Genomic DNA, 288358 nt, shown 5'->3' with positions numbered 1-288358 from the left:
TGAGGATGATGATTGTCCAGACATGGCACCCCTGAAGCAGGTATGACTTTGCTGTGTCCTGGGTAGTTGCTGTGGAGCTGTGGTGATGTTGGCAGGGAGAGGTGGACATCACAAATACAGAAGAGATGGTCACAGGCCCAAAACAGGAGTACAGGCAAAAGTAGGACAGCTGGCACTCTGAGACAGTACTGGTTGTAAGCAGGCACTCACAACAGTGGTGTGGAAGGTTGCCCAGAGCAATGGCAGTGGTTCAGATTAATTGAAAACCTTCCACCCATCACTTATTTGATTTCAGCACTCACACTCAAGCAGGCAGCAGAAAAGGAGTGAGTGAGGCGAAGGAGGGCCGTAGGAGGCAAAATCAGTACTTCGCATGCAAGAGGCACTCTGGTGTGCATCTCTCAGCTATAGCAGCCGAAAAAAGAGTAAAGGCTCTTGACGCGTAAGTTACTTTCTACACGCAGGATGCAGCACACCTATGCAGCGCTCCAACATGGCTCACAGCAATGACACTAAATTATAAAGTGAGCAATGTGCATCACTGGTTGTGCGTGCAAAGGTACGAAGACGGACAAGTATCATATACATATATTTGGTGGGTATCAGGTAATATTATCCCCGTATATATGGTCGCCGTAAATAATATCGCCGGGAAAAGGTCGGGCGATATTATATGGGTGACCATATATATGGGGACAGGGCCAAAAATAAATAAATAAAAAAGTTTGGGGGTTGCAGGGGTGTCCCCTCATGTTCCATGCAATAATGTCGCCACAAAAAACGGCCATTTTTCTGCGATATTTTTGCATGGCAAGATTTGTGTGGCAACATTATTACATGGAACCATTTGGTGGTGTTACTCAAGCCATTTCCTTCAGGTAACGTGTACCACATCTTTCGTTTTGGGGGTTGGCGCTGCGCATACGCGCGTGCATTTTTGTCCATTTTAAGGCCTATGGTGTGTCGCGTATGCAATTTTCGTTTTCAGGGAGCCTCTGCATATTGCGTACTGCTTTTTTCACCTTTCAGAAGCTTTCCGGGTATCACACATGCAATTTTTTAGTTTAGGGGTACCTCTGCGTATTTTGTACTGCTTTTTTCACCTTTTGGGAGCTTTCCTGGTATCGCATATCCAATTTTTGAGTTTAGAGTTGCCTCTGCGTATCGCATACCATATATTTTGCTTTTGGGGTACATTGGAGACTTGCTGGACCACACATCTATGTCGCACATCACGTAGACTGTTCCTGTCCTCCTATTGCCCAGAACAATATCTTGGTGTGCCTTCCATTTCTCCTTTACATCTGAAACATGAGTGGAAAGGGCCCAAGAGGGAAAGGGAGTGGACAGCACCGGTTGTAAGCAGGCACTCACAACGGTGGTGTGGAAGGTTGCCCAGAGCAATGGCAGTGGTTCAGATTAATTGAAAACCTTCCACCCATCACTTATTTGGTTTCAGCACTCACACTCAAGCAGGCAGCAGAAAAGGAGTGAGTGAGGCGAAGGAGGGTCGGAGGAGGCAAAATCAGTACTTCGCATGCAAGAGGCACTCTGGTGTGCATCTCTCAGCTGTAGCAGCCGAAAACAGAGTAAAGGCTCTTGACGCGTAAGTTACTTTCTACACGCAGGATGCATCACACCTATGCAGCGCTCCAACATGGCTCACAGCAATGACACTAAATTATAAAGTGTGCAATGTGCATCACTGGTTGTGCGTGCAAAGGTATGAAGACGGACAAGTATCATATACATATATTTGGTGGGTATCAGGTAATATTATCCCCGTATATATGGTCGCCGTAAATAATATCGCCAGGAAAAGGTTGTGGCGATATTATATGGGTGACCATAAATATGGGGACAGGGCCAAAAAAAAAAAAATAATAATAAGTTTGGGGTTGCAGGGGTGTCCCCTCATGTTCCATGCAATAATGTCGCCACAAAAAACAGCCATTTTTCTGTGATATTTTTGCATGGCAAGATTTTTGTGGCAACATTATTACATGAAACCATTTGGTGGTGTTACTCAAGCCATTTCCTTCAGGTAACGTGTACCACATCTTTCGTTTTGGGGGTTGGCGCTGCGCATACGCGCGTGCATTTTTGTCCATTTTAAGGCCTATGGTGTGTCGCGTATGCAATTTTCGTTTTCAGGGAGCCTCTGCATATTGCGTACTGCTTTTTTCACCTTTCAGAAGCTTTCCGGGTATCACATATGCAATTTTTTAGTTTAGGGGTACCTCTGCGTATTTTGTACTTCTTTTTTCACCTTTTGGAAGCTTTCCTGGTATCGCATATCCAATTTTTGAGTTTAGAGGTGCCTCTGCGTATCGCATACCGTATATTTTGCTTTTGGGGTACATTGGAGACTTGCTGGACCACACATCTATGTCGCACATCACGTAGACTGTTCCTGTCCTCATATTGCCCAGAACAATATCTTGGTGTGCCTTCCATTTCTCCTTTACATCTGAAACATGAGTGGAAAGGGCCCAAGAGGGAAAGGGAGTGGACAGCACCGGTTGTAAGCAGGCACTCACAACAGTGGTGTGGAAGGTTGCCCAGAGCAATGGCAGTGGTTCAGATTAATTGAAAACCTTCCACCCATCACTTATTTGGTTTCAGCACTCACACTCAAGCAGGCAGCAGAAAAGGAGTGAGTGAGGCGAAGGAGGGCCGGAGGAGGCAAAATCAGTACTTCGCATGCAAGAGGCACTCTGGTGTGCATCTCTCATCTGTAGCAGCCGAAAACTGAGTAAAGGCTCTTGACGCGTAAGTTACTTTCTACACGCGGGATGCAGCACACCTATGCAGCACTCCAACATGGCTCACAACAATGACACTAAATTATAAAGTATGCAATGTGCATCACTGGTTGTGCGTGCAAAGGTACGAAGACGGACAAATATCGTATACATATATTTGGTGGTGTTATGCAAGCCATTTCCTTCAGGTAACGCGTACCACATTTTGGGGGTTGGCGCTGTGCATACGCGCATGTATTTTTGTCCATTTTGAGGCTTACGGTGTGCCGCGTATGCAATTTTCATTTTCAGGGAGCCTCTGCATATTGCGTACTGCTTTTTTCACCTTTCAGAAGCTTTCCGGGTATCACATATGCAATTTTTGAGTTTAGGGGTACCTCTGCGTATTGTGTACTGCTTTTTTCACCTTTTGGAAGCTTTCCTGGTACCGCATATCCAATGTTTGAGTTTAGAGGTGCCTCTGCGTATCGCATACCATATATTTTGCTTTTGGGGTACATTGGAGACTTGCTGGACCACACATCTACGTCGCACATCACATAGACTGTTCCTGTCCTCATATTGCCCAGAACAATATCTTGGTGTGCCTTCCATTTCTCCTTTACATCTGAAACATGAGTGGAAAGGACCCAAGAGGGAAAGGGAGTGGACAGGGTTCGGGACGTAGAGAGGACACATCTGCTCCAGCCCCAGGAGGAGGTTTTGGGTCTCAGCCCACAGGTGACCCAGTACCTGGACGTCACTCTGGTAGCAGCCAGACAGGAGAAGCAGCACCGCCTAGGTCCTCTAGGGCCAAGAAGGGGCACCCTGCAGAGAAGAAATAGGCTCCAACCCAAGACACAGCACAGGAGACGGGTCTGCAGGGGAAGAGGTGGTTCACTGATGAGGACCTCCAGATCCTAGTTGACTATGTGACCGATAACCATCGTGAGATGTTCCCGTATGCGGGGAGCACGTTTACAAGCACACTTCGATTGGTACATTGGCAGAATGTCACTGACTGCATCAATGTCTTAGGTGTGGATAGGCGCAATGATGAACAGGTCCAGAAGTGGGAGAATGTTCTAACACGGAGGACCAAGCACAAGCTCAGTGCCAACCTGGCATCTGCACTGGCCATTAGAGCTTGGCCAGCAGAGGAGGAGGAGCTGACTCCTTTTAAAGAGGTCACAAGTCAACTCATCAGCATTGAGCAGGTGTAAGGCGTGGGAGGAGTGGAGACCCTTGAGGACACATTTCGTGAGTGGCATTTGTGTGCATCATATGTGTGACCAATCATTGTTGACCTATCCATATTTGTGTAGCAATACAGCTGGCTGCAGTTGTCAGCGATTCTTAGGCAATTCATGTTTGCTTCTGTGTCACTTCTTTCACAAGGTCGGCCTTAAGTGATTTCCCAGTGTGGTCCACATGTGTTGAATGTGTTAGCGTGACTTTTCAAATCACTGTCTGCTGGCCCACATAGCCGTGCCAGTACTTGCATGGAGGGTTTGAATGTCTGACACATGTGCAAATTGCAGTACACCCTGACGTGCACCACTGACACATCACCCACTGGGCACACCTCTATGTCACACAAACAATGGCACGTCCACATGTATCATTTATTGCCACAGTTTTGGTGCCTGTCTCATTCCATGTCATGTAAGTACATGGTGGATTTAAAATTTGTTCATATGGTTCTAAATAGTACCACCTGTCTCACATGATAACTCTGTATGTGGCCATCAGTCGATGCATGACAGACACATGTCTTATGACTTGCATCATTGTGTCTGCCACTTTAGTATGTCTATGTGTCCACTAACAGCATAGACTGGTCATGGGGTGGGGTGGTGTTGCATGTCAGCAAATGCCATATATCCCTGGCTTACAGGTCACACTGTGCCAAGTCACGCTGTCAGATGCATGGGTGTCCTGCAATTTTGCATCTGTCTGCCCTTTGATGCACATGTGCATGTTTGTCAGACATAACTACAATGTCATTTTCTGGCCATGTGCAGGTGATGATGCAGTGCATACAGACGAGGAAGAAGAAGAGGTGGTGGTACATTAGTCCACAGGTCAAGGCCGTGATGTACTGCTCCATGAAAATCCACAAGAGCTACAGGCCATTATCAGTCATGCTCTTCGGACTCTTCTGACTCTGCTGATTTGCAAGCAGAACCAGAAGTGGATGACTCATGGAGGGAGACAGTGAGTGCCCGAATGGGCAGGTCAGATGGGGCTGTTGGTTTTTTGGCAGTGCAGCTCGCTTTATAAGGCCCGTCAGTGGCAGGTCCCACGTCCGCAGTGGTTACAGCTGCAAGGCCACACCACCCATGAGTTGGTGTCAGGTTCTGGGGCTGTTGTCCACCAGAGGGTTGCAGACCCGCAGCCAACCATGGAGGCACCACATCAACGGGCCTAGTCCCTTGCATCACAATGACGTGGGCCCGGCACACATGGTGGACGTGTGCATGCTGGAAATACAGCGTGGGAGCAGAAAATGTTGCATAACACGATCCAGCAAAACAAAGTGTTGAATAGAGTTGCAGAGGGCATGGATCAACTGTCAAAGAACGTGACCCCTATCAGTGGCGCGGGATGCGCAACAGCTGAAGATCATATGGTCCTCAAGCCTCTCCCACAAACTGGGTGTGGTGGTCAACATCAAGGGTGGATGGGCTGATCTGAGGTGTCTGCAGGTGTCCATGCATGCAGATGCTAGGGTACATAGAGAGGTCCTGAGGCGTGAGATGTTGGCATCTCGTAGATCAGATAGCCGTGAAAAGGAGAGCTTGAGGACAGCACTGCATGATGAAATCTCAGCCACTTGGACACAGCTCAACGAAGAGATGGATGCCTTGAGTCAGACACTGTTCCAGCAACTTGATGCATCATGAGTGAGCGCGCATACATACTCTGTAGCCATTCGTGAGGAAGCATTTCCTGACCTCACTGCCATTGGGATACTGGTGCATGTTTCAGTGTCACGGCAGGCCCTGGCCACTGAAGACCAGGCCATGGCACTGTGTGGATTGGATCCACCACCACAACCACCTGCAGATCAATCGAAGGATGGGGTTTTGCCCAGCACACCCACTCCTCCTCAGCCACCGTTGCCGGTTCATGGAGGGATTTATTTTATTCAATTTTTTTCTGTCCACTCATGTGGATTTGGACATACACCCTCCCTCTCGCCCCTGCAGGGTGGACTTTCTTTTACACCCAGTCCAGGATGTACATATTTATTTTTTTACCTGACCAGTGTGGTCTGATGTTCGTTTTGCATGACCCATTGATGGGGGAAGGACCCATTTTTCTTGACTTTTAATACCCCTGTTCAGGATGGAGGCATGTGTTGTTTTTGCTCCATTCCAAGATGGACTTTTATTTCATGTTTTGTTTATTTCTTCTTTGAGAGATGTTCTGTTGTACTTTCAAAGGATTGATGCGTGCATACTGGAGATGCAGCCATCCACAGTGGTGTCAACTGCCATGGTTGCCTTGAGAACAACAAGATGACATGTGCAGGTAACAATGGGGTGATGGACTTTTTCAACCTATCTCCTGGATGCATGATTTACTACTATGGCTGGTGACATACCATGTCCCAAATTGTTGCAGTGACACTTATTCATCAAGCGACTGCATTCCATGTGACATCCGCCCTGCACCCTTTGACCTCCCAAGTCCCCATGCCCTCTGCCAATTATGGTTGCTGTTGCAGAGCTCGTGGTTCATGTGGCAACATGGACTGTCACAGCATGCATGGGTGCCTCTCATTGTTTCATGGTTTCACATGTACATTTTCAATATAGTGCATGTGTATTGCTACATTTTCCATATTTTCCCTTACACATTTGTGTAGTCACTGTGGCTTAGTACTGATTGCTGTGTGGTTGCCAAATCCCCTGCACGTTGTTGTGCTCATCTTTGCTGGCGGAGGCATGCTTTTGATCAGTGTATTCACATGGGAATGGGGACTGATATACTTACCGCCATCCCCTTGGCTTGATCCTACTGCTTCTGTTCTGCCATCCCCTTGAACTCTTCCATCTGGAGTTTGAAACTAGCCTTCTTTCCCATGGGGACAGGACAAAGGGGTCCACAATGCCGCCTCTTGTGGTTGATGTCTCCCGCCGTGTTTGGACAGGAGGCTGTGGACACTGGCCTTCAGGTCGTTTTGCCACTTCCTGCAGTCCTCACTGTCCGGTGGGACTGTGCCCACAGCCGTGAACTTGTCACAGATGCCTGCCCAGATTGCTGCTTTCCTCTGCCCTGATGTTTTGTGATGCCAGATCCATATAGCTTGTCGGCATGGGTCACCACCTCATCAGTGCGGACTTGCAGCTCGGCCTCACTGAACCTCTGTTTCGTCAGGTGTAGAACTGGGCACCTTCCCTTTGCTATTCCTTGGAAATGATTTCACTCCATTGGTTCTGGATGGCTACAGGAAGTGGGCCACTGCTGGGATTTCTGTTCCAACGATGGTGCTATTTCCGCCGGCAGTAATTTTAATGCTGATTGCTTGACAGCAGCAGTAATTCTGCCTATTTCGGGTGGAATTACTTTCGGGGACTAATTTTTGTCAGTAATTCCAATGGATGGAATTACTGTTACCACCAATGGTGCGCGTGATCCCACTAACTTGTAATACAGCAGTAATTCCACCGGCTACAACAGTAGAATTACCCCGTATTACTGCCAAACTCATAACGGGGCTGCATGTCTGGATCAGGGAGGTCATTACTCAACAGACACTCCACTGGAATGGAGTCTTTGACTGCAACATGGTGAAGGGAGGTGTTACCCATCTAACTAAGCTCTATTATTGCCAGGGAACAGTATGTCAAACCATCAAACCCTCTTACCAGTTGTTTTGGTTCTGCAATATACTGCCCTTCCTTCACCCATTGTCTCCGCACAACTGTGATACTCACAGCAGTATCACACAAAGCGAGAGATTTGTCCCCATTTATGGACATCGCTAGAAATATCTCAGTATTGGCCGGAACTGGGGACCCCTAAAAGGGAGCGGTACTGTTTCCACTCAGAATGAGAAAACTTTTAGCCACCCCCTGGCCTATTGGGCTTTCATCTGCTAAGATGCCCAAATTATCTATGGCCTCCACCTTCAGAAGTACATCAGTTGCCATTGCTTGATTAGGTCTCCCCTTGCAAGCTGGATCTCTCTTTCTATGTGTCATACCCTCACACAGAAAATAACCCCTGGGTGTTGAGGGTGCAGGCACCTCAGTGCAAGATGGGCCCTTACTCTCGGACTGGGAGTATTTTCCTTCATGTTTTTGGGGGACTTTCTTTGAGGATGGGTCAGAACCTCTGTCCTTTCCCTTCTTGAATTAGCCTGAGCCTTTTTCTGGACTAGAGTATTCACACACTTCTCACCAGCCTTTGCCATCTCTTTAGGGTCTATGATATTCTAGTCCAATAAATGCAGATGTAACTGCAGCTCACATTTTTCAAGGCTACTCTCACATGCAATAAAATGAAACATGCCCTTAAGTGTATAAACGTTGTTACCTGTAACCCATCCATTTAGATATTTTAGATAGTGATGTGCAAATGCCTCAAAGCTTTATCCTCTTTTCTTTTGAGCTCTCTAAAGCTCTTGAGCTACCGATGTGGAAGAACAGTTGTGGGGTCCAGCCCTTATGAACCGTCGAATGGAACTGATTGGGCTTCATTGCGAGTATGGAGGTAGCCATTCCCTTAATAATGGCATGGCTGCCTCCATACCGGGTCCCAGTACCGGGTTCCTGCAATGAGGAAATACCGGTCATTCCGACATTGGAGGACCCGGTAAATCCTCCTTGAAGGAACCCATCAACCGCCCGTTATTAGCTCCCTGTTCCTCTCGGGGGACCCGCTAAGGATGCCTGGTTTTAGCAGGCGTCCTTACTGGGTCCCGCAAAAGGAACCTCGTAATAGGCGCTCCCATAATAAAGGCACCCTTCATTACGGGAGCGCCAAGGTTATAATGATGCCCATTGAATTATTCAGTTGGCTCTGAAGGAGATGCCTATTTACATGAAAATGAAGGCTGCCATCCTCAGAATATCCTGCGGACGGCATACTTCATTTTCCTATAGATGTGGCTGTCCTCCAGAGCCACCTGAATAATTCAATCAGTTCCATTTGACTGTTCATAAGGGCTGAACCCTACAACTCTTCTTCCACATCCTGCATGTAGAAGGCAAGCTCCAGTCCCTCAATGTAATCAATTATGCCCTTCCCCATCTCATTAGGTGGGACTAAGTCCTTGGGGATGCCGTGCCTCGACCTGCCTTGGGTGGCACAGTTAGAGGTTCTCAATTCCCACTCGATGCCCTCCTCTGGTTCTCTATTTCCATTTTGCACATTTTCACAAAATCGCTCTGTTTCATTCTCTTATCCCTCTGATTCTGTTCCTATAGGGCAACTCTCCTTGCCTATAGAAGGCATCTCTTTTCCTCTCTGTCTGCTTCAGGGTCGTTCCCCTGGGACCTAGCAGAAGCTTGTGTCTTACAGAAGGATGGGACTTGACTGAGGCTTGGGACCATTGGGACCTCAGAGACCTATGATACCCCTGAGAGATTACACTGGCTGCTCTCCGGGCAGAATGGTGGAAAGCACTATCGCTGTTTCTCTCCTCATCTACTTTCATGCCCCCCTAGAGAAATGGGAACTTGAGCTGGAGGCTCAGTACTGCCAAGGCCCCCCTGGGAATCCTCCACCTCCCAGGAATTTTCAAAAGCCTGGAGGCTTTTAAACAATTCAGCTTTCTTAACCTTCCTGCACTCGGATAGTTACTTACTTGACAGTGCTCCTGCAGTTCAGCTACTGCCAAGGTGGCTGCAGAGCTCATGTCAAGTTCTATTTTGTAACACTAATAAAATATGACTTGGCAGTGAAATGTACACTCTTATTTTGGCTGACTAGGCTAACTAGCCTGACTAGGCTGCAGGCACAGTGTGTTCCAAATCCCAACCGCTGCCCACCAATGTGACAAATTGACTTCTGACCTGCAGGAGTAAAATGATGAGCAGATGATAATGCACCTACTCAGCCCAAACACTTCTACAAACTAAGAGCCAACACAATCAAAAAGGTAAAACAGGCCTAGTTAAGAGATATACCTCCTTTTCCATTTGGGGTAACGTGGGCCGAGGGCAGGCTATGCTCTCAAGAAGGGCGTGAAATTGTTTCAGTGGCAACATAAAAAGCAAAGTGTAAAAGTCCAAAAGAAAGGAAAGTCCAATCAAGTTTCAATCAAATATATACTTTAATCAAATACATCATGTACAATAATAACTAACCAGAAAACACTGAAAAACCCCACCCCTTTAGAAGGAAGACTGAATATGCAAAGATAGAATAGATGCCCCATTCTGGGTAATGAGACATGGGAGAAAAGGCCACAATGTTCAAAGGATATGTTTTGAACTTGCTAAAGGGAATAAGGTCACCAATCTAGTTGCCAGGGCCCAAAGATGGACCAGGGGGGCAGATATCAGTCAATAATACCTGCAAATGTCTTGGCGGTTTGATGCCATTGAACCAGGCTTCTTTGCATCGTTAGTGGGCTCTTTTTGGTTCGACGATGTGGCATTTGCGATGGTACAGCTGCAAGCTGGTGTCGAGTAGGGGTCAAAAGGAAGGTAGCTGTGGTCTTGAAGCATCAACTCGAGCTGTGCCGATTAGGCGGTCACCATTTACAGTCAACGGTCGAGGTTCGATGTTGGTTGAGCTGGTGCCAGGATGCCCAGGTGAGTCGATTCAATGTAAAGGCTCACAGGTCGCTGTTCGGGGAACATCGGAGTCCAGTCGATGAAAATACAAAGCTGGTGCTTTGAACAGTGACTTGAGCAATGCAAGGCAGCAGTACTTCTTTGGTTGGAGCCTAGGCAATGATGCGTGTCAGCTGGCGTGGTGCAGCGGCAAACAGAGTCAAACATCAAATATGATATGATAAGGCATTTATAACGCGCCAATACACAAGTGTTTCATGAGTGGACCTTGCCCTTCTGACAATACACCCAAAGTGCTTTTTGCTACAGGACGTGGGAGGGGACAGGAATGAAAGAAAGGCATAGAGAAACAAGATGACAGAATCTTCTCGCACCTGTACAGCTGTCTCCCTGGCTACACTAACCCGGCCCCTCCCCTTCTCAATCGATTCAAGGCCTTTAGACATACTGCACTCTAGTGTGAGGCCTAGCCCTTTGTTAAAGGGTGTGTCCTTTGATGCCTGTTCCCAGGTCAGCTTCATGTGGAGTGACTGCCCCTTGGAAATGAGTGTTAACTGTCCTTACAAAGGAACACACAGATGCAATCCTTTAAGACTAGAGTCCTGGCAGTGGGCAGGAGGATCCAGGTCTAGAACAAATACACATAACTCCAAGGCTGAACTAGGCCCACAAAGCTGACACATGTGGGATATTAATTTAGTGTGGATGGAAATAAGAGATGCTGGCCACCATACCCTAATTCAGGTAGAGTTAACCAGTTTTTGGAACAGGGGTGTATATCTTAAATGCTTCGCTGTCACTGCAGTTGTCAAGAGCCAAGAGGGCACCTGGGCCCTGGACCCGCTCTGTGCCACTGGTAGAGCAGGCACTGCAAATAAGGATGCAAATCAGGATACTGATGCAGCAGGACACACACTGAGCCTCATTACGAGCATGGCGGTAGCCGTGCCTGTATGGCAGGCACGGCTACCACCATGCTTGCTACCGGCACCGCCTCACGCGATTAAGCAATGACCAGCCCATTATGAGATGAGTGGGCCGGTAATTGCCCATTCGTGGGTGGCGGTAATGCCGGGCTCCCCATCCCCATTCTGCCCCATAGGACAGAATGGGGGTGGGGAGCATGGTTGCACCAGCACCGTTGCAATCACGAGTTCTACTTGCGGATGCCGCCTTGCAGGCTGTCAGGAACCCACGAGCAGAACTCGTAATGGGGCGGCCACGGTATGAACGGTGCCGGTAAGGCACTGGCACCGTTCATACTGTGGCCGCCAGCCTTAAAATGAGGCCCACTGTATTTTTAGAATGGAGCTTATAAAAGTGAAATCTGATCAGCAGATTACCCTTTCAGAGCTGGAATTAACTGCATCATGTTTTTATTTAATATAAATAAAAAAAAGCCAGGGATTCCACACCCTGTCAATTCATCACGTTTCATATTGGTAACAAGCAACAGTTATTTCTAGCTTTTTGCATATTATGCTTTAGAGAAATATCCCTGAAGAGAGACAATAATATCCAGAAAGCACTGGACGAATGCTAAATGATTACATCTGTGTCTGCTACTAAATACATGTTTTACTCACTTGAACAGAGCATCAGTCACACAGGTGCCTACCAGCCTCTTAAAAGATGTTGCCAGAACAATTTGTGCATGTTTAGTGGGCTACTAAATTGAGTGATATTCCGTACAATGGGTATGCAATCCTTCAGCAAAGCCTTTAACACAGAAACAGTATCAACCCTCTGACAAGGGTAGGGTTCCACCAAGATGACCACGTCTAGGACTATCATGACATATTGTACATTTTTTAAACTGGATAATTGTATAAAATCCACCTGCAAGTTTATGAAGGAACAGTAATGTGGTGGGTGAGATCAATGTGTGGTGGGCATTGTCTTTCAGAGCATTATTATGTAAACATTTAACACATCACTTGCAATAGTCTTGAGCCATAGCACAGAACTTTGGGACATACCCGTCTTGACTTGAAGATACAATCATTCCCCCTTTTCCCATGTCGCCAGGTGAGACAACATTATCTTTGGGGCAACCAAGCCTCTAAATTCATCTCTCCACTGAAGGGTTTCATGTAAACAACATCCTTTGAACATCCAAAAGTATTTTTCTCGATTGAGGAACTTCTTGTTTATGTGCCAGCTCCTCTGGTGTTCTGAAAGATTGCTGCTAAGGTATCCCTTTTACTCTTAACACATAATCATACTGAGCATTTGAAACAGCTGCCAATTTTGCAGTTGATTCTGTGAAATTGCTTCTGCAGCTAACCTCACTATCCAAAGGTTGTATGCAGTGCACATGAGGATGGCTATATGTTTGAGCAACGTTATCGCCCCTAGTAATGCTTCTACTTATGCATGATTCTTTGTGGGGGTGCACGATGTTGTCCTGAAGCCTTGTTGCTTACACATCGGTCCAAAATCAACTTCCAATGTATACTTGGAGAATGTTTATATGTTCACTGATTGCTGTTCTGCAAGCTGAAATATCGGTGTCAGTACTACACACACTGATACTTGTTCTGAGGTGATAGTTGGTAACTTTCCACTCTGTATTAGCACCCAGGGCAGGGGGAGCAACCAATTAGGTTGCTCGGATCACAGGCTAAATCACATGTTCCTAGCCGCGCATTCTGAGCAACCTGAGAACTGCTTCCCCACCCCGCCATCTTCCCCCCACCTTCCTTTCCCCTTTGTTTACTGCTGCACCCCAATTTACCTGATTCCTTCAGCTGCGACTCTGTCTTCCTTCTTGCCACCATGGAAATGGAAGAGCGGTTCCTCTTGGAGCACCATCTCCCAGCTCTGTGGTGTCCATCTGTAGTCTATTTTTTTAATGAATTAATGAATGGGACACTGTGAGGCCCGATGAGCAAACCATGGTGCTAAGAGCATTAATACCTGATCTGGTTCTCCGCATCAGGTGATAACAGGACTGGGGCCCAACGGTAAGGGACTTGGGCCGTGGGCCGTTACCACCTGATCCGCTTGCTGGATAAGGTATTGTTGCTAAATTGCATCCCAAAGTGTGCACACTGAATACACCACCACCAGCCGACCTTCCTTGTCTCTATAACAAGAACCACTGATGACAAATATCAAATCAGCATAGTGCATGGGATTATCTGACAGATCTTTACTGGGAGTTACAACGAAATCTGTTGTGGCAGCACAGTAATGTGGTTTAGTGTTCTGTGGTTCACCATCACCTGCGGTTGGGAGTGGATTCAATACAGGGCATCAGGAAGCCCATGGGGAAAGGGCGCAGGTGTTGGCGTCCCGCAAGGGGAGACTTGCAAGGCCCAGGACAGCCTCCGTTGCTGAAGCCACGCCCCCTTCCTGATTTCCCCTCCACATCACATCCCTCCGGGTGAAGCCCGCGGGGAAAGGGCGCGGGTGTTGGCGTCCGGCGAGGGTGTTCGTGGCTCCACAGGGGGTCACTGGAAAAGTCTCAGACCTTCAACTTTGAACTTTGAACTCCTGCCAAGCGAGGTGAGCAGAAACTGAAGGGGGGGGGTCTGCTTGAGGGGAACCTTTTGGTCCACTGAAATCGACTATTTTCTTTTCTTATCACTGGGCTGCTGTTGGATTGGCCTGGTTGCAGGGCATACACGGGAAACTTAAAGAAGCTAAACCCATTTCAACTATGGACCCCCCTCTCTCCTCACCATTCTCCCCTCTCTTCCTGGCTAATTCTGCCCTCTTGTCTGGCTTATGGACCCCTCAGGAGTCTGCACCTAACTCAAAACACAAGACTCTGATGATGAAATGCAAGGGGGGACGGGATCCTCTGGGTCCAGTAAAGCTCTGCACCAGCCGAGGGAGAGCGGTTGAACAGCAGGGATTGAAGTTTGCTATCCACCAGGAACCTCTTCATCGGGGCTGGATACATGTAACCCAGGACCACAAGGAACCCCTCTGATCTTCCAGATGGGGACCCTTTGCTTAGGAAATGTTAAAGCCTCTACCCCTCCTGCTATGGATAATACTTCTTTTTCTGTGGATCTTGGAGATGATAAACCCAAATGAAACTCTGGAATTCAACTTTCCCACGACTTTGCACCGGCCGGGCCCCCTGGCCCCTCCTAACCTAGCCGATATACCGACCCTGCATTCACCCTTTGAGTCTCTATGCCGGGGCCTGGGGATATCACTGGCAACCGCTATGGGGAAAACCCCCACCCAGTCCGCTGTTGGTAACAACTTGCTGCCTGGCCCGATGATAGGGGGGCACGTAGATGGGGATCATGCCCCTGACATAGCCACAGCTGGATCTTCCTGATACTCCTGGGTGTACCAAGGCCTTAAGTCCCATGGAGGAGGACATGGTGCCTCGTGTGGCCATGGCTAAGCCCACCACTAGTAGCCTTGGCACTGACGGCCACTCAAACAGTGCCTGGAGTGACTATCTCACCTCCACAAGTACAAGGTTCAGCTCCTTTCTGCAGCTAACCCCCCTCAGAGGCCCCAACCCAAATACCCTGGATGCTCATGACCTTAGTCTCATTAATCCCATTAGCCCCAGGCCAGCGGAGAGCGCATCTCCCACCAAGGGATGCAAAAGAGATCAGGTGCTTATTGAACTGACAACGATTAGGAAAATGCTCACAACCCTCATGGAACACCACGAGAGGGGTGGCGCAAGGCCCCAGGAGGAACCGTTGTTGGTCTGTCAGGGGCACAAGGCTGCTGCCAAATCACTGTTGGAACCCGTCATGGTCATGGATAGCGCACCCCCACCCACCCATAAAGCCCCGTCTGCCTCCTATAACAGGATACAGAGGAAACTACTACACACAGATCCCCACCGAGAATCTAGCACTCAGCCCTCAGAGTAGCACCGAGAATTTAGAACTCTGTATCAAGCAGATGGCGGAGGGCTTCCCACTGAGCCAATAGACTCCCTCTCAAGGGGGCAGCCCCTCTGCCCTGCAAAAAGCACAAGAGAGAAATCCCACGCAGTAAAAAATCACCAAGGCTGGGGGAATCTGAGCGAGCGACCCAGCAAGGGTGGGTTGGGCCCTGCACAATTTATCTCCATGGGGTCCCAAAACTGGCAGTGGGGATCATTATGACCCAGGCGGTAGGGGGTTAACGGCACCAGTAGAGCTGCCGGCGCCGTTAACCCCCTACTGCCTCATTACGAGGTCTGCTTGCGGGTCCCGCTAAGGACGCCTGGTAAAACCAGGCATCCTTAGCAGGTCCCACGAGCAGACCAGGGTGCTAACAACGGGCCAGTCACTAACGGGCCTGTTGTTAGCCTCTTCCCCATTCCCATTGAGCCCTATGGGGGCTCAAATGGGAATGGGGATGTACCGGGTGCGTGTTCCTTGAATGGGAAAATACCGGGCCCCCCAAGTTCGGAATGGCACGATATTTCCCCATTCAGGGAACCCGGACCCGGTACCCGGTATGGGGGTAGTATGGTGGTAGCTAAAAGGAGCATGGCTACCTCCATACTCGGAATGAAGCCCAGTGAGTACGAACACATGTCTATACTGGCTCCGGTCCGCAAAAGGATGTACCTTTATATCTAGAGAATCCTTGGAGGGATGTGTCAGAATCAGAAAACTTGGTTTCAGCCCCTTTGACATTGTGAAACTGAGCTACCATAATGGGAGTTTGGCTAAAGGGGTGATGGGCAGATCTGGGTGGTATGGTCCCCATGATAAAGGAGGGATCACAATGAGTCAGTATTCTGTGCCAGACCTGGACGGTTGTCCTGTATCTCCCAAACATATTCAATCTTACACACCGCTAACGGGTGTGAACTTAGCCCCCTTGGGGCGTTGATCAATGGTGATCATTTTGGTTGGATGGGCTGGTTTTGGCATATTCTTGCTTGGGACTGGATACTGTTCTCCATGCACTTGTCTTGGCTTCTTTTGTCAAGGTTTTGTTGGGTTGTAAGTGTGCTCTTTTTGTTTTAGTTTTTGTATTAGGATGCACTTTGATGGCCAATTGGCCGAATACAGTTTGTAATGATGATGATGGTAAATATTACATTGGAGGAATTTAAGAGCAATACTGCATATTTATTCACATGTGTTGTGTTTTGGTCTTCAATAACAGGGCAACCACTGAATGAGGGAGGCACCTTCCTAAGAGGGACCCAAAACTATATTTTCACTCTGGTGCCCTGTTAAGGGTGCAGCTGCCAGAACAGAGACAAGGAAGCATCCCTGCACCTTTTGGAACGAATTCCTGACTATATTGGTAGTGGCCACGAGTTTCTGTCAGTAAAGCTAACAGAAATCAATATTGTCATGGTAGAACAATGTACATTTCTTTTTCATAAATGGAATACCTAGCACTGGTGCTTCATTTATGCTTCTTTTCACTTTCTCAAATGCATCCTCTGTTGTCCACTTGAGGTGTTACATAGTATCTATAGGGAGTTGACCTTCATTTGTGTTTTTTCATGGTTTGACTTTCTCTGTGTAAACTAATATCTGCTGTCTACAGTAATCTACATTACACAAAAAGGCTCACATGTGTTTGACAGTTTGGGGTTTGAGAATCATATTGTAAAGAAAGCATGGTATCAACAGGAGATATACATGACAAAAGATGCAAGTTTCAAAAACCTTTATTTAGAAAAACAGCAGGTTTGGAGTAATTCCTAGCTAATCCTAACTCTAACATGGGAGTAGTCTCGACCATGAAACAAAAGGAAAACAGTCCTTGTCAGTGTAAGTCAAATTATAAAGGCCTTTACTAAAGAAACATAACCTAGCCCTCTTCTCTAACAACACATGTGTACAGGGGAAATAAAGAAATAAAGAGTGTTTATCAAAAGAAGTGTCAGAATGACTTGTATAGCAGTTCCCTTCCCCTATGTTTACTAGCACAGAGGTTTAGAGAGTTCAGATGGCTAGGTGACAGGCACAGTTTCATCAACTTCAGCACACTCTGGCTTACTGGGACACCTGCACAGTTCAACAGCCCCGTTAAGCTCTCTTGGTCTCGTTTTCCATGTACAGTTCAGTTCTGAAACAATTATAGGACCATCATCCTACACAGGTTTTCCTCTGCCAGACTGTAAATTGTTTCAAAGTTCCATTTTCTTTCACCACAGCACAATGTTCACCTTCATTTCTTGATATTCCAGGCCTGCAGTACTTTCCTTTCACGACAAGTTCATACAGGTTTTCCTTGGTTGGGCTCAGGCCTGCAAACCTCTTTAGGATTCCCTTCCCTAAGTTTCCATTCCACTTGACAGAATTTGGTTAAGAGCTTTCTAGCTGACGAAGGCTTTCGGAACTGCAAGGATTTTATGAGGACCTCTGCATGACCACTTGGACTTTTTCCCTCTTAACAGTTTTGGACTTCCCCAAAGTCAAAAAACATTTTACAGCAATGCTTCTTGGTATTTGTAGTTGTGTACTGTTCAAGAAAAAACAATACTATTTTCTCTGGCCAGGCTTTTAATTGTTAAATGTCACTTTCATGCCAGTTTACGAAGTCTTTTGAGTGTTCGGTCTCAACCTGCAGGCCCACTCCGATGTGCCTTCTGCTTAAATACTTCACAACAATTGCTTCACTCCGCTAGGCGGTTAACTTTCAACTCTGGATACATTCTTGTTTCTTAAAAGATGACTGCCACTTTCCTCACTCACCTGTCATGTTATCAAGGTTTTCACCAGCAACGCCTTTCGTCGTCCTCGAAGGCCGTAGCTTACCTCTGCCGGTTGCCACCCTGACATTGCTCTGCGATTGGGAGGGGAGCGGGCTGCTCCTCAAGCACCTGTCGGTAGGCGTGTCCTTTTAATGATGTACTGTCCAGCTCGGTATGCTTTCAGCAAACGGGCAACCTGGGCTTTTTCACAGGATACAGGCGCTCTGGATTTATGACAGACAGAGCTCTGGCTTTCCCATGTGGTTTCTCTGTCCTGCTTCAGCTCCGCAGTAATGACCCTGTTCGGTATCCAGCCTCACTCACTGGACTTGTCTTTACTAAAGCTGCTATCTCGCAGTTTCTCGCACTGCAAGTGCCATAATGCACTTTTACGATTTTTGATCCCACTTCGCCAGCTCCCCAGAGCAGCCTTTCGGCGTCTTTGGGATTCTCTCAAAAGTCCACACTGTTCTTGTTTGAACAAACAGATTCTTTTGGGGGGAATCAATTTGTGGTCAGGGTCTCTCTCCGGCCCTCAGCTACCGGGGCTCTTGCAGCTCCCCCAGGGAGCAAGCAGTGGTTCAAACACTTCCAGTAGACTGCAGCTGGTGTTTTGGCTCCCTGGAGGCACTGCAGCCTTGCCACACTGCAACATCCCCTGTACTCACAGGTCCAGTTTCTTGGCAGCCCGTGCTCCTCCAGGGTTCTCCCAGCTGCTGCCTTCTCCTCCTGGTCCGTCCAGCATCCACAGCTTGCTCAGAGTGTGTCTGTGTGCTCCACCTTTTATAAATGCTGGGGGAGTTAACATGAGTCAGGTGTGAGTAGTTGCCCAGCCCTGCCTGACTCTGCCTGACCCCATTAAAGGGGAACAATGGAAAGTTCTCATAGGAATCCATGTTACACTGTTTCCTATGGGCAATCTTCATGGCTCTAACTTGCCTCTTCTTCATCTCAGTCTTTTGGCAGCTGAGTGGGGAAATAGAATTGTGGGAATGTTAGTGTTCTTTAGTGAACATAAGTAAATTAGGGGTAATACTGTCAGGAAAAGGGGAACAATGTTGTTATGGTCTAAAACAGGGTAACCTGTTTAATTCCCTTTTTCTGATTCTCCTATGCCTCCCTTTTATCTTGGTCTCTGTTGGAAATGGGGCGGGGGTAACGGGACAGGGCTCACAATGGCCTATGAAGTAGGAGGAAATGTCGGGTAGGGTGTGTGTTGGAAAGGGGGTATACCATGTCTCCTGCAAGGATGTTCCTCCCACAGTCCCTAAGGACCCCTCGCCCAGGTGATACTCCCTTGCTTGTCTGCCTCCAGGGTCGGGATCCAAGCGCAATGGCCCTCCCATGGCCACCTGAACAAAGGATCCCCAGGGCCTATAAGTGAAAACACCCTCAGGTTTATCACAATATAAATTGCTAGAATGGTCAATGACTCTATCTCTCAACATAATGTCTCTTAAACAGTGCATTTCTTACTTAAATGATTGCAATTTCTGTTTGGAAGCTTTATGTCCTTTGTTGGCTAGGGCAGTACACAATACCAGAGTATCCTGTTTGTAAGCTTCATAAAATGTCATGGCTAACATCAGGTCATCTACGTACAGTGCTAACATTCAAATTCAAGAAAATGTATATCATCTAAATCTTTTGTGAGCTGAGGGGATAGAAGAGCAGGTGATTGTGTGTACCCCTAAGGGAGCCTATTACACGTGTACTAAATTCTGCCATAACAAAAATGCAAATGAGAACTGACTATCCAGATGTACTGGTTTAGAAAAGAATACAGAAAATAGCTCATCAACAGTAGAATTTGCTACAGTAGGCAGTATGCAGACTGTGGTAGTAGCTGGATTAGGTCCCATTAGAAAGACTGCACAAACTACACAATGTACCACTCTCAGGTCTCGTAAAAATCTACATTTACTCCTCCCAGGCTTCATGACGTGCAAACTAGGAGCATTGCAGGGGCTTTCGATGGGGTGATACCTTATTCTGCCCCTGCTTTCAAAGGATACCGGGGAATGTGTGGTCATCTCTTAGAATGACCTATTCTAATCCTAACTGGTGAAGCATTTCTAATACAACCCAATTCCCTGTCATGCGTTGACTAAAGGGATTCAGGGATAATAAATTAACGGGGCTGACAGACTGAGAAGTAAACCATGTGTATCAGTGATCATACCTAAAGTAACCTTTAGAAGTCCAATAATATGGTGTTTTAATAAGATATTGGCTATCCCTATTGCTTTCTCAGTTTCAGGGGCTAGAGGTACACCTGGAGCACATTCTGATTGGATGGCTGATCTACTAGATTAAGTGTCTACTAAATAAGTGAAAGCTTGTTTACAACTTCACATTGAACACAAGACCCTTCGTGATCTGCGAGTGTCATAGTGTACATAGTGAGGTCATCTCTCAGGCTATTTCAGTAATGTATATCTTAATTTAAGGGCTTAGGTGGCTTATGTGGAGTGATCATAGTGGTGCTGGAATTTGGAAAGGCACCCTGTCCTTGGGGAAGAGATGGTTGATTTCTTTGTGGTCTGTAATGGCATCCATTCCTTCAGTGCCCCACCTATTTACAGTAGTTACAAGCCACTGGATCTAAATATTCCCTGGGCTGTCCTTGAAGGTTCCCAATTGGCAGTCATTTTAGCAAACAGCTACCTGCACAACCAAACTCTCCCCAGAACCCAAATTCCATCCCCGGGACCCCTATCCTTGTAGCTTCTGTAACTGTATTGCCATAAGCTTATTTTCAATGTTTTCCTTACTTTGTTCCTGACACATCTTAGGGAGAATTCTCATAAATGGCTGATTTTCCTTACCTACTGAGTCCCTAAGCAGCTTTGCTGGTTTTCTAGGATTTTTTTTTTCACCTGGTTAGAGTGTGAGCCTTTTTTACCCACTATTGCATGTGTTTTGCTGAATGTATTTCTACTTTTTGTGTGATCTTGGGCAATGGAGCCTCACCTACTCCATAGCACCATTTTCTTCATGTGTGTTACACAGCACCTTCAGGGCAGTGCCACAGGGTTGTCTTTGAGACTTCCATTTCTGGGGCTGACTACTGTCCCCCAGAAAAGGTAAAGTTGCCATTAACTTTACAATAGTCACTTTTAAACCACAGACCCAGTACAACCCATCGTACATGGAGTATTGGAAAGGGTTAATTCTTATCCCTTTTTGTCTGTGTCTCTTGGAGCATTGTTTCGCTCCCTTTATACTAAGACTTGGCTGGTGGCAGTGGTATCTACCCTATTTTTTATACTGCGGTTATCTTAAATAACCATGGTATTGTTTTAGGCTATTATATTAGCCTCAAAAATAAACCCGCTTGACCAAATATATTTTATTATGGTTCCAGCTGGGTTTATTCCCCTTTTCTTTTTGTAAATGTCTTTCTAGTATTTTACTCTGTGCGCCAAACCAGGTTTGGTCCCTTTGTTCATCACCTTTTTGCGGGCTTCCACACCGATTTCCTCCTTTAGGCGCCTGAAAGTCGGGGTAGGCAGGATGTGAGGGAGGGGTTTTAGAACCCCTGCCATGGGTTCCCTTGGTAACCCAAGTGGCACTCCTGTTTGATTGGCTGGGTGACTGTCCTTGCCGGGACAGCCACCCTGCTGTGTGATTGAAAGCCAGGCTGTATGAATGGGGGAAAACTGCATACAAAGCAGGTCTCTGGGACTGGAAAGGCAGAGAAGCCACTTGGAACCAAGGAGGAGCTGATGGACCAGGACCCCTACAACGACTGAACCACCCAGTGAAGCCCTGCTGCAGGTCTGAATCTTCAGAATCTGACGACATGAAGATCCTCCAGGAAACTTCTTCCCTTGAGCTGGTGGGACCAACCAGTATGCCCAAACTGCAAGCCAGGACCCCTCTTCTGGTCTAATTCTCTGTACAGAGCTACAGTGGGCCGGATAGCCAGGAAGGTCGGACCCTGCTTGGGTTTTAAGGAGCGCACCTTTTATTCGTTGCTTCGCTCTGCTGCTGGTTTCTTTCCTTGGTAGTGCAGGACCCTCCCGACTTCCTACTTCTGATCAGTCCAACAGACGCTTCAGGAACCGTGAGCCTGCAGGAACTACCAGGAACGTCTGCCTCAGCTACAGCTCCCTCTACGTTTTAAGGTACTGTGCAAATCCGGTTGCTCGTTTCATTCAGCCGCGGTGAAAGTGTTTGAAATCTTTCTTCAATCCGAGGGCTTGTTCTTCTCTTCTCTTTGAACTAACTTTTCTACCAACCAACCTCGTCCGGAATCCGTGGAACAAACTTTACCTCAAACTACCCTGAACTTTGTGATCTTGAGCAAAAGACTTTTGACCTATTGACTTTGGCACTATGCCTTTTTAACCTGATTCTATCATTGAAGTTCCTCTTGTTCAATTGCCCTGAGTACTTACCTGTTGGTGTGGTTCAATTTCTATTAACTTTGTCTTTCCCTCCCATTTAAATTGCTAGAGTGCCATTTTGCTCCCACTTCATGTTGTGTGCTTAACTTGTCTGGCATTTATTGGGAGTTGTGTGGTGTATTAAGAGAGTAATTTTTAAACTGCTTATAATAGTGGACTGTTATACAACTGAAGAGTAAAATAAATATATATGCTTTTAATTGAAAACCTTGAGTCAGTGTTTGCTTGAATCATAGTAATTGCTGTCCTTTGTGGAACTATTTGATACTGCTCACTTACTCTTGAGATAATTCTGGCTGCTCAGCCACTGCTACCACTTTAACTGTGTAGTACAGGCTTGTACCAAAGGTGAATTTGTACTGTCAGTTGTAGTCTTAATTGTGTGTGGTGGTCCCAAAGGGTACTGCATATAATTATGCCTAACACTGGTGGCAGCAGTGGGATAAAGTATAGTAATTACACTTAGAATACTGCTATTACCTTGGATCAACTAACCACAAGGCTAACATCACTAAAAAGCAATATTAATCATGTCTGATATGGAAAGCTACAGTCAGGAGACCCTCCTGAGTTACACTGCTGATTATTTAAGAAACATGTGTAAAGAAAGGAAACTCTCTGCCAAAGGCAAAAAGTCTGAATTGATTGAAACATTGTTAAAGAGTCCAAGTCTAGGGGGTGGGTCTGAAATGCCTGACTCCTTAGCAAATGTGGAAAGTATTGAGGATGATAATGTATCTGTTACTGACGAATTGGAAGAGGTAGATATGTCTCTTAATGTAGGTCTCTCTGTTCCCTTGCCTGCTCAGCAACCTCAACCTTTGTCCACTGTGACCCTCAAAGTTCCTACACTCAGTCCTGAATTCATTGCTCTAGAGAAAATGAGGCTTGAACTGGAATTCAAACGTTTAAATTCTCAAACTGAACAAAAGCATCAAGAACTGAAACTCAGAGAAATGGACTTGAATCATGAACTAGAAATGAAAAGATTGTCTCTTGAAAATGCTTCTCTCCAAGAGTCTTCTAGGTCTTCCAGTCCTAAGAGACCCCGTATGCCTAAAGAAATTGTGGGTATGTATGAGGTTAAGCTTGATATTTTGGATTGGTTGGCAATGTTTGAATATAACCATGGTATTCAAGGACTTACAGGGAATCAGTTGCTTCCCTGGCTCTTCTCTAGGCTACCCATTGTGGAATCTGATGTTGTGATGGAGTTGGAGGAGGTGGATAGGATGGATTATGAGTGTGTGAAGCTAGCTTTAATTGCTAGATTCAGGAAGACCCCTTCCCAGTACCTTAAGAGGGTTAGGACCCTCAAAAAGCATGATGGTACCCCTTGGGCTACCTGGGTATGTGACCACAAAAGTGATGGGTGGAAGGTTTTGAATGAATCTGTAACACTGGCGTTGCTCTGGGCAACCGTCCACACCACCGTTTTTTAGCCCACCTGCGCCATTGCAAAAGGGGTCCAGCCATATGCAAATCAGTCTGGTACTGCCACCAAAAGTAGCGGCCCAGCACAAACTGCCAGGCCAGGTCCCGTCTGCATGGAAACACAAGCAACCCCAGACATGTTTCGGCCTTGTTGGGCCTCCTCAGTGAGGTGCAGCCTGGTTCCCTATGGCGCAGCGAGCAAGGGACCCACGTCTGGGCATACCCTCTCTCACACAGTGAGACAAACTGTGACCACAAAAGTGATGGGTAAAAGGTTTTGAATGAATCTGTACCACTGGCGTTGCTCTGGGCAACCTTCCACACCACCGTTTTTTAGCCCGCTGTGCCATTGCAAAAGGGGTCCAGCCATATGCAAATCAGTCTGGTGCTGCCACCAATAGTAGCAGCACAGCCCAAACTGCAAGGCCAGGTCCCCTCTGCACTGAAACACAAGCAACCCCAGACATGTTTCGGCCTTGTTGGGCCTCCTCAGTGAGGTGCAGCTTGGTTCCCTATGGCGCAGCGAGCAAGGGACCCACGTCTGGGCATACCCTCTCTCACACAGTGAGACAAACTGTGACCACAAAGGTGATGGGTGGAAGGTTTTGAATGAATCTGAACCACTGGCGTTGCTCTGGGCAACCTTCCACACCACTGTTTTTTAGCTTGTCTGCGCCATTGCAAAAGGGGTCCAGCCATATGCAACTCAGTCTGGTACTGCCACCAATAGTAGCAGCCCAGCCCAAACTGCCAGGCCAGGTCCCCTCTGCACGGAAACACAAGCAACCCCAGACATGTTTCGGCCTTGTTAAGCCTCCTCAGTGAGGTGCAGCTTGGTTCCCTATGGCGCAGCGAGCAAGGGACCCACTTCTGGGCATACCCTCTGTCACACAGTGATACAAACTGTGACCACAAAATGGGTGGAAGGTTTTGAATGAATCTGTACCACTGGCGTTATTCTAAACCTTCCAGCCATCAACTCTTTTGTTTTGCTATTGTCACCCCGAGTGGGAAGGGTATGCCCAGACGTGGGTCCCTTGCCTGCTGGGCCTAGAGACCCAAGCTACTCCTCGCTGATGACGCCCAAAAAGGCTGAAACATGTCTGGGGATGCTTGTGGTCTTGTGCAAAAGGGATGTGACCTAGCAGTTCGGGCTGGACTACTTCTTTGGGGGTGGGTCCAAGCCTGATTTGCATATGGTCTTTCCCCTTTTGTAATGGCTTGGCAGGCGAAGAATGATGGTCTGGAGGATTGCCCAGAGCAATGCCAGAGGTCAAAATTCATTCTAAACTTTCCAGCCATCAACTCTTTTGTTTTGCTATTGTCACCCCGAGTGGGAAGAGTATGCCCAGATGTGGGTCCCTTGCCTGCTGGGCCTAGAGACCCAAGCTACTCCTCACTGATGATGCCCAACAAGGCTGAAACATGTCTGAGGATGCATGTGGTCTCGTGCAAAAGGGATGTGACCTAGCAGTTCTGGCTGGAATACCCCTTTGGGAGTGGGACCAAGCCTGATTTGCATATGGTCTTTCCCCTTTTGTAATGGCTTGGCAGGCGAAGAACAATGGTCTGGAGGGTTGCCCAGAACAATGCCAGAGGTCGAAATGTATTCTAAACCTTCCAGCCATCAACTCTTTTGTTTTGTTATTGTCAGCCCGAGTGGGAAGGGTATGCCCAGACGTGGGTCCCTTGCCTGCTGGGCCTAGAGTCCCAAGCTACTCCTCACTGATGACGTCCAACAAGGCTGAAACATGTCTGGGGATGCTTGTGGTCTCGTGCAAAAGGGATGTGACCTAGCAGTTCGGGCTGGACTACCCCTTTGGGGGTGGGACCAAGCCTGATTTGCATATGGTCTTTCCCCTTTTGTAATGGCTTGGCAGGCGAAGAATGATGGTCTGGAGGGTTGCCCAGAGCAATGCCAGAGGTCAAAATTCATTCTAAACTTTCCAGCCATCAACTCTTTTGTTTTGCTATTGTCACCCCGAGTGGGAAGAGTATGCCCAGATATGGGTCCCTTGCCTGCTGGGCCTAGAGACTCAAGCTACTCCTCACTGATGATGCCCAACAAGGCTGAAACATGTCTGGGGATGCATGTGGTCTTGTGCAAAAGGGCTGTGACCTAGCAGTTCTGGCTGGAATACCCCTTTGGGGGTGGGACCAAGCCTGATTTGCATATGGTCTTTCCCCTCTTGTAATGGCTTGGCAGGCGAAGAACGATGGTCTGGAGGGTTGCCTAGAACAATGCCAGAGGTCGAAATGTATTCTAAACCTTCCAGCCATCAACTCTTTTGTTTTGTTATTGTCAGCCCGAGTGGGAAGGGTATGCCCAGACGTGGGTCCCTTGCCTGCTGGGCCTAGAGTCCCAAGCTACTCCTCACTGATGACGTCCAACAAGGCTGAAACATGTCTGGGGATGCTTGTGGTCTCATGCAAAAGGGATGTGACCTAGCAGTTCGGGCTGGACTACCCCTTTGGGGGTGGGACCAAGCCTGATTTGCATATGGTCTTTCCCCTTTTGTAATGGCTTGGCAGGCGAAGAATGATGGTCTGGAGGGTTGCCCAGAGCAATGCCAGAGGTCAAAATTCATTCTAAACTTTCCAGCCATCAACTCTTTTGTTTTGCTATTGTCACCCCGAGTGGGAAGAGTATGCCCAGATGTGGGTCCCTTGCCTGCTGGGCCTAGAGACCCAAGCTACTCCTCACTGATGATGCCCAACAAGGCTGAAACATGTCTGGGGATGCATGTGGTCTCGTGCAAAAGGGATGTGACCTAGCAGTTCTGTCTGGAATACCCCTTTGGGGGTGGGACCAAGCCTGATTTTCATATGGTCTTTCCCCTTTTGTAATGGCTTGGCAGGCGAAGAACGATGGTCTGGAGGGTTGCCCAGAGCAATGCCAGAGGTCAAAATTCATTCTAAACTTTCCAGCCATCAACTCTTTTGTTTTGCTATTGTCACCCCGAGTGGGAAGGGTATGCACATACGTGGGTCCCTTGCCTGCTGGGCCTGGAGACCCAAGCTACTCCTCACTGATGACGCCCAACAAGGCTGAAACATGTCTGGGGATGCTTGTGGTCTTGTGCAAAAGGGCTGTGACCTAGTAGTTCTGGCTGGACTACCCCTTTGGGGGTGGGACCAAGCCTGATTTGCATATGGTCTTTCCCCTCTTGTAATGGCTTGGAAGGCGAAGAACGATGGTCTGGAGGGTTGCCCAGAGCAATGCCAGAGGTCAAAATTCATTCTAAACTTTCCAGCCATCAACTCTTTTGTTTTGTTATTGTCACCCCGAGTGGGAAGGGTATGCCCAGATGTGGGTCCAATGCCTGCTGGGCCTAGAGACCCAAGCTACTCATCACTGATGACGCCCAACAAGGCTGAAACATGTCTGGGAATGCTTGTGGTCTTGTGCAAAAGGGATGTGACCTAGCAGTTCGGGTTGGACTACCCCTTTGGGGGTGGGACCAAGCCTGATTTGCATATGGTCTTTCCCCTTTTGTAATGGCTTGGCAGGCGAAGAATGATGGTCTGGAGGGTTGCCCAGAGCAATGCCAGAGGTCAAAATTTATTCTAAACCTTCCAGCCATCAACTCTTTTGTTTTGCTATTGTCACCCCGAGTGGGAAGGGTATGCCCAGACGTGGGTCCCTTGCCTGCTGGGCCTAGAGACCCAAGCTACTCCTCACTGATGATGCCCAACAAGGCTGAAACATGTCTGGGGATGCTTGTGGTCTCGTGCAAAAGGGATGTGACCTAGAAGTTCGGGCTGGACTACCCCTTTGGGGGTGGGACCAAGCCTGATTTGCATATCGTCTTTCGCCTTTTGTAATTGCTTGGCAGGCGAAGAACGATGGTCTGGAGGGTTGCCCAGAGCAATGCCAGAGGTCAAAATTTATTCTAAACCTTCCAGCCATCAACTCTTTTGTTTTGCCATTGTCACCCCGAGTGGGAAGGGTATGCCCAGACGTGGGTCCCTTGCCTGCTGGGCCTAGAGACCCAAGCTACTCCTCACTGATGATGCCCAACAAGGCTGAAACATGTCTGGGGATGCTTGTGGTCTCGTGCAAAAGGGATGTGACCTAGCAGTTCGGGCTGGACTACCCCTTTGGGGGGGGACCAAGCCTGATTTGCATATGGTCTTTCCCCTTTTGTAATTGCTTGGCAGGCGAAGAACGATGGTCTGGAGGGTTGCCCAGAGCAATGCCAAAGGTCAAAATGTATTCTAAACCTTCCAGCCATCAACTCTTTTGTTTTGTTATCTGGTTATGTGACTGTTTGAAAAACTTAGATGGTTGGATTAAGGGTTACAGAGTAAACACTTATGAAGGCATGATAAATCTTGTAATGTTGGAGTCAATTTTTGATGTCTACTCTCCTGAGCTCAGACAGCACTTGGCTGATTCTAAGGAGATAGATCCAAAGAAGCTAGCTAAGGCTGCTGACTTGCGGGTAGCCAACAGGCCTACTCACAAGGATTCTGGGGCTACTCAGAAAAAGGATGAGGGGAAACAGCCAAAGAAAGACAACAAGAAGAATTCTAATACCTTCAATCCAAAAGAGGGCCACAAACAACAACATAAGGGTAAACCACAAGGGAAACCAAATCAGGCTAGTGCACCATCTGGACCCAAACCAGATGGAGGTCAGAAAAACCCTCATTCATCAAGACATTTGGGAAATGTTATGTTTGTAGGTCAACTGACCATGTGAAAGGGGACCCCAGGTGTAAGGGTAAACCTTCAGGGGTCCATACTGCCTCAATAGCCTTCTCCCCAGAGGAAGAAATACCTATGGCAAGTGGAAACTTTCACCTACTGGCTGATGAACCCATGAGAGTCTCAGCTAGTGTTTCTTTAGTGTCCCTGGGCGTGTGGGAACAATAGAATTTAGATGTCTATAATTCCATCCCAGATAATACTAAAGAGAATTATAAAGGTAGTGTTCTTGTGAATGGTTAGGAGACCCCTGCCATCAGAGACACTGGAGCCAACATAACTGTGGTGGATGAATCATTTTGCAAGGTGGACGATGTTGCTAGGGCACCCAAACACCTCACCAAGTTAGCTGGAGGCCCTGTGCAAATGCTTCCCCAGTTACCAGCTCTCATCCAGTGTAATGATATGACTGTCAAAATACATGTTAATGTGCAGAGTGAAGTGCCTGCGAGAGTCCTGTTGGGTAATGACCTGAAAACTCTTGTAGTTGTGTCAATTACCCCCAGGCCTCCCAGTAAAAGGAAACAGGAGCTCACTAGGTCTGCAAGGGAGATGACCTTGAGAGGCTCTCCAGAGGAGTTGATAGAGGAAACTATCACTCCCACTCCACAGGAGTTGCTCACTGCCGTTTCTAAGAAAACAGAGGCAAAGGTGAAACCCAAGACCTCCCGTAAAAAGACAGACAGCACCTCTGTGCTACCAACAAGGACATCACTGAGATTGTCCAAGATCACACCTGTGATCCCTCCACCTGCTGAGGCAGAGTGTGAGGTGCAACCTTGTGTGGTTGAAGCAATATCTGAAGAATCTGATCTAGAAGAAGATACTGTCTTAGTTGGAGATCATGACCCTGTTGACCATCATGAGCTGCAGTCTTTACTGGCAGAAGGTGGACACAACAGGGCAGACTTCTGCAGAGGACAGAGAGAGTGTCCTACTCTTGAAGGTCTTTGACAACAGGCTGCTAACCAACTTGATGGGCAAGAAGTTGGGAAGCGCAGGTTCAGCTGGGAAGATGGCCTCTTCTACAGTGAACCAACTGAGTCGACCCCTGGGGACTGCAAAAGATGTGTAGTGCCCCTTGCTAACAGACTCCAATTCCTAAAGTTGGCCCATGAGATACGTTTGGCTGGTCACTTGAGTTTCAAAAAGACCAAGGAAAGGCTCTCTCTTTACTTCTACTGGCCTAAGATGGGTTCAGAAGTTGACAAATTCTGTAGGAGCTGTCATGTTTGGCAAGAGTGGATCCAAAAATGTGGCACCCCTGGTGTCTCTCCCAGTGGTGGGAGTTCCTTTTTAGAGGGTGGGCATTGACATTGTCGGTCCCCCTGACCCTCCCACGTCTTCAGGGAACAGGTTTATCCTGGTTGTAGTGGACCATGCTACAAGATACCCAGAAGATATACCTATGAGAACTGTTACAGCTCCAGCTGTGGCTAAGGCTCTACTTGGTATTTTTACCAGAGTAGGGTTTCCTAAGGAAGTGATATCCGACAGGGGATCCAATTTTATGTCCCACTACATGCAAGGCATGTGTAAAAACTGTGGTGTCACTTACAAGTTCTCTACAGACTACCATTCACAGACCAATAGACTGGTAAAGATGTTTAATCGTACTATGAAGAGCATGATAGGTGCTTTAAAAAACCACTTGAGAAAAAGTGGAACCCTCTACTGCCATGCCTTCTCTTTGCATATAGAGAAGTCCCTCAGGAGGGCGTTGGTTACAGTCCCTTTGAACTTCTCTATGGCCATCCAGTCAGAGGTCCCTTGGCCCTGATCAAGGAGGGGTTGGAGGGTGCTCCTTCGCCCAAGACAGTCAGAGTGACTGACTATGTGATAGGCCTCCGGAGGAGAATGTCACACATGATGGCAGAAGCAAGTAGTAACTTGAAAGCAGGTCAGGCTCTGGTCAAACATTGGCATGACCAGAAGGCCAGCATGGTTGAGTTTACTCAAGACCAGCTTGTACTAGTTATGTTGCCAACAAGGCCAAGGGCCTTGCAGGACAAGTGGATAGGATCCTTCAAGGTTGTGAGCAAACTTGGAGAGGTGAACTATTTGGTGGACTTAGGCAGACCTAAGGAGGCTCCCAGAGTCTGTCACACCAACCGCTTAAAGGCTTATGTCTCGAGACCAGAAGTGGGACCTTTGCTTCTAGCTTCAGCTCAAGAGGAAGAGGGGTGTGAAACTCTCCTCAGAGGCCAACCTTTAGATGAAAACATAGAAGGAGTTAATCTCTCTTCTCAGCTGACTTCTGAACAACAGGAGGAATGCAAAGTCCTGTTGAATCAGTTTGCCTCCCTGTTTTCACTATCACCAGGCCTGACCCCTTGGTGCCAGCATGATATTCTCACTGGTGACTGTTTACCTGTGAAAAGCAGAGGTTACAGAATGTCAGAAAATGTGTGCTCCCACATCAAAGGAGAGGTCAACAAGATACTTGATCTTGGGGTTATAGGGCCATCTACAAGTCCATGGTCTAGTCCAGTTGTTCTAGTACCAAAGGCAGGATCCAAGGAGTTGAGATTCTGTGTGGACTATAGAGCTCTAAATGCAGTCTCTAAGACTGATGCCCATCCTTTGCCCAGGACAGATGAGCTGGTGGATAGACTTGGTTCAGCCAAGTACGTCAGTACATTTGACCTAACCTCAGGCTATTGGCAAATAGCACTGACAGACCATGCCAAGGCGAAAACTGCATTCTCCACCCCAGTAAGCCTCTACCAGTTTAAGGTTATGCCTTTTGAACTAAAGAATGCACCTGCTACATTTCAATGAATGGTTAATCAAGTTCTGAATGGGAAGGGGGACTTCTGCATGGCATACTTGGATGACATTGCAGTGTTCAGCCCTACAATGAAAGAACATATTGACCACCTGGGATATGTTTTGCAGGCTCTTGAGCAGGCCCATCTGACGATAAAGGTGAGTAAGTGTCAAATTGGTCAGAGTAAAGTGGTCTACCTTGGTCATGAGGTAGGAGGATGCGAAATAAGGCCATTGCCTAGCAAAGTACAAGCTATACAAAACTGGGCCACCCCTACTACTCAAACCCATGGAGAGCTTTCCTATGTCTCACTGGGTACTACAGGAATTTCATAGAGGACTATGGGACCATAGCTTCTCCCTTGAATGTAGTCTCCTCTCCAAAATTCCCTAAAAAGTTTAGATGGAATGAGGAGTGCACTCAAGCCTTTGAAATCCTGAAGAAAGCCCTTTGTCAAGCTCCATTCCTAAGAGCTCCTGATTACCACCAAGCCTTCATTGTGCAGACAGACGCCTCCAATATAGGTATAGGTGGAGTCCTTAGTCAACTGGATGAGAAAGGTAGGGAGCACGCCATTTGCTTCATCAGTAGGAAACTGAAGGAACCAGAGGCAAGGTGGGCAACCATAGAGCGTGAATGCTTTGCCATTGTGTGGAGTTTGAAGAAGTTTAGACCATACTTGTATAGATCTACTTTTGTTATTCAAACTGACCACCAACCCTTGAGATGGTTAATGCAAATGAAAGGGGAAAACCCAAAACTTCTAAAACGGTCAATCTGCCTGCAAGGGTTTGATTTCACCATTGAGCACAGAGCAGGATGTCACCACCAAAATGCTGATGGTCTCTCTAGGATGTGTTTAACCGACTAGAGGTAGAGTTTTATCCAGGAGTGGATCACATCCTCCTGTCCCTTATTCTGGGGGCGGTGGAGCGAGTGTTAGGGAGAATTCTCATAAATAGCTGAGTTCCCTTACCTACTGTGTCCCTCAGCAGCTTTGCTGGATTTCTAGGATGTATTTTTTCATCTAATAAGAGTGTGAGCTTTTTTTTCCCCACTCTTACATGTGTTTTGCTGAGTGTATTTCTACTTTTGTGTGATCTTGGGCAATGGAGCCTCACCTACTCCATAGCACCATTTTCTTCATGTGTGCTACACAGCACCTTCAGTTCAGTGACACAGGGTTGTCTTTGAGACTTCCCACCGACTCCATTTTCTGGGGCTGACTAATGTCCCCCAGAAAAGGTAAAGTTGAATTAACTTTACAATAGTCACTCTTAAACCACAGACCCAGTACAACCCATCCTACATGGAGTATTGGAAAGGGTTAATTCTTATCCCTTTTTGTCTGTGTCTCTTGGAGCATTGTTTCGCTTCCTTTACACTAAGACTTGGCTGGTGGCAGTGGTATCTACCCTATTTTTTATACCGTGGTTATCTTAAATAACCATGGTATTGTTTTAGGCTATTAAATTAGCCTCAAACATAAACTGCTTGACCATATATATTTTACTACGGTTCTGGCTGGGTTCATTCACCATTTCTTTTTGTAAATGTCTTTCTCGTGTTTTACTCTGTGCGCCAAACCAGTTTTGGTCCCTTTGTTCATCGCCTTTTCGCGGGCTTGCACACCAAAGCCCCCCTTTAGGCGCCTGAAAGTCTGGGTAGGAATGATGTGAGGGAGGGTTTTAGGACCCCTGCCATGGGTTCCCTTGGTAACCCAAGTGGCACTCCTGTTTGATTGGCTGGGTGACTGTACTTGCCGGGACAGCCACCCTGCTGTTTGATTGACAGCCAGGCTTTATGAATGGGGGAAAACTGCATAAGACGCAGGTCTCTGGGACTGGAAAGGCAGAGTCACTACTGGAACGAAAGAACCAAAGAGGAGCTGATGGACCAGGACCCCTACAATGACTGAACCACCCGTTGAAGCCCTGCTGCAGGTCTGAATCTTCAGAATCCGATGACAGAGAAGATACTCCAGGAAACCTCTTCCCTTGAGCTGGTGGGACCAACCAGTTCGCCCAAACTGCAAGCCGGGGCCCCTCCTCTGGTCAAATCCGCTGGACAGAGCTAAAGTGGGCCAGATAGCCAGGAATGTCGGACCCTGCTTGGGTTTTAAGGAGCGCAACTTTTATTCGTTGCTTTGCTCTGTTGCTGGTTTCTTCCCTGGGTAGTGCAGGACCCTCCAGTCTTCCTACTTCTGATCAATCCGACAGTCGCTTCAGGAATCGTGAGCCTGCAGGAACTACCAGGAACGTCTGCCTCAGCTACAGCTCCCTCTCCGTTTTAAGGTACTGTGCAAAACCGGTTGCTCGTTTCGTTCAGCCGCGGTGAAAGTTTTTGAAATCTTTCTCCAATCCGAGGGCTTGTCCTTCTCTTCTCTTTGAACTAAACTTTCTCCCAACCAACCTCGTCCGGAATCCGTGGCACGAACTTTACCCCGAACTACCCTGAACTTTGTGATCTTGAGCAAAAGACTTTTGACCTATTGACTTTGGCCCTAAGCCTTTTTAACCTGATTCTATCATTGAAGTTCCTCTTGTTAAATTGCCCTGAGTATTTACCTGTTGGTGTGGTTCAATTTCTATTAACTTTGTCTTTCCCTCCCTTTTAAATTGCTAGAGAGCCATTTTGCTCCTGCTTCATGTTGTGAGCTTAACTTGTCTGGAATTCATTGGGAGTTGTGTGGTGTATTAAGAGTGTGATTTTTAAACTGCTTATAATAGTGGACTGTTATACAACTGAAGAGTAAAATAAATATATCTTCTTTTACTTGAAAACCTTGAGTCAGTGTTTGCCTGAATCATAGTAATTGCTGTCCTTTGTGTAACTATTTGATACTGCTCACTTACTCTTGAGATAAGTCTGGCTGCTCAGCCACTGCTACCACTTTTACTGTGTAGTACAGGCTTGTACCAAAGGTGAATTTGTACTGTCACTTGTAGTCTTAATTGTGTGTGGTGGTCCCAAAGGGTACTGCATATAATTCTGACTAACAACACATGACACAGTTATTCGCTACCAAATCTAGCTGGGAGAATAGTTTATTCTGCCACCCTATACAAATGGTCTTCAATGTTGCTTGTAATTTGGGTTTAGGACTGGAGGCTGAAGCATTGGCAGTTGCCTCTTGAGCACTCTCACCAGGCTTGGTGATATCCATATGCACAGTAAACACTATTAGCAGACAGAGAAGGGGGAGAATCCAATCAGGTTGCTTGGATTGTGGCCTGAATCTACCAATCCAATTCAGCATTTCGAGATGGCTGCTTCCTCCGCCATCGCCCCCTCACCCTCCCTTCCTTTGTTATTTTGAATCCCCCAGCCTCAATTATCTGATTACTGCGGAGGCGGCACCCATCGCTGCTGCTGCCTCCGCTCAGTTGTCCTCACTGGTCACCATGGGCATGGAAGAGGGGCTCTATATGGAGCGACCGCCTTCCTCATCCATGGCGGCCATCTTTAGTGAGGATTTTGTTTCAATGAACGGGATGCCGTGAGGCGTCTTGTTCTTTCAAACAAAATGCTTTGCTCTTAGCACCCCAGGTTACCAGATCGGCAACGTGGGGTTCTGATAGCAATAAGCACCCATTCCACAGGCTGGAACATGTGGTAACAGGAAGGGGACCCTTGTTAAAGGCTGTCGCGACTCAGGCCATGGAATGGGTCATTATTGCTAAATTATTAAATTATCAAAATAATTTGCTGGGGTTTCTCCTTTAATTTGCCTTTAATTGCTTATCATTAACCAATCAGTCTTTATAGGGCATATCTCTGGAATTGCAGCTATAATTCTGTTTTGAGCTAGGTATTATGTGCTTCCTATTGCAGGATCTGCAGCCAGCCAATTGGCATGCTCATTGAGTCGTTCTCTAACCTCCGGAGGCAAAACCCCTCTCATGAGCTGCTTTATATTAGCCCAGACAGGGTTATAACACTGTTTGATGGTTTGGAGCTCTTCAATTAAATGCTGACGCACCTCCCGTAAACCTGGACAATCTTTGGCCAGATTTCCTATTTAACCAGGAGTCCATGGAACACAGAGAGTAACAAACTAGTTGTTGTCTCCCTTTCCATTAACCGCCCCAGAACATGCGTGTAAGAAAGAGCCGAAATTGGTATCTGGATGAAAGAAGAACCTACAGCCTCTCCGGTATGTGGGAAAAGGGCTTGTCAGCACTCACTACCGGTTGAGACATTACTGGTACCAGAGGTGGTGGATGTGGACCCTGAGCAGTTGCCAGGGTTGGTGTGGTCATAAGGAACTCATGAGCCTCCTGAGGAGCCAGCATGCACACATTTGTGATAAACCCAACACAGGGGTTCATTATGAGTTTGCCGGTAAGTGGTAAAGTTGGCGGTAACAGCGTTTCAACCACCTTCACCACTATGCCAAATTAGAACTTCCAGAATATTTTGTGGTAACACCTCATGCAGAGTTACCACGGGCGGAAACACTTCTGGCCGTAACTGACAATAATTTTCAGAATCTGAGCCAGAGGTAATTCCGTGTGCGGTTGTATTGAATCGAGATAGCCATATAATTTACAGAAAACCTTATACTGGTAACTTTTCATAGGACTGAAGGATCCAAATTCTTGACGCCGCATGCGTTCGCAATAGGAGTCGACACGCCAGCACAGCCATACCAACGGAACACTTCCGAATGGTATGAGCCTCTGTAAACAGAGCATTCCAATATCAAACGCACAGTGACTGTTACTCACTGTATCTAATATTATAAACTCAGTGCTACCCGTTTGGTTTATTGCGTCTGCCCATTATTGTGCCTTTTCAGGGTGCAGCTTTCAACCTTGTTGCAGTGACACGCCAAGTGTTGTCCACACAATCTGGGCGCCCAATCCAGAATCTGAGGAATTGGTCATCAGGATCTCCATTCATAACCAAGTACCAGGTTTATTCACCACTGTCGTTTTTCTTCATGTTCTCCATCCATACTGCACGTGCTATATCTCTGTTTTCATATACTGTATTTAAGGGTTGCTCACACAGCCTGTGATACTGAAATCCCCCCCAAAAATCTTTTTGATAAATTACCTTTAAAACCCATTGGTTGGGACATTAGGCTGACAATCAAAGAGTGGGTGCCCCCTGCTGAGAAGACCCTGCAATTTTGGAATCCCCTTCCGCCCCTGTCGGAGGCACAGTGTAAGTGCTAATTGGGGACTTGCAACATAATGGGCAGTTCATTAATTTTGCTCCTGAGTATCTGTTATTCTAGAACTTCTCAGAACACTATTCGGAATTCGTTTTGTGTCTGTTTACCCCTAGGATTGTTCTTCCTGCCCCGAGGAAGGCGCTAATGGATGCCACACAGTTGGCACACCGAAACATGTTCACATGCCCAACAGGCAGGAAGGGGCATTGCGAAAATTCAGATTTTGACACACACGTAGGCAGACTGAGTGCATGAATATGTATTTATCATGTTAAATCGAGGGTATTATTACAAATACCCTTTATTACACAATAAACTGGATACAAATTCATGAATACATTACTTGTACATTTTTTATCTCTTTTCTTGTCATTGTTTATCATCGTTTTACCTGGCATTTTGTTCATTTTTTTATGCAATTATGTTACTTGACTTTATTGCTTTTGTATGTATGACAATGATAAATGCAAGTTCAATTATACACCCAATGGCAGGCAGGCTCGTATGGGTACACACCCACCAACACAAGTTGGCAAAACACAGAGCACTGTCGGAAAGTGAGAGTGTTCATCAGATCTGACTTTCATGGCACGGTGCATTTACTAGAGCCTCTAAAATTTTGAAAAATCTGGGGGATTCCCCCAAGCAGATCAAAGTTTGTCACATGCCCCCCAGCTTTTCAATAGGCGGCTAACCAGGCGCTCGGTCAGTCTCCTCACACCAGTGACATGAATTTGGAGAGCCATCTGAGTTGGAATATCTTCTTCCAGCTGCATACACAATGTCCAAACTGAATCCTAGGAATAATCTGGACAATTGAGTGCGCCCTGAATATCACTTTGGACCAGACCTGAGCCCATGGGGGTCTATGTATCTCCTAGACCAACTGGTACTACTACCATACTACACCATGCCCTGTGACAATGCCCCATTTTTATTTTATTTTTATTTTATTTATTTTCTTGTTGTTTTGGCTGAAGAAAAGTACATTTCCCCACCTTTCAACATTTTACAAAGTATTTAAGTGCACAATAATTTCGTGTTTCTTATTTACAACAAATTAACATAACAATTGCATATCATTCCTTTTCATCACAACAAACCCCAAACTCTTTAAAAAGAAAAAAATAATGAATAATTTCTACAATAAAATTGCAACTTTCATAATTATAAAACTATGGTTCCTAAAATAAAAGCCATACACGTTGAATTATATAGTGTTTGGCGTGCCCTCTTAGTTGGGATTCGACAATTTCAATGCATTTAGGTAATTGATTGTTGCATAATGCACGGATTTCTTATTCGTATGAAATATAGTAAGCCATAGCTGTTCATGTGTGACATTTACATGTCCTTTAAAAAAAGGTTTGAAACATTTACATGTCAGTGGTAACAACTTAACACAGTCAACTAGCAAATGTCTCAGTGTCTCAGTTTCCATGTGACAGAATCGACAGTATATTTTATCTTGGGGCAATAAGTTGCGCTTGCATAATAGATCTGCAGTTAAACATAAATGAAGCCTGAAGCGCAAACATGCTGCATGATGCTGTGCGCTAGGTGATATTAGTAAGTAACGTGCAGGTTGTCCATATTTTTTAATTCAAAAGGATTTTCTCTGAATTTCTTGTACCGTAAGCACTGAGCATGTGTTAGATTCCAACCGTGCTCCCAAATTTTCTGTTTAGCCTTGTCTGGATTATCGGGTAACAGTTTTATCGTTATATCTGCATCATGCAGCAATTTAAGCGCTCTCAGCCTCCACGTTTGATGAACTCATCATGCAATTCTTGAGACATGTATGTTGCCATCATTCTAATTAGGCCATTTTTGTGGTCACCCATCAACAGTTTCTGGTACAATGTGCACCATTTCCATTTATACATGCCGTGCAGCGAAATTAGGCCTAAGTCATATCGAATTAGCGGAAGAGGCTCCGCCTTGGGTGATTGTAAGATTTGTTTCCAATAAGTGCCCTCGATCTTAGCCCAATAGGTATAAGAGTTCCATCTTTTGGTCTTTGTACCATATAATAGTATCAGAGTTGTCTTTTGCTTATAATAAACTATTAGAGAATGTATAGAGAATGTAAAACATTTGGCTCTGATAATCCTAGCTTGAGATATAACTGTGTGTAGTTTGATGTATTTACTTTCTTCATAGGGTGTGTCAGATGGTTGGTTGCTTATTATGACTCCCAAATAGAGATAACTTGTGACCACACTCAAGTTGCTATTCTGCAATATCCATGAGTATGTACAGCATCTCTGTTTTGGGTTGCCGAATTGTATGATCTGGGTTTTGGTCACATTGATGGATATACAATTTCTTTGTGCATAATCATCAAGTGCCCTCAGCATTGTTTTGAGAACTTGCAGTGTTTTTGACAAAAAGACCATGTCGTCGGTTTATAGCAACCAGTTTATAGGAGTTCCCATGAGTCATGGTGCATCAGTATTCAATCCCTTGAAGTTACGACCTATATCTGAAATAAAAAATTGAATACTGCAGAGGCTAGTAAGCATCCCTCTTTCAGGCCACGCTCTGTTTTTATATCTTTGGATAGCAGGCCATCTCTTCTTAAACGAATTTGGATGCTTGTATCGGTGTGCAACTGCACTAGCCACTTCAAAATTGACCAGGGACAACCCTCGTTCAATAGATTTTTATAAAATAACTCATGGGGCACAGCATCGAACGCAGTTCGAAAATCAATGAACGCTGCAAAAATCGTCTGCCTGTGTTGTTTGCTCACCTCTATAACTGTATTAAGAGTGATCAAGTTAATTGTTGTACCAAGACCCACTATAAATCCAGTTTGAAATTCATCCCTTAAGTTTCCTTCTGAAAGCCAGGTGTTAAATGCAGCTAATAGGAGTCGGGCAAAGATCTTATCTGGGCAATCTAGTAATGCGATAGGTCAATATGACCTTGGATCAGTCCTAGCCTCTTTTTTATAAACTGGTACTATTATGGATTTCTTCCAAGAGCGAGGGATCGAACCTGTTTGCAGCACATGTTTGAACATTTTTATAAAGAATGGAAGCCCATGCTGATGGGTTCTGCTTCAGCATCAGGTTGTGCAGGCCATCAGGCCCAGGTGCTCTAGATCGACTAAGCTTCGATATGCAATGCATTACATCACCCTTGTCAAAGTCGAAATGATGATTCATTTTTAAAGCTGACCAATCAAATTCAATTTGGGGGAAGGGGGTCCGATAGACATCAGCATAATATTCAGTCCACTTTGTTTCTGATATTGGATTTGTTTGTAGTGCCATTTGCGTCGAGGAGGTGGCCTCGTTAAGTAAAAACCAAATGCCACCTAATGACTTTGATATAATCTGGGTCATCATTCTCTCCGTCAAGCTGATATTGAGCAGATTTCTGTGCTCGTTGCCAGTTTTTATATATCAGCTTCAAATGTTTGATCCCTTCGATGTTCTTTTGAGTCAGGTCTTTAGATAGATAGCATATATCTTTTCTCAACTGAGTTTTCCTTATTTTTAGATCTGGGTCAAATGCATGGGTGTGTCTGTTTTTATGCTGATTGCCGGGGGGCCCCTTTCAGTATACATCTGCATAGATTCTATATAGCAACCTCCCTCTTTGGGATTCTGGCCTCCTAGATCACTTTCTAGTACACATTCGAACATCAGCAGCTTACGATTTGTCCATCTTATGCAATTTCCTGCTTGATTGACTTCAATATGTTTTAATTCCTGCTGAATGCTCAAAACATTAGGGTCAGAAAGGCGCCACCATTTCCATGATAAGCATAGTTGACTGTGGTCGCTCACATTGGTTTCTCGCACAAGTAATGATGTAACCATATCCAAAAATGTTTCATCAGAATAGATATAATCTATATGTGCAAACAATGATTCCCTATGCCAGGTCACCTTGGCCGGAATGCCCCCCCTTATGGAACCGTTTAACATGGCATAGTTTCTTTCCCTCATCATCTCTAACCAGTGCAATTCATCATACGCATGTCCCTTGGGCTTGCATGTGAGTAGAAGAAGGATGAGATCACCCATTATTATTGTATGACTTATAGTTTTATCCAGAACCAAGGAATTGAGCACATCACTCATATGTGAAAAAAAGCGTATCCGATGCTAGTTGTTGTCTTCCCCAATATAGGTTAATTATGGCGATCGTGAGTCATGCCTTGTGTATCTTTATCAGTTGGCTGTAAGGGGAAGAAGATACGCATGGAGTTATTCTAAGGTTCATGGATTTTTTAACAGCTATCGAGAGGCCTGCCATAGGTCGACCAAATATGTTCTTGATAGCTGGTGTCATAAAGATATAGAATGGTTCCCATGTAGGTTCATTGATGAGCCATGTCTCCTGGAGCACGATGATGTCAACAGCATTGAGCTCCTTGTTCTAAGTATTTATAAAATGCTTATGACCTTGTGTGTTCCAGGAGAGCAATTTAACATTTTCTTCTGTCTCGCAATGTTATGAGTTGTTTGCATGAGATTTCCAATCACCACGCACATCCTTATTCATACGATTACTCTGGCACGTGTCCATCATGTTTGGGTGTACTCTGGGAGGCATTGAGGTTGTCACCGGGTACATTTTTTTTGTTATAACTTGTGCAATAAGGAAGCCCAAATGATGAAATTCCAATCTTGCTTGCCAAAGAGCATTCAGCGTAATTCCAGATCTCATGAACAGTCTTACCCTGGACAGATCACTATGATCAGTAAACTCGACTAAGTCAATATCTGAGCTTGTTAGCTCCTGCAGAGTTGAGATCTCGGTGCATATGTTCAGGATGCTCATGCGGTTTAGATCGTATTTTTGGAATGGGTGTTCGCAGCATGTCATTATTAATCAATGGCAATATTTATATTCAGCATGATCATGTGCTTGTCGGTCTCGACCCATTATCTCTCTGCTACTGGTTGCATTTGTATTCTGCGACTTTACCAACGGTGGTGCCAAGCTTTTGTGGTCACCATTGTCCCTTTTAACAGAAGGGACAGCTTTGGTATCGGCAATGGGGATTTCTGAGTCTTTATTACAGTTCCTAATGCATGGTGGGCTATGGACTCTCTGATCTCATATCGTAGTTCTTGCATGGTGGGGATGATGTGCCTGTCCATCTCTTGTTGTTTGCCATCTATTTGGTGTAATTGAGCTTCTTTCGCTTGTGTCGTAGTGGATATTTTTGCTTCTGTGATGTATTGAATTATGGAGCCCCTGATTTCATTTCGAAGTTCCTCTATTGTGGGGCAAATTTGCTTGCTTACTTCTTGTTGATCTGGATGATGGATTTAGTTGTCTTTTTTTGTCGCAGACTTTAAATTCGCTGGATTGGATATCATCGCTACCAGACTGTTTAAAGGTTCACGATCCTGAGGTGGAGATACATTCTGTGTTTGTTCTTTACTAGGTTGATTAGGTTGTACTGAGTTTGTGTCTTTCATTTTCGAAATGTTTAGACAAGTTTTTTTCCCATCCAGTTTCTTTGTCTGTTAACTTTTAGGGGCTCTTTGTTTGATTGTCATTACCGACTTGTGTCTTTTTGACTGATGACATGTCGTTGTTTTACCTAAGAAGGAGAATGGATTGGTCAATTTTGGGCTATGGCATTTCCCAGCTACTTGTGAATTTTCGCTATCGGAGCCAGCCACCTTATTCAGCAAGTTTAAACCAGGGATTTCCCTAACTTCTTCCGCGTTGATAGGCGGTGACAGTGTTTTAATTTGTGTCTTTTTGCTGACGACCCTATCGCCTTCCACGCTGGTTGGGTTTAAACGTGCCTTTACTTGTATTTTACTGTTAGTAGCACATCTTCCACTCGGTGTATCATCATTACAAACCATTTGCTGTTCTTTATTCTGAATTGTTTCAACCTCTAAAGTTCTGTTAGGTACATTTCCGGCACCTTTTGGTAAGTTAGATTGAGTGTCAGTGGAAATTATAAGAGGTGACACGCAAGGTCCCTCTGGAACCTTGGCAATCACTGGAGATGGCATATCTCATAGTAATTTGGATATATCAGTGGTCTTCGCACTCTCTCTTATCAGTTGCTCTGACATTTTTGTTTGGGTATTCATTTTACTTTCAAGAGCTTTATACAGTCTCGCTATGGACATCAAGGCCATGTTCATAGCGCTTAAAGTGTTGTTTAGTGCTGGTGCCTCAGGAAAGGAAGGACGACCGGGTCGATGTCCATTAATGAAAAAATTGTGCTCTAGAAGCACCTCATCAAATCGAGTGCCTCATGGTGTTGGCACTATGAAAGACACCAAATTATTTAATGAGTGTCCTGGTGATTTACCAAACATAATAAGTGATTTAGATAGCTCATGGGATGGAATTCTTGTCTCATTTTCCCCCATGAGCTGCCTAAAAGGTGTTATTGCTTTTTGTGTTTCTGATGATATGCTCATACGACTCGATTGAGTTAGATCACCTGTATTTGAACATATGTACAACACGTCAGCAGTATCAATACAAGTGTTGTTGGATGTATTCATGAAGTTTATCATATCTTCATCAACCTCGCCTGCAATTATCCGTGCCTCATGCGCTGCTCGCAGCTTCTGCTGTGCAAGGACTGTGCACGGTTGAGGGGGTAAGTCAAGCAATCGAATCTCTTGTAGGGGGCACAGAGTGTATGGCATTGTGATGGGCTGCGTGGCCATCAATTCACCGCTATTATATACAGTGAGCATTGTAGTGGCAGATGTTTCTGGGGCCTGCAGTAAGTTGAAACCATTCAGATCATTCATATGAGTGCCAGCTTGCTCTCTAGGATCACTGAGTGTAGTAGCAGCTGTGTTTGGAAGTGTCCTACCCACCACTTCCAGTGAGGTTTCCAGTGTGGAACCTATCTTCTTCACTCGTAATTTCTCGGGTTCGGATGTTAAATTGCATATTTTGTTCGGTCGATTTGCAATTATGTTTATGCTATCGACTACTGCTGTCGGGCTAGGTACCTCTGCTGGTGCTTGCGTGGCGGTATCTTGTACCTGTGGGTCCTATACTTTCAAATCTATTTGCTTTAAATCACCAATGCAAAATTGACGAATGTCGGATGCCAGGGATACTGAGCGTTGAATTCTTTTTTTTAGTCCTCCTACTTTGGCTTTTGTTGGGAGGTGTGTTTTTTTTCTAATGTCTACACTGGATGCCTGATTGCCATCAGCTGTATCCGGTTCACATGGCATACCTGTTTCCAAGGTGTATACATCTGTGGCCATTTCGCATTTTTACAGAAATTCCACTCTTTGAAGAGTCACAGCAATGTAATAGTATGATATGCCAGTAGCTCGCTATTTATTACAACTGTCGCTGCTTATGCAGCCTGCTATATTGGCAGTCCCTCACTTGTACACACACAAATATGTATAGAGGGAGCATTAAACACAAAAAAGGGACTTGAAATCTCTATTCATGTTCACAACACTTTACAACAAACAATCCATACAATCCGTATAATCCGCGCAATCATTTACTTTCTTAAACGGCCAGCTGCACTCCAGTGTTGCCGCAAATTCAGTCCTCTGGTGTAAAGCCGGCAATGTGGCTCTGTCAGTATCCAACAGAAAAGCGCAAGGTAACGCTCGCAAATTCCTTTCCAACAGTTAACAGTACTTCAATGTACTTCCACAGTGCGCGCCCCATTTTCTCTGGGTAACCCAATCCTGGGGTTCCAGTTGAGAGTAGTGCATGCTCTTTGGTAGTGCAGGTGCACCTCTGAACACATATGTTACCTACCTGTTCTTAGGAATATTGCTGAGTCTACCCTCCATGTCTCCATGCTCTCCACCCAAACTGGTGATAGAGCCGGGAACAGGCCTAGAACAATGTCTATGTCCAATCCAGGTAAATGGGATCCAACCATCCTATGATGAAATAGGTGATTCAGATGTAGCACTTCCCACTGTAAATCAGAATAGTGTTTAAGGCTGGCACCCTTCCACAGGATGACTACACCTCCATGAGTGACATCGGACTGGCAACCTATAGTGGCCAGTTCATATTCCCCTGAAGTGGGTTGACATGTTCATTGCATAATTCCTAAGGGCAGTCCTCTCTCTCAGGGCTTTCTATTTTTTTTCCATTTAGATTTTATAGAAACCTAGCCATCATTGTACCAAACAACAATTACAATGCATATTTCCGTGCAGAAGAAAAGGGGACAGAGCTGTACATCTGAATTAACTTGTTAAGAGTCTCGATAGCTCGGCTGGTACAATATTATAGATAAAAAACTACTAAACACTTTATCAAAATAAAACTCAAATAATACATATCCAAAATTAGCCATTTAAATTTAAAGTTCGGGCACAAAATACAGGGTATTGTGTGTATGTCAGTCCAAATCACAGAGCTCACCTCCCAGGATTATATCAATGAGAAGGAATATGATGGATGTTGGGGTTATCATGGTCATTCACACACGTGATTAGCAGGCTCTAATCAGTTACAAATGGTGTCATCTCCCCACGCAGTGCCCCAATGATTTTGCACCTGGCAGCCACATACCACACTCGTGCCCACCACTCCTTCATGTCAGGCGCTACCTGGGACTTCCAATGCTTTGCTATTACTAATTGTGGCGTAAAAGAAAATGGGTGATCAATCTATAACTTCTAGCATTCGATTTGTAATGGCCCTGAGAGTCCTCATTCCCCAAGAGCAAAACCAAGGGGTCAGTTTCCAGCTCAAACCCAAATATTCCCTTGATCTGGTCAATCACTTTCCACGAAAACACCTGGATTTGAGGACAAACCCACCACATGTGGAAAAAGGAGCCTAGGGATACAACACTTCTCCAACACTGGGTAGGGAGCGCAGGATCCATTCTGTGCAAACACTCTGGGGTTAGGTACCATCGGCACAACATCTTAAAGCTGTTTTCTTTCAGTAGCACTGCGTGGGATGCCCTGCCGCCCTTATCAAGATGTTGTACAAGGTCAGGTTATCTGTAGGTCTGCCTTTATCCTCTTCCCATATAGTCATGTATCTGTATGGGGGTTTAAACCTATTTGAATGCAGTACCTTGCAAAGAAATGTAAGCTTAACTGCCGGAGGGGTCCCCTATAAATAGATCCTCAAAGGGAGTAGTTTCCCACCTCCCCTGAGCTGCCACATTCTCTCGAGGCACCCAATGTCTTATCTGTAAGTACCCAAATCTGTCCATGTCCTCAACCATGTAGGCCTGTCTTCATAGTTCAAATGTGAGAGGATGATTTTCTCAAAACAGCTTACCCAGCTTGTGTAGACCGCACTGATTCCATCGGGCAAACAGACCTATATTCACCCCTGTAGGGAATTCATTATTACCCCAAATACCCGTCATAGGTTAGGGAAAGGTGGTTGTAGCGTATCATCTCGCTGCGTGTCCCATTATTCCATTGTAGCCCTAGACGTAGGAAGTCACCACTCACCCAGCTTCTGTGTCCCCAGAATACCAACACTGTTGATGCAAGGGGATCCCCAGGGTGTTCTGCTCAATAGCTATCCAGTGTTTAGGGTTGTGTGCTGCTGCCTGGCTTTCCAACACGGGTACCAGTTGAGCCGCATAAGGGTAACTGTCAATATATGGCACCGCTAATACCCCCACGCACTTAGCTGCCATTCATTTGTGTCTAGCAACTCTCTGAGATCTTGTGCACCAGATAAATCTAAAAACATGTGACTGCAATTCTTCCAACACAGCCCTAGGGATCCAGATAGGCCAAGCTTGAAATGGGTAGAGTAGGTGCGCTAATAGGGTCATCTTGACGTCTGGTATTCTGTCCAGCCAAGAGATTTCAGAGTCCCCCCATCGTGCCACGTCTTGATTGGTCCTAGCAAAGAGTGGAAATATATTGGCCGTGTATAGGTTGGTGTAGTGCGCTGTTCGGTGCACATGCACGTATTTCAGGGACCGGAGGTCCACGAAAAAAGGAAGTCCAAATTTAAACACCAAGTTGTCTCAGGTGTTTCCAATATATTAAGTATAATCGATTTTGTGTAATTAAGTCTGAGTTCTTATGGAATAGTTCTAACAACGATACGATGTGGGGTAAGAAGATCTGGGAATCCAGCATATAAAAAAGAAGGCCTTCAGCGTACAGCGACAATTTATGTTGGTAACCCGCTACATCTAGCCCATGAATATCCCATGATGAATGCACTAGACAGGCCAGGGTCTCCATAGACAGAGCAAACAGAAGCAGGATCAGAGGCCACTCCAGCCGAGTTCCCCTATAATAATAATAATAATAATTTGGCATTTATATAGCGCTACAAACCCTCAGGTATCTGAGCGCTGCTTATTATTACCCACGGTGTGTGGTGCTCATTTATCGACCTCGGAAGGATGAAAGGCTGAGTTTGGCCCCGCCGGGATTCGAACCTGCGTTAGCAGGCTCTGCACGGGTGTCAAAGCGAGCGCTCTACTCGCTGTGCCACTTGACCAGCACTTGACTATGCACGCTCACTGGGTGCGAGAGGAGCCCATTCACCTTAATCCGGCTGGATGGGAGCACCAAAGTTGGCATGTACCAATTTGATTAACTTTGGGCAGAAAGCAAACCCCACCAATACCTCAGAGAAATGTTGTAATTGTAATTGATTATTTATAACACGCTTAATACCCAGAGGATTCGAAGCAAGGACCAGGGTATCGAACCTGTGTTGCTGCACCTCGCCTTGCTTCCAAGGTGAGCACGTTGCCCCTGAGCTATCCTCCCAAGACGAGGGGGGAAATATGTCCAATCAACACGATGAAAACTTTTCTCTGAGACTATCGAAAGCAGGGCCATTGCCCACTTATGCGTCCGTGCCCAGGCTGGGATAATCAGTGTGCGTACGATTTTCTTGAAAGTACTGGGTGATCCTATATGAAATGGTAGCGCATATGACCTGATGTGCTAACAGAGAAACATTCCGTTTCCATCCCGTGGACTTCCTTCCCCCTAGCCATACCCATCTAGTTGTAAGGTGATGGGGAGTGGTCTGAGACAGTGCTATCTCTATGGTGGATGAAGAGTTCCCTGAAAGTAGGGTCTGAGATACCAGGAAGCAATCGATCCTGGAGTAGGTGCGGTGAACATGCAAAAAATGGGAGTAATCACGATGGTGGGGGTGAAGATGCCTCCATACATCAATCAAATGCATGTCTGCTATTGCCCTTTTAAGAGAGATCATCTTGGAAGCTTCGATTGGGGCCAATGGGCCAGATCGATCTCTCCCCTCATCCAGTACTGTGTTAACATCCCCCACCACTCCTTCTCCCCATTGGAACTGCACTATATGTGGGAATAACTTTGCATAAAACAGGGCTTGATGCTGATTCGGCATATAAATGGACACCAAGGTGAAATCTCTACCCGCTATGCATACATTCAGCCCAATATATCTACCCTGGGCATCTTTCACAACCTTCCCCTGCTCAAAATGTAAGAATTGCGATCCCCACCTTTTTCTGAGCGGAGGAGGCAAAGTATTGATGGGGGAGCCAGCGAGAACGCAGCTTCGGCTTGTCTCACTGCAAGCAATGGGTTTCCTGGAGCAGGGAAATATCAGCCTTAAGGTCTACCAGATTTGATAGCACACTCTTCCTTTTTCTCTGGGAATTTAACCCCTGGACATTTAATGAAAGCACTTTCACATCAGCCATCATAAAACATCAGCCTAACACTAGTTGCCCCTCCAAACCTCAACCATCATACAGAGCTCATTTCCCCAGCCCACAAACTCACTACCAGCATAGTACATCATCAGCTCCTGTCTATGCAAGGAATCTCCCAATGCCCCATGCCCCCACTGTATTGCACCATACACGGACATTTTGGAAAATAATAAAATAAATAAAAATGAGAACAATAACAATCCTGTTGGGGTAATCATCAGGAGCAAACACCTTATAGAGGGCACATACTCCTAATGCCCTTATAATTGCATACTATTTCAAATGAATAAGGCATAAAGCAGCATCAACAACTGTAATTGTCACTCACTGCAAACCCGAATTGTTTAACAACCTTAATATGCTGGATAGCACTGTTAAGTCAGATCTCCACTCAGACCGTAAGGGGAGACATCACGTGGGAGCCTCAGAGTCCCTGCTTCTTTCTCTTCTGTCTATCGAGGGCCTCCATCGGGTGCCTTCTTCTGCTCTTTCTCGAATGCGCTTGAGACCATGTAGCAGACAAAGTCTCTGGGGATCTCCCTTCAGGCAAATGTATGTATTCTTCCGGTATCTTCAAAGTTTCCACAGCTGCCCAGAGGGATGCAAATTGATGCTGGACCCCATCTATTTGGAACATGATTCAGAACGGATACTGTTATGGATCCCATTCTCTGATAACCAGTTGGTAAATGGCCTCATTAACTTGCGTCTTCTGATCGTTCCTTGGGAGAGGTCCTGGAACAAGTGGAGAGAGGACCCCTTGAATTCCAAGCTCTTCAGCTCTCTGGACTTTCGGAAGAAAAGGTCTTTAGTTTTAAAGAAGTGGACTCTCACCAAGACATCTGGAAAGTTGGAGTTTACCCTATGGGTTCAGTCAAGCATGAGGTCAGTATCCGCATCTCTGAGTATTTCCTGAAACAACCCCCAGACATATTCTTCCAGGTCCTGGCCTTTAATCTCCCTTTTTATCCCCCTGATCCGGGCATTATTTCTGCGGGATTGGTTTTCAGCATTCTCTTGCTTTCCTTCAGCAGTATGCCTGTAAGATTCGAGTGCCACTTCTCGCGGCTCTAGCTGATCATGGAAGTTTACTTGGTGACAGAAAGCAGATTGCAGTTCTCCAAGCCTGGATTTGCTCTGCCTGCACGTTGTGGGTTAGATCCTGGAAGAAGCTTTTTAATGTTTGCATCGTCAGTGACATTTCTTTCTGAATAGATTGGAAAAAGCACAGAATATCTCCTTTCGTGGCTGGCTACACACCTGCATCCTCAGCAGGCACCGGGTCAGGAACCGGCCTTGGTTGTTAGAGCATCTCCTTGATGGAGGTCACTGGTTTTTCTTTGGCCTTCACAGACTTAATCCTGCACATAGATAGGTTGTCCAGGAGTGTAGCGCAGAAGAGCACACCAGTTAGCTAGTCATTTGGAAGGGGTCACACTCCAATTCCTCTCTAGGACCCCCAAAACATTTCGCAAGGCCAGCACACTTTGGCACCTGCTAGACCCACTCACTCCTCTACCAGGTCTTCCTCGTAAAACCCTGCTACTTCCGAGACCCTCAACTGGGCTCAGAACTATAGATCAGCAGGCCAAGGATTTCCAGCTGTAGGGTGAGGTGCTACTGAATGCAAGGAAAAATGTGCAAGCAAGATCCTATACTTTGCCTCAGGGTCGGCCACTGGACAACAATATTGGCACTGGTGAGCAAGCTATTCCTTATAGGCCAGCCTCGACAGTCTGTCACCAGCCCCTCACTTTCCCCTTCTGCAGCCTCCACAGGTTGTCAACCAACTCAGCTAAGTGCTGCTATGCGGCCGCCCTCCACACTCAGGGACAGGCGTTCACAAGACCTCTCCGGGTAGAAGTCCACAATGTTGTGTACATTGCAGCTGGCAGGGCTAATGGGGTCGCCAGGGACAGCACTTCCCTTACTCCCAAGGCAGCACCACTCCAGTTGTAACTCACTTTTACTTCTCATTTTTCATCCATTTTATTGAGGAGCGCAGTGCTCGCATGGTCCCGCCACTTACTTCTGAAGTGGGAGACTCCTCCAACACTTCTCGGCAGTCTGCACCTCATATACATTAGCACCCGCCTCGGCTTTGCTGCAATTTGCCTCGGAACTCACTAGGCCTCATTACGAGAATGGAGGTAGCCATGCCTCTTTTAGCGGCATGGCTACCCCCATACCGGGTACTGTGTCCGGGTCCCAGGAATTGGGAATTACCAGGCCATGCCGATTTTTGGCACATCCCCATTCCCATTTGAGCCCCCATAGGGCTCAATGGGAATGGGGAGGATGCTAACAACGGGCCCGTTAACGACGGGCCCGTTGTTAGCATCCTGGTCTGCTCGCTGGTGGCGGTAAGCACGTCTGGTCTGGACCAGGCGTCCTTACCTCCACCCGCGAGCAGACCTGTAATGTGGCTGCCCGTAATGAACGGTGCCGGTCCCTTACCGGCGCCATTCATTACACGGCCGCCTAACTTGTAATGAGGCCCACTGTCTGCCAAGGCAGGATCCTGCTGCCTCAAGGGCCTTCACGCGGGTCTCCATCCTGCCACCTCTCGGAGATGGTTTATGGGAGTCAGGGACAGGTCGGAAGCTGCCTGCAACTGATTCAGAGAGGCCGTTATGCACAACACTAATGTTCTGCTGCTCTTCGTGGCCGCCACTCTGGCAGCCAGTCAATCTTCTGCACTGCCTCTACTCGGGCAGCAACCCGCTGCAACGGGTCGTCGTACCACGCACTGTCTGCTACTGCCAGCGACATCTGGCCTCGGTACTCTGGCGGATTCCATGTAAACTACAGGTGGAATATTTCCGTGCTAGGGCGAGCCATGCCTAGGTGTTTTGGCTGCTCGAATTTCAGACTGATTACCGGTGTCTGAGCCCAGGAAATTCGAGATTCAGGTGGAGTTCAGATCAATTTACTCAGTTCCTGGCATCGGGCCAAAATAACATGAGGATGTAATTGCTGTTTTCGCTTGTCAGGGCTGTAAAGCTGCTGGGGTTACACCACCATTAGCCTCCAGCTAGGCACCCCCCCCTCCAGGGCTATCTTATCAGATTGTCAAGATCGGTCACCCCTGGACACTCTGGTCCAATTGGCGCTTGTGCCCGAGTCTACAGCTTTCCTTTGCCTTTCCCAACGTGGCATCCTTTTGTTCCATGAAGCGATCTAGACTTTCGGATACTGCCTGCCCTATCAGGTTCACTTCCGGTGAACGCTCTCTAATGCTCGCTGAGGAAACCACTTCTTCACGTCTCTACGTTCGGATTAGTTCCGTGCTCAGCACGCCCCACCTCATCAGTTCTCTGTTCTGCCTTGTGCTCGATAGTCCCTAGTAGTCCTTGATTTCCCCTGGTTGCTGCTCCTCAGCGCTTCTTGTTTCTTCCTGCCTGTTTTCTATTATTTGCCCTGTCTGCCTTCATCCGCGGACCTTTTCTTCTTCCTGTGTTTGTTTTGTCCTTATTTTAGTTCGCCGGCTCCTAATTCCCCTTCAACTTGAGACTTCCTCGCTTCATTCTCACCTTGTGTTACCTGCCTGTTCTAGAAGTGGATTACTTGTGTCGCCTTCTCCTACACTTCCGAATTCTCTGTATCCTGATTGCCCTGCAGTCTTGGACTACACCAGCAATCAAGCCCAGACAAACCTCTAATTATTTCTGGACACCTTGTATCCGTCTTGGAGCACCCCCAAGCCCCCTGCTTCTAAAAGACCTAAGGTTTTTTTCCACCAGCCAGAGGGTTTTTCCTGAACATTGTTGCAAGTTCCTCCCAGGGGTCATCCTGCCAGTGCTTTGACAACATGGGCAGGGTGGCTTTGGGTGAGACTGGCCCCTATCTACAGGACTCAAAGTCCAAGACAAGATCCAGAAAGACCCCACTTCCAGCTCCATCTTCACGGCATAAACCACAGGTGATAAACCTGATACAGATGTACTCAGGACTGGGTTAACCACTCTTCCCAAGCCAAAGTCTAAATAGACTGGGTCAGTCCAACTGGGAGATGATCCAGAAATCCATATGGAAGGGAGTGAAGCAATACAATGATTCGCTTTACCCTCCTGGGTATATGTCCAGGTATATGTACCAGGAATGGGGTCATCATCTAAATCCCCATCTTCCTGATCTACCATTGTCTAAGTTAAGGGACACACTGCAGGAGGCTTTGGCAGGGTGTCATGGCCTTCTATTTGGTTTGTTCCACTGCTGGGGTAACAATCAGAATCACTTTGTGGGGAATCTATTTACCAGAGATCCCTCCTGGGTAACTAACCATCCTTTCCTCTTAGAGCTCACAGTACATCAGCCAAGGTCATGGACCTTACGTCACCCCATTGGAGTGGTGAGAGTATCTGCTAAGTCAGGGATAAGAAATTCTTGTCCCTGCTGGCTCAGTGAGTCACTTCTCATTCCTACTGTGCATCCCATTAGAAACATGTGATGTACTACACAACTCTTTGTAATCTATGGGGACTGACCCATAGCTCTAAGGCCCTGGAACGCCATCCTTGTGCTTACCACATCCATGACATCCGTGAGGACCTGCTCTCCAACCTTGATTCCAACCCCCTCTGTGTCCTCATCTTACTTGATCTCTCTTCTGCCTTTGACACGGTCAACCATGAAATCCTCTGCTCAACCATCTCTGTGATAACCTGGGTATCACCAGTCAGGCACTGGTGTGGCTGACCTCTTCCCTCTCTGATCGACCCTCCCAGGTTCAACTTGGGTCCTTCCTCTCCTCTATCTCTATCTCTACCTGTGTTGTTCCCCAGAGGTCTAACCTCTCTCCCTGGCTGTTCAACCAATACCTGGCACTCCTTTCCCACCGCATTGCCGCGCTCTGCCCCAACTTCCAGTGCTATGCAGATGACACTCAGCTCATTTCCAGGCTACCTTCAGCCACCTCTTCTCCCTCTTTCATCTCTGACTGTCTGTCCGCCATCCAGGAGTGGTGTGCCGCCAATGATCTCTGCCTTAATGCCAGTAAGACTGAGATTCTCCTCATCGGCACACCTACTCCCCCCTTTCCCGTCACTCTCTGGCTGGCCTCTCTTGGCCCCCTTCCTCCTCCCACCCGTGAGGCTAAAAACCTTGGTGTCATCTTCGACTTCATGCTCTCCTTCTCTCCTCATATCTCTGACGTCTCTAAGAAGTCACACTACCAGCTGCATCTCCTCAGAGGTATTATTCCATTCCCCTCCTTCCTCCAGAAGCTCACTGTCTCTAGAGCTCTGGTTCTCTCTAGGCTGGACTATTGCAACAGCCTCTATCTAAATCTTCCTGCTTCTACTCTCCGCCCTCTGCAAATCATCCAGAACAGGACTGCGAGACTTGTCCTTGGCCTCAAGGCCAGGGATCGTATCTCCCCAGGACTGAAATCTCTGCACTTGCTCCCAGTGGCTGTGAGGATTTAGTTCAAAACCCTCTGCATTGTCCACAAGGCCTTCTGGACCTGGGGCCTCAATACCTTCAACTCTCTGTTCCTAAATATCTTCTTTCTCGAGCTCTCCGCTCATCCACCTCAAACTCCCTCAGGGTCAGTCGCTTCTCCAAGCAACGAGTTGGTGGTAGATCTCTTTATTCGGCTGGGGCCTCCCTCTGGAACAGCCTCCCTGCCTCCCTGAAACTTGAGGAGAAATATCTCCGGTTCCGGAAGCACCTCAAAACCATTCTCTTTGCTTCTGCTTTCTTTCCTCCTCTCCCCTGCTGATTTTCCTGCTGAAACTGAAACTGCACTGGTTACCTGGCCACCCTCTGATCTCGGGCCCAGGTCCCCTGCCCGACCAGTCGCACACGTGCACTGCCTACCTGTCAACCCCCGCACTTGGGGACTGCTTTCTGTATCCCTACAGTCCCACTACCAGCACCTGATTCCTGATGTCTGCACTTACCCTTGCACTTGCCGCCAGCTGGCCGTACTTTTAATTATTATTATTTATTCTTATTATTAATCTGTGTTATTTGTTCTTGTTATTTATTCTATTCATCCCATTTACTTCACTGTCCCCTCCTCCCTCCCCCCTGCACTTACCCTTTCCCCCTTCCCATGCACTTGCACGATCTGAATGACACCTGGCCTAGTAGGATCATTTTCTCGTCTTCCCTCTGTTCCCCTTCCTTGCCTCATCGCGCCTTGAAACACTTGTGTATAGGCGCGTTATAAATGCCATATCATATCATATAATCTCAGAGGTCTTCCTCTGTGAATGGACTGATGTATAACTGGCATGCCTCTCAGTGGAGGGGCCAAGACTTTGAGTTCCCATCCAGATTTCGGGTAACTTATCTGGATTCACAACCATTCTCACTAAGTTTGGGGTGGGCACTCTCATGTGTTACCCCATGTGTCCCCGGGGTGACAATCGTAGGAACAGACTTGAGGTTATCACACTATGGGTGGTAGCCCTGCCTCCCTCAGAGAGGTTAAAGGGCAGCTTGCCAATCTAAGGGCAAAACAGTCCAACTGGTTTAACTAGTTGAAACTCTGGGATAGCGCGGAGCGTTTCCTGACCCCTCAGTCTCAGAGAGCCTTTGGGTGTCTCTAGGTTGGTGACTGTAGGGGCAGCCTGAGGCTGTTCTGGGGATAAAGATCCCTAGCTACCAGACATGAGTGTCCTTTTTCCTTCACCACCACCTGCAGTTCAGACGTTTCACCCTGTGCCTGAATTCTTTGATGTCGGCAATGCCCGGCAAAGCCAGAATACTCACATTGTGCCTGGCTTGAATTGGGCTGTTCCACAAAACTGGAATTCCATCTCGGGATGTCTCTACATTAGAGGCTCCTCCTAGGCCATTGTTCTTACTCTCAGCAGAGATGCCAGGCACAGTTGCATCACCTGACTTGGCTCACTCTGATGATTCAATGTCACCCAGTTGTTAGGGACCAGTTTCGAAGTAACACTACCCACATTGTTGTCCTCTTTCTCCTCAATGGTATCAAGGGGCATTTCTGCTACCCTGGGGTAACACAGCCCAACTCGGTGGAGTACAGGATTCCCACTCAGAGAGCACTGAGCTGCCTCTAGCTCAGCCCACATAGAAACCTTTCGAGGCAGGACCCTTGAAATACTTTGAGGGTGGTTGTACCTAGGAAACAGGGATATATTCTGTTCCTCCCATCTCACCTACTCCTTGAATGTCCCCTTGCTACTGGATAATGTGTGTGCACAGATACGGCAGGACAGGCTGCTCTCACAGGACCTGGTGAAAGTCAGTCTTAAACTGTTAAACTGATCAGACTTTCGTGGCAGACTCAATTTGCTAGAGATGCTAAGATTTGAACATATGTGGAAGATTCCCTCTCACAGGTGGAAATCAATTGCACATGTCCAGAGAAGCCTTCTTCCTCACCATGCAAAGCGTGTTCTTACAATGTGTGACATCTGGAGGAATAAGGAATTCTGATTTTAACATGATGTGTCCCATAATGAGTGCATTGATTAGTACAATTATCTAGGCGATGATACACTTTGAAAGGCAATATAACTCTGTAAAATATGTGATGTCCCAGTGCATCCCTCAGCGTGGGTAGTTAAGTAATTAGGTGTTCTGGCAACTTGAAGAATCGAAGTCTTGTTTATTGAGCAAGTGAGATAGAGAATGAGTGAGTGAGTGAGTGAGTGAGTGAGTGAGTGAGTGAGTGAGTGAGTGAGTGTCAGAACACAGGTTTTAGTGCTTGCACAAATGTAATTACAACTTGGAGCTGGTGTGACTAATACTGACCTAAAATGAAAAATACTAATTGGGTAATCTTTTCTGTATGACTGCCTACTAGATCAGTCCTGTTCTGGCAGAATCGTGATCAACATGTATGGCAAATATACTTAAACTTGGAAATATGTGTTGCATGTTTTAAAGAGTTTACTGCACCAGGCACTGGAAGAAAGCTTTTTACCAGACCATTTATGGTTCGCTTGCCCTGGAGAAAGTAGCCCCCCTTAGGGACTTAAATAGGGTCAATGTAATTTACCCAGGGCTTCATGTATCAACACACACTTTGCAACTTCTCTGAAGTCTATGGCTCGGGGGGGGGGGGGTATTGCCGTAAGGATTAAAATCGCGTCTTTGCAGGTCATGTCAAATTGTTCTACTTCACTTGAAAAGCATAAATTTCTATGTTACATTCATTAATACCCCCCCCCCCACCCTTGAAGGTAGGGTGGAGTGTATGTGATTGATCAGTCTGTGTATATGAACAATATTCATGAGCACATATGCAGCTGTATGATATGTATGACAAATACATTACTCATTAGCTTTTTAGTCAGTCACTTGACCCTTAAGGCTTCAAGAAACACGCATTTTTTAAAAATATTTTTAAATATTTATTAAAACATTTTGGTTCACTAAGCATCTACATTTGTGAGCACACCTACCCATTACAATTCATTAACACAGTCATCTATTCTTTGAATTAATCTCCACAGCTATTTTAACCCATTACAGTATCTCACTTAAATCACTCGTGGTTTCTGAAATATAAAACAATAAGGATTCAGTTGTTTGCAATTCTAATAATCTCAAACATTCTTGCTAATTGCATCTGGGTTCAGTCAAATCATAATAGTAGGTATCAGTTTAAAAGCAGCATTCTAGTGTTGCTTGTCAATGGCTCTAAAATATATATAAGCAGGCAGCCGTACACATCCTTCTAATAAATAGGTTCCACATTGACTTGAAATTCAACTCCCTGAACACCTGCTTTAAGTGGCTGTTTAATCACAAAGCATATTTTCTCTAACGGTGGGTTTCCCGCCTAAACTCCATCGCTTTAGACTGAACAATACAGCCAGAATCTCAAACATGGCTTTTTTCATATCTAATTTGATTAAGGAACAGAACAGAAACAACATACTCTTCACTTCAGACCCGGAAAAGAAACTGAATAGCAGCCAAGATGTCTCTGTGTCACAAAGCTACAGGCCAATTACTGCTGTCCAAGAAAAAGAACAGAAACAACACTCCCTTCCATCAGACCCCAGCCAAATAGAATAGCATGCCCCTTGTCTTGTAATCTAAAATGATGTACACATTGTGCAGACTTTCACGGTGCATTGGTTTAAAATGACTTACACAAAAACCAGGCCCTGGTATTATCCTCCTCCTTCTCTGTTAGGCATATTCAGCCCCCATCGCAATCCTTAACCCTTCTTTAATTGCTTTTAAGATATATACGTTTTACTTCCTGGATTTCATCTCAATTACCTTGTGAAGTCTTGACAGCTTTGTCCTACTAGTCTTGCATTCACCTGCCATGGACGACTGTGTGCATTGTTTTGAAGAAAGGGTAGCTTAGAACTGTTCCGTTACGGTTGGTTCAAGTGGCCCTGCTCCAACATGGGCAGTATTCGCTGTAGTACATGTCATTTCGGCATGCAGCCATTGAGACCAGTTTGACTCCTTCAGCAAGATCAGCTATGGAATGTGTTCATTATTCAGCATGCCCCATATGCCTGCGAATAGGAAGCCTTGCAGTGGCTTCTTTGTCTGGTGTGCAATATGATTGCAGTGAACGGTAAGCGTTCTCCCCTGCGAGGCCCACACCTTGCTATCTGTGATTCCCAAAGAAGAACTCTAATTTGGCTATTCATCTTGTGGCTTGTACACTTCTGTGCTAAGATATGCAAAACAAATTAGTGGTAGAAAACATGCTAATATTGTATTGTGTTTTTTTCTAAATGGGCCTGGTTCCTTCTGTATTCTAAATTGGTATAATTGTGTACAATTATAATTTAAAGAACACTTTTTATTATACACTTATCATATAGTCATTGGTCTACTCAATGCTACTTACTGCTGCTTCTAGATGCTTTGCAGATGCCGTATGCAGTGCCTGCCTTTCTAAGCACTAGTCCTGTGCTTACGTGCAATGAATAAACCACCCTTATGGGGCTCCCTGCAGTATACATTGTACACAGGAGGTTGTATTTTCATTGCCCTTGTTACTACTTGTAGTGAACAATGAATGACGTTCTATGTGCTGTTCTCACTTCTAAATGCCAGGGAGATCTTGATCTAAGGATCCTGTTTGGTCTACGTGCTATGCCAGTCTGTAGTTGATTTGTAATTAAAATGACATATATGCATTTTAACTTCTTTTGAGCACTGCCCAAGTGTTTTATCCAGTTCCTGCTATTCATATGAGGGTGTAAGAGAGGCTTGATTTGCTTATGTTTACATTTTTGTCAGCAACAATATGGCAGTCTGATCTTTTTAGTTTAAGGCGCATATTGAATTAAGGTGGATTACAGAGAATTTTAAACATGTCCTATATTTCTTGCATGTCCAGTGCCATAGGTGCTTCAAAATGCAGAGCTTTTATGTACGCCCATTCGACCCTCGATTGCTATAAGGTGTCACTGCACATCCAAACTTTGAGTCCAGAGACAATTGTTTAAACATGTTCTTCTCTCTGTCTTTTATGTTTGCCATGTAATATAAAGATTTCTTTTTTTTTTAGGTCGATTTAGAGATCCTCATAAATCTATTGCAAACTTATCTCAAATGGCGCCAGTTCTCTTTAAACTGCTCCGTGTATCAATCTATATTTCTGAATGTCCTAGTTCATCTTGACTTTTTTTCTGATTGTTTTGTTGTCTTTAGTCTTCAGATTGGTGGAGATGTTATGTTCACCCTTTGTTTTTATGTTATAACTTAAGACATGAACCTAGTTTAAGAGCAGCCGAGGGCTTTACAACAGGATGGTGCCACCATTGGGCTTGACATTTTATAGAGTAGTGCAGAACTGTTGGGAGAAGGAGGGCTGCATTTGTATCTCTCCAGCAGGTATTGATAAAAGAGTCACGTTTTTAGTGTTTCACAGAGGTAGAGGATGGTGGGGACGTTGCTAGTCTTGGCCAGGATTGAGTTCCATAGGGTCGGGCGTGACAGGAGAAGGACTACTTGAGAGTCTTTTCTTAACAGGCTAGCTTGTGCAGTGTTTTATAGATTTGCTATGTAAGGTGCGAGAGTGTCCAGAGCTGTGAAGTTTTGCTGACAGGTATACTGGTGTCTCTGTTCAACACTGCTTATAGGTAATACATGCAGTTTTGAAGATGTACCTGGTGAGGATGAGTAGACATAAAGGTTGCGCAGTGTAGAAGAGATACGGTTGAATTTCCAGATGCATGTATGGAGTTTGGCTGAATAATGGTGGGCTGACTTGAGGGGGCCCTGGTCCATGGCTGGAAGTCCAGTAAGGAAGGAGTTTACACCATTGATCTGTGAAATCAGAAGGGCTTAGAGCAACATGCTGAAGTCAGGAGAGGGTTGAAGGGTTGGATTTTGCAGAGTGATGAGAACTATAGCCACATGGTTTTTGTTAAGAACTGCACCACACACAGTTGATAAGGTTGAGATGTATTTATATCAAGTTGAGTTCATGAAGTAAAATCCCTTTAACATGTCAGTTCCTCTCCAGCTTCTCTACAATTGCCCCTATTTAGAATGCACTTGTTCACTTTAGTACCACCATTCTTTATTGGAACTGACGTGTTCAGAGAACTACTTCACAGCACATCACATTCCTTTTACTGTAGGGCAATTCAGTTACTAGAACACTGACGAAAGGGTCGAGAGCAAAATGATTGAGGAGCCTCCTTCCTTCTAGTTCATTCAAAATTTCAGAACAATGATGTGTAAAGAAACACACCTATGGTCCAAAAACTTATGTTTCTGTAGTTTTTTGGTGTCTGCTTTTTACATTATTTAAGCAATACTTCTGAACATCATAGATTACAACAACACAAGCAATCGTAGTTTGCACCGTCAGAACAAAACAGAGGCAAGATATTGTTCTTGCATAGTGATACTAACAAACGACATAATACAGTTACTACTGTCGCTACTCGAAGTAGACGACAGTGGTCAAAATTCAGTGAACAAATGAACAGCAAGTCTATAATAAATATCTTGAGAACAAACAGTTGACAATGGTGACACTGTACATTGGAGGGAAATGCGTCTACACCTGGCATTTCAGCCCTATAAGGGGGCTAAGTGAGCCATTTCTTCCTAGGGCCTTCATCAGGACAGAGGAGGACTGTGTGGTCAAGATGTTCAGGAAATGCTGTGGGGACGATAGTCAGGCCACAGGTGAAGGTAATGGTAGCCTAATTAGGGATACCCATAGTGTCAAGTATCCTGGTCTTGCGCGGAGGTAGCACGTACACCTGCCTCCCCGTTGGGTCTTGGTGCCTGGATTATTACCAACACAGGCCTCCGCGACCCGCCGGGGAAAGAGGGTTAGGGTCCGCTGGATTGGATAGGTAAGGGGAATTAGGGTGACCGGGTTGAATTAGGGTAAGGTATTGGATGGGTAGGGTAGGGATTGAATAGGGAGGGAAGGTAGGAATGAGTCGTTGTAAGGCCCCCTCCTGGGTGCCTGCTATGTAGACCTCCGCCCACTCACTCTTGCACTCATCTACTTTGCTCTCAAGTAGATAACACTTTCTCTTGCTTAGGGATATGAACCTATAACTTGTCTGATTCCCATTACACAAACTCCTCTGAGTTTACATCACTCTAACTGTGCCCCTCAATGAATAGTTACACTTTCACAATGATTGTTTTTGAAGTCACAACCATGCATATCATGTTTTACAGTTTAGCTTCACTTAGCTCTGAATGTTGCTGCAGATGCGGCGATTTCCGCTACAGGCCTTTTGTTTTCCACGATCCTTGATTCGCTATGAAACGGGAGCGCCGCTACAAAAGAATAAAAGCACGCATGAGTCTTTAGCCTGCACACTCGTTTTGACCGTGCTTCCAGTTTCCACTGCTTGTGGGTAAATCTGTGCCGGAGCCCCGACACACACACACACTCAGTACTCAGATGGGCCTTAAGCCCCAAGCCCCCAGACAAGGACCCACTGCACGCGAGCTTTTCAGCGCTCGAGACACGTCCATGAAGTTTGGGGAGTCAAACGAGTATGCGTTAGTATACGTTCACTCTCCGGACCTCAAGTTACTATGCAAATCCCCTTCCCAAAGGTCCGCAGTCAAGTACTGCAGTTAGTAAACAAAGTTAGCACTTATCTCATGCCTGGCGCGGGGCCTGCAGGATAGGCAGGCGGGGTGTGGCCCCGCGATTCGCAGCCTGCAGGAGCCTCCGGTACATGCGTCTGACTTCTCCGGCGTCCATGAGCGCAAGCAAAGCTTTCCGGGTTCGTTGCGCGCATGCGCGGAAGCTGGGGCGGTGTCCGATGCACATTGCGCATGCGCGAAGGCTGATTCGACGTCCCATTGGGTTCTGGAGGCTCGTGACCACACGAGCCTCCTGGGTAATGTAGTCTTTTGGCGTCCTGGTGCCCCCAGAGGGGCTTGCACCTCAATAAGTTCTTCCTGCACATAATACAAAGCAGGGTTCTATAATATAGGCATTTCTTGTGCTTTCATAGATACACAGGATAGTTTAACATTGAACTTCGTTTAGTTTGAGAACCACTGGCCTCTATTACATGCGAGACCCTGACAGTACTCCCCCCTCCAGCAGGACCAGGTTTACTGGGATGTCTTCGGTGAAAGGCTCGCACCAAGCGGGTAGCGTGAACTGCGGTGGCGGGTTCCCACGACCACTCTTCAGGCCCGTAACCCAACCAATCAACAAGATAGTACAGTTTACCTGATCGACGACAAGAGTCTAATACGGCTTTTATTTCATATTCTGGGACTCCATCCACGAGTATGGGTGGAGGGTTCTTTAATTGGACGGATTTCGGAGCTGGTTTCAACAGTGCTATGTGAAAAACTGGGTGTATTCGCATTTGGGTAGGCAATGCTAGACGAACTGCTACAGGATTTACAATCTTTTCCACAGGAAAGGGCCCCACATATCTTGGCTGGAACTTCCGAGGACCCTGCAATCGGAGATTGCGTGTTGCTAACCACACCTTGTCTCCTACCTTATATTCGGGGCCCAGTCTTCTTTTCTTGTCAGCATATAGCTTGTCCTTTTGTTTTGCAGTTTCTAAATTAGCAAGAATACCCCGCCACACTCCCTCCAATTTTTTCCTGTGTGATAGGGCAGCAGGGACCGTATCTGGAATGGTATGGGGAACAGGTTGAAATCGAGGGTGGTAGCCATACGTGCCATAGAATGGGGTTGTTTTAGTGGAGGCATGTATAGCGTTGTTGTAAGCTAATTCCGCAAGCCAGATTGTGTCCGCCCAAGTGGCTTCGTTTTAGTAGGTCATACATCGTAAGTATTGCTCAAGGGTCTGATTCACCCGCTCCGTCTGCCCATCGGTCTCGGGGTGATAACTGGTGGACAGTTTTAGGTTAATGCCTACGGAGTTACAAAAGGCTCGCCAGAAACGAGACGTGAATTGCGACCCCCGGTCTGACACAATGTGCTGTGGGATGCCATGTAGACGTACGATGTTCTGAAGAAAAAGATCTACCATTATTTGGCCGTAGGCACCCCTTTACAAGGGATAAAATGTGCTAATTTAGTCAAAGAATCCTCCACTACTAAGATGGTGGTTAAACCATGGCATGCTGGTAAATCTACTATCAAATCCAGTGATATCGTATGCCAAGGTACTGGTGGCGTTGGTAATGGTTGCAACAAACCTGCAGCGCGTTGATGATCAGACTTATTTCTCAAACAACATTCGCATTCAAGTACATACTGTTGAATATCTTGCTTCATTTTGGGCCACCAAAAGTGATGCATCACGAGCTCATAAGTTTTAGCTGTTCCTGGATGCCCCACAAAAGGAGAATCATGACACCATTTGATGGCGTGCTGCTGAAGGATAGTGGTTGGGAGATATAAAGCCGTGCCCAAGAAGGGTAGCCCGTCTTTAACTGTTTTTCCTACACTTGGGTTGTTCCATTGCACTAGTTCTTGGGCTGTTAACGCCTTTCGAATATCGTCAAACAGGTCGTCGATTATTACACTACCAATGATACGTGTGGGGGACACAATTGGTTTTAGTTCTTCCTCTTTAGTGGTCTCAGGGCTGGGTTCTGGGTAGCGGGACAAGATGTCGGCCTTCTGATTTTCCACTCCCGGGTGATAAGTTACTATAAAATCAAAATCCGCAAAATACATTGCCCACCGCAACTGTCTAGGACTTAGGGCTTTAGCGGATCTTAGGAATTTTAGGTTCCTATGATCAGTTAGAATTGTGATGGTATGCCGTGCGCCCATCAAATAATGGCACCATTTGCTGAATGCTGCTTTTATGGCTAGGAGTTCTCTATCTGCTATTATATAGTTTCTCTCAGCAGGAAGCAAGGTACGGGAATAGTACGCCACAGGGTGTAACTGTCCAGTGTTATCACGTTGAGATAATATTGCTCCCAATGCATAACTGGAGGCGTCGGTCTCCACAACATATGGACGAGCAGGGTCAGGATGGAGCAATATAGGTGCTGTGGTAAATGCTTTCTTCAGGGCCTGGAAACTGGTTTCTGCCTCTGTATCCCACTGGAAAACCACCCCTTTTTTTAACAAACGGGTGATTGGCTGCACTTTCTTTGCGAATCCGTCTATAAACCGGTGGTAAAAATTGGCGAAGCCCAATACTGATTGCACTTCCTTCACTGAGGTAGGGGAAGGCCATTCCGAGATAGACTGTACCTTTTTTTGATCCATTGTCACTCCTTCCGGAGACTAAATAAACCCCAGGAACTCTATTGTAGTTTGATGGAACTCGCATTTTTCTAATTTTGCATATAGCTGGTGTTCTCTAAGGTGTTGTAAGACCGCCTTCACATGTTTCTGATGTTCCTCTATGTTTCGGGAGTAGATTAGTATGTCATCTATATAGACAACCGTAAAAACATCGAGGTATCCCCGCAAAACCTCATCTAAGAAGTGCTGAAAGGCGGCGGGTGCGTTGCAGAGTCTGAATGGCATGACCTGATATTCGTAAAGGCCAAATTTTGTTCTGAAGGCGGTCTTGCATTCGTCCCCTTCGCGCACCCGCACCAGATGGTAAGCACCACGTAGGTCCAATTTTGTGTATATTTTAGCATCACGAACCTGGTCTAGCAAAGTGGGAATCAGGGGTAGTGGGTATCGATTCTTTACAGTCACACAGTTTATTGCCCTGTAGTCTATACAAGTTCTTAGGTCCCCGGTTTTTTTGGGAACGAAGAATAAGGGTGACAATACCGGAGACGTTGAATGACGTATGAAGCCATTGGCCAGGTTTGTGTTAATATACTCTTTTAGGTGTTCATTTTCAGACTCTGTTAACGCATAAATACGGCTGCATGGTAATGCTGCCCCTGGTTCTAAGTCTATTCTACAGTCAAAGGGCCTGTGAGGTGGTAAAGTTTCGGCTGCGGTTTTACTAAAGACATCTTTATAGTCTTGGTACTCTGCAGGCAAATCACTTCCAATGCCTCTGATTACGTGCCCCACACTGATTATCCCACAATTTTCGGAACAATAGGCTGAGGGAAACTCTAACGTTCCTTGGGACCAATCGATCTTCGGGTTATGAGTCCTCAACCAGGGCAACACTAGGATAATTTCGAATTGGGGTGCGGCAATGACATTGAACCAAATTTTTTCCTGGTGTTGTCGGTTGCACTCTAAGTGCACCCACATGGTCTGCTGTGCTATTAAGCCTGATGTCAGTGGCGACCCATCCACCGATTTAACTTCTTCCTTGCGTTCTTTATTCACTAGAGGAATACCTAATTCTAATACTAATTTTTGATCTATGAACTTTCCGGTGGCTGCGGAGTCCACCATCAAGGATACCGGTAACCGTTGTTCCCCCCAACGGATTGTGCCAGGAACAGTAACATGGTTTACTTGTGGTTGCAAGGTATTAGCTAAAAGCCTAGGGGTGTTTTCTGGTGGGCTCGCCCGAGCCACCCTTACTGGCGAGCTTTCTCGTTTCCTGACAATTCTTTTTTAGGTTTGGTTGGACATTCCTTAACGAAGTGTCCTGATTGCCCACAATAGAGGCATAGTTTTTCTCGTCGTCTTTTGTCTTTCTCTTCTTTGGACAGAGGGTCGCGAATAGTTCCTATTTGCATAGGTTCATCACTCGATTTGCTAGATTTTGGTTGTTGCTGTTGATCCAGTCTTACCACTGGTTTGCTGTCCCATTTCCTTCTATCTTGCCTCCTCTCATTTTGCCTCTGATCAAGCCGTAAAGCCAAGTCTGTCATGGAAGAACAAGTGTCGGGCTGCGGATCTACTTGTGCTATGAGGTATGATATGATATGATATGATATGGCATTTGTAACGCGCCTATACACAGGTCTTTTGTGTCATCACGTAACCCCTGATAGAATACCTCTAACCGCTTCTCTTGTGGCCAGTCAGCTTCGACTGCCAGCCAATTAAAGGTGGTAACATATGTCACCAAGTCTTTCCCTCCTTGACGCAAGGTAAGCAATTCCCTGTCCTTTATTAGGGTCGCTGCTCTTCGGTTAAAAATTTTACCAAACTCCTCTAAAAATTGGTCCCAATCATACAATAATGCATCGTCCTTAGTCACTAATGGTGTGGCCCAGTTTGTGGCATCCCCACCCAGATATGAAATAACAAAAGCCGTACGTGCTTGGGCAGTGCGAAAAATAGCGGGTTTTGTGATAAAATGCAACTGGCACTGCATTACAAACTGATTGTATCTCTGGGAGTCCCCGTGATACTGCTCAGGAGCTGCCAAAGGAAGTGGGGGTTCGGTGGACACGTGGACCTGCACAGGAGTAGGTGGAGCAAGATCACTAGGCAACGGTGTGGCTTGAGCAGCGGCCTGGACAGTGAGCGTGTGAACCTGTCCTGCCAGGGAAGCATAATCCTGTCTAGTGGCATGCAGTTCGTTCTTTAAATCCTGTAATGCTGCTAACACAGCCTCCATGGTGACGTGCTACCTGGGCGCCTGACAATACTTGGGCTTGCGCTCCTGTCAAGTATCCTGGTCTTGCGCGGAGGTAGCACGTACACCTGCCTCCCCGTTGGGTCTTGGTGCCTGGATTATTACCACCACAGGCCTCCGCGACCCGCCGGGGAAAGACGGTTAGGGTCCGCTGGATTGGATAGGTAAGGGGAATTAGGGTGACCGGGTTGAATTAGGGTAAGGTATTGGATGGGTAGGGTAGGGATTGAATAGGTAGGGAAGGTAGGAATGAGTCGTTGTAAGGCCCCCTCCTGGGTGCCTGCTATGTAGACCTCCGCCCACTCACTCTTGCACTCATCTACTTTGCTCTCAAGTAGATTACACTTTCTCTTGCTTAGGGATATGAACCTATAACTTGTCTGATTCCCATTACACAAACACCTCTGAGTTTACATCACTCTAACTGTGCCCCTCAATGAATAGTTACACTTTCACATTGATTGTTTTTGAAGTCACAACCATGCATATCATGTTTTACAGTTTAGCTTCACTTAGCTCTGAATGTTGCTGCAGATGCGGCGATTTCCGCTACAGGCCTTTTGTTTTCCACGATCCTTGATTCGCTATGAAACGGGAGCGCCGCTACAAAAGAATAAAAGCATGCATGAGTCTTTAGCCTGCACACTCGTTTTGACCGTGCTTCCAGTTCCCACTGCTTGTGGGTAAATCTGTGCCGGAGCCCCGACACACACACACACACACACACTCAGTACTCAGATGGGCCTTAAGCCCCAAGCCCCCAGACAAGGACCCCCTGTATGCGAGCTTTTCAGCACTCGAGACATGCCCATGAAGTTTGGGGAGTCGAACGAGTATGCGTTAGTATACGTTCACTCTCCGGACCTCAAGTTACTATGCAAATCCCCTTCCCAAAGGTCCGCAGTCAAGTACTGCAGTTAGTAAACAAAGTTAGCACATATCTCATGCGTGGCGCGGGGCCTGCAGGATAGGCAGGCAGGGTGTGGCCCCGCGATTCGCAGCCTGCAGGAGCCTCCGGTACGTGCGTCTGACTTCTCCGGCGTCCATGAGCGCAAGCAAAGCTTTCCGGGTTTGTTGCGTGCATGCGCGGAAGCTGGGGCGTTGTCCGATGCACAGTGCGCATGCGCGAAGGCTGATTAGACGTCCCATTGGGTTCTGGAGGCTCGTGACCACACGAGCCTCCTGGGTAATGTAGTCTTTTGGCATCCTGGTGCCCCCAGAGGGGCTTGCACCTCAATAAGTTCTTCCTGCACATAATACAAAGCAGGGGTCTATAATATAGGCATTTCTTGTGCTTTCTTAGATACACAGGATAGTTTAACATTGAACTTCGTTTAGTTTGAGAACCACTGGCCCCTATTACATGCGAGACCCTGACACGTAGTTTCGAAAGAATCGATGAATGCTGCTTTAGGCTTCACGATGGTGCTGTTACAGCAGGGCTGTAAAAATTGGGGAAACCTCCATCTGTGCTGCTCCAGCTTCACAATGGTGCTGTTTCATCAGCGCTGTAAACCACAGAAAAAGGAGAGGTGACATCTCACTACGGCATCAGGGCGGTCAAAGACTGCAACTGTCTTCATGCGCAGCCAGGGTTATTCCTGAATCTGCGGATAGAGCGATCTCTGCAGCGCAACTGTGCTGTTGCAGTATCTATCTGCATATGGCGCGCAGGGAAAACTTCAGGGAGCCTGCGGATCTCGGCCGATCTCGGCAGAACAGCCGTGCCTGCTGCAGTGTCTGTCTGCAGTTGGAGCACGGGGACAAGTTCCGTAAACATGCAGCGCTGCAAATTCTATTGGTCCAGTCACACCTCTCTTCACTCTAACAAGATCCACTTCACGTATCGACTGTGCTGAGATTTATGGAGGAAGCGTTTGGGTGGGATGGAATCCAGAGAGGTGTGTTGACTGATAAATGCTCTGCAATTTGTGAGTTGTGAGGTGGGACAGTAAAGGGACATCTTAAGCATTTTTGGGGCCCTGGGCATGGACAGCTTTGGGGCTCCCTCCACCAAACCAAAGGAATTAAGTGATCAAGAATATCTGGTGGTACCACCCCTCTCACTCCCCCACCGTGAGCATATGCCATAGGTAGATATGCCACCTCGCATCATTAAAAATAAGCATGTTTACTCCATTTAAGTCCCCTTATCCTCTTCAGTCTTGCTCTAATCAGAATGACAAACAAGTAGCATTTGAAGGCCAACATTAACAATCTACAAAGAGGTTACTTCTCTTCTAGTATAGAAACAGGATACTTTTTATCAATATCATCGGGAAGGTATGCAGCCTGTAGTATTAATGCAGGACTGTATGTAAAAGATACATGTAACCCAGAATAGGCAGAGAACTCATATTAGCTGCCTCACAGAATGTAAAAGTGCTCAAGCATGGATAGAGTAGACCATTTGTAAGGAAGGAGAAAGCTACAAATAGCATAGCATGGATAGTGAATGCAGATTAGAAGATACCAGGAAGGTGTCTCTATCCAGACAGACTGAGATTAGAAGTGGGACATGGTTTTGAAATAGTGTTGTTATTAGAGATCAAGGGAACAAGTGCCTGATGTGTGCAGTATATCAATACTCACTATTATAGTGGAAGCAACCCGATAGCCAGTGAAACTGTGAGTGAGGCTTTTATGAAGATCATACCCTGAGAAGGAAATCACTCTGAAGGGCTGACCATTTTAAAAGGTTTAGGGACTGGCAATTCTGAGAGGTTAGGCAATACAAGATTAAATGAGATGCCCAGGATCACACATTGCTTAAGGGGTGAAGCTGGGATGTTTGCCAACTCTGCAATGTCTGCATTTGAATACTTTCTTTTCCAGCTCTTACCACTGACTTGCAAAGTACACAAATCACATTTCCAGACCTGACAATTTTTAAAACCAAGATATTACAGAAGGGTGTTACGCAAAATGGGAATGATTTACCAATCAATGTGATTTAACAGATTTAATCTAGGTATGTCTTTTGTACTTTTAAGCTTGAAATACTTCCAAAACAATGGCTTGTGAAATTGTCATTCACAAATGTGCAAAAAAACCTTTGACTTCTATACAAAAAGCAAAATGTTTTTTGTGTCAAACGAGCAGACCTTAAAATATGCTTGCCCAAGGCCTACAACATTTGGTCCGCTCTCTCTTGTCTACCACTCCTTCCACTCAAATGAGCTACAGAAGAAGAAAGATCAAGTAATGAGCTAAACGATGCCAACAGCATGCAAGAAGGAAAACCTCGCAGAAGACAGCACAGTAATGCAAGAGATATATGATTTGACCAGGATCACTGTATCGTCTGCTGGCAAAGCCAGGATACAAGCATGAACACTTTGGTTCCACAGTCTTTTATTAACCTCTAGGACTAATAGTTTATGCTCATCTTTGGAGGGGATTGCCTAGCTTTTAGAATGCTCAATCTGAACAAGCCAATTTCTAGGCCTTCACCATATGAATGGCATGTTAGTTTTTATAGCAACCCCTATCTGGTGCAGGAACATTGCTGATAATAGCACCTCTTATGCTGCAAAACCAAGTACATATGCAGGTAGGTTTATAAACTTCAGACATCGGAAATCTTTAGCCAGCCTTGCTGGAGTGCTCTTCTAATCTTTCACATGAACGCTTATCTCTGCAATGAGTGCTTAACACACTGTGCTAACTTCTGAACCATTGTGGCACTCAATGTATCAATATGGATTTCAACTTTGGCTATTGCACATGATCAACATAATTCCCACAAGAATGAAAGAATGCCACAGAAGCTGTGCCATACGGAACACACAAACTATGTATTCCACAGTGAACACAGAAAGCATTACATGAGTAATTGATCAAGGCAGAATGTACTTGTGAAAACAGACAGGCAATGGGTTTAGCGCCTCAGCAACATAATATAAAATCTCCTGGCGTGTGCTATTTAAGTCTGGTAAACAATGGAATCTTACTTTAGATCAGACAGCCTTGTGGGGCCCCCTCCAAGGTGGGGACCCTGGGCAAGTGCCCCTTTTGTCCTCCCATAAAGACGTCTCTGGGACAGTACCTTGAGAAGCAATGTCCCGTTCATAAGAGGACTGCATTATATCACCCACAAACAAATGGGTTAGTAGAGAAGGTAAAACAATAGCAAATGGAATGTGTGTGCATTGTTGCAGTGTGTGAGGCATGTCAAAGCAGGCAATGATTGCTAGATTTAAAGCTTTGTAATTGACGTTGCATGCCATGGCAGGGTGTTCCCTTTTGAACTGATGTGAGAAAGGAAATGCTATAATTGTGGTTTACTGCTCTGGTTAGAGCGGGCAAGAAGTGCGAAGGTGGATGAGGATGAGACTGAAGAGAGGAAGGAAGGGTCTAAGACAAGGTATGATCCCATACAGTGTTTGAAACCTATTTCGGCAAGTGAGGGTGATGTTGATTTTTCAGGGCCCCCACAAATGTACTTATCCGTCCCCATCCACCTCTTTCAAGTCTGTCAGCGTTTGATAGATCCTTTTGCATTAATACCCCAAACGGTGCATTAGCAATGATGATATTGTTTCTGGGCTCACTACCCCACCACACGTTGCTTTTAGGCAGTGTAAGAAAGCTTTCTTACAGTGACCCTATACGTTTCTAAGGGAACCCGCGGTAGCCACAATTTCCACTGATGTGCGCACATTTTCTATACTTTATTATTAACTGTTTCTTAATAATGGATCAGATGAATCCCTTCCTCCTTCGTTTTTGTTTCCTTCAGTTTTTGTAGTTTACAGTCTAGTTCATCATATCATACCAAAATAAGGGGGAAAAAAAACAAATGCACGTTTATTGTGCATTCGGGAGTAAACAGAAATGATGCATTCCCATTATACTGTACAAGAGGAGTGGGGGTTGCAGTGGTGTTACAAACTTCCCTTGCACAGTATTGTCAGGCCCTGAGCCTATCACCACCACAACCTGTGGCGCGTTACCTGGAGGATGATCCCTTGTTGGCAGCCGTGGTGGGGGTGGACTCGCTGGTAGTACAGATGGGCAGGTGACACAGGACAGCGTCCGAAAGGCATCCTCAAAGGGCACCGCCATGTTGGCTTGTCCGCGTGCATGCGCAGTAGCCTGTTTGGGTTCCCAAAATCTGCTGCACCTACACAGCGTTCCCCGTTGCCATGGAGTTGACGCCCGCTGTGATGAACGCAATGAGAGAGCAGCGGGCTATTTGAAGCCTGCTTGGTTCCCTCACAGACACGTCTCAATATGCTCTGTCTGTTTGGATCTTCCTTCCACTTCTCATTTCCTGGTGGGTTCTTCTCTGCACCCTTGTTCTGCCATTGCTTTGTCCTGCCCTGTTCCTGCCTGTTCCTCCTTCCCTCCTGGGGTTCCCTTACTCCTCCCAGCCTCTGTTTCCTTCCTGCCTGTGTTGCCCTGACTTACTTGTGCTGCTGCCGCCTCCCAGCCACTGTTGCTCTGCCTTGACTGCTCTGCTTCGGCTGCCTTCTTCCGGCCTCTCAACCTTTGATCAAGTCGACAGACCACATCCTTTCCACAAACTGGTGTGCCTTGGTTATGCTGAACATTCTACACCCAGCTTTCCCGGCCAGCGCTTGCACCATCTCCACTCTCCAGGTCACGTTAATCCGGGAAAAAGCTGTATCGTGTCATGGGGAGCTGGTCTCTGAGTGCTCTCCTTGTCAGTCACTGTAGGGGAAGGGCACAGGGGTTGGTTCCTGCATCATCCTAGCAGCCCGACGCAGCCTGGAACGCTGAGGAAGTGCAGAAAGTGAAGTCACAAGACCACAAAGCCAGCAGTGACGTGACCAGGTACTTGACAGATTGAGATGCCACTGGTCTTGCTCCCGAAGATGCTAGTCTTCAGCAGGACCCCCTGATTCATTCTTCTGATCGGTTGCTGTTCCAGAATGACCATCTCTATATACTTACTGAGGCTCTTTGTTCCAGTCTTTTGTCTTGTCTTCATGATTCCGGGACTGCCGGTTATAGGGGCATCAAGACTACTTTAGAGAGGTCTCTCGACAATTCTGGAGGCCTTGTATAGGTCAGCAGGTACGAGAGTATGTCCATCAGTGTCTGGTCTGTGCCAAAAGTAAATCCAGCAGAGAACACCTGGTTGGCCTCCTTCAACCGTTGGAGACTGCCTTACCCCTGGCAGATTGGCATTGAATGCAACAGTCTCCACCACACATGACAAAAATACAAATAATTTGTTTCTGTTAATTTAAATCATTCCTGGTGGGGCACCTTTTCTTTGTATTCTGTAGAGGAGCAGCTGTACACCTCTGCAGGAGAACCCGCCCCCCTTCCTCCCATATGTTGGAGACCTAAGATTGTGCAGTGTTTGACACCAGCAGTGTGCCAATAGCACAGCGTGTGTTCGAAAGAAGATACCCATTAAGACACCCCTACCAAATATATCCCTGAAGTGATGACAACCTAATAGAGGAACTCCCTGAAGGAATATAAAAAAGCGCTAAGAAAGGAGCTAGTTACATCATAAGAAGACATAACACAACGGCCCAATATACTGGCTGAAGAGGATGCATGGATCCTACGGAAACTAATGACGAAGTAAAGAGTTAAGTGAACTTTTAAATACAAAGAAGATTACACGTCCATGAAGTGCTGTAGACAATCAACCGTTCAAAAATTGTACAGATGCTGAAACGCAAGTAGACTAGGTCATCATAGAAGCTAGCTATAAATAGCAAATAGAATGCAGGCAAAGGTGCCAGTGTAAAGGAGCTGGACACCAGTATCATGAATTTAGTAAACTAGGACCCATGAAGAGGGAAGGGAAAAACTGTGTTGTAGCAAGAATAAGCAGAATCGTGGAGCTGCATGGCGAAGTTGTCTGGCCTGAAGTCAAAACTGAAGTAGCCAAGGTCAGCTATCTATTCTGGAAAGGAGCAAATGTGCAAAGGATGAATTATCCCTTGTTAAGGTGCAAAGAAAGAACACCAAGAGTGCCAAGTTTATTTCATTTAAAGCATTTAAAACATGTAAAATGGACCAAATTGTGGTCTCCTTTCACATGGGCCAAGGTTGAAAATAGAGTTTGTACTTGAAGTCCAAGAACACAATAGTGAGTGCTCCCACTCCCATGTATTCTAAAGACAAGGTGACTTTAGAAGGCCAAGTTCAAAGACAATCTTCATGGCAGAACGCATGGGCGATGAGAGATGCTGGGCTAATTAGATGGGGAGGTAGTGTCATGCCTCATTTCCCTGCCCCTGGGTCTGGGTTTACGTGCTGATAAGTGAACCGAATGTTCCACATATGGCACAAACGTGCCAACCAATTATATCACTCCATATATCGAAGGACCTTATAATTTGAAAACCAATGAGAAGCTGTGTATCTAAGGTTTCTGAAGATGACATGTTTTAGAGGTAGGCATATGTTGTCCACCTGATAGTGGAGAGCCAATCACAATCCTAGTTCATATAGAAAATATACTAGATGTTCCACTTAGCCAATCCCGACCCTTGATAGGTTGTTCATTATTTGTCACATAGTATGACATCACCTCTGATGTATTTTTGATATACAAGCTATTGTTGTGAAAAGATCACTGAGAGAACCTGAGAGTACGTCTGTTGATGTTCGTTGTAAACTCTCTGTTTTAGAACGTTTTTAATACAACAGTACTTTGCCATCTTCCTGAGTTGGTTCTGTTATTTGGAGTCAGTTATTCTGTGTGATCCCATCCATTGCATGCACGTTCCTAAAGGGCCCTAAGCTCAATTCTATTGACTTTGCCCCAGCCCCTGCAAGAGCTGTGGTTGACCTCAAGTATATATTTTACCGCTGGCATACCATGGCCACTGATTTCATCATTGAACGTCCGGTGTCCAAAGGAAATACTTGTGTAATGGTCATTGTGGATTGCTTCTCTAAATTGGCACTTTGTCCTTTTATCCGTAATCCCTACAGCTGATAAAATGGCCCATGCTTTTCTTCATGAAGTGTATCAGTTGCAAGGGATTCCAGAATAGATAATATCAGACAGAGGACCCCAGTTCATCTCCGGCTTTTGGAAAGCTTGCTGCAGTCTCCTGGGTATCAATCATGCCCTGAGCTCTGGATACCAACCACAAAGCAATGGCCAGATGTAGAGAACCAATCAGACCTTGGAACAGTACTTACATTGCTATGTGAAAGCCCTTCATCCTAATTGAGCTGAGTATTTGGACACTGATGAGATGGCTCACAAAAACACCTGTCATTCTTCCATCAAGTCTATCTGATTCTATTGTACCTGTGGTCGGCGCCCTATGATTCTGCCCATATCTTTCTCATACAGAGCGCTGATCCATCAGCTGATGCCTTGGTTCTACATCTGTCTTAAGACCAGAACCAGTTTGCACTGGAGCTACAGAGGTCGGGACAGCTACAGAATAACATGACTGACCGCAAACAGTCTATCCCGCCCTCCAATCAGATCGGGGTACTTGGTCTGGCTCACTGGCAAGGATCTGCTGCTTCTGAATTTGCCTGTTAAGTTGGATCCCTGGTTTTTGGGGTCTTTTCGTATTGTGGTTCACATCTCACCTGTGGCTTTCCGATTATCTTTACCTGCTGCTTGGCGTGTGCACCCTGTTTTTCACATCTCTTAGCTGAAACCTTACCTGAAGGTCTCCTATGGACATTCATCTTCATGTCCACACCCTATGGATGTCAACGGTTTGCCTGAATATGAAGTGCAGGAGATCTGCGGCTCTGTTTCATTGGGGTCGTTGGTTTTTCCTGATTGACTGGCAGGGCTATGCGGCATGGGAGCCTGTCCATGCTCCTCGTTTGGTCCAGCGTTTTCATCCACATTTTCCTTGGAAGCTTTATGCCCCGGTAGGAGGGTAGGGTGTCAGGTCCCTGGCCTGTTACTGCTCCAGCGCTTTACCTGGAGGATGCTCCCTTATTGGCAGCTGCAGCGTGGATGGACCAGCTGGTGGCACAGACGGGCAGGTGACAGGGGACAGCATTCCAAAGGGAGTCGTGGCTCTGGTGCGCCTGTAATGGGCCGTGCCATTTTGTATTGTCCACACGCATGCGCAGCAGCCTGTTTGGGCTCCCGACATCTGCTGCACCTACGCAGAGTTTCACCATTGCCATTTGGGATGACGTCCACTGTGATGAACGCAATGCGGGAGCAGCGGGCTATTTAAAGCCTGCTTAGTTCCCTCACAGACACATCTAAATACGCTCTGTGTTTTTGGAATCTTCCTTCCACATCTCATTTCATGGAGGGTTCATCTCTCCACCCTTGTTCTACCATTGCCTGGTCCCGCCCTGTTCCTGCTGTTCCTCCTTCCCTCCTGAGGTTTTCTTCCTCTTGCTGCCTCCTCCCAGCCTCTGTTGTCCTTCCTTACCTGTGCTGCTGTTGCTTCGTTCCTGCCTTTGTTGCCCTCCCTTACTTGTGCTGCTGCCTCCTACCAGCCTCTGTAGCTCTGCCTTTCCTGTGCTGTTTCAGCTGCCTTCTTCAGGCCTCTCAACCTTTGATCAAATTTATGGACAACATCCTTTCCAGAAACTGGTGTGCCTTGGTTTTGCTGAATATTCTACACCCAGTTTACCCTGCCAGAGCTTGCGCTATCTCCATGTCAAGGTAATCTGGGAAAGCTGTATCGTGTCGTGGGGAGCTGATCTCCGAGTCCTCTCCCTGTCAGTCTCTGTAGGGGAAGGGCACGGGGGTTGGTCCCTGCATCATCCTAGCAGCTCGATGTAGTCTGGATCGCTGAGGAAGTGCAGAAAGTCAAGTCACAAGACCACAAAGCCAGCACTGATGTGACCAGGCACTTGACAGATATAATGAGTTCAGTGGTTGGGGGGTGTCCCCCGTATTATTAGAGGTAAAGCGGGGGACAAATGAAGAAAATCCCAAATGCTTGAGTTTCAAAATGCAAACAAGTCGGCTTCGCAATTTTGTAACTCAAGCTTTTGCAATTCGTTTTTTTAACGTAGATCCGTTTACATCATCCTCTTCCATTCCTCCCACTAGGAAGGCGCGTTGATGGGGGCAGTAGCTCGGTCATTCTCCGCTCTGGGATTTTTGTGATTACCCAGGTAACAACAACACCTACACAAGCCCCTTTTTTCTTTTGTTGGCATGCAGTGTGCGTTGTGAGGTCCTTTTCCTTATGTTTCGCGCACCTGGTCACCGCTTATTTCTCACTGCGTCCGTGTGGCTTGCTTCAGAGCGTGCTTCCGTTTTGCTTCTTTTTCAGTGCCGCTGGGGAACAAGACCATGGGCTCCTTTCCCAGAAACACACCTGGACAAAGGCACTTCTTGTTTCTCAGAGTGTTTCTTCACTTGATGATTGGGTCTTGCAGTGAGCATGATCGTTGTTCCTCTTCGCTGGAGAATGCGTACAGGCACACCTCTTTGCCGGTTTATTAATAACTGCTCCACACGTAGTCAGTGAGGTTGAGATTTATTTATTTAAAGTTGTGTTTGTGAAGTTAAACCCCTGCAGAATGTTACTCCCTCCCCAGGTTCTTTGAATGGCTGTGCTTTAGAATACCCATTGCCACTCTGGTTCCACCATTCTTTACTGGAACCAATATATGCAGAGAACTACTTCACAAAAGTTTGTGCCTTTTGGCTATACGCTTTTGGAAGGAAAGGCTACTGCCAACAATGAAGCCCAAGGATTTGACTGAGTTTGACATTTGTGTTAATCCTTCTAGATACATGTCATCCAGCCATTGTTGCACAAGTTGCTGGTTGGCGAGGAGACCAATGAGGACGAGTTTGTTCTTGGTGCATTTCAGTTTGAGCTTTTGCAAAGTAAGACTGTCACTTTAGGCCATCTAGGACCAGGCACAAAAACTAACAACAAATCTGTGGTTTGTCCTTGTGGCTGATGCCATCATGGCTGGTCATGCATAAGAAGTTGGGATGAGATGGACAATCTAACTCAGGGGGCACAGCTATGTGCGGGGACCACCTCACTAACACTTCCAAGCTTCTGCATTGTGATATACAGGCGGCTTTACACAGACATCCCCCCTTAGATCAGCCCCATGCCTCTACAGGAATATTGGTGATAACGGGATGCTTAATAGTTTCTCAGCATCCTCAGCTGATTGTGCGCAAGGCATGACTCTACATTTATTAGCTATTTATAGTTTAGTTTTCAATTGACTATTCAAAGTCCTGACGTATCAGGATATTCAGTATGGATATGCTTTGACCCATCATATGACATGTAATGAATTCAAATGGGTAATCATTTACAAGTCAATGGCTATCAAGTGTAGCAGATAGGTTTGTAGATTCAATGGTAGGAGTTGTGCACCACTATTATGTTATGCTAAATAGTGGGTATAAAGTGCATTGTGCACCCACTTCAGGCATCTTGGTGCAGTTATCCAGGTTTGGAATGTAAGGGAAAATCTATGAGTAAGTTGATCAGGAATAAAGGATGCACCTGGGACATAGCAATGGAAGGACAGGGTGGAGCTGTAGGGATGTGTGCTTTAAATTCATCTCCAGGCCATTGCCCCCCCCCCTCTGATTCACTCTAGCATTTCATCTGTACCCCATAAGTCAGTCCTTTTTTATCGTATTAGTACCTCCCCTTTTCACCTCTCATCTATTTGATCTTCTTCGCTTCATAGTTTCCTCTAGTCCCCTCTCTACCACATCTCCAATCCTTTGTCTGGTTTGGGCATGGGGCCCCCATGTTTAGCTGTGAACAATCCTGCCCGGAGATACCCCTTGCATCCCCCGTAGCCCCCGCCTGTGACTTGTACCAATACTTTCTTTTGCCTCTCCATCAGGTTTGCAAATACGTCTTCAGGATAACTGTGAATAAACATGATGCCTGCTCTTTCATCCTCTATGTATCCTCTCCAACCGGTTCAGGATGTCAGCCTTCTAGATTAGCTATGAATAATTCCGACGATTGCTTCTTAAGAATGTGTAACTTGTTTGTAACAGCGCCTTGATGCCCACGGGCTTAGTGCGCTTTGTACATTTTAAAATAAAAATAAACACATGCTCTGCAGTGGAGGAAAGCAAGAACCAAGGTGTAGAGTTTGAATTGGAGGGTTGTTAGTATGGGCTCGATGGGGAAGGAGGAGTGTGAAGGGGGGAGAGTGCGGGTAGGGGGAACATAGTTCCAATACTTTTTTTTTTTGTTTTACATATCGACCTCTGAGTGCACCTTACCCATGTATGGCAAGCCGCAATGCACGTTGTGCTGCTGCACATTCCCCACTGTGGCTGCTACGGCTGTGCGCCTTTCTCCCTAGGTCACCCTGCCCGCCTTCCATAACCGAGAGTACCTTTTCAACCTAGACATAGTACGCCCTAGTGATGCTACGACTCCCTCCCTCTGCCTACATCCCTTACACCCAATTCTTAACCGTCCCCCCCCCCCACCCCACTTCCCCCACCCTTCCCCACACAACACGCTCTTTAACAAAGCCAAAGCGGGCCATTTAAAAATAAATAAATAAATAACAAAGCCAAAGCTATTGGTTGTGGCACGGCTCAGTGAAGCCTTGCACTATCCCATTACTAAAGGAAAACGCCTTGAAGAGGTCTGTATGCAGGTTTGAAGAAAATGTGGAAACGAGTTAAACGCTGTTAAATTGGGAGACTTGTCATTAGAATGACTTCATAAAATACGGCGTTCATTAGCGAGTGTTTGGTGATTGGAAACACTTAAATGTCACTTAGCCTCCATGAGCTGCAGAACCCCTTTCATCTGGAGCAATTATCTGTCACCCTGCTGAGAGAATGTGCAATGAGCGAATCCCTTTCTTTCAACTCCGTTGCGCCGAGCTGATATTTTATTTAGTGCATGAGGGAGCTGTAGAGGCAAGGGGCGAATATTTCGAGCCTGTGAGCTCCATGTGTGCCCCACGTGGCACTCCCGAAGAGGGGAGGACAGGAAGCGGCCAGGCGACCCTACTGACAGCTGGCCATGGTGCTGAATCCCAGGGCACTGCTTCCCAGCCACTCGGAGAGCCCTCTGTGTCTGGAGCTGTCCGCTGACTTGGTGGTTCTGAAAAACTTCCAGCGCAGTGAGGCGGCCGGGATGCCTCCATTCAAACGAACCAAGATCCTCCTTCTCTAGCCAGGCGGATTTGAGCTACATCTGCCCGCCGTTGTCCAAGCCCTGTCCAGTCCACAACAGAAAATATAAAAAAATAAATAAAAAAACACGAGGAAAATGTTAACGCCCCTACCCTTCGAAGAAATCAGCTTTGCAGAGGGCCATCACCTGGGCCACTGCATATCGCCCCGACAGAGCATCATCCTTGTTGGGAGCCGTCCAGAGGCCTTCACAAACACCTCCTCCTGCAGCCCTGCCCGCCCTCGTATCGCACCCCCATCTCCCGCACTTGCTCGCTTCCAGCCTTTCTCAGACTGTCTGCCTCAGCTCCCGGCGCCTACCGCAGACTATGGTGTTTGCTCCAGGTAACGTACCGCCTCCACCCCCACCCCCGCCGCTCTCTCTGCCGATGCAGACCTTTCCCTGCCGGGAGGCTTTGACGAGGAGCCGGAGGGAGAGGAGACGAAAAGGGCGAGACTGGGTGGGGGGCGGGGGTTGGGAGGGGAAGAAATAGGGACGGAGAGGGAAGATGCCAGGCAGCCCCATGCCGGCAGCCCTTCTTCTGTGAGGGTCAAGCGCCCTCCCCAAGGGCGGAGGGGAGAGCAGGAAACACGAGCAGACACTAACGACCTCCCGAGGCACTCAAGGACGGGCTGTGATCTGCTGCAGCGCGAGGCTCCAGTCTGCACTCTCCTCCTATGTGTAATAGTAAGTCTTCAAAGTCTACTTGCCTGGTGTTTTTGTTTGGATCTGGATCGGGAGCTGGTGCCCTGCCTTCATACCCAGCCTGCTTTTCGGAATTCACCATTGGTCCCGCAAGTGCCACATGACACCGAAATATGCTTGCAAGTAAGTACGCATATCTGACAGAGAGCGCAAGGGGAACGCAGGAAAGAATCCTTGCGAAGTTACATTGCGGGCAGTGCCGGCGGCGTCTGGGGGCGACCGCGCTCAGCTGTCTGATGGAGGGATGGGTACCAGTCAGGAGGGGATGCTTACTGCGAACGTTTACTTTCAACTGACCCTGATATCTGTAGCGGGTGATCTAAGAGAAGTGGGTGGTGTACGCTAAATTCGGAGAGGCAAATTACCCCGCCCATCCCGACTCCTCAAAACATGGTAACCAGCATCCACAACATATAGTTTACTAAAGTTTGCCATACTTAGACGGATGTACACACGGTCTTTTCAGCTGATCTACACCTCTGCGAAGGTGAACCAGGGCCCCAGACTCAGGCGGGTTCTGTAACATTTGCAAACATGTATACGTACTCTGGGAGCACGGCTTCTGCCACTGAGATCTGGATTTTGAACCCACACGGCTGAGGACCAGGACCATAACCAGAGAGTCCAAAGGCTTGGCCATATATGTTTGTAACCCCTATTTTGTAAACAAGCATTGGCAGAGCCAACAGTTTTAGCATTTGTAGAGACGTGGGAAAGGTACTTTCTATCCCTACAGCCCCCTACCAGCACTTGACACATGATGTCTGCACTTACCCTTGCACTTGCCATTAGATGGCCACACTTCTTATGTATTGTTTTTACCTTATTATTATACTATGTACTGCACTGCCCCTCCCCCTTTCCCCTTGCAATTTTCCCCTTCCTTCTCCCCCGCACTTGTACGATCTCAATGTCGCCTGGCCTAGTAAGATCGTTGTCTGTCTTCCCTCTGTCCCTCCTCCCTTGCCTTGTTGCGCCTTGAAACACCTGTGTATAGGCACGTTATAAATGCCATATCATATCATAGCATATCATAGCATATACATACTTATAGGTATACTAACTGGCCATAAGATGTTAACAGCTGCTACACAGTGCTAGTACCTGGGCATATTATCACAGTGCCTGTCAATAACTGCTGGACCCATATGCAGGCAAACTTACATTTGTTGTGCTGGGATGTGGGTGTCATGTCTTGTGGACCCCTTCCCTCCCCATGAAATGTTACACCACAACATTTGGTCAAGTGTTGGCAATAAAAGGCCATAGGTTTTCATTGTTTAAGATATGGTTATGGAACATAAACAATAATTGCATATCATAATAATATAGTACTTTTGGGCACCGGGTCTTGAGGTTACCCCCTCTGGCCGTGCCGCCTTCTTTGTCCCACGACTTGTTGTGGTCACCGTACAGTGTCCTGTTTTCCCTTCAGTTGTTCTTCTCCCTTTTTTCTGGGGTGGGAGGGATTGCGGAAAAGAAAAAGATGAAGATTCTGAGTACACAGCAAACTCCCTAGATGTTTGGGTCCCCGTGCAGGGTCCACAAACAGTTTGTGTTCTTCTGAGCTGAAAGCAGCTCATTATATAGTACCCAGGGGTAGCCCCTGTTGTGCATCTGTGGGGGTTGTGAAGCCAGCCCTCAGGCCGGCATGCAGCCGTCTGTCTGGGCCTCTGGGGGGCATTTCTTTGTTGACCCCCTGTCTGGCTGCCCTTGCTTGGCACCCATTTGTTATTGAGGAAGGGTGAGGTGTTCTTTCACACCTCACCCTCCCTGCGCTTTGCAGCGCTGAGACTGTGTGTCTCCCTGTGTGTTGGGGGAGAGGGGAGGGCCTTGGGGGAGGGCTGCTGCCACTCCCCTGAGCCTGCTGCCATGGGGCAGCAGTTACCTGGCCTCGCGTGGGGCTGCCCGGCAGCGTTGCCCAATAAATGCTGCTTCAAAGCCTATATAAGAATCAGAACCTTTGGCTTTGACAATGCTTGTTTTTAAAAGACATTTAGTACAAAAAGTGGGTGCAAGAACACAAATATTGCTTTTGAGCAAGTGGCTGAAGGCACAGTTTGTTAAGGTATTTGTACTAAACCAGTAGCTGGTATACAGGTGCAATCAAACCATTAACTTTCAGAAGACTACTTACAAATGTTTGTTTGTTTGTTGGTTTGTGCATTTATATAGTGCTACGAACCCTCAGGTTTCTGAGCGCTGCTTATTTCCCACAGTTTGTGGTGCTTATTTATTGACCTCGGAAGGATGAAAGGCTGAGTTTGGCCCTGCCGGGATATGAATCTGCGTGAGCAGGCTCTGCACGGATGTCAAAGTGAGTACTCTACTCGCTGTGCTATCTGACCAGCTAATAACATTGACATCTCTGTGGAAGAACATTACAAGCTCAAAAAGATCCCAGTCTCTGTTTTTCTAGTGGAAAGGAGCAGATACTTAGTAGGAATGGCCATTGGGACTAGAAAGGGCAATGCTGCAGGGCCGCCCAAGGCAGGGCCAGGTAACTGTTGTTACATGGCAGCAGGGTCAGGCGAGGTGCAGCAGCCCTCCTACAGGGTCAGTGCCCCTCTCCTCCCCACAGATAAGGGAGACAGCAGGGTCTGGCACATCAAAGCACAGGAAGGGTGAGGTAATGAAATACCTCACCCGTCCAAGAGAATATATGTGTACATTTCACCCATGAGAGCCAGGCAGGGAATTACAAAGGGATGCCTCCCCCACTCCCTGGGGGCGGAGGCGGCCCCATTAGCCAGCTTCAGGCTGGCCTGAGGGGTTGGTGCACAGCCCCTCCCACACATACTACAAAGACCAAGGAGTGCCTTGGTTCCTATAGAATGAGCTGCTTGCAGCTCCAAAAGCACAACTGTTTGCGGACCCTGCACAGGGATCCAAACAGGAGAGGGAAGTCCTCTGTGCCACTCAGCGTCTTCCTGTCTTTTTCTTTTCCACAATAACCCTCCACCCAAGAAAAAGGGGAGAAGAACAAAGGAAAGGAACTCAGGACACCGTACGGTGACCACACCAAGTTGTGGGACAAGAAAGGCGGCACGGGCCAGAGGGGGTAACCTCTGGACCTGATCCCCAAAAGTATGATATTATTATGATATGCGTTTATTGTTTATGTTCCCATAACCATATCTGTAACAATCAAATCCTACGGCCTTTTATTGCCAACACTTGACCATATTGTTGTGGTGTAATATTTCATGGGGAGGGCAAGGGCCGTAAGACATGATGCACACACCCCACAACAACTAAGGTAAGTCTGTTGCATATGGGCTCAACAGTTATGGCCATTAGCCACGGTCAGTGGTTGGTTAACATTCCCCACCAAAAACACACAAGCTGTGTTCCTCCTGACATCACATCTATCCCCTCTTGTTACTTTACATGCTATTAGTTTTGGCTCACAGGAAGTGCTTATAATGCCACCGAATAGGCAAAACTAAAAATGCATATGGATGCCTTTTATGTTGATGTTTGATTCAAAGTCTCCGCGGAAAATGTTGTGTTTTATTTTTTTATATGCACTTCCTCAACAGTGAATTTGGCTACTTTACGGTGGGCTCAATGTTCAACCACAATGCAGTACTGCACAATTTAAGACAGTAATGTCTTTATGGGAGGGCAAAAGGGCATGTGCCTTGGGCTTCCATCTTAGGGGGAGAGAGGGCACAAGGCTGTCTGATCTAAAGAAATCAGTTCCCATTGTTACCAGACCTTAAATAGCACACATTTGGGATATTTTGTGGTATTGCTGCTGATCCTCTAAACCTATAGCTGTCTGTTGTTGGCAAATACATTCTCTTCTGATTAATCTGTCCTGTAATGCTTTCTGTGTCTATTGTAATAAACGTAGTTTGTGCATTCCATATGCCACAACCCCTGTAACATTCTCACCTTTCTTTGGGGATTTGTGTTCTGTTACGGTTCCCAAGATAGCTCAGTGTGTTTAGCACTCATTGCAGAGATTTGTTATCATATGGAAGAGTAAAATACCAAATTCTAGCAATGCGGACTCAGACTTTCCTATGTCTGAAGTTGGTACATCTGTGTATATATGTACTTAGTTTTGTATGAAAACAGATACTATTATCATCAATGTGCCTGCACTACATAGTGGTTACTATAAAACGAGCACAGCCTCACTTGGCAAAATGCCCAAATCCTAAATCTTTCAAAATTGTCGGCCCTTCAGAGTGATTTTGTTCTCAGGGTATGATCTTCAAAAAACCTTCCCTCACGGTTTCACTGGCTATAGTGTTGCTTCATCCATAATTATAGTGAGCACTGACATATGGCACAACACCACCACTTGTTTCTTTGCTCTCTAATGGCAACACCACTTGAAAACCATGTCCATCTTCTTATCTCAGTCCATCTGGATATGGACACCTTCCCGATAGCTTTGAATCGGCATCCACAGTCTAAGCAATGGTTTGTGTACCTTTCTCGTTGCTTCCGATCTGTCTCTCTACTTGAGCACGTTTTTCGTTCTCTAAGGCTAATAATCTCAGTCTTCTCTATTCTGGGTTATGTGCACCATATCATACAATTGGTGACCTGCTTTTATACTACAGCCCATATAACTTCTGCATGATGGATTTTGATTAAAGTGCCCGGTACCTAAGCAACACAAGTATCCTTGTCGTGGACTGCTAATATTGCCTGTGAAATGCTATTTATCAGTCAGATTACATCAAGATTGAAGAGGGTACGCGGATTGGAATGAAGTACCCATGCTTATCTTTATTGCCACGAGGCAGTTCATGAAGGTATGGGTTGTGACTCAGACAAGGGAGGCACGACCAGATATTATAGATCCCTTAATTTCTTTGTTCGGGTGGAGGGAGAAAGGATGCCCCAAAGGTGTCCATGCCCCGGCCCCCAAAGTGCTTAAGATGGTCCTGTACATATGGTGCTGGGAGGTAGATATCAATCCAAGTTCAGACAGACCCATGCCAAGAAGAAAGCTCCAATCAAGACGAGAACACACTCTCGCTATACTTCAGAGAGTACCTCAATGTTAAATGACGATGTTCATGCAACACATTTCAGTTTGGTATTTGTATCTTATTTTATCAGTCATTTGTACTGAAAATGCTTCCCAAAGTATAACAAAACTGCTTAGTAGGCACTCATTTCCAAATAACAACACCCCACTTTTTAAGCAAGAACCCGACACCACCATCATGTAAATGGGTTCCATGTCATTTCGCCGACCCCCTGTATTCCGATGGGTGTTTTGCCACGGGAGTTTTGTCGAAAAAGTTAATCGACATTTTTTGTAAATTATTTTTGGGGGGCTACTCCCCCAATCCCCTTTTAATTTTTATTTCCCTTACCTCCCAAACCTTTATTTACCCTTTCCCACCCCTGCCAAAAAATGCGATGGACATTTTCGGCAAGACTCCAGCGGCAACACACCCATCGGAAAAACGGGTGTCAGCAAAAAGCTGCCATACCATATGAATGCTACTCAACTAAAACTGGCCAGAGCAAATTGTATTTACGTGAAAGCTCATAAAGTGCACACCACAAAATTAAATGTTGCTAGGTGCTGGAAAGAGCAAAATGGATGAGCGGGAGGGATGGGAGATAGGAAGGCAAGAGCCTGCGCTTGAATTAATGGCCAGGTTTTTAAGAAATGCCTGAATTGAGAAAGGGAGGTTGCTTGGCAGATGTGGATTGGCTTCGTGTTTCACAGAGTGGGGGCCACCACTCAAAATCTACTGTCATCTCTGCCATGGTATCTGGATGGGGGAACCTTTAGGAACCGTTGACTGGTGGGCAGAGGTCTGGTGGGGTGGTAATGAGGATTTCGATTTCAAGCGATGCAGTGCAGAGAGGTTGATATTTTTGAAGGATAAGAGTAATATTTCAATCAGATGGAAAATGGTGATGTGTACATGTTTTCAAAGGCCAGAAATGAGGCTACCTGCTGAGTTTTGAACCAATTTCTGTCTTTATATTTGGTTGGGGCGGAGCTGGGTGTAAAGGGCATTTGCGTATGCTGGCCGAGAGTTGTCCAATGAGCCTTTAATGTCTGCATGACTCTTCTGTGATATAAAATTGGAGGACATTCCACAGAGATTTGAGCTGGAAGAAGCACAATTTCATCACCACTGCAATGTAGGTTCTCATTCTTAGGCAGAATCCCATATGCCTCCGAGGATTGTAGCTTGAAAAGAAATAGAAGTAGGAGTGACAAAGCAGGCGAGATGTAGATGGAGTTCTTGCCCTTTTTAGCAGTAAACTGGTACATAATAGAAGAGCTTCATGTTTGTGATTGTTGAGCTTCAGTGTGTTTTCATGCATCAAGGCTTTTAGTGCAGGCAGACAATTTGGCTGTCTGTCCATTAAATGTATTTCATTTGTTGTGATTGGTTTACAGAGAAAGCTATTCGCGTATAAAGATGCTTCTAAATGCAGTATCCACCAGCAGACTTTAGAAATCATATCCCGCTAGACTGAACTCTGATTGCGGGAATATAGCATGTCCTCTGCCTCCTAGGCCTGTGCTGCTGTGAAGAGAGAAGGAGGGTGATAATAAAACAACCAGGGGGTGGGTGGCAGAATTCCAGGAATTTCTTTGTTGACACAGGTTGTCTAAACATCTCTGATGAATTGACTTCTGCCCTGCAGGAGTATAAGGGTGAGTAGAGGCTAAAACGCTGACTCAGCCCTGACACTTCTAGGAACCAAGAGCCAACACAATCATAATGGTAAAACAGGCACAGTTAAGAGATATCCCTCCTTCGCCTTTTGTGGTCACATGGCTGAGAGAAGACTGGGGATGTGACTGTGATGATTGAATAGCGACCCAAACAGCAAAGCATAACAGTCCAAAATAAAGGGAATGTCCAATCAAGGTTCTACGAATAGACACTCTTTAATAAAACACACCATTTGAAAGAACAACCAAATAGAAAAACGTTTTCAGTTCTTTAACAGACCTTTCCCAAAATGTCCAGTCTCGGGGTGCCGTGACAAACGTTTAGTTTGAAAGTTTCAGCCAAATCCGTTATGCGAGTCAAAAGTTATTAGCAATTCGTTTTTTGGGTTTCCTATGTATCTCAATACTCAATTTTACTATAGTGTGGCGACCACTGCACTATAATATATATTATATCACCAGCTTAACTCAGCGCACTCCCATTGAAAAAGTTGATAAGAAAGTTTAAAAACGCTGTTTCAGCCGACTTGCCATTAATTTTCCCTTCGAGAAAAATTCCAAATTTGGACCAGGTACGAAATTTCTTTGGCATTTAGCACTGACTAGATTTTTGGTAGGGGTCTGTGGTTCTTGCTTCCCGTAGTTTTTAAAATATTTGACAGAAAAGGGGCACGTCTTCTCCCAAAATTATAGCTATATTTTCCATGGTGTTTTTCAGGTGAGAGACTTTTCAGAAATGAAAAAGCCACCATTTCTTTTGGTTACATGGGAGAGATAACCGCGATTATTACAGGAATAACCACAGCTAACCGAAAACAAGAAATTTAAAAATGCCTTTTGGAGTGGAAAAGGGATGCAATGCCATCATGCTAGCTGTGCGGAGGGGGGAAAAGGACACCATGTGAAATTGAAGAGTTGGGGCGGATGGGGAACAAGCTTAGAGCTCAAAGGTTTTTCATTGTCATGGTTATTCGGCAGGATAACAAAGGTTATAAAAAAAAACGAGATTGGAATTAAAGTGTGTCACACAAAACGGCAAGTGTTGTGGGGAATTGGAGAGAGCTGTGGAGGGAAAGCGAATTTGAGGGGAGAGGAGGGAGGCATTTGGTGAGTGCCTGGGTGTTTTGGATTTTGCATGCTTTTACTGATAGCCGCAGTAATTTACAGGCACCTACAGACTGTGGTTATTGCAGTACATTGAGAGTATTACCGTGGTTATGGAAAACAGTTTTAAAAAAGAGAGAGTTAAAAAAATGGTATTGATACAAAAAATGTAATTTGACAGCTATAGTGAGGAAAGTTGTGCTCACTGGCCCGGGCCAAAGTACCTGGCTGGTGGACCCGAAAGACATGTACAATCGAAAAGAAACATATTGTGGGTAACATGTATAGTGGACAAAGCACCTAGTCGGCAACATGTCACGGTATCACAGTGAAAGGCCATGGCCACTCGCCCAAAAGAAACCTGGTGGTTTAGCCATGGCCAGAGGCCACAGCTAGTAGCCTGCTAGTATTTTAAAAAAAATTCATTCGGCATGGCCAAAGGCCCTGGGTAGTGGGCCCGAAAGACATGTATAGTGGCTAAGGTCGAAGGCCGTGGCCACCAAGTGGGACCAAAAGAAACACACTTGGGGAACATGTACAGTGGACACCATGGCAAGTGCCCAGTAGTGTTTTAAAATTTACCACCAAAGGTCCTGGCTAGTGGGCTCGAAAGACATGTCCACCTAGTGGGCCCAAAGGAAACATATTGGGAGAACAAGTACAATGGACACGGCCAAAGGCCATGGCAATTGGCCTATAAAAAAAACGATGGGATAAGAAAACCCTTGAAATTCACTGAAAAAAACTTTAGTTACGGTGCAGTTGAGCAGATTGAATGCAACAAAACCCTTGAAATCAGCGGATGTGGGAAGACATGATCAGCTTAAATCAGTGGGTTCCTGTTGCAAAGCCATTGCAAACAAAAATATTTTAAGAGAAGGGATTCACAATGACATACAAAATGGCATTATGGTGGACATGGCATCCACTTAATTTCAATGGCGGACCCCACTGCAGAGAGGCACCTCCGATGCCAGCAGTACCAGGCAGGAGCCTGTGCTGCACCCCTGACGCAGATCTTAGGCAAAGGTAAGCCTATGAAGGAACCCCTACTCCACTGGGACATGTGCTCTTCTATGCACGCAATGCACCTTCGCGCCTATCTAAGATGCCGTATTTACTCTGATGCAACCTTTATTAAATCCCTAAACGGAAAGAAAGTGTAGCTTTAAAAAACTACCCCTTCCACGGGCCTTGTGATTGCCAAGGTATCGATTCCTCATTGTTTTTGGTCACTTCAAAATGGCCGTACCACATGTAATGAAGCACAGCCCAACTTGCTAAACAGGCTGCCGTTGGCGACGCAGCCTCATTAGCCCCTTGCCTGCCTTAGCAAGCCAATCACAAGCCGGCAGGCGCAGCCGGCCCTGACCCCAGAGGACCATAACGAGGCCCGACATTCTGGGCGGACTCCACTGCAGAGAGGCACCTCCGATGCCAGCAGCACCAGGCAGGAGCCTGTGCTGCACCCCTGATGCAGATCTTAAGCAAAGGTAAGCCTATGAGGGAACCCCTACTCCACTGGGACACGTGCTCATCTATGCATGCAATGCACCTTCGCACCTATCTAAGATGCCGTATTTACTCTAATGCAACCTTTATTAAATCCCTAAACGGAAAGAAAGCATAGCTTTAAAAACTACCCTTTCCACGGGCCTTGTGATTGCCCAGGTATCGATTCCTCATTATTTATGGTCACTCCAAAATGGCCATACTACGTGTAATGAAGCACTGCCCAATTTGCTAAACAAGCTGCCATTGGCGACGCAGCCTCATTGGCCCCTTGCCTACCTTTGCAAGCCAATCACGAGCAGGCAGGCGCAGCCAGCCCTGACCCCAAAGGCCCACACCTAAGGCCCAGTTGGCGCTCCGGAGCGCGAGGGCATCTACCACTACTTGACTCTCTTCCACATTTACCTACTTGAGGTCTGACTTTGCAACTAGGCTACACAAACACATCATGGTATTGTCTACCCTATTGTATATGCATTTTCTCCCACTTCAATTCTCCGTATTGCACCCTATGTTATACTGACTCGTAAAGGACATGTCAGGCCCACTACCAACCGTAACTACTAGCTTACCCACTAGGCAAGTCATACTCTGCCAATATGCTTGTTCCATTGTACTGTACGCATTGATAAACTACGCCGCTTTTGTCCACCCTCCCAGTAAGCTTAGTACTTAAGTTGCAGCTCTACCTGAACCACTGCCATCTGTACCTAATTAGTCATACTGTTAATTACCCACTTAGCCCATACGCTGCTTAACATTTGATTGTTGCATTTAGCCCATAGGTGGCTCACCATTTGATTGTTGCATTTAGCCCATATGCTGCTCGCCATTTGGTTGTTGCATTTAGCCCACATGCTGCCCACCATATGATTGTTGCATTTAGCCCATATGCTGCTTAACATTTGATTGCTCCATTTAGCCCATAGGTGGCTCCCCATTTGATTGTTGCATTTAGCCCATAGGTGGCTCACCATTTGATTGTTGCATTTAGCCCATAGGTGGCTCACCATTTGATTGTTGCATTTAGCCCATATGCCGCTTAATATTTGATTGTTGCATTTAGCCCTTAGGTGGCTCACCATTTGATTGTTGCATTTAGCCCATAGGTGGCTCACCATTTGATTGTTGCATTTAGCCCATATGCCGCTTAATATTTGATTGTTGCATTTAGCCCTTAGGTGGCTCACCATTTGATTGTTGCATTTAGCCCATAGGTGGCTCACCATTTGATTGTTGCATTTAGCCTATATGCCGCTTAACATTTGATTGTCGCCTTTAGCCTATATGGTGCTCACCATTTGATTGACGCATTTAGCTCATAAGTTGCTTAGCATCTGATTATTGCATTTAGCTCATATGTTGCTCAGCATCTGATTATTGCATTTAGCCCCTAACTGGCTTTCCATTTGATTGTTGCATCTCGCTCATATGTGCCTCCCAACTTGATTGACGCTTTAACTCCATTATTACCTATCTCCTAACTACACTAGCTTACCTTGTGACTACCCTCAACCTATCAAGCAATACTCATGATCATGAGTACAATCCTAAGGACCCTGTTATTCCAACTCATACCTGGATTCTTTGCCATAATGGCCACCACGATTCTGCCCTCATGCCCGCCCAAGGACACGTGTCTACAAACCTAAAATACATTTTACTAGTAGAAGTTCCACACGCAAAGCTGTCCAATCTATAAATGTATCTAATAAAAGTACACAACAGCACAATCCCAACAATCTGTCTGCTGTACATCTAGCCACAACTCCCAGAAATGCTCGGAGATCTATCAGATCCACAGCCCTGCCTCCCCATTATAATAAATACAACACCCTATTACTATCTGGGTCACTCATCAACACCAGATCCATGGTGGCTCACGCTTCTGATATCACTGACACTCTAACCAATGAGAACTTGCATTTACTGGCCATACTGAAACATGGCTCCAGGAAGCTGGAGGTCCTGCCCTTATGATAGCTGTACCGGATGGTTATCAGATTCTCAGAGCTGACAGACCCAATGCCAAATTTGGTGGACTAGCCATTATCTATAAAACCAACCTATCTCTTAGACTTGCTAATACCTCATCATACCAATCTTGTGAGACTCTTACAGCCAAACTTCATCTTTCTAATAACCACACTCTAACCATCCATGTGGTCTACAGACCACCTGGACCACTAGGCTCCTTTGAAGATGACATAAACTGTATCCTAGCCAACAACACTAAATATCACTCACAAATCCTGCTCATGGGAGACTTTAACGTCGGATTTAATGATAAAAATGACAAACATGCCCAATCAGTAGATGCTATACTGCAGGACTATGGTTTGACTCAAAAAGTTACTATCCCGACACACACCAAAGGCAGGACCTTAGGTTGGGTTGCAGACCTGAACTGTAACATTAACATTACTAATACTACACCGCAATCTTGGACAGACCATCATCTCATCACTTTCACCGCCTCTCTTGACCCCAATCGCCCCAAAACTATAGTTATGGTACCACCACTACCCACTAGGAGCAAAAAGGACATTACGGTGGGAAAGTTAATTCCTCATCTTCTCCCCGACCTTAACAACTTAACCAACAGCACAGACCCTACCTTCCTAGTGAAAGTCTTCAACAGCACCATGACTAAGGCATTAGACACCATTGAACCAGTCAAAATGCGCAAACGTAGACAGAAATCTCACTTAATACATGGTTCACACCCCAATTAAAAGAGCTAAGGATGCAAAAAAGAAAGCTGCAATCTATTTGGCACCACTCGCCTACTGAAGAGAACAAGCTTAAGTTAACAAACTTCTCTAAACTGTACAAGAAGAAAATAATTAGCACAAAAAAGAATACATTCAATGATAGAATATCCAAGGCAAAATCAGATACCAAGGAACTTTTTTCTATCCTTCGTGAAATGGAATCACCAATACCACAAGCCGACAATACTCCCAAGGACAAACTTTGGTGTACTGACATACAAAAGGCCTTGTCAAACAAAATCACTTCCCTCCAACTTAAAATAGCCAAAAAAAGCCTCTCTACTCCTACCCTCAGAGACCCTACCTCTACAGCAACCAACCTTTAGTACACATGACAGTATCACCATACATTTTAGATTCAGAGAAATCTTTATTATTGAAACAGAATAAATCATACTTCCACTGAAACCCTCTAACTGCAAAGGTGATAACTGCCCAGCCCAAATTATAAAGGATGCAGCTAGAGACCTAGCCCCTTTCATCTCGAAGCTTATCAATGCTTCATTTAGGACGAACCTAGTGCCCAATAACCTTAAACACTCCTGGGTGCTCCCTTTGCTTAAAAAACAAACTTTAGACCCTTCCATTCCGACTAATTACAGACCCATCACTACTGTTCCCTTCTTACTCAAAATGTTCGACAGAGTAGCCTACTTACAAATACAGGACTATTTAGAAGTCAACAGCTTACTAGGATCATGACAGTCTGGATTCCGCCCTCTTCATGGCACCGAAACAGCCTTGATCGACCTTAAGACTCAAAGTAACGAGTTGAAGTACAATGGTAACCCAGCTATGCTACTCCTCCTTGACCTATCGGCAGCTTTTGACTTGGTGGACCATGCATTATTATGCAACCACCTTAGGTCAGCTGCCCATTTCTCAAGTGATGCTATAACTTGGGTTCAATCCTTCCTAAACCGCACAATGAGAGTCTTCTCCCCTCTAGCAGCTGCTGATCCCATACAAGTCCCTTGCGGTGTACCACAGGGATCATGCATCTCTCCCACGATGTATAACATTTTTTATTAAGCCCTTGTTCGATAAGTTGGACAGATTGGCTGTCACCTACTCAAACTACGCAGATGACACCCATATTCTCATTCCCCTTTCGGGTAACTACTTGGAAGACTCAGCCTTAGTAAATAAGATATGCATCCTCATTCAGGCATGGATGGCAACCCATGGCCTCTGCCTGAATGATGATAAAACGGAGATATTAATCCTTGGATCAAAGACTGCCATTAAAAACAGTAACCCCAGCTATGCCTCTTTCAACATTGATAATAATATAATTAAAGTGATGCCTGCAGTCAAAACTCTTGGCTTCTATCTTGCCGCTTCACTGACCCTCAAGAAGCAAGTTAACTTACTAGCATCATCATCTGCATATACCTGCAAATTGATCAGAGCCTGCAGCCCATTTCTCTCTGAAACTAGCCGCATTACCCTAGCCAATGCGCTCATATTATCTAGACTGGATTATTGCAACGCCTTATACGCGGGATCCAATAAGTACATTATGGACACATTGCAAAGACTCCAAAATAATGCATTAAGAGCAGCCTTAAATATTCCGAACTGAGATCACATCTCTATTTTCAGAAGAGATGTCCACTGGCTCAAGGTCAAGGACAGGATCCTCTTCAAAATGCTGTCCCTCACCCCCAAATGCCTAAATAACATAGCACCTCCATACATTGTAGAGAGAATTAAAAAAAAGAACTTCCAACTGACCTACGAGATCGGCCAACGCCTATATACTAGAGGTCCCTAGATACAAACGGAAGACAGCTGGCGGCTCTAGCTTCCCAGTTGTAGCTGCACATTCCTGGAATGGACTGCCCTTAGAGCTTAGAACTGACCAACCCTACTCTAGATTTATGCGAAAAATCCTATCCTCATTATGGACCAATGATGTCTGAATCGAACTGTAGTTGACCCTTCTCAACATGGAACTGACCCTATTCCTAGACTATTTCTCTTCCTACGACTGCTAGGCCTGTCCTACCCTAATGTACATACTCCCTTCATCCACCTGACTCTATGGTTCTTCTGATGGGACCTACTGGAGCTATTGTAAATTATGCTGTAGTAATATGCCTTTCATTGGTTTAGCAATTTCATATATGTATCTAATCTACCGTGTATCTAAGCTTTTAAATATTCTTGTAATGCTTGCGTCCAGCTACCTGAGGGTTTTGGTTGCGCTTTATCAAATAAACAAACAAACAAAAAAACACGGCTTTGTTGCATTCAATCTGCTCAACTTAGCTGCACCGTTACTTACATTTTTTGGGTGAATATACATTGCAGGGCCTGTGGCAGTGGTCCCGTATTTATGGCTAGTTTTCCTCAACTCACAGAAAGAGCTCTTTTTGGTGGCTTATAACTTTGCCCCCCCTGGACGCATCCTCACCAAACCGGTTTCGTCCGGGGGGGGGGGTAAATAGATTTCCCAAACCACTGCACCAGGAGCAGCAGTTTGGTTCCAAAAATGTGCTTTTGCAAAATTGTTGTAAATCCATCCAGTAGTTTTTTAAAAAAATGGCCAAAAGGTTGGTAAAAAAAAAATAGAGCTATATAGGTGCGGTCCGTTGACTCACTTCCTGATTCGGAGTCCGTGCACACCTCTGGACCCATCAGAGCTGTGTGACATTTGTGGACATCGTACTCGAATGATGATGGGTCAATTAAACATGTGAGGTGCATTAAAACCTTTGAAACGGTCACCATGTTGGATTTGAGTACTGCACCCGTATTAAAAAAGACAATACTACATTTGGCAAAATAATTAAACAGGTGATGCGGGTGGGACAGAATATTGCCATAAAAAGCCAAAATCAAGTGTTTGTTCTACTGTGAAGTCCGCAAACATCTCATATGTTCGGGGGCATTCCTGTGATGTTTGTGAACATCTCAAGTTTTTTGATGACATTCATGCATAGTTCTGCATCATAGAGTCAGTGTAAAACAGTTTTTGGATGGCTTATAACTTTGCTCCACTCAATGAAACTGCATGGAAATATACATTATCATTGTAGAGCCTGCCATGAATGGTTCTGCAAAGTTTGGTGCTGTTTTGCAAAGAGGGGGCAAAATTAGAGGGGGGTCCCAAAATATTTGAAAGGCTTATACATGTGGTGCCGTTTGACAAATCTGCACTAATATTTGCTAACAGCATTTAGACCCAACCTTGAATGTTTGTGCAACATTTGGATGGATTTTGTAAATTGTGGGCTAAGTTATATGACTATTATTTGCACATACATTTTGACATTTTCCAAAAAATAAAACATGGACAGATCTGCAGCAAACTTGTGCAAGGAGCATTGGCAAGGATCTGAAACCATGGTTTCACAAGTGTCTGTGTTTTATTTTTTTCAAAAGTGACATAATGTAGGTACAAAAATAGTGATATACCTTTGGTGACTGAGGTATAGCCTGTGGCCATGGTCAGTGGCCAGATAGTCCGGTTCATAGTGACCTGGATAATCTGGCCACAGACCATGACCACAAGGGTCAGGCAATGGGGTTAATGTGGGCATGGCCACAAGTGACCGGCTATGAGCTAAAGTTTTTTTAAATCGGGATAGGTTTGAATACGAAAATAAGTCTGCTCGTGGCTACAGCCTGAAGTGCTGAATCGGATTGCACCAAACATGCGCAAAGGAGCATAAGCAAGGACCTCAAAGCATAGTTTTTCAAACTTGTCCCGTGTTTTATTTTTTCCAAAGTTTTTAAATGTAATACAAAAATGATATAACTTTGTTTCCTAGACAGTGGGCCTGACCCTTGGCAAGGATGAATGCCTACTCTGATTTACTTATTGGGGTATGCATGTGGAAAAAGTCAATTACTTCAAATGCTGTATGATTTTGTGCAATGCAGACACATCTAAAGTATCTAATAATAGTCCTGAGACAATTTTATTTTTCAAATTGTTGCAATATATCCATTGTGTCTTTTATATAAGATGGCCATCTATGGACCTGAGGTTTTAAGTACCAAACAATGTATTGTGATATTTGATCTGTTACAAAGACTATATGACTACCATTGGTCTATCCTCTGGAAAGTCTATGAAATGTTTATGTGCCTTCAGTAAAACATAAATAGCAGGCATGCAAGGTAGCTGAACTTTTAAATGATTTATTTCTTCTGTTGTTAAATGCGTTTGGGAGTCCACTCGCAAGGTTTGTCCCTGATAAAGATTTTAAAATATTCCAATCGGTTACATTCTAAAAGCATATACTTGTGCCACCTGAATGTATTTATGTATGGTGGCATATCATCACAATTCATAAGGACATTTCCACTTGACTGCTAGTTCTATTATTATGGCAGGATCCAGTTCTATGCACTCAAATGCCATTCTCTGAGATGTCAAGTTAAAGACAACATTTGGTTTATTGGTTTTCCACAAATTTCATTTTTTTAAATCTCTGTTCTCATTAATTCAAACACATAAATATTAGAGGGCCTGTGGTAGCGGCCATGCAGTCATGGTTAAGTTGCTCAACTCATAGAAAGAGCACTTTTTGTGTGGCGTATAACTTTGCCCTCGGGAAGGATCTTCACCAAAATGTGCACAAAAAAATATATGGCCGCCTTGGCATAATTCTGCAAAGTATGGTGAGATTTCATCCAGTGCATGGCAAAGTTATAGGGTGGGTCCCAAAATGTGCAGAAATCCTCATAGACGCAATGAAAAACATTTTTTCTCCCACCTACAGCCCAAACCGCTGAACAGATTTTCACCAAATTTACATGTGATTTTGTAAATTTGGTGTAAATCCGTCCAGTAGTTTTTAAAGAAATTTCCAAAAAGGAGGTAAAAAAAATTGTGATATCTGAGTTCGCTCTGCAGACTCACTTCCTGATCCAAAGTCTGCAGACCTGTCTGGGCCAATCAGGGGTCGACGTGCTGTTCGCAGACATCGTACGCACCTACTGATTGGATGGTGAAAAACGTGAGGTGAATCATATTTTTTTCAAACGGTTGCCATGTTGGGTCCGCAGACAGCAGCTGATGTCCCTGGATAGTGCAGTGGAAAACAAGTCTGGTAAACACATTTGGGGTTATTTGATGGCCGAAAGAAGGCCTAAAAAAGGTGGGGGAGTTGAATAAAGATGACATTGAGCTGTTTTTATAGGTGAATTAAGGGCGTGCAGATGCTGCCAAGTCTGCAGTCAATTTTGGTGTCCACTTCCATCATTTGGATGGCAGGGGGTTCTGGGTGAGTTTTGTTATTTGAAGGTGTATTGTACGTACCCGTTATATGGTTTAATTATATTGTGGTGGTTGTGTGCCCCCAAGAATCTGGCCACTGATCACACACACTATAGAAATATGTGTATAGTAATTCTAAGTACTGTAGGGGTATACAGAATTTGTAATATGGTGGAATTATAAAATTGAAGTGTGTGTTGCATCTATGATTGTAGTTCAATGGAGGATAGTGCTCCCTGATGTTTCCCCTGACTTTCACATGGTCAATCATTGTATCCTCATTAAATGGTTACATGATACCTTTAGCATCATGGACTGGGCACTGGACTGGCTGACGTGTTTTCCTCACTAACCGTCCCTCAAGCTGCAACTGAGCTGTTTCTACTCCACCACCTCACTGTCTACCTGCAGAGTATCCTAGGGTTCTATCCTATGATTGTGGCTCTTCAATATCTATTTCGTCGCTCTGGCTCAACCGATGACCTGATCTGCATAGAACCTCCTGATTCCAAGATTAGTACTTCAAAAGCAGAAACAGAAGAGTGTACATGTAAACAAAACAGTAGAGACCGCATGCGGGACAATGTCTTAATTACCTAATTAACATTCCTGCTTGTGTACAACACCGGAAATAATATAGCAGCCATTTCAATGACCCATCCAGCACATCCAGGAACCATCCATCAAAAATGTCAGAAGGAGGGGAAAGCAATCATGAGGCTAAGGCTGCAAACTGAAATGTACTCATGAGGTATTGGTCAAGGACATCATTTGGGGGTCGCTCGGGTTCACAGATGCGACCCCTGTGGTCTCCCTTCTGACCCCATTAAGTAAAACAAAAATGAACAGGTACACAGAACCCAAAGCACCCACTCCTGTGATCAATTAACAATAGTTGCTGGTTATTCAACAGTTTTACTATATATCACAACGTGACACAGGACGCTCAATATTTATACAAACTCAACAAATGGTACAGTTAGTGCTCATCCGAAGTCAATATCTCAAATCATTAATCAAAAACAAGTACTACCATGAGTACCTAAAAGGATCACACGAGTAACAAATCATAAACAAACAATACAGAGTGCTTAAATGCACCAATATAAAACAGTGTGTAAATTGGACACTGAGACTCAAAGTCATATAGTCAACACGACTGTGTTTCGGCCTTAACGAGCTGAATTTATAGCTGTTCTTGTGTGGGCCTTCATCAGGACGAGGTAAGTAATGGTGGGAGCTTCAGTCTGTACAGTTTAAATGGTCCTGGACCAGGACAAAGCAGTTGCTATGTGTGAGAGTCCAATCTCACTCTTGTATGCCATGTCCAACGGAATTGGTGAGGAATGGCGTGTAAATGATGGTGCATCTGCTGGATCACACCTCTTGCAAGGAATAAATCATGACTGCAGGGTGCTGCAGCCTCCCGCAGTCTGTAGTCAAAAGTCTAGAACCATTTAAACTGTCCAGATGGTCTGCTAGCCCTCACTGTGATTTCAACCCAACACGCGTGCTTTGGGTTCTGTGACCCTGTTTATTTTTGTTTTACATAATGTTAACCCACCTGGGTAGAACAGGGTTGTAACCAGGAGTCGTACACTATATAATATCCCTCTATTAAAAAAATGTTTGAAAAAAATTGAAGGTTCTGGGCTGTAGGCAGTGGAGTAGCAGGGCTCGAGGGTCCCCACGGGTGGCAGACACAGCAACAGCAAGGTGAAAGCCCTGCATGTGGAGAATAGGCTTCATCAAAAAAGGTAAACCACTTAAATGTATAGCCTTCTTAGAGCCTGCAAACCTGATGCGTGGGAGCTGTTTCACTGTTTCACTATAAATCTCCACATCATCCGAAACTGTCGATTTCAGAAGGATGTCATTCATGGCCGCAGGTTATGGACTTGTGAGAACCAGAACTTTGTGATGGCCTACCTAATGAGAGCTTGTGCAACTAAGCAGACTGACAGTTTTCCTTCTCATGCATTCTGCGGTACAAGGTTTCCAAGTTCATGCTGTAGACCTGTCCGACTCGACTTAATGCCATGCAGCTCCACATTACTGTGAAGCAGTCACAGACTACCAATCCACCATCTTCTGTTTTTTTAACCAAGGTGGCGGGCAGTGGTGTCAAAAGGTTGAAAGCATTCAGGGTACAAAGTTTCTGAAGACATTTGGGCAAGATACAGCAATGCGTGATAAGACAATTTAAGATCTCAATTGCCAATTTCAACCTCACATCAAAACAATTTTCAAGTACAAAGTTGTGCAGCATTCTGCACGCAGGGACCGGCACTAAACAGCCACAGGCATGTCTGTGCTGTTCCCGAACCCTGCCTCAACCATTGCATCTTTTCTTGAATGTTGTGTATCAAGCTTTAGAGCCTTGCCGCCATATTAAGAATTGCAGAGAATATAGACCTTTTGTTGTTTCTTTTTTTCAATTGTGATTTTAAAACATGTTGATTTAAATCACCACATGCCTTCAAATTAGACAATGCTCACAGAAACTCTTTGTTCCCAAACCGGGAGTACACATGTCTGACATTAGCAGTAGAAAACTAAAAACCATTGTGGCATTCAACCTTCAAATCAAGTGTCTAATTCTCTGTGCTTTATTTTACCTTTTGAGCTACTTCTATTCTACCTATGTGCCGCGACAGAACACACACTCTTTGTAATAACCTTTCTGACAGTATTTCACGTTGGATACAAGCTTTAGTAGAAAACCAACAAGCACATTAAATGTCAATGCTTCGCTTCAATGTCTCTGACATTCACATCAATAAAAGAGAAAATGGAGACATGAGGAGAAAATACTATATAGTCCCAAGAAGATTATAAAATCAGAAAGAAACAGAGCTTGGGAGGGTTACATAGGTGGCTGCCTTAGAAAGCTAATTTTAACAGTAAATGTATTAATACTGTTTTAATCTGTGGGGTAGTGCAGAGTCCATTCGCTTAAACAATGTTTTTAAGCATGTTTTCTAGTGAATATGAATATTTTGGAAGAGAGATGTGGAATGGCACTGAACTGAATGAGCCGAGATGCAAAGACAGGAAAGAACAGAAGGAAAGAAATGTGAAAGGTGTTCCAAAACATAGGCTTTGTCTCTCATAAATCAGGACTAGTGTCAACCCTTATGTTAGCACATTTTTGAAAGATGGCTTCCGAGGCTATTTTCCTTATTTTTTATCCACTCCTTATACAGTTTTGGGTAGCAGGTTCAATGATGCAAATCCAAAAGAGGTGAGATATAAAGTAAGACAGCTGCAGGTCGACACATTGTTAAGTCGACCAGCATAAAATGTAGTTTGGACCAAAAGTCGACACAAAAAGGAAGAAGCAACATACAGAGGGAAAGGGTAAGGTAAATGGGAAGGCAAGTGCTCAGATGTGAAAAAAAAGAAACAAAGGAAAACAAATGAATTTGCTTTCTTATATCATACTGGTCTACAGCCTCTAAGCGCGGCTGTTCAGCAGTCTTATTTTCTAGAGGAGAGCGTTGACTCTGTGCTATCCTGTTACCCCAAAAGTAGAAAAAGAGGTAGTGAAGAAGCAGGAAAGGGGTGCTTATGAGAACTGTAACCATTATTAAATAAAACAAATATGAAAGAGGTTGATTTTCAAAAGGGTGTCAAGCGCCCGAATTCCTGGAAGCAGTGGAATTGCTTCTGTTGGGGTGGCCATTGAATGTTCCATCACGCTTTCCTTAAAACTATGGTGGTGGTCTAGTCTTTTACTTCCCAGGTTGTAGATGCTCGGCTGGCGGGGAGTTACTTTACTGCCTTCCTCCCAGCGAGCTGCGCGTTGCAATGTTGGAGTTTTTGCTTTCGCTTTCTCTCCGGTCCTGTTTTTCAACGCTCCCTCTGTTTTTCTCATTCGCTGCGGGTCCCTGTTTCCAGGCCCTCACCTACTCACTCTCTCCGCTCTTTCTTCCCTCCTTCTTCACCTCTCCTCTTACCTGTTCCACCCCTTTTCAGCCTTCTGTTGGCTTCTTATTTTCTTTCTTGCTCTCTGCTTCCCCAGCCCACATTTTTTCCCGTGCTGCTGTCCGCGTCTCCATACTCTGGATCCTTCCCCGCAAAGGCTGTATCTACTTTTCCTCATTCATATATTCGGTTGTTACCGATTGGACTGCACTTACCTGCTAAGGAAAAGAAGAACTTTCCTCCGTACGCTCTGTTTCAGCTACACCGACATCAGGACGTCTTCTCCACCACAGGGTTTTTTCTTCCAAAGGCTTTTTCCCTGGATATTCGCCTGCCTCGGTGGAGGGGCCTCAGTGCTACCGTTCATAGGTGGTCACTGTTGCTTCTTATCGAGGCAGGCTTCTGTCATCACAGCTGCAGCCGTATAGAGAGAGCCCCATACATTATCGTTTGGACTCCAGGTCTGCAGGTGAGGAGTCGGAGGGAGGTAGTGGGTCGGAAGACAACGACTGAGCACAAGTGTATGTGTCAAAACTGACAAAGGGTTGACTTTGTGATTTCAACCTTTTGAACAAGTTAGCAAGTCAGCATTTGAAATTTCCACTTTTCCCACCCTTGTTTTAAGATGACTATCGAGTGGATGCTGCCATCTGTGCACGAGGACACAGTTTTGTTAAGTTATCTTAGAAGACACCCTTATTTCATATTTAATACTGGGCTTGGTCTCTTGGTCTACTCTTGGCCTCTCTCACTTGCTCCAAACTGAGTACTGACTAGCTCTGCACATGCCTGAATTCCTCTGTTATTATACAAAGGGTTTGCCAGGTTTGCACACCACTAGCTCAAGCAGCATGCAGTAATTTTGTTTTTCTTTTTTTTAACTTTATTGTGCATTTAGTTATTATACAAATCGTAAGCACATTTCAAGATAATATATGAGAAAAACACTACATTGGCATGTACCTACAGCAGTGATTAAAACAAGAAGAAAAGTCATGAGAGAAATCTAATTAGTAAAATTACGTTACATAAAATTCAAGTCTTCCTGTCAATTGTGACAAAAATGCCTTCACATAAATTCAATAAAATCTGCGCTTAAAAGAATTGGATCAAGGGATCTCAGAATAGAAAGTGCGATGTCTCCATTTATGCATAATACACATAAGAATATACGCAGGAAGATTGAGTTCAAAACATTTTGAGAAAGTGTAGTGCCTCCTTCCATACATTGTACGCCGCAGTTGTTATAACAATTTAGTCTGCTCTAAACAGTGTATTCCAGAATTGATCCAAGTCAAAACGATCTGAGTGTGTAACACATTTCCCATATCCCTTAATATAAGCAAACGTGCGCCTTTAGAACCTTGTTAATATATGTGGACTTGTCTCAGTATCCAAACTGCACAATTGACACAGAGTATTAAATCATAGGGAAGCTTCTTCCATGCTCCTACATACGCCAATGTTGGGAGTAGGTTGTGTTGCAGATACAGAATCAATATTTCTAAAGCTTAAAAAATAGGCTTCATCAGGTAAGAACAAAGTTCATTTAATAAGAAACTTTGGGTTGCAAAATTCTGATATCTTTTCTTATCAGCCAATATTCCCAAATTATTTACTCTGTCCCAGAGTCTCAATTTCTGCTTTAGAATTTGTTCGATGTTAGGTAAATCTAAAGAAGAAGTCAGAGTTATTCCCATCATAGTCAAAGGGGAGTTGGCTGTTGATTCCAGTTCCTAAATGAATGGGTTTACATCAGTTTAAAATAAGGAGTATTGCGTTGGACCAACCACATCATTGTATGGGAGCAAAAGCCAAACTCCATCCTCAATGCCTCGACAGGAACAGAGCTCGGGAGATTCATCACCGAGCTAAGTAGCTTAGCTTCAAACTTCCCAAGCCATTTCACAAATCTCGAGAGCAGAGTCTGCAAACCATAGCTGATTGCTTGAAGGAAACTTGTGCGGTAAAATGTCAATAAACCTTCAGTGTAATTGTCCCCTTTACTAGTCATGTAACGCTTTAGGAGCAGCTATGTATCCCAGATTTTGAGGGTTATAATATCCTTATAGAACTGGTTTGTGGGATTAAGCCTAATAGGAAAACCTAGGAACATGTAAGTGTGAATCACTTCCAGTTTGATATTATGCAATTTACAATTAAATAAGGGCTTTTTGGAAAGGCTGCCACTCAAGTACATTGATTTTGTTTTACCAATGTTAATTATCATGTGATTTCTCTGTGCAACGTCTGACACTGCATCTATTGAGCGCTGCAACCCTATTGCTGTCGGTCAAAAAGGACAGTGTTGTCCACATAGACAAGCCATGACAATGCCACTTTATTGATCCTTGAAGGAAAATGTGTTGCATCATCTATCACAGTGATCATGCCGGACACATATAAGTTAAACAGCAGGGGTACAAGAATGCACCCCTGTTTAAGTTACACATTTGTTGATATATAGTGTTAGATCACCTTCCTGGTCAAGACATACAGCTACAGTTGTATCTATAGAGATTTGACAAAATACAGCAGGTGAGAATCGAGCCCCCAAGAAGGCAATATGCGCCTTAAGAGTGAACGAGAAACTAAATCAAACACCTTACTCTAATTCATAGAGCAACAGTACAGATGAGATCTAGAGCCTTGCCCAGATACTGCCATCAAATATTGTATTGCACAAAGGTTGTTTAAGGCGCTCTGTGCTTTCCTAAACCTTGTCTGAAAACATTAAAAAAGATTTCTTTGCTCTACCCATTAATTCAATTTACCCAGCAATATCTTCACAAATATGTTTTGGATCGAATCAAACATAGCCAATAATCTATATTTGGTTGGGTCCATTCTATTACCCTTTTTGTGCACTCTGATGACTTTCTCCAACTATCAGAAACTTTCCCACTTTTGTCTTCTTGTGTATAGAGTTCTAATAATATTGTTGCCCAAAATTCTGGATCTGCTTTCAAGATGATGTTATTTATGCCGTCAGGGCAGAGCCACGAGAAGGTTTGAGCATTTTACACTACTGACAATATCTGCCAGCTCGAGATCCTCACCAATTAGCCAAATTGTGGGAATATATGTGTATGTCTCAAGCTCATCATGATTATCTCGATAGTACAGTTGAGTGATATACATGGTCCATTGGTCTTCAGAAAAAGTATTGAGCGTTTTAGTGGCAGCTCCTGCCAGATGTTCTCTTAGGCGCGACCATAATTTGTGTTCATCGCAACACTTTAATGCTCTAAAAAGTGATAGCCATTACGAGTTATGCAGGGAGTGCTTATGCTGGGCTATCCAATGTTTATATTGTGTAGCAACACAACAGTAAGCTGTGCTTTTTTACACATAGGTGAAAGGAAGGTGTCTCTTCTAACTATGTCTTTAGATTTACTATATTGCACTTTCCTATGCAGGATCAAAGGTAGTAAAACTTCCCTTGTCCCTGTAGCCTGCTACATTTGTGTGCTGTTTATTAAAGCTGATGGCAAGTCTAGTCATGATAGACTCTATATGCCAATCATGTGAATTCAACCAGTGTTGCAAAGATTCCTGATTAGCCAAAATTAAAATGTTAATTTAGTGATCATATTCCCAGTCCATACTATGCAATTACCGGATGAGTTTGTGCCGTACCATTGGGCAGATCATAAACATTAATAATCAGTAATCTTTTGCTCATCTAGATTTCAATCAAAGAGGCAGCAAGTACATAATATGATCTGTCTTCAACTTCAAAAAGCTTGAGAGTGAATCTAGATCGAGCTCCGATGGTTCATCTGGTTTACCAAGGAACGATCTATGTCCTCTTATGTTCCAAGATAACCAGCTCAACATGGGATTATGATTTCTTTGTCAAATTGACTTGGTCACCACTACTTCCCCATACCAATGCTCTGGTCGTTTTTCCCCCTCAAATTTCTTTTCTGTGGCATGTGTAAAAGCTAAGAAAAATGCTCTTTCTGAATGATGATTTCGCAATAGTAAGTTAGAGGTTTTCAATGCACATTTAGGGCCTTTTTTTCCCTCACCTGATGGAATCTGAAAGCGCTTTCGCGAAATTACCAATCGCAAGTCCAGTAGTTCCAGGTCCAAAACACAAGTTTTTATTAGAGCAACCATCAATGGGGAAACAAACTCCATAAGGACCTATTTAATCGGGCTGTCAAACTTAGGTAACTTGATATAATTAAGGTTGGTTGAGGTAATCATTCTAAGCTGAGGGATCTGTGAAACATGTCCAAAATAATTCAGCGATTTTAAAAGGGCTTGTTGCAGTAGTATATATATCTTCTAATTTTACCCACTTTCCTAGTGAACTAAAGTCAATATCTGAAAATTGACAATATTTAGCCTATGCGCCAAGCACCTGTTAATCTATGTTAATTAAACATTTGTTACCCTCAAAATAATTTTGGAAATCAAAAAACACCAGTTCTAAATTGTACATTAGATATTCTTTAATATCTATTCATCCTGAAAACATCGCCAAAACACGTTTTGACCTATTAAACAATGGTCTTCATCTGAGCATTAGAACGTCTTTACTAGAAAGATTCCAATTGTTTCTTAAGATTTTTTTTTCTTTTTTTCTTCTTAAATCACCTCGTAGTTACAACTTCTAGTTCTACCACTTTCCATATTTACAAGTAGCTGAGTGCTTCATTACAGTGCCATTTAGGCAAGGCGAAGGTTTGTAAGTTACTCCCCAAAATGAATTTGCTGCACTCGCTGTTTCCCGCACTCACCCTGGACTTTTCCAGGTGAGCTTGCTCAGCTGAAAGAACTCACACACCAACTGACTCAAACCACGGCCCCGCCTACTTACATCTGCCAAACCGTGTCTATTTCTTCCTTCGGGGTGCGGGGTGCACTTGGTGCTAGGTACAGAAGAGGGCTCGGGCTGCAGGTGCGGCTGGATCTGGGAAGCCCAGGTCAGAGCAGGGTGAGCCCTGTCAGGGCAAGGGGCCTAGATCATGGCCAGGTGCTGAACTAGGGGATTCCTCATTTTACAGATTGTGCTCCTTAAATCCTTCCAGCTCCTTTAATTATTAAGTCTCCTCGCCCGCTCTGTAGTCCATGCGGGGATCTCCGGCAGTAAACAGCACAATCTGCTGTCTAAAATTAAAAGCTTCAGCAGCCGGCACTCCAAAATGCTGAACGCTGCACCAGTAAAGGAAGACAGAAACAGACTGAAGGAAAGAACCTAATGGTGTCCTTTAGTAAAGAAATGTCCACAGCAAAAATGACACACATACAGCTCCATAAAATTATATCTCTTCCATGTGTCATGGCCAGCACTTGCACAGCACTTCCAGGCTTTCAGCATCATGGCAACACTCAGCACAGCGTGCTATATATTCAATGTGTGGTCCATCCCCCAAACTGTTCAGTTCTGTTTAACCGCTGCTTAAACCTCTCAAATTGGTAGCCTGGTTGTCATTGATATTAATTTGCATGCTTCTGCCAAGCTATACGATCTGTTCATTGCTCTTTCTCTTTAGCATATCACTACCAACTGGAAAGACTCACATAATATATCCACTAAAGGTTGTTTTACAACATCTGCCATGCGCAAAGAATTGAACTACGTATGGCCACATACCTTGATGCTATACCCAAGTACAATGAAAAATGGGCTCATTTTATTCATTATCTAGATTTCTTTAATATGTCACCTCGTTGTTCCTGAGCATGCTATATTTTTCTCTGCTTCAGTGCTTGGTACTTTACTGTTCTTGCATATTGGACCTTCTGATCTCATCATCGAGCCTCATAATTGTGGCGGTGACGGTATGAACGGTGCCTTTATGGCACAAGCACCATTCATACCATCCTGCTGCATTACGAGTTCTGCTTGCGGGTTCCTGAGAGCCCGCCGGGTCTTACCTGGTGGGCTGGGCGGCACCCGCGAGCAGAACTCGTGATTGCACCAGCACCGTAATCAACGGTGCCGGTGCAACCATGCTCCCCACCCCCATTCTACCCTATTGGGCAGAATGGGGATTGGAAGCCCGGCAATGCTGCCACCTGTGAATGGGCAATCACCGGCCCATTCATCTCGGAATGAGCCAGTTATTGCCCAATCGCGGGTGGCGGGGACGGTATCGAGCATGGTGGTAGCCGTGCCTGCCAAACAGGCACGGCTACCGCCATGCTCGTAATGAGGCCCATTGTCATAAATTACTGATTCCCTGTATTATTTTGCTGTGCGTCCCTTCCCCTCCCTCCTTTCCATTGCTCTCTTGTTTGTCCCCCCTGTCCGTTCCCCCGTTTGTCTTCTATTTTCAAAGTCGTTTTGGTTTGCAGATTTTCTGTACATATGAATTTCCTCACCAATTTGTTTCATGGCCTTACTCATCTGTGTATTGATTCTTTCACCTTGGCACCTGCATTCACATTTCTTTCATTAAGACTGTTCACCACTGTCTTCATTATCCATGATATTTATCACTCTTATCTTCTTATAATCTTAATAAAGAGTATTAAAACAAAACAAAAAATTAAAAAATCTCAAATTTAGGGCACCCAGTCCAGAAAGCAGAATGGAGGGAGGAGGACTGAGTAATGAGAGCTAGGAAGTTAAATTGCCCCAAGGCCGGGAGATACACTGCAAGCTACGGGCTGCCAACGGGCCAACACCACCCTGACACTGTTTGCGCTGACCCTGTGTGCACTCTGCAGCTCCACCCACCACACTACCGCAACAACAGCTCCCGGGCACAAGGGGTAGCGAATACAGAATGCGGCTCTATCCTCGCTGTGGTTATGGCTGCACCAGCCACTTTACCCGCTCTGCAAAATGCCGCCTTTGTCACTCTCAGAAGTGCCTCAGGAAAGAACCTCACGCCATCAAGCTGCACTGCCTCCCAAATGCCTGCAGCCACTTCCAACAGTCAGAGATTCGATATGCCACAGGATATCAGTGTATCATCAGAAGCGGTTAATATTTGGATTTTAGCATTCAGTAATTCAAATGTAACTTATGTCCTGGCAATGCCAAGCCTGTGTTTCCTCTCATGCATTCTGAACGCTATTAATGTCAATGGATTAGCAGAAATAAAAGAAGCAGAATTTCTGTTTCTGCAAATCTGCATTTCCCATGTACACCTATAAAATGCAAATTGAATGAATGCATGCATTTAACAGAAGAAAAGTCCCCTGTTTGTGTTCAACTAGCAGATGTGTGACCCTTTTGGACTCTGCTCCATCCTGCATATCAAGGGTATCTTTCCTCTGCCCTGCATTTCAACTGCCAAAGAAAGGGACCTTTAGGAGATGAAAAGCAAGATGCCAAAAATATGACTTGGTTGGGCACATTTCTTTTATTTTTTATTTTTTTTAGAACAGTTTGTAGTTTTTTATCTGGCTTCAAGCCATTAGGATATTGACGAGTGAGACTTGTTGGAGGTGTAAATAGGAGAAGAGACGCCTAGACCTTGCTAGCAGGTTCTGTGCCTTCGTTTTAATCATGCCACATAGAGTCTGCAGAGAGTCAGGAGAACTGTAGATGGGATATAGGTGAAGGGGGGTCTGCAATGCATTGACTCTCTGCAAGGTGCTCAGGTCTCCATTTGAGTTCTGTGGCCCTACACACTTTAAATGGTAAAATACGTTTCAAAATGTTTGTGTGATTAAGACTGTATTCAGTTGCTTGTGCAACCTTAGAGTACACCCTTGTGATTCACTATCCGAGGCCACTGCCTAGCCCACATCCACTTCTGAAATGCCACAGAATGTTCTATGCATCAGTGGGAGGTTGAAAGCCACTGGGGCCCCTCCAGAGTGCATGAACGACCCCAGCACAGAAAGGAATATTTAATTAATGTTTTGTTTTAGACGACATCCTGCCAATCTTTGCCTACCCCCAAAAGCTGGCGAAGCCCGTGACTGGACTCTTCATCTCCCGAGGCTACCAGATGCCCAACCTGAAATGCATTGAATGCATACATAAGATGTTTGAGGAGGATAATTGAGACTCGCACTGTTGGGGTGTTGAAAGAGGGCACTGGAGACTTAAGTTGCTAGTTTGCTTGAGATTGAAGGTGTTGGAAAATGCTGGAGACTTAAGTTGCTGGAGGGTGGCACTGTGTAAATAGGAAGGTGGTGGAGCAAGGCATTGGGGGTGTAAGGTGTTAGAGGATGCAACTGGATGCCAGATATTTAAAGCTGTGGACAGAGGGCCCTAAGTAACTTGCAGTGGATGGTGGGGTGCCCGTGGTGAAAATGTTTGGGAGATATTCAGGCTCTGGGTGACTAGCAGGTGTGGGTTGCTGTGCAATGGTTCAAAGTGTACTATTGACAAGTAAATCCCTGAGTGTATGGTCCAAGTGTAAAAGCATGAAGTGGTACAGCCTCTGATTGTCTACTAGTTTGACCAGTGTTGGTCAGTTGCTGTTTCCAGTCTGTGGCCAGGCACTTGGCCTGCACTGGATGTCTGCGCTTTGGGGTCTAGGCCTCTTCGAGATGCTCTGTCTGTTTACAGTTTAGCACGGGTGATGTGCAATAGTCAAGGTTGTTGTGTTGGAAGTCTGCTTACATTCACAGTCATTTGGTAATATGGGCCTATATACACTGATACTAATGCTATATATGGTGATCCATTCTTGTATAAAATGTATATAATATTACAGTAATATCGTAACCATATGTTTCTTAGTGTACTGAGCAACAGTACTATATGATGCTACTTCCCGTTTTTTCAAGGGGTGAAAAGTTGTATGCTATCACTTACCGTGATGTCACTTTGGGTTGAGTCAAATGACATCACTTCTGGTCAAGGGTTGTGTGATGTCACTTCTGCTACCCTGGCATTTTGGTGAATTGATGTCCCGGTACTAGCAAATAATGTTGTGAAGGAGGGACCACCAGAACTGCTTCCATAAAGCTGGTTGCATTATTGCACAGTAGCATGTGATGGTAGTCTCCTCTCCTCACACCACTGAACCCTCGAAGAAATTAAAAAAGGTGAACCAACTTAAGCCTCAAATGTGGGTATCATCACATAATATTGGCACCAGAACACTGCCACAGGAGGAGAGAGTGTGCTTGCCCTTGTGATTAAGGATTGGGAGGAGAATGCAGCCTCGGTGCTCGATCTCGGTGGATTTCAGAGCCATGATGTCAAGACTGGGCATCATTTAATCTCAACTGGAATGAGTACATTTCCAAGCACACAGTAGTAGATACTTTGAGATGCATGCCATAAGTGCATGCATCTCAAAGTATCTACTACTGTGTGCTTGCCCTTATGCCACATAGAGCTGATCTCACCCAGACATGTGTCCCAAGACTGTTGTACCTAGAGACCCAAGCTGCACCTCTATAACGATGCCCAGTGAGGCTGAAGCATCCTTAGGTCTGTTTGTAGTCTTGTTATGTTATATTATGTTATGTTATGTTATTTTGCATTTATATAGCGCCTTATATACCATTGGTATGGTCTGAAGGCGCTGGTAGGTTGAATGCCCTTGGGAACCGAAGTTCGGGTCAGTAAAGAGAGTAGAGAGAGTTCAAAGGTGTATGTGCACACCAGGTATGTGTGCAGCTGGTGCGGAATTCGTGTGGTAGCTGCTTCTTAGCGGTAGGTGTGGTGGTTGAGAGATCAGGAGTATGTGTTCGCTCTGGCAGGATTTATCCAGACCGAGTGTGGCTGCGTTAGGCCTGAAGAGAACGCCTGGCTGGGGGGTGTGAAACCAGCAGTGTTTACTTAGAGTGATGGGGAGTGAGCAGTAAAGGTTGATATGAGAACAGTTATACCGAATGGTGTCATAGTATCTCTGTGTTCTAGTTGAGTGGTGGTGTAAAGAAGAGAGTAGGCGTGGCGTGTGGTATGATATATGCCCTTTCAAATGTTCCCTGCATTCCAAAGCATATTATGTACGTCACGCAATTCTATGCAATCAGGTCCGTTCTATGCATTTTTATTCATTTCAGGCGTTCAGGATTGCCCTACACACTCCTGTCTACTCGACACTCTCACGCACTCTAGTCCACCTTGCGTGCTCTATTCTATCCCTCATTCTCCAGTATTCCATACGCATGCACTCCTGTCTTCCCCGCGCATGCACTCCAGTCTACCCCGCGCATGTACTCCTGTCTGCGTACGCACTCATCCACTCTGTATACTCGTCCGCTCTGTATACTCATCCGTTCTGTACGCTCATCTGCAATGTATGCTCATCCGTTCTGTACGCTCATCCGCTCCACATACTCATCTGCTCAACATACTGCTCGTCCGCTCTATGTACTACTCAACCGCTCTACGTACTACTCATCCGCTCTACGTACTACTCATCCGCTCTATGTACTCATCCGTTCAACACACTCATCGCTCCATGTACTCACCCGCTCCGCACACTTATCGGCAACACACACTCATCAGCTCCACACATTCATCCACTCCACACACTCATCCTTTCCATACATTCATCCGCTCCACACATTCGTCGGCTCTACGTACTTGTCCGCTCTACATACTTATCCGTTACACACACTCATCCACTCTACGTATTTATCCACTTCACACACTCATCTGTTCCACACACTCATCCACACCGCACACTCGTCCGCTCTACGTACTCGTCTGCTCAACGTACTTGTCCGCTCTACGTACTCGTCCGCTCTATGTACTCGTCTGTTCCACACACTCATCCGCTCTACGTATTTATCCGCTCCACATAGTTATCTGCTCCACACACTCATCCGCTCTCTACACTCATTCGCTCTCCACATTCATCCGCTCCCTACGCTCATCAACTCTCTACACTCATCCGCTCCCACCATTCATGCGTTCTCCCCACTCAGCCGCTCTTCACACTCAGTCGTTCTCCACACTCAGTCGTTCTCCGCACTCAGCTGCTCCCCACACTCAGCTGCTCCCTACACTCACCCACTATCCACACACTACACTTATCCGCTCCCTGCGCTCATCCGCTCTCCACAGTCGTCCATTCTCCACGCTCATCCGCTCCCCACACTCAGCCCCTCTCCACACTCAGCCGCTCTCCACACTCAGCCACTCTCCACACTCAGCTGCTCCCCACACTCACCAACTCTTCATACTCAGTCGCTCCACACACTCATCCGCTCTCCACAGTCATCTGTTTTACACCTTCATCCGCTCTCCGCACTCATGTGCTCCCCACAGTCATCCGTTCCCTATGCTCATCCACTCTCCACACTCATCCGCTCTCCACACTCATCTGCTCCCCACACTCATCCACTCTCCACACACATCCGCTCTCCACACTCATTCGCTCTCCACACTCATCCGCTCTCCACACCCATCCGCTCTCCACACTCATCCGCTCTCCACACTCATCCGCTCTCCCCACTCATCCGCTCTCCACACTCATCTGCTCTCCACACTCATCCGCTTTCCACACTCATCCGCTCGCCACACTCATCTGCTCTCCACACTCATCCGCTCTCCACATTCATCCGCTCTCGACATTCATCCGCTCTCCACGCTCATCTTCTCTCCACGCTCATCCTCTCTACATGCTCGTTCCCTCTTACACGTTCATCTGGTCTAAGCGTGCATCCAGTCTATATGTTCGTCCGTTCAGTATAGTCATCAGTTCTACGCCCTCCTGCGTTCTATTCGCTACTCTGTATTTACGTACTCATCAACTCTACACGAACTTATCAACTCTACACGCTCGTCCGCTCTACACACCCAACCACTCTACACACTCATTGGCTTTAGTATGTTCATCTATTCCATCCGATTGCCATACTCATTTGATCTTTCTAGTCGTCTGTTCTTCCACTCCTGCACTCTTCCACTTAGTGCAATTATCTGTCCTATATGCTTCATCCATTCTATTTCATCTATGTCATTCACTACGTTCCCTCCTCATTCATTATGTCCATTTCATCAGTTTAGATCTCCTTACTTTCCCAATGATTTATTCCTATTATCCACTTTACTGTTTTGATCTACATTACTCGTTTAGTTCTGTTTGTCTTTCTAGTTTACATTCAAGATTATTAGCTGTCAATTTCTCGCTTCAGGTAGTTTGTTGGGACGATGTTATTGAGATGATGTTAGTTTGGAAAACCGGTTGGTTTTTAGGGGAAGAGCCAGGTTTTCAGTAGTTTGCGAAAGGCCGTTAAATCCTCAGTTAGGCGGATGTGGGGTGGGAGCGAGTTCCACAGGGCCAGAGCTGAGAATGATGATCCGCCTAACCTGACTGTGTTTGTCTTAGGAATTACTAGGAGGCCGGCTGAGCTTGATCTTAGGGTGCAAGTGAGATGATAAGGTATTAGCTTGTCTTGAAGATATTGAGGTCCAGTTTTATGCAGTGCTCGATGGGAGAGGCATAAGGTTTTGAAAGCCACCCTACGGGCTACTGGAAGCCAGTGCAGTGTTTTAGGGCTGGGGATACGTGGTCTCTTGGACCGAGCGCAAGTAGCAATTTGGCTGCTGCGTTTTGTGCCCTTTGGAGTTTATTCAGTTGGTAGGCATGGATTCCGAGGTATAGGGGGTTTGCGTAGACCAGTCTTGATATAACGATTGATTGGACCGCGGAGAGTCTGTTGGGAAATGAGAGATATGGAAAGATGTGCCTAATGGTCTTAAGGTGGTGGTGGCAGGACTTTGAGACATTATTGACTTGGCGCGAGAGTGTTAGGTCAGAGTCCAGGGTGCATCCAAGATTTTTCACTGTGTTGGAGGGTGTCGGTGATTTGCCCATGGCGGGTGGCCAGGGAAGTGGGTGTGGAAGAAGATCGGAGTTGTCGCAAACCATGATTTCTGTTTTGGGGGGGTTTAACAAGAGGTGGGTTTGGGTCATCCAGAGTTCTATGTTAAGGAGGCAGGATGCCAGGTCAGGTCGGGAGTTGGGTTTCGAGTTCAGGAATTTTATAATTAGTTGAGTGTCGTCGGCGTAGTTGTAACACAGGATGTTGTGTGAACAAATTATTGGTGGGAGGGTGATCAGGTAGAGATTGAACAGGAGGACGGATAGACATGCTCCTTGTGGGACTCCCGTGTCGACTGGTCGGGCTTGGGAGGTGAAGCTGGAGAGTGTCGTTATTTGGTGCCTGTCTTTGAGGAATGAAGCTGTCCATTTAAGAGCGGTTCCACGAATTCCTAGGGAGTGGAGGCGGTCTAGGAGGATTGAGCGATTGATCGTGTCAAAGGCAGCCGATAGGTCGAGAAGGATTAGTGCGCCGCATCCCGCGGAGTCTGCTGTCATTTTAAGGTCATCCCAGATCGCGGTTAGGGTGGTTTCGGTTTCGTGAAGTGATCTGAAACCTGATTGGGTGGGGTCTAGGAGATTGTTGGCTTTGACAAAGGCATTTAGTTGAGAGTAGGTGGTTCGGTCAATGAGTTTGGCAAGGAACCTGGTGTTTGTGATGGGGCTGTAGTTTTTGGGCTCGAGAGGATTGAGTGAAGGTTTTTTAATTAGAGGTTTGACGTGCACCGTTTTGAATGCGTCGGGAAAGATACCGGAAGAAAGGGAGGCATTTATGATAGATCTTGTGTGTTCTCCTGCGCAGGTGGAAGCAAACATTTCTTTAAGGGTTGTGGCTGGGCAAGGGTCCAGTGGTGATCCAGAAGGTTTGCGGGCAGATAGAAGTTTGAGAAATTGTTCTGGTAATATTGGACTAAAGGATTTGAACGTTGGTTGCGTAGAGGTCGCTGCTGATTGGCTGGCCGGTACGGGCAGAGGATTGCCTGGAGGCTGTAAGAGAGCCAGTTTGGTGGTTAAAATTTTTGTCCTTTCGATAGCCGTGGTGTAAAAGTGGAGGGAGAGTGAGTCGCACAGTGATTGTGACGGGGTCGGGACGGTTGTGTTACAAGCCGGATTGGTGAATTCGGTGATGATTTTGTGGATTTTTTTTTTTTTTAACTTTTGTTTATTGGCAGGTAGTTAAGCAGGCACAGCACAGTTCGCATGTAAGCAAGTAAACAGCATAACAGTATCAATATGCATTGCATCACAAATAATATCAACTTCACATTTTGAAGGGGGTGAACATTGTGGAATAGTAGAATAGTACGCATGAGTCAGGTATCAAGATGAGTCCGGTGGTGGCGGTGAAGGGGCGGAGGTCCCCTCGACCCCATCTTGGCTGTTCAGGTAACTACAAAATTCAGTCCACACATTTCCAGGGCAGGATGTCATGGGCAAGGATCCGATGTACTCCTCCTCGCATTTTTGTATCCACGTGAGGGCCCTCAACCACATGCTGAGAGTGGGGGGGGGTGCGGCACTTCCAGCATTGTAATATACATCTTTTGGCAACAATAGCACTTACATTCAAGAACTTTGACATCTTCCTTACATTTTCTCCCGTCCAAATACCAAACAGCAAGGCTAATGGGTCCATCTCTACCAGGGAGCCTATTATCTCGGAGAGCGCCTTTGTCACCTCCTCCCAAAACTTGTGCAGCGCAGCACAGGACCAAAACATATGAACATGGTCTGCCTCATTTGATTTGCATTTCGGACATGTATGTGTCGAGGTGAGCGTGAATTTTGCAACTCTGTATGGCGTGTAGTACAGTCTGTTGAGTAATTTGTATTGAATGCAGCGGAACCTAGCGCTGAGTGATACCATGCGCGTGTGTGCACACATTCTGCCCCACATTTCGTCAGTGATCTCCGTTTTGAGCTCCCTGGCCCATGCCGCCCGTGGGTCCGGGGAAGCATTCTTTAGTTTGCCCATCTGCATTTTATACAGGGAGGATACTATGCCCCTACAGCCTGTGGAGTTTGCTATATACTGGAGTTCAGGTGAGTCTGGAGGCTCCTCTGGGAAGGAGGGCCACATTGCCCGTACCGCTGCTCTCAACCTGTAGTACTGCAACAAGTCAAGCGCAGAGCTGGGGTGCCCAGGGCGCAGAGTTCGGGGGGTTATGAATGAACAATCTGGGTACAGGTCGGTCAGGGCACGATATCCCAGATTTTCCCACCGTTGAGAGAGGTGTTGGTCATGTGTAGGGGTGAGGCCGGGAAATTGCCACAAGGGGAGCCACTTATAGTATGGGCGCTGTACCAGACTGGGGGGAAGGATATTATTCCATGCCCTAATCGTGGTAGCCACCGGGTTCCATGGGGCATCCACACGAAATCCATGGTGTAATAGAAGGGTCATGATGTGGGTACCGTCCCCCGCCATTTTTTCCAATTTAACAAGTGGGGGCGGGTTGGGGTGTGTGTACCAATGGGTAGCATGTTGAGCATGTTCGGCCTGTGCAGCGTTCCAGTAGAAAGTTAAATCGGGGGCATTAAAGCCCCCCTTCTCGTAAGGCAGGGTCATATGTTGCCACTTCTTGCGGACCGCCCCGGAGTGCCAGAGAAATTGAGCAAACGCTGTGTGAAGCCTCTTGAAATACTGCTTGCCTGGCTACACTGGCACATTCACAAAAATGTAGAGGAGCTTAGGTACCGCGATCATTTTAATTAGGGAGAGTCTGCCCGCAAGGGATAGAGGGAGATTGCGCCACTTGAGCATCTTGGATTCAATGAGCTGCGCCGTTGCTTCATAGTTGTCTACCAGCAGGGAAACTTTAGCCAGTGACACTTGAACCCTGAGTTACCTGATCCCAGCCGGGGACCAGCGTAGGGGGAATTCGCAGGACGGTTGTTGAGTTGTTTTAGTGAGAGGGAAGATTTCGGATTTTGAGTAGTTTATGATGAAGCCCGAATAGGTGCCTATTTTTGTTATATCTCGAATGATAGGGTCCAAGTATGTGGAGGGTTGTCTGACGTAGAGGAGTACGTCATCCGCGTACAATGAAATGATTTCCGGTGTACCCTGCAACTGAACGCCGTTATGAGTATGTCGATCTCTGACATGATCGGCCATAGGTTCAATGGCAAGTGCAAAAAGGATGGGGGAGAATGGGCAACCTTGTCGGGTACCCCTGTGTAATTCGAGGGGGGAAGAGGGGACGGAGTTAACTAGCACCCTTGCCGATGGTCCCGTGTACAACAGTTTTATATAGGAGATCATGTTTGGCCCTATTCCCATTTTCTCCAAGACAGCCCATAAGTATTGCCATGATACCATGTCGAACGCCTTTTGGGTGTCTAATGTGACTGCCACCGCATCTGCATTTGGATCAATTCTAGACAGTACGTTGAATAGACGCCGGATGTTGAGTGCCGTAGAGCGGCCAGGGACGAATCCGCTCTGGTCGGCATGGACTAAGTGAGGCATGAATGGAAGGAACCTATTGGCAATTACTTTAGCAAAGATCTTCATGTCAGTATTAATGAGGGACAGGGGCCTGTAGGAACCACATTCGTCTGGAGGTTTCCCTGGTTTGGGGAGGACAGTGATTAATGCTTCTCTTAAAGAGGGGGGGAGGGTGTGTAAGCGGAGTGATTCAGTCCAAACCCCATGCAGTATTGGCGCTAATATGGCAACATGCTCTTGATAGAACTCAGATGTGAGTCCATCGGGACCCTGGGCCTTGCCCTTAGGGAGATCCAAGATCACCTGGACTATCTCGTCCAATGCAAACGGGTCATCAAGCAGTTCCCTGGTGCTTTGAGAGATCAAAGTCATAGGGATGGACTCTAGTAGGTCGTCAAGGTTACGGGCCGTATGCTCTGGTTGGGGGCCGTATAGGTTGGCGTAAAAACTGGCGAAAGTGTCAAGGATAGCATGGTCTGACCAGTGTCTCGCCCCCTTCTCATCGATAATACTATCTATACGAGTCCTGCCTACCTCGGACCGGACCAGTCTGGCCAGGGTCCTGCCTGGCCTGTCCCCTTCGCCATATCTTCGGGCAGCCGCAGGGTGGGTGTAATATCTTACTTCACTAAGGGCATGTGCTTCAAATAATTCCAGTTCCGTCATAATCTTCGCTAGGCTGGCAGGTGCTGTCTTGGAGGCGCACTCTTGTTCTAAAGTTTTAAGCTTGGTTTTGGAGAGGCCTTGAGGACCCCTGCTTCTCTAGAGATACACATTCCCCTGATGTAAACTTTGAATGCCTCCCAACGGGTCCCCTCGGACGTATCAGAGACATTGTTATTTTCGTAGAACAGGTTTATGTCGGCTAGTATCTCAGCCCTAAAGATAATATCTGATAGGGTGTCGGATTTGAAACGCCAGGGGGGGCGAGCCCCAGAGGCATTACCCAGCTGGATCTGAAGTAGCACGGGGGAGTGGTCGGAGAGTGTGCGCGCGAGGATCTTAACATCAGAAACCCTGCCCATCCGGCTACCTGACAGGAGGAATAGATCTATTCTTGAGGAACTGTCATGTACCATGAAGTAAAACGTGTAGTCCCTCTCCTGGGGGTGGAGTGTTCTCCAAGCATCGTGTAGCTTCAAGGAGCCCATGTGAGTCAGCAGCCGCTTGGCTGCTCGGGTTATAGGTCTACGGGCCGTGGTTGTTCTGTCTAGGGCCGTATCAAGTATGGGGTTCATGTCGCCGCCCCATATGATGGGGACATCTACATATTTCATGAGAATGGAAGATACCGTATCTATGAAGTCGGGAGAATCAATAGTGGGAGCATACGAATTCACAAGCAGGCATTCTTCGCTAGCTAAGGTACAGTGTAGGATCACAAATCTACCTTCAGGATCAATGTGGGATGTGTGGAGCGTGAACCCAACTGATTTGTGGATGAGAGTGAGGACTCCCCTAGACTGAGTGGAGTACTGAGTATAGTACCTGTTGGGGTCCCAGGCCTGTGCGAGGTTTGATGACAAGAGTTTCTTAGCGTGTGTCTCCTGCAACAGGAGAATCTTGACCCCATGCCTCTGTGCGTACGCAGTAATTCTACGAGATTTGGTAAAATTGGTCAACCCCCGTACATTCCATGTCAGTACTCTAATAGCCATACTAAAGAGTTAAGGAACATCCCAGATGTGAATTCTCACTTTGAATATCAACCAGAACGCTGTGACGAGGCAGGCCTGCCACCCTGCCGTACCAGTCAGGACCATCCCGCCATTTTGTGGAAAACAAACCCCAACTGTGCCACCCCCCACCCTCACCGCCCAGTAATGACTAGCAGTGTATAGGCAACCACCCTGAAACCAAACTACGTGCCAACCCCAACTCGGCAACGCCTGATAAGTAGCCCAAACGGGGCTCAAACACAAACTCACCACCGTACACGGCATTGCAGCTGCAGTGGGGGCTGCTGCTGCCGTCTAGCCCACCAATATTAAAACTTTAGACGAATAACAACATTCACATTTTCCAGCATTGTTCGACTATTAAAGTAGAGGTTACAAATAAAGGATAACCATGGTTTTCAGGATAGCAAGGACGAAATTGTGACCACCCCAGGTCAGTGCATGACGGTGCGGCACAGTTTCTGGAGTGGAGGCACGGGATCTGGCAACAACATCATGAAATGCAGGGAGACAACTCCCGCAGGGTGCAAAGTACTAGCTAAGGTGCCAGGGGACCACGGCCAGCCAGCAAGTGGGGTAACAAGGTGGCGGGCAACAGTGTGCCAGGTGAACAGTGTCACGGTCTCCTCTTCTGTCAGAGGTCAGCAGAGGAACCCAGGGAGTACAGGGTCAATCGTCGTCCATTTGTTCCTCTGGGGGATTCACCAGAGGGACCTGCGCTTCGATAAACTTAACGGCCTCATCCGGGACCGTAAAGAAATAACTTTTGTTGCGGTGAATGAATTTCAGACGAGCAGGGAAAAGCATAGAGTACTCCATTTTTGTATCTCTCAACATCTTCTTCACCCCGCTAAATCAGCGTCGCTCCATCTGGACCCCCACCGAAAAGTCAGGGAAAATTCTGATGATTTGGGACTCAAGCCTCAGCTCGCCTCTCTCTCTGGCCAAACGGAGAATGTGATCCCTGTCTTTGTAGCTCAATAATTCTGCGATGATTGGCCTGGGGAAGTCACCTGGTTTAGGGGCGAGGGGGCCAGAGAGCAGTGCGCTCTTTCAACCGTGAAGAATGGTGAGAGCTCAGGGTTAACAAGGAGATCTTTGATGAGTTGCTCAACCGCGAGCTCCATGCGACCCTTGAGTGCTGATTCAGGAACCCCCACTATGCGAATGTTATTTCGCCGTGACCTCGATTTGAGGTCATCGTTCTTGGCTTTGACCTGTTTCATGTCGCGGACGAGCTCTGTAACTGTGGCCTGAAGGGTATGAATGTGATCTTCGTTGGTACCAATCCGTTGCTCTGTCTCTGTGAGCCTGGAACTGTGCTGGTCAATTTGGGCGCGTAGGGAGGCGACATTAGCATTGATGTCGTCCAGCTTTTCATGGAAGGATGCAACGTTTTTTGCCATGGACTCCATCATGGTGGTTAGGTCCGGTTGTGGGGGATCCGGCAATGTCTCACTGTCCTCCTGTGTCGAAGAGGAGGACGCAGGATCCGCCCGAGGGGCCGCCTTGGCAAATTTGTCCATAGCGCCCACTTTGTTAGCACCCCGTGCTCTGTTGGACCTTATAATGGTGGGGAGCCCCTAACAGATCTGGCAGAGTTAGAGGTGGGCAGTGGCCGAGGATCCGCAGGGGAAGATGAAGGCAGGGCTGCAGCCACCGACCGCAGATATTGTAGGCCCAAGGGTGCTGATAGTACGCTGACAGGGTGGGGAAGGCAGATTTCGGCGTGGCAGCAGAGATGATGTAGGCCAGCAGGGGTTATGCGTGATCCAGGACAGTGCGGGTCTCGTGGGGAGCGGAGGCCTCGCCGATTGAAGGAGCTGAGGGGCTCACCCAAATCGGCCAAGGCCCAGAGCATTGAGATGACAACCAGTCGGCGCAGGGACCACACACCGCCCAGGGAATGGCACCACACTCAATCGGACAGTTGGGTGAGTGGGGCACCTCCCCTCACAATGGCACCCTGAGGTGTGTCAGTCCGCTATAGTTGCCCCGGCCCGATGAGTTCCAGAGCGAGATGTGGCGAGGGGCAAGGAAATGGGTGCGCGACCACCACTGCTAGGTAGGCCGCAGCGCCGGTGGTGAGGCAGGATGCGGGAGCCATGCTTCGCGGGAAAAAAGGCAGGTGCGGGCCGAGCACCCGTGCAGGCAGCCCAACAGCAGGTGGAGAAGGCACCCAGGTGAGAATACAAGCAGCCGGGGGAAGCAGGGGCCCGCACCTGGAGGGAGCAGGGAGGATAAAACGCAGCCCCCAGCACTCACCTTGCAGCATTTGGGGTGGCTAGACCCGCCCGCCGTCCGGAGGCCAATGGGCACAGACCTGCAGCCGGCAGCAGTCCGACGGCGTGATCCTCTTGATCGAGGGGAGAAGGAGAGTGAAGGAAGTCCCAGTGACGGTGTCTTCAGGATGGGTTCGTGGGCCTCCCCCCTCCACGGGGGAGTGACCGCCCGCACTCTGGACGGCCCGACCAGCCAGCCCAGGCAGCCACGGGCACCACAGCCAGCGGAGCCCCCACTGTTTCAGGAGCGGGCGAGAGGTCCACACTCGCCTGCAGAGATAGCTGGCTACAGCCCAGTCACGGCACACGGGGCCCACCAGTGTGCCGCAAGCCCGCAGCAGCCGGGAGACCCCCCGGGCATCAGCAAGGAGGACAGGTACAGCAGCGAGGAGGTACCACAGGCGGCCGGAGGCAGCAGCGCAGGAGGATCGGGAGTCGCAGGTCCTCCCGGCGGGGGCGAAGAAGGTAGAAGGAAGCCCCGGGGTGCAGACTCCCGGGCGGCAGCAAGGGGGCCGGGCACAGCAGCGAGGAGGCACCGCAGGTGGCCATGGACAGCAGCGCGGGAGGGCCCGGAGCACAGCACCCTCCGTCGGCGGCGGAGCCGGCGGCCTCGAGTAGTCGCGGGAGGCCACGAAGGGGCCTCAGATGTCGGAAGCACAGGTCCCGGGCACCGATTCAGCCCCAAATCACAGGTGCGGGTAGGGGATGATGCCGGCAGAAAGATTGTGGCAGTGGCTGCAGCGGGCAATCAGGATTAGCGCTGATGTGACAAGGATTCAGGTGGGCCACGACGGAGCTCCAAAGCTAAGCGGCCATCTTGCTTGGCTGCTCAACAGCGCCCCCGATTTTGTGGAGTTTTTTTGCTTGGGTTTTTGCAGTTTAGGATTCGGGTGTTGTAGTGGGCTTTTTTTGCTTTCTGGATTTCGGCCTTGTACCGGTACAGGTGTCGGGCCAACGTGGTCCTGCTCTCGTTGGTTTTCTCTTTCTGCCATTTGCGTTCTAGGTACTTGTATTGTCGTTTAGTGGTCTTCAACTCAGGATTGAACCATTTGGGGAAAAGGCCACCGCGGGTTGATGGTTTGCAAGGGGGGGTGAGCCGCATCAGAGATGCGGTGAGCCATGAATCAAAGGCCTCAGGGGTTAGTTGGTTGTTGAGACGGCAGGTAGGTGGTGGAGACTGGAGGAGTGCCTCGGCTAGGTCCGGGGTGATTATTAGTTTTTTCCAGCATTTGCGTTAATTTCGGAGGTTCAGATAGGAGTACGGGAAGGGGGTCGGGTGAGTGGATGGTGAACGAGAGGATGAAGTGATCGGACCAGATGATAGGGGTGGGGGGCTTTAAATGAATCAGGGTGTTGGAGCTAAAGGTGGCATCAAGAATGTGTCCTTTATAGTGAGTCGGACCGATTATGTAGGGTTGGAGATTAATTGCATCTAAGCCGTCAACCAGGGCGTGTGTCATAGGGTTGGTGGGGATGTCGAGCCATATGTTGAAGTCTCCAAGAAGGGTGAGGTTGGGGTGGTTTAGTTGGAGGGTGGCGATAGAATTGCAAAGGTTGTTTGCGAATTGTCTATCGTAGCCAGGGGGCCTGTAGATTATTAGGAAGCTGTGTGAGAGCGACGGGGAGAGGGATAGTTTAACGAGGAGAGATTTGCAGGATGGAATGGAGGGTTAATTGTCGATGATTGAGGCGCGGAGGAGAGATTTGAAGATGAATGCTACCCCCCCTCCTCTGGACGGACGTTTCAGTGGGATGAGGGAGTAGTCAGGGGGAAAGGCTTCATTGGCGATTCGGCCGAAGTCGTCTGAGAACCAGGTTTCAATGATGAAAACTAGGTCTGGTTTGACAGAGGCGAGGAGGTCAAAGATGCAGTGTCTGTTTTTTGCTACAGATCGGGCGTTAAATAGGATACAGTTCACATCGGCAGGCAAGGTTGGTCTCGGTGCTGGAGCGGGATGGGGCGGTGGCGGAGAGAGTGGAGGGGGAGGGGTAGAGTGGTTGATGCTGGATGGGAATAGTGGGCGAGCAGAGAATTTGGCAGGCTTTGGGCGGGGTTGGGTGGCTGCGTGTGATAGGATGATAGGGTTTGGTTTGGGAGATTTGAAGGTGGGTTGTGGGCGGTTAGGAGTTTCCGTTGCAGTTGATGAGAAATCGAGGGAGATGGGTTTCAGGAAGGGGGAAGCTACGGGGGAAGGAGGAGATTGCGGGAGAGAGGTGGTGGGTCAGACAGGGGAGGCGAGGAGTGCTGAGAGATTGAGGGGGACCAGGGACGTTTCCTCTTTAGTTCCTTTGCTGCGATTGGTGTGTGAGAGAGGGTAGGGAGGTCAGAGGGGGAGAGTGAAGCAGCTTCGGTTCTTGCTAGGGCTAGGTGTGCAGTTTTTTCTTGTGCAGAAGGGATGTGACTTAGCGGTTTAGGCTGGATTGTGCTTTTGCAGTGTGGCCAAAACTGCATGTGGTCTTTCCCCTTCTGTAACGGCATGGCAGGCTGACGAGCAATGGTATCGCAGGATGCCCAACACCATGCCAGAGGTTATGATTATTTCAAAACCTTCCAGCCATCAACCTTCAATTTCGCAGATCTCACTGTTACATGCCAATGAGCACCCAAGAATTTACAAATTCTCCTCACAAATATTCTCATGTCTGTAAGAAAAACAGCCAGTCCATCACAATGGAATCGGAATACCCTACCCCCATGTTATGTCATCATGTACCTCCCATGTGCACTACTAAATGTTGGCTCTCCACTTTAGCATTGCAACACATACACATAGCACAGTAATCAATGACCAGGCTTCAGTCAGGGATATTGTACTGACATACCGTTTCTTGCACACTCTGTTAATCTCAGTATAGATATTGAATACAAGCTCTTATATCCTGCTGCTGGGTTATCTACTGGGGGCAGTGTAGTGGAGGAGGAGGCTCGGCACGGCAAAGACTTCCAGCATGGTGTTGTTTGAAGCAATGTCACAACTGATGCCGCTGCCATTTCTATTACCACTACCATCGCCTACGCCACCAGCACCAATTCCAACCCCTCTGCCAATATTACTCATTTAAATATAATGTGATTAGTTAAAATAAAGTGTTCAGATACATTTCATACACGTAACATATATATAGTACAAATTATTAGCAAGTGAATCACATACATGAATCCAGTTGTTAAAAGCAAATGAATAAAGCCAATTGGTCTATGAACATCCTAAACAATCCTTCAATTAAAACATTTAAACAAGATTCATAGTAAGACCTGCTAAAACCATCGATCCTTAAAACCTTTTTAATAAATCCATTAAGCAATTCAAGGTTTTTGGAAGCCACCATCCACACATTATATATGCCCGGGTTCAGTGACGTACCATTCATTAAGCAATTCAAGGTTTTTGGAAGCCACCATCCACACCTTATATATGGCCAGGTTCCGTGACATATTTCGAGTGTTGGTACAGCATTCCCAGAAGTGTCTTCTTTTTATTGAATCATAGGGCCTCATTACGACCCTGGCGCTAATGGGTTAACGGCGCCGTAAAAGGCTGTGGCGCCGTTAACCCATTAGTGCCTAATTACGAGGTCCCTTTGCGGGACCCGAACTTAACGGCTGGTCTAGACCAGCCATTAAAGAAGGGACCCGCAAAGGGACCTTCGCGGTAAGTATGGTACCGCAATTTGCGGTACCGTACTTAGCGCCTTCGCCATTCCCATTATGCCCTATGGGGCAAAAATGGGAATGGGGAAGGGCCATGGGGAAATGGGGAAATACTGCCCCGCCAACCTTGGAATGGGGCGGTATTTCCCTATTTCACCATGGCGGACATGTTACGATACCGGCACCAACCATGGTGCTAATAGCACCATGGTTTAGCGCCGGTATCGTAATGAGGGCCATAGTCCTGAGCAAAGCTTCCCAATAAGCACATGTATAGTGACCCCGAATCTTTGCATTTGGTAAGAACATGGTGGGCTGCCTTCATCAGATTTTCAACTTTACATCTCTTAGACTCAGGGATTTTATGTTGGCGGCTAATATTTGCCAGTACAGGCAGCTGGTCTATGCATAGTAGGAACAGAAATCACCATACTAAAGGGGATGTGCATTGTATTAGGTATGAGTAGGGTGCCTCGTGCTTATGGACCACACATACATTCTCTTTATACTGTTTTTGTGTTGCCAAATGCCCATAATTACAATTCCAGTCTCAAAGTTCCAATTACTGGATAAACTTCTTTGTGAGTTCGGAGAGATCATCACTCCAATATGGTTTCTAATCTATAGTTTCAAAACGTTTTTTTTCTGCTGTAACCTTATGCTTATCACCAGCTTTCAGTGACATTGTCTTGCTGAGTATGTTAAGCATGGGGGCACACAGGTTTAAATATGGAACGTAAGTAAAGTATTTCTTGCTTTTTTGAAATCACTGCCATTGTTGACATAAGTCCTGATTCCAACCTCAATATCTCAATCGGAACGGCATGGGATAGCCTCAATATTTTCCTCCAAAATGGCTCCTTCAATGTTTTTATCCAGTTTGGATTTCCTATGGTCAGAGTTTCCAAACCATACAGTAAGTTGGAGAAAAAAACACTGTTTATGCAATGCTGAAATTCCAGCCCATCGTCTGTTTTGTAAATTTGACTATTATTGTAGTTACGCTTCCAGCTTTCATTTTTCTATTGCTGATCAAATCGACATATCCCGTGGATGTGCTCATGTCCACACCCACATTTTTATATTGTTCAACGAAATCGGATGGCCCATCTGGAGTGATTAAGGTTGGGAGCCTAGTAATTTTATTCCTAAATTGTATCAGTTTAGTTTTACAATATTAATTACCAACACATTTTCCTTAGCGAATTCCCACAGTTCGTTAATGGTCTGGGCTATCCCTGAGAACGTATAGTTAAATAGGACTAGGCTCTTAAACTGATAAAAATACCAGCTCTTGTATCCTGCACCAGTGCAGGTTATCTGCTGAAGGCAATGTAGTGGAGGAGGCGGCTTGGCACCATGAAGACTTCCAGAATGGTGGTGTTTGAACCAACGTCACAACTGATGCCTCTGCCATTTCTATTAGAACTATCATCACCTAAGCCACCACCACAACCTTCACCGCAATCAATATTAACACCTCTGCAACAGCTACAGAATGACCCACATGCAGCTCCAGATACAACTGTCCACAATCACAGAACATGTTATGAGAGTGTTCCTGATAACCAGCCACCTTCCATCTAGTTCCATGCCCAGACGGGTACCACTGAAGTTCAGAGATGATGTGATTGTACTTCTAGTGCTGGTTACCATCATAGTGGTTGGCCAATGTCACACCACCATGTGTTAAATGGGAGCATGATGTCAAACTAGGTACATCGAACCCACCAATGAGCATAATTTGGATGTTGAGGGAGGCAGATGAGGATGCTGATGTTGAGGATTTCCCACAGCATATTCAACTCAAATTAGGCATGGGAACTGACATGGCAAGAGATGTTGCTCAGTGTTTCTCGCCTGCAGGAGACATACCCTTCACCACGGAAGAGGCCAACCTGGTGGTTAAGGGTTGCAGTTATGGCCTAGTGTTGAGGAACACCTTGCAAGGCAAGTGGTTGTGGCTATGCAGGGTTTTGGCCTGGCAATACGGGAAGTATCATTGGACAGCCACAAGCTAAGTCAGGAAGGTTGGGAGCATGACTCAGTCCTCATGCTGAGCACTAAATGTACTGCCCGGTATTACTAATTACCAGAGTAGTAGAGCGTGTGTGGCAAGGATAAGACAAGTCATGCTTTTGCCATTGTATTTCAGTCCCCAGATCCAGTTGAAAATACGACCTTGAGGTTGCTGTGGAGATGTCACTGCACCCTGGGACACCATCTTTTGCCAGTTCCTCCTTCATCTCCCCCACTTGACTCCTCTGTATTCAGAACTACCAGGAGACATTCAGCAAGAGCATTCGGGCTTCCCATACCACTTCAGATGACACTAAGAAACAACCACATAGGAAGTAACATTGTTCGGTGTGATTGGTGTTTTCGGTTAGGTGGATGGTTGGGATGTGGGGTGCATCATCATTGCTATATTACTCAGTCATGAGAGGCTGGGGGTTACAATGGGATTTGTGTTGGAAAAGGGGTGGAAGTTAGGGGGAAGTTGAGGGAGTTAAGATAAGGAATAAGTGAAGGTGTGTCAGGTCAATGGGTTCATGGTTAGATAGGTGGTAGTGTTTGGGGTGTGTGATCGGTGCTTGCTGTGGTTAGAATCTTTCAAAACATTTAATTTAAAGTGTATCCATGGTGTATTTGTTTTTTGTATGAGCATAACTTTTGGTGTGATATTACATCATACTAAACAAAATGTGAGGTGAAAAGTGAAAAAACATTTTCAATCAGCTCCTGCTCGGTGACTTTGCCCTCAAAAGGTCCTTCCTGCATAGGTGGATTATGCTGTTCCACCTATCATGGTCACTCTACCAATTGTCACAAATGGCATAACAATTTGCAGAGACTCAGTGACTCGTCAGATATTTTTAGAAAAAGGGCGGACAGGTTTTTCAATATAGCGTCCCTGCTGAAAAGAGGGCTGGGTGTGGTGCTAGGTCAGTTCCTCTCTCTCTCATCTGCCTTGGGATGCATACCTTAGTCCGGTGCCCATAGCTCCTGGTTAGTACTATTCATTCGTAACCCCTACTGTCTACGCTCTGATGTGAAGTGGTTACCTGAGTGAAGGCTCGCTGATTCCTTCAGGGACTTCCTAGCTGTTCCTACTCTATCTCTACTTAGTGTTCTACCGGCGATAGGGAATGGTGCCTTACACTTACTCTGCTGGATCTGCTTAAGTCTATTCACCATCACTCTCACCATTTTCTTCTACTCTGCCTCTTCCTCCTCTCTACGCACCAATCTTCTGTCCTTCTGGTGTTTCAGTCCACCTTCCTCCTGCCTCCACCCGTTGATTTTAACTCTTCTCCCACTCTACGTTAATACTACTAGTACTCCTGCTACTCCCCCACACTTCCCTCACTACTGCTCCTCTTCTCACTGCTACTGTCCTGCTTTTCCTGCTACAGCTCTAAACTACTACTCCTCTTTCCACTACTAATACACCCCTCCTTCCACTACTACTCTCCTCTCACCATTACCACTGCTCGCCTGCCACAACTACTGCTCTGTTCTCCACTCTATTCTACTTGGTTGTGCCTTTTTCCACTCTGCTGCTCCCTTCTCCACTCTACTACTTCCTCTTCTAGTCTATTGCTACCTCATCCACTCTACTGCTACCTCCTCCAACCACTCCTCCACCCACTCCTCCACCCACTACTCCTTTTCAAACACTCTACGTTCACCCTGTTGTCGTACACTTGGCATACACTCTCTACACTAGCTTTTCTAGTCACTCACCACAGAAACACACACTCCTTCTCCTACTTGCACTCACTACACCATTATCTCACATTTCCACTGCTCCTTCCTTACTACTGCTGGCCTCTCCTGCCCAATAGTTGTTTTAAAAAAAAATAATTCTGATTTTTATTAACATCTAAAGATAAAACCATTACAAAAAGATGCATATGTCAAATAGACTAATTCATCATGCGTGGTAAACAACTAAATGGATGGCCCTGAAGCAACTATTATGAGCACAAGTTCAATCCCATTTTAATTAACAATCTCCACTGTTGCCTATCTGATTTGGTGGAGGGGGACGGTGGGTGGGGAGGGTGGGTGCAGCAGAAGGACAGGAATCGGAGCCCTCTAGTGTGGGTCATCCATCTGGCCTCAGATTCGGGCTAGCTATAAGAACTGGCCTCACATGACTAGAACATCTGCTTTCCTGTCCAAGGCCCTGTGGATGAGCCGCTCATATGAAGCTGTCTTGATCATCTCTGCATCCCATATGTCCACAGTAGGGCCTGCCAGTGACCTCCACAGTCTCAGTGCAAGCTGTTTGGCAGTTAGCAGAGCTGTGTTCACCCACCGCTACTCCTTCCCTTTACAAGCTCCCAGTGCTGCCAGATCATGCAACACACATAGTATCGGTTCTGTCAGTATCACCCTCCCCAAAGTGTTCTGGACCTTCAAGAGGATATTGGTGTGTGGAAATCCGAGTAGGAGGCAGCGTTTTCAGTTGTCAGGGATTTTTCATTGGAAGGCAAACAGGTGCTCAATTATCCTAGAAATATACTGAAAAAAGAAAGCATGTTCCTTATTGCTTCAGGTAGCCCCCACTGGAGTGATACCAATAAGGACGCACTCATTTCTTCACCGTGCGTTCTGAGAGTGCTTTAATAGGCCCAAAGAAACTCTCTGTCGTTCATCTAGCCGTCCGGGTCTTGCAAAATGCAGAAACAAAATGACACTGAGTATCTGTCTCAATCCTCTTTATACGCCGTCCTGACAACAGTATCCATTTCCTGTCAGTTAATAATCTGTCATCAAGTGTTCTTGTTTTACTAACCACGCCCCGTGGTTTGATACTGCAATCCATGGCCGCCATAGCCCTTGCCTCTCTGTGCCGTCACGCCATTCTCCAGGATGAATCCCCTCTGTCCGCAGTGCTCCTGAGTTATTCCATGGTGGTAAGTCCTGCAGTGTCTGCAATGTCGGGGACAGGCACTTAACCTGCATAGGAAGCCGGGATGTAGACGGACCATATAGTACCCGATCACAGTTTGTCTGCAATTGTGCCCTCTCATCCGAAGACTTTGTGGGGTGTCCCGGTTGAAGCAACAACGGGACCTAACAGTGCTCGCGCGGCTATTAGCTGGCTCCCAACTTAATCCCTGCAATGTGGTCTGATGGCTTCAGGCTTTTCCATACGATCAGTCCACTGCTGTCAGGACATACTATCACACGGCCCAGTAACTCTTCAGTTTGGGAAAAGACCATCGCATATGTAAGAGGTCTCCACTGGCCAAGTGACATCTCCAACAGACGTCAGCCCCAGTCAGGCCCGCCCGCCAGAGCTTGGCTGGCGTCCAATACCAATTATGGAGAATCTTGAAATGCATGAAGCGCAATCCGGATTCCCTGCCCCCTCTCTCAAAGCTACCTAGGATATGCTGCCACCTATCTTCTACTAGTCTCTCTCCCCAGCATCTTCTGCCAGTTCTTCAATCTGCCTTACTTGCTATGGTCGTTACATGCTGTATCCAGTAGAATAGTGTAGAGCTTGCCAATGAGACCCCTGACCCTCCCTTCCAGGCTCTTGCAAACTTGGCGATGGGTGAATTTACAGGAGGGCATGCACGTACGTCACTTGCTGCTACTTAGCAGTGCACCAGTTGACCACATCTCCATACTTCCTTGGCGGTCAGGTCGAAAGTATCCGCTATGGCTTCAAAGTGCTTAGGCTGCTGGCCCTCTCAAACATCCTTGATACGACGTATCCCCTTATCCTTCCAGCTAGCCCAATCGATCACCCTATTTGCTAGCCTCAATATAGTGTTATTACACAAGGGTACCTCTAGCTGCAAGAGGTTATCAACCATGCTCACAGCATGTATCCTCCCCCACAATGCAACAGTGGCTCCTATTATTGGATGTTTCTTCATCAATGCATTTGGGTCATATATCATCGATGTCCCCGACCTGCCAGACTGGATTTGCTCCAAGTGCACCCAAAGAATAGTTTAACCACCTGAGACAATTGGTGAGCTAGGTAGTAAAGTTCCACATTCGGGAGTCCTGGGCCGCTCACTTTTTTGGGCGCATAAAGCTTTTAAATGTTTATACAGGGTCTCGTGTTGCCCCAGACAAAGGACTTCGTGCCCTTCATCATTTTTTTCATGATCGCTGGTGGTATCTTTAGAGAAGCATGCCAATGATGTAGTTCAGTTTCGCTATCACCACCATCTTAATCATTTGCATACTGTCCCACATCAAAGCGTTTATTGCGACCAGCGGGCAAGGTCATCTTGTATCTTTTCATACTTTCTATTCAGATTATATCTAACCAATTCCGCCACATCTCTATGCAAAAGTGTCCCAAGATATTTGAGTCCCGCCTCTACCCATTTCATCTACTCACCCCGGATACCGTGCTTGTTTGTTCTGTCATTGAGGGGCATGGCCTCAGATTTCTCCCAATTCACTTTATAGCTGGAGAAGACTCTTATGACCCCCATCAACGCCAGAATCGGGGCTTCTGGTGTGGCTAGGAAAAGTAGGATGTCATCCACATATAGGAATGCTTTTAGCTCCTCAACTAGCATACTAACTCCTTCAATCTCCCACCATACACAGATGGCCAGGGCAAGTGGCTCTAAAGCCAAGGTGAAGAGTAATGGGGACAGCCCTGCCTTCCGATGTTGAAGGCGTTTGACATATGTCCCCAACTACTCACTTTGCCACTCAGATTCTCATACAGTAGTCTTACTTTGTGCAGAAAGTTTTTGCCCAATCCAAACTTTTCCAAGGTGTGAAACAGGTATCCCCATTCTGCTAGGTCAAACACTTTCTCTGCGTCCAATGACAGCACAATTGCTGGGTTCTGCCCTTCCTTTTCCTGGCACCTTATGTGCAGCAACAGGCGCATGTTATCCCTTGCCGCTCTTCCCGGGACAAACCACAACTGTGAGTGGTGCATCAGTTTCATTATCATCTTCTTATGCCTGGTGGCCAGGACTCTAATGTCCGCATTCATTAGTGAGATCGGCCTATGGCTATGATGTTGTGGGTCCCTGCCTCGCTTATGAATTATTGTAATGATTTCTGGGCGAAGTTCTTTTTTCAGGGTACCTGCATCTATCACCTCATTGTACATCTTAGTTAGGAGTTCTGCCACTACCAGGCTGCCTTCTTTATAGAATTCAGTGGGAAAGCCATCTTCCCCTGGTGCTCTCCCCCCACCCATACTCCTAATGCTGTCCCTCGTTTCCTGCACATTTATGGGTTCGCCAAACATTTGCTTTTCCCAACTTCGGGACTGGAAAATGCTACATACAAGCAACCTCCTCCAAGTTTCGAACTGTTGGTTTTGCTGAGTATAGCTTTTGGTAGACAACTCAAAAGACATCCAGGATATCCTTGGGGTTTCAAATAAACTCACTTGAGGGTTGGCGCCCTATCCCTGCTATCCCCTGCTGCTTTTCCCTCAGTTTCTGCTGGGATGCCAGTATGGGGCCTGCTTTTTCCCCTGGCCGTAAGACACAAGCCCCAACCTGAATAGGGCATATTCCGCCTTTTTCGTGTAATGAGTGTTCAGCTCAAATTTCACCCTTTGCAGTTCCATCAACTTATCATTGGTGGGTCTCTCGTCATATCTACGCCTTAGGGCAGTCACTTCCTTCTCTATAGCTACCAATCTCTCCCGTCTTCTTTCTTCTTAAGAGCACACTTCTGGACCAGTCTGCCCATAACGTAGGCCTTCCCCACCACCCAGACCGTGGTCAGTGAGTTTACTGAGCCAATAATGTTAGTGAGATATTCCTCTAGCAGGCATACCAACTGCTCATTTTCTTTAGCAGATTTTAAGAGGCCTGTGTTCATCCCCCATCTATTGGCTGTGTGCGGAGTTAAAGCCCCCCCTCTAGAACTACCACGTGTCTACTAATCTCGACTAGTACTCTGTGCATATATGTGAGAAATGCCTGCCTCTCAGTGGATGTGGCGTACACAGAGCTTGCCACCAGTGTCCATTCCCGTAAATGTATCTTCACTTCTAGAAACCGTCCCTTTCCTTTCGACTATATTTTTTGAGATCCTGACATGGAGAAGCTCACTTACCAGGATAGCTACTCTGTTCCTCGTCCCTCCCTTCCTGCAGCTATGACACACCTTTCCCACCCACCCTCTCATTAGCTTATCCGCCTCCACCCGTTTAATATGGGTCTCCGGTATCAAGGCAACATCTGCCTTCTGCGCCTTTAGTTACAGCAACATAGTTTTCCTTTTAATGTAGCTGTTAAGGTTTTTCACATTCAGAGAGACCATTCTCAAATCATTATATGCCATACCTCGCTCTAGGGTCTTAATATAGACGTCCTCTCTGTATCATATATGTTCCCCACACACGGGTCTAGGGTCTTTCCTGGGTCTCACCCCTCTCCCACTTCATCCGTACACCAGCACAGATGCCTGTCACAGAATAGCAGTGTTGTGTTATGCCACCAGAACATCCGTGTCAATATCCAAACCAATAAACATTCACTGAAGGGTTCCACTCCCCCTGATCCCCCCCACTAGGGGAGATGCTGCTCACTCTGACCATAGGCTAAGGATTTCGGGAATGGCAGCCTAAAAGAACACTGTAGCCAATCATCTTTTGCACAGGTTGCCAGAAACCCATCGCACAGCCTACCCATCCTGCCACTTCATAGCGAGGAATTGTCTTCCCCCAACACCCCCTCTCCCAAAAAACCTACGGAAAAGGAGCTCTACATCCCACCACTCAAGACACACCCTCCCCATGGACCTCCAATGCAAGAAACCCACCTCCTCAAACCCAGCATTTGCATTACCAGCCAATAAACCCCACCATTATGCATACTCCCTCTACTGGGCTCACTCAGAGAGATGACAGCACGAGACTACAAGTCGGCAAGCCATGCGTGCCACCGCAATTCAGCCCATCAAGTTTCTCATTTGCAGATTAATCTGTCATCTTGTTTTTCTCTCTCTGTCTTTCTCCATTACCCTCCTCGTTCTGACGAAATGTGTCACCAACCAGCTTCTGTCTACACCCTGTCTGTCCATGGTGTTGATTCTGCACCATTATGCCCTGATTTCATACAGGCTCCTCCCTCTGCTCTCCTTGTCCCTGTGTTTGAATGATGCATTATCCATGAGCGGTAGATTCAAATTTTTGTAGATACTGCCATAAAGCCTCAGGATCTGTGAATTCTTTGGAATTCTGGTCCTTCATTACGAACATTGTTGCAGGGTCGAGCAGACCATACCTAATCTCATGCTTCCTAAGTGCAGTTCTAAGAGCCAGGAATCTTTACCTCACTTCCTTAGTATCCTTGGAGAAATCTGGGTCCACATATATTTTATGTCCTTACCACATAATCAGAGTCTTCTTCCTCGTCACCAGCAGAATTTGCCTAAACTGTTCGAACCGCAGGAAGCAGGCGATTATAGGCCGAGGTGTCTTCTGGGAGGATGAATCCCGTCATCTGACTCTGTAGGTTTTCTGTATCTCGAGCGGATTTGTGAGGTCTAGTTGCAACACCGTACTAACCCACTTATCAAGAAAAGGGACAACATCACATGTCTTCTCTGGGAAGCAGAATAATCGGATATTGTATCAGTGACTGAGAGCCTGCAAATTGATCTTGGAGGCCCTTAGCTCCTCTATTTGTGATTGCAAGGAGAAAACTCATCTGACTCTTTCCTCCACCTCCACCAGACTGTCATTACATTTTCCCATTTCTGATTTTACCTGCAGAATTTCAACATAGTGTCCCTCACTCTGGAGTAGATGCCCGAGATGGCATTGCTGCTTTTGGAAATTTTTTGCAAAAGTACATTTTTGCTACTTCTGATGTGTTCTTCTGTTCCTCCATGCCTTCCGACCAGCCAGCGGGCCCAGATGCTCTAGCCCTTAGGGAGCCGCTCTGCAGCCTCCACAAACAGCTGGGGATCTAAAGTTGCTTGGGCTCCAGTCACCACTCCCCTGGCAGTTGCGCTACACTTGCGCTCTGCTGGTCTCCCACAGCTGGTGGGTAGATCTGGGGGTAAAACACAGTGACAACACCTCGCCTGGGCCCCCGATCCAACACTCTAGGTGCAGTGATCTTTGGCACTCCACTCCTGGTATGGTCTGACTCAGGGACATGAGGGAGAGTCTTCCTGCTTCACAGGTGTATGGAAGGCAGAGGTACCTACCCAAGATGGTAACTATTTCCTTCCCCATCGGCCCTGTCTGAGTGGAAGAGTATGTGAAGGGACAGTCACTGCGATTTTGCCAGTTCGCTCCCTGTCAGCCAGCTGCTGAAAGATCGGACGACATCTCCCCAGTGAGACCAACATGCTGGGCGGGCCTCAGCAACTCTGTCCCCTGGCGTCCCCATCAACCTTGTCGCTTCTGTCCCCTCTCGTCCGGGAGTGGGACTGCTCTCCTGTGGCGCACTCCAGCAGTCCCGAAAGGACACTCCACCTTGTTCCAGGCACCCCAGCCTGGATGTTGCAGGTCAGAATACACTACCAACCACGCCGGCCCCATCCACCATCTTGTCCACTTCCAGAGAGTGGGTCTGCTGCTCCCCACTAAGAAGCCAGGTCTCGCTGCACCTCCGGGTCTGATACTTCTCCAGGCAAGTCCTGAGGGGTTCAGCCAGTGATGTCTTTGTCTTTGAAGGTGTGTTGGTGCATGAGACGTAGTGGGGGCAAACTGTGAGAGGTCTGGCATTTGGCCGGGAAGCTCCAGCACTAAGTGGACATTTTGCAGTGCTGCGGGCCATTCCCCCCAGCCTTGCCCACTTGTATGGTGTGAGATAAATATGAACTGTAAACATATAAAGTGGCACCTGGGGAAGGGGTAAGGATTGGGCCCCACTTAGTTGCCGCAATCCTCCTGAGAGTCGGGACTGGCTCTGGGCTGCTTTGTGGTGAGCCCTCCTCCCACTATTCACAATTCCAAGAAACTGGCCTTATCACACATCCCCACCCTTTCTCTAAAGTCTTCCTGTTCCTCCTCTTCCTGATTAGTGACAGTCTTTCCAAAGATGTTTTTTTTAATTCTCCCAGATATCTTGGTTCCTGGTTTGATTGTGGAACCTGTTCTGTAGAATGTTTTAGACACTGGTGAGAAATATGTCCCTGGACCCCACGTGCATAGCACTTCATGGCTAAGTTCCCCCAGGGTTTATGGGGCATTGGTGTCCTGCACTCTGGTCTCCGTCAACATAGAGATTGTACCCAACTGTTAAACACAGGGAATTGTTGGCATTAGCATAATTGACATAAAAACATTTGAGCTAAAACATTTGATCATTTTTTTTAAACCTTGTTTCGGTCAAATTTAATTAAATACATATATGGGTGGGTAAGGGTATAGATTAGGTTGAGGGGAAGTGAGGTGGTTGCAGGGGGTCTCCCCCTGCAGATTATACCGAAAAAAGGTCAAATAAATTAGATCAAATGTGATTAGGTCAAATGTTTTAGGTCAAATAGACCCCAAATCGAATGGTTTACCTAGTATTAGATCTTCTGGGAGATTCGGGTTCACCAGCACTTTGGTTTTCCAGGTGGTTTCATCAATTTGTAAAGGGGACATATACTATTATAGGTGCTGCCTGTGTTTACCAGAGCCCAGATCATCCTCCAGTGTATCCTCACCTGCGTCCTAAAAGTGTATTACAGGAAGTCACCCTGGACATATAGCGGTCAATGGAGAGAGCAAACCTCTCAGGTTTTTTCTTATTATCTTCTGGACTTGTGCTTTACCTTTGGGTGCAAGGTCTAAGGGCTGGGGTCTGGGAACAGGTTCTCGCTCCTCAACTAACCCACTTCCTTCACTGACTAGATACGACATCTGTGCTGTCTGGTCCCCACTCCTGTCTGGGTCATCCTCTCCTGGCCATTGCTGCAATAGCATTTCCCACAGTTGATCTATGTCTTCCCGAGAGCGGATTTCCTCCTATTAGTTAACCAATCTTAGGCAAAAGAAAAGGGCGTCCAGGTTCTGATGGCAGTTTTCCTTTGGAACACACTTTGCCTGAGTGCTCAGGTTCTCTTGTGATCTCAAAGGAGTTCTCTGGGTGTGAAGGCTCGTCTCTTGATGTATCTTCTCCTTTTGTTCTCCATTTGTGGACCTTACTACTACATCCTATGACCTCCTCATTGATCTGTCCCTTGGGCCTGGGATTTGACATGGGGGACCTCTTCCTCTTGGTCTGTACGGGCTGTTGTTACTCTCCCCACCTAGAAACTCACCTTCAATATCAGACAGTGCGGCAAGTGGGTTCTCAGGCTCTGTTCCACAGTCTTCCAAAATGGTTATCACTATCTGCAAGCACTCTGGGGAAATGTTCAGTAGCTCAAGCTCGGGATCCATCATGATATATTGGCTATGGCTGGAATCCTCATGAGGTGGTTCTTGGATTCCAAGATTGTCTCCTCTCACCAGGTCAATATCTTTTTCCTGCATTGTGTCAAAGCAGAACTGGCCAAACACCTCTTCTTTCTGGAGCCAGGATTGATTCACCAAGGGGGCCCAGATATTGCTGTGGTGCTGGCATGACTGATCACAGTTTCTATTGTTTATTTGTTTAATCTGTTGTTCAGGAAGCCAATGCCCAATGCTGTCCCTAGGCAGGTCTACTCAGATGTCTCGACAACATATTCACATCAGCTGGGATCCTATATATATATATATATATATATATATATATATATATATATATATATATATATATATATATATATATGATATATATGTGCTTCTTAGCTCATATGACCATTCTGAGGGGGACCTACATGATGGTATGTACACCTGCTTGGTGAGAATGTGGAAGACCAGTTCTGCAAATCGAGTTCTTGATGGTGATTTTCCATAAGTGTAATCCCTCATGTCCATATTCTCCACTTGTTCTCCCATGCTTTTAGGATGTGGGTGACCTCTGTGTCAGGGTCTAGATGAATCTCACTTCTGGCACCAAGTATCACAGGTGGCGTAATAATTTGCAGAGACTTGGAGAGCAGTTCATGAGTATTAATTGGCAGTTTACAGTTGTAAATTGTCAGATATTTTTGGAAAAAAAATAGACAGCTATTACAATATAGCAATCCATGCGTAAAAAGGGGTTTGGGCGCTGTGGAATTAGGGCCGTCCCTCTCTCTTTCGTCTCCCTTGGGATGCCCACTTTAGTCTAGGCATCCATAACCCTTGGTTAGTAATATTGATTGGTAACCTCTACTGTCTACTGTCTGGTCTTAGGCTAAGGTGATTTCCCTGAGTGCAGCCATACTGAATCCCTCAGGGACTTGCTAGCCATCCCTACTTGACTCCTGCTTATTGTTTTACCAGAGATAGGGAATGGTGCCTTGTACTTACACAGTTAGTCTCGCCCAAAACCAGTCACACTCACTTTCACCTTGTCCTTCTACTCTGCTTCTTCCTTCTCTTCCTTTACTCCTCCGCACCAATCTTCTTTCCCTCTGATGCTTCACGGCACCTTCCTCCTGCCTACACTCTTTGGAATATACTCTACCCCTTCTCCTCTCACTTAACTACCCTTCCACCTATACTGCTAGTACGACTCCTCCTTCTCCCCCTAATCCTCCTCTTCTCACTACTACTCCTCCTCTTCTCAATGCTACTCTCATTTTTTTACTGCACGCTAAAATTACTCTTCCTCTTTCTGCTAATACTCCCCTCCTTCTACTCTCTTTCCACCACTTATACTGCTCTCCTCCCACCACTCCTTCCTCCTGCTGATTTCTTGGTCTAAATCCTCCCCCACTGCTGACCTTAACCAGATAACCCACTCTTCATGTCTTCCTGTTTCCTGTCCCCTGCTTTAATTCCCCTGACTCTGCCCTGATTGGCCAGCTTGCCCTAGCCAATCCTGATCTACCTGCCTCTCGTGAGAGGTGTATGTGCAATGGGAAGTCTTTACAAGGGGGTTATGTCCACCCTGAAGCTGCTACATTTGTAAAAGACATTACATTTTGAATGCTGTTTTTTTTAATGAATAACAGTGTGTTCCAAAAAGATATAGAAGGAACACAACGTATCTAGTCACAATTTACCCAAGTTACATCCATAGACAAGTTTCACCCAGGGAAAAATAACCCCCAATTTAGAAATGTATGCCTCACCCCATTCTGCCTCACACATGCCCCTGCCATCCACTTCATTTAATATGCCCTTATTTTACTGCAGCTAATAAAATCTCATTACCTTCAACTAAGTCTCTAGGGATGTTAAGGTGAAAATTGAACACAACAAACCCCCTGAAGTTCAGCTAAAACCACATTAACTTCGTGCCCCGTGTTGGGCAGAATATGACCGCAATGATGACATCACAGATGACATCAGTGATGACATCGCGGATGACAACACGGGTGGCATCACTAATACCTTCATCTATGACATCACTGATGAAATCACTGATGGAATCACTGATTACATTACAACACTAACCGCCCATGGCCAATGGCCATGCATTTGACATGCCCACAGTATATTTTAACACATTAAGGGGTCACCACCCATGGCCACTCCCTCTGATGGTGTTAATGTTGTAATACATCCACAGTACATGGCTACATCTACCATTTACATCATGGGGCACACATTCCAGGCCTAAAAAGAATTGAGGACCCTAACTTCAGTTTTTCCTACCATTTCTGGATAAAAGTAGCACACAGGATGTGTAATGATTGTAATTAGCATCCTAAAGCAAACACTAATACCTCTCTCCAGCATTGCTATGTTTACAGCAGCGATTTGCGAAAGTCAGTGTTGCCATGAAAAAAAAAGTCAGACATTCAAAAGTACCTCTACTTCAATTTTTATATTAGTGAATGAGAAACCTATACACCTTAGATTCAAATTTAGTTCATGTTAGGATTGTCCCGGGACTCCTCATGTCATGTGTAATGCATTCCCCATCTACAATTGTGCCTGCCACCTTTCACCCTGGCCACATCTTTGCATGCATGGCTCCATGACGTTGGGTTAGGTGTGCTGAACCGTATGTGCGTGGCTCTGTACATTGTCCATATTGCAACTTTCTGATGCTGGTGACTTCCTTTCATGGCGCAATATGTTAAAACACTTCCTCGCGCAAGGGTCTTCTAAAGGCCACCCCATAGCAAACGGAAATGCTAACATATGGCTCCCTAATGTGCAACACATGCAATGACCTTCACCATGTGCTCATCAATGCAGAGCACCTCACTTTGGTTGTTCCACCAAGTGTAAAATGCTCTCCGCACCCATTATTCAAAGGTCACCATCCTCGGAGAGATGCAGAGCCAACTCTGCATGGCTGCAGTATAGTGTGCTAGCTGTCACCAAGGGATAGGCTCTTGGGTGCATGGCCAACCGCTCACAGCTGTTGGCCTTGTACCCAATAGTCTAGACCTTACCCACACACAGAAAATAATATTGGCCTCATGAAGTGGAACATTTGCAACATACCACAATCCACATAGTACCATAAGATGGGTGTGCAAAGGGCAACTCATGCCAAACTCAAACAGCGCCATGTGCCTCCCTAATGTCATAAGGTGGTGGTATAATGTACACCACATGGTACTGGAAGCATATCAGGTCACTTGTGCTGTTCTACCACGTCTACAAGGTCCTGCAGAACCATTTTTTGAACGTCACCACCATCAGAGACCTGCATACTTAAAACTGCATGTCTGTGTTATGGTGGCGTGCTATAGTGCGGGCATAGGCTCTTCGGTGCCTGGCCTACAGCCTTTTGCCATACACCCAACAGTGTAGACATTGGCCACACCCAGAACAACATAACAGAGTCATGCAGGTGAAGAAGTGGCCAGGTACATGCAGGATACCCCTAGCCACTTATAAGCATCCACTACTTCACCACTGCACCCACAGGGCACACTAGAGGAGTTGGCACTCCATCAGGTCCAGGCATGTACTACACAGTGTAAGAATTGCAACCAATCCCCACAACCATAAAAACAACATTTTATGCAATGATCACAAACCGCACACTGAAGGCAACAATGTGAAACCTACTTAACCCCAGGGCATATATTTGGAGGTGCAAGGTGGCCACCATTCATTGAAGGGGCTACAGGGTTAGCACACGCACCACACTGTACTGCAGTGTACATTTCAAGTTTCATGTGGTCTTCAATGTACTCCCCTTCTGCCATTGCTCTACCTTCAATGACCACTAGGGCCTTACCACACACAGCACACCCTAGTAACCCATGTTTTACTTCTCATGTCATGTGTAATGCACTCCCGATTTGCAATTGTGCCTGCCAACTTTCACCCTTGGCACATCTTTACATGCATGTCTCCATGCCGTTGTGTTGCCTATGCTGAACGGTATGTGAGTGGCTGTGTACATTGTCCATATTGCAACTTTCTGATGCTGATGACTTCCTTTCATCGGGTAATGTAGTCAAACACTTTCTCAAGCAAGGGTCTTATGAGGGCTTAACCATTGCAAACGCAAATGGTGACATGTGGCTCCCTGTTGTGTAACAGGGGCAATGATGAACACCATATGCTAATGTATGCATAGCAGCTGACTTCTGTTCTTCTACCAAGTGTACAATGTCCTCTGCAACCATTGTGTGCTACTCACCACCTTGAAATGCATGCAGAGTGACAACTGCATCGCTGCATTATGTTGTGGTGGCTGTGATGAAGGCCTAGGCTGTTGGGTGCATGGCCTACAGCCTTTGGCCATGCAACCAACAGTCTAGGCCTTGCCCACACTCACCACAACATAACAGAGCCATGCAGGCAACCATTTAGGCATGTGCCAGAAATCACAAAGACAACATACGCACCAGCACTTCAACCCAACCGCCACACCATAAAGCAGGGAGGCAAGGACACGTGTTCCACTTACCGTAATGCAGAAACATATTGCTGTGATTGGCAACACTACCCACTTCCAATCACAAAGCATTATAAGCATGCCAACCAAACAAGACAATCTTCACAATATTGGGACTGCTCCCAACATTCTACTACGTGCATAGAACCAGTGGTGCGTAGTGCGCTGCAACACTTACTAATCTGCGCAATGCACATTACGCAAGCACATATAAGAACCAGTTGCACCGTGACCTTTCCCATACGTACACTATTCAGTTAGTGCACCAAGTGCACACACTGCACGACTGGTCACTGCAGCATCTCCACCCATCAATCGACAACTGTAGGTTGTTCTACCAATCACCATACCCATGCAACAACATTGTGTGCATTGCAGCCTAACCACACACAAAAAGCAACAATGTGGCACCTACTTTCACCCAGTGCACATACCTTTTCAACCAGTGGACATACTTTTCTGTGCTAGGGCTGCAGCCATGCATCGATGGGGCTACAGACTTACCTCACACAGCACACCATAGTACACGCTATGTTTAAATCCTCATGTCTCTTGGAATGCACTCCCCGTCTGCAAATGTGCCTGCCACCACTCATCACAGAAAGACATCGCCGCTGCAGCTGGCATGCCATAGCGAAGGCTGTCTGCAATGACCACACAAGATTTTTGCCTGTTGAGGTATTCACACATTGGCGGAGCATGCACGGATAGCGCTGGCACACCACCGTCTTCTTCTAATGAGATATATCACATTAAGCACTTCTCACTCCCGCACCCTTTCCATCCCTTCTTCCCACCACCAGATGCCGTACACTATGTTTTTCAGCCCCTTTTGCTGCCGATTTGTCCTCCGATACAACATGCCGCAGTCATGGAACACTTTTGACACACATCCCGTCACCGCACACTGCGTTGCAATAAAAATTTTGACCTGGTGGTGAACAGGGAAATGGGACGCCGGAGCAGCGCCAGATATGACAAACATTAGTGCGCACACTGCTACGTACAAGAGGCCCAGCCATGCACACAATGGCTTAGAGCCTTGCCACACACACCACAACACTATCCGCTGATACACCATGGTGGCGTTTCCCAAAAACTTTGACGCACAGCACGCTTCCCTCTAGCCAAACACCGGCCACGTCCAATGTTTGCTGACATTACTGTGTACCGCAGGCCAATGAGACTTCGGTCCGCGGAGTGAACAGGGAAATGGGTACAGAGTGGACCCAGCTATCACTAATTTTTTGGGATGTACATTTCTGTTCTTTGCAACAAAAGTACTGGTCCGATTTCCACCAATCACACAAAAGCAAGCTTTCTGGTCCAAGCCCCCACTCCTGCCGCAAATCTGGTGAAAATCCGTCCAGCCGTACGGCCTGTAGCCATGCACAAAATATTACCCAATTCAGTCTATGGAAAAAAAAATGCGGGACCCCCCCATAACCTTTCCCCCCCTGCACGAAACCTCAGCCAACTTGGTGAAAACATTCAGAGCTGGCCATATACTTTTTTGCCAATGTTTGGTGATGATTCCTCCATGGGGAGCGAAGTTATAAGCCGCCAAAAAGAGGTCTTCCTATGGGTTTGGCAATTTAACCATAACTACACTGTTAGTTAGGGCTGCGGCCCGTGCAATACACAAATACAAAAAATGGGGCAAGAGCGGCGGCTTGGTCCCGAAAACGTGCTTTTGTTAATTTGGTGTAAATCCATTTAGTAGTTTTTTTTAAATGACAAAAACGTAAGGCAAAACAATTTGTGATATCGATGTTCCCGCTTTGCTAACCATGGGTGCTAATGGCCTGTATCCCCCATTTCAGGGGCTGAAATGGACGATAATGGTTCATTGCCCTCCTTATTTATTAATTTATTTATAACGCGCCAAAGCCCACAGACATCAGGCTGTTTAGTTAAAGTATTTGTTGAGGAAGATGAGGTGGAGGAAGACAGCTTATTACTCGCTGAGAAAGGAACAACCTTTCTGAGAGCATTGCGGTCAATGGATTTGGTATGGCGGTGCATGGAGGTGGTCCCGTAGGAGTACTGTCCAGGTAGTCTGCGACTGAGTACAAAATTGCCCTCAGTGCATTTCACTTTGGTAGCTTTAGCCTTTGGTACACTCCTAACAGTAGCAAAGAACTGGCACAGCCATGATTCAATCTTGGTGCTAGAAGTAGGCACTTCCTCTACCTCATCTGCTTGGTCCTCTTCATTGTCTTTGAAAGTACTGCGCTTTTTTTGTTGTGAAGGTCCTCCAGCTGGTTTTGGTGGAGGCTCTTGGGGAGAAGGGATGGCAATAACTGATCCCATTTTTAAGATAAATAGCAGTTTTTATAAAATTCTCCCAAGTATGTATGGTGTACAAGATTGGTAATGGATACGAAAAGGTGTAGGAGGTGTGCAAGGGAAATTTTGAAGTTGAAAAGTTCCTCGATCAGTAGAAAATGAAGTTCCGAACTGTCTTCGAATCACGGATCTGATCACGGAGTTCAGACGCCTTCACGAACACGTCACCATGCCACACGCAAGCATATGGTCACGTGGCACTTTCCAGAAGGTCTGCGATTAAGTCAGACGTTCCCGGACATCTACGGATGAAAAATTATTTTAAAAAGTTGCAAAAAGTGTATAGACGTGTTAAAAATTATGTTAAAAGGTGGGAAATGGCAGAGTTTGAAGGTGAAACTTTGTAAATTGGACAAAAATATTGCTTATTGGCGAAGTTTGATATTAGTAAGTTGTAGGAAAATAGCATGCACAGGTAAAAACCCATGAAATTCACTGAAAACACTTTGTTAAAGGGACGTTATGGTTAAGTTACACTAATAAAAACCTATGAAAATCAATGAAAAAACTTAGTTAAGGGGACATTATGGTTAAGTTGCACTTATAAAAACCTATGAAATTCAATGGAAAAACATTGTTACAGGGACGTGCTGGTTATAGGTAAAACCGAAAAACCTCATAAATTCGCCAGTTATGGTAAGCTAAGCAACCATAACTCACGCCATCAATGTGCACTGCTAAGACTAACACCCAGGACATCAAAGATGACATCACAAATGTCATTGATGACATCACTGATGACATCACATATATGGCTCACTTATTTTGGTTCACTGAAAAACCTAGGCCAGGTGGTTTTATTCACTGACAATCAGAATATTAAAATTCAAAAGGTGCTGTGTATCAAAACGTTAACCTTGTATGTTCTTAAAGTACTTTCCTTAGGGTTTGGTCTCAACTCATGGTGCACATGCATGGGGCTATAGCTTTGATGTCTTCTTTGATGTTAGGGGTGTTAGTCTTAGCTGTGCGCAGTGGTGGCACGAGTTATGGTTGCTTAGCTTACCATAACTGTCGTATTTCTGTTTTTTTCGGTTTTACCTGAAACCATAACGTCCCTGTAACTAAGTTTTTCCATAGAATTTCATAGGTTTTTGGGACTGCAACCTAACCATAATGTCCAATGTTTTTGTTTGTGAATTTCATAGGTTTGTAGTAGGGCGCTGTAAGCAGAATGTTGCTTTAGCATAGCGTTTTCTGTAAAGAGGATAGGTATTTTGTACGGCAACATAACCATAACGTCCCGTTAACAATGGTTTGTTACTAATTACTTGGCTATCCTCATGATAAACATGTGGAAAGGGCAATTTGTCTGGTGTATGTATCCATTTGGGCTACCCCTTACTTTTCCGAATAGTGTTGGCGTATCATACCAATTGTAGATGTACATAGTAAATGTTGCGTAGTGTGGCAGTAGGCTTTCCTTTTGTGTTAACAGGGCATGATAAATCTGTGCCGCACAGTACTGGCCGAGATGAGTACAAATGAGCAATATGGATGTTTCCTAGGAACACTGCACCTGGTTGGCGTATGTGCAATCACACTGCAAGTATCCATAGGACTCCATTAGTGGCCACATGGCCACATCTTCAAATGCACTTTTGAGTAGTTTTGGATGAGCACGTGTTTCCGTTCCACACCTAGACCCATGCATAGGTCATCCACTGTATGCTGGTAACACCGCCCCTGTCGACAGCCCTATGGAATCAAGGAGTAGGCTACCGCATTTAAAGTACTGCTGCCAACTTCGTGGGTGGCTCTGCAAACCTACCAATGTGTGGCTACAGTACTCCTAACTGTATTACGGCCACTGTTAAACAAGGAACAGCAACCTGCATTGTCACGTGGCTGTGTTAAATGTCGCATTACTTTCAATTATCTGCTGCTTGCCTTTCCATGACCCTTGAAACAAATACATTGTGTATGTACTCAGCGGTGTGACAGAAAGTATCAAGTGGTTGCCTGCCGGTCGTACATTTGAAGAAAACATGTAACTGCAGGTGGGACAGTTTGTACTTAGTCTGTAAAATGGCAAAGCTGCTGGACCTTCCTCACGCACATACTAGTGCATGTAAAGGCAAGTAAGGAAACAGCAAAATATGCAGAGCGCAAACAACCTTAGTGCCGGTTAGAAAAGCGCTGTAGCTGCATGGGTCACACAGAATAAATGGCTTCCTGCTGCATGTAATGAAGCTGTTTCCCGTCCTTGTAAACATTCTTGTATTCCACAATGTATATATATCCGTGAATGCTACCCCTAACACTAATGGTGTAGCATACAGTGTTTCTACTGCATGTGATGACAACTGAAAACAAAGCACAAGGGACCAGTGGGCAGGCTACCAGCCTTCCAGCAATTACGTAGTGTACTTTCATGTACAGAATTTTGCACATCTGCTGGGGGCAACAAGAGGGGCACTCCTGTAGGGCAGCGGAGCAGTAAAACTACCTTTGCAAACCATATGCCGCACTACAGTCCCTTACCCAGCAAAGGGCATTGTATTGTGCATATACTGCAATACGTTACTGCGCAGACAGATTGTATTAGGAAGTGCGTGGGACCATCCTTAGAGGAGCATTACAATGACTGCTGCCTATGTAGGTGAGGACTACCCAATAATTCAGTCTCCTGGCACGTCCGCTATAGTCCGCTATAGTATCCAGACATGTGCTGCCCCTTCTGAACTGGACCTTTCCTGTCGCTCCTTCTGTTGCGTGTGTGAGAACACCTTAATAAATGAAAATGAACTGTGAAAGGGAAAAAGGTAAATAAAGAAAGCACCTTTCACAGATCAACAACAGAATTGCCAATGCACGCATGCAGGGCAGGAGGCGTGGCAGTGTGGTAAACACTGTAGTGCTATTGGTTACATAGGGGGTCGCTGTACAAAGAGATTTTTTTTAGGTGTTCCAGAGTGTTTTCAAGAGAGCCACAGCGCAACACTAAGTAAAAAATAATGTCACTACTTTCAAGAAGGGCACCAAGCCAATTTAGGTGGGGTGTGCAAACATCTGGATGGCTGGCATAGTAAGAAAAACATTATAGCTGTGGAAAAGTATTTGTGCTGTGAAACGTCATAGTCCCATGGGCGGAGGATGCCATTGGCACATGTTGAACAAAGTCACAAATACTCTTCTTTGCAATTTACCGTGCTCTCTGCATTCACTGACCAAATAGAAATTGACGCTGCCACATTGGTAGCTGCATAATGTGATAGAAACATATGCAAGAAATCTGAAACAAACGCGTGACCTGGGCAAGTTCCTCCTTCATCGCAAACGGCACTTAAGGTTGTCTAACATGCTGCACCATTTTCGCTGTGGAATGAACAGCCTTAATATCGGCATGATTGCTTGTCACCAAAGTGTCGCACCGAGAAACCAAAATCTGGCACTTCCTTTTAGGTACTCCATAGCACTACACATGCACATGATAGATTGCAAAATGAGTAGCCACGGCACAGTGTTTTCCATTCACTTTCACTCAATGTATATCGGTATCCCCTAAGACCTGCACGCTGTGCCTCATGAAACACACAGCCATGAACGCACCCTCTGCATTTCTGGCGACAAATACACTGTGTACACACCACACCCACAAACTTTATTGCCCAATCCCCTAGCCTCTGCAGGCCCATTTCAATGGCCGTCATCTGCAAAAGGGGCGTATGTAACACGTGCCACCCTGCAACTATTGCAATATTTGCTGACTTTTTCTGCTGGGCGCGCGCAGGAGCGGCGGAATAACTTTCAAGCAGGGGAGCAGATGTCGTTAGGTGTGGTGGCTCTTAAAAGAACCTTTGGTTTATTTATTTATGTATTTATTTATTTTAAAGGTGCTTCTGTGGAAACACTTTTTTTGTGGTCTTCATACGTAAATGTGTGTTTTCAACATCAGCTCACATTGTTATAATAGGGTCTTCACTGCAGTGTGTAGATTGTGAAACAACATTTCATTACCACTGTGCGACAAAGACATGCCATTTACCTTGAAAAGGTGTATACATCACGAACCAATGTTCTCATTCTGACAAGAGTACATCCCAGCAGCACTCAAGAAGTCAAACATGCTTCTGTTGATGAGACCCCTTCCGACCTCTGGCTGGTGAAAGGAATCCTTGGAATACTTCCACACTATTCTCAGGGGTATACATGAGAAAAGCACCTTGGCAGTAGGAAAAATGCGCTGCACTGCTTTCATCATAATCTTCACTTGACTAAACACACCGGAACAAGGCATGTAACCCAAAAGAAAAGGCTCCAAAGTGCTCGATCACAAAATGTACAGTTGCCAAAGAGGCCATGCATCGACATTCTAGAAGCAGTCTGCTGAAACAGCACGATTCAACACTACACCACAAAGCGTCCACTCCCTCCAAACCAAAATTTCCAGACAAGTCTTCTTGGAGGGCATACACGCACAAATCTTCCACAAAGCCATCGCCCATGACAAAAGTGCGTCTTGCCATATTTGCCAGCCGCAGTACACAAAGTAATGGGGAAACTAAATGCTGCCCTTTCCAGTGACGCACACCCAGAGCACCTGATTGGCCAAAATCCATAGTCTCATTTCCATTGGTCACCAAGGTGAGAAGCGCAAAATGTGCCACGTGCCTTTCCCCAATGAAAGGCCGCGCCTCGTTGAAGCAGGAGGATTCCTTCTCCCTATTGAAGCTCTTTCCTGGATGTACACCCTGATCACCTGATTGGCCAAAGGCCATAGTCCCATTTCCATTGGCCAGTATGCTAAGAAGCGCAGAATGTGGCGCATGCCTCTTTCCATGTAGCGTGCAGGGCGCGCCCCAGTACAGCACGAGGAGTGCTTCTTTGTATTGGTGCGCTTTCCTGTGATGCACATCCTGATCACCGCCTGATAGGACAATCGCTGCAGTCCCATTTCCATAGGCCAGCATGGTGAGAAGCACTGCATGTGGCACATGTGGGTCCCAAAGTACGTCAAGGGCAGGCCCCAGAGTGAAGCAGGAGTCCCTCTTCCAATTGGCGCACATGCTAAACATGTGATTTAACAAACCCCACCGTTCCATTTTCGTGGCCGCCACTCGCAAAATTCCGGATGTAGCATTCACGCAGCGATCAGGGCCACGGGGGAATAACTTGCAACCAGGGTAGGGGTAGTTTGTGGTAAGGGGCGACTCTTCAAAGAGCCGGTTGTTATTTTTCTGTTTAGATGCTTCTACGGAAACACTTTTTTTCGGTTTTGATTAGCTTTTGTGAGTTCTTCTGCTCACATTAGTACAGTAAACTCTTCACCACAGCCTGTAGACAAGCAAACAAAACTGCATTGCCATTTTCTTGGAAACACTCTGCATTTCCACAACTAATGAGGTAATTGTTGCAGAAGAACTTTCTACGGGCAGACAAAAAAGTATACATGCTTCTGTTGATGAGACACCTTCCTCCGTCTGGCTCAGAACAACAACCATGAGCAGTAGGCCATACTCTTCATGGTATTATGGATGAGAAAAGCACCTTGGTGGTGGGAAAAAGCGTCCTCATGACATTCAGCAATCTTCTCAGTCGACAGAACAAATCTAAGCAAGGCAGGTAACCCATATTCATGCCGCCGTAATGGATAACGATGACATCTACTACTGGAAAAGTGGCGAGGTCTTTGCAAAGTGCATGCATATCGGCGAATTGCACTCATACACAGCGTTCCACGATAAATCCACTCCTTCCAAAGGAAAATTGCAGTCAAAGTGTATTTGCAGGGCATAGTTGTGCAGATCTATGACATAGGGATCACCTACAGTCAACACAATGAGTTTCGCCATGTCAGCCACCCTCAGTATGCAGAATGTAATGTACCACAGTTACACCTCCCTTTCCTGTTAGCAACACCCACACTACTTGATTGGCTAATCCCCACACTGCCATGGCAATTGGGCAAGGTGGTGTAAAGGGCAGATTTTGGCATGTGCCCCTCCCAAGTAGCACAAGGGCAGCACCCCTGTAAAGCTGGAGCAGTCCTTCTTCCCTTTGCAATATGTTCTCTGAAGCTCTACTTCATTGGGTTATGCGTAAATAGGCACACACACATTCACCAGTCGAATAGAAGCCATCATCATCCAAGACTGTGACTCTTGTACAACACTTGAAATGTACTGTTACACATTTACAGTACACATGTCGTGCCATTCCAAAGCACGTCCACTACAAAGTTCAATAAAAGTATGCACAATTGCTCCATCTGTGTACATCCACATAGCCACCCTGGATGTGGCATGTGTAATCCTGAAAGTACCGCGTAATGCACTACCTTTTCGTGATAGAGTGTGGGGGTGAACAATATGAAACTGGGTAGGGTATTCAGTCTTCCAGCATAGATGTAGTAAGGGGTGTTTTTTTGTTTTTTTTGTGACGTGTGTGCCAGCAACTTTTTTAAAATGTTCTCTTTATATGCGTTTCTGTTTGCCTCTCGTCACATTTCTACCACATTCTGGTCAATGATTCTTGCACATTGTAAAAGAAAACGGCATTGCCAATGGCGCTCAAATAAATGCCATTTGTAATGAACCACTGCGTATTTTTCGACCTCATGACCTCATAGTGGGTGGAGAACATGCCAGCAGTCACCACAAACTCATGCATAATTCTGTTTATAGCACACCTTCCGACCTCTGGCTGCGGACAAATTACACCGTCATGGACCCAAACTCCTCTTGGTGTTATGCATGAGTAAACGACCTTCGCTGTAGGAAAAATATGCATCACTGTGGTCAGCAACCTCTTCATGTGATGGATTAATCGTCCATACGACATCCAACCCAAATGTAGACTTCCATAGTGCAGCACGACAAAGTCAATGTTCGTGACGGATGTCACATATCTGCAAAGGCGACCCATCCCACCGAAACTGCAGTCACCCTGACAGGAACAGTGAGCGTCCACTCCTTCCAACCCGAAATTGCCAGAAACGCCTCTTTGCACACAACACCTGTGCAGATGGCGCACAAAGGTATCACTGATGATAAGCAATGTGCATCTCTCCATCTCGACTACCGTCACGACACAGTATTGGGAGGAAATGGTACCACCCCTCCCTGTGAACCACGCCCTAAACTCCTACTTGCCTATTTCCCACAATTCCATTTCCCTTTCCACCCTGCTCATAATGGCAGTATGTGCACGTGTGCTTTCCCATCTAGAGTGAGGGCCACGGCCCGGTAAAGCTGAGACAATACTTCTTCCTTATGCATGGTCACCTTTTGCAGCACTCCCCCATTGAGTGCTGTCCAATTTTCAAACAAGCATGCAGCAATTCAATACCACACTTCTGCATTGCACACTGTCCTTTCTATATAACACTCCATATTTACATTTGAACACTCTTAGTACATGTTCCGTTTCATTGCAAAGCCCCTCCACCAGAAACTTCTGCTAAATAATGCATGATTCCAGTATTCACAAAGATCCTAAGACGCACCCAGCACACCTTTGGCCATGACCACAACATTGCAGCCCTTTCCGCACCCACCACAACACTATACATCCAATCAAGTGACTATGTGGGCACCTACCATTATGCACAAACGTAACATACGTAGCGGCACTTCCACCCAACTCCCCACACCATAAAACACCCATTCACGAAAACATGTCACACAGAACACATAAACATACCGCAGCATGCATCACCCACACACAATGTCATTCAGAAAGTATTGTGTCACTGGCAAACTATGCACAACAGCTGCACAATATTGGGCCTACTTCAATAATTCTGCACACAGCACAGTAACTAACCACATATAAGCTGCACTTCAACCACACCCACTTCCATACTCACATTACATTCACACTGCACACTGTGGCCACACTGCACAACTTCTCACTCACCATCTCCTGCTCCACACCAAATACTGTAGCATGTTACAACTATCATCACAACCATGGAATGCACAATACATGCTTCGCAACTCACTTGTAGTGCTATAGCACGTCGACAATGTGCTCCACACCCATTCTCGAAAGATCACCACCCTGTGCCTGATGCACTATCAAACCTGCATTGCTCCAGTAGGTGTGCTCCTTGCACACATTCTCTCCACCGTAATGCAATCATGTATGTCAGCATGTCACCAACTACCACTATGCACATACGGACAACTGGCACCAGCACTCCTAACCAACCTCCACACCGCAATGGACATGCACAGCATTACATGCAACATTTACCATAATGTATAAACATTGCACTGTTTCCGGCACCCCTAAGCACTTTCATTCACATAGTATTGTCTTACCAAATTCCACTCACAAGGTATTGTGTCACTGCCAACACAACCACAAAATGTTTTCAACATTGCCCATACTGCAGGCATTATGCACATAACACACTATCCAAGCACATATAAGCTACCCTTCACCCATACCCTCTACCATACTGACAGTATGCAAACACTACACCCAGAGCCTCCATTGCGTGACTTTTCACTACAGCATCTCCAAACACAGCGCACCGCCATGGAGCTATGCAGCAACAAATTGCAACAGTTATCATAATATACAAACAAAAGAATCTCTCCTGTATCCCTGTGAACTTTCAATCACATACTATGGGCATATCCCCTTGCAAGTATTGTGCCACTTCCAACCTACCCACAATCTATGTACAACACTGGCTATAATGGCTGTGCTGTGCTCCACAACCATTCCTTACATGTCACCACCCTCTAACTGATGCACATTCAAAAATGCATTTCTGCCATGGGTGTCCTCAAGGCCTAGGCTCTTGAGTGCATGGCCTACGGCCTTTGGCCATGGACCCAATAGTCTAGGCCTTGAACACTCCCACAGCTCTGCAATACTGACAGTATGCAAACACTGCACCCAGAGCCCGCACTGCGTGACTTTTCACTGTTGAATCTACAAACACAGCGCACCTCCATGCAGCTATGCAGCAACAAATTGCAACAGTTACCATAATGTGCAAACAAAACAATCTCTCCTGCATCCCTGTGCACTTTCAATCACATACTACGGGCGTAACCACTTCCATTCACAAAGTTTTGTGCCACTTTCAACCTACCCACAATCTGTTTGCAACACTTGCCTATAACGGCTGAAATGTACTCCACAACCATTCCTTACATGTCACCACCGTCTAAGTGAAGCACATTCAAAAATGCATTACTGCCAAGGGTGTCCTCAAGGTCTAGGATCTTGAGTCCATGGCCTACATCCTTCGGCCATGCACTCAATAGTCTAGGCCTTGAAAACACCTGCAACAACGTAATGCCACCATGCATGTTACCATGACAGCAAGTACGACAATCCACATACACACAACTGCCACCAGCACTCCTACCCAACTTGTACAGCACCATGGTGCTATGCAACACCAAATTGCACCACTCAACATAGCGCCGATGTGGACAGCTAACAATAAGCACAAACGAAACACCCATGCATGAAAGCCTGTTGCAATGACCAGAATCCACAAACACACTACAGCCTCCGCCACCTCTACCCACAGCCATTCACAAAGTATTGTGTCTCTAGCCACAAAATGATCACCACATTGGGCCCACTTGAAGAAATCTGCACACATCATAGGCCGTGAACACACCCACAGCAATGTCACCCAATACGACCATCCACATACACACCACTGCCACTAGCACTCCTACCCAACCTGCACTCCCCCATGGAGCTATGCAGCAACACATTGCAACAGTGAACATAATGTGCAAAGAAAACACTCTCTCCTGCACCCCTGTGAACTTTCATTCACTTACTATGGGCGTCCCCACTTTCATTCACAAAGTACTGTGTCACTGCCAACCTACCCACATGCTGGTCACAACACTAGCCCTACTGCAACCAATCTGCACATACCAAACTATACAAGCACCACCCTGTACTGAATGCAGAGTCAAACATGCATTCCTTTGGTGGGTATGTTGCAGCCCTACGCTCTGGAATGCATGCCCTACACCCTACGGCCTACGGCCTTCGTCCATGCACCCAATAGTCCGATCCTTCCACAGACCCACCGCACCTTCATTCACCCATGCATGCCACCAAGAAGCCAACTACCGCATTCCATCCGCAGCACACAGCCACCCGCGCTCCAACCCACCCTATGTTATGTGCAAATCACTCCCCTTCTGCAATTCACCTGTCACCACTCACCACGAAAAGAGGTTCATGCAAACAAATTGCAACAGAAGCTATGGGGCTGTTATTACAGCTGCCTCCAATCACCACACACAGTACTCGCCTACATATGTCACATTAACCACTTCTCACTCCCCCACCCGTTCCCTCCCTTATTGCCACCAACGCATTCCATACGGTACATTTTCCAGACCCTTCCGCCGCCGCACTGTCCTCCTATACACCATGGCGGCTTTCCCCAAAAAAATTGACGTACACCACGCTCCCCTCCAGCCAACCACCGGCCGCGTCCAAACTTCTCCGACAGCACGCTGTACCGCTAGCCAATGACAGATATCACTCATTTTTTGGGACGTACATTTCAGTTCTCTGCAACAAAACTACCGGTCGGATTGCTGCGAAAATGGCTGAAAATCTGTCCAGCCGTTCGGCCTGTAGCTGTGCAGAAAGTGCATCCCCATTCAGGCTATGGAAAAAGAAAATGTGGGACCCCCCTATATCTTTGCCCTCCCCACACAAAACCTCCCCCAACTTGGTGAAATAAATCTGACCAGACCATATACTTTTTTTGCATAGTTTGGTGAGGATTCCTCCAGGGTGAGCGATGTTATAACCCGCCGAAAAGGTGCTCTTACAATGAGTTTAACAACTTAACCATAACTACACAGCTGCTACCGTGGGCCATGTAATATATATATATATATATATATATATATATATATATATATATATATATATATATATATATATATATATATATATATATATATATATGTCATCCATGTAACTGACTTGCCATCAGTCATTCGAGGAGCACTCGCCTTCGGATGTTACTTCAGAGATTTACATCACTCTCAGCATGTCTTTTATAACCTCTTTATTGGTTAAAAGTTGGCATCCACGTATATAATATGCCTTGCATTTCGGCTTTTCCAACAAAAAGTTGACGCTTTTCGCAGCGTTACTCGCCGCTTGCTCACAACACCAGTATCCTAACACCATAGTGTTTAAATGCAAAACAATATAACTGTAGGCATAGAAACAGGACATGCAGATCGGCATTTAGTGGAAACAAAGAAGGGTCTTGCATGTTAGTAACTATTTAGTTGTGTGCCGGCGCCCATCTTAAGATAGGCTTGCTTCCTATGATGTGTTTTATCCCATTTGAGTTTGTTCATGTGAAGTCAGTGATTGAATAATCATTACAGACTATTGTGATACCCAGTACTATCATTAGTGAACTATTAATAACTTCTTAATGGTATGGTCTCTCCTACGGCACACTTTGTACTAGTCTTGCAGATGTCAGGTGTGTTAAATGGTTTCCACGTGATCAAAGTAGTGTGGTAATCTCTAATTACCATGAGATGCCTAATTCTCTAAGTATGAAATGTTATATGCCTTCATGTAGAGTGCATGGTGCATTAACCATTTATGCAATAGAGAGCATAGTGCCTGCAACTTATTTGAATAATGTTCCACTTGATCCGAGTAATGTGGTACTGTATAGTTTGCATCTAGTACCTTGTTTTCTTTATTTAAAGTGGCTTATGCCTTAATGTAAAGTGCATAGTGCATTCGACACTTGTCAAATAAAGTGCCTAGTGCAGTTTGTGAAAGTTCCAGCTGCTTACGTGCATAAAGACTAAATTGTCCATAAAGTGCTTGGTGCTTAGTTCTTAGCAGCCTCAGATCAGAATTTTTTTGGAAATATCCCAATTGATGTTACCTGCATGTCTCTAGCCTACATTATGTGTCAGTTCATACTGGTCCAAATGTTAAAAATATACACCACTCCACAATCGTGGCTCTCCACAAAAGGCACACAAATACCCATCACCACAACACATGTGATCAACATTTAGTTAAAATCTGCAACAAATCTGGGTTCACACTTATTTGGAACCCAGTTAATGAAATCACTTCAAATCAGTTATATATCAGACATAAGGACCATTAATCATAAAAATCAATGCCCTAGAAAGGTATAAAGTTCTTCGTCCATGTTGTGGCCCCTTGGCTGTTTTGTTTCGAAATCTAGAATGCAACGGGTTTCTTGTTGTCGTAGCTTTTTTTCTCGGTCTCCTCCTCTAGGGCCATTTTCAATGGCATGGATTCCGAAGAATGCGAAACTTTCCATGTTGTTCTCGTGGTATTCAGTAAAGTGTTTGACCATTGGATAGTTCGCATCTTTGTTGTGTATAGCCCTGACATGTTGTTGCACTCTTGTTTTCAATTTGCACTTGGTGCTTCCCGCGTACCACTTGTTGCACTTACATAACAGAATGTATACCACGTATTTGGTGTTGCATGTGATTTTATCGTTGATGTGCACAGTTACCCATGTTACTGGGTGTTCCAAAGTGGCACAGTTTTTTGCAAACTTGCACATATTACACCTTGTGCATTTGTAGAAACCTTTCTTTCGATTCTTTAGCCAGGAGCTCGCATCATCGAGTATTTCTTTATCCATAAAGCTGTGAACTAAACTGTCTTTAATCGAAATGTTCCTTCTAAAGCTGATGTCTGGATGTTTATTTAGTGACTTACCAATGTCCTTGTCTATAGTGAGCACTTTCCAATGTCTCTGCATATATATATATATATATACAAATATATATATATATATATATATATATATCACAAAACATAGCAGAGGGAAAAAACCGCACTCCACCAAGAGGTACTGCAGGTCCCAAAAAGAATAACAAGCTCAAATCCAGAAGAAAACACGAGTTCTTAATGTTGGTAAAAAGGCAAAAAAAGGCAGAACACACACAACAAACAAAGCAGGACGCCAAGGATGGGTCCTGAACGACGCGTTTCGCGCTTCCCTGAGCGCTTGATCACGTTAAGGGAACCATGATGAAAAACACAATACATATTGCGCAATAGTCCCTCTTCCATTATGTTGTTTCCACACATCAACCACTATGTTGTGAAAACCAGGGCAGCCATGTTAGACTGGAGTATAGTCCAACACAGAACAATCACGTCAGCATTTAAATATAGCAGTATAACACAATGCACCATAAAGCAAATTTAAGAAACATGTTTTAAAATATCAAAGAGGGAAGAGACAAGCTTAGTGCTAAAATATAATCCCCATAATAAAAATGGTTAAAGAACAATTGATACATATACATACACCGCAGTAGTTTTGCTCTGTTGGGGAAATTAAAACATGGCGTTCCACAACATGTAGTCAAGGGGTTACAACATAAAGTGCAAGTGCAATAATATGTAAACATATTGACATATCAGTAGCAAAAGATCAATGCATCAGTATCTTGAAAATGCAACCATGGAAATAAAACAAGTTTCTATAAAGTGCAAGTGCAATAGCATAAGATCTGGTGAGTAGGACAACCCACAGTTACAACATAAATTGCGAGTGCATTTCTGTGTAAACATATCGACTTAGCAGCCATGAACAATCAAACAATGTGGTTTGATACTCATAAAGTGCAAGTGCATTTCCATGTAAACAAAACGATTTAGCAGCAAGAAACAAGAGACCAAACTTATTGTGGTACTCCTAAGGTGCAAATGCACAGAAATTACAATAAAGTTCCATATTAAAATACATATTGTTGCAAGCTAGGGTAGGAATAAAAACACTATATGCCCTAGAATCTTAAAAGAGTAATTGGTTATATGTTAATTATAAGTCCACATGATGAAAGACAAGGATATGAGAATAAGAAATCTGCATAGTGCACAGCCTGATAGGATAACAAGTAAGGAAAATGGGCAAAAAGTGGAAAGAAGGGAAGCAATATCTATTGAAAAAATAAATTCAGAATAAACCTGTATCAACTAATTATAATAGTGATGGTCCCTTATGATATCAGAAAGGCAAGACAGCCGTAAAACCAAAAGGAGAAAATGAGTCTGGTCAAATAACAAAGACAATAAAATTAAAACAAAGCATTTCCAGGCCAGAACAATATGTCAAAATAGTACCTAAGAGAAGTAGGGTTGGGTAACCAAAATCAAATAGATACGAACAAGAAAAAGAAAAACTGATGCAAAAAGAACATAATATCAGATGCCAATAAAAGTATGCAACTCTTCATTCACGTTGTGACCGTTGGGGTATTTAGTATCAAAGTCTAAGATCAACCTGGTTTCCAATTGCCTGAGTTTCAAAGTACGGTCACCACCTCTTAAATTAATTGGGACATGAGCAACAGTAAAGAACGTAAGAAGGTGTACATCACTACAATGTTCCTGCCTAAAGTGCTTGGCCATGGGATAAAATGGGTCAAAGTTCTTAATGGCTCTTAGGTGCTGCAGAATTCTGAGCTTCAAAATGCATGTAGTAGACCCTACGTACCATTTACGGCAGGGACATACAAGAACATAGACTACAAAAGGAGTATCACAATTGATAGAATGTTTTATCTTAAAATTAGTGCCTGTGACAGGATGTATCACGGATTTGCAGGCAGTGGCATATGGACAGGCCTTACATTTTTGGCACTTAGTGAACCCTTTTGGAGAACTCGGGAGCAAGTTGGTCAGAATAGAATTTTTTTGGAAAGGTGGTAAATAACTGGAAACCAGTCTGTCCTTCAATGAAGGTGCTTGTTTGTATGTCAAAATAGGGCACTTAGGCAGTATTGGACCAAGATCTTTGTCCAGCATAAGAGTGCGCCAATGTCTCATAATCATCTTCCGGACATCATGCGAAGCATTATTGAATTTAACAATGAGGCGAGGATCTTCATGGTCCTTGTTGATTTTGTTAGTAGGACCATGCAGTAATTTTTCCCTCGAAAGTGCACGTGCTTTAACAAAGGCCATTTCTATGATCTTTTTACGATAACCCTTTTGTAAAAAGCCAATGGCAGCTAGACTGCAGCAACGATCAAATTCCAGGATGTCTGTACAGTTGCGTCGAAAGCGAATGAATTCGCCATAAGGAATGCTGTTCTTACAGGAGGGCGGATGGCAACTTGTGGCATGCAGAGGGAGGCCTGTGTTAGTAGTTTTTTTGTAAAGGGATGTATGAATGCCACAGCTGTCAAGTTTGACATTAACATCCAAATAAACAATCTTGATGGGGCTATGACATTATGTAAATTTAAGGTTCATAGTATTGTTTGTTAATGCAATCCACAAAAAATGCCCATTCACTTTCATTACCTTTCCAAATTAAAAAGACATCATCAATTTAACGCCACCAACCAATGATTTTTGTAGGGAAACTCAATGAAAGTAGATACGACAAAAAAGTGGCCTCCCACCACCCCATGGTCAAATTGGCGTATGATGGAGCAAAGGTACTGCCCATGGCAGTACCTCTAACCTGATGATAAAAGGAACCCTCAATCAGAAAAACATTGTTAGTTAAACGAAACAAAAGCATTTCCAAAATCATACAACTGTGCCCTAGATAATTCAGAGATCGAGTGTCCAAAAAATACTTGCAGGCTGCCATCCCATTGGTGTGGTCGATGGAGTTATACAAAGAGACAATATGAAGGGTGGCCAATATTAAACCCTCCTCCCAAGGTATATCAGCAATGTGGCTCAAAAAGTCCTTTGTGTCCCGTAAATAAGAAGGTAGCACTGACACAAACGGGAACAAAGTCTCATCAATGAACTGAGCCATATGTTCAAGAAGGGAACCACATAAAGTAACAATTGGCCTGCCTGGCGGATGAGTCAAAGATTTATGTGTTTTGGGAAGAAAGTATATTGTAGGGATGGTATGGCGGTCGGGAACAAGAAATTTGGCTAGCTCATCCTCAATAAGACCTTTATCTGCCCATTTGCTACATAAAGAGCTCAGCTCCGACTGTATTGTGCCAAAAGGATTTTTTTGCAACCTGGAATAACAGCACCGATCCCGTAGTTGGCGATTAGCTTCGGCCACATAGCATTCCCTATCCTGAATAACAATATTGGAGCCTTTATCGCCCGGTTTTATCACAATATTGGACAGATTCTGTAGTTCATTGAGGGCCAGACGTTGTGGAGTAGTCAAATGTTGTTTATGATTAAAAGGTTTCTTCCTTAATTTGCGGAGATCACTGATGCAGAGATCTTGGAAAGCCTCGATACAACCACCCACAGAAAATTGCGGATTAAACCTGGACTTATTTTTCAGTTTGGTACGTATATCCCAGTCGGGATCAATGTCAAAGTCAACAGGATCAAAGGTGTAGGGATCGAATGAATCATTATTCAAGCAGGCCAGGTCAGTCAGGGTAGGGATATCAGAAATACGTAGGTCAGTACGACCAGTACGAGATAAAGATGGTTTGACATGAGAAGGATTAATCGAAAAGAACTTTTTGAGTCTCACCTTGCATAAAAATGTATCAAAATCAAGGCGTGACTCAACATAATCAAATGTTGTGGTAGGGCAAAAGTTTAAGCCAAGTGAGAGTAATGAAGATTGTGGGCCCGTGAGTTGTGTGGGAAGACATGTTGACAATTTGATGGGTTTTCATAGCTTCCATAGATACTGTTTTACCCGAGAGCGAGTTAACCTGCCCTGTTGATGAACATTGGAGCCGTTTCCCACGACAGCCTCAACAGCTTTTTTCCCACCTTTTGGCAGTTTCTGATCGTTTCCTCTCCCTCTTCCTCGGCTCTTGCCACGGCCTCTGCCACTCTTTTAATTTTTTCCATCTTTGCATAAAAGTCTCATCTCGTCTAAAGAAATTAATTTGACTGGTATTTCATCATTTTCTGAGATAGAGACATCAGACTCCGATGACATGGCCTCAGCATCACCAGGTTCTTTAGGCAACGGTTGTATGGTTCAGTTTTTGCGCAATAAGTCAAATCGTTTAGCAAAGGTGAAAATGCGTCCAGATTCATAGTCCGTTTTATCCCTAATAAACTTTCTGTGTTTACGCTGCTTGATTTCTTCTTCATAAGAAACCAGGTCTTCTTCTATTTCAATACTCAGCTTCTTTCCCTCTTCAGTACTGGGAACATCAAGCAATTCAGATTCAAGTTTTTCCAGATGTGCAAGTGCAGCAGTGCAGTCTAAATTGGCATACTTCACCAGGATCTTCAGAAAATGTGCAGAGCAGTTACTACTAGCACCTCCCCACTCTTCCAACATACGTGGATCCTGATCCTCGAAGGACGGTGTAGTCATGATACGGAGGCCACGGGGCACAAGGCCCACGTCAAGATAATTTTGCAGAGAGTGCTCCTCCCACCACTTGGAAATCTCCTTCTTGCGCAATTTTTCGATTTCTCAAAGTAAAGTAAGTTCAGGGGAGATAGTGGTGACAGTCTTCTTAGTCCCGCTACTTGGTAACACTGTTAGTGCATCCTGCTTCTCATTAAATAAATCCCTGGCCTGGAGTAGCCGGGCTGCCACCCTGGCGTCCTGCATGTTTGTGCGCGTGCCTGCCAGCAAGCCGAAAAGCCAAAGAAAAGTATCCTTGGCATTTACCAAAAATAAACAAAAATAGGATGGAAATAGGGAATGACCTCAAAGGGGCAAACTCGTCCACAATAGATGGCGTGGATCGATATGCAAGAGCAGCAGAAGCGGGTGCAGCGTGAGTGAAAGGCACTATACCACAGCGTAAGCCTTAGGGAGATCAAAAGGAACAAAACTGTCACCTACCTGTGAGCCGTTGTCCGTGCGTCCTCCGGCACACGTTACAAAAGCTGACATCAAAGAGCAGCTGGTTCCAACTCCCTAGAGGGTGCCGCACTCAAACTCCAATAAACAAACAGTTTGCCACCAGCTGCAGCGTTAGAGCCCACATGAGCGATCGTGAGAAAATCCTGCAGAATCCACTGAAGAAATGTTTGTGCTCCCGGTGCTGATTTAAAACATGGAACGCTCCATGTGAATATAGCACAAAACAAAGCAGAGGAAATAAAACGCACTCCACCAAGAGGTACTGCAGGTCCCAAAAAGAATAACAAACTCGGATCCAGGAGAAAACATGAGTTTTTAATGTTGGTAAAAAGGCAAAAAAAGGCAGAACACACACAACAAACAAAGCAGGACGCCAAGGATGGGTCCTGAACGACGCGTTTCGTGCTTCCCTGAGCGCTTGATCACGTTAAGGGAACCATGATGAAAAACACAATACATATTGCGCAATAGTACCTCTTCCATTATGCTTGTTTCCACACATCAACCACTATGTTGTGAAAACCAGGGCAGCCATGATAGACTGGAGTATAGTCCAACACAGAACAATCACATCAGCATTTAAATATAGCAGTATAATACAATGCACTATAAAGCAAATTTACAAAACATGTTTTAAAATATCAAAGAGGGAAGAGACAAGCTTAGTGCTAAAATATAATCCCCATAATATAAATGGTTAAAGAACAATTGATACATATACATACACCACAGTAGTTTTGCTCTGTTGGGGAAATGAAAACATGGCATTCCACAACATGTAGTCAAGGGGTTAAAACATAAAGTGCAAGTGCAATAATATGTAAACATATTGACATAGCAGTAGCAAAAGATCAATGCATCAGTATCTTGAAAATGCAACCATGGAAATAAAACAAGTTTCTATAAAGTGCAAGTGCAATAGATCTGGTGAGTAGGACAACCCACAGTTACAACATAAAGTGTGAGTACATTTCTATGTAAACATATCGACTTAGCAGCCATGAACAATCAAACAATGTGGTTTGATACTCATAAAGTGCAAGTGCATTTCCATGTAAACAAAACGATTTAGCAGCAAGAAACAAGAGACCAAACTTATTGTGGTACTCCTAAGGTGCAAATGCACAGAAATTACAATAAAGTTCCATATTAAAATACATATTGTTGCAAGCTAGGGTAGGAATAAAAACACTATATGCCCTAGAATCTTAAAAGAGTAATTGGTTATATGTTAATTATAAGTCCACACGATGAAAGACAAGGATATGAGAATAAGAAATCTGCATAGTGCACAGCCTGATAGGATAACAAGTAAGGAAAACGGGCAAAAAGTGAAAAGAAGGGAAGCAATATCTATTGAAAGAAATAAATTCAGAATAAACCTGTATCAACTAATTATAATAGTGATGGTCCCTTATGATATCAGAAAGGCAAGCCAGCTGTAATATATATATATATATATATATATATATATATATATATATATATATATATATAAATCTAAAAATCATTCACAAACAGCCAAGTGTCACACAAGCTATTGAGGATAATAATGAAATTTGCTTACTAAAGGAATTAGAAAGATTGCAAAGGAAGGGAGTAAATGTTGGGAGGAGCATTCCTTGAAAAATTACATCGATGTGGGAAGAATCCCACGAGGATTAAGGATCCTAACAATCCCGTCATTTGAGGAAAAAGACCCCGAAATGCTACATGAGTGGAGTGAAGTAACAAACGGGTGCTCAAAAACCTTCCTTCAAATACTAGTAAAGTGTGCTTGTGCTGATAGGGCTAAATTATTGGACAAAATTCAAGAAAGAGAGGATAAACTGAAACTGATACCTGAAAGTGAAGAGGCAAAAAAACTGAAAAATAGTATGGAAAAAAACATGACCAATTACGAAGAAGAAATTAAACAGAGGAAGCAAAGGAAGTTTCTGAGAGATAAGGAGGATTATGAAAAAGGCAGAGTCTATACCTTTGCCAGAAGGTTTGAGCATCTAAAACAAGCTTCAACTCCAGGTGAATCCACAACACCAGCAGCAAAAGATGGAGCCAGTGGAACCAATTCATCAGCATCTGAATCAGACATCACTGGTAGTGAAAGTGAAGAGTCCACCACACGGCTCAATTTTTTAGACGAAATGAGACTGCTCTGCCAAGACGGCAAAAAACAAGCAAGACGTGGAAATCAAACAAGGGGCAGAGGCAGAGGTGGCCGAAAAGAATGAGGAGGGGGCAGAGAGGGAATAAGTGCCCCGAACAGTACCCCGGGCAGATCGCTGCGCTCTGGCAAATAGAAGAAACAAGCAAAGATACAGAGACAAGTTTCAGGATCATTAACTTGTCGAATCATACTCTTACTGACAACCAAACGAAGTTATTGAGTATGGGCTTGAACTTCTGCCAAACATCATGTTTTAATTATGTGCAAACCCGGATAGATTTCAACCACTTTGTAAGAAAGTTACGTCTAAAAGGTTCTTCGCTACCATAGAGTTTAAGGCACGGAAAACCATAGCACCTGAAGGAAGAACCAACATAACCATTGCCGAAATAGGTGTGCTCACCGACCTGGTTGAGTTACAAAAAGGTCTGGAGATGAACGCTGACCAGGAATCACAATCAATAGATTTTCAAGATCTAGCTATAAGGACGGATTGGATAGTGAAAAGTAAATTAAAACAGAAATCGAAATTCAATCCCATGGTAAACATGGCCAAGAACATAGAGGCATTCCAAACACTGGTGATCGAAGACCTTAAAAAACTCAGAAGACTAAGAGGACATACAGTGATAAACAATCTCACTATGAAGGACAGAATGGCCCTTAAAGAATTGCGTAACCTGACCAACTGTGTAATTAAGCCATCGGATAAGGGATGAACTATTGTCCTAATGACCCGCGAAAATTACATCAATGAGGCATACAAACAGTTAAATGACAAAAAATGCTACAAAAGAATTAAAAAAAAAAACACAAAAGAACTTGAATGGAAGGTTAAGAATTTTGTAGGGGGTTGGGAACAAAGGGGCATTCTAATCGAAGAAAATTGTAAATTTCTACAAACAACTAAAACCATGTAACGCTCACCTGGCTCCCACGGAGGCGCTGGTCTAGTCTGGGTTGCTGTGGCCTCTTCAAGCGTGATGCGCAGAACTCGGACCACCGATTGAACAGGACCCCCAAATCTTGCTTGTCTGGCCCGTAGGAATATCCTTCTGCAGATGAGAAAGGGGATTAACTGTCTGCAGAATAGTGTGCTTGCTCCCCCCTTTCCCCGTTCGTTCTTCTCTGACTTCCTCCAAAACCCCCGGTTTAAGCTCACCTTATGGTTTGGAAGGATGAACTCTCCATCCTGCTTCTGGTGCAGGGGCGCGCGTTCGTCCAGTTACTTCACTGGTTTTCAGAATGGCGCTGGCAAAATCCACTTGACTTTTCTGGGCGATACGCCGTAAGTATGAAGATTCAAAGTTTCAAGTGTGAGCCTCTTTTTATGTTGTCTTCCTAACCTGTGATCTGTCCTTTATTTCAGGTGCAGAATGAAGGCGATGCGTTGAGGGGTTAAATTGCTGATGGTAAAATCAGGTGAGTTAGTGATGAGGGCGACCCCTCTAAATGTCTTTTTAATTCCCCAGTAATGTCTTTTGTCCTTTCCCCAAAGGGGCCGGGGTGCGGTACCTGCCAACAAAGCGGTGCCGACCCGAAATGTGGAATGGTTCACCAAGAAAAGCTGGTAAGTATTATGGCTGAACATTTGGCTTTCCTCCTGTGTTCCCTCTGCTCACCTTTTGTCTCTTCTTCTCTCCCCCAGGTGCAGAGATGTGGCGACCGGTGCTGACAGCCGCGATGGAGCCGGGAGATGTCTCGAGGACAGGTGAGTGAAGCGCAGCGCTGCAGCGAGCAACGCAATGCTTTTAAATGGAAGTCTTTCTTCAAGAATGCTGGCGTGAAGATTCCGGATGCAGGTAAGAAGTTTGAATAAGTTCTTGGTTTTCACCTTTCTCTTCTCTTCTTTCCTTACAGGTGTTCCAGGTTCGAGGCAGGCGTGGCTGGAGTCAGGTGCAGGAGCAGACACGGTGAGCGTTCAGCTGCTGGAATGCAGAACAACGCGAAGCACGTGTGGCTGTCTGGGCGTGGTTTAAATAGCCTTGGAAGAAGTCCTAGGTAAGTATTCTTCCACAGCCCCACTCAAGTAAGAAAATAGTCCCTTCAGTAAAATAGTCCCTCCTAAGCCTCATTTGGCTTGGGTCTTCATGCAGCATGGTCTGCATCAGGTAAGTGCACCAAACACTTTCCTTTATGAGCTTGGCGCATATGGCGCCAGGACTGATGTCCAACATGAGCCTGGCGCCAAAGGCGCCAGGGCAGAGTCCAAAGAGCCCCTATAAGGGGCCGCTGGGCTTTTACCCAGGGGCATGATGCCTGCTCCCGGGGGTGCTGGGCCTGGCCTGGTGCTCCGGGGGTAGGCATCATGACAAACCATCACAGCCACAATATACTTTCTCCCAAAGATACACAAGAACTGTAAAAGGCCACCGGGGAGACCCATTGTATCATTAGTAGGGTCCGTTTTGGAGAATATGTGTACATTTATAGGCAAAATACTCTTTGCTTTTGTTTCCTCTTTGCATTCATATCTCAAAGATACTAAGGACTTCCTATCCCATGTAAATTTCATTCCCTGGGAATCCAACTACATGATGGCCACAATGGATGTCGTGTCGTTGTATAGGTCTATTGGTCATGCTTATGGAAAGAAAGCGTGTAAGAGATATCTGAATACTAGGGCTCTCAACTACTATGAACATACACAAATGATCCCAGAGATGATCGATCTCTGCTTGAATCACAATGTCTTTAATGAAGAATACTTCAGGCAAGTACAGGGCAGTGCCATGGGCACGACATTTGCCCCGCCCTACGCGAATTTAACCATGGGTGCCTGGGAAGCAACAGAGGTATAGACGGAACAAAATCACGAACAAATGGAAAATGTCGTCATCTGGCTCAGATATATAGACGATTTATTTATAATTTGGAAATGGACTGAAAAAGGATGGGTGGAATTTGTGAAATTGCCAAACCAAAATGAGAACAATCTCAGGTTCACTGAAACCCACAGCTACTCCTTTATAACTTTCTTGGATGTAAATTTACGAATAGTGGAGCAATAATTGATGTGTGACTACATAGAAAACCGACGGGTTCGAACACACTACTACATGCGAAAAGTGGGCATCCTAAGAGCTTAATTTGGAGTGTAACTTATGGAGATTTCATAAGGATAAGACGAAACAGCTCCACTCTGGACACATATGATGCTGAGAGTAAAATAACAGCTAGAGGATTCCTAAGACAATGCTATCCAAAAAAAGTTATAGAAAGAGAGTATCTTAGAGCCAGAAGTCAAGACAGACAAATTCTCTTGGCGGAAAAAGAAACAATGAGCAACACAGAGAATGAACAAATACGTCTCATACTAACCTTTGATAGCCAAACAGCGGAGGTGAAAAGGGTATTACAAAGGCACTGGAAAGTCCTAACCACAGAAAGGGACATTGGAAATATTTTGAAAAAGCATCCCAATATCAGTTTTAGAAGAAACACCTCTATTAAAGATATGTTGGTCCATAATTTTATACAAAAAGAAAAAGTTGGACATGCTAATACCTGGCTGACGAGCCGAAGAAAAGGCTTTCACAAGTGCACAAGGTGTAATATTTGTAAGTTTGCAAAGAATCGTGCCACTTTTGAGCATCCAATAACAGGAGCGACTGTGTGTATAGATGAAAAAATCACTTGCGAGACAGAGTATGTGGTACACATACTGTCATGTGCATGCAAAAAGTGGTACGTCGGAAGCACGAAATGCAAACTAAAAACAAGGGTGCAACAAAATATCAGTGCTATCCAAAACAAAGATGCAAATTACCTGATGGCAAAACATTTTACTGAGTACCACGAAAACAACATGTAAAGTTTTGCATTCTTTGGAATTCACGTCCTAGAGAGCGGCCCGAGAGGAGGAGATAGAGAGAGAAAGCTTTGACAACAAGAAACTCGTTGCATCCTTGATTTTGAAACCAAACAGCCTAATGGACATAATATAGACAAAGAACTATATACTTTTTTAGAATATTAGCAAAAAAATTGAATAAGGCTCCCAACTTCATCATAATGACTGAAAATATGTGTTTTAACGATTGCTTTTTAACAATTGTGATTGTATGATTGTTGCCTGTTTTTAATTGAGTGTTGATAAATATTTTTATGAACAGGTATTTTTGTGCACATTAGGTGTCACAGGTTTGGGTATGTTTTAATTACCGTAAACTGACATTTCTCTAGGCATTTCACAAATAAGACTTTTAATGCGATCCGATTGTGAAATTACAAGTTATTCTCTAGAGAGACATGTACCGTTTTAAGTATTTGAAGTTGCAAGCACTATGCCCTTTAAGTAGATTGGAGGATGTTTAGCACCTTAGCACTTGGCACTTTAAGAGTTGCAGGCACTATGCACTTTATGGTTAATATTCAGTTGTGAATGTTACTGCACAATGCACTTTATGCATTAAGTGAAGGCACGTTGAACTTTAGATAAATGGTATCTGGAGAATAAATCTTAAGGATTATGGTACTGCCCAGTATGGGTCACATATATTGTAAATGGGACAAGCAATGAAGAATTGCATTAAGAAATAACGATGTGCATGGCGGATTCATACTAAAATTAGATGAACAGTAAGCAGCCTACGCATGAAAATATTATTTATGATGATAGTCCGGCATGATTATTTAATCAGGGACCATACATAGACTGTGTGATAATACACTGTAGGCACTAAGCCTGCTAAAAGATGGCCACCTGCGCTACGAAACATTTGAGTCCTTTCTCTATGCCTTTTTCTACATCCCCCTTTCCATGTCTACAGTCATGCCTCTATGTATTTTAAACACGGTGGTGGAAGTGATTCGGTGTTGTGAGCAAGCGGCAAGTTGTGCCGTGAAACGCATGAACTAATTGGGTGAGCTGAGATGAAAGGCGGCTGTACGCTATGGAGCCAGGATTTTACTAATAAAGAAGTTAAACAAGATATGCTGGTATCGTCAAATTGAGTGAATACTGCTGGAAGGAGAGTGTCCCTCAAGTCAGTTAATGGAAGAAAAAAATCTTTATATATTCTGTCATACATATATAATTAATATACTTAATGTACAAAAATATACTTTGGAAAATGAAAGAATACCTGTACTAGGGGCCTCATCACGAGTTTGGCCTGAGCCCTAAAATGTGGCCTTAACGGTATTATCACTGCATTTAAGGGCTGGCCAAATCAAGAGCTGGGTGGAAAATGGCATTTTTAACTCCAGCTTTTTGCTGGAGGAAAAAATTACAATTTGTGGGTAATTTTTGTTCATTTTTGGCACTATTATTGCCAGCGCAATTACCGCCGGCGGTAATAGTGCTCCGAACCCCATGGGGTCCTATGGATCCAATGGGGAATGAGGATTCACCACCCCCCACGACTCATTGTCCTGCGCAAATTGTGTCCGTCCAAGTTGCGTTGGAGCTGTTAGCGTTAGGCGGTATTCTGGCAGTATTACTGCTGGGATACCACCCAACCCATGATGAGGCCCTATGTATTCTTAAATGTAGATTTTAGAATGTAGATGTTGAATCTGCAAATAGAGATTTGTAAAAGTTTCTATGTCCTTTGTGAGAGTGGAGGCTCTGAATCACAGGACAAATGCACTCTCAGAGTTGAAAAGCACATCTGAACTGTTGAATTGAGGTAACAGGGTTAAATGTAGAGTTTTTGGGTGCGATTGGAGGATGGGTATGTGACAGTTTGAATGTAGCCAATCACAGAGTGTTACAGAGATAAAGGTAAAAAGGGAAGAATGGCTGTCCTGTGTTTCGACGCCCGCAGACAGTATCAAGTAAAAAAGTAGTTTTATTACAATCAAGAGACAAAAGATAGATTTAGAATGACTGCACTGTGACCGCACAGAGCGGTCTTTCTAAATCGAACTGTCATGCCCCTGCCAAACACAAGTGCATGCAGGGGCTGTCAAGCACAGACAGGAGAGTAAAGGAGCATTGAGTGAGGCAAGTGTGTTTAATGTGGTGTGTGTGTGTGCATGTGTGAGTGTGTGTTTGGGGAGAAAATGTTTGTTGGGGCTGAAGGGCGTGGTGGGTGAGGAAATAGATGGCTTGGGGGTTTAACCCCGAATTAACAGGAAAACCAGCGGGAGAGGGTGGGGTGGGGGACAGGATCGCCTTCCAGGGAGGGGGTGGCAGCATAATATGTGATATTTTGGCATTTTAAAGGCCACAGAAATACGGGCCAAAAAATCATTCTTTTTTGTCTTCGGTCTTTAAATTTGGAAATATCAAATAGATCCATGCATACGTCCGTGGCTGTTTGCCAAAGTATCATACATGCCATCCGGGACCTTTCATCATGCCCTGCATGCAAAGAGGACAAGAGAGGCAGTGAACATTTAGGCAGGTCCGCGGACGGCAGAAGGATTAGACAATCAGGCTTTCTGTTTTTGGAGGAGAAGTTGAACTGCAGAGGAAGACAGGGTAGGAAGTGCTTAATTTCTTGTTTTAATTGCTGTAAGTATGGATATGAACAAGATGACTGTCTGGATGTTAACAGATTCCTGGATTCATTGGGGGAAGATATATGCAGAGCAGCCTTGCATCTCAACTAATCTTGGATTAGAAGAAGTGGAGGTGCTATGGCATGGAGTTCGTGGAATGAAATGGAGTGAATTTTTATCCATGTGTGAAAATATGGTGCCTGTGAAACAGCCAGAAAATATTATCGCACATTTTGAAGGCAAGCGTTTAGGATATGTAACTGGAATATCTTTGTAGTTTGCAATGAAATGTACTTTTGGAAGGCTAATGGAACTTTTTCCAGACATATATATTGTGTCATGAATTACTCAAAGACAAATGTGGAAGAGATCAAACTTGTTTTGTCCACAAATCAAAAAAGCAAGATAGAATGTCAGTAAAGCTGTATGTGCACTTTTACAAGATATTGGAATGGCATCTTTTAACAATGAAAACATACGACGTGATGGAATTAACATTTTTTCGAAAAGATGGAATACATCTAACAGATGTTGGAAATTAGCTTTTTTCTTTCTAATATTCATAATGCAGTGAAACAATTTTTGTGAAAGAAATCAAAAAGAAAAAAGAAGAGTATGTACTAAAACATGTGTTTGTATATACTGTACATGTACATTTAATCACAAAAAAGGTTATTTTAAGAGCCAACATTATAGTAAGAATTGAGGCAATAAAGCAAACGTATAAACTCCTTTTCTTCATTGTTAGTCGGTGGACATATAGACTATTCACGGATGTCAAAATGGCAGAAAACTAGAGGAATTGATAGTGTTGGGTGGCGTTTTGTGAATGGGAAGTTTAGAAAGCCTTGAGCATGGCTGAAATACCTGCCACTCACGTGTCACGTTATGCTTGACATTTTGGATCACAAAGAAAAGTAAATGGGACAGAACATTATTTCTGTCATGTTTTGTTCTTCTCAAATGCTCCAGTATTTGCATTAACATGGAATCAAATGCTGATGAAAATGTTGGAGATTCTTGTAGAGTCTAACCATTTTAAGCATGGAATGTAAATTAGATGAAGTCCACAAGACTAAAGTATTTTTGTCATTCTATTTTTTAACTTTTAAAGGTGGTTCCACATGGAACACATTTTGGGAATATTTTTGGGGGGAATTTATTTGTTATTTTTGTTTTTGTGGGAGGCAGATGAGATGAGGAGGGAGTGTGAGGGGGTAAGGGGTACCACCCACCATAAGGGAGGGACAGGTGGACAAGGGAAGATGTAGGGCTGCTTTAAAATCGAAGGCAGGGGGGCAATTCTTCTTGTGCATCTTTGCAGATGCTCCAAAGGAATTCCTGAATTGCTCCCCCTCACAGATGAGTATGTCGCAGTACATACAGAGGATCGTTGACCATGTAAGATATGGGTCAACAGCCTCTTTCATGGCCTGTGAGGCAGCAGGAGGAATCCTCTGCCCATCTGAGGTGGAATGAGTGGAGGCAGGAGTGGTTGGTGAGGGTGTAGACGAGGAGGTAACTCTCCTACCTGAGTGGGGAACTGCCTTCTTCATGGGAAATCGTGTGTGTAGCAGCACATGGAGGTAGTGCCAAAAGAGTACCCCCTTTTAGCCGTGAGTGAGTGTGACTCTACACTCAGTGCAGCATACACAGACAGCCTCCCTCTTCAATGATGGTGAAAAACCTCCACACCCACGACTCATTCTGCCCACCCAATGTAGTAGGTGCCTCCTCTACTAAATCCTCAAAGTCCAATAAAGGTTGAATTGTTTTTTTAAAGTTTTAAAGTTTAGTGAACAAATAAAAATGCCACTAGCAGTTTTTGGAAGGCAAAGTTTCAACTTCAGAGTTGCTAATGTGGGTGTAAATTGAATTTCAAGATGTCCATGGAGGACCGGACACCGATCAGACACCAATCTCAAATACATCATCACGCCACACGGGGCAGTCACAAGGTGAACTTCGCCAGCATCTTCACTGTCATCATGACCTTCACAAACTTCAGAGATGAAAGAAAGTGCATACAAAGTTGTAGAAACTTCTGCAAAACACTAAGAATGGTAGTAGAAGGTGTGGAAGAGCAACGTTTTAACTTCAAAATTGCTAGAGCAGCCAGAAATTGAATTTCAAGATATCCGCAGAGCACGGACACTGATCACAAACAAGTTATCACACCGTACAGGTGCAGTCACATGGTGACATTCGCTAGCATCTGCAACAACGTCACAACCTTCGCCAACTATAATGTTGTGCAGTAGCACCTTCGATGATTTACATGTAGAATAGGATTACCATAAGAAATGATCTCTGACCCAAATAACCGGACAGACTCAATGTGGCGAAATATTACTTTATTATCAGTTCAATAAAGTAGGGAAACCTGGTGAATAACAAACTGTATCTCGCTCACTCTCAGATACTGTTTGATTACACAAGGGCTTTATACTTTGATGTACGTCAGCTATGACATCATCCTACGTGGCAAATAATAAAACCCATCGGGTGGAGGGATTGATTAAGGGAGCATATCTACATATCACTTCATATGTTTTAGTAACTAAATTGGCTGCCCCATATCTGATAGGCATGCCTTGAACCTCCCTCTAACTCCATATTATACAGACTGTAGCAGAATAACAGCAACAGATTGGATTCTGCAAAAATGTATAGTCATCACTGCATAGGCCCTCATGATTGGTTGGCATCCCTTTTCAACCATGAACATTCGGCTCATTAGCAGCACGTAAGCAAAACGAAAGAAGGTGCAGGGAACAACGTCAGTCAACTGCCCACTTTGGTCAATTAGCCTACCATCTCTCATCAGTTAGGCCCTCAGCCAAAGCTTCTCCTTTGCAGTTGACCTTACTGGCTGATCTCTCCTGAACTTTTAGGGGAGTTAAGGTACATAAATATCTTCGTCTGGGGTTTATGAATAGGCCTTGTTTTCTGGTCTTGCACCACGTGTGAGATGACCATCATTTTGTCCATCTTGCATTTTTATTTAGTGCTATTCAATTCCATTAGGCTGGATGTCACTACCATTTTCGGCCTCTGGAGACTTGGTTGCTCCATCTCACATATTATTTCTGCATCTTTAATTGTCAATACTTGGTATTCACAAATGTTTGCTCATTTACTTAATCTAAGAAAAATGTCCCGCATACATTGCTTATCCTTGCTAACTCCCTTTGGACTCTGTAGATGGCTCTTGCTGTGGCATCCTTGATTTCTGGCCAACAGCCATTCTTTGTTCATGCACAAGTTTGTATTTTCAACGTCTGTCAGCTCTGTAGCTCTGGTCTCTTTACTTGAAGCTTTTTGCTTACTATTCTTCAGAGCCGATGTCCAACTTTCTAACATTGCTGCTGTACTCATGTTTTGTTTTCTACTGCAGCAAGCTTCTATGTGGCTCATCTACCTTGCGTTTCTGCGTATATACATTTACTGCACCATTGGTTACTTGTTTTCATCATATATGATTTCTTCACACTTATATGTATGATTACTTTTCTTCTTCAGTTACATCGTCATTCCTTAAGTTTCCTTCCATAGTTTCAGTACATCATTGTATCTTCTATTCATGACATCACTTTGAACTTTCCAGATTTCATTTAGAGCTCTTTGATATTCAGTGGTGTCTGCAGACATCCTTCTATCACTTCAGTTTGAAGATACATTCAATAAGGTTGTCTGAGTGCATAACGTCTCTCAAATAGCTGATGCTGTATTGGGATGATACCTGGCGTCATGCACATTGTTTTCTTGTTCTTCATCCAGTATGTCGGAGGTGAGGGGGTGGCTCTATTGAAGATATGTACGTCTGCTTCTCTACATTCCCCCTCTGGTCGAGTCCTCGACCACCTTCTTCTCCCTAATCTTCATCACCTTTCCTCCACAGAACAGCTTCTTTGGGATTCATATCTTGGTCACACCCCTCAGGACACCTGAATTCTTTATGTGTTCATCCACACACCAGGTCATGTGGCAGCATTCTCCAATTGGTTGACTGAATACCCAACATCCTACATAGTTCTTATGATCCTTAGGATAGTGAAACTTCATTCCTGGGGGTGGGAGGGGACTTCCCTTCAGGTGCTCACGGGTGGTTGTTTCAGTCTGGGTGTGCTCATCAGTCTGAGCATTACCATCAATCATTATATTCATGCCAATTGCCTTTTTTTCTGGCATCCTGCAGTGTCCTATGATTATTCTAATAGGAAAAGAATCCCAGCAATACTGACACTAGTATTGCTCCAAGTAGTTTAAAGGCATTGCCAACCAGGTTGGAACCCGTGAAAACAGGGATGATAACCAATCACCATCTTTGGTCTTGTCTACTGCTTCCACCATCTTCGTATGCAGGGTTGACATCATAATTATTGCTTCTGTCAGAGTTCCATTTTCTCCACATACAGCAGGAGGGCCTGATATTGGCCCATACTCCTCCTGCCATTGCTGTAATAATTCCAGAACATACCTGTTCTGGAGGGTCATGAGTCTGATGGCCCTCAGTTCTTTTCTGATTGCATTAAATTATTTTATTGTTGTGTTAATTGTTTGTAACAGCTTCCACCAAGTGATTTGTAACCACTTGGCATTCACTGCAGCTTGAAGTCCTTGCATGAATATAGCTGTAAATATCACAGAAATTCTGCTGAACAATTTATGCTCATCTGGGATTTCCTTATAAGCTTCTATTGATTTTGTCAAAAAATAGTTCCCTCTCTTCTGACGTGTAAGGCTAAGCAAACGGGAAAGCTGTCAATGTGGAGATCACTTTAGGAGATCACCAATTCAGGAACATGTATGATCACCATAGAACACATCCCTCCCAAGGCCGTTGAATAAAAGCCTTAGATCCATAGGCCAAGTAGTCGTCCATTAGCAAAGCAGTTCCTCCATTCATTCTTGGCACATCAAATATGTGCTTGCAATCTTTATTTTCTCCAATTGGGACCAGACCTTTATTCCTGAAACACAATGTTGCATTCTTTACTGGCAATATGGATACTGGTCCTGCTTCATTTCGACCTGGGTCAATCATTTTGAATACTTGGCCCACGTCTCTAGTCATTCATCATTCACTATTTGCACTATTTTGACTGGTGCTATCATCAATAAGTGTGCACTGCATGCCAAAATACCTTCTTCCCATCCTGTACTGGTGGCAACTTGTCCGTACACCAATAGCTGAGGTCTCTCCCAGCCTCCTGGCAATCCTGGTGTTTCCCATATATCTGCACAAGCCAGTCTTCTTTGTTCAACAATCCTTATCTGTTCTCCAGAAATTAGTGAACACATGAGAATTCTGCTTGCCCATCTTGGATCATTTTCCATCTTCTGCATTTTTATGTAAGCACCTTCATATGGAAATGTTTGCGTTGATCGCCATCGTAGGGTTGCCCATCTTTCTTCAAACTGTCCTCTTGTTGTGCATGCTGCTAAATGACTCAGGCACTTTGCATCATGTATGGATATTTCTCTTGCAATAAATGTTCTGGCTGCGTTCATGGCACAAGGGATGAGAGAACACACGTAATAGCTTTCGTCTAAATCTCTTTCCAACTTCCTTCATGTGCTGATACCGTCTGTCATTCTTTAAATGGGCTGAATTATTAAGATATGTGTTTATATAGTAATGATCTTCCCTAGCATCCCTTTTTAGTGAGATAATTTGTTTACAATCTGGTTGATTCATCAACCACTCTCTCATCAGTCTTCTCATCTAGACATCCTTGTCTGAAAAGGTGTTTCTTTGGAGTCCATATCTTCATTACTCCTTTCAGAGATCCTGCTGATTTTACATGGTCATCAACACTCCAGGTCATGTGACTACATTGTCCATTTGGGCTGCAGTAGATACATCTTCCCACATACTTCTTGTAGTTTCTTGGATACAGGAACTGTGTTCCCTCAGGTGCTAGAATACTTGCTTCTATATACTTTCTAATTTCTTCATCTGTCTGCTCTTTGGGTCCAAACCCTGACTCGAAATCGATCATGATCTTCATTCCTACTGCTTTCTTTGCTGTCTTCTTACACTGTGTGATTATTACTCTGATCACACAGAATCCAAACATGATCATCACCAACAATGCTCCAAGGAACTTGAAGATGTTCACCATCCATTGTGGAACCCATGAGAATATTGATGCAAACCAGCTATTAACTGCAACATCTTCTACTTCGTCTTCCATCTTGATATGTTAGTTTATCAGCATCTTTATGACATCTGTCAAGGTTCCATTCTCGTCATCGTGAGAAGGTATGAATGTGCAACATGATTCTCTGATTTTGGCACAAACACCTCCATCCATGGCTGTAATCATATCCAAGACAAATCTATTCTGCAGGGTCATCAGTCTTATGGCTCTCAATTCTTCCTTGATAGTGTTAAATCCCTTTATGGTAGTGTTGATCATCTGCAGGAGATCCCATCTCGTAATCTGTAACCATTTGGCATTGGCCATCGCCTGGATCCCAGCATGAAGATTGTCACGAATACTGCCAAAGTCTGATTGAATAACCTGTGTCCATATGGAATAGAATCAAAGGCATCTATTGATTTAGCTGACAAGTAAATTTCCCCCTGTGTTCACTTAAGAAAATCAACTGATCTTCTCTTTCTCATGTGAGCATCTGCTTTTGGAAACTCCCCAATGTTCAGGTCTCTCTTTGGAATCACCAACACTGGAACATGAACGATCACTATAGAACATAGCCCTCCCCAGTCCTTGGGCAACTTCATATATGCTCTGGTTCCACAGGCCCAGCAGTGGTCCATTATCACTAGTTTTCAATCTTTTATTCCTGGTAAATCAAAAAAACGCCCACACTGCTGATTCATTCCAACCTTTCTTGTGCCATTGCTTTTTTTAACATAGTTCTGCACTGGCAAGAGCCACTATCTGCAGCGGGCCTCCTGTATCATTAACCCACATAAGCAACTTTGCAATCTTTGGCCACTGATGTTTGCATTCTTTCTCTGTAGCATTTATAACTGGTTCATAGTATCCTGTAAGTGCTGGTGCTTTACACACAACCAGGTCTTCCTCCCATCCATCTGGAGAAATTACCGTTCTCTTGATTTGCAGCTGAACTCCCTCCTTGCATCTTTGTATTTCTTCAAAGCTCTTTCCTTGACAATTGAGTTTTTTTGTTTATTTCCCATCTGATCCCTGCTCCCTTCATTTCAGGCTATTCATATCTCATCACATGATTTCTGGCGTGTGCTCTCACTCTTGTCTTCAAATCTTGCACATAATCATCTTCTTCTGGAGCTGTCCACTCGGACATGCTTAGCAAGGATGCTGTTCGACCCTGGAACTGACCTCTTGTATGGCAGAGTGCAAGGTACATCAGGCAGTGAGCTTTCTGGGCTGCTACTACTATAGCTATGAATATCTTAGAATTCCCCATAGCATAAGGTAGGAGTGCACAAACATAGCAACTCTCCTTGGATGTCCTTTTTCCCACCTCTTTCATGTGCTTATTTCACATGTTATTCCCCAAATGTGCTGTACTTTCTAGATAATTATTTAACTCATAATCATCTTCCCTTGTGCTTCTCCTGTGTCTCCCTCTTGCAAGGAGGGTGTGTGCATAATGCTCATGAAGTACATCAATAAGAGATCATCCTCCAGGGTGAATCATGGGAACACTTGTCAGAGAAATGGGTGACCTTACGTGTGTCACTGGTGTAGGGATAATCACAAGTAGCCTTGGTCTTTCTGCAACAGATAATTCTGCATAAGTCACTGCATTGTGAAGAATCAAAGGGACTTTTTCTTTAGTTGGACCAATGAAGTAGATAGTATGGATTAGAAAAATCAGAAAAACAACAATACATGATGAACACGCATATATTATGCACCAATACATAAGTCCCCACCATTTGCGATTCTCAACACATCGTGGTGTTTGTTCACTTTCCGAAACTGTACCATTCTAGACAGTCCTCATTGTGCCTGTGTACTGATTTAAGGTAGGAAAACACTTTTTTAATCATCCAGCCTTGTTAAATGATCAGGTGACTGCAGGATATGTTGAACTATTGCCACAAATAACCTCCTAATTGCTAGGCCATCTTTTGGACCGTGCAGAAAAACACATATATCAGTACTACGCACAATAAGAGCTGCATAAACTCGAAGGACTTAAAACAAAGACAGCGACAAGTAGTCTATGGGCATCAGCATCTGACAGGACCATGGGACTAACCAAAGAGAAACTCAGTGAGGAATGAATCTGGAAACTGCTCACATTTCCAGTCATCAAACTCAAACTCCAGATTTGGCATATTTATCACATCAACACTTTCTAAAGTCCAATTGAAAGATTCCTGTGGCTCAAAAACTTTTTATCTATAAAGAGTGTCCGGGGTGAGCCACAGTCCAAATACACGCTTGCATTTATTTAATCAGCAATCTTGGCGTCCTTCTTCCTCATCATCGATCGGGTCTGCACGTGATGTACCCCTTCTTCTTGTCTTGCTTCCGAATCAACAGTTGGGGGTGCGTTGGTCTCACCAGAGTAAGGCTTTACATCACTTAAGTGGATCCATGCACACCCCTCTTTGACTTTTACTGCTGAGGGAGTAATGTTCTCCACAATAGAGGGACCACTAAAACAGTGCTCATGCCACTTCCTTGTGAGGTTACACACTAGGACTGAATCTCCCACAAATAATCTAGGTACAGGAAATAGTTCTTGAAGTCTGGTTGCTGAATGGTCTTCATCTATGTCCTGAGACTGACACCCCTTGCACTTGAGTTAATCTGAAATTACAGAGATACTAGCATTCATACATGTCAAATAAGCATGTAACTCATTTCTTAACATTTCAGCAGTGTTCTGGGCATCACTTCTGCTCCTCGATGGAGGAGACAAAGGCATTCTCATTCACGTCCCTGTCAGTAGCTCGTGGGGTGTGATTTGGTGGTCTGAACCAGGCTGATTCCTTAATGCATATAATGCAAGGGGCAGGCAATACAGCCATCCCTTCTCCAATGTCAATTTTAATATGGCAATTATCTCTTTAAGGAAGCCATTGAGTCTCTCACATATACCATTTGCTTGCGGGTGATAAGCAGAAGAAAACTTTTGTTTTATACTAAGCAATAGGCTAATCTGTTCAAAAAAATCATTAACAAAATGGGGCCCATTTTCGGATCTCAGCACCTCACATACTCTGCATCTGGGTAAGACTTCTTGGACTAAAAAATGTGCTGTGCAAGGGGCCCAAGGGTGTGTACAAGGACCTGCTTCAAGCCACCTAGAAAAGGTACATACTGCCACTGTCATATACCTGTATAAACTACATACTTGCAGCAAATCAACACAGTCAATATGTAAATGCTGAAAACAACCGTTCGGCCGAGGAATCACTCCTCTGATGATTCGCAGTATATGCCCAGCGGTAAACCTTTGACATACAATGAAATTTACTACATAAAATGCAACATGATTTAACAGGTTCAGTACGAACCAGTTCACCGAAATAGCTGCTGCAAGGCTTTCCCTAGTTACATGCGCAGGGTGGTGCAGCTGTTCAAACGCTACCCTTAACAGGGCTACAGGCATCACCGGCTTTGCTGTGCTGTCCCATTGTCCCATCGTTACAATGCTTCAGAGGGACATAACGAACACCCCCTTCCTTTCCACAATTCTTGCTCTTCCTTTGGTACACAATCTTGACCCTCCATCCACTGTGTTCTTGATAAATGATGAAACCCTTCATTTACAATCATAATTGGGACTACTTTTTCCTTTACATCTGGAGTATCAAAACTTGAAATATCCGTTGAATATGCAACTCTTAACCTCTTCGTCTGCGGCTTCGGTCCAGCGAGATATAAAGTCAGTTTGCTTAGTATGTGCTGTGCATTTAACTATTGCAATGGCTACTGGGAGTTGTAGTGCCTTAATAAACCTGTCGAATAGTGCTGCGTGTTGCACTGAAGTGCCGTCCGCTCGGAGGCAGCCCCTCCTTTTCCAACATGCTAGCCTTGCGTGCATGGTTGATGTCACATAGGCAAAGTCACTGCACAGCGTCACTTACTACCCTGCATGTTTCTCGAGCATGACAATAAGCGCCACCAATTAGATGGTAGTCTTGCACTTGCTACAACCTCAAATTCACCATTGACTCTGTGTCTTACCACAGATGAACCGAAATGTCTTAACCCAACAGTTTGATCAATTTCTGAAGGCCCATCATTAAAGAGAATCTCCCCCCTGCTGGCGCATTTTCCTTTACACGTGGTATTTCATCATAGAACCCCTCATAGTTAACGCAATCATGCACATGCTCATCCTCTACCACAGGGTCAGCTATAAACATGCCAAGGGTCAGCTACAAACATGGCAAGGATCACTATTTCACACCTGACTATTTTTATTGCTGGATTCAAAATTACTACCTCATATACAGAAGCCCTCTGAGATGTCAATGTACCCTTAGGTTTCTCCAAAACGGCAAACTAAGCATGGTCAACAAACAATGTCATAGAGCACTCCATCACAATACTAGTAGACTTCTCTATTGCGAACGTGGCTGCTGCCAGCGATTGTTCACAAGGAAAGTGCCCTCTCATAACTGGATCTAAAATCCCACTATAATATGACAGGGGTTTGTACCCCAATGTAGTCCTCTGTGTAAGCACTGCTGTCATAACTGTCCCATTCATATGTGAAAACAAAAATAATTCCTCATCATAGTGAATTTCTAAAACTGTAGCTCTACAAATTGCTTTCTTTAATTCTTCAAACCCTCCTTCCATTTCCACAGTCTGTTCTATTCTTTCCTTGTTCACTTGTGCTCTCTTCAGAGCCTGCCAAAGGGGTCTTGTGTATGAACAATAATCAAATAGCCATGCTCTAACATAGTTGCATAATCCCCAAAACTGCTGCATTTGTTTTATCATGTGTGGTTTTACTGTTTTCATAATCGCCTCAGCTCTTTCAGGTGTGATTATCTTCCCTTCATGTGAGATGAACTGACCTATATACAACACATCTTCTTGATAATATTACAACTTCTCCTTATCCACTTTATATTCCTTGTCTGCTAGAATAGCCATTAACTGAACTGAATCTTGCCTGCACTCATCTTCTGTCATGCTACAAACCAAAATATCAACTACGTACTTCAGCACAACATTTTGCAAATCAACATTGCACAGATCCATCTGCAGGACCCTTTTCAAAATCGATGGAGACTCACAGTACCCTTGGGGCAACCGAGTGCTCTTTGGCTTAGTTTGGTGAAACACAAATGATTCAAGGTTTTGGGAGTCCTTATGCAAAGGGATTGAAAAAATAATAATTGTTCAAGGTAATCACCATGAAATATCGTGCCTCTGCTGGGATACTACATAGTAATGTCGCCAGATTTGGATCCAAAGGAAGCTCTGCCTCTCCAATCTTGTTAATTGTTCTCATATCTTCTATGAATCTCCACGACCCTCCCTTCGATTTTTTTAATCAGATACACTGCAGTATTACACAGTGACTCTAATGTCACTAAAATACCATGTTCCATCAGGGCTGATATAGCCTTAAAAATACACTCATTTGCCTCTCAACACATTGGGTACTCTCTTGCTTGAGGTAAAATTGCTCCTGGCTTCAGCTTAATCTTAACCTCCCCAATTCCCTTCAATAGGCTTACGTCATAGGGGCCTGTAGTCCATAAAGAATTTGACACTTTTTCCAAATCTTCATCCAAAAATGCTGGGCACTGCCGCACCATTCGCTGTGGGATATCCCTTTTCAATATTCTGATCCAATATGTTATACTCATCTCGAATATTACTTCATCATCTGATGGATCATCTCTAAACATAACCTCGTCAGTGACGTCAGTCAATCTATACCCTTCCCCAATTGCAATCACTGTTCTCCATGGCCTGCCCTGGTCTTCATCTATGAGCATGGCTAATTCCCCTCGAACCATGGCTGCATTCAACTCTAGGGAAATAGTCTGTCCCACCTCTTCATCCATAGGTATTGTTGGCCTGAACAAAAACTCATCAGGTATTCTCATAATCTTTCCCACTAAGCTGGGTAGCCATGTCAACAAAATACGTACCCCATGAAGAAAAACTTCTGGCTCTAATGGCAGTCCCCGCAGAGCCATTTGCCCTGTAAATGCCAAATGTGCCCATATTCATATAATGTATCCCTGTAGTAGAACACAGTATACCTTCATCAGTGAAAGAAATCGTCATATTAAGCTTTGTCATTAATTCTAATCCTAGAATGTTAACCAGTGTTTGCCTTGAATACAATAATGGAGGAAAAAATGTCACACTCTCCTACGGAGACTGGTAATTCATCAGTAAAAGGAACTCAAATTGTAGCTCCAGAGAAACCTTGTACATTCATGGCATTTCCCGACATTGGATATGTTCCCTCTCGTATACATGAACAAGTAGCCCCAGTTTCTACTAAAAAAGAAAAAGATGTTCCTCCTATTGTCACATCAGCCCTTGGTTCCTCTTGAGGGTCTATTGTCACTGATAGTATTGAACACATCAAGTCACCCTGTGAACTGTCCTATTGTGGTACATGGTTATCCTTGTACCTTTAAAAGGACTTCCTCTTACCACAGTGACACCCCCTACTCTAGGTGTCAGTAACTGTCCTGTGTTTTCATTTTGCTGTATCTGCATGAGTGCGTGCTGCGACTGCCCTTGCGGTGGAATCAATGGTGCTTGCTGTGGCTGCAATGCCCGTTACATTTGCGGTGGTTGTGCTTGATACACTGTCTGATCTTGGGCAAACCCATCCCTAACTTGTGAGCTTTATGCTGGAGGATTAGCTATCCCTCCTCTTGAGAATTGCCCATTCTGTACATACACTTGGCTTCCACATGTGCGCCCAATATGCCCTATCATTCCACATGTCCAAAATATAGGAGGAGCTCTTCTAACCAGCCCCCCTTGATTGAATCCTCCTTGCACATTCTGATTATCATTCTGTATATTTTGAAAACCACCTTGATTATTCTGAAAACCACCTCTACCTCTGTAACTCATTCCTCTGCCTCGTGGCACAAACCCATTCCCTCCTTGATCCACCGGACGCAGATTATTCGCCTGTGATGTACCTACTGCTTGCTGCTTTCCCAATCCTTCTCCACTTATCAGTACCACCCCTTCTAATGCATACTTCAACAACTTCTTCTGAACTAACTTGGCTTCCTCAAGTTTTCTAGCATTTTGCTTCTTCTAATTTTTCTCTTGTAACAGCCGGCAGTGATGTGCTATAGTGAACTGACTTTCTGCCTATGGCTTCGATTCCATTCCCACTAATTTCTTGAGCTATCTCTGTTCCTGCTCCGGTAATCTCTGACATAGAATGTGGTAAAATACTGCCACCGATTTCCCCCATGACTCCTTCATTTCAAGAGTCCACCGATCCTGAATACTTTGAATATAAGCAAGCGGATATTCATCATATTTCATCTTACATGCCATAATTGCACCCATATCTGACGTATCAGAATACTGTACCCTGAGTGCTCTCCAGACATCTACTCTACACGTGTGCTGTGTTGTGACACTTGAGTAACCTGCTCTCGTCCAAATGTCATCAGCCCTTTCCCCAAGAATGGCTGCTAGGAGACCCTTAATGTCCCCTATTGCTAGAGTATTTACTCCTGTCATTTTTTCTAGCTCATAAATCCATTTCCGCACACCTGCCGTTAAACTGGGAAGTTTACATCTTAAGTTATCCTTATTCATTTGTGGCTAGGGAATATACTGCGGTCTGGTCCTTCCTTTCTCCAAGGGAATTGCGTGAATCCATCGTCTGAGTATCCATAGTGGGGACAAAGGTTCCTGATCGCCTTCTGCCTGGCAATGACTTCAGCCTGCTCACATATGGTGGTGACTCTCCCTTCTCACTATGCAATCATCCTTTAGGTCACTCTGGATATGCTGTTCTATCCTTAGGTTGCTCTAGATCAGACCATATCACTTCCTTATCTGGCTTGCAACATCCCTCGGGACTGCATGCACTTTCTCTCTCCTCCCCAGGGAAGGTTTCTCTCTCTCCATCTGACATATCTAGTCCCCAACTAGTATGGCTCTCTTCTCTTACACCTTTATCTAAAGTCAGCCTGTCTACGGACAAGGCTCTATGCTCGAGAATAAACGGGTCTCTTTCCTTGCTTCGTTATTGGAGGAACAGGGATTGATCTCTTTCCCTCAGCTTCCCAATTTGCTACTTTCCCTTATGTCTTGATAGGCTTTATCGATCCTCTCCCTGATGCTCCCTATGTTGACTTTCTCCTCTAAGGTTATCCTAGATTTCCTGCTGTTGCTCCCTGTTTCGGGAGGAACTCTTCTATATTGCCCCATGTTAATACTGGACTCGGTTCCATTAACTCTTTATGAATGAGATCAAAGTCACGATAACTTTGACTTCTTTTTCGCTCTATTTCTTCATCTAATTACCTTTGCATTCTTGCTTCCCGTCTAACGGTTTCCTCTTGTCTTTTCTCTTCCCTTCTTTCATTCGCTCTACGCTCTTCTTCTTCCATTCGTCTTTGTATTCTTTTATCTCATAATTTCTGTGCGTCTTCCTCTTCTCTATTCTTTTCTTGCCTATCTTGTTCTTCGGTTGCTCTCTGCCTGTTGTCATACTTCCTTTGCTCCTCTGCCCTTTCTAACTTTCTTTGCTGTTCTTCCTGATACACTTGTTCTCGTTACTGCCTATTCTTTCTTTTGTGCTCATCTTCTTTCAATCTTTTCTCTTGTTCCCTGTCTTTTCTATGCTGTTCATCTTGGTCTTCCCTTTGCCTAACATCCTCAATACATTTCCCTTCGAGCTTGAGCAATATCTATCCACCAACCCATCCATTCGTTCGGTATGAGCGTTACCTTGTCAGATTTATCTTTTCTCCTTTCCATCTCTTAATCTCTCATTTTATGTCTGCTGATATATTCGGTCATTCACATTTTTCCTCCTTGTCCTGCAAGATCATAAAGATCTCCTCCTTTCTTTAAGTCTCTTCTGGACCGTCGTCACTGCTGTAGGCGGGTGGTTCATTTATCTGATTACTACATCCTGTTGCCGCTTTTAGTTCCTTTAACGGATACAATCCTACATCTTCTGTACTATTGCTGTTTACTTCGGGCGAGGTATGGGGAGCAGAAGGCTCAACACCTTCCTCCCTACACTGATTAAGCATCCAATACTCAGGAGCCGGATCTTCCCGCTCCTCCTGATATATTTTCCAGAGCTAGCCTCTTCTCCAATTTCTTCCCTGTCTACGCAGCATGCAAGTATGTGGTCATGTGTTGCAAAACCGCTTTTGACAGCAATCCCCCTTCTGGCCATGGCATGTACATCTTGTCTGCTGTGACCTTTACCCACCCTGCACTATACTGTTTGAGTTTAGGCACATGTTTTGGCAGCGTCTTGCAACGATGCATCAGTGGAGTAACATCCCCCTTTGTGACAAGTCTCAAATGACTGCGAATACTTACCGTTAGTTACACAGATACATTTCAGAAAAATATCAAATATGAACATGCTCCAACCTCAACTTCTCAATTATCTCAATCTATCTGTTCTGTCGCCGCCGACAATGACTAAAAAATATTTAACAACTTTTTGTCTCTTCTTTAACCTCACAGTTTACTCTTGCCTCTCTTGGACACCTCTTTTCAATTACAAAATACACGAACAGACAGAAAAGTCTACTTTTTACATATTCACCATGGTTCTCCTTTTCACCCAGCCCCTAAAATACCCCGATTGGAGATCAAGTCATTCCCTATCATAAACCTGTTTATGTGCTGCCTATTTACCCCCTTGGGGTTTTGAAATTACTCCTTCTAGACCTACCTTGTGGTAGGAAACCGGGCTCTATAAAAACGCTCCTCGTTTACACGGTCCTCGTCATATACTAAACAAACATCCCGTTACTTTTCATCGTTACCACAATCCCATTCCCTTATTTTGCCAGTCCCCTCAATCTACTCACCATTCACTTTTCAGCTCAAGACCTTCGGTATCGTCCCCTTCCTCCAATCGACCACCGCCGCCTTCAGTCCGCTCAGTGCCTGTGAAAACCAGGAGGGATTTTGTCAAAGAGGGACCCGTCCCAAATGTATAGATTTTCTTGCAAGAATTCTATATCAGCCGCACTCCACAAGAAACTTTGCGATCCTCCAGCTCGATGGCGGAGGGTGTCTGATCGTCTGAAAACACTAGAGACTTACTGGTCGATGGGCCTGAACCATCCTCCTTCTGCTACCACGTGAACCTGTAAGCCCTTTAATCGAGGTAGCGCTCAATTGGATGGATGGGGATACAGATTTTACTCTTACACCAATAATAAGATCGACTCAGGAAGTTGGCAAAAACATAACTGTTTTATTTGCAATCGTCTAAAACAGGGAGTACAACGGGCATCAGCGGACATTCACTCAAGTCTTTCCAACTCACTCTCTCAAAGCATTTCATAAAATATTACATTTATATAGCAAATATTCGTCATCAGTGACATCATACTACATGGCAAAATAAGAAAACCTACTTGGGGTTGTGATAGGCTTAAGGGGAACATCTAGGTATACTTTCTATGAAGGGCAGGATGGTGATTGGGTCTATAAGGTCAGGTGGACAGCTATGCCCACACCTAGTGCAAGTCATCTTCACATTCATAAAATACACAACGTTTCATTGGCTTTCAAACTATAGAGCTCTCTAATATGTTGCCCTCTATGATTGGTTGGCACGCTTGTAACCTTCTGGAATATTCCACTCGCTAGAAGCACGTAAGCTGGTACCCCAGGTGCTGGAGGGTTGGACTTGACCATCCCTCCCCACCCAATGAGCCCATCATCCATCATCACTTCTGCTGCCTAACATTTGAATTGTCGTTAAACTCGCCTTGCAAAGAATCATTATGCCTGAGAATGAAAGGGAGTGCAAGCATGTACCTTGCCCAAAGTCTTTTTTAATCTTGACCATGTGACAGGAGATTGTATTTTGAGCTCCTTCTTCGTATTTAACACTATTAAAACCTGGCCCTTCTAGTGTTTTTCCATTACACCTCAACAGGAGCTTAACTCGCTTCTCACGTTCATTGTGTCTTCTTGAATAGATAACACATTTCTTGGCTGCTCCAACCCTTGACACTGGGCCAGACAGCTTTTCTCAAATGTTCCCTCATCATCAGCTTTTTTCTTTTACTGCGCCACACTTTCAGCCCTCTGTTCATGGCATCCTAGTTTTCTAAAACACATTGTTAAACTCCCAGATTCTATACGCATATACATAATGGCGGCACCGCCTGCAGTCTATTCACTACGTATAGCCAGCCTTATAATTACTTAGTACTTGCGTTTCAGCATCTGTACAGTTATAAAACAGCTTGCCTTTTCTTCAGTGCTCTATGCACGTGCAATCTTCACTCTGCACATGAAATGTTGTTCAATTTTTCAGTTTGCCATCAGATTCTATAGGGTCTATATACCTCTTCTTTGGCATCTCCTCAGGGTGTGTCATTTATGATTCATGTGACTTCAACAGTCTTCTCTTTCATTGATCTTCACACTTCTTCCAGAACCTCCTTTAAAAGACTGTAATTTCTCCCCGGGTACATCATATAGGGTTTTCTGAATGAATACCTTGTTTCGAGGATTCTTCGCTCTACAGAGACCATTACTGGTGTCATGTATGTCGCAATTTACGGTTTCCAGCATATAAACAAAATAGGGGCGTGACTTCTGGTTGAGGCATTTGGCTCCTCCTCTACAGCATAAACAATAAACAGTGTTATCTCCACCCTCATTGGCTACTGCCTATATACAAACTACCAGTCCCTTATAGTCCCTTGACCGATTGGCCGCATTCTAATCTACCCCTACCCTCATAGGGTTCATGTGGTTCCCTTATTCCGTCACCTTGGTTCCCAGCTACTGGATTGGTGAGTTACCTGGAATGTTGCCCCCCATCAACCTTGTCACATGATTTGCACCTGTCAATTAGCATGAGCTCAGTGGACAACTCTGAGGTCAATTTGTCCCTTTGAAATAATGGTGCACTCCTCTTGATACCAGACACACAGGCACCTCAACCATTCCTCCCCAGCTCTGGACTAGATTGGTTGGAAGCATCTCTTGCTCTTCATATCACAAATCACACGTTTTTCTGCTCCTCTCTCCTCCCTTATCAGTTGCCCACCCATGGTACACCTCCTTGCTCTCTCGGAGACCACATTAATCACTCCAATACTGATGAATGTATATACTCTATTTTTCAGCTGCCTGGCATTTCAAATGGGATGACCATTGTCCTGGGGGGCGCTAGTGGCCTAAATCTAAACTAAGCATTTTTGCAGCTTGAGACCTCTAATGTGGCTCCCATTGATTTGTCCTTCGTGGCAGGTGCAGCTCTCCCCTCACTCTGCCATTTACATTCCAATCTTGTTCCGCAGGCCTACAGCTTGATACAATTAGATAATACCGCCATTCTAAGCTTCACTCCTATGGTTTGGGAAAGGGAAAAAGATTTGAACTCTTAATTATGCCATGCTGCTATGCCTCTAATAGGGAATACAAAATGCTAGGCCTCACTTCCAATATGGCGATACTTCAGTGTTTCCCGGGGTGTTTCCCACACCAAGGCCCTGTGTCTACATCCTCATTGTTACATACTATATTTCACTACTGCTATACAATATCACCCATGCCCTATACCTGGGCCTACCTAAGCCGCTATAACTGTTTTAAAAATGCATTTGTTGCTATCAACAGCGCTCTCCACCCCCTTAGAGCCACACATCTTTTTCTTGTGTGCTAATAGATTTTTCTTAACCTGAATCATTTGACCTTGTATGGGAGCTGTATGTGCATCCTAACATTGCCCCCTTTAGTCAATCCTCCAGCTTCCCTTCTTCTAAAGTCACCATCTTTGGACACCTATACCCTACACACATGATGTAATCTTCTTCCACCATGGCATATTTTTCAGGGGTACAGGTAAGGTAATGAAGTAAAGAGAATCAATATCCCCATCTAAGTCAACCCAGTGTTCTACATACATTTCTGGTCTGGCGGGTGCAACGTTAATGTCACTGGAATCTATATGGGCATCACCATACGTGATATATCTGGAATGTCTGTTTACATATAATGGTGTCTTGTGGTAGGAGGAGGTGCACATGTCCTTACTGATACCATCATGATGGCTCTGTTTGGGAGAGTCTTGGTGCAACATTGAAGGACCATCTGGCACATGCAGAAAATAATCAGCAGTGACACTACAAATTGAACCAATATCTTCACCATTAGTCGTAGCCATGACATTGAACAAATCATCAGCTTCCACTCCTGCTTCTTTCTCCATTCCTATCTTCAACTTGTGTAGTGCCTCTATTATGTGGGAAAAAGACCCATCATCTACATCATTTGTGTGGGTGTACGTGCAGCATAACAACCCTATTTTCTTGCACATGCCCCCTTCAACGGCCGTCAACAAGTTCAAGATGTATCTATTCTTCAGGGTCATCACCCTTATTGCCCTTAGCTCCCTTTTTATCGAGTTCAGACCCTGCTCTATATTGTTCGTCAACGAGACCATTTCCCACCACACTATCTGCCATCATTTGGCGTTGGCTGCACTCTCTCAAAGCATTTAATAAAAAATTACATTTATATAGCAAATATTCGTCATCAGTGACATCATACTACATGGCAAAATAAGAAAACCTACTTGGGATTGTGATAGGCTTGAGGGGAACATCTAGGTATACTTTCTATGGGGGGCAGGATGGTGATTGGGTCTCTAAGGTCAGGTGGACAGCTATGCCCACCCCTAGTGCAAGTCATCTTCGCCATCATAAAATACACAACGTTTCATTGGCTTTCAAACTGTAAAGCTCTCTACTATGTTGCTCTCTATGATTGGTTGGCATGCTTGTAGCCTTCTGGAATATTCCACTCGCTAGCAGCACATAAACTGGTACCCCAGGTGCTGGAGGGTTGGACGTGACCATCCCTCCCCACCCAATGAGCCCATCTTCCATCATCACTCCTGCTGCCTAACATTTGAATTGTCTTTGAACTCGGCCTTGCAAAGAATCATTATGCCTGAGAATGAAAGGGAGTGCGAGCATGTAGCTTGCCCAAAGTCTTTTTTAATCTTGACCATGTGACAGGAGATCGTGTTTTGAGTTCCTTCTTCGTATTTAACACTATTAAAACCTGGCCCTTCTAGTGTTTTTCCATTACACCTCAACAGGAGCTTGACTCGCTTCTCACGTTCATTGTGTCTTCTTGAATAGATAACAAATTTCTTGGCTGCTCCAACCCTTGCCAGTGGGCCAGACAGCTTTTCTCAAATGTTCCCTCATCATCAGCTTTTTTCTTTTACTGTGCCACACTTTCAGCCCTCTGTTCATGGTGTCCTAGTTTTCTAAAACACATTGTGGAACTCCCAGATTCTATACACATATATATAATGGAGGCACCGCCTGCAGTCTATTCACTACGTATAGCCAGCCTTATGATTACTTAGTCTACTTGCGTTTCAGCATCTGTACAGTTATAAAACAGCTTGCCTTTTCTTCAGTGCTCTCTGCACGTGCAATCTTCACTCTGCACATGAAATGTTGTTCAATTTTTCAGTTTGCCATCAGATTCTATAGGGTCTATATACCTCTTCTTTGGCATCTCCTCTGGGTGTGTCATTTATGATTCATGTGACTTCAACAGTCTTCTCTTTCATTGATCTTCACACTTCTTCCAGAACCTCCTTTAAAAGACTGTAATTTCTCCCCGGGTACATCATATAGGGTTTTCTGAATGAATACCTTGTTTCGAGGATTCTTAGCTCTACAGAGACCATTACTGGTGTCATGTATGTCGTAATTTACGGTTTCCAGCATATAAACAAAATAGAAGCGTGACTTTTGGTTGAGGCATTTGGCTCCTCCTCTACAGCATAAACAATAAACAGTGTTATCTCCCACCCTCATTGGCTACTGCCTATATACAAACTACCAGTCCCTTATAGTCCCTTGACCGATTGGCCGCATTCTAGTCTACCCCTACCCTCATAGGGTTCATGTGGTTCCCTTATTCCGTCACCTTGGTTCCCAGCTACTGGATTGGTGAGTTACCTGGAATATTGCCCCCCCATCAACCTTGTCACATGATTTGCAGATGACCATTAGCATGAGCTCAGTGGACAACTCTGAGGTCAATTTGTCCCTTTGAAATACACACACGCACCTCAACCATTCCTCCGCAGCTCTGGACTAGATTGGTTGGAATCACCTCTTGCTCTTCATATCACAAATCACAAGTTGTTCTGCTCCTCTCTCCTCCCTTATCAGTTGCCCACCCATGGTACACCTCCTTGCTCTCTCGGAGACCACATTAATCCCTCCAATACTGATGAATAAATGTACTCTATTTTTCAGCTGCCTGGCATTTCAAATGGGATGACCATTGTCCTGGGGGGGGGGGGGTAGTGGCCTCAATCTAAACTAAGCATGTTTGCAGCTTGAGACCTCTAATGTGGCTCTCATTGATTTGTCCATCGTTGCAGGTGCAGCCCTACCCTCACTCTGCCGTTTACATTCCAAACTTGTTCCGCAGGCCTACAGCTTGATACAATTAGATAATACCGCCATTTTAAGCTTCACTCCTATGGTTTGGGAAAGGGAAAATGATTTGAACTCTTAATTATGCCACTCTGCTATGCCTCTAATAGGGAATACAAAATGCTAGGCCTCACTTCCAATATGGCGATGCTTCAGTGTTTCTCGGGGCGTTTCCCACACCAAGGCCCTGTGTCTACATCCTCATTGTTACATACTATATTCCACTACTGCTATACAATATCACCCATGCCCTATACCTGGGCCTACCTAAGCCGCTATAAATGTTTTAAAAATGCATTTGTTGCTCCCAACAACGCTCTCCACCCCCTTAGAGCCGCACATCTTTTTCTCGTGCGCTGATAGATTGTTCTTAGCCTGAATCATTTGACCTTGTATGGGAGCTGTATGTGCATCCTAACATTGCCCCCTTTAGTCAATCCTCCAGCTTCCCTTCTTCTAAAGTCACCATCTTTGGACACCTATACCCTACACATATGATGTAATCTTCTTCCACCATGGGCATATTTTTCAGGGGTACAGGTAAGGTAATGAAGTAAAGAGAATCAATATCCCATCTAAGTTGACCCAGTGTTCTACATACATTTCTGGGTCTGGCGGGTGCAACGTTAATGTCCCGGGGATCTATATGGGCATCACCATATGTGAAATATCTGGACTGTCTGTTTACATATAATGGTGTTTTGTGGTAGGAGGAGGTGCACATGTCCTTACTGATACCATCATGATGGATCTGTTTGGGAGAGTCTTGGTGCAACATTGAAGGACCATCTGGCACATGCAGAAAATAATCAGCAGAGACACTACGAATTGAACCAATATCTTCACCGTTAGCCCTAGCCATGACAATGAACAAATCATCAGCTTCCACTCCTGCTTCTTTCTCCATTCCTATCTTATACTTGTGTAGTGCCTCTATTATGTGGGAAAAGGACCCATGTCTGCATCATTTGTTTGGGTGTACGTGCAGCATAACAGCCCTATTTTCTTGCACATGCCCCCTTACATGGCTGTCAACAAGTCCAAGATGTACCTATTCTTCAGGGTCATCACCCTTATTGCCCTCAGCTCCCTTTTTATCAAGTTCAGTCCCTGATCTATATTGTTCGTCAACTAGACCATTTCCCACCACACTATCTGCAATCATTAGGGGTCGGCTGCACTCTGGATTCCTGGCACCAAAAGGGAAGCAATAACATTTAATTCTTATTATAGAAGTGATATTCGTCTAAAATTGAATTCAAACGTTCTGAAGATTCTTTGGACAGGTAATTAGATTGTTTCTGCCAGAATCTTCTGATTGACAATTTTTTCCAACTCACTTGTGGTGGTTGGGATGGCTCTGGTCTTGGCATGTTTATAAAGACAAGTGTGCATCAGGAACCACTAAGACATCTGAATGCAGGGTAGTTAGTGAGCAAGTGCCTCTCCATGATGGAGAAGGTAGGAGATGCATATAGGCTTGCTGGCCTCACACTCAGAATATGTCCATAAAACCAGCTGTTCCTTTGCTAAGGTGAGGGATGAATAATGTCTTTTTGCACTTGCTGTTATTTCCTTCAGGAATGGTCCCAGTTTCTCAAAAGCAAAACGCATATTCTGCTTCTGTCTGTACCCACGCTGGAGCCTCTTTTTCCTCAATCCACGTAAGCATTGACACATATGTTCCACATATGGCACCATAGTTCTTGTTCACATTCCATATTATTTCTTCATTGGAACACACCAAATCCCCTGCTGTACAGGTTACTACTGCCACCTGCCATTTGTTGGCCTTTAAACAGCACTCCTTCCATCTTTAGCAATAAGCCTTTCTTCCACTGTGGTTCTTTTTCTGTTATTGCATATTCTCCATTGTCTCTGTTCATCAGTACAACCTATACTTCATGCCTTTGAAACATGCTTCCTACCCGACATAGTGCCAAATGAACTGAACACTGGGCTACCAGAGGTGGCATCTCTTGGGGTATTAACAGCTTGGGTGCCACTGAAGCATGAGGGAGGAGAGAGCAAACTTAACAGCTCCCATTTGACCTCTTCTTCCCCACTGAGCGCTTGTCACTGTACCATAGATTACTGAATTCTGGATGGTGCACGTCAGCTACTATATCACACACCACGCATTTGTATTGGTCATATTCCTTATATTCATCAACCCCCCCTAATGCGTTCTTTTCTGAACCAAGTATTGTTGTCTAATATTCTATTCTTTTCATATGGACAACATCATTTTGAAAAATATCATTTTGTGCACACACTCTACACCCTTTCTTTATATGTCCCCACCATATGAACTGACCTAAAGTATAAACACAATACCCTGCAACAAAACATAAACATAAACATATGTACAATAATGTATGATGCTTGTGGTGTGAAACCTGCAAGGAATGAGAAGAAGAAGACAGCCATGCAGTGATCACAGTATTCGTCATGCTTCTTACCACTATAATTAATGTATTATACAGTTGAAGGAACACATTCCTGACAGAAAAACACATTCTCTACTTGAAATGGCTTTAAAACATTGATTGGTGGCAATCATACTTAAACAGTTATATCTTTCATCTGGAAGCTGCTGTGGACTTGGCAAAGAGGGAGCTGTATGAGGTGTCTTCCAGACATCAGAAAGGTCAACCCAAAACCACAACATTTTTATCTTGATGGCAAAAGGTGTAGCGTATACAACAGTACAGGGCCCATTACATTTTGGCTGACTCCAGCGCCTGACACAGTTCCTGACATAGACAGTGCCTCCAGACGAGAGCTGCCGGGCGGTAAGCATACAGCATTGGGAACTGTGCCATCCTCAAAGTATTATCTTTTTGGTGCTATCTGTTGAGAGAGAATTTTTATGCATCTGGTTAACTGACTCAAATACCCTGTGAACTCCTCCCCAAAAATACTTGCAGAACTGAGAGCATCAGATGCACTACGTGTAGGTGAAAGTGGCATGTGCATTCTTATCCCTGTCACATTTTCGTGAGGCGAGAGGTGATGATCTTTGCAGGGTTGCGTTCTCAAAGTGAACAAGGACAGGGGCAACCATTGGACCAAACTCTTTTTGAGGGTCACAGACAATGTGGACAACTTCCTCTTGAAAAGCGCATTCATTCATACAACATCCTGTTGGCTTTAGGATGGTAAATGGAGCACATCTTATACCGAATGCTTAACAATGCAGCTATCTCTTTAAATAGCTTGTTGAGGAAGTGAGTGCCATGATCAGATTAAGTACTTCGCACACCCTCCAGCGGGGAAACACTTCTTGAACTAGAAATGTGGCCGCTGCTTTAGCCTCTAGATGTGCACATGGCCCTGCCTCAACCTACTGGGAGAACGGGCACACAATAAAAATGAGGTATCTGTAGGTGTTACATCTTTGCACATATCAGCAAATCTATATGGAGCCCATGAGATGGTGTACTGAGGCGGGGTAATGTGCCCCACAGTGTCCTCAATGTTTGCCCCGTATTATAAATGTGACATGTCGATCAATTAGCAGTAACAACATTCACTAATTCCTTTAGGTTTGGAAACAAGCGAATCTGCCTGGACCTCTGCAGTTATATGCTGCTTAGACATGTGCGATGGGTGATGCAGCTGGTCAAAAGCAAGCATTACCAAATGTCGGGGCATTAATACTTTACCCGTGATATCCGGTCCCCAGATTAGATCAGTAGGTGATTGCATACATCCCCTTTTTTGCCACAACTCTTTCTCTTCCTGGGGTGCCTGTCCCTGAAGTTCAATAATTTGAGTGACTGGTACAGCAGAATATGGATCCTCTAATTGCACGTATAAACTTGCTACTTCTGAACAGGCCAAAATGTCTGGCACTGGGAGATACACTGCTGCTTTGGTGGCCTGGTCTGCTGCCTCATTGCTGAGAGAAATGTTGTCTTTGCTGTTAGTATGGGCGGCATACTTGACCACTGTGACAAGTGTGGGCTGTGAGAGGGCATACATCAATCTCTCTAATAGCGCTCCATGCTACACCAGGGACCCCTCAGTCCTGTGAAACCCTCTCCTCTTCCATCAACATCATCCTGAATGTACAGTGGTGGAGACATATGCTAAATTGGAATATAGTGTCACTCTTCACCCTTGGCATCCTTCCAGCACTTCAATTAGGGCAATGTGCGCTGCAGCTTGGGCAAAGTATTGCATGGGCAATCTCGTCAGTACCAATACCTCGTACTCTCCAACTACTGGTGGACCAGTGCCACCCTGTGTGCCTTTTTCCTGACTTATGGTCTATGGTCGCTGAACCATCCACAAAGATCACTTCCCACTCCTCATAGCACAGTCCCTCACCTTAGGCATGTCATCCTCGGGGTCCTCATAGGTAACACAGTCATGCACTTTGTTCCCCTCATTCATTGGTTCAGTGAGAGATGTAGCTGGATTGACAATTCTGTACCTAACAATGTGACTGGTGGGCTTGATAAAATCACTTGCTATGCTGATGCTCTCTGTGTAGTACGTGTGGATTTGGACCTCTCAAGAATTGTGATTACTGCGTGTTCCACATATAAAGTTATTGAGCACCCCATTGCAATCGTGGCAGATTTTTTAATGGGGAACGCTGCCACCGCCACAGCCTGCTCACATGGGAACTGACCAACATGCCACTATAATAGCCAAGGGCTTGTGACCCATAGTACTTATCTGTGTTGACACTACTGTCATCATCTGTCTATTTGAATGTGAAAACAAATAAAGCTACTGTCTGTAGTCGGGGGTTGCTAAACAGGGGTGTTACTGATAATGTCTTTAAGTTCTTTGAAGCATCAGACCATCTTATCTGTTCATGTGATGTGGATTTTTGCCTTTTGGGCCTCCTTCAGTCCTTGTAATAGTGGCCTTGTGTATGTGGTAAAATAAAGAATCCATGCCCTGCAGTAATTACAGAACCCTAGAAATGTCTGCATGTCTTTAAATGTGACTGGATGTGGTGTGCTGCTCACTGCAGCTGCACGCTCAGGTGTGACTCTCTTCCCGTCACCAGAAATTAGTTGTCTTAAATACAACACTTCCTGTTAACAATATTGCATTTTGGCCCTGTCCACCTTGTACCCTTGGTCTGCTAACAATTTCAATAATGCCATGGAGTCTTCTTTGTGCTGCTGTTTGCTTGCACTGCATACCAACAAATCAGCAACATATTGGATTATGATACTGGGCACACGTATGTACCCTAGGGCAGCACAGAGTACCCTGTTAAAAATACAGGGGGACTCAGAGTACCACTGTTGGAGCCAATTATGCTTGAATCTCATCCTGTAATAGGTAAATGTGGTGAGTTATTGGGAATTTGGATGCCACGGGAATAGCAAAAAATGCATTCTTTAAATCAATGACAGTGAAGTGAGTCTCTGTGGTAGGTATGTTACATAGTTGCTGGATTCGCAATTCATCTTGAACCACACTGTTTAAGGGGCATGAGTCCTGAATCATACTACAACTAGACCCCTTTGCTTTCTTGACGGGGTATATAGCTGTGTTACAGGGGGACTCGGAGGGTACATTAAGGCCCTAGTGCAGTGATGTTGTGATGGAGTGATGTATGCCATCACCTGCCTCCTTGGACAACAAGGACCACTTTACTCTGGGTAATATTGCTCCTGCTTTAAGGGTAACGTGCTCTGCTGCCACACTCTTTAACAGTCCTACATCATGGGTATTCCTCGTCCATAAACCGTCTGTGCTAATCGTCCTGGGCAAATGATGGCATACTTCCAGCTACCATGATGGGACATGGGTCATTGCAATATTGGATAATTATTTCACATGCGACACATGCTTTCAATATTACTTTCCCATAATGGTCAGTGTCCTCAAACAGTTGCCCGACTGACACCCCCTCAATGGCTATGTCAATTCATTGGACCGTGCACCAATCTCCTCCATCTGCATCTCCCATGTTCACCATCCCTTCCAACTCTAGTGTAATGACCATACCTGCTTCATGGTCTTGGGACATAGCTAGTCAAAATAAAAATTGAGATGGCACTCCCTATGCTCTACTAGCCATTCCTGGCACTCCATTAAGCAAAACTGTAACCCTGTATGTGAACAAATCTGGGTGTACGGTTACTGCTCAGGTTTCTTCCTCACTTCCCAATGCATGCACAATAACCATGGCCCTCACACAACATATTCCTTGGATCAAACACACTACACCTTCTTCCGTGAATGATATTGTCATATTGAGTTTGCTTAGAATATCCCTCCCCAACAAATTCACAGAGCACACCCGTAAAAACAACAACACGGCTTGTGTTTCTCTGTTACCTACCTTTATGGGTATTTTTTCTGTGAATGGAACTGATTGTATTTCTCCAGAGAACACTTCCATGTCCATTACTTCACCCGATAAGGGGAAATGTCCTTCCCTGATATATGACTTTGATGTTCCGGTTTCTAGCATGAAAACAAATGATTTGTTTCCTATCTCCATGGCCACCAATGGGTCCTCTTCTGGGTTGGCAGTGACTGGCATGACTGGGCACGGTAAAGCTCTGTGTGGGCTGCCTTAATCTGGGTAGATATTAATTCCTGGAAATGTAAACAGGTTCCCACCCACCATACTGGCCCCCTGGCAATTTGTGACCGTACCGTGGGGTACCGCATTTTTATTGGGCACTTGGGGGACCTGAAGTGGTGGCTGATGTAGAGCATAAACCTGTGTGTTGTTGGGTGCTGACGTATCCATCTGCGGATACTGAGGCAGGACATTAGATGGGGGCCTGGGCAGCACACCATATGGGACATTCAGAAGCGTCATGGCATAGAGCTGGTGATAGTGGGTTGGTTCTCCTGGTGTGAATGGGGGTATGCTTGAGTCATATGCAGCTGCTTGTCTACTCCTACATTCCCATGAGAAATGTTCCATCCTTCCACATGTCCAACACTGCCCTGTAATGCCAAATCTCTGGTCCATTCCTCCAAATCCTCCTCTGGCCCCTCTGAAACCTGAAAACCCCTATCTTCCATGGGATACCCCCCTTGCGGCCCTCCTTGATATTGTCCACGCTACCCAACATTCCAGTCATACCCTCCTCCCCAAGTGGAGACTGCTTTACCTCTCCCGGCATCGCCATCTGCTCATTTGCCGTCCTTGTGGCGAAGATACTTCTGCTCCCTCCAGCCAACTTTGCTAACTCTTCTGTGCTATTTTCACTTCTGCTTTCTGTACCATCTCTGCCACTTTCTTTTCATTCTCCCTCACCCTTTTCCAATGGTGCACAGTATCTCCACCAAACCTTTTGCTTCAATTCCTACCAGCTTATCTAAAGCTTTCTGTACCTCCTTGGGGAGGCTTTGCTTCACCATATAATAAGAGAATGCTATGGACTAGTCCCGTTTCTGCCCACCACATTGCCTGTGTATGCTATATATACTGTGCTGGGTCCTCATCATCCTGCATAGTTTGCACCATTATCAAATGGAGATATGACGTGTCAGGGTACACCTGCCAATACATAGCCCACACACGGGCCCTTCAGTCATTAAAATGGGCCCTGTCATGGCTGTCGCCCCTATCTGAACTCCGGGATACCCCGCCTCAACCCAAATGCCATCTGCCTGGTCTCCCAATACTGTGATGAACAAACTTTTGATATCACCCATTGCAAGTATAATGCAAGTATAATGCCAGCGGTCTGTTTTTCAAAGGCATATATCCATTTTACTGCACCCGCAGTGAGGGATTATAATGTCTTAATGAATTTGTTCCTGTCCATGTGTGGCCAGGATACATATTGTGTCCTTCCTGGCCTTTGTGCAATAACAGGAGCTCTGGCCCTATCGGTCTTCCTCTTGTTTTCTTCACCCCTCATTTCCCTTTCACTAATGCCATGCACCGGTGCTGTGATCTCAATCTAGGTCCCAGCAAACTTTAACCCTGCAGTGATATCATGGGTGGGGCCTCATCCCCCCTGCTCCTCCTCAGTGTCCCACTCTTCCTCTTCCACAACTGCCGCAATGTCAGCATCAGACCAAGCCGATATGTAATCCAAAGTTCCAGCCCATGGCCTTCAACTATGTTGCCCTTCGGAACTCTGTACTTTACCTTCTGTCTCCATATGCACATTCCTAATCAACGTACTGTCAATTCTAAAAAGATGTCCCCTGCTCGCCATTATCCGTTCCAACGAGAACTCTCTGCCCATCTCCTCTATCCAATTTCATCTTAGCTAACTCTTCTTCTGTCTTCCTTAAAGCCACCTCTAAATACTTCTGTGGTCTCTGCTCTGGTTCCCTACACGCTTGTGTTTCAGCAGCTGAAGATGCTGTGCGGTTTAGGATATGCTTGTATTGTGTGTATGCTGAAAGAGGAGTGGCAGTGGCTTGCAGTGGCACATATGAAGGATGGGTGTACCCTGCCGCTACACACATGGGATAACACCCTACCAGGGGGGGGCTTCAATGTGTGCGCTTTTCTGGGAGGAATGGGCCACCCTTGGATGCTCGGGGCAATAGGAGTGGACTCGGGCATCACTACGTTCACAGTGGTTGGGGTACATCCTCCAAATCTTCCACCATTCTACATAGTTCTAGAACCCCTTTTCTGTGCTTCAATTTCTTCCCCTTAGACTTGGCTGCCATAATGTGTACATATGGGCCAAAACCTCCTTGTTATTTGTTCCCTGCTCTGTCCATGGCTTATACATTCCTCCTCTCATCTCAGCCACCCACTCCCTATCGTACTTCATAATTTTCTCCTGATACAAACGGACAACCGTGCCCATATACTCCAATGAAAGAAATCGTTGCTCATGATGTAAACAATATACAGTATTATCCCCACCCTCATTGGCTACATGCCTACATACATACTTCCAGTCCCCTATAGTCCCTTGAACGATTGGCCACATCTTAATCTACCCCTACCCTCTAACATGTGGTTCCCCTATTCCATCCCCTTGCTTCACAGATACTGGATTGGCGAGTTACCTGAAAAGTTACCCACCCCATCAGCCAAGCCACATTGTGTGCACCTGGTCATTAGCATGAGCTCAGTGGACAACTCAGAGGTCAAATTGGCCTTTTGAAATAATGGTGCGCTCCTCTTCATACCAGACAAACAGGCACCCCACACTTACCTCCCCAACCCTGGATTTGTTGGCATCACCTCTTGCTCTTCATATCACAAATCACATGATATTTTGCTCCTCACTCCTCCCTTATCAGTTGCCCATCCATGGTGCGCCTCCTTGCTCTATCGAGGCCCACATTAAACTGACCAATCAATTCGGATGGATTTATGTACTCTATTTTCCAGTTGCCTCACAGTTCAAATTGGATGGCTATTGTCCCGAGGCCCGGGGTCACCAGTCCCTTAAATCTAAACGGAATGGGCGCAGTCCTATCCTCACTCTGCCGTTCACATTCCAATCTTGTTTTGCTGGCCGACAGATTGATACAATTAAAGAATTAGAGAATAGAGAATACCACTATTCTGAGCTTCACTCCTGGGGCTTGGGAAAGGGATAATTATTCAAACCCTGCTACACCTACAACAGGGGATAGAAAATATCACCCATGCCCTTATACCTGGGCCGACCTAAGCCTCTATAACTACTTTAGAAACACATGTGTTGCTCCCATCTTTGCCCCCCACCCCTCTGCATTTGTGCACCTTCACTTCTCACATATGCTAATAGATATGTCTTAGCCTGAATCATTTGGCCTTGTATGGGAGCTGTACATGCATCCCAACAGTACATGCAACTGCAAAAAAACAAAAAACAGTATAGGAATAGGTATAATGGGAATGATTCAGAAAAGTGGACGGTGGTAAATACCACCCTGGGTACAGTGCATTTTCTTTGGCCCATATTGAACTTTCAAGTAACATCTAATTTTTGAAGTTCTGCAACTTGAGTTGTGATCAGATTGGCCCAGCCTACGGTGTTAGGGAGAATTCTCATTCTATGGCTGATTTCCCTTAACTATAGAGTCCCCCAGCAGCTTTGCTGGATTTGAAGGGTTTGTTTCTTTTTACCTGCTAAGACACATTTTCAGCCCATCATGGGGTATGGACCTGATCAGTCCGGCTTTGCTTCTCAGTTATTTTCCTCTCTTGGGGAATGTAGATTCACAGCCTGGCATGAGCTATGGACTTGCCCAGCCCAGCTTTGCTTCTCACTTCGTGTCCCCTCTCGTGGAGTATGCAGGTTCTCAGCCTAGCATGGGCTACAGGTCTGCTCAGTCCTACTTTGCTTCTCAATTAATTTCCTCTCTCCTGGAGCATGCAGATTTTCAGCCCTTTCCTGGGGTTTTACCTTGCTCAGCCTTGCAATTTTTCTCAGTTTTATTTACCTTTCAAGGGGTATGCACATTTTCACCCCAGCATGGGGTATGGACCTGATCAGTCTGGCTTTGCTTCTCAGTTATTTTCCTCTCTCGTGGGGAATGCAGATTCTCAGCCTAGCGTGGGCTTCTCAGTTCTTTCCCCTCTTGTGGGTTAGGCAAATTCTCATTCCAGTAAAGGCTACAGGACTGCTAAAGCCTACTTTGCTTCCCAGTTCGCTCTCCTTCTCGTGAGATATATGGATTCTCAGCCCGGCCTGAGATGCGTTTTAGCCTCATGGCCCTTCACCCACTCATCGTAGGCTATCTCGTACCTGCATTTCAGCTGTAGTGGTTGTTAAGGAAGGTGGTCTCTCTGGCTAGCGCAGACCCACATTCTTGACCTGGCTCTGGTCTGTATGGTCGGGTCTCTCATGTCTCCTCCACAATGTTGGTGTCAGACAGGCAGGACGCTGGTACTTCCTCTCAGACGTGGTTTTGCTTCCTTCCTCAGTGGCTCTGAGCCCATATGACTCCCCGCCTTTGTGGAAGTGGCAGCATTCCTTGAACTGCTTGAGTCTGCACCCACCATGCCGACTGTGTGGCTCTTGCACTCTGTTCCTCAGAGGGAGAGGATCCCTTCCCTGCAAGGATGTGCAGGCTGGCGTTTCTCGCTCTCCGGCGGATTTTCCCATCCTCTGTTGTTGTCCAAGTGTCTTTATGTGCATTCCTGAAATGGAAGGGGGGATTCCATTGGTTCCAGTCTTTATGAGAGGGTGGCAACAAATACCGATAAAAAAAAGGCCATCCACTTTAAAAGTGCCCTGTATATGAGTGCCCTGCTCAACTACCATATAGCCTACAAACACTTGGGACTTTGAAGTAAAGGGAGGTGGAATAAAACCCGGACTTGGGTCATCTCCAGTGGGATCCAGCTTACCCTATTACCTAGGGAGGGTATTGTGTAATGGCCTCACCTCCCTATTCCCAATGGGAGGTCCTCCACCTTGGGGAGAATTGATGCATTCCCTCTATTCAGATTCATCACAGAGGATACCTGAAAGTGCTGTATCTGTAGTTGCCATTTCAAATATCATCCAACGCATGATGCGCCTCTGGCACAAAATTAAACCTGTTTTCTCTCAAGTTAAATTTGGATGATTTATTTTTTGTCTTCATAGCCGATAGGCCTAAAGAAAAACTTGGGGTAACTCTCCACTCTCATCCATGGTATAGAAATGCACTCTAATTGCACATTTTAAGCACAGGATTCTGGCATGAACCACCGCAATCTGACATACGAAGGTGTGTTAATGCTTATCTGTGCTTATACGGGCTTCACATGTTGTATTGTGAAGTGGTTATGGGACAGTCCTCTGAATGAGGAGTACTCATAAACGACAGGTTTCAATATCCTGTCTGCAATGCCTTTTTTAATTGTTCCTGTATTGTTTACATTATTTTGTTGCTTGTGTTTACCCGCTGACAAATGGACCAGATACATATATTCCGTAGACAATATGGGTTTGAAAGGGATGTCGGCTTGGAGCAGGAACACTCTTTAGTTTACTCTCCACAAACAATTGCTAAGACTTGATTGGCATGTTGAAGTATGAGGAATTGTTAACACTTAGCTACCTTCGCTGATAACACTTGTGCTGATGTAGGCCAGTTGGCGTCCCTTGTGTAACAATGCTGGACAAGCACAGGTGTGAAGTCTCTTGACAACCACTGGTTTACCTTCACTTTACCCCTCCCTTTTGCTCTCCAACATGCAAATGATTAAAGTTACATGGAGCAGACTTGCTTGCCGCAACATCCAAATGTAACAAGTCCCTTCCGAGTAACTTAGGGCGGACTCAAAAATTAGCCCCAATCTCTGTTCATCACGAATGACCTTATCTTAAGAGCATGTGGGCCCTATATTGTTATTCTTTACTTGAAACTGCAATTAGGACTCCAAGACTTCCAAGGCATCTTGGCACAGTGAAAACGCTTTGACATCTGCCTCATGGCTCTATTTATAAAGAGGGAGATCAACCCAGTTACGTCATATGGGGATCACCAGGGGTCGCAAATGCGTCCCCTGTGTTCACATTTGCAGCCCCTGCCATTTTTCTTGTGACATATATATATATATATATATATATATATATATATATATATATATATATATATATATTTTTTTTTTTATTTATTTTTTTTTTTTTCAATGAAAAACTTTGTTAAAAGGGACGTTATGGTTGAGTTGCGCTACTAAAAACCTATCAAATTCAGAAAAAAAATTTGTTAAAGGGACGTTATGGTTCAAAGTAAAACCGAAAAACCCCTGAAATTCGGCAGTTATGGTAAGATAAGCAACCATAACTCGCGCCACCGTGCACTGCTAACACTAACACCCAGGACATCAAAGATGACATCACAAATGGCATTGATGACATCACTGATGACATCACATGTGCATTTACTTTTCATGAAAACTCTGTAGGAGGGATTCTTATAATGTTGACCAAAAAGTGTCAAGGATCATTTGAATAAATATCATGAGCTAATTAGTGCATTAAGCAATGCATTGATATAAATAGCATTCTATTATGAAGTTCTATCCAGTATACTAAGCAACTCATGCAGAAACTTAGGCAGTGTGTGCAGTATACATGATGAAGGTGCAATATTCATAATCTTGCCATGTAGAATAATGAAATGATAACTGCTTTCTTATTAGAGTTTTGCATACTGTGAAATATGTAATAAGTAGCTAATAAAACCCACTTAATACATAATTACATTATTACAAACAAAACACAAAGAGACAACAACACATACAAATATGAGTATAACAGGGACAGAGAAGTAAGCAAAAAGCAGAAGTAGTAGCAGAAAGAGTTCATAACCTAACTGACTATCTTTATGCAGAGAAATGATTGCTCTGTTTCAAAGCTGCTACTTACTGTATGTATGTGTATCAAATGTTGTCAGTGAACCCTAAGGAAAGGAGTGTGAGTACAATGTATACAAATATGAGCATATATAGGGAAGGTATAGTAATAAAAATAAAACTATGAGAAAGTGCTGATAACTCTAATGATTATCTTCATGCACAGAAAGGATTGCTCTCTTTCAAGCCTGTGTCTTCCGCAATAAATATGTTTCATATGATATGACTTGACCCTAAGTCTACAAATATAGTACCTTTTCAATTTTTACTTCCTGACTGTTACTGAAGAAAACTATGTGGCTTAGATATGTCAGTAAAGGAAAAAAAGGGAGAGCCAGCCATGTGATGTCATCAGTGATGTCTTCAATGACATTTGTGATGTCCTGGGTGTTAGTGTTAGAAGTGCACGGTGGCGTGAGTTATGGTTGCTTATCTTACCATAACTGCCGAATTTCAGGGGTTTTTCGGTTTTACTTTGAACCATAACATCCCTTTAACAAAGTTTTTTACTGAATTTGATAGGTTTTTAGTAGCGCAACTTAACCATAACGTCCCTTTTAACAAAGTTTTTTCATTGAATTTCATAGGTTTTTATTAGCGCAATTTAACCATAACGTCCCTTTAACAAAGTTTTTTTTACTGAATTTCACATGTTTTTAGTAGCACAACTTAACCATAATATCCCTGACTTTATATACATGTAACATAGAACATACTGAACCCCTAGCTAGTGATTTCGATGTCCGCGGACTACCGCCATATCCGCGGACATATCGAAAATCTGAGTGTGGTGAATGTAAATTTAAATAGTGTGCCCCATTTCCCCTTTGAGGTTGGCTCTGAAAAGAGCCTTTTTTGGGGGTTTTTTTGCAGATGCTTGACAGACACCTGTTATTTTGTATTTTCTTTTCTTACTTTACTCCTAAAATCTTCACATAACCTTCTCCAAAGCAACCCTTACATTCCAAAACAGAATGGCATTTCCCATAAAAGATAAGGAAATGCCATCTTCTTTAAAATAAACAGCATTACTGGAATCAATATTCTCATTATTACAGAAGAATATACCAGCTCTAAGCACGAAGGCACACATGCCTCGGTTGATTACACACCTAGCATTGTTTTGCTGAGGAAAAAAAACTATTGTCCCATATTGCCCTAGGTACTAATCCAGAAAAAATTACTTTGGCATTTGGAAGGATGTTCATTACTGCTTGAACCAAGTGTTCCAAATCTGCCAACAAAGTAGGGGCACTGACATAGCCCAAATGGAAAGCACCATAGTGCAAAACTACCACATGGGGACTGTTCATCCTGCCCATATCTTCACAAACTTGTACAATTCCCTGTACATTGCTATCAGGCACAGTGCTCCATCTTCCTGAAATGTTCGTACATAAAGAAAATGGGGGTGTTCTGAGGACGTTGTCCGTATTGTTCGCTGGCAAGTTGCATTTGTTATAAGAACACTCGTGGTGTCCTGAAAAGTTCAAAAATAAACAAAATGGGGGTGTTCTGAGGACGTTCTCCATATTGTGTGACTGCTTAGCTGTATGCAATGAGAGAATGGCACAGAGAGTGAAGTGGAAATGGTAGAAGGGCTGTCCAAGAGTTACGCGGCCCGCGGACACCGCGGCTGTCCGTGGACAGGGCGTGCTACATCCGGGGTTTTCCAGCAAATCCAGCATGGAAAAAAGACTGTAGGGATCAGCCAATCAGATGTTGAGGTTGTGGATTTGTGTTGAAAGAGACTGTGTGTAGTGAAGATGGCAGAAGTGGAGAAAGTCAGGGTGTTGGTGCTCGGAGATATGTTTGTGCATGGTTTACAACAGTATGCTCAATGCAGGCATGTTGCAAATCATTTTGATGTTAAAGGAATGGAGGTCATGTGGAGCACTGTGCCTGATTGCAATGTACAGGGAATTGTGCAAGTTTGTGAAGATATGGGCAGGATCAACAGTCCCCATGTGGTAGTTTTGCACTATGGTGCTTTCCGTTTGGGCTATGTCAGTGCCCCTACTTTGTTGGCAGATTTGGAACACTTGGTTCAGGCAGTAATGAACATCCTTCCAAATGCCAAAGTAATTTTTTCTGGATTACTACCTAGCGCAATATGGGACAATAGTTCAGTTTTTTGTCCTCAGCAAAACAATGCTAGGTGTGTAATCAACCGAGGCATGTGTGCCTTCATGCTTAGAGCTGGTATGTTCTTCTGTAATAATGAGAATATTGATTCCAGTAATGCTGTTTATTTTAAAGAAGATGGCATTTCCTTATCTTTTATGGGAAATGCCATGCTGTTTTGGAATGTAAGGGTTGCTTTGGAGAAGGTTATGTGAAGATTTTAGGAGTAAAGTAAGAAAAAAAGAAGAAAAAAAATACAAAATAACATGTGTCTTTCAAGCATCTGCAAAAAAACCCAAAAAAATGGCTCTTTTCAGGGCCAACCTCAAAGGGGAAATGGGGCACACTATTTAAATTTACATTCACCACTCTCTGATTTTCTATATGTCCGCGGACATGGCGGTAGTCCGCGGACATCGAAATCACTAGCTAGGGGTTCAGTATATTCTATGTTACATGTATTTAAAGTCAGGGATATTATGGTTTTGTTGTGCTACTAAAAACCTATGAAATTCAGTAAAAAAGCTTTGTTAAAGGGACGTTATGGTTAAGTTGCGCTATTAAAAACCTATGAAATTCATTGAAAAACTTTGTTAAAGGGACGTTATGGTTAAGTTGCGCTACTAAAAACCTATGAAATTCAGTGAAAAAACTTTGTTAAAGGGACGTTATGGTTAAGCTTTGCTACTAAAAACCTATGAAATTCAGTAAAAAAACTTTGTTAAAGGGACGTTATGGTTAAGTTGCGCTACTAAAAACCTATGAAATTCAGTGAAAAAACATTGTTAAAGGGACGTTATGGTTCAAAGTAAAACCAAAAAACCCATGAAATTCGGCAGTTATGGTAAGATAAGCAACCATAACTCGCGCCACCGTGCACTGCTAACACTAACACCCAGGACATCAAAGATGACATCACAAATGGGAGAGAATGGGAGCGTCATTAACCATTGGCATATACCGTTTTTTGTGAGATAACAAAAATTCACAGCGTATATGGGCATGAGTGAGCCAATTCAGTGTGCACTATAAAAATAGTTAATATTTCCACAATATATGCAGCAACACTATACACTATGGAAGGCTGGATGAGTAAGACTCTAGAACATACACTGGCCGAGTTAACAGCTCGATGGTCCCACTTTTGGTAGTTAAGGAAAATCAGGTACAGCCAGTGGTAGAAGTGTATCAAAAAATGTAGTAGAACTGTGACCCCAGTGGGGGATAGAACAGTCAGGGAGGGAGCAACATGCAACACATTTTTCATTGGTTGCAACCATGCTGGTTGACAGCCAATCATGTTGAAACAGATGTCAATTTAGCCTTAAATGCTATTGGATGGTAAAGTAGAGAAGGGTGATTTAAATTCACAAAGAACAGTTCCAGAATGGTTAAAATGGTTACAAAAAGTAGTGAAACTGTTAACAGTAAAAAATAAAAGTATTGGAACGGCGCTCCCGACGGTTCCCGCTCACTTCGACCACTGCGTACAGCGAGTTAAAATTTGTCGGTTACGATCACATGATGCTGTCATGTGGGAAGCGGAGATCTGAGTCCCAGTTTGCTGGTACAAATGTTGACAATTTAAACAGCAGAAATGATGGCCTTTTCCTGTTTCATCTTCGTTTTCACCACCAACAAACAATACTTTCTACATAGCTGTCTTTCAGAAGGTGAATTAGTACTTTCTCCAATAAATGTGACATGAAAGCACCAACTCACATGATACATGATAAATCAGATACAAAATCCTATTTGAAACAGGTTTGCAAAAACAAATCGGATTCAATTGTGCAGAAAAAAATAAATAACAAAGGCAGCCTCACAAGGGTTCAAACAGGTGCAAGGACACACAGGTGATCAAAGCTCAGTAGGTTGGCTGACGGTTGTTGAGATCTACAATTTCATGTTTGTGCCTCACGAGGTCAGTCAACCTGCTGAGTTTCCTTTCCAGCTTTGTGGCTCACACGTCTTAAATTTTAAAAAATTCAACATGGAATATGGATTCCCGATAATGGGAATATCATTGCATTACCAAATACGCAGTTGATGGAAATGACTTAAAAGCAAAATGGTGTTTCATCTCCAGGAGCACAGACACTGCCTACATGCACTACGGTCTAATTTCGGGTGTACAGTAGGATACCGAAAACTCAAAACATCTCAACACGGCAAAGTGATGCACTATCCACCGTTCCTAACGAGGGTCAGTTCTCCGTTTCTCGCTCCTATCCAGGTATTCTATACCCACGGCCGCTGGACACATTTAAAGGAGAGAGTGGCGAGTAGAAGAACCAGGCAGCAGGACGAAACATTTAAGTCTGGGGATGGAGCCAGGCTCCGTGAGTAAATAAGACAGGACTAAGGTAAGAAATGCGAGTCTGCAAGTAAGAAGGCTTAGTGCGAGTGCAAGGGCTGGGCACTAGTCATGCCCCAAAAGCCTTCTTCCCAGCCCAAACCTCGTGACCGTAGCCTTTATCCTTCTGATGTGCTTGCACGCTGCAGTCCATTTTCTGAAGCTTTCAGAACACTCGATTTTATCAAACCCAACCAGCATCCTCCAAAGCTGCACTGCTCACTCCGGTATCCAGGGCTGGCTGCCCACCGCTGTTATCTTCAAAGCCCACTGCCAGGCCTCTTTGCCTGATAAGCACCTTCTACCTGTCACTGCTTCCAAGCTCTTTCCAAGGAAAAGCACAGCACGGCCTGCTTTCGAATTCTCCGACACTGACTTTTATTGTCAAACGCTCTACAGCAGGTCATTGTTTTGCCTACTGCTGAATTGCATGCTGGTGGTTTTTGTTTTTCATTGCAGGTGTGGGGGAATAATGCCAGAAATGTAATATAAGGGTTTAATATGTGTGTGAGTACTTTACTATGGTTTGTGTACATTTCAAGTTCCCTTTATAAAACAGAGTATTGTTGAAAGCCAAATGTGGGGGTGAGGAGGGTAAGCATGAGAGGTCAAGTGTCACTAAAGCACATGTCTCCTGTTTGGATTTTTTTTTCCCCTTGGAATATTTCATCATACATTGTTGGGGTTAAAAGGTGGGCAACTTTTATTCTTTGCCAGCAAAGTTATTGGGAATTCTCCTCTCTCAGGTTATTTTTCCAGTGTCCATTATTTATATTGAATGGCAAATATTCATGTGTCTTGTGCACTTTCTTCTAATGGAATGCCAATTGGACTAAATGTGTATATTTCACTTTACAATATGTTCCTTTACTGTGCATATATTAATGGATGGCAGCTTTAGATTTTTCTACGGCAGGCGATATTGCCACACTGAGTGACGCAAGGGAGCTGTATCCATCCCCGGGTCGAAACAACACATTTTACTGCACATTTTGCAGCACAAATTGAAAAAAAACATATAATTTAAACTCTCTGAGCTATCCAATTGTTACACAATATGCTGTAGAATCAATTGTGCAGTTGAAAAGAAACATGAGGATATCGACCCACCAACCTCATAAATCCTTTTTTTTTAAAATACTGCACTGCAATTGTGAGTTTGACTAGTGTGCCATAGCATATCCCTGCTGCTTCTAAGCCCTGTAATATAAAGGGTTATGCTAATAAGAAATGTAACCCCACTAGCCAACACATTACCAAATGCTTTGGTATGCACATTTAAGGATAAATAGCTGATAAGATACCTCAGTGGGTTAAGTGCTCACTGCTGGGGTCTATGTGTGTTCTGCCTGTCATAGGTTTCAATCCTAGCAAGGTCTAATCAACCACATATGCCACTGACCATATAGCTGGTGATCCATTCTTGTATGAAATGTATATCATATTGCCGCGATATCTGAAACATATTCTTCTTAGTGTACAGAGGAACAGTGCTATCTGATGTCCCTTTCTGTTTTGTCAAGGGGTGAAAGGTTGTGTGACATCAGGTCCTGTGATGTCACTTGGGGCAGGGTCAAATGACATCACTGCCATCATAGGTCAAGGGGAGTGTGATGTAACATCCGCTACCCCTTGGTGAAAGGACACCCATGGATCAACCAAATGCAAATCAGCCCCACTGCACAAGGTGGCCTTCTGCAGACAACTCCAACAGGGGCAGTAGAATGACGTCATGTCAGAAAAGTGGTGCACAGAGATGCCCCAATCTGTACTAGATCTCTCCGCAGCTCTATGTACAGATTAAATAACATGTGAGAGACAGGATTACTGTGGAGTGACCAACATGGCGGTTGCAAGGTAGAAAGGCTCTTTGATGCAGCAGACTATCCTTCTCCAACTGGCTGTGCGACTGAGGGGAGCCCTCTAAAATGTGTGTGAAAGAGTGCTGTAACCCAGGCAGCCTGAAGAGAGCTCCGGGGTTGGGTGCTATGGTGGCGCTAGCGTGGTGATGGGTAATAAAGGATGAGGCGCACTTCCGCAAGGGAAGTGTCAGTCGCGGGTAAACCGCAGAACAGAGTGGACCCTCTTATTTGTGGTGCAGTGTGCATCATTACACGCCAGCTCCAGAACCTCCCCCATGGAGTGTGCCTCTTAGCACACAACATTGGGTTGCTATTAATTCGGCATCGGGTGGAGGGGTCTGTGAGAGGGCATGGCTGATGCCGGGTCTGTGTAGTGATGGGTTTTCCGAGGGCTGAGGTGCAGGAAGGCCCATCCCCCTACATTGAAGGGATGATGGTGTGCTCCACACTACAGAAGTGGATTATGTGAGTGCTTTCGGCTGCTCTGACTAATGCTGGGGGACGGCCCTGCCCAGGTGATTATGGAGGCAGGGCAGCACGGAGCTTGGATCTCTGCTCTATTGGTGCTGCTCCGCCTGCCCACTCCCGACCTTCGACAGCCATTGGCCCCCAGGTCTTGCAGAGGCTGAATGCGCTGCCAATAATAGCCTCGGGAGGAGTAGGGTGAAGGAGGCCGATTACAACTGCAATATGCCTGGACATTAGCAAGGGGGCACCCGCCTGCAGCTGTTGTGGCAGTGTTTCCTGTTGTAACTCTCCCTTGTCTCCACTCCTGTTTGGGCTAGTGAGGCCTGCGCATGTCACCATTTCTTCAGCTCAACCTGGTATTTGTCAAACTAGTCACTTGCTGCTTGATTGTGCATTAAAGGCTTATTGGGGTGTGAAACCCAAGCAATCTGGTCTGAACTGGAAGTAAAAAACAGGACAATCTGGATGGCTTTGCTAACGTGGTGCCCAGAATCCCATCATCCACTCAAGCAGGAGCTGTGGGTTCTGACCCGCCCTCCTCCCTCAAATGTGATGCAGACCTGGACATGAGACAACTTCTCCACAGTATGCAGGAGGATATTGCATCAGTCATTACCAAACTGGGCGTAAACACCTTCAACTTGCGTGCATTGAAATCAAAATTGGACAAGTAAAATGTGAAAATTAACAAGGGGGGTCCTGGGAGTCCCTCTGCCAGACATTAGTTACACAAGTGAGACTTACCCAGAGTCTTTAGCTCACTATGTTTCACAGAGAAGAAATAGCCCAAACATATCAGTCTTTGTCCAGTACTGAAATGCTAGGCAATTCTCCTCTGAACAAGAGTACCAACAGCATACCCAGACATGTGTTTTGGTTTGGTTGGACCTCATCAGTAGGGAGGAGCTGTGCCTCTGTGAGAATAGTGAGCAAGGGTTCCATGTCTGGATTCCCCTAGTAACTTAGGGTGACACCCAAAGTTTAAACATGCAAATTAACAAGGGGTTCCTGAGAGTCCCTCTGCCAGACATTAGTCCTGGTTAGGAGAGACTTACCCAGAGTCCTTAGATCACTATCTTTCACAGAGAAGAAATATCCCAAAAATATCAGTCTTTTTCCTGCCCTGCGGCAGCTCAGCACCGGTCCTCCGCAGCAACGTGTTTCAGTCTGGTTGGACCTCATCAGTAGGGAGGAGCTGTGTCTCTCTAAGAATAGTGAGCAAGGGGTCCACGTATGGATTCCCCTAGTAATGTAGGGTGAGACCCAAAGTTACTTAAATATGCAAATTAACAAGGGGGGTCCTGGGAGTCCCTCTGCCAGACATTAGTAAAATGTGAGCATTAATTCGGAAGAGAGGATCGGCAAGACTTATGACCTGCCCTATCCACATTACATAAGGACCTAAAGACTGTGCAGTTCTAATGTGAGGACCTAGAGTCGTGGGCGCGATGGAACAACATACATATAGTGGGGCTTCCGAGGATGAATATCAGGGCTAATGGAGAACGTTGTGGAAGAAATATTGGAAAAGATTCTGTATGAACCTGATCTCTTGGCCCATTTCATGGTTGAGCACATGCATAGTTCACTAGCATCGAAGCCCACTCCGTGGCCCCCTCTCAGCTCATAATTGCATATATCCTGAACTATAGAGACAGACTTGCTGTTGAAGTATACCACGGAGCATGTGTCAGGATCGTCAATCTTCTGCTTTTGGCGCAGAGGCAGCACAAACACCTGCCTCCCCATTGGGTTTTGGTACCTGAGTTACTGTTACTACAGGCCACCGCAACCCTTCGGGGAAAGAGGGTTAGGGTTCGTAGAGTGGATAGGTAGGGGGATTTCAGGAACATCGGAAAGAGGGTTAGGTAAGCTTAATGGACAGGTAGGGGGTGATTAGGGAAACATGCTCCTCGGCCCCTGCTTCTGAGCTGAAGATCTCCGCCCTCACACTCCTGCACTCTGCACTCACACACTGTACACCTTGTGAGAGTGGGCCTTTGTACTGCAGCCCTCTAACCAGAACACTGCCTCTAGCGGCACTAAAACATATACTGCCTTCACTTAGTTCTTTAACTGTGCCCCCACATTACTTTATGTAAGGCTTCAACACTTCTCCCCACATTACATCATGCAGGCTTCAGGTTTTGCAGTACCACCAAACGGATGGACAAAGCCCCCACATTACGTCATGCACAGAATGCCTCAAGTCATAAGAAACACATAAACACTTAGCTTCGTGTTTGCTGCGAGTTTTTGGGATTTTCTCGCCTTTTTTGTGCTGGTTGGGCCAAGCGCCGTCCCTTCAGCTTCGTTCGCCACCGAAAGGATATAAATTAGAGTCAGATGGGTGTGCGTACACTCGCTCGCTCCCTCATGAGGTTAGTCCCATTCTCAAGCATTCGGTTGGTCCGTGCCTTGACCACGCTTCACCTAGTTCTCAAAACATATCACCAAGTTCGCAACACATAACGCCCCTTCATGCATGCGCTGCCCATGCCAGGTTCATTAGAAAACCTGAGTGCGTATCAGTATGCAGTTTGAAGTTCTGATCATGCTCCGGTTATGCGCTGCTTTTAGTAACGCTGGGCGGGCTCCTCTCGCCAACCGCTGCGCATGTAAAACTGAGAGCGGTACTTATCTTGCTTTTCATGCAGGGCCTGGGGTTCTCAGCAGGCGGGCGAATGCCCCACGTAGGCATGCCACTGGGAGCTTCAGAAAACACATCCTTCCTAGTTGCCGGTCAGAATTGCAAGCTGAGTTTGCAGGGCGCAACTCGTGCATGCGCGGTTGTCCGGGCGTGGCCGGGGCCGTGGCTATCTTCTCCCCAGCAGGCTCATGCTGCACACGGCCTGTTGGGTAGTGTAGTCTCCGGGCTGTTCTCCAGCCTTGGGCTCCAGATCTACAAAAGGGGTGGAGAACACGCCTGGAGTATAGTGTTGGATGTCACAGGGCCTCCCTCCTCCCCTCAACACCCACCACAGGAATTACCAAGCCCACTCCTGCCTGAGACCTGACAGTATGCCAGTGATAAGGGTGAATTATGTTATGAGGCTGAAATGATTTCTTTTATAGCCTGACTTATCCATCAATGTTCAAAATGAGAGCAAGACCTTCCTTGGAGTGAAAAAAAGTGTCTTTGTGAGAAGCATATGAACTATGCTGTGCTGTTCCTGGCTTCAAATTGGTGGAACACACCTTTTTTTTCATAGTGTCAGAAGAGGCAGTTAAGTTTATTGAAAGAAGCATACCCTTGCCAGAGAATGAGTGAATAGAAAGTATGCTAGAAAAGAAGTTTCTACTTTTTTCGTTTACAATATTTAATTAATAAGAGGATGCAGCTTCAGTTGTGCTGTCCACTCAGTGGATCCATATAATTACTAGTGTGTATGTGGGCTCACATTAGAGCTTCAATATCCGCGGGACAGCAGTATTGTATTTTGTTTTAAAATTGCAATATTTTTGGGACACATCGCATTTAATAGGCGTAACTGTCATATAAATAGCACATCATTATCATAATCATTGTTGAGTCATTTGATGAGGGAGAGGGCAAGGGAGGCAGTGGGAGTCCAAGGTATGGGAAATTCAACGGAGGAGTTTAGAATGTGTGTTTACATTTTAGCCAATACAAAGGTAGTTAAGTCCCTGCTAGCCACCCATGTCGAGCTGGCATGTGGATGGATACTGTGAGGTAGTCTGCAGAGTATGTGAGTGCAGGAGACTCATTATGTGTCCAGCTAGCCAGAATTATTGTTTTGGGGGATAGCTGTATTCTTATGGCAGGGGGGTTGTTTGATGTGTCTTAAATTAGTGTATGATAGCAGATGCATGCGGGTTGGTTACTCTGCCTTCAGCTATCCTCCATAAGCATGGATTGTTATACGTACACATGTGTCCTGGTGGTTTCTTGGTTTTATAGATGCAGCTGAATCTAGAAGGGGGCACATTCAAAGCGTGTTTAAATTCTAAATATTGGCTATATTAAAAATGCAGCTGAATTTTATTCAGAGGCTACACTCAAAATACAGATAAATTTAACTCAGTGGTTATATTCAAAATGCAGCTAAATATAACAGTGGCTATGCTCAAAAATGGAGCTGATTTTAAAACATGGCTATAATCAGAATGCAGCTAGATTTAAAAGGGGACAAGTTAAAAATGCAGCTAAGTTCTGTACAGTTGCTATACTCAAAAGGCAGCTAAATATAACACATTCACTATGCTCAAAATGCAGCTAAATTCAGCACAGAGGCTATACTCAAAAGGCAGTTAGATTTAAATGGGGCAAATTCTAAGCAAGGCTGGATTCTACACAGAGGCTATAATCAAAAGGCAGCTAAATATAACACATTGGCTATAGTGAAAAAAACTGCTACATATCACACAGTGGCTATAGAGAAAATGCAGAAAATGTAACACAGTGGTTATACTAAAAATAAAAGCTGAATTTAACAAATATGCTGTACTAAAAATGCACCTCAATTTAACATATTAGTTATGCTCAAAATGCAGCTAGATATAACATACAAGCTATACTCAAAATGCAGTTAAATTCAGCACAGTGGCTATATTCAAGATGCAATTAGATTCGGGCTGAGTTCTAAGCAAGGCTAAATTCTGCACTGAGGCTATACTCAAAAGGCAGCTATATATAAAACACATTGGCTATACTGAAAAGGAAGCTACATTTAGCACAGTGGCTATACTCAAAGGACAGTTAGATTTAAATGGGGCAGGTTCTAAGTGAGGCTCCTCAAACACAGTGGTTATACTAAGAAATGCAGCTACATTCAACACTGTGGCTATGCTCAAAAGGCAGCTGAATTTCACACAGTGGCACATCTCAAAATGCTGCTAGATTTAACACAGTGGCTATACTCGGAAGGCAACTGAATTGAACACAGAGGCTATACTTAAAGTGCAGCAAGATTTAAAAGGGTCAATTTCTAAGAAAGATTAAATTCTACACAGTGACTATACTAAAAAAAGGCAAATCAAATAAACACTGTGGCTACATTCAAAATGCATCTAACTTTAACACTCTGGCTATACTCAAAAGGCATCTGAAATCAAACACTGTGGCTATACTAAAATACCAGCTACATTTTAAACAGTGGCTATATAGTCAAAATGCAGCTTAATCTAACACAATGGCTATACCCAAAATGCAGATAAATTTAACACAGTGCCTATACTAAAGAATTCTGCTATATTTAAAACAGTGGTTATACTCAAAAGGCAGCTGAATTTATGACAGTGGCTATACCCAAACTGCAGCTAAATTTAACGAAGTGGGCATACTCAAAAATGCAGCCAAAGTTAACACAATGGTTATACTCAAAAGGCAACTGAATTTATGACAGTGGATATGGCCAAAATTCAGCTACATTTAACACAGTGGTTATATTAAAAATGCAACTAAACATAACACAGTGGTTATACTCAAAAGGCAGCTGAATGTGACACACTGGAATAAATTAAGGCAAAGCTAACTTCAACATGGTGGCTATGCTCCAAATACAGCCGTGCTTATGCTAAAAAACTGCTGAATTTAACAAAGTGACTTTACTCAAAATGCAGCTACATTTTACAAAGTGGCCATACTAAAAAATGCAGCAGAAATTAACACACGGGTTAAAAGACAACTGAATTTAACACAGTGGCTATACTCAAAATGCAACTACATTTAACACTGTGGATATACTAAAGAAATCAGCTACATTAAAACAATGGTAACACTCAAAAGGCAACTGAATTTAACACAGTGGCTATACTCAAAATGCAGCTACATTTAACACTGTGGCTATTCTAAAAAATCAGCTAAATGTAACACAGTTGTAATACTCAAAAGGCAGCTGAAATTAACACATTAGACAAAATCAAGGCAAAGCTAACTTCAACATGGTGGCTATGCTCCAAATGCAGCTAAGTATAACACAGAGGCAATACGCAAAAACTGCTAAATTCAGCACAATGGCAGAATAAAGCTCAGCAAGAGTGATAGCCGTGGTAAAACTATAGATCAGGTAAATACAAGATAATCTAATCACAAATGCAGCACTGGCTGTGCAACCAAATAGTTATCTCTTAGCTGGAAGTTGCTGCGGGCAGCTTTAGAGGCCTAGCTGGGATACCCAGAGCAAACAGGTGCTTGAGGTGCCCTATGGAGGGGCCCCTTGTCTTGGCACTTAGCTGGCTGCCCTGGGAGCTGTGCTTACGACATGGAGAGTGGAAGGAGAGAGGAAAAGGGCAGAAAGGACTCCAATAATAGAGGGCAGGAACACTCAACCAATTGCTCTGAAGATGGGAGGAGAGAGGAAAAGGACAGACACAAGCAAATGACAACACCACAAAGGCAATGCCCTCTAGAAGCAATCCAGCACACATAACAGTTTGGAAATCACAGTAAAAACACATACAAATCCCTCCAAAAGGACACCAAACAGGCTATAAACTCATGAACAGGTGCTTGCTGTACAGAATGGCTATCTATTATTAACAGGAAGGCAGGGGAAAGCAGTAAGAAATGACTCAAACAGAGGGCAGTGACACTTGACTGCATCAACCAATTGTTGTGAAGATGGAAGGAGAGATTAAAAAAAACAGAAACAAAGGACTAGACCACAAAGGTAGTGGGTGCCCTCTAGAAACAATCCAGCCCAAAAATGGATTGGAAATAATACTAAAAACACACCCAAATCCCTCCAAAAGGAAACCAAACCTGCTGTAAGCTCCTTAACAGGTGCTTGCTGTACAGGATGGCTATGGATTGCTAACAGGAAGGCAGGGGAACACAGTAAGAAAGGACACCAAAAACAGAGGTCAGGAACACTTGGCTGCCTCAGCCAATTGGTCTGAAGATGTGAGGAGAGAGAATGACTAGACCACAAAGGCAGTGCCTTCTAGAAGCAATCCAGCACAAAAAACGGGTTGGAAATCACACTAAAAATACAAACACTTCTCTCCAAAAGGACACTAAACAGGCTGTAAACTCATTAACAGGTGCTTGCTGTACAGGATGACTATGGATTACTAACAGGAAAGTAGATGAAAGCAGTAAGAAAGGACTCCAAAAACAGAGGGAACTGATACTTGACTGCCTCAGCCAATTGCTCTGAAGATGGGAGGAGAGAGTAAATAAACAGAAACAAAGGTCTAGACCACAAAGGCAATGTCCTCTAGAAGAAATCCACCACAAAAAAATGGATTGGAAATCACACTAAAAACAAACATACATCTCTCCAAAAGGACACCAAAATTACTGTAAATTCTGATAAGGTGCTTGCTGTACGGAATTTATATGTATTACTGACAGGAAGGCAGGGGAATACAATAAGAAATGACTCCAATAATAGAGAGCAGGGACACTTGACTGTCTCAACCAATTGCTCTGAAGATGGGATGAGAGAGGAAAAGGACAGACACAAGCAAATGACAAGACCACAAAGGCAATGCCCTCTAGAAGCAATCCAGCACACAAAACAGTTTGGTAATCACACTAAAAACACATACATTTCCCTCCAAAAGGACACCAAACATGCTGTGAACTCCTTAACAGGTGATTGCTGTACAGGATGGCTATGGATTGCTAACAGGAAGGCAGGGGAACACAGTAAAAAAGGACACCAAAACCAGAGGTCAGGAACACTTGGCTGCCTCAGCCAATTGCTCTGAAGATGTGAGGAGAGAGAATGACTAGACCACAAATGCAGTGCCTTCTAGAAGCAATCCAGCACAAAAAAACGGGTTGGAAATTAAAAATACACACACATATCTCCAAAAGGACACCAAACAGGCTGTAAACTAATTAACAGGTGCTTGCTGTACAGGATGGCTATGGATTACTAACAGGAAAGTAGATGAAAACAGTAAAAATGGACTCTGAAAACAGAAGGAACTGATACTTGACTGCCTCAGCCAATTGCTCTGAAGATGGTAGGATAGAGTAAGAGAGTAAATAAACAGAAACAAAGGACTAGACCACAAAGGTAGTGCCCTCTAGAGGAAATGCAGCACAAAAATGGATTGGAAATAACACTAAAATCACACCCAGATTTCTCTGAAAGGACACCAAACATGCTGTAAACTCCTTAACAGGTGGTTGCTTTACAGGGTGGCTATGGATTACTAACAGGAAGGCAGGGGAACACAGTAAGAAAGGACACCAAAAGCAGAGGTCAGGAACACTTGGCTGCCTCAGCCAATTGCTCTGAAAATGTGAGGAGAGAGAAGGACTAGAACCGAAAGGCAGTGCCTTCTAGAAGCAATCCATCACAGAAGAACAAATTGGAAATCACAATAAAACACAGATAAATCTCTCCAAGAGTACAACAAACAGGCTGTGAACTCCTTACCATGTACTTGCTGTACAGGATGGCTATGGATCACTAACAGGAAGGAAGTGGACACAGTAAGAAAGAACTCCAAAAACAGAGTTCAGTAACACTTGACTGCCTCAACCATTTGCTCTGAAGATGGGAGCAGAGGGGAAAAGGACAGAAACAAGCAAAGGACAAGACCACAAAGGCAGTGCCCTCTAGAAGCAACTCAGCACAAAACGGTTTGGAAATCACATTAAAAACACACACACATTTCTCCAAAAAGACACCAAACAGGTTATAAACTCATTAACAGTTGCTTGCTGTACAGGATGGGCATGGATTACTAAGAGGATAGTAAATGAAAGCAGCAAGAAAGGACTCCAAAAACAGAGGGTAGTGACACTTCACTGCTTCAGGAAATTGCTCTGAAGATGGGAGGAGAAAGGAAAAGAACAGAAACAAAGGACTAGACCACAAAGGCAGTGTGTTACAAACTTCCTCCGACACTATGATATGTAGAGTCACGTATCTTTATTCAGAGACCCCGCAGCCTCTTGCCACAGCTCCCTCAGCTCCAACGACCGACACTATGATATGTCGAGTCACGTATCTTTATTCAGAGACCCCGCAGCCTCTTGCCACAGCTCCCTCAGCTCCAACGGCCACCGTGGAATGTTGATTATCAAACACGCATCAACATTCCACCAGTGTGCCTATGCACGAGCCCGTGCATATTACAACATATCCTCTTCCCTTGGATGAAACTGTTAATACCAATTTGAACAATGGAACATAAACAAAATATTACATGACTTGTCATCAATACAACTTCCATCTAGATACAGACAAAGTAAGATGGGTGCAATTAAATGTACTTTTACTTTTAACAAATGTAATCTCTAAATCTTATGGGAGGCCCACATCTCCTACTCACACGACCCCTGTGTTGTCCTTCATCATGTTGTTGATCAATATCATTCTGACATCCCACATCTACCTCTGGACCCACAGGAATTGGAATTGGAACAATCTCTTCCTGTTCAATCCTTATTCTTTGTGAATCCACAGGATCATAATCCAGTACTGTTTCTTGCGATTCTACATTAGATGCCACACCTGGCTTAACCATACTTTTGCAACCCTTGACCACCACCCTTCTCTTGCTCCACACAGAGCCATCCTCCAAGTGCACATGCCCCTTTCCAACCTTAACAACTCTCCTTGAAGGCATGAAAGAGCTGTAACCTTTGTGAACCATCCTAGGATTCTTTATGTAAACTTCATCCCCAGGCTTAACATTCAACTCCTTCCTAGCCTTTTGTGAAGACATTGGCCCTCATTACGACCCTGGCGGAAAGTGACTGACCGGACCGCCACAGCGTAAATAGCGTTTCCGCCATTGCAAGAAGGAGCAAAGTGCGGCCCATTCCGACCCATCGGGCACGAGCACCACGGCATGGCGGAAGTGCAAAGTCCGCGATGGCGGAAATGACCCCAAAACGGCCCACACCGCCGCCGTACGGCGCCCTAGGTGCAATACCGCCACCCATCACAGCGGACACCGCAGTGTGCGCCTACCGTAAAGTACGGTGACCGGAAATATACGGAAACGGAAGTTAAAACACGGGCCCGGAACGGGAAACAACCCGCCGTACACCTATAAAACCACTAAAACCACACAACCACTAAAATCACCACCCTGAGACACAACCCAACCCGTCATCCACCCTAGCGAAACCAAGAAAAATGGGAAAAGTAGCGAAGAAAGCGTGCGACCGCAAGCGGCAGGTCCACTTCTCCCGTGAGGAACTCACCGTGCTAACAGAGACCCTCCAGGAGAATGCTGCCATCGTCTTCTCCACGCAAATGACCAGGACGGCACTCGCAAACAAGAAGGCCATATGGGCTCTGGTGGCACAGCGGGTAAGTGCGGTGGGGACCGCACCCCGCACCCCACAGAAATGCCGTAAGCGATGGGACAACCTGCGGATACGCGTCCGCAGCATACTCTCTGCCATCCGCAACATTGCCACAGCCACCGGGGGAGGGTCGGAATCACCAATCAAGCTGACCCCCTGGGAAGAAATCTGTGCCTCCACCATCGGAATGGAGAGCATAGAGGGAGTCGGAGGGATGGAGAAAGGAGTGCAGACATCCGAAGAATCAGGTAGGTGGCCCAAATAAAACCATGCCAAATCCACAATGTCCAATCATGTGACTCACATGTGTCCACATAGCGCAACAGCAACACATGGCCAGGAGAACGTCCACACACATTGGCCTGATAGCGCACGTTAAAACCCACAATAAATACATAAATAATTAAAAACCCCTAAAACACGCACTACACGTGCAGCAGGCACACCCTAACTCCAGGCTGCCAAACAACTGCACCCTCACTCCACACACAAATGGAAGCACCTCCAAGGCCCCGACCCAAATCACCCTCAGGTACCACCCCAATGCATGTGATACAATGCCATTCCAATTCCCACAGACCCACCAATAACCCTCGCCCTCCTTTACTCCACCACAGGGTCCGATCCAAACGACGAGCTGCAGGACACCCCTACCAGCACACCTGCAAAGAGGGCCAAGACCGACGGCCAAAGACCCTCCACCTCAGCTGCACGCATCAAGACACGGCAGCAGCACAAATCAGGTGGCAGCACACAGGAGGGAACATCAACAGGCACCCCAGCAGCCAGCATGCCCACAACACCACCACCACAGGTCCCCACAACGGATGCCACAGAAGGCACTGCTTCTGGTGGCAGCAGCACCATAGGTGACACCCCATTGATGGCAGCATGCTCCGACACAGAAGACGGGGATGTCGAAGTCAGATCCATCCATGACCTGTCCCAATCCCCCTGTCTGTTCCATCCCGTACTACATGAGGATACCACGCAGGGGCACCCACAAGACGACGACTGGCCATCCCCCACAAGCCCTGTGGCAGGGCAACATGAGGACAACAGCCCCTCTGTGACACCCCCGCAAATGGCCATGGCCCAGCAGAGGCAACATTCCCTCGACCAGTTAATCGTGCAACAGCAGCAACTGGCCACGCTCCTCAAGGACCATGCCGATGAATGTGGGGGCACTAAGGCAGACATAGAAACATCAACTGAGACACTTAGGGCACAAATGGAGAGAGGCACAGAGACACTAAGGGCACAAATGGAGAGTAGCACCAAGAGCCTGAGAGTCCAAATGGAGAGAAGCACCGAGAGCCTGAGGGGGGAACTGCATGCGACGTCCAAAGACGTATGTGGTGAACTTGCCGCAGTGCGCCGTGTGCTCACTGAGCTCTCGCAAACCCTTAGGGACATGCATGGACGTGAGCAGGCAGAGACATCATCCGTTGCAAGTTCCGTCCAGGGCAGCCCCCAACGTAGATCTGGGAGGAACCTGCGCTCCACAGGCAGGGGTGCCCCTGATACCCGCAGAGGGGGCTTGCAATAGCGACTGCCCACGGACGATGAGCATCTTTGGACACTGGTGTTCGGGGGGGAGGTGGGAGGGTGGAGGGGGTGTGTTGGGCTCACTTGGGTGGCGGGTCGATAGGGTGTACAACATGATATCACATATGCCATAAAAAGTGCACGATCAACCAATGAGATGTGTGGACATTGATCTTTGTGTACTAGGCCATCATAGGCGTACAGTCCATATTGTGCATGTCCCAGACACACACAGTGCCGCGAGTCCCGTGTCCATGTATCAGCCACCAGGCGTGAGTGCTAGAAGCATGCATCTATGAGATGCTGACGAATGTCACGGGCCTCCGGTGCCTCGCAGACTCCCTGAGGTGCTGCCACATCCCCACCCTCATCATGACCATCTTCAGGTGCTTGCAGTTCTGCGTCAGGGGGCATGGGCACATTTCTACGTACGCACATGTTGTGTAGCATGACACATGCCATCACCATCTTTGCAACCTTCTCATGGCGGTACAGGAGTGCCCCGCCAGACCTGCTGAGGCAGCGGAAACGACCCTTCAGTAGGCCGAATGCCTGTTCAATGACTACACGGGTACGTGAGTGGGCATGGTTGTAGTCCTCCTCATGCTGGTCCCGTGGGTTCCGGACTGGTGTGAGGAGCCATCTCTTCAGTGGATATCCAGCATCACCTGTATGTGGACCAGAAACGTATGATGTGGAATGCCATTGCTACGTACGCACACCCCCCCCCTTCCTGCCAGGTCATTGCCGCATCACATACCCCACATTATCATGCATGTAATGAGACTCACCGAGTAGCCAGGATCTGTTCCCTGCGTGTCGCTCCATGTAGCGTGGTATTGTAGAGTTCCTCAAGACCATAGAATCATGGGTTGATCCAGGGAATCGGGCACAACAATGTGTAATGATCCTGTTGGAGTCACACACCATTTGTACATTCAGGGAATGAAATTGTTTTCGGTTGCGGTACTGGGCCTCCATGGCATGTGGGACGACCAATTCCACATGGGTGCAGTCGATGGCACCAATGCAACCCGGTATGCCGCCAAGTGCATGGAATCCCACTTTTGTGTTGGTAATTTCCTGCTCCGAGCGTGGTAGAGAGATGTAGTCGTCTGCGTGCTGCAGGAGGGCATCGAGCACTTGCAATAGTGTCCGTGAGAACAGTGGCTGAGAAATGCCATGCAACTGTCCGACTGTGTGCTGGTAGGTGCCTGTGGCCAGGAAGTGGAGTACAGACACCACCTTCAGTAGGGGTGGGATGGCGGTTGGGCTATCTATCATGCTGACAAGGTCAGCCTGTGTCATGTCCACAATGGCGGTTATGGTGTCCCGGTCCAGACGGTAGAGGGTGTGGATCTGCTCATCAGTGAGGTTGAACGGATGTGCTCGGAGGCGTGGGATTGCGGGCTGCCTGCGTGGTGGTAGTGGCTGTGCTGGCGGCCCTTGCTGGCCCTGCCTTGGCCTCCTCCTCCTCCTGCGTCTCCTCCGTGCGGCCGGTTGTAGTTGGTGTTCGTCTTCTTCTTGGAGTTGGAGTACTTGCAGTGCTATCAGGTCCCCCAGGGCCAACATCGCGAGTCCTGCCGGTAGCATTTCGGTGTGGTTGTGGGAGGAGACTGGCTGTGCAATTTATGTGTTTCCAGGCTGAATGGCCTCCACCTGTGGAGATTCATTCCACCTGTGCAAACTGCTCTCCCCTTTGGCCGAGCACGTCCCGCGCACAACGCTGCAATTCGTGGAATGGCATCTTGCTATTGCAATCTTGTATTTGTACCCGATGGCCGTGTAACATTGGTTGATATGTTCATTCTGTTGTGGTCCCATTGTTTCACATACTATCTGTGCAGTCGCGAACAGAGTTGTGAAGGGTCAGTGGAACGTAGTACTCGAGTAACGGTGGGCCCTCATTCATCACTGTACCGAGTTGCAACGACGGGCGGGGCGTCCCATTCGTGGGTGAAGGCAGTTGCCATTTTCACACACAGCCGCACTCGATGGATTAATTAGTGTTTTCAAACGGCCACAGATGCCTCTTCGACGTGATGTTGCAAATGAGGAATTCGAAGGGCGGCGCTTTCGGTATTCAGCTAGCGGCGAGGAGATGCCCACAGGTCTGACTGCAAATATAACGTTCTATTGTTCAATGTCCTTGGGACAGGGGCCATGGCGAGAATGCTATGATTGATATGAATAGTATGGGATGCGCAATTGCGTAGTGGACGATAAGGCAGGACGTTCCCAAATACATGTTACTTCACTAGACTGGAATTACGTGCTGGGGCACTGTGGATTTTGCAGGCTGCATGACGCACAGACTCAATGGATATTTCTAATGTTATGTGAGTAAATATTCAGGCGTTTTCATTACGGGATGAGGGAATGATGAATGGATGCATGGGCAGGTGATTTCATACAGTGTTTGCCATGTACAGGGCTTCTTGGGATCTGTCCGCCCCCCCTGCGCTATGTGATGCAGGGCTGCCATAGTGGGACCATCGTCTATCTGGTCTTGTTGAGCCCTCCCTGTCTCGACGCGCCTTCAGACACTTGTGTCCATGCACGTTACCAATCCCATCTGAAGGATCCTGTTTTCACAGGCGCATGCACAGGTACACTCGTTTGTGATGGTGTTTTCACCTCGATATAGATAGTTATGATTCGCAAGTGGTTTTGGGGTGGTGATGATCCTTTGGAGTGGGCTTGCATGCATATGACTGTGGATCTAGTGTGATCATTGAAGTGAGTTGTTCGAATGTAGTTCTGATGGCCATTCTATTCTGTTTCTTTTCTTTTGGTTGACAGGTATCTCCTCCCCTTTTGCCACTGCCATCTGTATGCCACTCCTGCAGATGGATTTTACTCCCGACACCTGCTGCTTCGTGTTAATCAGTGGAGCAGCATTACGATCTTATGGGACGATCGCCAATGGGCCACATGCCCTTACGCAGTACTGGTGGCTCGGAGCAACATTTCGGCCTTTCAGCTGGACTAGTGCCTCCCCATTGGGACGGCCCTGCGGTTCTGTGCGCTTCCATGTTGCCTTTTCGTACGTGTATGTGGCTCTGTGTACCATGAGGGAACAGGGCGTCACACGAGTAGTGGCTGGTCATTTCTTGCGGATGCAGCCCACAATGGTGAAATGTGTTTTGGAGTTCATGGCCTGATGGCTATATGGGCTTGGTGATATTGATGTGCATTAAAATTCTATTCTGATATGGGCCGTGTAGCGTTCTTCTTTGCAAGTGATGTGGCATATTCCTATTTGGGGAGCGATGTATTGTGAGGGGATCTGCATTGGGTTCCAGCTTCGGAGTTTTGTTGCGTGTCCTGTACTGGGCGCGTTTGCCTACGAAGCCCGTGAGGTCAGGGATGGGGGCTGCCAATATGACAGTTTGAATGTTGTCATGCTCAGGGGCGGGGGATTGGGTTTTGTGTGACAGATGCCGGTCAGCCAGGTGGACTGGTGTTATGTTGTGATTTTCTGAATATTGCTGGTCACAGGTGCCTGTGTTTGCGTGCGTTTCTTGGTGGGGGACTGTGGTTATGTCCATTGGGATGGCTTCTGTATTCGTGCCATCTGTGCCCTGCAGCTCCCATTGGCCCCTCTTGAGGTCCATTTGTTCGTTGGCATGCATGGGTGACTTGTGCATTTCACTGGTTGCATTGTGGCTTCGTTGCACCTACGGGGAGTTGTACTTTGTGGGCAGGGAGCGGTGTACGGGCAGTCAGTGGGGCCGTTTACGGTTGATTCGCGATGCCGTACTTCTCACCATGGCGGAATGGTGCATTCCGCCATGCTTGATGGCGTTAGGTACATGTCCGCTGGGGTCGGAATTGGCGTACCGTTGCGCCATGGTGGTGTTTACGGTTTGGCATGGCGCGCGCACGCGTGCTTGGTGCAGTTAGCGTTGGCGTTCACTACGGTGTCGCTAATGGCATCGTACTTTGCGGTGACGGGTCATAGTCGCACCGAGCGCTATTCGATGGCGGTATTGCATTTCCGCCATCGTTTTCCGAATTCCGCCAGGGTCGTAATGAGGGCCATTGTGTTCTGCTGGCGCTCCAAAACACTGCGATGAATAGCTCGCAAATCCATATTACATGGCCCACCACCCCCCATGGCCAAAGTTCTCAACGTTGTACCTGCCTTCCTACCCCTCATGAGTTCAAAAGGAGATCTTCCCGTAAGCATGGTAGGGGTTCTCCGATATGCAGCCAGATATTGTGTCAACACTTCCTGCCAATCCAAACCATTGGCCAAAGCCAATTGTATTGCTGACTTAATGGTACCGTTTGCTCTCTCTACTAATCCATTCGCAGAAGGATTATATAAAGCTGTCCTACAATGAGAAATGGCATGCTGCTCCAAAAATTCTCGCATTGTACTAGAGGTGAACTGCACCCCATTATCAGTAACTAAAGTTTCAGGTAATCCTTCACGATCAAATACTTTCCTCAAAAAATCAATAACGGAATTTGTTGTAATACTAGAACATGCCGCCACCTCAATCCACCTGGACGTATAGTCCACCAATACCAACATATATCTGAACTCATGCTCTAAACAGTAAAATGGACCCATGATATCCAAAGCCACTTTCGACCATACCTGCTCTGGAACCTCTACAGGATGTGTAGGCTGTGGGTGCAGTACTTTGCTCTTATCGCTGACAGAACATGCCATACAATCTTTCACTACTTGCTCAACATCCTTGTCCATAGACGGCCACCAGTACTCCTCTCTCAGTCTCCTTTTGGTTAACGATCGGCCCAAATGACCAACATGTGCCAATTCCACTATTCTTCCCCTCAAGCTTACAGGAGGTATTAACCTAGATCCCCTAGACACACCCCAGGGACCCTCGGCTAATTCATCAATAACCTGAACATAAGCTTTCCCTTCCAACCTGTCCTTAACAGTGTGCCACCCCTTAAGCAGACCTTCCCTAATCCACTTCAACTCAAGATCCATCTCAGACTCCCGATCCCACACCGACTTCTCCACAGCTGAGGTCACCAAAGCAACCTGACACTCCTGCGAATCATCCTCTTGTACTATTCCTGCCTCACTATCACCCTGTGCCACTGGCAAGCGGGACAAACAGTCCGCAACAACATTCAACCTTCCTGGAAAACACTGCAAGGAAAAATTGTAATCCTGCAACTGTACTGACCACTTTGCAATCCTCGGGGACACTGCCAAAACTCCCTTGGTAGAAAATACCTGCACCAACGGTTTATGGTCCGTTCTGACAATATAAGGTATGCCCCATAAAAATGTCCTAAGTGTTTTGAAGCCCATAAGACTGCCAAAGTCTCTCTCTCAATAACAGAGTACCTTGTTTCCACCTCTCTCAAGGTTCTTGAAGCAAAAGCCACTGGTACCCATTCACCATTTATCCATTGCTCTAGTACTGCCCCCAGACCTACCTCACTTGCATCCACCGTCAAAGCAGTTTTATTTTTTAGGTCAAATGACTTCAATGAAGGAGCATTCTCCACTTCCTTCTTGACCAACTCAAATTCTGCCGCACACTCCGCAGACCATACAAACCTTACACATTTCCTCATGAGAGCTCTCATGGCCACCGTTTTTTCAGCATAATTTGACACAAATTTAACATAGTACTCCGCCAGACCCAGAAAAGCCCTTAGCTGATCCTTATTGCCCGGAGCTGGCGTATCCCTCAACACTTGTACTAACTCCTTTTTTGGGCTCACCCCTCGTGAACTCAATGTGTGTCCCAAATATGTGACCTCCTGCACACCCACCTGACACTTAGTCAACTTTACCGTCAATCCTCTCTCTTTAAGAATCTGCATGACCTTCCTTACCCTGACATCATGTTGCTCCTTGCTGCTGCCCCAGACTAAAATGTCATCTTGAAAATAGCTGACACCCTTCACACCCCCAAACAACTGCTGCATCAACCGCTGAAACACAGCCGAAGCCGAAGCCAGGCCAAAAGGCATGCGACAAAACCTGAAAGCCCCAAACGGAGTCACAAATGATGTAAGGGGTCTAGAATCCACATGCAAGTCAATTTTGTGGTACGCCGTTCACAAATCAAAGGTTGAAAAGTATTTAGCTTCCCCCAGAGTCAACAACAACTCATTGATATTTGGCAAAGGATGCCGATCCACCCATATGCTGGAATTTAGTTCCCGGAGGTCTACACACATTCTGATGCTGCCATCACTCTTCTTAACTAAAACCACAGAAAACAACCACTCTGAACACTCAATAGGCTCAATTATTCCTGCTGACTGTAACTTAGTCAATTCTGCTTTGAATGCCTCCCTGGCTGCAACTGGCACTCCCCTCACTTTATGAACTCTCGGAATCGCACCCTTCTTCAAGACAATGTGATGTGTAAAACCTTTAAGCATGCCAAGGGTGTCTGAAAATACCTCCGGAAACTCACTCATGAGCACTGTGGGAGTAACCGTTATGTCATTCTCTTCCCCTCCCTTCATGACACTTAGAACTGGTTCCTTTTCACCTGGATGTATTTGTATTTTTAGTGCAGCCTGCTCATCCCAACCCAGTACACTTGTGCCCTTTGAAGCCACATACAATTTACCCGCAGTTTGCCTCCCCTTGAAAGAGAAATTCGACCAATTATAACCAAGCAGGTCAATGGAATGCTGCCCATAAGCATATGGTCTGATGTCCGGAGGCAACAGAGTAGACATCTCTTTACCCAGCACTTCATGATAGACTTCCGGAGACACCAGAGTGTAAGGTGACCCCGAATCCACCAACATATCCACAGGATGCTGGTCCACCAATACCGACACCCATGGACCCTTCCGCCCACCTCCCTCAACATGTAAAATGACACTCTGATTAGAGCCACCTCCCAATGCCCCTTCTAGTCCCATGGTAGTATCTTCTGTAGCTACACTAGCAACCACCTGCCCCTTACACATGCGTGCAAAATGACCCACACGTTTACATTTCCTGCATTCAACATTGTTAGCAGGACAGGATTTCGAGTCCACATTGTGACTCGACCAGCCACAATTTTTGCATGCCTCCTTAGCCTTGGATGCTCTATTACCTTGTGCCACAACTTTATCCCCTGCTTTTTTGCTCCTTGACACCACAGCATGTACCATCTCCCTACTCCCGTCCCTTTCAGTAACCACTTGTACACTCGCCTTTGAGGCTTCAATTGCTCTGGCAATCTCCAAAACCTTATCCAGAGAAGGATTGTTCTCAATCCACAACCTCTCTCTAATTTTTTGATTTGACGTCTTCATCATAATCTGATCCCTTATATGTTCCTCTCCATTCCCCGGAAACCCACACGTAGCCATGAGTGCACGTAAGGCTGTAACATATGAATCTATGCTTTCCAATGAACCTTGTGCCCTAGAGAAAAATGTATACCGCTCTAAAACCACATTAACTCTTTTACCAAAACGTATTTGCAATTTTTTCAAAGCAGTCTCATAGGCACTTACCACCATTTCCCCTTCACCTCCCCCTTGAACCATCACATTCTCTCCAGGCAAATGACGAAAAACCCTCAACCCCTCAGTACCAATGCAATTCAGTAAAGCAGCCTCCTTTTCATCATCATTGAACTTTGCCCCACCTGCAGCCCTCAAATACACCTTAAGAGCATCTACCCACTGCTCCCAAGGAGCAACCGGCTCTCCGGGATTCGGCAGAAAAGCAGGTGGAGGCCTAGCAGCTGTATGCAACATATTTGAATGTACTCGCCTGTTCCTTATGTCCCCAATAATAACTTGCCGACCTTTGTGCAATGCTGAAAACTCTTAGTTCCCTAGCAGCAGACCATTACCTCACTTTTACTTTGTACACCTGCCCCCAAAATACATACAATATAGTATTTGTCACTTGTGGATGACAACCCAACCAATGCAAAAGCAGATAGATATCTCCCACTGTTGCCTTGGGCACGTGCACCCACACGTAAATGCAGTACAGCCAGGTTCTGGCACTGGGTGAGTCTCAACTGCTGCCTTGAGCACGTGCAGCCCCACGTAATTGCAGTACAACCAAGTTCTGGCACCGGGTGAGTCTCAACTGCTGATACCAAACACCTTGGCAGCCAACCTAGCCCAAGCAAATCCACTAATCTCCAGTTGGCAGCACTCCAAGCAGTTTGTATGCCCCAACCTTACCGCCAACCGCCTTTAGGAGTAATTTGCCGCCTTTAGAAGTAATTCGCCGCCCTTTCCACTTGCCTGAGTTGTGTTATGCTGCTGCCCTGCCTTCTCACCAAATTGGCAGCTATCAACGCCACCGCAGCCCCTCCTCCTTCCTTAAGGCGACCCAGTCTACGGAGACAGCCTTGAATAAGGACGCTGTCAGAGGCGGGGCAGCGGCCAGCCACGTGATTGCCAAGCGCCACCTCATCCACGAAGAACAGCGTTGAATACGGACGCTGCCGAAAGGCGGGGCCAGCTGCCGGCACTCTGCTCTTTGCGCAGATGCTATCGTGCGCCCGCCTCCATGCAGCCCAACGGCCCGGCCACTCTAGCTGGCAGCCCCAACTTGATCCAAGCAGCCGAGGACTCCTTAGAGAATGGAGCCCTCCCTCCTCTGTCGCTATCACCGGCGACTGAAACTCCAACTGTTGACCCGCGAACTCCCTGGGTCTTCCGCTGCCAACCGCGAGCCGACCACAAACCGGCCTACGCGGTACCCCGATTGAGCACCGAGACAGCTCCTCCGCTACCCCGACTGGGCACCCGGACCGCTCCTCCCTGCTCACGCCGAGCCGGCGCGGACTGGCCCGCAATGGTACCCCGACTGGGCACCCGGACCGCACCTCCGCCACCCCAACCGGGCACCCGAACATCTCCTCCCTGCACACGGCGAGCCGGCGCGGCTTTACCCACAGCAGTACCCTGACTGGGCACCCGGACTGCTCCTCCGCTTCACCTCCCAAACGGACACCCACACCCGCCAGGGGGGCTCCCTTTCTCTCCCGGTTCGTCCTCGCCAACCACCGGGGATGGGCTCGAAGCCCAGACAGCTGCTCCACACACACGTGGGACGGGGTCTCGCACAATCCTCGTCGCCAATGTTACAAACTTCCTCCGACACTATGATATGTAGAGTCACATATCTTTATTCAGAGACCCCGCAGCCTCTTGCCACAGCTCCCTCAGCTCCAACGGCCACCGTGGAATGTTGATTACCAAACACGCATCAACATTCCACCAGTGTGCCTATGCACGAGCCCGTGCATATTACAACACAGTGCCCTCTACAAGAAATCCAGCACAAAAACGGAGTGGACATCACACTAATAATACACCTAAATCTCACCCAAAGGACACCAAACATTCTGTAAACTCCTTACTAGGTGCTTGCTGTACCGGGTGTCTATGGACTACTAACAGGAAGGCAGGCGAACACAGTAAGAATGTACACCAAAAGCAGAGGACAGGAACACTTGTCTGCCTCAGTCAATTGATCTAAAGATGTGAGGAGAGAGAAGGACTATATGACAAAAGCAGTGCCTTTTAGAAGCAATACAGCACACAAAAACAGATTGGAAATCACACTAAAAATAAACACAGATTTCTCCAAAAGGACGCCAGACAGGCTGTAAACTCATTAACAGGTGCTTTCTGTACAGGATGTCTATGGATTACTAACAGGAAAGTAGTTTAAAGCAGTAAGAAAGGACTCCAAAAACAGAGGGCAGTGAAACTTGACTGCCTCGGCCAATTACTCTGAAGATGGGAGGAGAGAGGAAAAGAACAGAAGCAAAGGACTAGACCACAAAGGCAGTGCCCTCTAGAAGCAATCCAGCACAAACATGGATTGGAAATCACACTAAAAACACACCCAAATCTCTCCAAAAGGACACCAAACATGCTGTAAATTCCTTACCAGGTGATTGCTTTACCGGGTGGCTATGGAGTACTAACAGGAAGGCAGAGGAATGCAGTAAGAAAGGACACCAAAAACAGAGTTCAGTAACACTTGGCTGCCTCAGCCAATTGCTCTGAAGATTGGAGGACAGAGGAAAATAACAGAAAATAGCGCAGGGCAGGAGTAAACCCCAAAGGCTGTGCCCTCTAGAAGCAATCTTGCACCAAAAACAGATTGGAAATCACACTAAAAGCACACATACATCTCTTCATAAGGACAACAAACAGGCTGTAAACTCCTTACCTGGTACTTGCTGTACAGGATGGTTATGGATTACTAACAGGAAGGCAGGGGACACAATAAAAAAGGACTCCAAAAACAGGGGGGTCCACATCTCCAATTAATAAAGATGCTGAACCTAATACATCAACAGGGGCTTTTTTAGGTATAAGAGAAAGACCCGGAGAGGGAAGAAAGCCACAAACAAAAAAGAGAAACAAATAAAGGACAACAATCTAGTGGTGAATATTTCCAGTAAGATCCTTTCAGCAGAACAACTTAACATTTTGAACAAAGGATTATCGTTTGTTCCAACGTGCAATACTTCATTATTTCAAGAAAAAATATGTCTACACAGATTGATGCGAAAATTAAGACTCAAAATTTTCTTTGATTCGCAACCTGAAATGGAATCTAGACCACCACAAAGTGACTTACTGGAAATACGTCCCAAGAGTACATTTGACCCACATGTACAAAATTAAATTCTGAATTTATTTGAGAAGAGTGTCCTACAAGATTTAAGCAGAATTGACTATAGAAGAAAAACACCCATTAATATCAAAAACCGCCAACTAGATCTAATAGATGAACTGGCGAAAAGTGAAGACATTACCATTAAACCAGCTGACAAAGGTGGAGGAATTGTTATCATGGATACATCCTTCTATGTTAAAAGATGCATTGAACTCTTTAACGACACAGACACCTATGCTAGATTAGATAGGGACCCGCTACCAGAAATCAGAGAACTGATTAGCAATACTCTGTTTAAAGCCAAAGAGAACAAATGGATTAATGATAAAACACATCAATATCTCACTAATTCCCATCCGATTACACTAGTCTTCTATGGGCTCCCTAAAATTCACAAAGATAAACAAAATCCACCCCTCAGACCGATTGTTGCTGGGATAGAGAGTGTCTTCGACCCACTGGCAGTCTACATTGACAGATTACTACAACCACTTATACAGGCATCATACACATACCGAAAGGACACAACAGACTTTCTTAATGGACTTAAAGATTTCTCAGCTATCAGTGAAGACTGCATACTATTCAGCCTTGATGTATGTAGTTTATATACCTCAATACCCCATAGTAAAGGTATAGATTCTGTTGAATGGTTGCTACTTAACAATTCAGGTGTGAAAGGTAATCCTCAGTTCATTCTGGAGCTACTCAACTTAATCCTTTACAATAGCTATTTTAGACATCAGGGCAAATGCTTTTTACAAATATCGGGTACCTCGATGGGATCATCGATGGCGCCCGTGTACGCTAATACTTTTATGTTTCAGTTTGAAAGTCAGCATGTACTGGAAGACCCCACATGGACAGCATACATTTTAACCTGGAAGAGATTTATTGATGACATTTTCTGCATTTGGTGTGGCACATGAGATGACCTAGATCAGTTTTTTGAATACCTTAATTCAGTGCACCCCAGGATCAAATTTACTATTGAGATTGGTAACCCTTATCTACATTTTCTTGATGTTAACTTGAGCATTGTTAACAATAAAATTACTACGTCTGTATACCATAAACTGACTGATGTTAACAGTTTGCTTCACTATTCTAGCTTCCACCCGAGGGCGATGCTCCAAAGTCTACCATATAGTCAAATTTTATGCTTGAAAAGAATAATTTCTCACCCAGAAGTTCTAGATAAGGAATGCACAAATCTTGTTGGTAAATTTCAGAACAGAGGCTACCCACCGGAAACTTTGGAAATTGCCAAAGATAGAGCTTCAGAGATCTCTCGTACAGATTTATTGAAACCTAAATCTGTTGTTAAAGATAGCCCACTTCTATACATATCAGAATTCTCAAGACAGAGTTTTCAGATCACAAAAAGTATAAAGAAACATTGGAATAGCCTTCACAATGATAAAACTCTATTAGAATTGTACCCCACACCTCCAATGATGTGTTTTAAAAGGGGTAAAAAAAAGGGGTAAAAATATAAGAGACAAGCTGGTGAAAGCTGAAAGAGTACCAAAGGAGAAACAACTTTTCCTAGCCACCAAAAAACTAAGCACCGTCCCTTGTTTAGGGTGTATACACTGTAATAACACAATCAAAGATAATGTAGTGACTCACCCCAGGAATGGTCAAAAAATCAAATTAAGAGACTACTCCACGTGTCTGACATGTGGTGTCATATATATGTTGAAGTGCCCTTGTGGCAAAGTGTATGTAGGACAGACCAAAAGACCTGTCAAATCAAGAATGTCTGAACACAAGTCGAACATAAGATGTAATAACCAATGCTCACCGGTAGCCCGCCACTTCAACATGCAGAAACATTCAATTGCCCAATTAAAATACCAGGTGCTAGAAGTTGTCAAACGACCTACAAGAGGAGGTGACTACCAGTCACTCTTACTACAAAGAGAGGCTTATTGGATTGACAACTTAAGCTCTTTACAGCCCTGGGGTTTAAATGAAGATTTCACATTGAACTGTTTTTTGTGATTTGAATTTGTCAATAAGGAATGCTTGATCTTCAACAACATAAACTTGAAAGTTACATTACTATTCCAGTGTCTGACTGTGATCTAAGGCACTACTTTGTTGAGACTAATACATGGTTGCCATAAAAATCATTGCCTGTAAATTCAATGTAAAAATTGTTCTTATTGTTTACTCTTATTTATGTCATTTTTGTTAAACTTATTACATTTCATTTTGATCTTCTGTAAATTAAATGCGTTTACCCAACTGAGACTGTCACATTGTACTATGTCTTCCATGTGAAAAAGAGAGATCTAGGGTTAGTTTCTCCACCTATTATAGACTGAGAGGTTACACGCAGTCGTTCAGTGACCTTGCCGTGATTATTTGATAATTATATTTATTTTTCCCCCTCATAGATCAGAGCGTTCGGTCCAATTTACGACCCTTTTCTCATTGCTTATTTCAATTCTATTTCACACGGTAAACCATTTTTCTTAGCTTTCCTCTACCCGTTCTATTATGTGCGGACTAGTTTTTGTTATGCCCGATTTACATTTTATACTAGGTATCTGCACCACATTAATTTTTCGTATCAATCGATCTTATTTCGCACTTTTGCGCTTCTTGATTCAAATGACTTCTAGTTTATCGATTATCTAGAGGTCCATACTCTATCACAACATATAACCTCGTTTCAAGATGGCCGATCTTTCAGCCTGATTACTCCTTTGTCCTTCTTGTTTATCTATAACTCTAGTCCTCTATTTATCTCCATGGTCACATGCTGTTTCCATGGTTTGTGAACAACAAGCTGCTTGGCTGAACAGACCCTGTTCAGGATTGTCCCCCTACGCTCCAGGTAAGTGCTAATGCATTAGCATTTGTCTATCTAGGGACCAGGGATAAAGTTCCTTAGTCTCATTATTCTTTTTTCCTTACACTTTCTTTAGTTGATACTCTACCTAATCCATAATTGCCGGATTCTTCAGCAGACCGGCCGCACAATCTTGACATCAGTTTCACATCAGCTTCAAGAATTGTGCCTTGTGCACATCCTAATCATGGTAATTTTTAACATTTCAGTTTGCCTTTATTATACATCACGTTACGTTTTCAGTACTCCATTTTAGATTGCTGAGTTTTTTATACTAATCAGGACTCCATTCCTGTTCAGCTTGTTTATTTACGTGACAGAACTCCTACATTCTGAGGCACTCCTGCAGCGACAGCGGGATATTTGAGGTCCACACTTTGCGTGGGCTCTTCTATTGATTATTTACCGCCATCCACATTCTGGCTAGGTATGTTATTCGATTTTTATATATTTCATACTAATGTCCGTTACTTTTAAACAATGAGCTTGACATTGATCAGGCTCTGTTATTTACAGATTTCTAGTATCTTTTTGGGAATTGGTCGTGTCTCTAGGAACTAACTGATACACGAAGACAGTCTGTTTACTTATTTTTCCTGCTTCGTCGGATTCTTTGTTTCTGACACTTTCTACACACAAAGGTAATGACTTTCGCATTTCTTCCCCACTAGATCGATGGAGCTTAGGAACTACTAGCTTTTTTTCCCTGTATATTCACGTTATTTTATGTTTCACCATCTACTTGATAGGTCCCATTAGAGGGATCATTCCACTGAACTATAATATGTTGTACGTTTGACTATCTATTTTACAGGAAGGGGTGTCTAAATTGCCCTTCAGTTTTTCTCTCAAACATGGACCACATAATTCAGCTTATAATGTTGCATGTATTACAACGCATATTATGACATGTTACAACTAACGTCACCAAATTTTTTAAATTGTAAAATTGAATATGTTATGAACAATATATGAACTGTGCCTACAATATTTTCTCTACTGAATTTGTCTTTTTCCTTTTACATATAGAGTCCAAGTTTGGCCTTATGAAGAAGAGGAGAACTTCCTCGAAACACGTCGCTATTTAATTTGAACTCCATTTTTTCTCAATTTGAGCTTCATCTATTGATTCCATTTTGTTTCTAGGCACTGTAAACAATTTCGCTCTGAACTATAATTCTGGCTGAAAATAATATAGCTTGGCTATAAGTACATATTTGTTTATCTCACACTTCTGTGTCTGACCATATTTGTTAGAAACAAAAATATGTACAATGCCTATAACTCAATTTGAACAACTGTATTGGATTAATCCAAATATTTGAAAGTGTGCAGGGGACGGGAGGGTTTCCAAGTTGAATCCTCTTTCTTTTTACTGTTTATTGTCGGGTTCTTGTGCCATGACCCCAGTTCCTCCCCCGCACCTAAAAATGTATTTAACATAATCCTCGAATTTCTTTACTAAACTTACTTACCATAGGTGTGCACTTCTATCTAAACCCTTGGATCTTTTAGATATGCCAAGAGCTGTTCTCAGAGCATTGTTTTGCAGGATTTGAATCCTGTGGATGGTGGATTTATTGGCACTGATGTATAAAACATTACAGTAATCAAGCCTGTATAGAATAGGGGCTCTAGCCAGGATGATGCAGTTGCCTTCTGAAAGAAATGGTTTGCCTGTTCTCATGAGCTTACAGGTATAGGCTGTGGCTGAAGCCAAAGATTTCACCTGTTTGGAAAAAGAAAGGGTGGCATTGAGGTAGAAGCCAAGTGTCTTTACATCCTTAGCCACCTTAATCAGGTTACTGTCGATGTCAAGTGAGGAATAGTCAAGACCTAGTTTCTGTAGGTTAGATTGGATGCACAGGATGATAAGCTTTGTTTTATCATCGTTCAGGCATAGACCATGCGTTGCCATCCATGCATGGAGAATGAGATACACTCTATTTACCAAGGCCAAATCCTTGTTGTAATCCCCAGAAAGTGGGTGGAGAATCTGTGTATCATCCGCATAGTTCATGTAGGTGATACCCAGAAGGTCCAGATCATCAGAAAGGGGCTTAGTAAATATATTGTATAGGGTGGGGGAGACACAGGAACCCTGTTACATGCCGCAGGTGTAGAGGATCGGGTCTGCACTGCTGCTGGAGAGAACACCCTCATAGTCCTGTCGCTTAAGAAGGACTCAATCCAAGTTATAGCCTCTTTGGAAAAATGGGCAGCTGTGTCTAGGTGGCTGCATAAGACCTTGTGGTTAACAAGGTCAAATGCCGTTGAGAGATCGAGCAGTAAGAGGAGGGCTGATTTCCCTATATCTCGCAGCTCATCAATTTGTGCCTTCAAATCAAGGGCAGTCTCGGTCCCATGTTTAGGTTGGAAGTCTGATTGTCACGCACCTAGGAGCTTATGTAGCTCTAGGAATTGTTTCATTTGATTGTAGGCAATCTTGTCTAAGATTTTTAACAAAAATGGCACTGCCGTAATGGGACGGTAATTAGTAGGTATGAGTGGATCTAGGGTTTGCTTCTTTAGCAAAGGCAGCACCCAAGATTGTTTAAGGTTAGCAGGGACAGAGCTCGAGGCAAATTAAGTGTTAACAAGTTTAGAGACAAAAGGGGCGAGATCTCCTACAGCATCTTTTATGAGCTGGGCGGGGGGCACAGATCGCCCTGGCAATTAGAAGGCTCAAGTGAGAGGATGACTTTCTCTACCTCAAGAATGGAGGTTTTAGTGAACTTGAAGCGAGCTATAGAGTCATGTTCCTTCATGGGATAGTCGGTAGCGTTGTCAATGGAGTGGGGTATGTTGAGTATGACTTCTTTTGGGCAATGTTGTTGAGTGCCTGTTGAATGTCCGAACACCATTTTTTATCTTTGGTGTATATGTCGGGAATGACAATCGGAGATTCTAATTCCTTGAGGATGGAGAACAGTTCCCTCATACTGGAATTAGTGTTGGATATACGCTTATTGTATGAATTATGCTTGGCTAAATAGATTTCCTTTTTGTAAAGAGATGAGATTCCAAATAGTTTAGTTTTGCTGTCTTCTGATGGGAGTAACCTCCACAAAGTTTTGCAACTCCTTTTTTAGAAGTCGTAGATCTTTTAGTTGTGGGGTGATCCACTTGTTTAGGTGGGCTTTGGGTTTGCTTGTTCTGAGTTTCATTGGGGCAATATTGTTGAGTGTAGTTAACATGATCTTATTATACTCCTCGCCAAGCGTTTCTTGGTCTGAGGGTCCTTTGAAGTGTATTCAAAAGTATTCCAAAGAGTTCTAGTATAAACGTCTAAAGTATTTAAAGTGGTTCTGGTGTGTATATGAAATGAATATATAATTTTATAGAAGCCATGTGTCTTTACATCCTTAGCCACCTTAATCAAGTGGTCACCTTAATTAAGTAAGAGTTTCTTTGGTGTGCATGTCTAACTAAGGTTCAGTCTACTTACCTACAGCTCACATCTTCCTCTTAAAATAAGGCTGACTGCTCTGCCACTCTACCAAGGGCCTGAGTTAGTACAGACTGATACTAAGAGTTGGAGATCTACACACCACTGGGATAGCTAAAATCGTACTACCATTAAGACTTTAGGAAATCTTCCCTAACACATGGGACTTCCTATTTAAAATTTTGTAACAATATGGATTTGTTCCATACATGATGTCTATTATTAAACTGCTGCACAGTTAGCCGATAGCTAGGATTACAGTGGGGCGAGGGGTGATGCAAGTCTTCCCATTGGGAAGAGGCACAAACCAGGGATGTCTGCTTTCCCTCTGCCCTTCAGATGAATAAGTCCTCTGTTTGCTGACTTACTTAGACATAGACACAAACACGGGGGAATCAGGCTGCAAGGCTTGCCATATATAATCTCACTGTATGCAGACAAGGTGCTAGTATATGTTAGAGACTCGGTCACTAATTTCTCACCAATATTGACTGATGTCATTAAATTCAGTGAATACTCGAGCTTGATCGTCAACTGGTCAAAGTCTGAGATACAATACCTGGGGCTTAAAGTGTCTAGAAACAAAGAAAGACTATTTGCAAATAATGTAGAGGCATATATCGATATCCTTCAATCTAAATTAACACGATGGGCAAAAATGCCCATCTCTATAATGTGCAAGGTGGCCCTGCGCGAAATGGTGGTACTACTGAACATGTTGTCTTATTTTTTTTAATATCTCTATAGTGTTACAAATTGTTATTTAAGATGCTGAAAACTATGGCAAATCGTTTCATATGTGTCAGAGTGCTAACTACCCGTATGTTAATGCTGAAAGAAAAACTGCAGCGTCAAAGAAACTAGAAGCAGTCCTTAGTACAGGCTACACCACCTCATGTCCTTATGATCCCTTGACGGCTACGCTTCAAGCGTAGTGCAGGATTTTAAAGTGACTAATTGTAGATCAACCATACTGCCGAGGTGCGCTGATCGGGTTTACTGGATACTGGGTTGACATTGGACATAGCAATTAGCAAATGCTGCATGCGATAGTGGGCTTGAGAATATGGGAGGTGGCTTCATGATGGAGCGTTCCTAGATATACAGGAGCTGCTAGAGAGACTAGGTCACAGCCCCATAGTAATACTCTAATATATGCGGGTCCGAACGGCCCTGAGTTCAGAGTTGCCAGTGTTTCCGAAGGAGACACGGCCTCGCACAGATGTGTTGACTTTCTGCTCTCCATCAAGTCATGTATGTAAAAAGTTCATAACAGTCTTCTATAATCCAGTCCATCCTGGAATACAGGGAGCCCCAGCTAGGGGCTGTGTGGGAAGGGCAGCATGGGAGTGGACATAGATGACGACATGTGGCTCAGAGCGGACCTACTAAGCAAGGAGGTTTCTTTCATCTTCAAATTTAGGCTAATGCGTTTCATGATTCTACATAAATTGCAACATACATGAGCTGCTCTAAATAAATACCAGAGAACTGTCACACTTTCCTGGCCGAGATGCGGAACCATGGACACAGAACATCTACATATATTTTAGGCTTGCCCACAACTCATACCACATTGGTCCAGTCCATTCGCTGCACTGTCCATAATGGTGGGGTTAGACGTCCCTGTTTATCCCTGCTGGGCAATACTGGGTTGCTACAGCACAAGGGTGAGGGTGACATGTTACTTTCTTCATATTGCATTTCTCTTGGCTAATAGAGTAATATTATTAAAGTGGAAAGAGGGCACTCTCTCGACACTACAACACTGGTTGGCGGCTCTGACATGAGCCAACGACAATGAGGAGTTAGATATCTTATGTGTGTCACAGGGGCAGTTTGATTTAGAAATACTGTTCTGTCCAGTCACAGAGTAGTCTTTCTAAACCAGTCTTTTTTTATTATGTTTTTTTTTTAATTAAAAAGGTCTTTTGACCTTGAACAGTTACACATTATGTACACTGATTGCCTAATGTCTGTTGCACTGCCATATGAAGACATGTTTATAGAGTATGCCATGCCAAGTGATTAAATACAGGTTTTTAAATAAATAACACATAAGAGAGGATTTATCCATCGGGAGGCCGAAAGGAATAGAGTTTAGGTGTATGCGGCTCTTCCAACCCTAAGCAGCTGCAAGTGGTTGAACGGGTTTGATACACTGACCCCCTCCAACAAACCACATACAATGTTACAGGATGTCAATCAGTACCCCATAGTTGATTGTGTTGAAGGCTTTTAAGAGACCCAGTAAAACCATGAATCAGACACCAGCAGCCTCTTTCCAGCCGCCACTGGTAGGGTTGCAGCTTCAGTGCTGCACCCAGCACAGAAGCCAGGCTGGATTGTGGATAAGAATTGGGCAGCAGCCACACATACTGATGTATTTTTAGAGAAAGAACCTGTTGCAAAGTTTGACCTAAATAAGCTAGACCTGCAGTTGGCTGCTAACTAACAAGACAGTTAAGCTCAAGAGCAATATTTTTGGAGCCTCTATTTCCAATATTCAAGACTTCGGAGAAAGCGCGCCAGAATACAGAGGCATGAATCTGGGTGTGCCATGGCTCAAGCAAGGCCAAACATTTTTTAACATAATACAATGGTAGGGTGTTGGTGGGATAGAAAGTAGCCTTCATCCTGGTCATAATAAAAAACACATTGCTTGAAGAAATGTTGTCAAAGGCCCCGTGTGGCAGGGAGGACATTATTCTGAATATCAGAAATCTTCAGAGGGAAACTAGTAAACGTGTAGAGAATTCGCTGCAGGAATCAGAGGTAACTGGAGACAGGGGACCTATAACAGGTACATTTATAGTTTTATCTGGGCAAAAGCAATGTAGGTCTGTTATCAGCCGTTTCGATTTGAGAGGAGTAAAGGTTGGTCTTAGACAAAAATAGCTCTCTTGAAGATACCATGCAGCATTGCAATTTCGTGCATATGCAGCAATCCATCCTCGGTCCTCTGCATAACTAGCTGAAAGATTAAAGGACTGGGTGATTCCAGAATCTCATCAAGTAATGCCCTGAAATAGCCCCGGTATAAATCAAAAAAACAACTAATCAGAAATGCTGTGAAGAGCAAATCCGATTTGCATGAAGGTAAGAAATCATCATAACACTATTCAGTGGTTGACAAAGTACTGTTACAATATTCTTTTGGGCTAACAATCACATTGACATCACTGTTAAGAGAGATGCCCCCCCAAATTGTCTTTAAAAGGGAAGAAAAGGAGGAACGCTGAAGCCCTTACCTTCTGCAAAGTCTACTCCACCCATTTCTGCCAATGAACTGCACTTGTATAATCGAGAAACAAAATATTCCATGCAGACAGCAAGTCTTACCCAAAACTCGTCATCAGCCATCTATGATTTAGGAGGATGATAAAGACAAAAGGAGTAAAACAGTTTAGGGCTCATTTTTGGAGTCCTCTTAATTCGGCGCCTGGGACCTCGTACTTTTGTGGGCACAGGTACCCTATGCTGAGGTTTCCTCATTTGCACAGCAGAGTACACAAGGGGAGGGTAAAAGGGAGGTGTACACATTTGTATGCTGTCCTTTTACACTCCGCCGTCCAAATTAGGTAAACGACGCCTGCCATGCATGGCAGGCAGTGTTTACAATGGATTCCTATGCAGTCTGCCTAGATTTTGCTGGTGTAAATAAGCCAGCGGACTCCATAGGAATACACAGCATTTGAGCCAAAAATATAATTAATACCGTCACAGATGCTGTAGTATTTCTATGGTGGTGAGAAAGGGGGTGGCGGAATCGTAAGTTACACATGAAACTGGATTGTGATGTGCATAAAAGGCTTAAAAGCCTTCTTTTACGCCTTCCATTTACGTTACCCCACATTCGAAAATCAGCTCCTGTGCATTAAAAGAAAAAGGTACTGGATTTGAAAATGTCGCCATGCCCATTGCCAGACGTCATAATAGCCTTAACACTCATCTTCGGCCCTCGGGGAGAGGTCAGTTTATAGCATCAACCTGGGTTGCTGGCAATTAAGCCAAATTTGTGACGTCTTTTCTAGGCGCTAATGCCAAATTAAACTCAAAAGAGCAGCATATTTTTGTGAGTATGGTTTTCAACCAAAAACATGCCTTCTCCCCTTCTAGCTGAGTGCATACGACTGATGTGCTCGGCTAATAGCTTAGCCCATCTTAAAAGAACTCAAATAAAAGGTGTGTATAAGCTCATTTATGGTAAGAGTTATTCTTTTATGTCACACTGTATAAGAATATATTGGTATTGGGCATGGCTTATCCAGATCCAATTTGGGACTGGGGGCTTCACCCTTGTGGATTTCAAAGGAAGTGAGATAGTAGGGGGGTGGGCCTTCCATACGGCCATCTTCATGGCATGTTCATAGTAAATTCAAAGTGCACGCAAGCTCATTTTGCAAGTCCATGGAGGTAGTAATGAGGGTACCAAGGACCGGCGTAGACGTCTTACTGTTGCCTCGACACCTTCGTTCTCGCTCCATAGCATTTTTGTCCTGTTTCAAGATCGAGGGGACAGTAGAACAGGAGTTATGTTTCTGCCTCCCATTTCACCTCTGCCTTCAAAAACCACTTGGATTAACGACAGCATGACATTTTCATGCTGGAAGAAAAACTTGTGGATCCCTGTGAAACCTGCCCGCTTTTTACACCAGCAAAGTGTACAGGCCAGCTTAGTTTACTCATTGTGCACTGCAGAGTGCAAGCGGGAGGTGTAAAGGTGCTTCCGCTACCATTTTACATCTCCCTTCTGCACTCTGCAGAGCAAATGAAAAAAATGGTTCACAGGGGACAAGAGCGGTCAGCTCCATGGCAACAGTGAAGCATGCTGTTCCAATCTTTCACAAGAGGTTTGGACAACTCCCCGATTGCTTGAATCAATGATGAGTGCAAGTGAACCTCACTCGGGTGCACATAGGGATGTGCATAGATGGTAAATGGCCATGTGCAGGCAGTGCCATGCATGGTGACTGTGCGGCTCGCTGCAAGCAATGCATACCTGCACTGTTATAGGCACTGCCGCTTTAAGGCAGTCTATGAAAGGGACGTCACAGCATGATGTGACATAGGGAAAAGGAGGGGGTTTAAGGAAAGAGGGAGGAAATGATTCACTTCCATATTGTAATCGAATAAAGAAGGTTACATACTTTCCAGCTGGTGTGTCTCGGTTATTCTTACAAAGGTGAAAGCTTTTTAACAACTGGCAACGAGGGGTAAAACACACCAGCGTCCTCCTGTTCCAGACACTAGCAATCCTGCTACACGTTCATCCACCTGCGCCAGTGATCCCACAGGTGCAGAGTGCCGAGCCGTGCGGCCCACACGTTCTCACGTGAGCAATCCTGCATGCTCCTCAAAGTTTGCTGAGTGTTGGGACCAAGAGTCGCGCTCCCCCCACACCAGCGATCCCGCTGAGTGTGTCCTCCTGCCGATGATCCCACCAGGCATCCGCACCTGCAGCAAGCCCTGTGTGTGTGCCGGCGATCCCGCCGAGCGCCCACGTTCCAGTGGCTCCTCCTCTCCAAGCCAGCAATCCCGCTGTGTCTCCTCCACCTTCAGCGAGCCCCTACACGTGGTGCAGTGAAGAAACCCTCAGGCAGCGGCCCACCTCACGAGGACAGCCCCACAGACACACTGTGGAAGACATGCAGCCTGACACGAACGCCCCTCATCCTACAACCAGAACCGGTACCCCATAGCCTAGGAGGGCCCCCCCCATTTGGGTACAACAGCACCAAGGGTGAAGGAGGCCTCAAACCACTGCACATACCTAAATCGTTGTGCTCAAATATTAAGCACACCACAACATCGAGTGCTCCTGAGCAAGTTCAGCAGGACATCACGCATAGAAATACAGGATGCAAATAAACCCCCAGAAATGAGCATGCCCCACGAACCATGAGCACATCCCCTGATCAGGCCGGGCAGGCCACACAGCCCCCTCCACCAGTTACATGGTCGACGGCGACAGCAGACGCATGCCCCCGCCTTTCTCCATGACCCCACAGGCAGACAAAGGCCCACGGTGGGTTGAGTGGTTTGAGGACTTTAACGACTTTATTGCAGCTGCAGGAGAAGAGACCTCTCCATGTTTGCACAGCATGGATATCAACACGGCTGGCGCAGAGTTAAAAAAAACGAATCAAAACCATCCCTCCAGCAGAACAAACCGACTTTAGCTCCTTAATAACCTCCCTCAACAAAAAACGTCATTGAACCCAACATGGACTATGAAAGGTATATGGTTAATCAATGCACACAGTGCAACAATGAAACAGTGGACAAATTCATCACCAGACTTCAAATTAAGGGAGCACACTGCCAATTCCACGCATTTTCTCTAGAAGAAGACATTTGTCTGCGTGTAATAGAAGGGTGCCTCTCACCTACCCTAAAAAAGCAACTCCTCAAGCAGCCCCTCACCATCAAAGAAGTAAGTGAAATGGCCGGAATCCTTAAAAGGGTTGACAAGCAGGCCACACAAATGACCAGCACAACCTCGCTCAAACAAGAAAAACATTATGTAATAGCAGCACTTCAAACTAACAACACCAGGACAGGTGAAAGGCCTGCAACTCAAACTACACTCCGACCCCACAAATGCAAAGGCAATGCTATAGGTGTAGGATGGGAATTGTGGCAGGGAAGGCCACTTTCAGTCTGTTTGCAGAGAGGGCAAACCTTTCCACACGCCATGACCAACCTCGTCACCGCAATACAGATCATACCAAAGGACACTGCCAAGTCAATCATACCAGATGTGTCCTTATCAACAAGGACCAAGGAGATAAATGAGGGTAGTGGAAGAGCTATACCCAGAGGACGATTTCCAAGAATACGAACCACAGGAATTAAATCCACGAATCAAGGACGAATATGATGGTCCACCTCCACCTCGTTCAGGCTACCAAGCCATGTCTCAAAACTCCCAAGACTATGAGAGTGATCACTTTGACTTATATTCACAAGATGAATTTGTAAACCTCATCAAGGCCGAAGAGGAGGCATGGGAAGCACCACGAATAGCAGTGGACATTTGTGACAAGCGATTCTGTTTCCTCATTGACTCGGGAGCCACAGTAAACATTATGGGGGAGAAAGAATTCCAACAACTTCAAGACAAGCCACCACTAACACAGACACCCTCCAGGATATTCCAATGGGGTGCCGACGTTCCCCTGCACTGTGTTGGTTCATTCAAAAGACTACTTATTCACGGAGACAAGTCAACTCCGACCATAATACATGTAATAAGGAGCCCATAATGGGCGATGCCTGTTGAGCTACAAGACAGCTTCCTGTCTAGGCCTCATCGACATAAATGTACAGGAGGGTGATACGATCAGCTGAACTGCACCTAGAGGTGAAACCTGAGGACACATATACAACATTGGTCACACACCACCGATGAGCCAGAGCATCTCGAAAGATGACATTCTGAAGGAATTTCCCCATCTATGCCAAGGCCTAGGAAAAATGAAAAGTTCACCAATCAAGCTACATATTGATCCAGCGGTCCGTCCAGTCCCACAGCACCCACGCAGAGTTGGATTCCACCTGCAAGCGGCGGTATCAAATGAACTAAAGCAACTCCTTTGAGATGATATCATAGAACCAGCCATTGGACCAACGCCTTTGGTCTTTCCACTTGTGATCGTCCCAAAGGAAGGGGGTCGACTGTGACTGTGCGTCGACATGAGAGTAGCCAACACAGCCATCCAAATGGAGCACCATCCGGGACCCAAGATCGAAGACATGATCGTTCAATTAAACAATGCCGTTCTGTTTTCAAAACTGGGCCTGAATCAATGATACCATCAATTGGTACTCCATCCAGAGTCACAACCAATCACCACATTTGCATCCCATGATGGACTATTCTGTTACAAACGACTAAACTTTGGGATATCGTCGGCAGCTGAAATTTTTCATGAAACAATCAGGCAAATCATCAGACTGGTGAGAGAAACTTTAAATTACAGCGACGACATCCTCGTGTTTGGAAAGACTCAAAGAGAACATGACAAAGCACTTTGTGCCGCCTGTACTGACTGACCCTAAACCTGGAGAAGTGTCGATTCAGCAAGTCCAAGCTCAAATTCTTTGGACACATCTTCTCAGCCGACGGATTGACTCCAGACCCAGAAAAAGTCTCCACCATCTTCCACTTGCAGAGACTTGCAGAGACCTAATCGGGCCGCCGACGTAAGATCGTTCCTGGGGATGGCCGGATATTGCGCTCGCTATGTACCGCACTTTGTCACCATCACTGAACCCCTTTGCCACCTGTTGCAAAGAGGTCCCGTTCGCCTGGACAGACGAATGCCAAAGGGCATTTGACTCCATCAAACTAGCCCATGCAGAAGCCTGGAAGCTCGCCTACTTTTACCCTGATTGGCATACTGAAATCGTAGTGGACGCCAGTCCAGTGGGTTTAGGAGCCATCCTTGTACAAACCAGCGGCCCGGACACCCATCCGAGACATGTAATTGCCTATGCTAGCAGAGTGTTGGCTCCAACGGAATCGGCGTACTCCCAGGCAGAAAAGGAAAGTCTGGCAGCTGTCTGGGCCTGTGAACATTTTCACAATTTTATCATTGGAAGAATATTCACACTAATAACAGATCACCAGGCTTTGCTATCCCTTTTTGGGAATCAAAGGACAAAAATGCCCCCCATAATTGAACGCTGGGGCATCTGTGTTCAAGAATATGATTTTGGCATTATCCATCGACCAGGAGGCGAGAACAATCCAGCCAGCTATTTATCTAGGCACCTGACAGAAAAACCCATCCCCAGATCCGGTGATGCCGAATATGTAAGCTATATAACAGCCAACACACTACCCCCGGCCATTTCCATCGAAACCATTGCAGCTGCTTCAGAAGCAGATCCCTCCATGGTGTTAGTGATAAGCTTGACAGAAAACAATAAATGGAAAGACTTCCGGAGAGCAGTACAGAGACACCCTGATGCATGCAGAGATGAGCTGGAAAGGTACGCCAAGACACACACCGTACTTGCCGTCCAGGACAAGATGATCCTATTAAAGGGGATGCTGGCTAGTGATACCAGCGACACTCAGATCTGACATCATGAAGACAGCCCACGAAGGCCATAGAGGCACGGACAACACCAAAAGACAACTCAAGTGCCACGTCTGGTTCCCCTTCATAGATGCTATGGTCAACAGGTGGGTGAAGAACTGCACAGCCTGCCAATGCATCGCAAAAGCGGATCCCCCGGTACCGCTCCGAATAACCACAATCCCTTACCACCCATGTGAACGAGTTGTGGTCAATTTTTATGGCCCACTCGAAACAGGCGAATACCTACTATTATTCATTGACAAACATTCAAGGTTCCCCATCGTAAAGAAAGTGAAGTCCACAGCATTCACCCACGTAGCCGTAACGTTCCACAAAGTCATCAGCGAATGGAGTATCCCAAACACAATAAAGTCAGACAACGGTCCACCGTTTAGTGGACACGAGTTCGGAATATTCACAAAGCACATGGGGTTTGTACATCAAAGGATCACACCACGCTGGCCCCAAGCCAACGGGATGGCAGAAAGTTCATGGCCTCAATTAAAAAGACAATGTAACGAGCAAGAGTTGAGGGGTCAGACCCCCACCAAGCCTTATGCAGAATGTTGAGAGACTATCGAAATACCTCACATGAGGTAACCAACAAAACCCCAGCTGTGCTCATGATGAAATACCAAGTTAGAAGCAGACTTGTCAACAATCCAACAACACGACACGAACCAGATCAAGAGGGACGGCGAACGAAAGGAGAAAACCAAACTCCAGACAGATTAAAAGAGGAGAGCTCAGTCAAAAGAACTTCACATAGGAGACAAAGTTTGGGTTCAACAGAATATGACCAAGAAAATTGACTCAAGGTATTACCCAGAGCCTCTCCAAATAATCACTGTAAAAGGGACTGTGATCACGGCTGCAAGCGAGTCAAAGGATGTGACCAGAAATAGTTTGATGTTCAAACGTGTCCTGAGGGGAGAAGAAGAGAGACTGCCACCGTTTGACCCAGACCCTGAGCACTATGACATGCAAGATGAAGAGTGGGATCCCCTCGAACCGCAGGTTCAATGTCAGTCAGATCCACACGACCAGACTGACGGTGGCTCAAGTCGAGAGTCATGAGGACGACCCCAAAGGGTCATCAAGAGACCTCCAAGACTTGTAGAAGAATGTTAAACCACAGTTAAAAGAGTTCCAGTTAACTACCTCGCAAGGATATTTCATTCAGGGGTGCTGTTACACTTTAAGGCAGTCACTGAAAGGGACGTCACAGCAGGATGTGATGCAGGGAAAAGGAGGGGGTTTGAGGAAAATAGGGAGGAAGTGATTCACTTCCATATTGTAATCGAATAAAGAAGGTTCCTAACTCTCCAGCTGGTGTGTCTCTGTTATTCTTAAAAAGGTGAGTGGCACAGGTCATCAAGTGGGCAACAGGTGACATAGCCATCATAGAGGAGCGAGGAATACACAACGATGCACAGAGCAACACGGGTAGTGCTATGCACTGAAAGCAGCACAGGAATCCTTGAGGGGTACAGGGAATATAAAGGGGCACAGCAAACACAAGCTGGCACAAGGCACACACTGCTCGGGCCGGTTGGGAATCAGACCCTGTACCCCGTGCAGCCACATTGCAAATGCACTGCGAATACCAATTCTAGTTATACCCTTGTGTGCATGGCCTCACCAGCTGGCATGACCTCTAAACGCAAGTCTTTTTGATTGAGTAATGTGTACACAATCACACTATGAAATCTACATCTTTTTAGTGACCTCCTAATGAAATCATGTGACTCTAAAAGTGTTTCAGACTAATACCTGTAGGTGGATTCTGTTTATTTCACACCCACTGCCCTATCTTTTGTGTATATTTTTGCTCACAGATAATGCATGCTTTTAGTAACAGGTCTCAAATATTCCACAGAGGAAATTATTCTGCAGTCATATGGCATACAACACTATATCAATGTATTAAAACTTTTAAGCTGCAAAATGCTTCAAAGTGATGACGGCATGGGGTGGAAGATCGAGAGAGGCAAGTGCAGGCCAGTTAGGGGAAACACGACTGGTTATTGCATTGTACTTTTGGTTGTCGCTGATGTGACGGATCAAACGTGTCTGTTTGCTGGTGGTATAGTAGAGATTAGGAGGGTATTGTTCAATATGGGGATGGGCTCTAGTTGGGGGGCACATTGCTGAAATGTAGGGGTTGTACAGAGTTCTGGCTTGTTGAAAAGGTATGGCGATTAAAGTGAGGGATGTATTGGTTAGCTGTGCTTGATGGAGGGGGCATTTCATGGGATATGCATTGTTAGGTTAGTCTGTAAAGCAATGAGTCAGAATAGCATTTGCGGTGAGTTTAGACATGTTGCAGTAGAGCAGACTGTTCCACACAGTAATTGGGTGTCATGTGTATGCTTGCACAGTAGCACCCTAGGGGTTGGCACATACAGACCAGTGTGCTCATAGTTGGAATAAGGGAGAGAACTGTTCAGAATCTCAGAGAAGAGTCAGTGAGTCCGTGTAGCGCTCTCAAAGGTCAACATGATAGCACTGCACAATAAGGACACAAGATGGCAAAGCCTTTAAGAATAGGTCACAGGTTGTGCACAATGGTTCCTTTCAAAGACCAAGGTCTGGATACACCTGGTGTGGTACAGTATGCCAATCAATGGACAAGTCAGGTGCTGTCACTAATACAGTTGTGATTTGGTCCAGCCAGTACAAACCCTCCTAACATAACATAGACAGGCTTGCAGACATGTACGATGGTCTTATGCTGCGGACCAATGTATTTATGTGTTTATGTATTTATTTATTCCATTTATATGATGCCCAAACCCTTGGGCAACAAAGGGTTTGCACAATGTATTCAGTAAAAGAGTTAGTGGCATCTAGGACAGGTTACATTAATCATGTTGGTCAAACAGCCATGTTTTCACAAGTCTCTTGAAGGCTGGGTAGGAGGGTTAATTCCTGAAATGAAGTGGTAGGGCGTTCCTGAGGGTGAGGGCTGTGACATGGAAACTCACACCACCTGCCTTAGCATGTTTGAATCGAGGGGTGACCAGAGAGATTGTGTTAGATGATCGCATGCACACACCTGCTGTTTCTTGGGGAGGCTATTGTTAAGGTAAAGTGGAGCCTCATTGTAGATGTAACAGTGAGCTTTAGTCAGGGTTTTAAAGTCAATAGTCAATGCGTGCTTTGATGGGCAGCCAGGGAGCCTCACAACGAGTTGGTGTGATGTGCTCAGGACATCGATGCCACAGCACTGAGCGCAAAGCTTTGTTATCTAATAATTGAAGTTTTGCTAGATAAGTTGCTAACATGCCCTTAAGTAGGACATTACAGTAGTCCGATTTCCTTAGTATAGTGGCTCTTGGGAGTGTTAAGCAATTGCTTGGTGAAAGGAATTGTCTACTCATGGAGATTAGTTTGATTTGCTTGGTCATAGTTTGCTTTGCGTCCAGGTAGACCCGTAAGGTTTTAACCTGTTTGTGGATTGGTACTGTTGTGCCATCAATGATTAGTGTAGAATGGGCTGTGTGAAGGTTCTTTAGGCGATAGCGTGATCCCACAATGATTAGCTCTGTTTTATCAGGCATAGGCATAGGTTGTGGGTGGCCATCCAATTTTGAATTGAGTGAGATTATTGATGGTAGCAGTGTCTCCTGGATGATTACCTCTGATGGGGATAAGCATGCGAGTATCATTTGCAAAGTTGGTATAGGTGATGTCCAGTGAATCAAAGATGTCAAAGAGGGGTTTAGTGTAGGTGTTGTAGAGGGTGGTTGACAGGCACAATGGTTGGGGAATGCCAAGCAGGGCTGTAATAGTGTCAACTGATGAATTTCCAATGAAGACTCTCGAGGTACGTTCACTAAGGAAGAAAGTTGACCCAGGGGACAGCTTCTTTGAAGAAGTGGAAGTGCAAGCTCAGCTGCTGGCATAGTGTGCCATGATCTACAAGTTGTAACGCTGCTGAGAGGTCAAGGAGGAGGAGAATAGCTAAGTTGCAGGAGTCGTGAAAACTGTCAAGCTGCATTTTAAGGTGAAGAATGGCAGTTTAGGTGTTATATTTAGGACAGAAGCCTGATTGTCTTGATCCTAATAGATAGTGGTGATCAAGGAAATGTTGAACTTGGGTTTAGGCACTACGGTCTAAGATTTTAGGCAGTAATGGGACAGAAGGGATAGGATTTTAATTAGCTGGAAGTGAGAGGTCCAGAGATGTTTTTTTGAGGAGTGAGTGACCCAACCTGTTTTGATATTGATAGGAACGATATTGTGGCAATTCTTACACATTAAGTATCTACTACTGATTGAAACACAACATCAATATTTGTGTGGCCTCAATTTTCAACTTCCTCTTTGCCGAGGATTACATCAAATGCTCAGCGTTCTATAAATGGTTTTGCAAGGCCTGAATGAATACTTGTCCTTATTCTTTGTTCACTTTTCCCCTTTTTGCCAGGTGAAAAGTCTGGAAATGCACAGGAGGAGGTCAAACTGCAAAATGCCAGCAAAGAGATTGTGCAAACAGCCATACAACAAGCGCTGCAACAAGTCTCGCAGGAAAGTCAACCCAGTGATAAGCAGTCAAACAGCACCGCCCCCTTACCAACAGGTACCGGGGCGTTAACAAAGAAGCAGAGCAAGAAAAAATGACGGAGCCGCCATCCATCTTCCGCCGGAGTCCATTTGGCTGCAGCTATTCCTGCTTCGCTCCTAGTATCCGATGTGTCGCTGGCGCAATGCAACTATTACGCAAACCAAAGCGTGTTCCGAATGTAGCAGTAGAATAGAGGTGGAAGAGTTTATGGTCGCAGAGAATTTCTTCCAAGTGCATTAGAGAATATCTTATTGACACAGTGCCTCCTACAAATGCAGCTAACAAATACGTCTAAAGCACAAAATCTCAAGAGAGCACAGCTTTATATCCAGGACTGTGCTGTTTTTATGCACTTCCTAATTGCAGTCATTGATCTTTGTTGTGTTTTTTGGTGACAGCTGTGTTCTGCTTACAGTACGTTTCTCCTCCCAAGGCACTTACAAACAAGATGGAACCTTTGATTTCATTTTAACAGTGACATATGCAGAATGGATTTTGGAGAACTTTTGTAAATAATTATGTTTGTGAGAGGGGTTGACATCGGAGCAAGGACAATCTTCGAGAATCTATGGGTGTCCATTTTTTTATATGCGGGGTAGCTTCTTTGTTTAATAGCAACGCACCCAAACTTTTTTTTAATGCTAAAACAGTTCAGCACAGGTTTTACTTTCCTCAGTATTAAAATGTAGTGATCATTAGTTGTGAGTTTTTCTTTAAGTGAATGTGTGGATTTGTATATAATGTCACTGAATATGCCATGCACATGCTGAACCATTAGGAGGCATGCTCGTGGGCAACACATAGGAGAACATACATCAGGAGAACTCCCAACCCATTGCTAAACATACTTGTTTGGAGTACAGCTTCAGAAAAGCGCATTTTTGTTACACTTTCGTGTCCCATTCAGGAAAGAATTAGAAGGACCTCAGCCCGTGTGTTTTAGGACAAATTCGCTTGTAATGCATCCTCCGTGAGTGGCTTTCACTGTAAGTGAGTCCTGGGTTCCCCCTTTTTGGTTTCTTTGAGGTGTTAAAAAGTCTGTAATACTGATCTACTCCACAGTGCAGCTGTAGAAAAGCCATGGATTAAAAGAAGGTACATAGTAGTACACAACGGTACCTAAACACACTATTGTTGGAGAAAAATAGGAAGGTCACTGCATGTCAACATCAGGATTCCACCATAGCGTTTTAACCCTTTCATTGTTCTTAAAGCGTACAAATATGCTTCAAAGTATGGTCCCGTTTTGCAAATAGGACTTATACATATCTTCCAGAGTGGGGGAGTGGGGGTCACTGCATGTCATCATCATGATTCCACCATAGCGTTTTAACCCTTTCATTGTTCTTAAAGCGTACAAATATGCTTCAAAGTATGGTCCCGTTTTGCAAATAGGACTTATACATATCTTCCAGAGTGGGGGAGTGGGGGTCACTGCATGTCATCATCATGATTCCACCATAGCGTTTTAACCCTTTCATTGTTCTTAAAGCGTACAAATATGCTTCAAAGTATGGTCCCGTTTTGCAAATAGGACTTATACATATCTTCCAGAGTGGGGGAGTGGGGGTCACTGCATGTCATCATCATGATTCCACCATAGCGTTTTAACCCTTTCATTGTTCTTAAAGCGTACAAATATGCTTCAAAGTATGGTCCCGTTTTGCAAATAGGACTTATACATATCTTCCAGAGTGGGGGTCACTGCATGTCATCATCATGATTCCACCATAGCGTTTTAACCCTTTCATTGTTCTTAAAGCGTACAAATATGCTTCAAAGTATGGTCCCGTTTTGCAAATAGGACTTATACATATCTTCCAGAGTGGGGGACTAGTGGTGGATCTGTTTGTTGCCAAACCTTTATGGGGTTTTTTCAGCATGAAAGCCTGAGTCATTGGGGGGAGGTAAGCAGGGTGTGGGAAGGGCAGGGTGTGTGGAGGTAAGCAGTCAAAGGGTTAATATACACAGACAACGTATTTTTGGGAGAACCAACTCCAATGTCCATAGTGTTTATCGACACCCCCTGAATTTTGAGATTTGGTTTAATCCAGCTTTATGGCCAGTAGTACTCTGAGTTCGAATCTGTTGTTTTAAAGATGTGCCAGATTTGCCTGCTGGCAGTTTGATGTCACACTTTAAAGCAATTCATTTCATATATCAGATTGCCTGACACGCGAACTTAAAACACATATCTAAAAAAAACACTACTGCTTGATGTAAACGCATGGAATGTTAATTGTGGATAACATTGCATGACATAGCTCATATTGTCCCTGCGGTGCGTTTTTTAACAATCCTCCCTTTGTCTCAGTTACTTGTGGTCTCTTCATCCCGAATATGTTGAAGTACTTGACACCAAAGGTGCCCGACATTGTGGGAATGTGTGGGAATATGTTGCGCCACATTGGAGTTTTTACAGTGATTTCAAGGGTCACTTGTATGTAAAATAAAGTGATCTATAAAACATCACAATAATTTGCCTACATAGACCTTACCAAAGGGACATTTCTGGGGGAAATTGATTTTTACCGCAGTACATGGATGTTGAAATATTTCACGTGTCATGCTGTCTACACAACATGAGCATCCAGGAAAATTGAAGAGATGGCTTTGAGTGCCTTACAGCTGAAAAGATGAGTGCATCGCCACAGTCCAAGGTCAACAATGGATTATTTTTAGTCATTTTGCACATTTCCGGGTCATGGGCGGCAATATTGTAATATCCTTTGCTTGATTTCTTCTACCTTGGGGCCATGTGTTAAAGCACACATGATTCTGTGTTCTTTAGATGTGTTGGCCACTATTTGCAAGGCAGATGTAATTAATTAATAATTGAGGTTTCCACAAAGCTGTCAGTACTGTTTCTCTGGGATAACTGTGATCGAAAATATCTTGTGTCATACTTGTAGACAAATTTCAGAATTGCTGACAATTTGACGGCGCTCTTTTTTTGAAGCTTAGGAATTAAGCATGTTTTATTTAGAGTGTTGGGATTTGCTATGCAGAAATGTGCTACTTTAGGACTTATTTGTGGATTTTAAAAGGCACCAGGAGCCACTTCAAGCTTAACCGAAGTGTTCAAAAAAGTTACTTTTTGTTCCCGCTTGAGCAGTAAATGTAATTGTTGGATGATGGCTGATAAACATTTTCTTTAAATTATTTTGTTGTTTGAAGCTCGTACCTTGCTTGATAGCAGCGCAGTGCTGTATAGAGTGTGGGAAGCTGGCATTTGGACTGGCATCTTTTAACAGTAGCGCAGAACTGTGAGGTATGTGTGTCGGTATGTGCATCCATTGGAATTAGTCCTTGGTGTTGTTGAAAGAGCCCTGTTTTGAGAGATTTGCTAAATTGGAGAATTGTAGGGGCATTCCGAGCTGACACAGGGATCGAGTTCCAGAGGGCGGGTGCATGGCAAGAGAAGGATTGTTTGCAGGGCCTCTCTTTGCGGACGAGTTTTGATTCAAGCCGATTGGTCGATTTGCTGAGCGAGGAGCGTGTACCACCAAATAGGTGGAGCTAAGCCTCCAGGTACGCAGGTGTGCTACTTGTGTCTGCTTTGTAGATGATATATGCAGTCTTGATCAGTATCCTGGCTTGGAGTCGAAGCCTATGTCATTTGTGTAGGATGGGAGTAATTTGGTCAAATGTACGTGCTTCAACGTATTGGACTGCTTTTAGGGGAGCCAAGTGAGAACCTGGGAGCCCTGTCAGGAGAGCATTTCCCCCATCGATGTGTGAGACCACAAAGGATCCGCTGATGAGTTTTTCAGAACCTTTGCAGTTGAGAAAAAACATTGCTAATTTAATTACAGCATAAACAGTTGCATCATATTCCTGTACAAAGGAACGTTCCACTGTGCTCTTGAAGTAGACCAATTCGATTGTCCTCTGACAACAGGCCCTTCTTAACAGCACACCAAGTGTTAAACTCAAATTGGTGGGATAACTGGTGCCAGCAAATGTCAAGTACCAAAAGTGATATATGACTTTGAATTACGTCTTGAAAAGTGTCCTTTTTCATTATGGCAGATATATTCATGTTAATTTGGGCATGGTGGAAGATTGCTAAGAGCCCTCTCTAAGTCCTCAAGAATGCAAAGATCCAGTTTCTTCAATGTGTAGTTGAATACCCATGAGCAGGCTATTTGAAATGTTAAGAGAAATATGATGAGGCAGCCCTTCAGAAGGTGGGTGCCTCTATTTGGAACATTGGCAGCCCCTACTGGGGAACCCAAAAGCCCCATTTGCCATAAAACATTAAATACAGCACCCTGTATACCCGAGAGAGGATCACTGTAATCGGTCATGTTTTCTTTAAGTAAATCCAGAGTAGACATAGAAACACACCGTGCAATACTGGTGTTACTTGGTTTCCTCCAGCAACGCTGCCAGGCAAAATAAAGTCAAACCCATGCGTGAGACACAGAATAACAAAGTTTCTACTTTTTTACAGTTTCTCTGATAAGAATAAACAGACATCCTGCAGGGAAAAGAGACATGTCTCAAGCATTGTTCTCTCACAGTGGCAAGTGTGGTGTAAAAACAGTGTTACTATTTATATGACACCAATACCCGGCAAAGCAGGCTAAAATAATGACACATGTTACAAGCTTACTGGACGGTATACCTAAGAGGAACATATGTGCTTACCTCATTAGCTTATGCCATGGAAAGCTGGCACTCTCAGGCACGCAGGGCTGGGAACAAGCATACCATCAAGCCCAAAGTAAAATTCAAAATGGTGGCAGGCACTTATATTACTTAATGCTAGTCCTCTGAGAGACTACCTGACCTAGAGCACATGGTCCAATCAGGGAACAGCACACCTCCCTATACACAGGTGACAGCTAACCATATAGAACCCACCAAAATTGATGAACAGACACACCTTAAAAGGCAGGTAGCACAGTCAGCTTTGTCAGTTCTGGGAAGAAGTTTGAGAAGGAAAGCCAATCTTAGGAGACCGCAGTCGGGGAACCTGGCAGCTGGAATAAATACATGGTGTGGGGGCTGGGCTGAGAGAAGCAGCAGATCATAGGAGACCTATACCAGGGTGTTTTCACAAGAAGAAGGAATCCCAAAGGATAAGCGCTGCAGGGAGAGAGCAGTGGTGAGAGGTACACTTGGAGAAATGAGCGATAGCATAAACAGCATGTGTTTAAAATAGAACTACAAGAGAACAAGTAGGGCACCAGCTTGGAGAGAGAGAAGAGGTACCATACCGGGAAGTGGAAGGGTAACTGGAGAGAAGTAAGAATTCAAGTTCCATGAAAAAGTGGAAGAGATTGCTTGTGAATAGAACAAGTAGGGTTCTAGATTGGAGGAAGAAGCAAGTGACACCATCTGGGAAGCAAGAATAAAGGAAAGAGAGAAAGGACTCTTAACGTGTAGAGGGAGAAAGAGGAAGTAGCATCTTGAGAACAGAAAGTAGAGACTATCAACGTACTGAGTGAAGAATATGAACTCATTCAGAGAGAGAGAGTGGAGGGGGGTTCATACGAAGACAAGAGAGTACACTCATACCAGAGCAAGAGAACATTGAGAAAGTGACAGATATAGCGACATTAAGAACAGAAAGACAATATGGAAAGGAAAAGTTTTTGGGTCGTAGGACGATAGAAAGAGAGCATAGGATACTGAGCTTATCTGGGTCAAAGAGGATGTGAGATATTGCCAAAGAGTCAAGAGGAACTGAAGAAAGAAGTATACCATTTGGGACTGAGGGACAAAAATGAGGATAATGAAAGAGACATCAAGGGAAATAGGGAGTTTTTTTTAGATGTTTAGACGTTTAGCCAGGGGGAGTGCAGAGTTGGCCGGAGGGGCAGGGACTTTACACTGGGGAGCAGAGTTTTAGACAGAGCTGGGAAAATCCACCAACAAAGAAGCCCGTAGTTAATAATAGGGCACTACTTCCCCATTAAGCACCACCAAAGACCACAATCCTCCCATTGAGTAGACCCATACACAGAGTGAACATGAAGATCCAGTTCCAACCTTTGGAAAATTCTCCGAGAAACAACAAAGGATACCGAGATCTGTAAGACCACAGAGGCATCAGTCTGCCTGAAAGTAATGGGACGGTGACAGTAGACTACAGAGTCTGCAGAATGAGACTACCTATGGAAGAAGGAGAGAGCCGACAGACAAAAGTAGCATCCATATGGGTATGACAGGATATGATTCATCCTCTTGAGGGAAATTACTTTATGAAGGTACTTTTATCTGGACACTGAACATTCTTTTGTTGTATTTTGTGGTTATTTAGTTGCTGAAGATTTTGGGCCTGTGAAGAATGTTTGGAAAACAGACCTCTGAGGACCTTGTGTGCAAGATGGGGCATCCTTAGTCTGGAGTTCTTCTTTAGGAAACTGCATTGGACCATACCCTTACTTTAGAGTTGGACTTTTTTGGAACATTCTCCAGTATTTCACTTTTGGCAACCATCATTCTGCTACTGTATATTTGAAGCACACTTGTAAGTAAACACTCAAAATACACCTTTTGTAAATGTTTCAGTTCTTTTAATGCAAATGGTGAGTCCTACTAGCATACTCACAACAGTTGGTGTCAGAAATGGGATGCAACATGCCTAGTTTAAGCACATTCCCACATACACAGACAGAGACAGAGAGAGTCCAGTATAGTATAGTACACGGATGGTTGTCCTGGGAAACCTTCCGGTTCAGGGAAGGGGAACATCAACCCCCCATCTGGCCACATTGGACCTTTCACTATATTTTACAGCAGCAATTTATATGGTGGGCAGTCACCATACTGCCATTCTAGAACCCCACCTCTGCCCCTGGGATTTGCTGCATTTCCAACCCCTATTTTACCACTTCCTGCCCATCTACCTGCTCCACACATACCATGCATTAGTCCACTGAGCCACAGACTGTGCATAGCTTTGAGAAACACCAAGGAGTGGATCATAAACCAAAGGGCGGAGCAGGCAAATGATATACCCCGGAGCTGCTCGCTGAAGTGATCGCAGTCTACGAGTTACGAGCAGTATCTTGTTCATTTTCACTTCCTGTGGCTGGAGGTGTGTCTAACACAGCCCTTAAAACCTCACTTGAGCCACGGAGCGGCCGCGGAACTGCTCGCTAAGGTGATCGCAGTTCACAGCAGTCTGCGGCCGCTCCGCGGTCCGCTTCTTGGAGCAATGGCGGCTTGTGAATCTGGAAATGAGGAGCACTGGCTGAGAAGCCAGCAAACTCGCAGTGTGGATAGCGGCTTGGAATGACGAAGTCCGTTAAAACCTCCAAGCCGTTCAAGAAAAGTGCCCTCGTCCCAAGAGGTAAACACAAGAAAACTTAATAATCAAGTGGAACGCAAGGGGCACCTTACATCTACTAAATCCTACTTACTCTCTACGGAGACACCAACCGCCGAGAAAGAAGACCTTCTCGGTACCCCAAAATGGGCACCGGCAAATAACAGCAAGCACGATGTGCAACCAGAGAAGGGGGGTGTCCCAGCTTCCAAGGACGCTCTAATTACTAAAATCGAGGAACCGACATTGCGGCCTCCTCATATGATCCACTTGTCATCTGACCACACCATCTTGCAAGACTCATACGCTCCGAACATTACTGCTCACCTGGTGGGCTGTTCCGCGGCGATCAAAGACACTGATGTGGAAACCGGCACGAAAGCACTGTATGGCGACGTCCTCCTTTCGACTCCACTGAACTCTCCTGATCATTTCTCACCAATGTGTGGCACTCCCCCTCTCAAGCTGTGCGACTGCGAAGCTCGAGTGCCGGTCGCGGAGGCGACGGGTTTCTCGGCCGATGCAGCGCTGGCGGCTGGGAGTGAGAGAGAGTGCTCGGGCAGGGGTGCCCGAACCTCGGCGATGGGACCGCCATTGACGACACCGACCTCCCAGGTGGAAGGATACAGACCCGAGCCTTGGCTGGAGTCAGGTCTCGTTGAGAAAAAACTTGATGATTTCATATCGGCGTTACAAGCAACAACGGACCAGTCTTGTAGTGGAAAAAGGAATTCCGAGTCTCCAAAGCTTCCACGGACAGACAAGGAGGCTCAGACTACAGCCGTCACTACATTGTCAGGCTCAACGACACCAACCCCTGCTAAAATGATCTGCAACGTCATACAAGACGCCCTTGAGAACAAAAAAGAAATCAAGGTTCTAATCCAACAGCGTCCAAACGGCGTGTCCGCCCCCTCCTCCTACAATAACAGCGTTACTTGCCCTCCAAAAGCAGACGATTCGGACTCAACAATAGAGTACTCGGAAGATGAATTAGACCTGTCAATGCCTGTTTTTAAGTCACAGACTACCCCTCAGAGAGGCACCAGTTTCAAGGGGTCTCACTCAATTCCGACTGAAACAGTCCCCAAAATTATGTATTCTTCCACGATGGCTGGACCGAAGAAACCTAGGGTTCTACGCCAATCGAAAGCAGTTTGGAAGTCTACCAAACAACAATACGGCAAAAATACTCAAATAAAAGAGAGACTAAATCTGTGCCCTGCCAAGAGACAAAAAGCAGCAGGCAAGGGATCTATAGCGAATTTCTTTCCTAATAAAAAAATAATCAACTCCAGATGGAAGGGAAAGCAGAGTTATCTGATGCAAAACTCCTAGAAGGAATCAGGCAAGACTTAATTTAAGATTCAGAAAACAACACTTTGCATAAATTAGCATTCCTGCAGAGATGGCATCTAAAAAAAGAGAGTGTGACAGGACTTGAAACTTCGCAGCATGTTAAAGAAGTTAAGCAACCCCACCAGAAAACAAAAATCCTCCCTGATTTGGAAACAGCACACCGTTTACCCTCGACGATTGTGGTAATGAAAGCCACGGTGTTAAGAGACACGGCAAGCCCACCCAAGAGATCTCACTCAAGTAAACCTTCAGACCAGGAACCTGATCACCCGATCGATAAGGTGATGGGGAAAAATGATGCTTTACCACTCCCAACGCCTGCAGAGAATACGATAAAGGAAAAGTGCAATAACTCTTCTTGACTTTCGAATGGAAACTTGATAGGTCTCCGTGAGACCCAGTCGTTTCCATTCATGCCTAATCCTACCAGGAAACCACTAAGATCAATTGACTCTCTGGGCGACTCGGCTCCATTGACTCCATCGAAGAAACCTGATCTTCTTGCTATTATGTCATCTTCAACAATAGCACTAGCTCCGTTTACCAAACTCTATGAAGCGCTAAATGATTCAGCAAAAGACCAAGTAACAATCATGGCATACATGCAAACAAGATTTTCTTTCATTGAAGGCTATATCACAGCTAAGGAAACAAAAAAACCTACAACGGTTGAAGCTTCATTACAAATGGACTTGTCTCATCTGCCTGTAAAATGCTTGAGGGCCACCCAAACTGAAGCGATAACCATCAAAACCTTTCTCTTCACAGGAAGCTCTACGAAAGAAGCCTATAATGGGTTAATTAATTCAGCAAAAAGTGTACCGCAGAGCCTGATGCCATCAAACATGACTGGTCCGGTTCTCTTCAATCAATCCTTAGGGAAAGCAAAAGAAAGAAAAGAAGAAAGGGATGTCAACATGAGTAAGACCCTTATCTTGACCCTTAATTCCTCAAAGTCAGGCATTTCAAATATCCCAGCCAAAAAACAACAAAAATAGGAAAAAACAAAAAATGGCTGTGCGATAGGGTCAATAGACCTGTCAATCCAAAGCGATGGTAGCTTCACCAGCAGGCCGCACAAAAAGGCGTCAAAGGGGTCTCAAGTCAGAACCAACGAAAAAAGTTTGGCTTCCACGCTAATTCAATCTCATCTCCCTTTTGAAACTAAAGCCTCGGACCTGACCACAAATTCGCAAAATCGCAAGAAGCAAGTTCCTAATAAAGAAGAGTGTGATACGGAAAACACCGTCCAATCAATGACTGAAAGTGAGCTGATGGAGACGGTATTAAATGAGAGTATAGACTCTGTGAACTCACTGGACGAGGAGGTGTCCCTGCTGCGTAAAGGCAAAAGAAAGGCAAACCGGCAAACTTCTTCACCAGGCTCGTCTTTAGCGAATCAAACACCGAATCCAAGAGGCAAAACACCACTCCCAGACCAAGTCAGTCCGATTTTCCTAACTCTTGAGGAGAAGAAACTAAAGCTAATAGCAAAGAATAAAGATCTTAGACTGATTCCATATCCACCAGCAAAGAAAATGATTAAGATATCTCATCAGTCTGGCTCAGAGCCTACCTCGACCAACAGGACGATCTCATTGAAAGAAAATATCCAAAAGATTAACCCTGATGGTCCAACAAAACACTCAAATCGATGGCGCTCTAGAGTTCATAGAAGTGGATCACCCAGAAACCGCACAAAATCACGTTCACAAACAGTTAATAGACCAAACAAAACTCATCGAACTAGGAGATCCTCGCCTTCACCAAGATGTCTCAGGAATTCGAGCGTAAGAGACTCAAGGAAATCAATACACGTGAACCCAATCAGAGAAGGATGTAGGGGCCGACAAGCTAAAAGAGATATGATAAGTCGTTCTGACAGAATCACAAAGACCCGTACTTTTCTCTTACAAAGTATCTGGAAAGAAGACCCAGACTTCATTCTAAACAGAAAAACTGTCTTAAAGATCCTACATTTGGTCCCTTCGTTAAAACTTTTATCATCTGAGGAGCTCACGATAGTTGAATTTCAAGACAAAAAGAGAATGGATAGGGTCTACCTGCACATCCAATCAACAACAACCAAGTCCCTACTAACAATGGCAAAAAACAAATTAAGATCCCTAGGATACGATCTAACAGAATATGAAAATAAAGATTCCAGGAAAGACTCCTCCTCAAGACCTCGTGAAAGAGTGCCAACCTACAGCCATAACCATAAACGTGAAGCATCCAGATCAAGCGTCAATAATCGATGTCGAAACCAGGACAAAGAACCTTACCAAACTAGGAAGCTACAAAGATCATCTGACTCTGCAAATGGCAATCACAAGGAACGAGCACGGGAGTAACCTGCAAGAACTGCTCTAAGGAGACGCTCAAACGATGTACACTGTAATAATATTCCATCAACGCCTGATCAATCCGTAGCACCTCTCAACAGACTCAATAAGAGGTCCTTTTCGCCGAAGCGAAATCGGAACTATCGTCTTAGCTCCTTAGAACTGGAAAGAGTGGCACCAGGTCCGCAAAAAAACTGGACCATTACAATTGACCAAGATGTGTCAAATAAAGAACAGGAACCGGCAACCTCCGTTCGGTGCCGAAAAAGTCCCGCAGAGGACTTAAACCGATGAGACTGGTTGCCCAAAGGGTTGTCAATTAAACAGAGATGTTAGCAACCAACCACAGGACCAAGTGCTAAGAACAACGCTAGTGGGCAGTCAAACATGGGAGCTGCCCCTTGTCTAACTATAGGCTCTTGGAACACGCAAGGCTTCTCTCACCTCATCCATGCTTCTGCTGTAAACTGAGGAACAGCGGATATTTGGTGTTTCCAAGAAACTTGGATTCATAAAAAGACGACTATTGACGGTTTCATCACTGCTTTTGCTCCATCGCTAAGAGGCGCCACAGGCCATCCAAGAGCAGGCCTATTAACCGCACTTCGTATCGGATCCAACTTTCAATTGATCAAAGTTATAATAGATGATCCTCACATCTTGGCAACGTTGATCAGACGAGTCGTGATACATCCAGGCACAACTCAGCTTCAACAAGCAACTTACTTACTGATCAATGTATATTGGAATCCGAAAGAATGCCCAACAAACCAATTTCTATCTAGAATTGAAACTATATTGGACGCAGCAACTGCTTATGACACAACTGACAGTACCATCATCTGTGGAGATCTGAACGCCAAAATGACGCCAAAAGGAACAAGAAGCTCATTCAACGACCTGGAGGATACGTCTGTGCCTGAAACCTCTGCACACAGAGGAAAGAAATGGGATGACCTGATGAAAACGTTTGACCTGCACAATGTTCATTTTCTAGGAAAATCCTCTTTGCCGGTTATCCCAACATGGGAATTAGCCAGACGCCAGGCAACATTAGACCATGTCTACTTTTCCAGAGATCTCTCGTTGCAGGTCACTGGTTTTAAGGTGGTGCTAACTCTTAACAGTGATCATAATCTCCTGAAAACAACATGGTCAATACCCACTTCATCGGTTCAGGTGTTTTCCTGCGCGCTCAGATGAACCAACATAGAGTCCTATGCAAATGCCACACGTTTAAGATTGCAAGACTCGACTATATCGACTATAACAAAAAAGTACTGTCGAATTAAAACATCAGACAAAGAAAAAGCTGCCAAGACTTTGACGGATTACTGCCCATTGTAGCAGCCATACCAAAGTAAAATGAAATCCGGAGGTACTTTGAAAGAAAAGTCCTTACATCATAATAATCCGATCTTGAGGGAAAAAAGACTCATAATGAGGCGAGCGAAAAGAAAGGCCTCTCTCTTTCCTTCAGTTATTAACAATGAAATAGCTCGGACTACGACAAAGGGTTATAAGAATTGGCTAAAGGGGTAGAGAATCCAGCTCTATCAGATTGACTCTGAACTAATGCTGAAAACACTCTGTGGCAAACAAACTAAGGATTTTTGGGCACTAATATCAACTAAAGATACGATGAGCAAAGGAAACTTAACATCTAGTGTTTCTGAGGAGGCGTGGATCTCTTACTTTTCTGCTCTTTTCAATTCTCCTTTGGAAAAGAAGGAACGTTTCACCAAATTATCGAATAAGTGGGATATTGAACTAAATCCAGCAAACATTGAACTTAAAATCAGAAACCTCAAACCATCAAGAGCACCTGGTCCAGATGGCCTGTCCAACATGGACTTGAAATCGAATCCTGCAAGTTGGTCCATCCTGGTGGCGGAAATATTTGAATCGTGCTCTTCAACTAGATCTATTCCTCTGTCATGGAAAACAGCAAATATGGTGCCGATTCACAAATCAGGAGATAGGAGTCACCCCAACAACTACCGCCCTATTGCACTCCTAGATGGCATTGGAAAACTTTTTGGATCCTTTCTTTTGGATAAATTCAATATTTGGGTCTCTAATCCGAAGGTTGGGATCATTTCCAAACTGGCTTCAGAAAAAATCTAAGTACCTTGGCAAACATCTTTACGTTGAACATCCTTAAATCTAAAGTCCAGGAAGGGTCGCCCCCCCTTTGTCTGGCCTACATTGACTTGTCGAAAGCCTTCGACAAAGTAAATAGAATGAAGCTATGGGAGAAATTCGCCAATTGGAATTGCCCCTCATCAGTCTTGGATCCAAAACAAGAACTTTATTCTGAGACGTCGTTGAAAGTCAGACTTAATGGAACAGGTTTTCTCTCCTCGGTTATTCATAGAGGAGTTAAACAAGGATGTCCCCTGGCACCGGCTTTATACAATGCTTTCACAGGCGATTACCAACACTTCGAGAAAAGCGTTAAAGCGTTTCCACCATCTCTGGACTCTGACAAGGTCAGTAGATTGCTATATGCTGATGACATCATTTAAATTGATCAAACGAAGATAGGGCTCCAGAGAAAGTTAAACAACCTAAATGAATATCTCGAAGCTAATGTCCTGGAAAGCAATCCCACTGAAACAAAAGTGATGCGTCTTGTAAAGGAAGCCAAACGGAAAGTAGCTGAGACATGGTTTTTCAATGGAGCCCGCTTAGAAGAAGTGAAAACCTTCAGATACATGGGTACTACTTTCAGTAACACGAAGACAGAACAACCAATGCAAGAAACCCTGGTTCAGAAAAACAAAACGTTAACCAACCAATTGATAATAATGGACAAAAAATGTGGCCGCTTTTCCATCAAAGCAGCAATTACCTTCTATACGACGAAAGTAGTCCCTGCCCTTACTTACGGAGCATCAGCCATGCCAAACATTCCGGAATCCATCTGGCCCAAACTAGAAGGTTTTGTTTGGAAGAAACTACTTCGGATCCCGACCTCCACTCCGGTGGTTCTGATCAGGAGAGAGCTTAGCCTAATTTCTCTCCAAGGTACGGTTTCTCTTAATGGTTTGATGTTTTACAGAATAGTGAGATCTTCCAAGGAAAAAATCTATACCTTAATTCAAGAAGAAATTGAGAAAGACTCCAATAAAATGCTCAAAGCATGGCTAACTAAAAATCAGTCACTTCTTAAAGCAATAGGGAGTACAGAAGAAGAACTATGGACAAATCCGACAAAGATGGCAAAAAAACTTAAAGAAATGGACTGGTGTGAAACCCAGTCGAAAGCTCTGACTTACAAGTCGGTAGCTCACTTACCTCTCTTCGCTCAAAAAATGAATGAGCCTATCAATTACCTAACAAAATTTCCTAGTAAGAAGTACGGTTCTACTTTCTTGAGAGCAAGGCTGAACCTCCTGAAGACAAATGAGGTGTTAAGAATTCAAGGGAAAGTAGAGACTGATTCTTGTCGTTTCTGTAACAGTCTGGATACAATGGAAACTTTAAAACACTTGATCCTGGTTTGCCCAGGTACCACCGTTAATAGAGACATACACCTTGGTCATTTACACTCAAAATTCGCAGAGATGGATGAAGGGTACTGGTGGTCATCTCTAATGGATGGGCTAAGTTGAAGGTCAGTGATTGCAATGGGAAATTTTCTGCACAGTCTCAAGTTGGATTCTTTTTTTAAAACAAAGAAAACTTTAAAGGTCTTAGCCCTAGTAAATTGGAACATTTACCAAAGAAAAGGATGAATCATCATCCTCATCATCCCAATCAAATAACATGATCTGTTGTAAAAACTGTTAAATCAGTCAACACAATAAAATTAAAAAAATTAAAAATACCCTGTAATGCCACTAAAAAGCGAAGAAACTGCCTGTGTTCAGGATGTGATGGGGATCGTAAGTAGGCATCCCTGAGGTCCAAACAGACCAACCAATCACCAGGCTTCAACATGTCATGTAACCATCCAATTGTCTCCATTTTGAAGTGATAGTACTTGACAAACCGGTTCAGAGCATGTAGGTAGAAAACTGGGCAGAATGAGTGGTCCTTTTTGTGGACCAAGAAAATATTAGCTGAAAATAATACACTGGATGAGGATGCTAAGGTTCTATTGCCCTTTTCTGCAATGATAGCAGAAACTTCTGATTCACTGCCTTTGATTGCACGTGGTTGAACCAGAGTGACCCTGGAATATATTCTGATGGTGTGTGGCGAGGAAGTCGATCTATACCCTTTGACCATATCCAAGATCCAGTGATCTACAGAAAATGCTACCCAAGTGCCAGAAAATATCACAGCCGACCTCCTAGAGAAAAATACAGAAGGGGAGGAACAAAAACTACCTCCATAGGCATGCTGTGTAATCTTGCGCCTGGCTCCTCGGCCATGCTGATCACCCTGTGGGAAAAAAGGGGGCTCTGGAGAAAAACTATACTTGCCTCCCTTGGTAGTTTTGGAAGCCTCGCTGAAAGGACCTGTTACTACTGTGACCCACGGACCTGACAAAGCCCCTCACCCGGCCCTGGGAGCGACTGGCCCATGCAGGGATCTCAGGGTGAAAAAACGTTCAATGGGATGATTGGGCTTTGTCCAGAGAAATACATGTAGCCACAAATGTGTCAATCTCTTTGACTGATCCATCCCCAAAGAGAATGTTCATCGAATTCACTGCTGATGGGGCATCAGCCAGGCCAATTAGCTTTGGATTCATATTCATAAGGATGCCTTTGTGGCACTCCTGTATAACAAATGCATTGGCATCACCCAGGAAACATGCACCCGTTGGTCCCAACCAGATATAGTGTGTGGGTCCAACGGCTCCTCCGCGACTCGTGCCTCCTCTGTGGGGCGTCAAGATTTTCAAGATTGGGCCAATTGTGTTAAGCAGACATTTCAGGAACTCAGCGCCGGCTTTATCATCACTCTTCGTTATTTCTCCCCGAACCGAGATGGAGGTAACTCCTCTCCTTTACCTTAAAAAATTGCTGGTATTACCCTTCAGTAATACCAACAACAGTATTACTGGTTGAAATCCCCAATGGAGTCCTGTGGACTCCATTACATGGGTATTTACAACGGCAAACCACCACTTGTAATCATGTGATAGTACCACCAGAGTTAATACCTCCAGTGTTAATACCGCCTGACCAAGTGGCAGTATCAGTATTCTGTTTGCCCATTTTCCAGCGATGTACCGCCAGAATACCGGCAAAATCATTATGAGCCCCAGTGTATGGTAATTTATATACAGAAAGAAATGCTAAGTTCTTCTTAGTGAGAATCTATATTTGCAAGCATCTGACTACCTTTCGTTTAAGCAACACCTCAACTAGTTGCATTGTACTTTTCATCTGCTTTTCATCTGCTGCAGGCCCATGAGAGTGGTAGTACAGCCATTACTGTGTTCCGGAAGACCCTGCCACTTCTATATTATTTATATTGCTTTCCACTACGCTCTTTGGGTAGCCATTGTGTTGTACCGTGCTCGACTCTTTGGGTAGCCATTTTGTTGTATCATGCTGCGGTCTTTGGATAGCCATTGTGTTGTACCTTGCTGTGATCTTTGGTTAGCTATTGTACTGTACCTTGCTGCACGCTTTGGGTAGCCATTATGTTGCACCTTGCTGCAGGCCTAGTTGGCCAACTTCTCGAACTCCACTGGACTTTGAGATTGCCATTTAAGGTGAACCAAGGTGAATCACTAAAGAGTGGGCACTGTTGAATCTGGGTGAATTACTGGAGTAAAGCTACTGCTGAATCTTCACAAACCCTCACAATATAGACACTGCTGAACTCATGTGAATTTGCAACATAGCCGCTGTTGAAGCTAGCTGAATGTTTCACAACATACACACCATTGAATTCATGTGAGGTTTACAATATAGCCACTGTTGAGTCCAGATGAATTGCTGAAGTGTGGCTACTGCTGAATCGGGGTGAGTTATTGGAGTGAAGGCAATGTTGAATATACAGGAGTGTTTCTGCAATATACACACTGAATTGCGGTATTATAGACACTGTTATGTGAACATTATTATACAGTGGCTCAAAAAAGGGGGTTTCCTGTACTACCAGAGTCCTTCAGGTAAGATTTATATAGGTTCAACAAGAAGAAATGGACCCTGGTGGTGGGGCTAGAACAATTCAATGTACAATTACTAAACACTCTTTGTATCAAAAAATATATATATTATTCTTTTCAAAATAACACTTTGGTTATTGTTCACTCATGTATCATATAAACATATACCACTATTTGACACCTTATCAGTCTCTTCACCAATCATCTACTCTTTCATTCCATACCGTTATTGATTCATTCTCACACAAAAAAACATGTCCTGGAAACATTTTGCTATCACAAAAAACAAATCTGACACGTTTCTATTTCGATTACACCAGTGGACATTCTTTGTGTGTATGATGATAAAAAATAGCTCCATGGCTTATTTGTTAGATCTACATATGTTTCAGTTGTCTAATCAGCCCTTGCATGATGGGCCCATAGATCAACAACCTTGTTCAGGATCAACACAGACTTCAACTCGGGTCTGGTCTAGAAAAAGTGTAGGTTAATAGTGTCTTGTGATACAGATATACAATAAACAACAACAATACATTAATTTCTGGCCCCTTGTTTCAAAAATCACAAACAAATTGTGTGTATAGGTCTAACAATGACCATACGGGTTGACACTCACCTCCCACGTGTGTGTAATGGGGATAGTATCAAGGAGGGGATTTTTCCGGCAAGCCTTCCAGTACACTATGTTACGGGTAGCCTGAAAACCAATCCAGAAAACACCTCATTTACAGTATCCCTGTTGTATCACTTGGCTTCAGAATTTGAATTACTGACATCCTCCAGTGGATGGTTAATATTCACTTACTAATTCTTAGGAGACTGTCACTCAAGAATGAGATCCCCTCTTCCACCGGAACACAGCCCACTCTCGTATTCAGGTTGCTCTCAGTTGCAGCACGTAGTTATGATCTTCTCCCAACTAAGAGCAAAAAACAGAACTAGCATGCATTTGTATATCATCACTTATTACAGTACAATTTTATAATACATGTGTTTTGGTGCTCAAAAAGTCCTGTACTCAGCTTACCCCACTGGGTGACTTCACCAACGATAGAATGGCTGTTCTGGGTTCAAGTTCATATACAGCATATTTTATCTGCGCTACACGGGCAAAGTAATCAGTCCATAGCGTGCTGAAAAAAAGGGGAAAATGGAACACAATTTGTGCATTCTGTTGACCATGAATTTTGTTTTCAATGTGGCCACCAGAGTGTGGTCGAAACCAAGTTAGTTCCTCCATCTCGTCTTCTAAATAAACTGGACCCCATTGAAATAACATACACGGTTAATTAGTATCTAGGTGCCCGAAGTGTGTGCCTTACTCAAATGGACTGTTGTGGGAGGCCAAATGCCTAACCTCAAATGGGCACATCCCATGATTTTAAGTATATTCAGATCACATTACTTCGAATGTGTACCCAACTGACACCAAGCTCCATTTTGGACTCAAACTGCTTTGCTTCCACCTGGATATGTGCCAGCTCACATCTGTCAATACAGTGTGAGTAGCCGCATTCTATCATGTGGCTCGTACAATATTTGAATCACATCATTTGCACACATACTGGTTAGCGGTCTGCGGTTGCGGTCTCCACATAAGTGAAATAACATATAGCTTACCTAGCTGCGTGTGGCTTAACCCGTCCTCTAAATTTCAAAGGCTGGTGAGTGACTTGGCGTGCTGCTTGTGCTCTCATGTCCACTGGCCGTTAGTAACAGTGTCTAAGACAAAGAGTTGTGGATATTAGAGCTAGAAAGAGGACTAAAGAGACAGTGGCAGAAACGGGCATCCATGTTGGAAAGACTTGTGATATGCCCTCTATTCATCATCTAAAGATGGCCACAGTCAGGATATATCGCTTGAGAGCGTGCAAGACATAATGGCAGTGGGCACTTTCAATGAAATGCCAATATGCATACTATTTTGCGAAATCCAGAGAATAAATCCGGCTGAATAGTTGGTCAATGTGTATAAATGAATTTGTAAAACACAATGATTGCCACGTGTCATAGGATGTATGTATGTACTCATTATTAGGGGGTTGTCATAGGCTTCAAAAGAGTGCTCCAGATGTAGTAAGCAGATGTAGTAAGCAGTCCTAGCCTCATACCCATGTATCGATCAATGTTTTTTTCATGTGTGTCAGTTCAATGATGCCCTTAGAATGTACAACCGGGGTGAGGTGCTCAAAGAGAGCAATTGATCTAGGCTAAGGGATGAGATACAAATGCATGCTGGTTCTGTTTTTTGCCCTTAGTAGGGAGAAGATCATAACTACACGCTGCCACTGAGAGCAACCTGAATACGAGACTGGCCCGTTAGTAAGTGAATATTAACCATCCACTGGAGTATGTCAGTAATTCAAATTCTGACGCCAAGTGATACAACAGGGATACTGTACTTAAAGTGTTCTCTGGATTGGTTTGCAGGCTACCCATAACATAGTGTACTGGAAGGCTTGCCGGAAAAATTCCCTCGTTGATACATATTTCTTTGTGTGAGAATGAATCAATAACGGTATGGAATGAAAGAGTAGACGATTGGTGAAGAGACTGATAAGCTGTCAAATATCGTGATATGTTTACATGATTCATGAGTGAACAAGAACCAAAGTGTTATTTTGAAAAGAATAAAATATATAATTTTTGATACAAAGAGTGTTTAGTAATTGTACATTGAATTGTTCTAGCCCCATCACCAGGGTCCATTTCTTCTTTTTGTAACTTTATTATACAGCCATTGCTGAAACTTGGAAAACTAGAGTACAGCAAATGTTGAACACATGCAATGACATCAATCTAATAGAACTTGGTCAAAATGGTAATGTTGCATTGCAAAATGTGATAAAATTGTGGACCCCACAGTACATTGTCGGACCACAACAACCCATTAAATCTGACTCTGGTACAACTGACTCTAGTAGCAGTAGGCCACATCACATTGAACTGCACTTCCTCCCACAGCATTTCCCTCCCATAGCATAGAGCAGATGTAAGAATGACAACATCTGGTAACTAACAAGAATCTGGCCACCACAGGGAGGCCACCGCCTCTGTGAACTGGACAAAACCTAAAAGCTGCAGGACCCCAGTAAGGGTGTAGAAGAAGGTGTCCAACAAGGAAATGTCATGTTTGAGTTATAGGCCCTCATTACGACCCTGGCGTTAATGGGTTAACGGCGCCGTAAAAGGCTGCAGCGCCGTTAACCCATTAGCGCCTGATTATGAGGTCCCTTTGTGGGACCCGACCTTAACGGCTGGTCTACACCAGCCGTTAAAGTAGGGACCCGCAAAGGGACCTTGGTGCTAAGTACCCTACCGTACTTAGCGCCTTCCAAATTCCCTTTGAGCCCTATGAGGCAAAAATGGGAATGTGGAAGGGCCATGGAGGAAGGGGGAATAACCGCCCCGCCAACCTTGTAATGGGGTGGTAATTCCCCCTTTCTCCATGGCGGAGTCGGTAAGTTATCGCCATGGACCATAGTGCTATTAGCACCATGGTTTTCCCGCTGGGTCGTAATGAGGCCCATAGACTTGTATTTCAAAACCATAAAATCTAACTATCCCTGTCTCTATGAGGGGGCTTCCTGCCTAAACTAGGAGATTAAGGAAATGTCAGAATGTACATCACATGATAATCCGTTCTTGTCCAAAACCCTGCTTCTATCCCTTACACTTAAATCTAAGAAATTCTAAATAACATAAAGTTCTTCCACCAGGAGAATGACTGCCTTCTCATGGTATCCGGTAAGGTAAAAAGTCCCAGAGAAGGCCTTCCTTCTCCTGGTAAACTCCGAAAGTTCGAAGCAAAAGAAATGTTCTCACACCGGGTGACTTCTCCTGGTTTCTTTAAGGTCCAGGAAAATGCCTCCCTGCTTTTTCTCCTCTTATTAGAGAGCTGTGTCTGTAACTCTTGTAGCTTCTGGCAAGCTTTCTTCAAGAGGTCCCAAAAGCTTCCATTGTCTAACCTCTTAATGCCTTCTTGGTATGGTGAGGGATATTATTCCCTATGAACAGTTCCCTTGAGATTTGGTAAGTGGTCTTTTGACTATCACTGCAAAGAGGAGATACTCCTTTGATGTGGTCTTTATATTCTTGGTTGGAGTTTTGGTAAATGGCCTTAGGATGCTACTGTCGTGAGGAAACACTCAACGTGGGTCAGTGGTCTTATGCCTGCCACTGTAGGGAGGAAACATGCCTCTGTTGCACTTTTCCGTTTCTGTTGGGTCAGTGGGCTTGTTACTGCCACTGTTGTGTCGAAGTTCTCCTTGGATGCCTGATTCAATACTGTTAACGATCTCGACCCATCTCTGGTGGTCAGTGGGCTTATTGTTGTCACTGCGAAGAGGAAGCTCTCCTCGGATGCTCACTCCACTATTCTCAATAGTTTGGTTGTTACTAATGGGCAAGAGGAGAGCCACTCGAGTCTACCTCTTTTCCACCCCTCTGTCCCCTCCGGGTTACTTGTACCTCTCGTTAAATTCTCTGGGACTTCGGTACACAACCAGGGCTTCCTGGGACTGCGGTCTGTCTCTCCTGCTCTTCGGTTTGTTCTCCTCTGCTTCTGAAGTACTGCAGCGGCTCCATGCTCTGTTGCACTACTAAGTTCTCTTCTCCTGTTCGGGTCCGCTCCGGGTATACCCACAGAGTACTCCCTCAGCTATTCATCGAAGTCCTTCACTCTCCTATTCCTCCGGTCTGCCGACAGGATTTGAAACTCCCACTCTGGATGGTTTCCACACCTGTGGCCTCTCCCAGCTGGGCTTGACAACTTTGTTGGTCCATTGTTTCTTCTTATATATTGTTGTGAGTCCCTCCCTGGTGGATTGTCAGAGTCCTTTGTTTCTTTTGACACCTTGATCTTTATGCATCCTCGGGGCCACCTCGAACCAGTACTATCACTGTCAGTAATCTTCAGGTCTTTTGTGCTATTCTTCGTCCTAGTACTTTCTGGTTTGGCTGTATCCCATGCACTACAGTAATACATTTGTCTGCATTAAACAAAGTGGTTTGGTCTGGAGAGGGGGGGTCTAGGAATTGTTGGGGTGTGAAACTGTTCCATTGAACCCAGGTGGTCATCCTTATTCCCAGAGGGGGAGTCCTTCCCCATGAGGTCCTTACATATTAAACCAACTGTAGAGGGACTATTATGCAGCGGCCACACTCCCTAGCCTCCTGGAAAGGGCTCCATCACCCAGTGAATTGTCACACCTCATAAGGACATCACACCTCATGAGGAAAGACATACACACTGAACCCCCACAAAGGAAGGACTAACCACGTGACAAAACAAGTCACCAAAGAGAGGCTTTTGCCATTGTGAACCCGATACAACTACAAAATGACAGGTTCCAATGTTCTATGTGATTTTACTGATAACGTTTTAGTAGAGGCATTTTTTACCGAAACATGTTTGCTGGAAAAAAAAGGAATTATATATTTTTTTTTTTGGGGGGCTCACCACTCCAATCCCTCGAGTTTACCCATGGTTTTAACCCCCTCTTAACTCCTCCCACCTGTTTTAACCCCTTAGCCCCATTTATATATTTTAAAAAAATCAGTTTTATTTTGGCAAAAATGTTTGTTAAAAAATGCCTCTACCACAAGGTTATCGAGAAAATCACTGGATACCGTACCCACAAGGAAAGATCAAACCTAAGGGAATCGGAAGGAGCTTTCGCAACTGTGAACACGATACAAACACAATTACAAAACTGCAGGAGCCCACAAGGAGACACAGTGACACAGGACCCTCAAGGTCAGATATAATCACAAGCCACCAGAGATACCACTGGGGGGCCCTTGCTGCTGGGAACCCAATACAACCCACTACAGGGCCATACAAGAAGAGACACCTACACATGAACCCTCAAGGAAATACATATCAAACCACAATTCACCACCTAAGGGAAGTCTTTGCCACTCTGAAACAGATTTATGCTATTTATTTGTATATTTATTGGTTATTTGTAATGCACACTATACAGCACACATTATGTTTCAAAGCACATCAAGACAAGGGGGAACAGGGATGAGGAAGAAATCTGAAATAAATAAATGTTCTTAAAAGGTCTTGAAACATTTGGAACGTGCAAGTGTTATAGCATGAACACAGGGGAGATGGGGAGGAGGGGAAGTGTGGGAATTGTAGAAAGGGACGAAAAACAAATAAAAACAATCCTACTAGGCTATGAGGCAATTCAGATTGTGCAAGTGCTGAAACATAAAAAGGGAGAGGAGCAGGAAGGGAAGTGCAGGAGGGGAGGAAGGAGAGAGGTACATTAGGTGCAAAACAAGTTAAAAGATGGGCTGTCCTGGGACACAGCTCATCACAACAAAGTATAATAGGTTACAGGAAGTATAAAGATGCAAGTATGTAGAAGGTGAAAACATTGGACTTCCTCACCTCAGGAGCGGGGCAACATAACAATGGAATCACAGAGTAGATGCAACAATAGGGAGCCAGATGGGTTCAGAAGAAAGGTAACGGCCCATAGGAGTGTAAGATGTACACCTCGAAGTCCGAGGGGCTGGTAGGCAGGAGATGTCGGTGCAGAGAGATTAATTAAGAGGGTGCACAGGAATGCAGTGGGGGAGAAGGAGGAGGGGTAATGCAGGCAGGAGCGATGTAAAAATGGGAGAAGAAGGTACAGTAAGAGAAGCGTGTGCAGGCTCAAGTTAGAAAGGCTGGAAAAAGGTGAAAGTTGGCATGGGTGGACATTAGGCGACAACCACACCTCAAGATGCAGAAGCAACATTGGACTGAAAACATCAGGCAAGAAACAAGCATGTGACACAAGAATAAGATAAGGAGACATCAGGAGGAGCATGTAAGTATGAAAAATTAAAATTGAGTAGCAGTATAGAAGATAAACAAAAGGAGAAAAAGTGTGAACATAGTAGTTACAGACAGGAGAAATACAATGCTGTGCCAGGCTGCTACATTCGGAAAGCAAATGCAAAAACGAGATCAGATAAAATACAAGGATGCATTAGGGTAGGATGCAGGGGCAGCACGGAATAGTAAAAAGTCAAATTGTCGATGCAGGCCTGTATGCATGGCCCATAGTGGCAACGCGAAGGCATGGTTTGGCAAACCGTAATGCAGTCAGATGTGGTGGAGTTCTGAACAACAGCAGTTTGGAGCCCAGGAGGGACGGAGGAAGAAACAACGGGTTGCGAGGAAAATGAGACAGAGAGGTTTGATGGACAATTCCAGAGGGGGGAGGACTGGAGCGGCCGCATCGGAAGTGGGAGATTTACAGGAGACCCAGCCAGAGTGAAATCACGTCGATCAACGAGGCTAACATTGCAGTCAGAGCGTAGTGAATTCAGGGATGCAACAAGATGGCAGGTAAAGGGGTCAAGTACAACCTTCACACGTCACATGGCATGGGAAAGGGACAAGGGAGGAGAAGGGAAGCTGAATACGAGAAAGGGGAAAACAGGAGACAAAATCTTGCCAGCTAAGTGCAGCTGCCGTAGCAGTGCAAAAGAGAACAGGCATACTTCTTACAGTTCGGTGATAGCTGATAGGAGGGCAGGGCCCTCCGTGCCCACACAGGCCCAGACAGGGTAAAAACAAGGTCCTTATTGGTGGCCCTTCAAGGGGGCCGGCATCGTCTGCCACATCCCGGATGTACAGTGCAGAAAAGCCGAGCCTCAGACAATCTGCATTCAGCAGAGACAGGCTCCAGGATGGGATGGCAGAAGTACTTGTTGAGTGTAGAAGTGCAGTGGCCATGATGGAAGGCCCAGCCGAAATAGTTGAATGACGCCCCTGACGGGCTCCTGAGTCAGGATGTTCCCCTTGTGCCAGATGGAGAGCAAAGGACAGACAGAGAGGGTAAAAACAAAGCCCTTACAGGTGGCCCTTTGAGGGAGGCGGCATCCCCTGCTGGCTCCTGGGCCTACAATGGCATCAGCTGGCCGCACTTTTTATTTATTTTATTTATTGTTTTTATTTATTTTTACTGTTATCCTATGTACTGCACTGCCCCCTTCCCTATCCCCCACACTTCTCCCTCTCCCCCTTCCCTACACTTGCACGATCTCAATGTCACCTGGCCTCGTAAGATCATTGTCTCTGCCTTCCCTCTGTTCCCCCTCCCTTACCTCGTCGCGCCTTGAAACACTTGTGTATAAGTGCATTATAAATGCCATATCATATCATATCATATCATGTCAATGAAGAAAAGGTAAGCCTCTGCCAATCTGCATTCAGCAGAGGCGGGCTCCAGGATGGGATGGCAGAAGTCCTCATTGAGTGTAGACGTGCGGCGGCCATGATGGAAGGCCCGGCCGAAATAGTTGTATAACTACATCTAAAAAACCATAGGTAACCAAAAGAAGGCCCCCCGCCACTTTGAGCCAGATACAACCAGATACTATAAAAAAAAAATAACCTACTAAACCCAAAAGGAGAGACAGTCACATAGGTCCCACAAGGGAAGAACTAACCACAGGGCACCAATAGACCACCAAAAAGAGGTTCACAACACTGCTGAACCCAATAAAATCACAAGAGCCCAAAAATGGAGACAGCCACACAGGACCCCACAAGGGAATTCAAAGCACAGGTTTCCACAAAGAGGATACCGCCTCAGTGAACCAGATTCCACAGGACACAACCAATGGACCCCACAAGGTGAGACGGCCACACAGGACCCAACAAGGGAAGAACTAACCATCACAGGTCACCAAAGGAGGCTCTATCCACTACTGGACACAATAGAAATAGAAACACAGGGCCATACAAAGGAAGAAAACCTACGGATACGACTGATAAGGGTTAATTAAGCCGCATGTTGCCAGAGGGAGGCTCTCACCACTGTATTCCTGATACAACTACATAGATATAGGTTCTCACAAGAGAAGATCAAACCTAAGGGAATCAGAGGGAGGCCATCTCAACTGTGAACACGATACAAAAACAACTTCAAAATTTGCGGGAACCCTCAAGGAGAGACAGGACCCTGCAAAAGAAGCTATAACCACATGCCATCACAGATCACCAGAGGGAAGCCCCCAACAGTGGGAACCTTACACAACTACCACTACAAAAGTACACAAACCATCATGAAGAGACAGATACAAAGGAACTCACAAGGAAAAGATCAAACTACTGACCACCACACGGAAGCTCTCACTGCTGTGAGCCTGATACAACTAACCACCTAAGTTAGTTGCCTACTGCCAGGGTGAGTCCCTGAAAGGCAGGGTTAGTCTGAGGCAGTGAGAGATTACTTCTGACTGCCAAAGTTAATCAGTAACTGCCAGGGCAAGGCCACAGCCCCTACAACACCCTACCGCTGGGATATCCCAGTCTCCTGGAAAAGCTCGACCCAGTGACAAGTCCTTCACCCTGGGATACAGCCACTCTCAGAACAGAACACATCAAAATGCAATGTACTAGGAAAGACTGACGCACAAAGACAACCAAAATAGAACAAACGAAGTGGAACAATCTCGGAATACTACACCTCTGATGGGAAGCATATAGCAAGGGACAACAGACCCACATGCCCCACAGAAACAAGTACATTCATGATAACAAGACCAACATCGCTCTACCTAGCACCCTATCTGTCAACCTACCACTCACCTGGACAGCCACCGATACTCAAGAACCTTAAGAACATTAGCAGGACAACAGCATACCAGGGAGAAAAAATTAAAACACACAGAAACAAACCTGAAGGAACCGACAACAACACACCATTTTGTCTCCTCCTCAACAGGGAGACAACCATGAAGAAGACATCAATCCAATACGAAATCTGACCGAACTACTCAACAAAGAAACAGCATCAACAGACCCAAACATGAAATCCAGCGGTAATAATGAACAACACCAACATAACCACAAAAAAACACAGCCAAAGACCAAACAGACCACAAGAAACAAAAAGAAACACTGCAACCTGTTTAATGCCAGATCTATGTACAAACACACAAAAGAAATACATGAACTGCTATGTGACGGGGGGATGGACATCCTATTCCTCACTGAAACCTAGCTAACCCAAAACTACAAGGTAGAGTGCACAACTCCCTACCAAAAGCTTCTAATCTACAGGCCGCCAACCTACAACCTGACATTCGTAGACATCTTCATAGACGCCATCACCAACATGGCTATTAAACATGACCACCTGATCATTCATGGAGACTTCAACATCTGGTTCAAAGAAGAGAATTTCAACTCACCCAAACCACTAACAAATCAACTAGTGACAAAGCGGCTATGACAAATGGTGAAAGGACCAATGCACACAGCAGTTCACACACTAGATGCAATCTTCGGCAACAAAAACCTGGTCACAACTGCACCTCCAATGCAAATCCTCTGCAGTGACCATATCATCATACCATTTGTGATCTCCCTCAACGTCCCTAAAATCCCACCAAATCTGAAAAGAAATTGGAGAGCCATCAACAGTGTTAACCTAAACATGAAACTGGAAGCCACAAAACCATAGCTCACTTAAAAATCTTGGAGGCCTAATGGACAACGAGCTTACACTAGAACCACAAGAACCACAAGTCAAAGCAGTAATTACGAAATCCTTCTTCCACCTACACATGATCAAGAAGATACTTCCCTTCTTCTCCTACACACACAGAACACTCACCATCATCTCACTTGTCATGTCAAGAATAGACTACGCCAATAGCATCTACTTCAGAATGCCAAAATAGCTTTTGAGGAAGCTACAACAAAGAAAGAAAGCAGCTGCAAGATTACTCCCTAAACTCACTAGAAGAGAACACATCACGCCAGCGCTAAGAAAGCTGCATTGGCTACCGGTCAAAAAAACGAATCTTCTTCAAAACTCTCTGCATAACCCACAGAGAGACTCATGGCCAAGGAGTGGAATTCATACAGAAGAAAATATCCATCTACACACCAACATGAACACTGAGATCCAGCAAAAACATTGGCCTCGAACCAAAACAATACTCAAAACAAAAAATGTTGGGGATCAGCATTCGCCTACATAGCAGTGAAAATCTTGAACTCCCTCCCATAGGAAATATGAAAAACAGAGGGCTGTGTCTGTAACTCTTGTAGCTTCTGGCAAGCTTTCTTCAAGAGGTCCCAAAAGCTTCCATTGTCTAACCTCTTAATGCCTTCTTGGTATGGTAAGGGATATTATTCCCCATGAACAGTTCCCTTGAGATTTGGTAAGTGGTCTTTTGACTATCACTGCGAAGAGGAGATACTCCTTTTATGTGGTCTTTATATTCTTGGTTGGAGTTTTGGTAAATGGCCTTAGGATGCTACTGTGGTGAGGAAACACTCAACTTGGGTCAGTGGTCTTATGCCTGCCACTGTAGGGAGGAAACATGCCTCTGTTGCACTTTTCCGTTTCTGTTGGGTCAGTGGGCTTGTTACTGCTACTGTTGTGAGGAAGTTCTCCTTGGATGCCTGATTCAATACTGTTAACGATCTCGACCCATCACTGGTGGTCAGTGGGCTTATTGTTGTCACTGCGAAGAGGAAGCTCTCCTCGGATGCTCACTCCACTCTTCTCAATAGTTTGGTTGTTACTAATGGGCCAGAGGAGAGCCACTCGAGTCTACCTCTTTTCCACCCCTCTGTCCCCTCCGGGTTACTTGTACCTCCCGTTAAATTCTCTGGGACTTCGGTACAAAACCAGGGCTTCCTGGGACGGCGGTCTGTCTCTCTTGCTCTTCGGTTTGTTCTCCTCTGCTTCTGAAGTACTGCAGCGGCTCCATGCTCTGTTGTACTACTAAGTTCTCTTCTCCTGTTCGGGTCCGCTCCGGGTATACCCACAGAGTACTCCCTCAGCTATTCATCGACGTCCTTCACTCTCCTATTCCTCCGGTCTGCCGACAGGATTTGAAACTCCCACTCTGGATGGTTTCCACACCTGTTGCCTCTCCCAGCTGGGCTTGACAACTTTTTTGGTCCATTGTTTCTTCTTATATATTGTTGTGAGTCCCTCCCTGGTGGATTGTCAGAGTCCTTTGTTTCTTTTGACACCTTGATCTTTATGCATCCTCGGGGCCACCTCGAACCAGTACTATCACTGTCAGTAATCTTCAGGTCTTTTGTGCTATTCTTCGTCCTAGTACTTTCTGGTTTGGCTGTATCCCATGCACTACAGTAATACATTTGTCTGCTTTAAACAAAGTGGTTTGGTCTGGAGAGGGGGGGTCTAGGAATTGTTGGGGTGTGAAACTGTTCCATTGAACCCAGGTGGTCATCCTTATTCCCAGAGGGGGAGTCCTTCCCCATGAGGTCCTTACATATTAAACCAACTGTAGAGGGACTATTATGCAGCGGCCACACCTCCCTACCCTCCTGGAAAGGGCTCCATCACCCAGTGAACTGTCACACCTCATAAGGACATCACACCTCATGAGGAAAGACATACACACTGAACCCCCACAAAGGAAGGAGTAACCACGTGACAAAACAAGTCACCAAAGAGAGGCTTTTGCCATTGTGAACCCGATACAACTACAAAATTACAGGTTCCAATGTTCTATGTGATTTTACCTATAACGTTTTAGTAGAGGCATTTTTTACCGAAACATGTTTGCTGCAAAAAAAAGGAATTATATATATATTTATTTTGGGGGGCTCACCACTCCAATCCCTCGAGTTTACCCATGGTTTTAACCCCCCCTTAACTCCTCCCACCTGTTTTAACCCCTTAGCCCCATTTATATATTTAAAAAAAATCAGTTTTATTTTGGCAAAAATGTTTGTTAAAAAATGCCTCTACCACAAGGTTATCGAGAAAATCACTGGATACCGTACCCACAAGGAAAGATCAAACCTAAGGGAATCGGAAGGAGCTTTCGCAACTGTGAACACGATACAAACACAACTACAAAACTGCAGGAGCCCACAAGGAGACACAGTGACACAGGACCCTCAAGGTCAGATATAATCACAAGCCACCAGAGATACCACTGGGGGGCCCTTGCTGCTGGGAACCCAATACAACCCACTACAGGGCCATACAAGAAGAGACACCTACACATGAACCCTCAAGGAAATACATATCAAACCACAATTCACCACCTAAGGGAAGTCTTTGCCACTCTGAAACAGATTTATGCTATTTATTTGTATATTTATTGGTTATTTGTAATGCACACTATACAGCACACATTATGTTTCAAAGCACATCAAGACAAGGGGGAACAGGGATGAGGAAGAAATCTGAAATAAATAAATGTTCTTAAAAGGTCTTGAAACATTTGGAACGTGCAAGTGTTATAGCATGAACACAGGGGAGATGGGGAGGAGGGGAAGTGTGGGAATTGTAGAAAGGGACGAAAAACAAATAAAAACAATCCTACTAGGCTATGAGGCAATTCAGATTGTGCAAGTGCTGAAACATAAAAAGGGAGAGGAGCAGGAAGGGAAGTGCAGGAGGGGAGGAAGGAGAGAGGTACATTAGGTGCAAAACAAGTTAAAAGATGGGCTGTCCTGGGACACAGCTCATCACAACAAAGTATAATAGGTTACAGGAAGTATAAAGATGCAAGTATGTAGAAGGTGAAAACATTGGACTTCCTCACCTCAGGAGCGGGGCAACATAACAATGGAATCACAGAGTAGATGCAACAATAGGGAGCCAGATGGGTTCAGAAGAAAGGTAACGGCCCATAGGAGTGTAAGATGTACACCTCGAAGTCCGAGGGGCTGGTAGGCAGGAGATGTCGGTGCAGAGAGATTAATTAAGAGGGTGCTAGGAATGCAGTGGGGGAGAAGGAGGAGGGGTAATGCAGGCAGGAGCGATGTAAAGATGGGAGTAGAAGGTACAGTAAGAGAAGCGTGTGCAGGCTCAAGTTAGAAAGGCTGGAAAAAGGTGACAGTTGGCATGGGTGGACATTAGGCGACAACCACACCTCAAGATGCAGAAGCAACATTGGACTGAAAACATCAGGCACGAAACAAGCATGTGACACAAGAATAAGATAAGGAGACATCAGGAGGAGCATGTAAGTATGAAAAATTAAAATTGAGTAGCAGTATAGAAGATAAACAAAAGGAGAAAAAGTGTAAACATAGTAGTTACAGACAGGAGAAATACAATGCTGTGCCAGGCTGCTACATTCGGAAAGCAAATGCAAAAACGAGATCAGATAAAATACAAGGATGCATTAGGGTAGGATGCAGGGGCAGCACGGAATGGTAAAAAGTCAAATTGTCGATGCAGGCCTGTATGCATGGCCCATAGTGGCAACGCGAAGGCATGGTTTGGCAAACCGTAATGCAGTCAGATGTGGTGGAGTTCTGAACAACAGCAGTTTGGAGCCCAGGAGGGACGGAGGAAGAAACAACGGATTGCGAGGAAACGGAGACAGAGAGGTTTGACGGACAATTCCAGACGGGGGAGGACTGGAGCGGCCGCATCGGAAGTGGGTGATTTACAGGAGACCCAGCCAGAGTGAAATCACGTCGATCAACGAGGCTAACATTGCAGTCAGAGCGTAGTGAATTCAGGGATGCAACAAGATGGCAGGTAAAGGGGTCAAGTACAACCTTCACACGTCACATGGCATGGGAAAGGGACAAGGGAGGAGAAGGGAAGCTGAATACGAGAAAGGGGAAAACAGGAGACAAAATCTTGCCAGCTAAGTGCAGCTGCCGTAGCAGTGCAAAAGAGAACAGGCATACTTCTTACAGTTCGGTGATAGCTGATAGGAGGGCAGGGCCCTCCGTGCCCACACAGGCCCAGACAGGGTAAAAACAAGGTCCTTATTGGTGGCCCTTCAAGGGGGCCGGCATCGTCTGCCACATCCCGGATGTACAGTGCAGAAAAGCCGAGCCTCAGACAATCTGCATTCAGCAGAGACAGGCTCCAGGATGGGATGGCAGAAGTACTTGTTGAGTGTAGAAGTGCAGTGGCCATGATGGAAGGCCCAGCCGAAATAGTTGAATGACGCCCCTGACGGGCTCCTGAGTCAGGATGTTCCCCTTGTGCCAGATGGAGAGCAAAGGACAGACAGAGAGGGTAAAAACAAAGCCCTTACAGGTGGCCCTTTGAGGGAGGCGGCATCCCCTGCTGGCTCCTGGGCCTACAATGGCATCAGCTGGCCGCACTTTTTATTTATTTTATTTATTGTTTTTATTTATTTTTACTGTTATCCTATGTACTGCACTGCCCCCTTCCCTATCCCCCACACTTCTCCCTCTCCCCCTTCCCTACACTTGCACGATCTCAATGTCACCTGGCCTCGTAAGATCATTGTCTCTGCCTTCCCTCTGTTCCCCCTCCCTTACCTCGTCACGCCTTGAAACACTTGTGTATAAGTGCATTATAAATGCCATATCATATCATATCATGTCAATGAAGAAAAGGTAAGCCTCTGCCAATCTGCATTCAGCAGAGGCGGGCTCCAGGATGGGATGGCAGAAGTCCTCATTGAGTGTAGACGTGCGGCGGCCATGATGGAAGGCCCGGCCGAAATAGTTGTATTGTTACACCTCATCGCAAGTGGTCTATATGGGCTCGAACCCGTCTGTGTTGTGCCTTGATTACTCATCCCGCTAGGCGGGTGGTTTCCCTTTCTCCTCATCCGACTAGCAGGGGTCTAGTTGTTGCACGCTCCCATACCGTGCGAACAGACGATCACGTGTGGCATGGAGATCATGTGACCCTTTATACGGAAACCAAGCGACCGGCAATTTGCGTCGCTTCTGCCTTTGGCGCTCCGTGAGTTCGCTACTGAATCTCTCTCTCTCCCTACTCACTTGTTTTCTCTTCAAACTAACAATTCTGATTTACCTGTCTTTTTCGATCCTCTGTAGAGTGTTCTCCCCGGTTTCTCCATCCCCGTTCATCCCGCTCGCCTTCGGTTCCACGGACTACTCTCCTTTGATTCCCGTCTCTGCCTCCCTTCCAGCTGAGTAAGTCTCCCGCTCTTTAGGGGCCCTCGTACCTCTATCGCAGTGTCTTATTCCCATTTATCCCGATCTAGATTCTCCCGAAGCCCACCTACTCCATTAACCTCCGGATATCACTCCTAATCCATCTTCGGATGGTGAGAAGCTTTCCATTACCTCTTTATTTCTTTCTTACCTGGCGCTCTCATCTAAACTTCCCTCTGCTTCTTCCCTTGTTCAAATCGACAGATCAGATTCTGAGGTTACCATTGAGGGTTCCTGCCGGAGCTGTCCTATCCACTGCCGTCAACTGGACCACCGTGCTGAAAGTCGTCCAGGGTTTTCTTCCCATTAGAGGGTTTCCCTGGGAATCCTGCTTCCTCACCCGGGTTACACTACCTCGGGCGGAGGTGTCAGGATTTGTTCAGGGTAATCTTCCTATCTGCTTTGAGTCTTCCGGTTGGAGTCTACAGTCGCCAAGGTAAGCGGATGGCTTAGTACCTCTGTGTGCCAAATTTACCATTTACACTCATTGTGAAATTGACAGTCGTGACAGTAAGCGACGCCCATAATAGATACTATCGGTATCGCTCTTGGCGATTGTTATTCCAAATGGAACAACAAATGCAGCAGTTAATGGCTGCCATGCAGGCCATGTCGCTAGAAGTCCAATCCCTTAAACAAGACAATGCTCAACTACGTAATCGTGTAGACAGAGTGTTTTCCGATACCCCTCCGTCCTCTGTGCATTCCCTTATGTACGACGGGGATCCCTACAAATTAAAGGAATTCCTTGACAGTTGTACCGTCTTGTTTA

At 45.1% G+C, this 288358-nt stretch overlaps 1 protein-coding gene across 1 annotated transcript; it reads left to right on the top strand.

Annotated features, from left to right (window-relative positions):
- Positions 1 to 72933: 72933 nt before the first annotated feature.
- Positions 72934 to 255623, top strand: AKAIN1 (A-kinase anchor inhibitor 1). The gene is made up of 4 exons (XM_069622093.1): positions 72934 to 73035; positions 76838 to 76937; positions 79350 to 79580; positions 254465 to 255623. The coding sequence occupies exons 1-4, from the start codon at positions 72934 to 72936 to the stop codon at positions 254656 to 254658; spliced, it is 627 nt and encodes a 208-aa protein (XP_069478194.1). The 3' UTR covers positions 254659 to 255623.
- Positions 255624 to 288358: the final 32735 nt, after the last annotated feature.

This window comes from Ambystoma mexicanum, chromosome 5q (genome assembly GCF_040938575.1).
Source record: "Ambystoma mexicanum isolate Mex_15411 chromosome 5q, UKY_AmexF1_1, whole genome shotgun sequence".
NCBI lineage: Eukaryota > Metazoa > Chordata > Amphibia > Caudata > Ambystomatidae > Ambystoma > Ambystoma mexicanum.
This window is presented reverse-complemented; position numbering and strand designations above follow the sequence as displayed.

Coding starts and splice junctions, on each gene's coding strand:
- AKAIN1 (XM_069622093.1), top strand. CDS start 72,934: ATGAAGAGGGAAGGGAAAAACTGTGTTGTAGCAAGAATAAGCAGAATC. Junction 76,938..79,349: donor TCAGTTTGAGCTTTTGCAAA/GTAAGACTGTCA, acceptor AACGCCCCTACC/CTTCGAAGAAATCAGCTTTG. Junction 79,581..254,464: donor GACTATGGTGTTTGCTCCAG/GTAACGTACCGC, acceptor CCTTTTTGCCAG/GTGAAAAGTCTGGAAATGCA.